Genomic DNA, 288,358 nt, shown 5'->3' with positions numbered 1-288,358 from the left:
GGTCTTTTGAATTATGACTGTTGGAAGTGAGAAAGACAGAAGGGCTATGGAAAATGTTACTTTAGTTATTTTGTTGGTTTTTTTAAATGAGTATTTGGATAGAAGAATTCAGAGTAGTTTTGGGCATGTTATATCTAAACATTTTTGCATAATTTGAACAAACATGCAGTATAGAAAACAGTGGTATAGATAAATCCATCATTTTTCCCTTTTGAAGTCTATCCTTTATGTGTCAAAAGTAGATTCTACTCAAAGGTCACAAACACATTCTCTTGTGTTTTCTTCTATTAAGTTTATAGTTTTATTCTCACATTTATATCTTTAAACCATGTAGAGTTTATATTTCTCTAGGAATGAGTGAATATTTCCAACATCATTTAATATATTATCCATTCATACCTCCTCTTATGTGTGAGGGAATAAATATATACATAATAATAATAGGGGGTTGGTAGTGATGTGAAAACTAACAAATGGACCAGTAGGGAAAAAAGGGCTCAGAATTAAATCCAGGGTATGTGTGGGCTCTTAGCATATGGGCAGATTTTGTCACTTCCACTAAGAGCTCTTTGATCAAAACTAGTCACATGGCCCAATACAAAGAAGGCTGGGGAATGTGGGGTGCTCACAGATATTTAGTAAATATTAAATTCCTCTGCCACATTATATTTTGTGATACATATTTTAGAAATAAATATATACAAGTTTGATTAGAATGGCACACACTGAAAACATATTTCAGTGGAAGCCTGTGAATAGGACAATAGTGGGAGTGAAGGTGGAAGTTGAAGGGAAGATAACATAATTTTAAAAGAAGAAGATTCTTCTAAAGACCAAGAATAATTGTGAGTCATGAAGTGAGGAGTATGAAAACCTCAACTCTGTGCATCTGAGGGCCTAAATTAAATAAAATAAAACAGTAAGTTTTCAATACATGCATTAATAATTACACTAATGGATTTTAACCATATCCCAGATCATTACACATTGATTTTGCAAAAGTCCAAAAAATTAACTAGTCATCCAATCTCTGTTCAGAATGAAGACACTGATGTTCAAAGAAGTTAATTTACTAATTTTACATAGACATGTTAGCAGAGATGTGACCAGGACACTGTTTTCCCAATATCCTGATGAGTATTGCTTGCCCTCTTCAATTTTATTCATCTGCTATTTTTTTAAGCACCTATTCTTTGCAAAGCAGAGTAAAGAAGGCAGAAAGTATGGTCCCTGTTGGCAAGGTTATAAAACTTTATTGGAAAACAAAAGAATATGTACACGAAAGCTATAATACAGTGCAATGGGGTAAAAGAAATGATGTCTGGTGCCTCATCACTTTTGCTTAGTCATAAGTTTCCCTTTTGAGTGAGCACCCCAGCTAACCTGCACTGGGCGTCACCGCAAATAGCAAGGCATGCACTTCCATATGGTTTGGATGATAAGAGCTGCCCTTAGCTTCTCTGAACAGCCCTTACTGTTTCTTCTCTAAATGGCCTTTGCTGCTCCTGCCCTTTTGGGGCACATAATTTACGAGGAAAGAATGTATCTCCATATGGCTTGGATGGTAAGAGCTGCCCGCAGCTTCTTCAAAATGCCCTTGCCACTCCTGCTTTTCATAACATAGTTTTAAACTGCAAAGTACTAGTAGCCATGGGAAAGCCCTACCCCTCCCCTCTGGGTTACAATAAGGGCAAGAGCCCAGAACCCAGATGTGCTGTTCCCCATTTCTCCACGGACCCTGGTAGGAGCCTAGATCAGGTAAGCCCTGGGGCCCTCCACTGCCCTCATTTTCCCCTTTCTCCCTCCAGAGCCTTTGATCTAACAAAGCTGTCATTTCATGCATCCTCCCTGGCTGGCTACTGTGTTTGCACCTCATAGCCTGAAAAACTTCCACATAACATCCAAAACACACGCAAAGAAGTAATAAGGAACAATCAAGTGGTTAGATGTAGCTTTTAAGGTTGAAAGAGAAAAAAGAGCATCACAATTAATTTATCTTGCCAGACAATTTGCTAAATACTTGACTGGTCTTATCTTATTCAATTTTTACAATGCAACTCTATAAAACAGTTTTTGATGAACCCACTTTTCAGATGAGGACACACTGACTATATTTTAATAATGTGCACAAAGTAACACAGCTTCTAAGTGTTCAAACCCAGGAAATGACACCAACTGTTACACCCACTTCTCCCCTACAGTAGTAGGAAGATGACAAAATTTTGGAGAGACACGATACATGCACTAGGACATAAAGCATGCATAGCATTTCCAGTTATGCTCAAGAAAAGTGAGATCATGGGCAGGGATAGCAGAGGCAGGAAGAGCATGATATTGCAGGGATGGTAAACTATGAGTTCATGTTGAATGGTATTAAGAAATTAAGATGCAAAGGTTCGGAAGGAGCCAAATAGTCAAAGGGCCTCACTGCCAAGCTAAAGCACTGAGCTTTATATTGTAAGAAGTGGGAGACATTGAATCTTCTTGAGCAGAGGAGCAGCAGATTCAAAGCAGAGTTTTACTAACATTAATCCAGCAAGAGTATGCAATTTAAAAAGAGGGAAAGAGCAAAGGATCCAAGGAGGCATGGGAAATATTTTGAAAACAAGGACAGCAGCCTAGACTAGAAGTAATCACTAGCCAGATTTGTTTAAGGAGTCCTCATTATCATTAACAACACACCAGATTTGTTTCATACCAGCTATGAAAAAATGCCCTCACTTTCAAAGTTTGTTTTTACTCACTGGCACCATTTTCACTTATAACTATATTCAATAATATTTTTAATAATTGAAATGTTAATTCTTAATTACCACCATATTTTTTTTTCATTTCATTTTCTTTTGGAATTACTGAGGACTGACTTTGGTTACTAATACAATCTCTGAATAAATTAGAATAATTGGGGTTCCCAAATAAAATACGTCCTGTATTGTGTGTTCCAACTACTTCCCATTTTAAGATACTCTTCTGAATGTGTAATTTGTTGAGAATTCAGCATATTATTTATGATAAAATATATTACAGTCAAGTGACATGTAGCCCATTTCAAAGACCAAAACATTATTACTGTGAAGGAACAATTAGTGTAAAGAATCCTACAATCTGTGTGACTTGCTTTTACAAAGGCAGAAAGGAATATAATATAAAAAGTGTGTGTGTTGGGCAAGGCAGACCTTTCTAAAGAGTCTTTAAATAAAATATAACTAATTCTGAACATCACTTCTCAACTCCACTTTCAGTGACTTCATATTGGTGGCTTGAAATCAGCAAATGCTACAAATATGTTCTTTTTTTTTTTTTCAGAGAGTCATTTTACCAGCATATTACTAATTATATATGTTCCAAATATTTCCTATTTTTAAGTGCCCTTATTCTTGGGAAAATGGTTGGGATTTGAGCACCTGAAATCAAAATTTTAGAGAAGATTTTACAAAAGAGAAATTGGGTATACTTTTGTTTTGCAAAGAACAGAATTTGTCTAAAATTTATATTTTCTCTACTTTATAGCACAGTCCATTAATGTTTTTGCCATCCGCTAATTATTTGTTAAGGCTATTCATTACAATGGCCCTTAAATATAATAGACTAGTTCAGTTGTTCTCAATTATTAAAGTGCATGGGAATCACATAGAGGGATTGTTAAAATGAAAATTCCTGAGAATTTCTAATTCTGTAGGTTTAAGTGGGGTTCGAGAATGTGCATTTCTAACAAGTACCCGGGTGATGTTTATGCTGCTGGTCCAGGGACCACACTTTGAAAACCACTGGTCTAGACAAGTATATTTTATTACTATCTAGACAATTTAAAACCCTAAATAATCTTAAACACTTACTCTTCTGATAAAAATCATTCTACAACATAGTACATTCTTACTTCAGAACTGTTTAACGACATAATTTTACATTTCTTTAATAAGGTAATGTTTTGGGCCTCGACGTCATCATTTGTAAATCACTTCTCATTTTTCAGGACTCAAGATAGAATAGATGAAAAAAAAAAAAAAAAAAAAAATAGAATGGACGACCAGCATATATACTGTTCTAACCTCAGACGTCTTAGTTCGTCAGCTGGCTACAACAAATACTCCCAGTACTCGGCTTAAATAACCGGAACTTACTGACTCACGGTTTCATAAACCGGAAGCTCAAGTCAAGGTGTTGGCTAGCAGGCTGCTTCCGGTCGCACCATCGCGTAGTAGCCATCAGGCTGTCCCCCAGTCCTCGGTTCCTCGGCTTTCCCATCACATGGCAGATGCCTTCCCCTTTCTCTTCCAGGTTCCCGCTGACTTCAGGCTCCTTTGTGGCCTTCTCTCACCACGTCTGAACTTTTCACCCTTGGTAACCCCAGTAAGCCCACCCTCATTCAGCTGGGCCATACCGTAACTAAAAATAACATCTCCAAGAGGTCCTGCCTACAATGGGTTCAAACCCACAGGAATGCAGCTTAAGAACCTGTTTTTTTCTGGGATACTTAGCTCAATCTGCCACACCAGGAAATAGTTTCAAAAGGGGTTTCCTTGGCAATTTGTAGTTAAAATTACCATCAGACTCTTTTCTTATGATTTGTCTTTTCTTTTAAGGGTAAAAAGCATTCTGCTATAATGGAGAGATAGTTGAGATTATTTAAGATTATATTGTTTATATTTTTAAAGTCAACAGTATTTATTTGTGCATTTAAGAAGCATAGAAATCCCACACATATGTGAAAATTACTCGAAGCATGGAAGACCAAATATGGCCGTATTTCAAAAATCTAGCTCTAGTCTCTTTCTCTTTCCTTCTTTCTTCATTTCCCTCTCTCCATCCCCCCTTACCTCCTCTCTCTTTCTCTCCAAACACACACACACACACACACACACACACATACAAAATATAATTTCTAGATCTATTTCCATGTTTATTAACGTACCCTTTAATTTACGAAAAATGCCTAACATTTCTATAACTTAACTTTTCTTCCCCAAAGTAGAAATAGCAACTTTTCCCTCTCAAGGATGTTGTATGAACAGAGTAACTAATGGTGGTGAATAAGCATTATTATTCACATTGGTAAAATATTCAAACACTATAATAATGAATCTGATTTTTAATTGAAAAGAAATAATTTTTAAAAGAACTAGGGAAGAGTAAATACTTATAAAAATGTCAAGGGACTCATTTAAATTAAGTAATATATAGAGTCCTATCATAAATGAAGCATTATGAATATAACAAAGAATACTCATTAATTCTCTTATCTATGTATTTGTCTATGCATCCATCAAAGTAATATTTATTGAGTACCTATGTGTCACACACTATGCACTGGGGATACAGTGTTGAACGAAAATAGACTTGGAACCTGCAGTCTTAGGCCTTAGATTTTAATGGATCATATAGATATTAATCAAATGATCATATTAATGAACACATTATTCTAAATTCAAATAATTTATCTGAAGTAAAGAAACAGGGTATAATGAGATCATGTAACAAAAAATAACTGACCTAATCTGGCAGTCAAGGAAATAGTCCATAAGGAATTGATAGCTTTGTGTTGAGATCTGAGGGATGAATAAAAATTGACTAGGCAAAAAGAGGAGAATAGGGTAACTAAGAATAGATGTAGCATACCCCTAGTATGAGAGGGAGGATACTGGGGTGCTAGAGTGTCATAAATAAAACCCATGTAGCCTCTGTGGTAGGACGAGAGTGGAGAGAGAGACTGAGAGGGAATAAGCAAATAAGGCTGGAAAAAAATCATGGTGAGAATTTTAATTATGCTTAGAACAATAGAAAGGCATGGAAACTTTATAAAAAGTGGGGTGACCAGGTTTGCTTAAAAGATCACTCTACAGTGGTTTCTGTTTGGAGAAAAGTTAGTTGGAAGGAAATCAGACTTATTCCTATCAGATGCACTTTTATTTTTAATTCTAAAGTATTACTAAATACCTAGATATTAAATACTGAAGATGATAATCAAAAAATGAAAATGTTAAAAGCCATAACCTCAAGGAAATTATGATGTCTGTGATAATAAAACAAAGAACCCTATTCATTAGATCTTTATTACATTTTAACTGCTTTATTATGATAATTTATGAACTCATTGAACAATACCCAATGATGATTCTGCTCACATAGAAATAATCACATCAAGTCCTTCACTTACTTTCAAACTTGGACATCATTTTGTATGAACCATATGAACACAAAATCATATTTCATAATCCACACTCAAATGCTTACCCAAAGCAATAGTAAAAATAAATTTCTAGGAAAGCACTGTCCAATAGATATAATAAAAGCCACATATAAAATTTAAATTTTCTCACCATAAAAGAGTTTTAAAAAGTGAAATTAAATTTAATGTTTTATTTATCCCAATATATCCAAAGTAGTATATACTAACATGCAATCAATATAAAAAGTATCAATGTGATTTTACACTCCTTTTCTAGTACTCTTTTTGAAATCCAGTATATATTCTACACTTACAGAACATCTCAATTCAAAGTAGCCACATTTCAAATGTTCAATACCCACATATGGCTAGTGGCTACTATACTGTATACCACAGTTCTAGGAGGTAGAGATTTTGGTGTCATGTTCTGTCTCCACTACTAAACAACTTGGTGACCTTGAAAAAGTCATTTAACCTTTGAGTTCCATTTCTTCATCTGTGAAATGAATAAAATGTCCATTTTTATCTGCCTGAAGAATTTGTAAGAATAAAAAAATTATTTAAAAATGATTCAAGAAATATTTCACATTATCAGGAATGATTTCCACCTTCCTTTTCTTATGTGGTGATTTTACTTCTCAAAAATTGAAAATTAAAACAAAAACCACCTGGAGAAGATGCAGGGAGAGAAATACACCTATTCACTGTTGGTAGGAAAGTAGAATGGTGCAGCCCATCAGGAGGGCAATGTGGTGGTTCCACAGGAGGCTAAGTATAGGGTTGCCACATGATCCTGCAATCAGGTATATACTAGGAAGTACTAAAAGCAGGGGCATGAATAGACATTTTCACACTGGTGTTTATGGTGGCATTATTCATGATTGCCAATGGATGGAGGTGGCCTAAGTGCACATCGACCAACAAATGGAAGTGCAAACTGTGGTGGATACATACGATGGAATATTGAGCTGCTAAAGGAATGACAGAAATCATGAGGCATTCAACTAGGTGAATGAACCTTGAGGATATTATGTTGAATGAAATAAGCCAGAAACAAAAGGACAAATATTGTATGGTCTCAGTAATATAAACTAACTGTAAAGAGCAAACTCTGAGAACTGAATTCGAGAGCATATGTTATCAGGGGATAAAAAGTGGGCCGTGAAGATGGTGGAGTAAGTGAGGCAGAATGGGCTCCTTCTCCTCCCAAAAAGCAACAAGAAAGGGGCTAGAGGAAATCAGGGACTGCGGTTTCGGGTATGATTGGCCATAGAGGGTCCCCCACAGTACAATGGAGGGCAAACTGACCAAAAACGGAGGACAGATGTTCACTGAAGGGATGTGGTGAGTTTGTTCCCCATCCGGACTGCCAGCCCTACTGGCAGGCTGGCAGCAGTAAAACCACCTCCACTGGGCAAGAGAGTGAGCAGCAGTTCTCCACTCCCATACACCTACCTGGACAGTTGCTGGGGGTGATCCTCCATGGTCAGGCAGCGGGGAGCTCCTGTGAGGGAACCCGGTGGGCAGTGTTTGCTCTCCCCCCATGGAAGTCCAGGAGGGTGCAACCATGAGAAGCAGGGAATGGTGAGGTGTCATACCAGTGATCAGGAGCCCCTCCCACACCCCAGAAACTTAAGGGCAAAAGCTGGGCAGAGAACTGGCAGGTAGGGCCCACGCTCCATCTCCAGGGTGCCTTTGACTGGTCTCCCTCCCTGCCTGCTCATGGCCCACATTGGAGCCCCAGGACATGGATTCCCCAGAGCACATGGAGATCCAGTGCACTGATTGGTTCTACACCCAGTTTGGACTCTCCCCACTGCACAGAAGTTCAGGGAAGCCCTATGGGAGAGTGCCACCTGCTGGTAGGTTAGGGAAACTGCACTCCAGCAAGCAGGGCCTCAAGAGTTCCACCTGTTGGTAGAATTCGGAAAATTCACTCCAACAATCAAAATTATATATAAATGCTCAAATAATTCTGCACTTCCCAAAATAACCCTATCAAGACAAGCAAATGCTCCAAAGCCAACAGAAAGTCACAAAGCACTTGAAGGATCTAGAAGATATGGAAAAGCAAAATGAACAGATTAAAAAGAAACAAGGGACACAAAATTTAAAGCAATTAATTAAAGAAGTACAAACAAATCTCCAAACCACTTCAGAGATGGCTAAAGTTACAAAGGAAATCAAGAAGAGACTTCTGGAGGATGGCAGCTAGGAGAGACAGGGCAAAGGAACACCTCCGTGAAGGATACTGGATGGAAGCCAGAAGGTGAACCAGAGCACTGGTTCCAGTGATGCACCAGCTGGACAGGGTCTGCTGGATCCACAGGGACCGTGCACTTGTTGGGGCCGGGAGTCTGCGTTCTGGAACGAGTGAGTGGGCCTGCTGAATGTCTGGCAGCCATGCTGCAGTGTAGGGGGGCCATGGGTTGGCATTTGGAGTTGGACTAGTTCTTTTTTGGAAGACCCAGGGGCAGCTGCAGATATGGCAGTGAGAGCCGCAAAGTGAAGCGCAGCAGGAACGGGCTGTGCCAACACCTCAATATCTGGCGTGGACGATAGCCTTTTGCACACCTGCTGCTAATTGTCTCGGAGTGAAGAGGGCAGAGGGGAGCCAAAAGGGGAAGATAACCATGCCCCTTGCAGCCATCTTCCCGGCGGGCTGGGGGCACTCCTGCCCAGCACCAGTGCCACAGCTCAGAGCCGTGCCAAAAAGCCCAATGTGGAGGGAAGTGTTTCTAGCAACACACACATGCCACAATATCAGGTGTGAACAATAGCCTTTTGCGCACCCACAGATAATTGTCCCAGAGCTGGGAAGGTGGAGCTGTGTGAAAAGGGGGAAATTAACATGCCCCATTCAGCCATCCTTACAGCAGGCTGGGAACACCCCTACAAGGCCCAGGGGCTCAGAACTTCCCTTGAGGGTCGGTGTGCACTTGTGACATAGCACAGCCTTCCCTCAGCAGAGGCTCTAGGAGGGCATGGCTTGGAAGAGAGACCCACTTGGAAATCCCAGGGACCGTATGCCAATACCAAGGACTTGTGGGTCAGCACCAGAGACAATCTGTGGCGAGACTGAACTGAAGGTTTAGATTCTTGCAACAGCCTTAAATCTCCAGGAACACCTAGGAGGTTTGTTTGTTAAAGCTGCCCTCCCTCCCTAATCACTCACACACATGCCCCACATTCAGGGTGGACAGCACCAAGAATACACCCAAACTTGGTGCACCAATTGGAACGCCACAAGAATCACACCCCCACACACCACAAAGACAAAGTTGGGGAGAACTGGCTTGAGGGGGATGGGGGACTCGCAGATACCACCTGCTGGTTGGTTGGAGAGGGTGTGTGCCACCAAGCTGTAGATCTGACAAATTAGAGATTAGTCTCTGGATTGGCCTACATATTTTAAAAGAACCCTATCAAGTTGAGCAGATGCTAAGAGGCCAAAAACAACAGAAATTTTAAAGCATATGGAAAAGCCAGGCGATGTGGATGGCCCAAACCCAAACACCCAAGTCAGGGAATCAGAGGAGACACAGTACTTGGAGCAATTGATCAAAGAACTAAAGACAGCAATGAACACATGGCACAGGATATGGAGGACATGAAGAAGAGCATGGCACAGGATATGAAAGACATGAAGAGGACCCTAGAAGAGCATAAAGAAGAAATTTCAAGAGTAAATAAAAAAATGGATGACCTTGTGGAAATGGAGGAAACTGTTGACCAAATTGAAAAGATTCTGGATACTCATGGCACAGGACTGGAGGAGGCTGAACAATGAATCAGTGACCTAGAGGAAGACAGAATGGAAGGTGAGAGAACAAAAGAAAGAATGGGGAAAAGGATCGAAGAAATTGGGATGGACTTCAGGGATATGATAGATAAAATAAAATGTCCAAATATGGTACTCTTTGGTGTCCCAGAGCGGGAGGAGAGGGGTGAAGGTCTGGAAGGAGTATTCAAGGAAACTGTTGGGGAAAACTTCCCAAACCTTCTATACAATATGGATACACAGAGCAGTGATGCCCAGTGAACTCCAAATAGAATGGATCCAAATAGACCCACTCCAAGACATATTCTGATCAGACTGTCAAATACTGAGGAGAGGGGGCAAGTTCTGAGAGCAGCAGGAGAAAGGCAGTTCACCATGTGCAAAGGAAACAACATAAGATTAGTAGTGATTACTCAGCAGCCACCACGGAGGCAAAACGGCAGTGGCATGACATGTTTGGAATTCTGAGAGAGAGGAATTTCTAGCCAGGAATTCTTTGTCCAGCAAAGCTCTCCTTCAAATTTGGGGGAGAGCTTGAATTTTTCACAGACAAACGGTTGCTGAGAGATTTTGCTAACAGGAGACCTGCCCTACTTCAGATACTAGGGGGAGCCCTACCGACAGAGAAACAAAGAAAGGAGAGAGAGAGATTGTGCCAGTTTGAATGTATTATGTCCCCCCAAATGCCATTATCTTTGGTGCAGTCTTGTGTGGGCAGACATTATCAGTGTTGATTAGATTGTAATTCTTTGAGTGTTTCTTTGGAATGCGCCCCACCCAGCTGTGGGTGATGACTCTGACTGGATAATTTCCATGGAGGTGTTGCTCCGCCCATTCAGGGTAGGGCTAAGTTGAGTCACTGGAGCCATATAAATGAGCTGACAGAGAGAACTCAGTACAGCTGTGAGTGACATTTTGAAGAGGAGCTACAGCCAAGAGAGACACTTTGAAGAAAGCACAGGAGCTGCAGATGAGAGACATTTTGAAGATGGCCATTGAAAGCAGACTCTTGCTCCAGAGAAGCTAAGAGAGGACAAATACCCCAAGTGGAACTAAAAGTGACATTTTTGAGGAACTGCAGCCTAAGAGAGGAACATCCTGGGAGAAAGCCATTTTGAAATCAGAACTTTGGAGCCGGCACTTTGGTTTTCCGGACACCATTGGCCATCCTCCAGCGAAGGTACCCAATTGCTCATGTGTTACCTTGGACACTTTATGGCCTTAAGACTGTAACTGTGTAACCAAATAAACCCCCTTTTATAAAAGCCAATCCATCTCTCGTGTTTTGCATTCCAGCAGCATTAGCAAACTAGAACAGATATGGAGGAAGGTTCAGTAATATACTGTTGGATTTGACTTACTAATACTTTATTGAGAATTTTAGCATCTATATTCATAAGAGATATCTGTTTGTAGTTTTCCTTTCTTGTAATGTCTTTATCTGGTTTTATCATCAGGGTTATGCTGGGACTTGTGTAACTTCTCCCCCTCAGTCTCATCAAATATATAATTGGGTTTAAACAATAGGTGCTACCTCATTAGGTTATTATGCAGGTCAAATCACTAAACACATGTAAACCACCTACAACAGAGCCTAGTACATAATAAGTGCTAAATATATATTTTTTAAAGTATTGCTTTCTTGGAAGTAAATTCTACATGGTTACAATTCAGTATTCAATTACCATGTTGTTAGATTTCACTTGTTAAATGTTTGTTTATGACTTTTTTTTTCATTTTTATTGAGATTGTTCAGATACCATACAATTATCCAAAGATCCAAAGTGTACAATCACCTGCTCCTGTGTACCCTCATACAGCTGTGCATCCATCGCACTTAATTTTTGTTCAATTTTTAGAAACTTTTCATTACTCCAGCCAAGAAATAAAGTGAAAGATGAAAAAAGAAAAAAAGAAAAGGAAACTCTAATCCTCCCCTATCCCTAACCAACCCCCCTCAATTGTTGACTCATAGTATTGATATAGTACATTTGTTACTGTTTGTGAAAAAATGTTGAAATGCTACTAACTGTAGTATATAGTTTGTAACAGGTATATAGTTCTTCCCTATATGCCCCTCTATTATTAACTTCTAATTGTGTTGTCATACATTTGTTCTGGTTCATGAAGTGATTTCTAGTATTTGTACAGTTGATCATGGACATTGCCCACCATAGGATTCAGTTTTATACATTCCCATCTTTTGACCTCCAACTTTCCTTCTGGTGACATATGTGACTCTGAGCTTCCCCTTTCCACCTAATTCACACACCATTCGGCACTGTTAGTTATTCTCACATCTTGCTACCAACACCCCTGTTCATTTCCAAACATTTAAGTTCATCCTAATTGAACATTCTGCTCATACTAAGCACCCACTCCCCATTCTTAAGCCTCGTCCTATATCTTGGCACCTTATATTTCATGTCTATGAGTTTACATATTATAATTAATTCCTATCAGTGAGACCCTACAATAATTGTCCTTATGTGTCTGGCTTATTTCACTCAGTATATTGCCCTCGAGGTTTTGTCATCAACCCATTTTTTTTTTAATATGGTTTTGTTCACTCACCATACATTCCATCCCAAGTAAATAATCGATGGTTCTCTGCATGGTCATACATTTATGTGTTCACCACGTTCACCACTATCTATATAAGGGCATCTACATTTCTTCCACAAGGCAGGAGGGAGAGTCAAAGAAGGTAGAGAGGCAAAAGAAAGAGGAAAAAAAAAATGACAGCTAGGAAGCAGCAAAAGGAAAAATAACCTTAAATCAAAGTAGAGGAAAGAGTCAGACAACACCACCAATGTCAAGTGTCTAACATGCCTCCCCTATCCCCCCCTCTTATCTGCATTTACCTTGGTATGTCACCTTTGTTACATTGAAGGAAGCATAATACAATGATTCTATTAGTTACAGTCTCTAGTTTATGCTGATTGCATCCCTCCCCCAATGCCTCCCCATTTTTAACACCTTGCAAGGTTGACATTTGCTTGTTCTCCCTCGTAAAGGAACATATTTCTACATTTTATCACAACTATTGAATACTCTAGATTTCACCAAGTTACACAGTCCCAGTCTTTATCTTTCCTCCTTTCTTGTGGTGTCTCACATGCTCCCCACCTTCCTCTCTCAACCGTATTCATAGTTACCTTTGTTCAGTGTACTTACATTGTTGTGCTGCCATCTCCCAAAATTGTGTTCCAAACCACGCACTCCTGTCTTCTATCACCCTGTAGTGCTCCCTTTAGTATTTCCTGTAGGGCAGGTGTCTTGTTCACAAAGTCTCTCATTGTCTCTTTGTCAGAAAATATTTTGAGCTCTCCCTCATATTTGAAGGACAGCTTTGCTGGATATAGGATTCTTGGTTGGTGGTTTTTCTCTTTCAGTATCTTAAATGTATCACACCACTTCCTTCTTGCCTCCATGGTTTCTGCTGAGAGATCTACACATAGTCTTATTAAGCTTCCTTTGTATGTAATGGATCGCTTTTCTCTTGCTGCTTTCAGGATTTTCTCTTTGTCTTTGACATTTGATAATCTGATTATTAAGTGTCTTGGCATAGGCCTATTCATATCTCTTCTGTTTGGAGTACGCTACGCTTCTTGGATCTGTAATTTTATGTCTTTCATAAGAGATGGGAAATTTTCATTGATTATTTCCTCTATTATTGCTTCTGCCCCCTTTCCCTTCTCTTCTCCTTCTGGGACACCAATGATAACGTACAATATTATACTTTGTTTCATCCTTGAGTTCCCAGAGACGTTGATCATATTTTTTCATTCTTTTCTCCATCTGCTCCTTTGCATGTAGGCTTTCAGGTGTTTTGTTCTCCAGTTCCTGAGTATTTTCTTCTGCCTCTTGAGATCTGCTGCTGTATGCTTCCATTGTGTCTTTCATCTCTTGTGTTGTGCCTTTCATTTCCATAGATTCTACTAGTTGTTTTTTTTAACTTTTGATTTCTGCCGTATATATGCCCAGTGTTTCCTTTACAGCCTCTATCTCTTTTGCAATATCTTCTCTAAACTTTTTGATTTGATTTAGCATTAGTTGTTTAAATTCTTGTATCTCAGTTGAAGTGTACGTTTGTTCCTTTGACTGGGCCATAACTTTGTTTCTCTTAGTGTAGGTTGTAATTTTCTGTTGTCTAGGCATGGTTTCCTTGGTTATCCAAATCAGGTTTTCCCAGACCAGAACAGGCTCAGGTCCCAGAGGGAAGAAATATTCAGTATCTGGTTTCCCTGCAGGTGTGTCTTAGAAAATTGCTCCACCCTTTGATGCCTCAGGTCACTGTGCTTTTCTGCCCAGCAGGTGGCACCTGTTAGCCTATAATTCTTGACTGGTGTGAGGAGGTATGGCCGTGTTCCCCCAGGCTCTGGGGTCTGGTTCTGAATGGAAAGGGCCCCACCCCTTTCCTCCTAGAGAAGACAGAGCCCCCAGGTGGAGGTCATTAGCATTTAAATGGTCTCGCGCTCTGCTTGTGCTGTCTCCACCCTTCCCTGAGTCACAGCCCTGGAAATTGAATATGACTGAGGCTTTCTCCACTGAGCCGAAAAAGAAACAGATAATCCCCTTCAGACCCAGTCCAAGGCAACCCTCCGGCTCTCCAAGGTCAGTCGTCACCCAAAGCCTCTGTCTGTTTTTTGGGGATGCGTAACTGTAGTGAGCAGTTCACACTCACTACTTAAAACCCCAGTTGGAGCTCAGCTGAGCTATATTCACTTGCTGGGAGAGAGCTTCTCTCTGGCACCACGAGGCTTTGCAGCTCAGGCTATGGGGGAGGGGGTCTCATGACTTGGATCCGCAGGTTTTACTTACAGATTTTATGCTGTGTTCTCGGGCATTCCTCCCAATTCAGGTTGGTGTATGATGAGTGGATGGTCTCGTTTGTCCCCCCACAGTTATTCTGGATTATTTACTAGTTGTTTCTGGTATTTTATAGTTGTTCCAGGGGGACTACTTAGCTTCCATTCCTCTCTATGCCGCCATCTTGCCCCGCCTCTGTTTATGACTTTTTCTTTGGTGTTTGTAAAATGACTCGCTGATCATATTCTTTATATATCCTGCTCTTGTCCCACCTTTGGTATCAAGGTTTGGCTAACTTCCAAAAGCAAGGTGAATAGCTGTCCATCTTTTTCTATGCTCAGGAAGTATTTACATAATATAGAAAATCATCTGGGCCTGGGACCTATTTTTGTATTAGTTACATATTGCTGTGTAATAAATTACCCTCAAAACTTAAAGATTTAAAACAACAAACATTCATTACCTTATAATTTCTGTAGATCAAGAAATTAAGCATGGATCTCTCACAGGCTGCAATCAAGGTGTTGGCTGGGATTTCAGTCATCTTAGGGCTATCTAGGGGGAGGATACATTTCCAACCTCACTCAGATGGCTGTTGGCAAGATGCAGTTTCCTGTGAGTTGTCTGACTCAAGACCTCAGTTCTTCATGGGCTATTGGCCAGAGGACCCCTCAGTTCCTTGACACATGGAACTCTCCTCAGGGCAGCTCATAACTTGGCAACTGGCTTCACTAAGGGAGAGAATCATGTAGCAAAACAGGAGTGACGGTCTGTTTTGTAACCTAACCTTGAAAGTAATATCCCATCACTTTTGCTGCAGTCTATTGTCTAGAAGAAGCCAGTTGCTAGTCCAGCCACCCTCAAAGGGAAGAGATTACACAAGGGTGTGAATACCAGTAGTGCTATTATGGGCCATTTTAGAGGCTGCCTGCAACAAATTTTAAAGGTAATTCTTTGACTACCCTTCCATTTTCTTCTAGGGCTATTGGTCCATGCTAGTCCTATACCTTTTCTTATACAATTCTGGTAATTTATGATTGCCTACCAAATAATTATGTTTCTGTTTTGAAAATTTATTTGTTAAAAATCTAATCTGGAGCTGAAGCTTATTCCTATCATTATTTGTCTCCCCTCTCTTTTTCTTTATCAGAAAGAACATTTGTCTAATTTGTTGTTCATTGCAAAGAAGCAGTTTTTGGTGTATTGCTCAACTCTATTTTTTGCATTTTCTTTCATTGATTTCTGACTTTATTATTTACTTCCTTTTACTTTTATTTGAGCTTATTTTGTGTGCTTTCACCGAGATTCTTGAAAGTTTGGTTTCTTGTTTTCAATTTTGATTTCTAATAAATGCATTTAAGGCCATGCATTTTCCCACCTTCCTTATTTCCATGGGCACAGATTTTTAAATGATCTTTTTTTGTTGTTGTTGTTAAACTGTAATTTTATTGTCCTGTGGTTAACATGGTCCATGATTTTTTCTTTTAATTTTTATTCAAATAACATATATATGGCATAAAATTCCCCCCTTTTACATATACAATTCAGTACTATTAATTACATTTGCAATTTTGTGTTACCGTCACCACCACCTATTACCAAAATTTTACAATAGACCCACGGATAAACTCTGTACAATTTAAGCATTAACTCTTCATTCTCTACCTCCAACCCAGCCCTTGGTAACCTTTATTCTAGATTCTGATTCTATGAGTTTGCTTATTCTAATTATTTCATATCAGTGAGATCATAAAGCATTTGTACTTTTGTGACTGGCTTATTTCACACAACCTGACATCTTCAAGGTTCATCCATGTTCTTGCATACATCAGAACTTTATTCTTTTTTAATGCTGAGTAGTGTTCCATTATATATGTACATACCACATTTTGTATACCCATTCATCAGTTGATGGACACTTGGGTTGCTTCCATTTTTTGGCAATGTGAATGATGCCATTATGAACATCGGTGCACAAATATCTGTTCGAGTCCCTGCCAGCTCACATGGTAATTCTATACCTAGCTTTCTGAGGAACTGTCAAACTGTCTTCCACAGCAGCTGCATCATTTTACATTTCCACCAGCAATGATCGAGTGTTCCTATTTCTCCACATCCTCCCCAACACTTATAATTTTCTTGTTTTTAACTAGTAGCCATTCTCATTGATGTGAGAGGGTATCTCATTATGGTTCTGATTTGCATGTCCCCAGTAGCTAATGTTATTGAGCACCTTTTCATGTGGTTTTTGGCCATTTGTATATCCCCTTTGGAGAAATGTCTATTAAAGTCTTTTGCTCATTTTTTAATTAAGTTGTTTATCTTTTTATTGTTGAGTCGTAGGATTTCTTTATATATGCTGGATATTAAACCCTTATTGGATATGTAGTTTCTAAATATTTTCTCCCATTGAGTAGGTTCTTTTTTCACTTTCATGATAAACCTTTTGACGCATAAAAGTTCTTAATTTTGATGAGGTCCCATTTAACTATTTTTTTCTTTTGGTGCTTGTGGTTTAAGTGTAAGGTCTATGAAACCATTGTCTATCACAAGATCCTGAAGATGTTTCCCTATATTTCTTTTCTGGAGTTGGATAATCCTGGTTTTTATATTTAGGTCTTTGATCCATTTTGAGTTAATTTTTGTGTATGGTGTGAGAGAGGGGTCCTCATTCTTTTTTTTGTTTTGTTTTGTTTCTGGCATTTGGATATCCAGTTATCCCAGTACAATGTGTTGAAGAGATTATTCTTTCCCAATTGAGTGGACTTTGCAGTATTGTCAAAAATAAATTGGCCAAAAAAAGTAAATGAACAAAGGAGGGGAAGAAGGGAATGTGATGCTTGGGATGTTCTTTTTTATTTTAATCTTTATCTTATTTTTTGGATAATGAAAATGTTCAAACTTTGTGGTGATAAATGCACAACTATATGACAATACTGTTAACAAATTATTGTACACTTTGAATGATTGTATGTTATGTGATTATATCTCAATAAAATAGCATTAAAAAATAAAAAAAGGAAATCAAGAAAACTCTACAAGAGCATAAAGAAGAATTTGAAAAAGTAAATAAAAAATATCAGATCTTATGGAAATAAAAGACATTGTGGCTCAAATTAAAAATATACTAGAGACACAAAATAGCAGATTTGAAGAGGCAGAAGAAAGGATAAGTGAACTTGAGGACAGAGTAATCGAATGCAAGCACAGAAAAGAACAAATGGGGAAAAAATCAAAAAATTAGAAATGGACCTCAGAGAAATGATGGACAACATGAAGCAAACAAATATAAGAATCATTGGTGTCACAGAAGAAGGAAGGGTAAAGGGTTAGGAAGAATGTTTCAAGACATAGTTGAGGAAAACTTCTTAAACCTTCTAAATGACATAAATATGTAAAGCAAAGATGCCCAATGAACTCCAAATAGAATAAATCCAAATAAATTTACTCCAAGACATATACTGATTAGATTGTCAAGTGCTGAGGAGGAGAGACTTATGAAAGCAGCAAGAGAGAAGCGATTCACCACATAGAAGGGAAACTACATAAGACTAAGTACTGACTACTCAGTGGGCACCATGGAGGTAAGAAGGAATAGGGATAACATATTTAAGATTCTGAAAGAGAAAAATTGCCAGCCAAGAATTCTTTATCCAGCAAAGCTCTCCTTCAAAATTGAGGAAGAGTTTAAAATTTTCACAGACAAAAAAAAACACTGAGAGAATTTGTTAACAAGAGACTTGCCTGCAAGAAATACTAAAGGGAGCTCAACCAGCTGAGAAAAAAAAAAGAAAGGAGAGAGAGGTATGGAGAAGAGCACAGAACTGAAGAGTTATTAGTAAGGGTAACTGAAAGAAAAAAAAGAGAGAGGGGAAAAATGGATCTAATAACTAAAATCCAAAGGACAAGATGGCTGGTTCAAGAACTCCCTTCACAGTAATAACTTTGAATGTGAATGGATTAAACACTCCAATTAAAAGATACAGAGTGGTAGAATGGATTTAAAAATATGACCCAGAGATATGCTGTTTACAAGAGACTCATCTTAGACCTTCTGACATAAAGATTCTGAAAGTAAAAGGATGGAAAAAAAAATATTCCATGCAAACTGCAATCAAAAGAAAGTTGTGGTACCTACAGTAACATTGGACAAAATAGACTTTAAATGCAAAGATGTCACAAGAGACAAAAAAGTACACTATATATTAATTAAAGGGATAATTCACCAAGAATAAATAACAATTATAAACGTTTATGCACCCAATCAAGGAGCTCCAAAATACATGAGACAGACATTGGCTAAACTGAATGGAATAACAGATACAGCTACAATAATACTGGGAGATTTCAATACACCACTCTCTTCTATAGATAGAACAATTAGTCAAAGGAACGATAAGGATTTTGAGAACCTAAACGATATGATAAATGATTTAGACTTAACAGACATATATAGATTGTTACATCCCAAAGTAGTAGGATATACATTCTTCTCTAGTGCCCATGGAACTTTTCCAGGGTAGATAATATGCTGGGGCACAAAATGAGTCTTAATAAATTTAAAAAGATTGAAATTATTCAAAGCACATTCTCTGACCACATTGGAATGCAACTAGAAATCAACAACCACCAAAGAACCAGATCTTTCATAAGTATATGGAGGTTAAACAACACACTCCAAACAACCAGTGGTCAAAGAAAAAATTGCAAGAGAAGTTGGTAAATATTTAGGGGCATATGTAAATGAAAACACAACATATCAAAACCCATGGGATGCAGCAAAGGCAGTGCTGAGAGGGAAATTTATAGCTCTAAATGCATATATCAAAAAGCAAGAAAGAGCTAAACAAAGACCTAACTGAACAACTGAAGAGGCTAGAGAGTGATCAGCAAACTAACCTTAAAGCAAGTAGACAAAAAGAAATAACAAAGATTAAAGCAGAACTAAATGAGCTGGAGAGGAAAAAAAAACAATAAAGAGAATAAATAAAACCAAACGTTGGTTTTTTGAGAAGTTCAACAAGACTGACAGACCCTTAGCTAGACTGACAAAGTCAAATGGAGAGAAGACCCAAATAAACACAATCAGAATTGAGAAGGGGATAACTACTACAGACCCTAAAGAAGAAAAAAAAATCACAAGAGGATACTGTGAACAACTGTATACCAACAAGCTAAACAATTTAGAGGAAATGGACAATTTCCTGGAAAAACATGACCAATCCAGACTGACCAAAGAACAGAAGAACTCAACACCAATCACAAGCAAAGAGATCCAGTCTTCAAAAATCTACATACAAAAAAAAAAAGCCCAGGGCCAGATGGCTTCACAGGGGAATTTTATCAAATTTTCCAAAAATAATTGACACCATTCCTGCTCAAATTCTTTCAAAAATTTGAAGAAAAAGGAACACTACCTAACTCATTTTATGGAGCTGATATCACTCTGATACCAAAACCAGAAAAGACACTACAAAAAAAGGGAAACTATAGGCCACTCTCCCTAATGAATATAGATGCAAAAATCCTAAACAGAGTACTTGCAAATCAAATCCAAAGGCACATTAAAAGAATTATACACCTTGACCAAGTGGGGTTCATTTCTGGCATGCAAGGATGGTTCAACATAAGAAAATCAATTAATGTAATTCAACACATTAACAACTCAAAAGGGAAAAATCAAATGATCATTGCAACAGATGCTGAAAAAACATTTGATAAAATTCAACATTCTTTTTGATAGAAACACTTCAAAATGTAAGAATTAAAGGAAACTTCCTCAATATGATAAAGGGCATATATGAAGAACCCACAGCCAGCATAATAGTCAATGGTGAGAGGCTGAAAGCCTTCCTCTTATGAACTGAAATGTGACAAGGATGCCCACTGTCACCTCTGTTATTCAAAATTGTGCTAGAAGTTCTACCAGAGCAATTCACAAAGACAAAGATATAAAAGGTATCCAAATTAGAAATGAAGAAGTAAAACTGTCATTATTTGCAGATGATATGATCTTATATTTGAAAAATCCTGAGAATTCAACCACAAAGCTACTTGAGCTAATAAACAAGTTCAGTAGAGTGGCAGGATATAAGATTAATGCTCATAAGTCAGTAATGTTCCTATATACCAGTAATGATTCAACTGAAAAGGCAATCAAAAAAAAAAAAATTCATTCACAATAGCAACTAAAAAAAATCATGTACCTAGTAATAAACTTAACCAAGGGCATAAAAGACATGTACAGAGAAAATTACAAAATTTTACTAAAAGAAATTAAAAAGGACCTAAATAGGTAGAAAAATATTCCATGCTCATGGATAGGAAGACTAAAACATTGTTAATATGTCAATTTTACCCAAACAGATCTACAGTTTTAACACAATTCCAATCAAAATTCCAACAACCTACTTGGCAGACTTGGAAAAGCCAGTTATCAAATTTATATGGAAGGGAAAGATGCCTCGAATTGCCAAAAACATCCTAAAAAAGAACAAAGTGGAAGGAATTACACTTCTAGACTTTGAAGCCTATATATAGCTACAGTGGTCAAAACAGCATGGTATTGGCAAAAAGATAGGCATATTGATCAATGGAATTGAATTGAGACTTTGGAAATAGACCCCCAGATATACAATTGACTGATTTTTTGATAAGGCCCCCAAATCCATTGAACTGGAACAGAAGAGTCTCTTCAACAAATGGGGCAGGGAGAACTGGATAGCAATAACAAAAACAATGAAAAAGGACCCCTACCTCACACCCTATATAAAAATTAACTCAAAGTGGGTCAAAGACCTCAATATAAGAGGCACTACCATAAAACTCCTAGAAGATAATGTAGAGACACATCTTCAAGACCTAGTATTAGGAGATACTTATTAGACCTTTGTTCTAGTTTGCTAATGCTGCAGAATGCACAACACAAGAGATGGACTGGCTTTTATAAAAAGGGGGTTTATTTGCTATACAGTTACAGTCTTAAGGCCATAAAGTTGTCCAAGGTAACACATCAGTAATCAGGTATCTTCACTGGAGGATGGCAAATGGCGTCTGGAAAACCTCTGTTAGCTGGGAAGGCACGTGGCTGGCATCTGCTCCAAAGTTCTGGTTTCAAAATGGCTTTCTCCCAGGACATTCCTCTCTAGCAAGCTTGCTCCTCTTCAAAACGTCACTCACAGCTGTACTCTGTTAATTCTCTCTCTCTGAGTCAGCTCATTTATATGGCTCCACTAATCAAGGCCCACCCCGAATGGGCGGGGCCACACCTCCATGGTAACATCTCATCAAAATCATCTCCCACAGCTGGGTGGGGCACACTCCAAGCAAATCTAACCAGCACCAAAATTTCTGCCCCACACAAAACCACAAAGATAATGGCATTTGGGGAACACAATACACTCAAACCGGCACAACCTTACATGCAAAGAACAAACAACAAAAGAAAAAATAGATAGCTGGGATCTCCTCAAAATCATAATCTTCTGTACTTCAAAGGAATTTGTCAAAAAGGTGAAAAGGCAGCCAATGCAATGGGAGAGAATATTTGGAAACCATGTATGTGATAAGAGACTGATATTTGCATATATAAAGAAATCCTACAACTCAATGATGATAGTACAAACAGCCCAATTATAAAATGGCAAAAGATATGAAAAGGCATTTCTCTGAAGAGGAAATACAAATGGCTAAAAAAATACATGAAAAAATGTTCATCTTCAATAGCTATTAGGGAGATGCAACTTAAGACAATGAGATATCTCACACCAATAAGGATGGCAGCCATCAAATGAACAGGAAACTACAAATGCTGGAGAGGATGTGGAGAAATTGGAGCTCTTATTCATTGTTGGTGGGACTTTGGAAGGCAGTTTAGCAATTTCTTACAAAAGTAGATATTGAATTACCCTATGATCCTGCAATTCCACTTCTTGTTATATACCCAGAATATTTGAAAGCAGAGACATAAACAGACATTTGTACACCAATGTTTGTAGCAGCATTGTTCACCAATTGCCAAGAGATGGAAACAATCCAAGTGTCCTTCACCAGAGGAGTGGATAAACAAAATGTGGTATATATATATATATATATATATATATATATATATATATATATATATATATATGATGGAATACTATGCAGCAGTAAGAAGCAACAAAGTCCTGAAACATAAGGCAACATGGATGAATCATGAAAATATAATTCAGAGTGAAATAAGTCAGTCAGAAAAGGAGAGATATTGTATGTTATCACTTCTATGAACTCCCTGAACAATGTTAAATCAATATCTTATAATGTAGAATATTGGGGACCTAGTGATAGACAGTAGCTGGTGAGGGGGAATGATAACCTAATATATTCAGATATATTAATGATGGTGAATTCAAAGGCACAGCAATAGATAGGTGTGACAACTGTTTGTTAATGGGATTATAGGTATCAGAGCTGTATTGAAGGCAAATAGGATTGAAAGGGGTTGTTTATAGGCATGTTTCCCACAGATCAGCACCACAAATATAGATAAGCACTTGTATGATATACTTCTAAGGTATGACCCTAGCACAAAGAGTTGACAACAGAGGGGTATATGGGAAAAATCTACACATTACATACTAGGGACTATCATTAATAGGAATACCATACTAGTATTACACAAATCTAGGGACAAATAACTGAGGGCTAACAGGAGCTATGAGATGTCTTGGATCAAGGGAATTGTTTAAAATGTAGGATGATGAGGATTGTACAGCTAAGTGATGATAATGTAAGATATGGATGCATCATCGTGGACATAACATATGCTATGTGAACTTAGGAAGCCCCCGCTTTATAAGTCAAGCCCTCAATATTGAGGCTTGCTTGGGTGAAACATGTTTCTAAAGGGGAGGCTCAGCCCACCTATAATTATGCCTACAAATCACCTTCAGAGAACCTCTTTTGTTACTCAAATGTGGACTTTCTCTCTCTAAGCCTAACTCTGCAAATAAATTCATCATCCTCCCACTAACATGGGACAGGGCCCCCCAGATGAATGAGCCTTTCTGGTGATGTAGGACATGGATTCCAGGAAGGAGCCTGATCCTGGCATTGGGGGATGAAGAGTACTTTTTTGACCAAACGGGGAAAGAAAGGCAATAAAATAAGGTTTTAGTGGCTAGGAGAGTTCAAATAGAGTCAAGAGGCTGTCCTGGAGGTTACTTCTATGCAAGCTTCACCTAGATATGCCAAATGACCACAATACAATAAGCCCAAATCAACAGTCATCCCCAAAACCTTAAAGAATACCTGGATCCCTATCTGAAACTCTATATAAGTTCCACTCACAAAGTTTATTCATCAGAAACTTAGATCCTTCTGGTGCTCCTATGACAGCTAAGTCCCCAAACCCAGAGGCAATAGCCTCTTCAAGACCATCAACTAGAAGTGTCCTCTTTGCTCATAAAGTTGACACCCCTTTTCAACATGAACAGGTTAGGGTGGTCACTGCCTAAAGATCCCTCAAGATTGGGAAAGTGATTAAACTAGAGGAAGGGGTAGCAACAGACAAGATGGAATTTAACAAAGGATTGTGAATACTGAGTCTTTATATAATTTTCTTTTTCTTAGTTGCTAGTGTACTAGAATAGCTAGAAAGAAAGAATTGAAATGGTGGAACTGTAACACAAAACATCCTTGGAAATTTTTTCTATAGCTACTTGTTAAATTGAAATTTGAGTGCTATACCTTTGTGTATATATGTTATATTACACAATAAGGAAATAATGAAACCACGGTAATATAACTCATAACTTTTGAAATTTCCTATATATCTGCTTGTTAAATCATACTTTGAAAGATATTACCTTTTTGTATATACATTTCGTAATAAGGAAATAACTGAAACTGTGAAACTGTAACCTATAACATTTTTTGAAATTTGCTCTCTAACTGCTTGTTAAATTGCACTTGGAAAGTTATCACTTCCATGTATATATGTTATATTTGACAATAAAAACAGGATTAAAAAACAAAACAAAAATAAACAAAAAATATATAATGGAAGAGCTGAAGGAAATAATTCAAGTTAATCAGAGGAAAACATTCAATCATTGAAAAAATACTAATTGCATCAATAGGTAAGTTATTATGGATTATGTTTAATATTCTATTTTAGAGCTAGTAAAATATAATATGACAGATATTGATTAAAAAAAAAGTGGGCAGTGATTGGGCAATTGATGATTGAGGAGTACAGAATTTTCAATAAGCTTCATTGTAAAGATTCCTAAGATTGTAAGCTCTTACAGCAGTCACATCTATTCCTGAGTTTTAACTGTTATTTATACATTCTGAGATGCTGTGTTCTTTGTGTGTAGCTCCCTGTAACTTTGGGTATCTGTGTGACACCTGAGACTCAGAGCTGGAGTTCTGCAGCTCTGAAAGTCAGCATTACTCCATATAGCAACTGTTTTAGAAGCTGTAAAAGAGATCAGACTTCAGTTAGAAATATGAATGAAGCAGCTATTGTTAGGACTAAGGTAAATCAGAATGCAGGGTAAAAGACAATATTATCTGTACTTTGAAACTTCAGCTTCTGTGTGAGACCAAAGGAAGATATGTTTATTTGTCCAAAATCTAAATTTTCTGTAGCACACTATTTAACCCATCTGGTCAGTTTATTTAAACAACCTAATTACATGGAACCTAGAATAGGGAATGAGATCTTGTTATTCTTTACAAGTTAATGTAATACCCTAATACATTCCAGAATATTTTGGGCAGAAAATAAAAAAAAGTATTTGCAAAGTCCCCTTGAGGGACTGGGGAAAAATGTGGAAGTATTAAACATCCCCACCTGGGGAATTCCTGATATTCTCTCAAGCATTAGGGACTCCCAATTTAATATGCCAAGCTCTCTATCTTGAGTCTTACCCTTATGAAACTTATTTCTGGAATGGTGAAGCTAAGCCGACTTATAATTATGCCTCAGAGTCACCCCCCAGAGAACCTCTTTTATGGCCTCTCTCAGCCAAGCCTGCAAATAACTCACAACCCTCCCCTTTATGTGAGACATGACTCCCAGGAGTGTGTCTTCCTAGCAATATTGGACATAACTCCCATGGATGAGAGTGGCCCTGGCATCATCGGATTGACAATGCTTTCTCGACTAACAGGGGGAAAAGAAATGTAACAAAATAAAGTCTCAGTGGCTAAGAAATGTCAAATAGAGTTGAGAGGTCATTCTGGAGGATACTCTTATACAAGCTTCAGCCACATATTGCATATTGCCACAGTATGCCAAGCCCCAACCAACAGTATTTCTGAAAACCCTAAAGAATACCCTGGGCTCTATCTGAGACTCTATAAACATTTTTCTTAGTAAGTTTATTTTCTAGGAAACTTAAGGCCTCCAGATTGATCCTATGCCAGATAAGCCCTGAAACCCAGAGGTACCAGTCTCTGCAAGAACACAAACCAGTTTCATTCCTCTAAGGAAAACACCCCTTTTGAGCATGAAGAAGTTAAAATTGTCATTGCCCAGATATCCCTGAAGATTGAGAGAAAGATGAAATCAGAAGGAAGAGGCATAACTGTGAAATTAGGATTTAACAAATGATTGTGACTACTGACTCATTATATAGATATTACTTTTTGGTTTCTTGTATATTAGAATATCCAGAAGGAAATACCTGAAATTGTGGAACTAATCCAGTAGCTTTGATCTTTAATAATGATTGTATAACTACATAGCTTCTATTGCATGACCGTGTGATTGTAAAAACCTTGTGACTGACACTCTCTTTATCCAGTGTATGTGTAGATGAATGATAAAATAAAGACATGCATGGAAAAAAAAAACTAACACAAAGCACCCAAAACACATTACTACAACTATAACTAAGTCTACTCCTATTACTGCTACTACTTCTACATGTAATGACTTTTAGAAACATACTAAGTATTCTTTAAGTTGAATTAGAAATCTTACAAATTTCCCTAATAAATGGAATCATTAGCCAATATTTCAAAAGGAATATGCACTGAAATTTTAACAAATTAGAAATATTTAATGATGCTTCCATGTAAATACTGGGTTGATGCCTTGCCTACAAATATCATGTTCTCATTACCCAGAAAATTGGAAATAGCACAGATTAAGAAAGAAGTTATAAAAAATAGTTCACGTTTTAATGAATATTAAAATACACTAAGTTCAAATCACAACTACATATAAGAAATAATTCTATAGTAGCAACTCTAGATTTCTATCTTTATACAAGGATTGAAATATAAGTCAAGTTCTTGAATAAGGTATTAAGCACCTGATTTTTTCAGATTTCTTAACTTTTACCCATTTCAGATTTCTTAACTTTACCCATTTGATACAGAAGACTCTAACACTTTAACTGAGCTTGCTAAGCCACTACTGTAAATTACTGTAAATTTCTGAATGTGGGCATTGAATTTATATGTAAGTAAATTGATTTGTTAAGTTTTGGCTTGGTTCTTCTTTAGTCTATTATATGTATCATTGCCTCTAAGCAAAAACCTAATAAATGGGGTTTAACTTTTCCTTTCAAATCATGTTTGTCATTCTAGCTAGTACCTTGTGAAACCCCTATTACATACAAGAGTGATATGCTAAGACTGGTACAAAACCTCATTACAATTTTCTTAATCAATTATGTGTCAAAGCCATTTTGAGGAAAATTAAATTTGGCAATGACTCATTGTGCTTTGAAAAAAAATGTTACTGACTTTAAATATATCCTCTTTTGTGGAAGAATTGCACGAATGTCCCCAATTACTTGTCTCTTTGGGTATCTGTGCCTATTTTGCCACAACTTCACAATAACATTTACTAATGAAGGTGAATCTATTCCCTCACCCCTTGAACCTGGCTTGCCTTGTGAAACCAATGAAATATTGTCAAAGTGACTCACGCAAAAGCTTGAAAAAGTCCTTATGTTTCTCTCTTGCCCTCTGCCAATATCATGGAAGAATATAGTCAGTGTTGCCTATTGGAGGAGGGGACATAAGGAGCAGAGCAGAGTTGTCCAAGTCACTTTAGAGGAGACCATCCTTGCTTAGGCAACAAGCAGCTGGCTGACCCTCAATCCTGTGCGTTAGCCCAGTCAAGATAAGCAGATTCACCCAGCTGACCCACACTGACCACAGATGCATGAGTGAGCCATCTAAGATCAATTAAGCATAGCCACATCAGCCATGCCCAGCTCAAATCAGCTAAACCCCAAAGACTCAATGCTATTTGTTTGGTAGCATTATTATGGAAAATAATATGACGGAGAATATTATGGGTAAAAATATGGATAACTGATACACACTCCATTAGGAAAACCAAACAAATAATTAAATGAAAGCCTACTGCTAAATGATAAGCTAAGGTAGAAATAGTAGTGGTAAGAATGTACCAAAAGGAGTGAGTTATTAGATAAATATTGCCAGAGGATGGAGGGCAGACCAGTAGAATGGGGATGGTAACACTGAATTCTGCTTTATTGAGGAAGCATATTTTTCTGTTGCCATCCACACTATCAAACCTTGGCCAGTGTGTTTAGGTTCAGAAACCTCTTTTCCAGAAGCATCCTTCTCTAGGCTGAGAAAGCAAAGAATAAAGGGCATTGGTTTGTGCCTATGTAAGACCTAGAAGGTTATGAATCTAGACATGACAGTCGCTCTTACAGTTAGACTGTATGAAATTCTTATTAACTACAAAGTTTCCTTTTTATTTACACCCCACTCCTGTGGCCAGTGGTCACCTTACAAGCCCTTAGTTCTGTTTTATATCTGGTCTACTATAAACTAGTAAATTTCCTGCCTTATCCTTGTTAACAAATGAATAGGAAATTCTGGTCTTGAAGTATAACTTCCACTGATGTCCTCTTATCATGTTCCTTGCAAATATAACATCTCAGAAGATAAAAACAAAGTATGACTTAGATATTATGGATGTGATAAAATTAGTTTGCTATTGAAGATGACTTTATTTCACTATGGAAATCTAAATTCCAATAATTTTAAACACAGTAATAGAAACAATTATGATGATTGTCCTCCCTTTGGTTTCCTTCTCTACTATTCTTTGGACAGTATTCTCACAGGTGTCATTACTGACATTATTTTCACTACTCATGAAATGAGGTATATAGCCTGTCAAGATGAAGCCAAGGGAACTTAGTGCCAATTTTGTCCTGTAATCAACTGGAGATGGCTTGCTATTTTGCTGTTATCAGTCCAGACTAAGAGAGAAATTAACAACACCTTAAGGCAAAATGTTATTGATCAATTTACTCTTTTAAAAAAATCATCCTATTTCTATAGATATTTATGTCTGACTCATCATATTTCTTTATTCAATTTTTTAGTCTAACAACATACTTTCATAAATAGTTATCCTTTCTCAGCAATGTCTGATTATACAAATACTACAGGATTTTATTAAATGCCTTTAATCAAAGTGACTATGCCAAGGAAGCACTTGTTTCAAAAGGAAAAAGGAAAAGAAAAAATAATAAGATCTGGTCCTAATTTCTTTTCAAAAATAGAATTTCAAAAATAATTTTTCAGTTTTTATAATTTATGTCATAATGAATATATCAAAGCATTCATCAATATATAAGAAATAAATCTGGTTGTATCTTATCTTAATCTATGTAGCAAGAATTTTAAATTTGGAAAATTTGGACTTCTAAGGGGACTGTGGATAGAATTCAGAAGGTCCATGAACTTGAATGAATAAAAACATATCCATTTTTTGCCATTAGCCTATAATCAATGTAGCCTTTCCTTCAGTTAGGAATGTAGACAGCAACTCCACTACTGTTAGCAGAATCTGTGGCTCTGTTACCAAGAAAAAATCACAGATATTTTCTATCATATTACAGTTGTTGCAGAGAGTTTGAAATATCATTTATGTTCACTACTACTTTAAAATTATGGTAATAATTTGGTAATAATAGATCCTATTATTAAATGTGTTAAAGAAGCATATATATTATTATATCAAAAATTGTTTTTATAATATTTTGATAATTTTATTTAAACCTATTAGGTTCCCCTTAATCTTAGGTATTTTTTTCTATGTATTTAATAACATTACTCAGGGAAAGGGTCTATAGATTTTATAAGGTACAAAAAGGTACATGGTACAAAATTCTTAAGAAGCTCTGCTCAGAGGAAATATATTCACACTGGCAGAAAATGCTTGTTTAACTTTTTAAGATAGAAAAATCACAGCATCACATTTAGGAAATTGAAATTTGATGAGTCACTGACTGAAAACTTTGCTTGGGCAGCCCTAAAAAAAAACACTAAGCAGTATCTGAGGCATTTTTACTTCTCCTCTCTCTGAAGGAGAGCTGGGTGCCCTTGTTTTGCTTTGTGGTTGCTACTAAGGATCCCTCTGAACAGCAGTTTTCCCAAGTCCTTGGCATTTCTCATGTATCACAGCTTTCACCAGTACTCTATTAATCCAGGTCTCTGATAAAAGGATAAAGAACAGATAATTGTGGCAATGTTCAATGTCTCATGAAACTTATTTTCATTTCAGCAGAAGCTTTATTGAGACTGTGTTGATTGATCACAGAAAATTCTTAAATGTGAGGTAAACAGAAAACACCATTTACAACCACATAACCTCAAGCTTCCTTCTTTACGTGTATTTCCAAAAACACTAGTCAAGGTCAAGTTCAGGTATGTGTACAACTGGGCTGGATTTTAGAACCAGATGCCTAGGTTTTAGTTAGACTGGGAAATTAATTCTCCTTTGCTAAATTTGAAAATAATGAAAATTACAGCAAAATTTTCTCTTATCACTCCTATGAGAGACCTTCTGAAAGCAGACACATTTGGATCACTATTTGAAAGTCCAGATGTTTTCCAAATCTCAATACGCCTGTATGTGTCTTCAACCTAATTTAGTTAGCACCATTTTACGTCTCCCTTCTTAGATTTGGGGTTTGAATTAACATGTATTGATTTCTGGTGAAACTAGCACCATTTGATATGAAATACCTCAAGATAGCAATTAAACCAAATTGTTGTTTTTTTTTCTCTCTTTCCCTCTTTCCTCTATAATCTAGAGCCCCCAGTTGATGGGCAAGAGGAAAATTTTAGGACTTGAAATTTCAAGTTGAAATTGAATAAATTTTGAAAAGTTGTATTCACATTTCTCTGCCTACTTCTAGGGAAATGTACTAACCAAGGATCACACTGAAATGGAGGTATATTCAGATACTTCCTGAGCTTTTATATTTAACTTCTTTTGACTCAAAACAAGAACGCAGGGAGTCCACCTCCATTTCACAGTCTGTTAGCACATTTCATACAAGGAAGGAAAAGATGATTGAATAGTTAGAATTTGTAGGAATTCTAATTATGTTGGAGACTGAAATAAGATTAGTAAGAACTGAAAAATGTTGAGAAGCAGACAACATCCCAGAAATGGGGCTAAAAAAGGGTTTTGGCATTGGAGAATTAAGAATACAAGAATCTTCCCAACTACCCTATTAAAAAGTAAAAACTAAAATTTAGTACATGTAATTGAGGAAACGTGAAGATGGCTGATTCTCATTCCCCAGATCATAGATCTTTAACCTATTTTGAACTGAAGAACTTCAAAGGTGAAAAACAAGCATGCCTGAGGGGTAAAATTCACACATATTCTAATGCACTCAGCAATTAATAATTGCAATGTCATCTGTAGGAGGAACATGTCATTATCGGATGGGTCATATCCAAGGGCCCTCTGCCTAGAGGCCACCTCACTGTGAAGTCTGTCATACATCCAGGATGAACACACCATATATAACATACATCAGGTAAATTTATACAGCATAACAGATATTCAAATGTGTAAATGGCAATACCTTTGAACAATACAAATTAATATACTTTACTTCCATGAGAAAAAAAAATTACTTCACTTGGCTCTTTCATTGTCTTTGTCCTTACCCTCCCCAAGTATCATTTAGTAGCTAAATTGTATTTATCTAAAAGCTTTTGGGCTACTTAAGTGAGAATACACTAAAAACTACATGCAAGGTCAGAGGACACGTTTTCAGATTTTGGCAAGATCTCTGCCATTTTTCAATTAACTCACAAATGATCTAAAAGTAATTCTGATATTCAGGAGGAAAAGTTACATAATGTCATCCATGTGGTAAGCAGCCAAAGTCTTGAAATAACAGGTGGAGGGAGGGGACACTAAACAAGCCCACAAAAATATTAGGTTGGCTGAATCCACAGTTTTTGGGATATAGAGTAACATCATTTTCAGACTCCCACAAGAGCAGTGCAGGGGCTGGGAGTGAGATTCTCTGAATTTTGAGCATTGGATGCCTTGCTTCCCACACCAGCCCTGCAGGTACTTTAAGTATTTTGAGAATTTCAGTCACATTTGATATTAGGATGTATAGCACATACAGTATTTTCCTAAGAGTGGTTTATAGTCCATACAAATCAGAAGTACCTGCAAAACCTGGCGAAGGAGAGGATTATGGGAAGATGGGGGAGTAGGAAGCTCCAGGAATCAGTGTCTCCACCAGAACAACTATTAAACAGACAGGAACAGTCTGAAGCAACTATTTCAGAACTCTGGAATCCAGTAGAACATTCTGCAGCATCCAAAAAAGAGCAGAAGGAAGAGGCTGGTAAATTGCAATAAATACGGTGAATTGCTGTCTCCATAAGCACAACTGCACCCATTCCCCAGTCTCCCAACTAGCAGCAGTGAGCGACTCAAACCCAGCCCCTGGTGCAGTGTGCTGGTACCAGAGAAAGGCATTAAGACCTAGCTCCAAAAGACCTGGGAGAGAATATGCACATCCAAGAAGTCCAGAGAACATCAAATAGAAAAAACAAGAGAAATAGGCATTGACACATACTGATCAAATTGTCAAATGCAAAGACAAAGGAGAGTGTTCTAAAAGCTGCAAGAGAAAAGAAATGTGTTATGTACAAGGGAGCACCAATCTGATTAAGTGCCAATTTCTCATGAGAAACCATAAAGGCAACAAGGCAATGGGTTAAAATACTAAAAGTGCTGAGAGAAAACAATTGCCAAACAAGAATCTTATATTAGGCAAGACTTTATTTCCAAAATGAAAGAGATGAAGGCATTCCCACCTAAACAAAAGTTGAGACCTGTCCTACAAACAACACTAAAGGGAGTCCTTCAGATTGAAAGAAAAGGACACTAGACAGTGGTTCCAAGTGGCATAAAGAAATAAAAACCTCGGTAAAAGTAATATATGGGTAATTGTAAACGCCAGTAGTACTCTTTTTATATTTTTGGTAAGCAACTCCACTTCTGACTCCTAAAAGTTGCTAAAATGTAAATTCATAAACACAATGATAAATCAATGGTTTTAGACATAGAATATACAAAGATACAATTGGTTAAAAAGTATAAAAAATGATGGGGATCCAAAGGGTATAGGAACAGTATATATGTATTTTATTGTGGCAAAGTTAGTATCAAATCAAATATGATTGTTATATATTAGGATGCTAAATTTTAACACCATAGTAACCACAAGGAGAATATATGAAAAATATGTCAAGAAAGGAATGAGAAGATACTCAATATGGTATAATATAAAAAAATCAAATAAATATGAAAGTAGGCATTAACAGAATTAAGGGTCAAAAAAGGTATAAGAACTACAAACACAAAATAGCAAAATGGCAGAAGAAATTCCTGTAGTATCAGTAGTTTCTTGTAAATGGATTGAACTCTCCAGTCAAAAGGCAGAGATGGGTAGAATGGGTAAATATATATATTAAAATGTACATACACACACACACACACACACACACACACACACACACACACACATATATTTGTTTATGAGAACTAACCTTAAACTCAAAGAGGTAATATGTAGGTTGAGCATGAAAGGATGGAAAAATATACCATGAAAGCATTAACTAAAAGAGAACAGGGGTAGCTTGTACTAATATCAGATAAAACAGACTTTAAGTCAAAAACTGCTACAAGAGACAAAGAAAGTAATTACATACTGATAAAGGGGTAAATTCAACAAGCTCACTAGCTATTAGAGAAATCCAAATAAAATTACAAGATACAATTTCACCCACTTAGAACTGCTACTATTAAAAAAAAGTAGAAAATTACAAGTGTGGAGAGGATGTGGAGAAATAGGAACACTCGTTCATTGCTGGTGGAAATGTAAAATGGTCCAGCCTCTGGAGAATTCAGTTCAGAGAATCCTTAGAAAACTAAGTATTGAATCACTGCATGACCCGGCAATCCCACTAATAGGTATATACCCCAAAGAATTGGAAACAGGGACTCGAGTAGATATTTGCACATCAGTGTTCATAAGTGGCATATTCACAATTTCCAAAAGGTGGAAGCACCCCAAGCATTCATCAACTTATGAATGGATAAACAATGTGTTATATACACACAACGAATATTATTCAGTCATAAAAAGGAATGAATTTCTGATACAACATAGATGAACCTTTAAAACATCATGTTAAGTGAAATAAACCAGACACAAAAGGACAAATATTGTATGATCTTACTGATATGAAATAATTAGAATAAGCAAACTCAGAGCCATAACCTAGAATATAGGTTACAAGGGGATGGAGTAGGGGTAGGGAATAGGGAATTAATGGTTAAATTATACAGAGTTTCTATTTGGTATGACGGAAAAGTTTTGGTAATGAATGGTCATGTCAATAGCACAACATTGTGAACACAATTAACAGCAATGAATTTTATATCTGAATGTGATTAAATGGGGGAAATTCTAGGTTGTATATGTTACTGGATAAATTAAAAAAAAAAAAAACTAAAACATGGAACTGTATAATACAGTGAACCCTAAGGTAAACAATGACTGTAGATAATAGAACAATTATTAAAATGTGTTTTTTTTTGTCAATTATAACAAATGAACCAACCTAAAGCAAGATATTAATAATAGAGTAATATATATGAACCCTTTTTTAGGCATGATTTTTCTGTAAACCCACAACTTCTTTAATTTATAAAAAATAAAGATTATGGTTCCCATCCCTTATATAGGTAATACAAAATAAATTTTTGATTTTCAAAATAACATAAAACATACATATATGCTAAGCTTTGAATAATCCATCTGAATTTACAAAAAGAAAACTCTGATAAGATTGGAATTTCTATACCCCATTCTTTTATAACCTAAGACAGATGCTCTAAGAGTAAGGCATGAGAATCTGCATTTCTAACATGAACTTTCGGGGATTCTGTAGAATTACAAAGTAGATCCTCAAGTATTTGCTGCATAACTGGAAGACTGTTTGATTGATTGACTGACTGACGGACTGACTGAATAAACACGAGGTAAATGGAGAGTGTTCCAGAGTTATCTTATACAATGGGTATTTTCCTTGAGCTAGTAAAGAAACAAGGCAGAAAGGAGACAAACGACTGCATGTTAATTTGTTAAATTTACCCATTCAAATAGCTTACCATGTTGTTTTTACTCATAGAATACATTTTAGTAAGTTCAAATAATTTTATGTAGCAATATGAAATTATACTTGAATATTATTTTAGCATAGATAATTGCTAATACAGCTGTTTTCACAGGTAGGTAAATTAAAAACGAATGACAGTTATGTTTCCTAACTTTTCTGAACTTACATTTCTTAAATTTCTGGTCCTCAATATTTTACCAGCCTGCTCAACCAGAATGTTATTATATTAGCACAATATACATTCTTAATTTTGATACCTTTTAAGAAAGTATATGTGACTTTAAAATAGGGGTACAAAATAGGATCCAAGTTTCATACTATTCTACAGAAAGCATGGAATCCTGCTTTTCCCCTGCAGGACAGACTGTTATTTTCTGCAATCAATCTAAACAGAATGAACACTTCTCTTTCACCAGCTGGAATAATGATACACATTGGAATAATATTAATAGAATTAGCTTTTTGATTGTATTTTAAGTTTGTATTCTACAGTTCCTTGGCATGTTCCTTCTGCAAAGAACAGTTTCATGTTTTTCAGAATTGAATTTATTTTTGTTTTCTATATAAAGAAATGCCCAGCAATGCCTTACTCAATAGATATTCTGTTATCCCATTTATAACAGCAATGATTGTGCTATAAAGACGAATTTTGATGCTAACAAACTCATATTGGGAGCTCAACAACTAAAGTGGCAGAGCAGAATGGCCCACCAAGGTACAGTTTTTGAGAAAATATTGCAGCAGAATGTTCAGCTGGGGAAAAAGAGTATTTTTGTGTTAGTTGAACATTGGTTATAGTACTTTGGGGGTTTGCTGAACGGTGTTTTGGAATTTGGGGCTCTGTGAATGTAGCAAAAGCTTTTTCTGTGGCTTTTAGGAACAAAAGCCGAATTTTAGGTGCAGTGGCCAGGGTGACAGATTGGATGAAAGGGTGAAGCCTCAGCCTTTCTTACCTAATCATTAGCACCTGGTCCCAGTCTCACCAGCTTGGGCCTTTTCCCCATAGGTAAAACGAGAAGACAAATGAAATTATCAAGCACTATAATTGATGGGAACAAAAAAGTGGTGAATCCAAGCATGATAAACCTCAAGCAATGGAAACATGAGCTTAATGTATACAAGTTACAAGTATATATTGGTGGGGTGGGGGGGGGCAGTGAGTTAAGTAAGTCCTTGATTCTTTTAGAGTATTCCATTTTCATTAGTAAGGCTGAAATACAAAACAAAATTTTTTTCAAGATACGGCTTCTGATTTACCTGCACAAAATCTCTTAGGGCACTTGATTTAAATGACGAAAGATACCTCCCTCTACATCTCTTTACTCTGCTTTCCAGTGTTGGCATAATCTTCAGGCAGGCTCACTCTCCTGAGCTGTCCACAGACATGTTCCTCAAAGCTAGCAGAGTGTGAGTTCCTCTTTCCCAGCCTTTACTAAGATTATATCCTATCTGTCTGGCTGTGTCACATTGCTGATTTCTGGACCAGTCATGCAGAAGGGGATGGTATATGCTTTTTCGGCAGACGGGGTCATTTTTTTAACCATGACACTAGAAGGTGAGGTCAGTCGCACCCAAATCTTAGGAAATGAGAATATGGGAGAGAGGAATCTCCCCCAATATCAGGTTGCAGCTACTAGTAGATGGAAAATTAGATATTAGGCTACATTAAAAAATGTCTTTTGCAAGATACTCTGTATAAGCCCTTATTTTATGAATCGAAGTAGACACTCACAGAAGGTACTCTCAAAATCCTTCATTGTTCTCATAATTTTGTCCTTGCTCTGCATTTCTTTGTCTCATTTACCTCTAAACCACACCAACCCTCATCTTTGCCCTATATAGCTTGCTTTTTCCACCATCTTCCCATGGGCTTAATGTGGTTGAGTGAAAAGTCGATCAATACTGTACAGCAAACTGTTAAGAAAATCATGTAAGTTTGGAATCAGATTTGGCTACTAAAATACAGACTTGAAAAAACACTTGCCTGAGCAAGAAAGTTACATTTTCTTTTATTATCAAAGTCCAGCAGAAGTAGGCAGAATAGGGTTGATCCAGAAGATCCACAATATTATCACTATCTTAGGCTCATGCCGTCTTTCTGTTTCACCGTCTTTAACAGGTGGCTTTCATTCTCAAGACTGTCTCAATTACCATAAGACAGATGCTGCTCCAGCCATCATGTCTGCATTACAGGCAGGAAGAAGGGAAAGGGGGAAGGACCAACAGGATGCATCTTCCTGCCAAGATACCCTGTCTTTGTGAAGTTTTCCTGGAAACTCCAACAAATGACTCCTGCTTACACAGTATTTATTTTTCTTTTACACTTTTTCTTGTAATAACATATATACTGTTAAGATGTTCCATTTTAACCACTTTCAAGTGTACAATTCAGTGTTATTAATTACATTCAAAATATTGTGCTACCATCACCAACATCCATTACCCCCAACTTTTTCATCACTTCAAACAGAAACTCTCCAGCACCCATTAAGGAAAAACTCCCCTCCCTCCCCGGCTTCTGTAACCTGTAATCTACTATCTGCCTCTAGAAATGTGATGACTGTAGGTATTTCATATAAGTAAGAGACTGGGAATTTCAGCATTTTCACAGAGCACATTGCTTCCTTTCCCCATGTCCACAGTTAGGGGTCCGTAACTAAGGAAGAAAGAGAGAAGGGAAACTGGGTAGCCAAATTGCAATCTCCACCACAGTAGTCATCTTAAGGGGTGAATTATTGAACATATTTCCCTCACTATATATTTCTGCAATGTTTGAATTTCTGCAATAAGCAGGTATTATTTTGATAAACATAAAAAAATAGAGACAAGCAGTATGTTGACTGTGTGGGGGTAAGTGAGCTGGATAAATCATACAATAAAAGATTCACAGAATTGGAATCCAGGGTTATATTACTGTATGTTGACAATTCTTCCCTCATACTACATTGCCTACCAAAAACCATTGTTAAGCTCAATTATTTAATTATCCATTATAATGACTAAATAGTATGTGACAAATATATGATTATCCTTATTTTGAGTGATTCATGGGGCTTTAAAATGGTGTGTAGGAAAAAAGCACAAAAAGTTTTCTAATCAGTAATTATAGAAATACCCATTAATAAGCTGTGCTACTCTGGGCAAGACACTTCACCATTCTTTTGTCAGAGACATCCTTCTAAAGATAAAGGAGGCATTCTGGATTATTGCTAAATTAATGTTTCTTAAATTCAGAATATCATAATCTCCTGGGAAACCTAATAAAAATTCAGATTCCTGAGCCTAACCCTAAAAGACTTCAATTCAGTAGTCTGCAGTGGCTCAGGAATCTGTATTTTGACCAAATACCTGAAGGCAATGTTGCTAAAAGTGTCAAGGTATCGTATTTTTAAAATATTAATAAGATATCTTTCAATTCTTTCAACTTACTGAAATACACAGAAGATAATTTGATTTTTGCCTATAAAGTATTTTGATGTTTAAAGCCAGTGCATGAAGCAAAGCTTTCATACTTCTAGGTAAGTTGGAATTGAAAAGATCCTTTCTCATTAAGTCCAATAAAGACAATTTTTCTTCCAACAGTGGAATTTCTCTCTCCTCGCCCCCTTTTTCCCTCTTCTTTTTTCCTTTCTCATTCTCTTGCTCCAGTTGAATCTGCATAATCTCAATGTACTATGATGATATTCACCTGTCTTACTTTATTTCTCATTTTTCAATACTGTACAAAATTAATACTCAAACTCTAGAATAATTCATTGTTCCTTTAAGAATCTTTCTAGGAACACTCTTGATTACTGTCTGTTTTAGTTTGCTAAAGTTGCCAAAATTCAATATATGAAAAATGGTTTGGCTTTTACTGTGGGGATTTATTAGCTTAGAAGCTTACAGTTCTGAGGCCATGAAAATATCAAAATCAAGGCATCAACAGAGGATACTTTCTCTCTGAAGACCAGCTACCAGCAATCCTCAGCTCCTCTGTCACATGGCCAGGCACATGGCGATGTCTGCTGGTCTCTCCCTTCTGTCCCAGGTTTCATTGCTTCCAGCTTCTGGCTTCAGTGTCTTCCTCTCTGTTTCTGTGTGTCCTCTCTCAGCTTCTCTGGCTTTCTCCATGAGCTTCTGTGTAAGTCCTTCTCTCTGTCTCTTCCTTGAATTTCATCTCTTATAAAGGACTCCAATAAAAGGATTAAGACCCCCTGGGGGACACCTTGACTGAAATAATCTAATGAAAAGCTCCCACCCATGATAGGTCTACACACATGGGAATGGATTAGTTTTAAGAAGAGGATCTTTTCTGGGGTATATACAATTTCTTAAGCCATCACAGCATCTCACAAGTTAAAATGAAAATCAGTTTGGTTTTAATCTCATCCATCTTTGACTGGATAATAAATATTAAGGAATAATTTAATGAAAAAGAAAAGTGCCTATATTTTAGGATAAAAGTGGTACCATAAAATAGAATCACTGAACTGCAAATAAGCAACATGCATTCCCAGTTTCTCCAGAGGGAAAGGTTTATTAGCCCAAGTCCCAGACAGGGTGGTAACACTGTCTTGCTTTTGGAAGCTCTGCCTTTTAGGAATCTGCTACCAGATAAGGAACCTGAGGAAGCCACTAACCCATGCACTAACATGATTACCTCAGTTCCCTAACCTTTATTAATTTTACCTCATGAAACCTAGGGCACTTCCTTTACCTGAGTCCATCAAATTATTTGTGTGTTTTGTGTCAAAGGAACTTCTTAATAATTCAAGGGAATAGTGAAACATAATAAAATGTGATGAAACAGCTATTCCCTTGGCATAAACATCCATTTAATGAAGAACAAACTAAAGACTCATTCATTTAATTCTAAGAATCTCTCTAGTCCAGATTTCTATATTAATTAATGCTTTCCTGACTGATGATGGTTCTTAGAATTTTGCCTCCTTTTCAACCTATTTTAATTGAAAAGTTACTAACATCATCCATTTTTAATTTTTTTGATAAGTTGATCCCAGAATTGATGACATTTTAAAGCAGATCAGCAGGAAAGTCTTGGTTTCCTGAAGAGTTCTGCTAAGCAATTCATCCTGCAATGAGAGGGATGTGACAATATGATAATTTTAAAATTTGTTTTATCTATGTGTTTGTAATTTTTTGTTTATTGTTACCCAGCATCAATTCCTTCTTTTCTGTAGTCATAGGATCTTCATTTGATTTGTATATAGATTTAGTGGGACTATAAATCATGTCCCCCTCAATTCCTGTCCAAGGGTAGGCAAGAGACTAGAAGATTTCTTTATGGAACTTTAATCTTGAGCAAATTAAAAAATAAAGAAGTAGAATCAAGTTGAATTGTATATAGGTGGGAAAAAGAGTGATTGCTCTCTGTTGACATTTTGGAAGTATAGCATCATGGAGTAGGCAAGAGCTTTATTTAATTTGTTTTTCAATTACAGACTATTTTATACATAGAAAATATCATATACCATATGTACCAGTTTGCTAAGGCTGCTGGAATGCAAAATACCAGAAATAGTTTGGCTTTTACAATGGGGATTTATTTAAACAAACTTACAGTTCTAAGGTCATAAAAGTGTCCAGACTAAGGCATCAACAAAAGGATACCTTCACTGAAGAAAGGCCAATGGCATCTTGAACATCTCTATCACACTGTCAGCTGGGAAGGCACGTGGCTGGTGTCTACTGGTCCTTTGCTCCTGGATTGCATTGCTTTCAGCTTCTGATTCCAGTGGCCTTCTCGTTAAGTGTCTGTAGATTCTCACTTAGCTTCTTCAGGGCAATTCTCTGGGCTTCATCTCAGCCTAGCATCTCCAAATATCTTTCTGTCTGCATCTCCAAGTATCTGGTTCTGTTTCAGCTCTGGGTGCACTCTCTCGGCTCTGAGCTCTCTTAAGGACTCCGGACTAATTAAGACCCACCTTGAATGGGTAGGGTCACACTGAAATAATCTAATCAAAAGGTTCCATCCACAATTGGGTGGGTCACATGTCCATGAAAACAACCTGATCAAAAAATTTCACCCATAATAGACCTGCCCCCACAAGATTGGGCTCAAAGAACATGAATTTGCAGGGTACATAATAGGTGGTTTAAACAATGACAAAACAAGTACCCAGCACCTACAGCCAGAAAACAGCATAAGGAGTAAAGCCTTAGAGACAGAAAATTTTGAAGAGCTCTGCATGTTCCTCTCTGACAATGGTCTCTACCTAGCTCCAAGAGGAAAGTGCTACACTAAATTTCTTTTAATCATTTATTTGATTTTCCTGAGACTTGTTCTACAGATGTATATATTTCTAGTCACAAAGCTTGGTCATGCATGTTTTTAAGGTTTAGACAGAAGGATACTTCCACAACTTGCTTTTTCTGGCTCAGTATTATGTTTCTGAAATCTATTTTTCATCATTGAATATGAACCTTTGTAGGAATAAATCAGAATTGAATTATCTATTTTTCTGATGATGGGTATTTGGGCTGTTTCCTCTTTGGGTTATTTCCTCTATTAAGAAAAATATTGTTATGAATATTCATATCATATTTATCTCTTAGATGTGGACATATGTTAGAGTTTCTCTAGGGCATATGTCTGGATGAGAATCACTGTTTCATGCACCTGCTATTTCTACTAGATAATTCAATGTATTTTCCAAAGCAGTTAAACAAATTCTGTATTCCCACCAGCAGAGTATAAGAGTTCCTACTGCTCCACATCCTTGCCAGCATTTCAAAATGTCATAACTTTTAAAGTATTTGCCAATGCTGTAATGTAAAATGATATATATTGTGGTTCTGATCTATTGACAGTATCTTTTTATATGTTCATTGGACATTCAGATTTCCTTGTCTGCAAAACTCTTGTTAAACCTTGATCACTTTTTATTGGTTTGTCTTTTTTATTGAATTGTATGAGTTTTATACAGTCAGGATAGTAACCCTTTGTCATTAATAAGTATTACAAATATCTTCTCTTGGTTTTTGGTTTGTATTTTCATTATTTTTAGTATATTTTGGTAAAGGTAGGTTCTTAATTTTAATATAATTAAAGTTTAATAACTTTCGCTCCTCCATGATTTTAGTTTTTGTGTCTTATTTAAGAATACAATAAAGATTTTTTCTCTAAAAATGTAAAATTATGTCTTTAATATTACCAGGAACTGATATTTATATGTGTGTTTCTACATAAATAAGCATTTGTCCAAGAGTCTTTGTATTGCATTGTCCATTCTTTCTCCAGTTATCTGTACAGGACTTCTATAATATTCTGTTTTCATATATGTGGATATATTTTCCAGGATTTCTAATGTTTCATTGATTGGTTTATCTGTCTGCAAGAGCTTTATTTGCACCTATTGTTGCCTCTGCCTAGAAAGCTGGTCCTGCAGGTCTTGGCTTGGCTCATCTTCCTTACATTTAGGTCTTTGTACAAAGGGGGCTTTTCAGATAATTTTAATCTAAAATATTTCTCCATATCCCTTTGCTTTTTATCCTTTATCACCTTTATTTATTCTTATAGCCTTCACCACTACCTTATATTTATATTGACTTGTTTGCTTATTGCCTGTATCCTACACTAGAGTGTGAAGCCATGAGAATGGAGACCTTGTCTATCTTTTTCACTGGTGCATCTTCAGTAACTGTGAAACAATCCTTGGAACACAGTAGGCATTTAATGTAAATGTGTTTAAAGAATAAGTGGAGAAATTGATATAACATTTGCTTTGTCATTAATGAAATGAGGAATCTTGGACAAGTTACTTAACAATTCTGAAAGGTACCTTTAAAATGTCAATATTATTTCCTTCTTTAAGGCCAAAGCTTAGAGATAATAGATGTAATGCACCCACTATAGTGCCTGACACACAGAAATGCTTTGTGAATGATAGACAATAATATATTTACTCCTCTGATAAGAACAAGATACAACTTGCCATGAGAGAACTCCAAATATCAATATGTGAATTATCTGAGAATTTTGAACTTTTAGTTAACTATAAAAAAGAAGAAAAAAAGAAGAAAGAACTCTCTGTATCTAGTTCAACAAATGAGGGATTTCTATTATGAGACAACAGTAGCATTTCATGGAAACAAAGGCTGGAAACAGGGAACCCAGAAATCTCTCTCTCTCTTGTCATCTTTGCTTTATATCTGCAGTCAGTTTAATTCATCTTATTGCAATCAGTTGTCTGTTCTGGGGGAAAAAAAACAAAACTGGCAACCAGCATCTGCAGAGTTTATATGTTACATAGCCAGACAATCAGAAAAAGGTTGATGTTACTTTTCTGGACCTTATTCCATATTCTCATGGAAAGGACTGATTTGACTATTTTTGCTTATACATGCCCACCTTTCTAAATATCAATTGTGGCCAGAAATCTACTGTTGTATTGGAAAAATATCATGGCTCCCTCTGACCCATGCAATTAGGGAGAACAATTCCCTACTCCCCAAAAGGAAGTAGTCCCCAATAGGTTAGCAGGGCTGAGGAGACAACAAATAGGTAAATAGGTATCCATTTCAACTATATTTAATTTTTAAATAGTGTTTTGTTTTGGAGCATCATCCCAAGAAAGAACCATAGAAGGAAGGGGTATTATATTGAAGACTCTATCCTTTCAATGATAGGTTAAATTTCAGAATAAGTTGATGGATATAAATAAAATTATGTAATTTTTCTAGTTCCCTTGTCTAATGCTGTAATCATATGATTCTACATTTAATGAATAATTTCAAACATGAATCCCATAGTTAGAGAGAAACCAAGAAGAAGAATGTATTCCTTCTCTAACAATAAAGAAAGAAACTGAAACTGACTTTCATATCACAAACTTTTACTTTAGTTGAAATGCTACATGACTCCAAAGGCCAAGGCGCTGAGAAGGATATATTTTTATCTCCTCATTTCACCTAGCATTCTTCAGGAGGGGTCAATCCTCATGGTGACAACAACTAGCAAGCTTTGACAGTACCATCACCAATTAAAGTGCCTCTTCTTTCTGACAGTCAGTACCATTTTATTCTATATGTGCAATTTGGCCTCTTTCTGTCATAAATCTCCTCTCCTGGATGTCAGTTTGAGGAAACAGACACCACTGCTTGATTTGTCTCACACCATGGGAAGTTTCAGCCCACTGGAATCTCATCCACATGATACTAATTAATTTACAATTTGTAGCCCTCAAATTAAAAAGGCACTAGCTGCAGACCAATGAAGCACCAGACAAAGGAGATAAGAGTTTGAAAGTGATATGGATAGCAAAGCCATTAATGCAAAAAGAATAAAATAGTGAGTTCACAATTGTACTCCAGTATTATAATGAAGGCCACATTCACACACAAAAGGGAATGAGGAAGGGAGCTAAGGCTTCTCTTTCTGAGGAACAACTAGGTAACAGGTATTAGGCAAAGTTGCAAAGGTTATCTCACTTAACCCTGCAACAAAATTTCTATTTTAAAAATGAAGAAGAGGGAGGATTGTGTGAAGATGGTAGAGGAGGGAGCTCCAGGACTGTCCTTCCACCAAAACTACTATTAAACAGCAGGAAATGTCTGGAACAATAATTTTGAAACTCCAGAGGCCAGAACAACACTGTACAGCAATCAGAAAAGAGTAGATAAACTGCGGTAAAGAACAGTTAGTTACCCTCTCAGCACGGTGGCTACAGTTGCCCATCCCCTACAGGGGTCCCGTCCCTGGCTAGTTTGCTGGTGACAGTAAGGGACATAAAAATCCTCTTCCCCAAGAACAGGAGTGGACATGAATGATCACTGACCATGGCTTTAGATTAGCAAATTCGGATCGCTGAGAGCCTGGCTCTGAGGGCAGCTATTGTTTCAACCTGCCCTGGACAAAGGCAGCACAGCCATTATTTCAACACTTCCTGATCAGGGGCAATGGTGGTAGAGACTTAAAGATGCTGCACTTCCCCAGGACTACAGGGGAGTTAGCTGAATTGCTGCATGTGCTGGGCAGGCCAGGAAAGCTCAGCTTTGGGGAGCTGTCAGAGAAGTTCTTTGCACCCTTTTCTGTTCCCATTCCCCAGGGCACTTTGGAGATGGACTTTGCCCCTTTCATGGGCCGTTGGCCCTGTTTTGACTGGGAAAGACTGACTGGAGAAAGTTCTCTCAGGTGTGCCTTCCTCCAAGAATTTTTCCTCCAGGCAAAAGTAGCTTGACACAATGAAAGCCTTTTAAGAAACTAGAGAGACAGTCTGGGGCTGTCTGGGAAAATGTCCTGCAAGCATCAAACACCTGGGAGAGGGAGGTGTGTCTCCTGGGAAAAAGAGGGGACAACCAAACTCCTGTAAACAGGGGAACTCCAAAACAACCAATAAGCAAAAGCCCAGGACAAGACAGAGGCCTAAGCAGAGAGGGAGAACCTTGCACACTTCATTCGCATTGGGCAGACCTTTCTAATGGGAGGGCTGAAGCTCAAGAAAATCTGTCTTATCACCAGCTGGTTATAATACCAAGAAACAGACATCTCAGGGAATAAATCCTGAGTTAACATTTTAAAATATTAAAATGTACACTGTGCAAAAAGAGTACAAGACAAAGAAATAGGAAGTCATGGCTCATCCAAAGGAAGAGGATAACAGTCCAGAAAATGCCAATGAATAAGATGAGAATGTGGACATACTGAACAAAGCCTTAAAAACAATGACCTTAAAAATGATCAAGGAGAGAGGCGTGGCAAGATGGCAGACTGGTGAGCTGTATGTTTTAGTTACTCCTCCAGGAAAGTAGGTAGAAAGCCAGGAACTGCGTGGATTGGACACCACAGAGCAATCTGACTTTGGGCATACTTCATACAACACTCATGAAAATGTGGAACTGCTGAGATCAGCGAAATCTGTAAGTTTTTGCGGCCAGGGGACCCGCGCCCCTCCCTGCCAGGCTCAGTCCCGGGGGAGGAGGGGCTGTCAGCTCCGGGAAGGAGAAGGGAGAAGTGCAGTGGCAGCCCTTATCGGAAATTCATTCTACTGATCCAAAATCCAACCATAGATAGACTGAGACCAGACACCACAGAATCTGAGAGCAGCCAGCCCAGCAGAGAGGAGACAGACATAGAAAAAAAACAACACGAAAAACTCCAAAATAAAAGCGGAGGATTTTTGGAGTTCTGGTGAACATAGAAAGGGGAAGGGCCCTGAGGCGCATATGCAAATCCCGAAGAAAAGCTGATCTCTCTGCCCTGTGGACCTTTCTTTAATGGCCCTGGTTGCTTTGTCTCTTAGCATTTCAATAACCCATTAGATCTCTGAGGAGGGCCCGTTTTGTTTTTTTTTGTTTTTTTTTTTTAATCCATTTTTCTTTTTCTACAACAATTACTCTAAGAAGCCAATACAGAAAGCTTCAAAGACTTACTATCTGGGCAGGTCAAGTCAAGAGCAGAACTAGGAGAGCTCTGAGAAAAAACGCAATAATCCAGTGGCTGAGAAAATTCACTAAACACCACAACTTCCCAAGAAAAGGGGGGTGTCCGCTCACAGCCAATATCCTGGTGGACAGGAAACACTCCTGCCCATCGCCAGCCCCATACCCCAGAACTGCCCCAGACAGCCCAGTGTGACGGAAGTGCTTCAAATAACAGGCACACACCACAAAACTGGGCGTGGACATTAGCCTTCCCTGCAACCTCAGCTGATTGCCCAGAGTTGGGAAGGTAGAGCAGTGTGAATTAACAAAGCCCCATTCAGCCATCATTTCAGCAGACTGGGAGCGTCCCTACACAGCCCAGCAGCCCAGAACTGCCCTGGGGGGACGGCACTCACCTGTGACATAGCACAGTCATCCCTCAACAGAGGACCCGGGGTGCACAGCCTGGAACAGGGGCCCACTTGCAAGTATCAGGAGCCATACACCAATACCAAGGACTTGTGGGTCAGTGGCAGAGACAAAATGTGGCAGGACTGAACTGTAGGATTAGACTATTGCAGCAGCTTTAAAACTCTAGGATCACCAGGGAGATTTGATTGTTAGGGCCACCCCCCCTCCCTGACTGCCCAGAAACACGCCCCACATACAGGGCAGGCAACACCAACTACACACGCAAGCTTGGTACACCAATTGGGCCCCACAAGACTCACTACCCCACTCACTAAAAAGGCTAAGCAGGGGAGAACTAGCTTGTGGAGAACAGGTGGCTCGTGGACGCCACCAGCTGGTTAGTTAGAGAAAGTGTACTCCACGAAGCTGTAGATCTGATAAATTAGAGATAAGGACTTCAATTGGTCTACAAATCCTAAAAGAACCCTATCAAGTTCAGCAAATGCCACGAGGCCAAAAACAACAGAAAATTATAAAGCATATGAAAAAAACAGACGATATGGATAACCCAAGCCCAAGCACCCAAATCAAAATACCAGAAGAGACACAGCACCTAGAGCAGCTACTCAAAGAACTAAAGATGAACAATGAGACCATAGTACGGGAGATAAAGGAAATCAAGAAGACCCTAGAAGAGCATAAAGAAGACATTGCAAGACTAAATAAAGAAATGGATGATCTTATGGAAATTAAAGAAACTGTTGACCAAATTAAAAAGATTCTGGACACTCATAGTACAAGATTAGAGGAAGTTGAACAACGAATCAGTGACCTGGAAGATGACAGAATGGAAAATGAAAGCATAAAAGAAAGAATGGGGAAAAAATTGAAAAAATCGAAATGGACCTCAGGGATATGATAGATAATATGAAACGTCCAAATATAAGACTCATTGGTGTCCCAGAAGGGGAAGAAAAGGGTACAGGTCTAGGAAGAGTATTCAAAGAAATTGTTGGGGAAAACTTCCCAAATCTTCTAAACAACATAAATACACAAATCATAAATGCTCAGTGAACTCCAAATAGAATAAATCCAAATAAACCCACTCCGAGACATATACTGATCACACTATCAAACACAGAAGAGAAGAAGCAAGTTCTGAAAGCAGCAAGAGAAAAGCAATTCACCACATACAAAGGAAACAGCATAAGACTAAGTAGTGACTACTCAGCAGCCACCATGGAGGTGAGAAGGCAGTGGCACGATATATTTAAAATTCTGAGTGAGAAAAATATCCAGCCAAGAATACTTTATCCAGCAAAGCTCTCCTTCAAATTTGAGGGAGAGCTTAAATTTTCCACAGACAAACAAATGCTGAGAGAATTTGCTAACAAGAGACCTGCCCTACTGGAGATACTAAAGGGAGCCCTACACACAGAGAAACAAAGAAAGGACAGAGAGACCTGGAGAAAGGTTCAGTACTAAAGAGATTCGGTATGGGTACAATAAAGGATATTAATAGACAGAGGGGAAAAATATGACAAACATAAACCAAAGGATAAGAGGGCTGATTCAAGAAATGCCTTCACGGTTATAACGTTGAATGTAAATGGATTAAACTCCCCAATTAAAAGATATAGATTCGCAGAATGGATCAAAAAAGATGAACCATCAATATGTTGCATACAAGAGATTCATCTTAGACACAGGGACACAAAGAAACTGAAAGTGAAAGGATGGAAAAAAATATTTCATGCAAGCTACAGCCAAAAGAAAGCAGGTGTAGCAATATTAATCTCAGATAAAATAGACTACAAATGCAGGGATGTTTTGAGAGACAAAGAAGGCCACTACGTACTAATAAAAGGGGCAATTCAGCAAGAAGAAATAACAATCGTAAATGTCTATGCACCCAACCAAGGTGCCACAAAATACATGAGAGAAACACTGGCAAAACTAAAGGAAGTAATTGATGTTTCCACAATAATTGTGGGAGACTTCAAAACATCACTCTCTCCTATAGATAGATCAACCAGACAGAAGACCAATAAGGAAATTGAAAACCTAAACAATCTGATAAATGAATTCGATTTAACAGACATATACAGGACATTACATCCCAAATCACCAGGATACACATACTTTTCTAGTGCTCATGGAACTTTCTCCAGAATAGATCATATGCTGGGACATAAAACAAGCCTCAATAAATTTAAAAAGATTGAAATTATTCAAAGCACATTCTCTGACCACAATGGAATACAATTAGAAGTCAATAACCATCAGAGACTTAGAAAATTCACAAATACCAGGAGGTTAAACAACACACTCCTAAACAATCAGTGGGTTAAAGAAGAAATAGCAAGAGAAATTGCTAAATATATAGAGACGAATGAAAATGAGAACACAACATACCAAAACCTATGGGATGCAGCAAAAGCAGTGCTAAGGGGGAAATTTATAGCACTAAACGCATATATTAAAAAGGAAGAAAGAGCCAAAATCAAAGAACTAATGGATCAACTGAAGAAGCTAGAAAATGAACAGCAAACCAATCCTAAACCAAATACAAGAAAAGAAATAACAAGGATTAAAGCAGAAATAAATGACATAGAGAACAAAAAAACAATAGAGAGGATAAATATCACCAAAAGTTGGTTCTTTGAGAAGATCAACAAGATTGACAAGCCCCTAGCTAGACTGACAAAATCAAAAAGAGAGAAGACCCATATAAACAAAATAATGAATGAAAAAGGTGACATAACTGCAGATCCTGAAGAAATTAAAAAAATTATAAGAGGATACTATGAACAACTGTATGGCAACAAACTGGATAATGTAGAGGAAATGGACAATTTCCTGGAAACATATGAACAACCTAGACTGACCAGAGAAGAAATAGAAGACCTCAACCAACCCATCACAAGCAAAGAGATCCAATCAGTCATCAAAAAGCTTCCCACAAATAAATGCCCAGGGCCAGATGGCTTCACAGGGGAATTCTACCAAACTTTCCAGAAAGAACTGACACCAATCTTACTCAAACTCTTTCAAAACATTGGAGAAAATGGAACACTACCTAACTCATTTTATGAAGCTAACATCAATCTAATACCAAAACCAGGCAAAGATGTTACAAAAAAGGAAAACTACCGGCCAATCTCCCTAATGAATATAGATACAAAAATCCTCAACAAAATACTTGCAAATCGAATCCAAAGACACATTAAAAAAATCATACACCATGACCAAGTGGGGTTTATTCCAGGCATGCAAGGATGGTTCAACATAAGACAATCAATCAATGTATTACAACACATTAACAAGTCAAAAGGGAAAAATCAATTGATCATCTCAATAGATGCTGAAAAAGCATTTGACAAAATCCAACATCCCTTTTTGATAAAAACACTTCAAAAGGTAGGAATTGAAGGAAACTTCCTCAACATGATAAAGAGCATATATGAAAAACCCACAGCCAGCATAGTACTCAATGGTGAGAGACTGAAAGCCTTCCCTCTAAGATCAGGAACAAGACAAGGATGCCCGCTGTCACCACTGTTATTCAACATTGTGCTGGAAGTGCTAGCCAGGGCAATCCGGCAGGACAAAGAAATAAAAGGCATCCAAATCGGAAAAGAAGAAGTAAAACTGTCATTGTTTGCAGATGATATGATCTTATATCTAGAAAACCCTGAGAAATCGACGATACAGCTACTAGAGCTAATAAACAAATTTAGCAAAGTAGCGGGATACAAGGTTAATGCACATAAGTCAGTAATATTTCTATATGCTAGAAATGAACAAACCGAAGAGACACTCAAGAAAAAGATACCGTTTTCAATAGCAACTAAAAAAATCAAGTATCTAGGAATAAACTTAACCAAAGATGTAAAAGACCTATACAAAGAAAACTACATAACTCTACTAAAAGAAATAGAAGGGGACCTTAAAAGATGGAAAAATATTCCATGTTCATGGATAGGAAGGCTAAATGTCATTAAGATGTCAATTCTACCCAAACTCTTCTACAGATTCAATGCAATCCCAATCAAAATTCCAACAACCTACTTTGCAGACTTGGAAAAGCTAGTTATCAAATTTATTTGGAAAGGGAAGATGCCTCGAATTGCTAAAGACACTCTAAAAAAGAAAAACCAAGTGGGAGAACTTACACTCCCTAATTTTGAAGCTTATTATAAAGCCACAGTTGTCAAAACAGCATGGTACTGGCACAAAGATAGACATATAGATCAATGGAATCGGATTGAGAATTCAGAGATAGACCCTCAGATCTATGGCCGACTGATCTTTGATAAGGCCCCCAAAGTCACTGAACTGAGCCATAATGGTCTATTCAACAAATGGGGCTGGGAGAGTTGGATATCCATATCCAAAAGAATGAAAGAGGACCCCTACCTCACACCCTACACAAAAATTAACTCAAAATGGACCAAAGATCTCAATATAAAAGAAAGTACCATAAAACTCCTAGAAGATAATGTAGGAAAATATCTTCAAGACCTTGTGTTAGGCGGCCACTTCCTAGACTTTACACCCAAAGCACAAGCAACAAAAGAAAAAATAGATAAATGGGAACTCCTCAAGCTCAGAAGTTTCTGCACCTCAAAGGAATTTCTCAAAAAGGTAAAGAGGCAGCCAACTCAATGGGAAAAAATTTTTGGAAACCATGTATCTGACAAAAGACTGATATCTTGCATATATAAAGAAATCCTACAACTCAATGACAATAGTACAGACAGCCCATTTATAAAATGGGCAAAGGATATGAAAAGACAGTTCTCTGAAGAGGAAATACAGGTGGCCAAGAAACACATGAAAAAATGTTCAGCTTCACTAGCTATTAGAGAGATGCAAATTAAGACCACAATGAGATACCATCTAACACCGGTTAGAGTGGCTGCCATTAAACAAACACAAAACTACAAATGCTGGAGGGGAAGTGGAGAAATTGGAACTCTTATTCATTGTTGGTGGGACTGTATAATGGTTCAGCCACTCTGGAAGTCAGTCTGGCAGTTCCTTTGAAAACTAGAAATAGAGTTACCATTCGATCCAGCGATTGCACTTCTCGGTATATACCCGGAAGATCGGAAAGCAGTGACACGAACAGATATCTGCATGCCAGTGTTCATAGCAGCATTATTCACAATTGCCAAGAGATGGAAACAACCCAAATGTCCTTCAACAGATGACTGGATAAATAAAATGTGGTATATACACACGATGGAATACTACGCGGCAGTAAGAAGGAACGACCTCGTGAAACATATGACAACATGGATGAACCTTGAAGACATAATGCTGAGCGAAATAAGCCAGGCACAAAAAGAGAAATATTATATGCTACCACTAATGTGAACTTTGAAAAATGTAAAACGAATGGTTTATAATGTCGAATGTAGGGGAACTAGCAATAGAGAGCAATTGAGGAAGGGGGAACAGTAATCCAAGAAGAACAGATATGCTATTTAACGTTCTTGGGATGCCCAGGAATGACTATGATCTGTTAATTTCTGATGGATATAGTAGGAGCAAGTTCACAGAAATGTTGCTATATTATGTAACTTTCTTGGGGTAAAGTAGGAACAGGTTGGAAGTAAAGCAGTTATCTTAGGTTAGTTGTCTTTTTCTTACTCCCTTGTTACGGTCTCTTTGAAATGTTCTTTTATTGCATGTTTTTTGTTTTTGTTTTTTGTTTTTTTTTTTAACTTTTTTTCCATACAGTTGATTTAAAAAGAAAAAAAGGTTAAAAAAAAAAAAAAGGAAAAAACAAGGAAAAAAATATGTAGTGCCCACTTGAGAAGCCTGTGGAGAATGCAGGGGTATTGACCTACCCCACCTCAGTGGTTGCTAACATGACCACAGACATAGGGAACTGGTGGTTTGATGGGTTGAGCCCTCTACCGTAGGTTTTACCCTTGAGAAGACCGTTGCTGCAAAGGAGAGGCTAAGCCTCCCTATAATTGTGCCTAAGAGCCTCCTCCCGAATGCCTCTTTGTTGCTCAGATGTGGCCCTCTCTCTCTAGCTAAGCCAACTTGAAAGGTGAAATCACTGCCCTCCCCCCTACGTGGGATCAGACATCCAGGGGAGTGAATCTCCCTGGCAATGTGGAATATGACTCCCAGGGAGGAATGTAGACCTGGCATCGTGGGACGGAGAACATCTTCTTGACCAAAAGGGGGATGTGAAAGGAAATGAAATAAGCTTCAGTGGCAGAGAGATTCCAAAAGGAGCCGAGAGGTCACTCTGGTGGGCACTCTTACGCATACTTTAGACAACCCTTTTTAGGTTCTAAAGAATTGGGGTAGCTGGTGGTGGATACCTGAAACTATCAAACTACAACCCAGAACCCATGAATCTCGAAGACAATTGTATAAAAATGTAGCTTATGAGGGGTGACAATGGGATTGGGAAAACCATAAGGACCACACTCCACTTTGTCTAGTTTATGGATGGATGAGTAGAAAAATAGGGGAAGGAAACAAACAAACAAACATACAAAGGTACCCAGTGTTCTTTTTTACTTCAATTGCTCTTTTTCACTTTAATTATTATTCTTATTATTTTTGTGTGTGTGGTAATGAAGGTGTCAGGGATTGATTTAGGTGATGAATGTACAACTATGTAATGGTACTGTGAACAATCAAATGTACGATTTGTTTTGTATGACTGCGTGGTATGTGAATATATCTCAATAAAATGAAGATTAAAAAAAAAACCACCCAATTAAAAAATGGGCAAAAGTCTTGAACAGAAATGTCTCCAAAAAGATACCAAATGGGTAGAAAGCCCATGAAAAGATGTTCAACATCATTAGCCATCAGGTAAATGCAAATCAAAACCACAAGAACCCATTTCATGCCCATTAGAATTCTGCTATTTAAAAAAAATGGAAAATAACAAGTATTGTAGAGGATGCAGAGAAATAGGAATACTCATTCATTGCTGGTGGCATTGTAAAATGGTGCAGCCACTATGGAAGTCAGTCTAGTGAATCCTCAAAAAGCTAAGTATAGAACTACCATATGACCCAGCCAACCCCTACTAGGTATATAGCCAAAAGAATTGAAGGCAGGGACTGGAACAGATATTTGCACACTTATGTTCATAGTGGCATTGCTCCCAATTGCCAAAAGGTTGAAGCAACCCAAGTGTCTGTCAACCAATGAATGGATAAATAAAATGTAGCATATATATACAATGGAATATTATTCAGTCGTTAAAGAATTAAGTCCTAATACATGCAACAACATGCATGAACTTCGAACACATCATGTTGAAAGAAATAAGCCAGACACAAAAGGACAAATATTGTATGACTGCACTGATTTGAAATAATTAGAATAAGCAAACTCATAGAATCAGAATCTGGAATATTTGTTACCAGAGGACAGGGTAGGAATAGGTAATGAGAAGTTAAGGCTTCAAATGTACAGGGTTCCTGTTTGGAATGATGGAAATATTTTGGTGATGGATGGGGTGATGGTAGAAAAACATTTTGAATCCAATTAACAGCACTGAAATATATATCTGGATATGATTAAAGGGGAAATGTTAGATTTTACACAGTGTAACAGAATAAAAATTTTTTGAATCCATGAAACTATAATATACAAACAGGGAACCTAAGTTAAACCATGTATTTTATTTAACAGTACAATTATAAAAGTGTGCTATCATCAATTGTAACACATTCAACAGCAATGCAAGCTGTCGGTGGTGGGGTGGTATATCAGAATACTATATATTACACATGATTGTTCTGAAAACCAACTTCTCTAATAAAGAAAAAAATATATTGAAAGTGAAGAAGAGGAGCCTCACAGAGATCAAATAAATTTCCCCAAGCAAAAATATATATATATATAATTTAGTTCAAGATTCACAAACTCAAATGCCCACAGAAACCAATCAGGTAATAGAAATTGGTAAATTAGACTTGGCACATGCATTTTAAACAAGAAATCTTATTTACCTCTATATTAGGAAAACCTACTGTCTCCTTTTTCTTAAAAAATCCCACCCTGTGGATCAACCCTTGATTTTCCAGAGTATAAACAAATATTTTTCTATTATAAGGAAAAAAAAAAAAAAAACGTGAAATAGATGATAACTGGATACTGACACAGTTTTGGAATCAGGGCAATGATACAGAGTGATGGAAATTATGGCAAACTGGAGAGAGCATGCCTTGGCTAAATTGAGCTGCCACTGCAACCCTCCAGCTGATGATTCCCATGAGAATTCAGGCCCAATATGACCACACCTGGTTTTTAAAGGAAAGATGCTAGTCTGGATTTTCATACAAACCCTTCTAATTTTTAAATGCTGGTTCAAGCATTTTAAAAACACAATGTACAGGCCAAATGAAATACATCTGTGAACCACCATTTTTCAAAGATGTAGTAAGTAAATGTGAAGATTCTGGATAATGCACACCTCAGTTTGAAATCAAGCTATGCCACAAAATATGCTGATTTTGGCTTAGCCTCTCTAATCCATAGTTCTTCACTTGAGATACAAAAACATCTATTTTAGGTTTATTAAGATGATTACATGAGGTAATGAATTTTTTTAATTTTAAAATGTTTTATTTATTGAGATTGTTCACATACCATACAATTATCCAAAGACCCAAAGTGTACAAACAATTAATTGCCCCTGGTACCATCATACAGCTGTGCATCCATCACAATTATTTTTTTTCAATTTTTAGAATACTTTCATTACTCCAGAAAAGAAATACAGACAAAAAAAGGAAACTCAAGTCCTCCCATACCCCTAACTCCCTCCTCCAATTTTGACTCATAGTATTAGTACAGTACATTTGTTACTGTTGATGAAAATACATTAAAATACTCCTAACTGTAATTAGTTTGCAATAGGTATATTTTTCCCTATATGCCCCTCTATTTTTTTAAAGTTTCAGAACAGTATTTATTTTCAGATATTTATAGTCATCTTATTTGATATCACAAAATAGTGGCCATGTTATAAATTTTACAGATGAGGATATTGTTGCACTATTCTCACAATACCCTGGCTGCAGAATAAATCTGAATACAGATCAATACTTCTGCTTCTTCCTCCTTTGTATGTTTACAAACATGCCTACACATAAACCTTGCTATGCAAATTATTTTTATCTGAACCAAGTAACTAAATGCATTGAGATCATTTTGTTTTATCTATAGGAATTCTCACCGTAAACTATACAAGCTTAGGGATCAGAGAGGAAATAGATTTTTTTTCATTTCTTTCTTTTCTTTTTTTTTTTTTGCCAAACCCTCTATCTGAACTCAGAAGCTAAATTGGTTCAGTATTTTCCATTAACTACGCAATAAATAGCAAATCTTGGGTCCACAATTAATGTTCTTTTGTTTCAGTGTATGAAATAGAAGTTAATAATTGCCACTTAAATTTAGTGGATCAATGACTACAATAACAGATGTCTCTCCATATATAAATAGACATTTTCACCAACACTGCTCCCTATATGCCTTTGGTCTATATATCCCATGTCTATCTCCAGACAATGGCATCTAATCTATGCCAACCAATAAAACATAATTGAGAATACACATTTCTCAATGGTCTCAAAAAGTATAAGAGTATTCCTTTGGATTTTCAAAAGAAGTCTGTATTTTCAGACTTAAATTTAATAGTTTTTAATTATTCTTAATCTAATTCCTGTTTTATCAGTTAGGAAACCAAGAGTCATCTTACAAGTTAAGTGAGATGACCACATTTACAATCAGCAAGTCAGAGAAGTGAGGCAAGTATCTTCATCTTCTGACTTCTAGTGTTTCAGAAAGAATGCCATACCATAAACCTGAGTTAGTGAAAGAAATGGTAGCATGGAATAGGATGTGATACCAAGTATGTTTTCTCCTTCATAATGTCACCATTCTGCAATGTCTGTTTATTCCTCTCTGAAATATGGAATTAAAAACAATTTAATATAGGGTTGTGTCTTATGATGACTATGATTATAATAAAGCTAAACTTATATTCAGTGATCACTATATGGCTTAAAAAATGCATCTTCATCTAATATTATGGAACCTTTCTCCATATCTTTCTCTCCTTTCTTTGTTTCTCTGTCGGTAGGGCTCCTTTAAGTATCTCAAGTAGGGAAGGACTTTTATTAGCAAAATCTCTCAGCATTTGTTTGTGAAAAATTTAAGCTCTCCCTCAAATTTGAAGGAGAGCTTTGCTGGATAAAGTATTCTTGGTTGGAAATTTTTCTCTCTCAGAATTTTAAATATATCATGCCACTGCCTTCTCGCCTCCATGGTGGCCGCTGAGTAGTCACTATTTAGTCTTATGTTTTTTCCTTTGTATGTGGTGAGTTGCTTTTCTCTTGCTGCTTTCAGAACTTGCTCCTTCTCTTCAGTATTTGACAGTCTGATCAGAATATGTCTCAGAGTGGGTTTATTTGGATTTATTCTATTTGGAGTTCACTAGACATTTATGCTTTGTGTATTTATGTTGTGTAGAAGATTTGGGAAATTTTCCCCAACAATTTCTTTGAAAACTCTTTCTAGACCTTTACCCTTCTCTTCCCCTTCTGGGACACCAATGAGTCTTATATGTGGACGTTTTATTTTATCTATCATATCGCTGAAGTCCATTTCAATTTTTTTTTTATTTTTCCCCCATTCTTTCTTTTGTTCTTTCATTTTCCATTTTGTCATACTCCAGGTCACTGATTCATTGTTCAGCTTCCTCTAGTCTTGTACTATGAGTATCCAGAATCTTTTTAATTTGGTTTACAGTTTCTTTTATTTCCATAAGATCATCTATTTTTTTATTTATTCTTGCAATTTCTTCTTTATGCTCTTCTAGGCTCTTCTTAATGTCTTTTATATCCTGTGCCATGCTCTTCTTCATGTCCTTTATATCCTGTGCAGTGGTCTCATTGTTTGTCTTTAGTTCTTTGATTAATTGCTCCAAGTACTGCGTCTCCTCTGATCTTTTGATTTGGGAGTTTGGGTTTGGGTTATCCATATCATCTGGTTTTTTCATACGCTTTAAAATTTTCTGTTGCTTTTGGCCTCTTGGCATTTGCTTAACTTGATAGGGTTCTTTTAGGATATGTATGCTGTGCCAGTTTGAGTGTATTGTGTCCCCCAAATGCCATTATCTTTGTGGTCTTTTGTGGGGCAGACGTTTTCTTGATGGTTAGATTTGTTGGAATGTGCCCCACTCAGCTGTGGGTAATGATCGTTTTGATGAGCTGTTCCCATGGAGGCGTGGCCCCACCCATTCGGGGTGGGCCTTGATCAGTGGAGCTATATAAATGAGCTGACTCAGAGAGAGAAAACTCAGTGAGTGCAGCTGGGAGTGATGTTTTGAAGAGGAGCAAGCTTGCTAGAGAGGAACATCCTGGGAGAAAGCCATTTTGAGGCCGGAGCTTTGGAGCAGACACCAGCTGCCTTCCCAGCTAACAATGGTTTTCCGGAGGCCATTGGCCATCCTCCGGTGAAGGTACCCGATTGCTGAGGTGTTACCTTGGACGCTTTGTGGCCTTAAGACTGTAACTGTGTAGTGAAATAAACCCCCGTTTTATAAAAGCCTATCCATCTCTGGTGTTTTGCATTCTGCAGCATTAGCAAACTAGAACATATGCTAATTCAAATACTTCTCTTTAATTTGTCAGATCTATAGCTTGGTGGCGTACGCTTTCTCTAACCAGCAGGTGGTGTCTGCGAGCCACATATTCCCCTCAAGCCAGTTCTCCCCAACTTTGTCTTTGTGGTGTGTGGGGGTCTGATTCTTGTGGGGTCCAATTAGTGCACCAGTTTTGTGTGTATAGTTGGTGCTGTCCACCCTGAATGTGGGGTGTGTGTCTGAGTGGTTAGGGAGTGAGGGAAGCTTTAACAATCAAATCTCCCATGTGTTCCTGAAGATTTAAGGCTGTTCCAGGAGTGTAAACCTTCAGTTTGGTCTCGCCACAGATTGTCTCTGCCTCTGACCCACAAGTCCTGGGTATTGGCGTATGGTCCCTGGGATTTCTGAGTGGGTCCCTCTTCTAAGCCGTGCCCTTCTAGGGCCTCTGCTGAGAGAAGGCTGTGTCACATCACAAGTGCACACCAACCCTCAAGGGAAATTCTGGGCTGCCGGGCCATGTAGGGGCATTCCCAGCCTGCTGAAAGGATGGCTGAATGGGATGTGTTAATTTCCCCCTTTTCATACCACTCTGCCTTCCTAGCCCCGGGACAATTAGCTGTGGTTGCACAAAAGGCTATTGTCCATGCCAGATATTGTAGCATGTGTGTGCATTGCTGGAAACACTTCTTGTTGCACTGGGTTTTCTTGGCGTAGCTCTGGGCTGTGGCACCAGTGCCAGGCAGGAGCATTCCCAGCCCACCAGGAAGATAGTTGCAAGGAGTGTGGTTTTTTCCCCTTTTGGCTAACCTCTGCCTGCCTCGCTCTGAGACAATTAGCAGCGGGTGTGTGAAAGGCTATCATGCACTCCAGACACTGAGGCGTACTCACAGGTTATGGAGATGCCCTTTCTGCCATGCTTCCCTGTGAGGTTCTCACTGCCATATCTACAGCCGCTTTTGGGTTTTTAAAAAGAACTAGTCTGACACCAAACACCAACCCACAGTTTCCCCACACCGCAGCGCAACCACGGGACTTTCAGCCAGCTCACTCACTCGCTTCAGAATGCAGACTCCCATTTTCACCAAGTGCACAGTCCCTGTGGATTTAGCAGACCTTCTCCAGCTGGTGCATCGCTGGAACTGGTGTTCTGGGTGACTTTCTGGCTTTTATCTAGTATTTTTCATGGAGGTGATTTTTTGCCCTGTCTCTCCTAACTGCCATCTTCCAGAGGTCCAGATCCACAGTTCTTACTTACAGATTTTATGCTGTGATCTCAGGCATTCCTCCCAATTCAGGTTGGTGTATGATGAGTGGATGGTCACATTTGCCCCCCCACCCCCCACCCCCGCAGTTATTCTGGCTTATTTACTAGTTGTTTCTGGGTTTTTTTAGTTGTTCCAGGGGAACTACTTGGCTCCCACTCCTCTCTATGCCACCATCTTAGGTGTACCCGAGGTAATGAATTTTAAAACTTTGGCACACTGTAAATGATCGACAAATGTTTGCTAATATTAAGTAAATGCATCAGGATTTAAAGTAAAGTTTACTTAATCCAAAGCCCATGCTTTATATACTATATTATAATTCCCCCTAACAAGCTGGGGGTTCTTCCTGATATTTTTAGATATACTCTAGTTTTCTCCAATGTATAGTAGCTTCAACCACTCTATAATTGCAATAAACTGTGTGTACTTCCTCTAGCTAGCACACTCAGAAAGCTAAACATTGATTTTGGTCACCAATAAAAGAAAATCCAACTCAAACTGCCTTAAAAGATAAAGAGACTTTATTAGCATAAATCTAAAATGTTCCAATTCAGATGTACCACAGGTCATGTGTATGTGTGTGTGTGTGTGTCTGTGTGTCTGTGTGTCTGTGTGTATGCATGCACCTGTTTGTGTTTTCTATATTTCACTCTGCCTTCCATGATGTCTATATATTCCTAAACTGGCTCATTTGGTAATCACAAATGTCTGCTCATTCCATAGAACTACTTGCTTCCACATTCACATCTAGCAGGAAAAGAGTTTATCTCTTTTCCAAATTCCCAGCAAAATCTCTGAATTTCACTCTGATTGGAACAGTATAGATGACAGGGAATGGGATGGCAATCTCAGAAACAAACTGTCTGACTAATGAAATAGAATGACTCTAATTAGCTTGGCCTTAGTTTGTGGCTCCACCACCGGAGGCCCAAATGGAAACTGGTGACTGTTTGGAAAAGGCATTGAGAAGAGAGTTATCAAAGAAGATACCAGCAAATGTCTACTACACTGGTTTTAAATTTTGTTTCAAGGGTTGAAGGGTAAGGTGTAAATTATGTTATCAGATGGCATTGAGTGAGCCATGGATTGTGCTAGTTATGGTCAGTGACCACTTTACCTTAAGTAATGCTATTCTTTAACACAAAACAAAGCATCATTTAGTATCATGGACTCTTAAAACTTAAAACCTAGAAAAAATCTTAGAGATCATTTCACTCAATATATACATTTGATATATAAATACAATGGTTCCTGAAAAGGATAAATGGCATGCTTAACATTAAGCTTAGAAGTTAATTGTAACTGGAATCTATATTTCTCTACTTGTATTTCTGTGTTTTTTGAGTAGCTTGGAACAAATGTTCAAGACAAATCTCAAAACTCTTTTCAGAGATAATTTACCAATTTAGGTTGATAAAACATAATTAAGGTCTTTTTAAATTAAGCCTACACCCCCAAGCACTTCTAATAGAAGTTAATTGATGGATCCCTGTTTTGATGAAAAATAGATGATGAACTCTACATCTGCATAAACACATGCTATGGCCCTGTTTTAGTTTCCTAGGCTGCTCACATAAATACAATGAGATGGGTCAGGTTAAACAATGGGAATTTATTCACTCACAATTTTGAGGAGTAAAAAAAAAATCCATATCAAGGCACCATCAAGGCAATGCTTTCTCCCTGAAGACTGCGGCATTCCGCTAGCTGCTGGCGATCCTTGGTCCTTTGCTCCTCTGTGACATCGCAAGGCACATGGCGGCCTCTCCTGGCCTCTCTGTTGTCTTCTGGGTTCTGCTTTCCATTGAATTTCAGGTTCTTGCTGCTCCCTGTGGCTTTCTATCTGTCTTAATTTCATTCTTCTTACGAAGGACTCCAGTAATAGATTAAGACCCATCTAGATTCTAAATCCTTTATCTTGCCAAAAGGCTGAGAAATGATGAGACCCACCTTGATTGAGGTGGGTCACAACTTAATTGAATTACCTCATCAATAGATCTATTTATATGGGGTTCACACACACAGGAATGAATTAAATTTAAGAACATATTTTTCTGTTGGGGTACATACAGTTTCAAACCAACACAGGGCTTATGTAACCACTTCATTCTGCATATTTTCAATATCTCTAACATATTCTAAATGAAAAATAAAGAGAAAGGAAAAGAAGAAACAGAAAAAAGCAAAAAAATGGAAAAGAAAAGAAGAAAGAACTTAAGTACTTGTACCTTGTGTTTTTGTCAAAAGCAACTGTTTTTCAAGGTTTTCAGATTTAAAGGAAGCATTTTTATATTGTGATCTGATTCTCTGTCTGTTCCCACTGCCTTATCAGGTAAATAACAACAGAAATGGTAAGCAATAAAATACCAAAAGACAAATTTCATTTGAATCGATATCTTTAAAAATTTTTTATTTAAAGATAACAATAGTTTATATGATAATCCTAACTTATACTACTAATTTGAAAGTTAAAATAGTGTTTTTATAACTTTTGAAGAGATTCGCTTAATCACACCTTTAAAAATAATCTGTGCAAATCCAAATCAAAGCAAAAGATTTCATAAAATTTCATAACGACATTTCCCTAAAGATGCATTTCTCAGTCTCACTACTCTACCTGATATTCTTTCTCACATAAAAAGGATTATTCATTGTCTTTTCATGGAATAATAGCTCTGATGTTAAGATTAACTATGGTACAGAAGGAATTGCTAGATGAAGCAACAGAAAAAAAAATGGTTGGAGAGAGACAGTTTTTTTGTTTAAAGATTGAAGACAGAAAATTTTTTATTTCTCTGGAAATAATAGCCTTCTTGGTGTACAGAACTACCATTGGATGTCCTAGTTCGCTGGTAAATAAAGATTTGCAGAGTATGTAAGTGGCTGCACAGCAAATACAGTGTGGACTACCTTTACCACCATTGTTGAACCAGTTTGCAGGATATTAGTCATCAATTCATCACAGTATCACTTCTGGAGAAATACACACTTGTAACAGTGTGAAAACAATTTATTTAACAGATAGCACAGATTTCTTCTTACTGAGGGAACAAATTTTGTTTAGTAAATAACTTGATACAAAAGTGAATTCGGGGTACGGTCTATGGTATAGGGTGGCAGAAGTGAAGACAACAGAAGAGATAGCTACAATGAACTGCACTAAACATAAATAGAGCTCTGAGGATGGGGAAAGTGAGAGAACCAAGAAAAGGGACTACAGGGCAAAGATGGCCAAGAAACAACCAGGGAACATGAAGCCCAGCTTACCGAAATAGTTAATAGGACTTCTAAAAAGAGGAATGTCTCATAGTGAATTTTAAGTTATAAGTATTACTTCATTATAAAGTTATCCATATTTTCAAAAATTTAGGAAAACAGGCACAAAATGCCATGAATGTATGGAAAGGCTAAATTCTGCATTTTTGGGTACATGTGGTATGAAACAAGGACAGAGATAAAATGTCCAAACAGTCACAAAGCTGACCAAATTCATCAAAAAAAGTTTTCTCACTCATCTTAAGGACCTAAAATAGTGTCTGGCACATAGTGGATGCTCAATAAATATTAGTTGAATGAATGAATGGAAGATCTCAAAGGCAGTGGTGATTTTGAGAAGATAAGCTCCCTGGGAATCAAATTCTAGGAGAGGTGTTCATAACTCCGTTAGGATATGAAACAAAGTTTCAAGTAATCTTATCTAGATCTATAGAGCAAGTTGCTACAATGGTGCATCTAAGAACACAAGTTCAGGGCACAACAGAAACTTTCAGCAAATGATCCCTTTATTACTTGCACAGTTTAAAGAGTCCAGAAAGGCTAAATAATCTCTTTGTCACTGTGCCAGTTTGAATGTGTTGTGTCCCCCAAACGCCATTATCTTTGATGTAATCTTGTGGGGCAGACATTTTGGTGCTGATTAGATTTGCTTGGAATGTGCCCCACCCAGCTGTGGGTGATGACTCTGATGAGATAATCCCATGGAGGCGTGGCCCCACCCATTCAGGGTGGGACTTGATCAGTGGAGCCATATAAATGAGCTGACTCAAAGAGAAGGAACAGAGTGCAGCTGTGAGTGACGTTTTGAAGAAAAGCAAGCTTGCTAGAGAGGAACATCCTGGGAGGAAGCCATTTTGAAACCAGAACTTTGGAGCAGACGCCAGCCACGTGCCTTCCCAGCTAACAGAGGTTTTCTGGACGCCATTGGCCATCCTCCAGTGAAGGTACCCGCGTACTGATGTGTTACCTTGGACACTTTATGGCCTTAAGACTGTAACTGTGTAGCCAAATAAACCCCCTTTTTATAAAAGCCAATCCGTCTCTGATGTTTTGCATTCCGCAGCATTAGCAAACTAGAACAGTCACTTACACAGCACAAACTATACAAAAGAGCAGGGGAAGAATTCCCAACACAGCCGGTCTCCCAATAGCTGAAAACTGCTCTGCGAAGGGGTTGATAGATGGCAGATCTGCATGCCCCACTTTGTGCTGGAGAAGAGTCTGAGTGTGTTTATAATCCACCTCAGGGAGAGAGGGCCCTGCCACTGAGAATCCCTGCTCCAGTAAGCATCTGGGGCTGCTTGTTCCTGGTTTTGGGTTTAAGGTCTGGCCGGGCCTTCTCATTAGACTTAACATCTCCCCCAGGTTGTGAAATGGAGCACAGCAGAAAAGGAGGGGGGGTAGCAGAAGGCTGGAGGACAGCTGCTTAGCGTGGGTCTGTGACTTCCCTAGAGAAGGGGGGTTGGTTGATGAGGTCTGGGTGATGGTTGCTGAACAAGTGTCTGTTCCCTAACAATATCTTATGGAGCAATAAACATCTGGTTTACATCTATGTTAACATCTAGGATTTTAAAAAATTAACATTTCAAAAATAAATGCTATTACAAATTTTTTGTAAAGATCTGAAAGCATCTTCTTTTGCTTGCCTTTAATTTACCTGTTGTACAGAGAATCGAAAGGCTTTTAAACCCGTCACTAAAAATAAATGCCTAGAGCATAATTTACAACTATTGGAAGAAAAGCATCCTGAAATAACACCTTTATAGATACTCAGCTAAACCAAAACCTTCTCCAACATGCTAGTTTCAAACATTAAAGGGTTAAGCATAACAAATTACCTCAAAACTTAGTAACTTACACCAACAATAAATACGTAATATCTCAGTTGCTGTGGATTGGGATTTAGGAGAGTTTAAGCTGAATGATTCTGGCTTGGCGTCCCACATGAGGTTGCAGTCATGATATCGGCCAGGGCTGCAGTTTTTTTGAAGGCTTGAATTGGGCTGGAGGATCTGCTTCCAAGATGGTTCATTCACACGTTCAGCAAATTGTTGCTGTCTCCTGGTGGAATGCCTGGGTTCTTTGCCACATTTTCCTCTATACAGGGCTGCTTGAGTATCCTCATGACAAGGCAGCCACCTTCTACCAGATCAAATGATTCAAGAGAAAAGAAAGCAGAAGCTGCAATGTCTTTTATGATATAATCTTGGAAGTAACACCACTTCATCTTTAGGAGCAAATCACTAAAGTCCATAACTCAAGGGAGGAAAATTAAGCTCCACCTTTGTAGAGAGGAGTGTCAAAGATTCATAGCCATATTTTAAATCCACCACAGCTACTATGAGTGAAACAATTTTAAATACTCTGTTAAAGGCTGTATTTTGCAAGTATGATGTCCTCCAATAATATAATGCAATCTAACAATCTGATGACTTACTATTTCTAATATCACTATAATAGGTCATATGTGGACTTACAAAGTGTTTTCTTAGAAAAAAAGGAGGAGGAGGAAGAAGAAGAAGAAGAAATGAAGAGGAAGAGGAAGGGGAGGAGGAGAAGAAGAAAGAGGAGAAGAAGGGAAGGGGTAAGGGAAGGGGAAGAAAAGGGGAAATAGAAGTGGAAGGAAGACAAGAGGGGAAGGAAAGGATCATCTCCTTATAGCTCACCCTGTATAGTTCACTTGCTTGTTTTCTTATTGCCTCTGATTGGATCCCTGATCAAATCACTATGGCCAAGGGAATCATGTCTTTTGGGGCAGGCCTGAGGCACATGTCCATCCCTGAGGTCCAGGACAAAGTCAGCACAGTGGAAGCCTACTGACTGAGGGCAGGAGAATAGTGATACATCAGAGGGATCAGAAATATGGTTATCTGAAGCAGAAGAAATAGATTGTGGGAAACCTAAAGCCATATGCCCACTAGGCAATAAATCATCCTTTGACCTTTGAGTCTCCTTATTTAATTTTTCTTCTCTTGGGTAGGTCAGTGTCAATAACAGTTTTTAAAACATATATATTTGACTGGTTCTAGCATTAATCATCCCAGCAGCTGTTTCAGGAAGGAATGGAAATGGAAAAGGCTAAAAGCAGGGAAGGGAAATGAGATGGGATCATGAACTTTCCAGAAGCATGGAAGAACACTGAAAGAAATCTGAGAGGTCATCAACAAAGCCAATACATATCAGATGAGATTACAATATTCAAAAGGGACTCAAAAAACAAATATTTTTATCCAAACCACAGACTGTAAAAATGAAGTGAAATATGATCATGATAGGTTGTCTAAAAGCCACCATGAAGTAAATCATATTAACTTATCTGAGGAGGATTAGGGATCCACAAATAAGGGTGGTCAGAATGAAAGGAAGAAAACAGGATTGAGTTAAACATGCATTATGGACAAGGGAGGAATTGCACTATTCTGGGGGTTTGCCCAGGCCCAAGCCCAGTGGTCCTCATTATAGAAATGGATGTATCAAGTCATGATCACCAGATGCTTTACAAAAACTGACTCGTCTACTAACTCTTCTTGCTATGATTCTGTGCTTATCAAATAACAACATAACAGATAATGTCTCCTGTAGATTACTCTATAAGAAAAAGAAGATCTGGCCATTCCCTTTACATATTGCTCATTATGAATTAATTAGCTGACATCCTTGTATATATATAAGATTCTTGGGAATGTGGTTATTTTTATCATTCATCTGTAAGACTGATACACTCTCTGTATATTCCAATCTAACCATGTTTTGCCTGCTGTCCTGAATTACCTTGAAAGACGGTAATGCCCCCTCTGGGTAGCCAAACAACCTTCTGCAATCCTTTCATTAAGGATTACTACCAATACATATGTCCTATGTCCTATGCACCAGAGATGCATTAACCAAATGCACTCTTCTGGTTATCCCTGTCTTTGTTCATTCCTACTTCAGCTGGTATTAAGTGACACTTTTATTTATGACATAAAAACCTAAGATGAATACTGAAATTTACATGTTGCTACCTTGCCCATCCTTCTGTGCTTATACCGAGAATTTGCTGTAGATGTGAACTCAATTGTTGAGGTCAAATAGAACTTTCACCTTCAGTGACTAAACTCTCTTAATAACCTTGTAGTTGTGTTTTTTGTTGTTGTTTGTGTGTGTGGGTGTTTTTATTTTTAAGGAGGAGGCTTAAAAGGAAACCTCTACATACATGCAGATAAATCTCTTATATTCTTAGGACCTATTTTCTCAACTCTTAAGAAGGGGATCAACTAGATCATGTTTGAAGTCTCCTCAAACTCTAACAATGCCAGAACCGGATATATACTTCCTTAGTAGAAAAAAAGTGCTATATATTAAGCATCTAATCCTTTGCAAACAGAGTTGTTTTAGCTTGCTAAAGTTGCCAAAATGCAATATATGAGAAATGAACTGTCTTTTAACAATGCAGATTTATTAGCTTACAAGTTTACAGTACTGAGGTGTGAAAATGTCCAAATCAAGGCATCAACAGGACAATACCTTCTTCCTGAAGAAAGGCTGCTGACGATCTTGGATTCCTCTGTCACATAACAAGGCACATAGCAGCATCTGCTGGTCCTTCTCTCCCAGTTTTCTTTGCTTTCAGCTTCTGGCTGCTTCATCGGTGACCTTCTTTCCAAGCTTCTCTTCATGTCCTTCTCTCTTAGCTTCTCTATCATTTCTATTTCATGTTCTTATAAAGGGATCCCATAGAGGATTAAGACCCACCTGGGTCATGCCTCAAATAAAAGAATCTAATCAAAAGGTCCCAACCACAATAGGTCTACATCCACAGGAATGGATTAACTTTAAGAATGTGATCTTTTCTGGCATACATAATAGCTTCAAACTAAACTAATGTGATTTATCCCCTGAGCTATATTGTAAAATACTTCACAATATCTCCAAGTGCTGTATATTCTGATCACGTGTGTCTTGCTTCCTTGCATAATATATATGGCTTTAGAAATATCTGTCTACAGATTGACCAAACACAATGTATGGATTTTGTTTGCATCCTAATTTAACCAAACTAAAGCTTAAACAAAGAAACAAAAACTTTATGGGACAATCAGTGAAATGTGAACACTGAGTTGATATTTGATGGTGCTAAAGAGCCTCTGTGGTTTTTATGAAGGGTGGGAATGATGATTATATTGTGGTTAGCTGTTTCTTTTTTCCTAAGGAAATCTCTATCATGTAGAGATACGTGTTGAAAATTTTATGGATGAAATTATATCAAATCTTGGATTTGCTTCAAAATAATCCATGGAAGAGTAGTTACTAAGTAGGAGAATAGCAAGAACAAGATTAGCCATCAGTTCATAATTGTTTAATCTTTTGATGGGTATATGGGTGTGGCATTATAATATTCTATCTATTCTTGTATATCATTTTAAAAATTTTTTTATGAATTTTTTTTAAAAAAAGAAATGTATGCTGACTGAGCAGGCTCCAAAGATCTTGGAATGTGTTAACAAAGATGGAATACACTGAGGAGAGACATTTGCTAAGGAAAAACAAGAAGAAAACTTAGAACTTAAAACGGCATCAAAGAAACATCAGAAAACAGTGATTGGTCTAAAGCTATTCCTTGGCATCAATTAAGGGGAAACACTTACCCAGTAGCCTATGCCTGTGTAAACCCAACAAAAGTCAGCCCACAGGCAATTGGTACTCCTCAGTAACTCACAGACACTTTCCAGAATAAGAAGATCTTCTAATCTTGAGGTGATTAGAAGTAGATTTCTTCTCTCTGGTGTAAAAAATAAATCCTGACCTTAAAGAATAAACAATTTTATTGTTTCTGAAATGATTCAAAATTCAATAACCTATAATTTCATGGTCTGATTAAGATGAAAGAAAATCACCTTTAGGATTTTATCAAAAAACAAAGCTTTTTTTTCTAGTAAAGCACAAATTTTTTTGCACTGATGTGGTGACTTTCATAATTTTAATTCCAGTGAAAAAAATCTCACTCAAAATTTCCTAAATTTTCTATGCCATGGTGGCAGCTATGAGGAAAAAAATATATCGTGAAATTGGAATGCTAATGAAAATACTCCAAATTCTTCTAAAATTAAACAGCAACGTTATTCCTACCTATCACTGGCTTTTATTTCAGCAAATTAAAAACGCATTATTTAGCAAATTAGAGAGAAACTAGACAGCGAAGAATATTTCTTTATTGAGTCACATTATAAAGAATGATGTTAAAATTAGATCTTAAATGCAACTACTTTAACACCAAACCAGCAAGGTCTTGGAGGTTGATAAATTTTTATCCCATTTTTCAATCTTTCTTCCCTATTCCTTATATAACATTTTTATTTAATTAAAATTGACTATGTCTAAATGAATCTGCAAATAGTTTTTTAAAGAAAGACATTAATGCTTTGCATGTTAACAAAGTATAGTTCCATTCATGCATCCCCAGAGAATATGTAGGTATTGATAGGCATTGCAGTGAATCAAAATGAAATTGATACTTTATTAAAATAGCTTTGAAGAAAACAGAGAACTGCCCTGGGCCACTGGGTGTGAAGATACACTAGCAGTTTGCTACATTTCCTTTTAATGGAGTTGCTTAAAGAACACAGCGATTTTAGCCTTAATGTACACCATAAGAAACAAGAAAATATTGTCATGATAAGAACTTTCTGTTGAAAAATTGCTGCCCTCAGGCAACACGGGGAATGCTAGCACTAAGGTTTTGTAAAACACTAAATATTTTACATCTTTTACAGAATCCACCTCTACCAAAGTGTTTAAATGTTTTTATGAACAATGATATTAGAGCTTAAGACTCCTATGCTTATTTGAGTTTTTGATTAATCATTTATTAATTCTAATAGCAAAAGGTCATGGAGATTGTTGACATCCAAGAAAGAAAATTAACGTTAAATATTAGAGAACTTTCTTGAATAATGCATTGTTTGAATAACCAGACCTGTTTTAATTAGCATTTTACATTGCATATTTATTTATATCCAGACAAGGGAATAATTCATGTGCAGACTATTGAACCATTTTTCTGCAAAGTTCAGAGAAACCATAGACACCTCCAATAGCAAGAAATAGGAAAGCATAACTGACTTGGTGATGATGGCCATATTTAACTATGTAAGTATTGGTCAAAATTGAAATATGCAATTCTCTTATGCTCTTGGGAACTATGTTATTCTTTTTTCCAATGTGCCATCCCATAAAGGAACTTCCAATATCATTGGAGAAATTAGATCAGTGCACATAGAAGAATTCCAGAATCAAGTACGAAATATGTTTTAATGACTTAATATCAGCATTCACACAATTACAAGATTGTGTGTGAGACAGAGGGTCTGTGAAGAACACAATTCCTTTTAGAAATGGAAGTTATCAACAGGTCTTTCAAAAGTTCTAAGGGCAATAGAATTAAGTAGCAACAAAAGATATCAAGCTCATCTCTAGTCTAACATTTAACTGTTCATATCCAAATTCTAATATCATCTATTTCTCACAGCAAGCTGTTTCTTAAGACTTTCTTTCCAAAAGGAAAGCTCCATATATACTCAGACCAAGATAAAGAAAAAGGAAATTTTAATCTAATGCTGTGTTTGCAAGTGTTAATACCTGGAATCTTGAATAAAGTAAATAATTCTAGCTTAACCTAAAAGTTTGGCATATTTATCATTCATCACTGGATCCAATACTGTCAAATGTAATTGCTTCCATTGTAATTTGACAGACATACTAAATAATATATACTCAAGCAATCACAAAAAAATATAATCCAAAACTCATCCATCATGTAATTCTTGATTAATATTTTCTCAAAAATGGACATTAAATGAACTCTGTGCTATTATAACACTAGTGAAATGCTTATTCAATTCTGCTAGAGAAAAAAGTCAATATAATCACCTTCTCTTACAAAGATTTCTAAATTTAAAATTGTTGATATTCTTCTTAACTTAAACCTACAGAATTCTGAAATGATTCATATTTCCTATTGTAGATTTATGATAAACAGACAATATTAGGATAAACAGTATAGTAATGCCCAAAATCCAGTTGCAAAAAGTGTCTGAATCAGTAGGATTTAACGGAAGAAAACACTGGAAACCATTAATTCATATTTGTTACTACATGGAACATCATCCTAAGCACACTGTGAATGTGCAAAACTATAAACAAAGAGGCTGATAGATTTCAAAACATAATTTTTTAAAATTTGAAAAATAAAACACCATTAGGAAAGTTTACAAAAGAAAGAAGGCTTACTTTATTTGTCTATAACCAATTTTTTTCTGAAAATTTTCACAAAAATTTAAAATAAAACAAAAAACATAACTTAATTGCCAAATGAGAAAAAGGTATACATTTGGCAATATCCACTATAAACAGGTGTACAGGGAAACGGGCATTCTCTTTCACATTTTGTGAGTGGGTTAATTAGCATATCTCCTGAGTAGTGTTTACCAGAGTCTAGAAATATACAAGGTGAACCACATTTGATGAGAAATTTCAACTCCCATGTTTTCTGCAGGGAAATTATCAAATAATTCTAATCAAAATATATATTCATTAGAATTATTTTTGCAGCATGATATATATATAATACAAACAAATGGAACAATTTTAAACTTCCATCAATCAGGGATTGATTATATAAAGTATGGGATATCCATATAATGAAATACTATGAAGGCAATAAAAAGAATGATATGCATTTACATTCACTCACAAGAAAATATGACCATGGCACACTGTTAATTGAAAAATTTTTTTAAAAGAATTTTAAAGCAACATTTGAGGATATGGGGGATCTGGTTGACCAAGATGGTGGTGTAAGATGCTCCAGGGTGGCATTCCTCCACAGAGTCTTTGAACAACTAGCAGAAACTGACCTCTTCCTCAAAATTCCAGAAAACAGTGAAAGAGTAAGAGTAACCGGGCAAGTACTGAATCCAGAAACAAAACTTTTTAAAAATGGTAGATTGATAGGAAAAGACACTAGACAGCATACCAAAATGGCATGAAAAAAAGATCTCCCATAAAGGTAGCCATATGGAGAAGTATAAATATCAGTACTGCTGCATTGTATATTTGGAATGTAACTCCACTTTTTACTTCTTACAGGTTCTAAAATGCAAATGCATAAAAAGTAATGATAAATCAATGGTCTTAAAATTAATTTATAAGGATCTAATTTGTAAAATTATAAGATAAAAGTGTGGGGATGGGGTATAAGAAGAGTTTTAATATATCTATTAAAGTCAAGATGATATCTGTTTTCATTTCCTAGGCTACTCAAGCAAATGTCATGAAATGGGGCAATAAAAACAATGGGAATTTATTCACTCATGGTTTGAGGCTGGGGAGAAGTCCAAATCAGGGCATCATCAAGGCAATGATTTCTTCCTGAAGACTGTGGCATTCTGGGGCCAGCTGCCAGTGATTTTTGGTACCTCTGTCACATGGCAAGGAACATGGTGGTATCTCCAGGTCTCTCCCTTATCTTCCAGGTTCTGCCAATGTCCAGACTTTTGCTTTCTGTGGCTTTCTCTCTCATATCTGAATTCATGCAGTTTATAAAGGACTCCAGGAACAAGATTAAGACCCATCCTGATTGGACTTGGCCACACATACCTTAACTGAAGTAATCTCATCAAAGATCCTACTTACAATGGGTACATACCCAAAGGAATGAATTAAACTTAAGAATAAGTTTTTTTGAGGTACATAGAGCTTTGAACCATCACAGTATCAAATGAAATGTGATTTTTTATGTATTTAGGATATTAAATTTAAACCCTATGGTAACCACAAAGAAATAGCTAAAAAATATTTATGGAAGGAAATAAGAAAAACTCAAAATGATACACTTAGAAATAAAATAAATATGAAAGGAAGCAGTATGGAATAATTGAGGGACAAAAAAGGTACAAGACTTACAAAGACTAAATAGCAAAATGTCAGAAGAAAGTTGTGTATTATCATTACATTAAATGTAAGTGGATTAAACTATACAATAAAATGCAGAGATTGGTAGAATGGAAAATAAAATGACCAAATTTATGCTGCTTACAAGAGATGCAAATAAAATTCAAAGACACAAGTAGGTTGAAAGTGAAAGGATGGAAAAACATATTTCATTCACATACTAACCAAAAGAGAGCAGTGGCAGCTAAAATGATATAAAACAAAATAAACTTTAACCAACTCTGAAAATAAACTCACTACCCTCCCCTCTGTGTGGGACATGGCTCCCATGAGTGTAAGTCTCCCTAGTAATGTGGGACATGACTTCCACAGATGAGCATGGCCCTGGCATTGTGGAATTGACAATGCCTTCTTGTCCAAAAGGGGGAAAAGAAATGAAACAAAATAAAAGCTTCAGTGGCTAAGAGATGTCAAATAGAGTTGAGAGGTCATTCTGGAGGTTACTGTTAGGCAAGCTTCAGCCAGATACTACAAATTGCCACAGCATGCCAAGCCCCAACCAACAGTATTCCTGAAAACCCTAAAGGATACTCTGGACTCTATCTAAGACTCTGTAAAAGTATTTCTTAGTAAGTTTATTTTCTCAGAAACTTAAGGCCTCTAAATTGTTCCTATGCCAGGTAAGCCCTGAAACTCAGAGGTACCAGTCTTTCCAAGAACATAAACCAGCTTCATTCCTCTACGCCATAAGGTAAATACCCCTTTCCAGCATGAAGAGATTAAAGTGGTCACTGCCCAGATAATCCTAAGACTTGACGGAATGATCAAATGAGAGCAAGGAGGTATAACTGAGAATTTAGGATTTAACAAATGATTGTGACTACTGACTCATTATATAGAGATTTCTCTTTGGTTTCTGGTGTATTGGAGTGGCCAGAAAGAAATACCTGAAATTGCTGAACTGTAATCCAGCAGCCTTGATCTTTGATAATGATTGTATAACCACATAGCTTTTATCATGTAACCATGTGATTGTAAAAACCTTGTGACTGACACTCCCTTTATCCAGTGTATGGGCAGATGACAAAATAAAAACAAATAATGGTAATAATAGGGGGTAAGGGGTTTTGGATGCTTGGTGTTTTCTTTTTATTTCTTTTTCATAGTAATGAAAATGTTCTAAAATTGTGGTGAATAATGCACAACTATGTGAAGATACTGTGAGCCAAGTATACATTGATTGTATACTTTGGATAGATTATATGGTATTTGAATATATCACAATAAATATACCTTAAAAATAGAGTTTGAGTCAAAAGCTTATACAAGGGACAAAGAAGGTCATGTATACTGATAAAGGGGTCCATTCAACAAGAAGTCATAAGAATTATAAATACATACGCACTTAAAAGCATCACCCCAAAATATATGAGGCAAATACTGACAGACTTGAAAGGAGAAATAGGTGGTTGCACATTAATAGTAGGATACTTCAATATACCACTTTCAATATTGGATAGAACATCTAAACAAAAGATCAATAAGGAAACAGGAGACTTGAACAATGCTATAAAATAACTAGAAAAAACAGACATCTATAGAACACATCAATCAACAACAGCAAAACCACCACTCTTCTCTAGTGCAAAAGGGTCATTCTCCAGGACAGACCATATGCTAGATCACAAAATAAGTCTCAAAATATAAAAATATTGAAATCATACTATGTATCTTCTCCAATAACAATGGAATGAAACTAGAAACCAGTAATGGAAGGAGAACTGGAAAATTCACAAATATGTGGTTAACAAACAACAGATCCTTAAAAACCCAGTGGATCAAAAAAGAAATCACAAATGAAATTAGGAAATTTCTGGAGGCAAATGAAAATGAAAACACAACACAGCAAAGCATATGGGATGTAGCAAAGGCAGTGCTGAGAGGGAAATTTATAGCTCTAAATGTCTATAATAAAAAAGAAGAAAGATCTCAAATCAGAGACCTAACCTCTGAGGTTCTAGCAAACTAAACACAAAGTGAGCAGAGTAAGGAAACAATAAGATTAGAACAGAGATGAAGGGAATATTTTTTAAAATAGAGAGAATCAACAAAACAAAAAGTTGGTTCTTTGAAAACATCAAAAAGAATCAACAGACCTGTAACTAGATTGAGAAAGAGAAAAAGGCAGAGAACACACAAAAGTTAAATCAGAAATGAAAGAGGGGACATTAACACTGGACCCACAGGATAAAAAAAAAAGATTATATGAAGACACTGAACAATTGTGCACCAACAAACTAGATAACTTAGATGAAATGGACAAATTCCCAGAATCACAAAAACTGCCTACAAGAAGAAATAGAAGAGTCCTTGTGCCAGTTTGAATGTATTATGTCCCCCAAAATGCAGACTTTTACTCCAGAGAAGCTAAGAGAAGACAAATGCCCCAAGAGCAACTAAGAGTGACATTTCTGAGGAGCTAAAGCCTGAGGAGGAGCATCCTGGGAGAAAGCCATTTTGAAACCAGAACTCTGGAGCAGACACCAGCCACATGCCTCCCCAGTTAACGGAGGTTTTCTGGATGGCATTGGTCATCCTCCAGTGGAGGTCCCTGATTGTTGATGCATTATTTTGGACACTTTATGGCCTTAAGACTGTAACTGTGTAACCAAATAAACTCCCTTTATAAAAGCCAATCCATTTCTGGTATTTTGCATCCTGGCAGCATTAGCAAACTAGAACAGTCCTTAAGAGAGCTCAGGGGCTGACAAAGAATCATACACTTGGAGATGAAGACAGAAAGATGTTTGGAGATGCTAAGCTAAGAGGTGAAGCCCAGAGCTTGCCCTGGAGAAGCTAAGAGAGGACCTCCAGAGTTTACCCCAGAGAAGCTAAGAGAGGACCCCCAGATGCTTAGAGAGAAACCCCCTGGGTGAACATGCAAGGATGCAAAGGAGCTGAGAGAGAGAAGCTAAGAGAGACAGAAACCCAGAGACATTTTGGAGAAAAACATTTTGAAACCAGAACCCAGGAGCAAAGGATAAACAGATGCCAGCCATGTGCCTTCCCAGCTGACAGAGATGTTCCAGACACCAACAGTCTTTCTTCAGTTAAGAGCTTGGCATTCAAGGAAAGCTCTGTCATAACACTAGCTGGAGACAAGCTTAAGGAAGAGATGCCTCAAAGTCGAAATTCCAGCAATAACACATTAAAATATCAAAATGTCTAGGTTGCAAGAGAAGATTACAAAAAGCACAAAGAAACTGGAAACAATGGCCTAAAGGAGAAGATTAAAGCATTAGATACCATCAATGAGATACCATACCAAAAACTTTTTTTTTAAATAGTCCTAAGTATGCTCAATGAACTAAAGGAAACCATGGACAAAGAACTAAAGCAAATCAGTAAAGTGACAGATAAGCAAGAGAATATCAATATAGAGATGGAAGTTATTAGCAGGAACCAGAGCTGAAGAGTACAATTAAAAAAAACTTAAAATTCCCTAGAGGAGTTCAACAGTAGACTGTAACTAGCAAAAGAAAGAATTAGTGAGCATGAAGAAAAACAATTGAAATCATCCAGTCTGAGGAGCAGAAGGGAAAAGGAATGAAGGAAAATGAACAGAGTTTCAGGAACCAGTGGGGAACCAAGATACACATTGTGGGAGTCCCAGAAGGAGAAGAAAAAGGACAGAAAGAATATTCAAAGAAATAATGGCTGAAAGCTTCCTAAATTAAATGACAGACATGAATTTACACATCCAAGACACTCAACAAATTCCAAACAGGAAGAAAACAAATAGATCCACAATGTGACATATTATAATCAAACTGTCACAAATAATGGAAGAAAAAATAGATAAATGGGAAATCCTCAAGATTGAACATTTCTGTGCTTCAAAGGACTTTGTCAAAAGTGTAGAAGTCAGCAAACTCAGTGGGAGAGAATATTTGGTAACCATATATCTGAAGGGTTTGATACTGTAAGAAATCTTACAATTCAACAGTAAAAGGACAAACAACACAATTATAAAATGGGCAAAAGATATGAATAGACATTTCTCCAAAGAGAAAATATAAATGGCTAAAAAACACATAAAAAGATGTTCATCTTATTAGCTTTAAGGGAAATGCAAATCAAAACCACAATGAGATATCATCTCACACCTATGAGAGTGGCCACTATTAAACAAACAGGAAACTACAACTGGGAAAGGATGTGGAGAAATAGTGAACACTTATTCACTGCTGGTGGGAGTGTAAAATGGTAAAGCCCTCTGTGGAAGACAGTTTAGCCGTCCTCAGAAAACTAAATGTTGAGTTGCCATATGACCTGGCAATTCCTCTACTTAGTATATACCCAGAAGATCTGAAAGCAGAGATACATACAGACATTTGCACACTAATGTTCATAGCAGCATAGTTCATAATTGCCAAAAGATGGACACAAGCCAAATGCTCATCAACAGATGAATGGATAAACAAAATGTAGTACACACATACAGTGAAATACTATACAGCAGTAAGAAATGATGTCCTGAAGCATACAACAACAGATGAATCTTGAGGACATAATGCTGAGTGAAATAAGTCAGACACAAAAGGACAGATATTTTATGATTTCACTAATATGAAGTAGCTATAATATGTAAACTCAGAGTCTTAAAATGTAGAACACAGGATACCGAGAAATAGACACAAGGCAGAGAAGGGGGAGTGGTAACCTAATATCTTCAGAATGTGTAATGAGGTTGAACTTAATTTATGGAGTGAGCGTAGCTCGTTAATGGGAATATAAGGAATAGTGCTGTATTATAGGTGATTTGGGTTGAAAGGAGTTGTTTATAGAGTCATGTATGCCACTGATTAACACTACAAATTTAAATAAGCACTTGCATGAACTGGTACAAATTTATGGCACTTATATAAAAGTTAATAATAAAGTGGTATGTGGGAGCAAAATACCTATTGCAAGCAATGGGACATAGTTAACAGTAATACCTTAAAATTCTTTCATCAACAGTAGCTGGTATACTACACCAATACTAGGAGTAAATAATAGGGAGTAAATAAGAGATATGTGGTGTTTTGGTTTTTCTTTTGTGTGTGTGTCTATCTGATAATTTTCTTTTTGGAGTAATAAAAATGGTCTAAAAGTGAGTATGATGATTCCACAACTAAGTGATGATACTGTGAGATGCTGATTGTATAATTTGAATGGTATATATGATAAATGACTATATCTCAATAAAATCTGCAAAAAAAATGCCAAAGATAAATTGCCAACCAATAATTCTATTTCCAACAAAACTGTCTTTCAAAAGTGAGGAAGAGATTAAGACTCTCCCAGATAAACAAAAGCTGAGGGACTTCATCACCACTACACCACTGAACTAGCCCTCCAAGGGATGCTAAAGAGAGCTCTGCAAATTAAAAGGAATGGACAATAGATAATAGATCGAAGCTACAGAATTAGGGTAATGACATGGTAAATAAAAATGCTGGTACTAATGTATTTTTGGTTTGTAATTCCACCTTTTAATTCCTACAGAAATGTAATATGTCAGTGGTTTGGGACTCATATATACATGTAATCTGTGACAAAACTAAAGGTGGGAGGAGGTGGAGAGGTATAGGAACACAGTCTGTGTATACTACTGACATTAAGTGGTTACCAAACCAAACAAGATTGTTATAGATTAAGGGTGTTAAATTTAAGCCCCAGGGTACCTACAAAGAAAATAAATGCAAGCTCATAGAGACAGAAATTAGAGACAGGTTTTCAGGGGCAGAGGCAGGGAGAATGGGAAGTTAATGCATAATGGAATGAGTGCAGGGTTTCCCACAATTTAAAAAAAAAAAAAAAGCACCTTAAGAGACAATGAAAATTAAATGCAAATGATCCTGGATGGGAATCTAACAATTACGGAAATAAGGCCCAAAAAGACAATATTGGGACATATGAAAAAATCAGAATACAGACTGTAAGCTCTACATCAGTGTTAAATTTCTTGAACTTGATATCTGTACTTAAGGTAGTTACATAAGTGAATATCCTTGTTCTTAGGAAATGTACATGGCAGTATTAGGTGTTGAAAGAGCATGATGTATATACTGTCTACTCAAGTGTTCAGAAAATGGATAGACGGATGGATGGATAGATGAATGGATGGACAGATGGATAGAATTATATGGCAAATGCGGCAATATATATCCAGGGGGTAGGGGAATGTTGGAGTTCTCTCTATGAAGTTTGTCTTATTTTTGTAACTGTCCTATAAGTTTGAAAGTATTTCAAAATAAAAAGTATTTTTTAAAAAAGAGGAAATAGAATATTTCAACCGACCAGTTACAAGTAAAGAGATTGAATAGGGCATCAAAACCCTTGCAGCAAAGAAAAGCCCAGGATGAGACAGCTGCACTGGTGAATTCTACCAAACATTCCAAGAAGAATTAACACCAGTCCTGATTACAGTCATAAAAACAAAACAAAACAAAACAAAAAACTGAAGAGAAGGGAATACCCACCAATTCTATGAGGTCAACATCACCCTAACATCAAACACAGATAAAGATACCACAAGTAACAATTAGAAAACAAATCCCTTAAGAATATTGATGCAAAAATCCTCAACAAAGTACTAGTAAACCAAATCCAACAGCATATTAAAAGAATTATACACCATGGTCAAGCGGGATTTATCCCAAGTATGTAGTTCTTACATACTTGCAGTAGTTCTTAGGGTAGTTCAACATAAGAAAATCAATTAATGTAATACATCACATTAACACTATGAAGGAAAAAAAAACACACATTGTCATCTCAATTCATGCAGAAAAGACATATGACAAAATCCAGCCTTCCTTCTTTATAAAAACAGTTGGAAATCTAAGGATAAAAAGAAACTTCCTCAACATGATAAAAGGCATATATGAAAACCCCAAAGATAACATACTCAAGGGTGAAAGACTGAAATATTCCCCTAAAATCAGGAACAAGCTAAGGATTCTCACTATCTTAGGCAAGAAAAATAAATAAAAAACATTCAAATTAGATTGTAAGAAGTAAAGCTTTCCCTACTTGCGTGGATCCGAAATATAGAAAAGTTTCCATGATACACAGAAGAGCTACTAGAGCTAATAAAATAAGTCATCAAAGTGGGGTACAAGATAAACATACAAAATGCACTAACGTGTCTGTACACTAGTAATGAACCATCTGAAAAGGAAATGAAGAAAAAAATTCCATTTGGAATAGTAACTGAAAGAATCAGTATCTATGAATAAATTTAACTAAGGCTGTAAAGGACCGGTACATGGAAAACTACTAAGCACTGCTGAAAGAAATCAAAGTTCTAAAAAATAGAAGAATATTCTGTATTCATGGATTGGAAGACTACATATTGTTAAGATGTCAATTATACCCCAAACTATTTTTTCAGATTCAACACAATCCCAATCAAAATTCCAATAGCCTTTCCCACAGAAATGGAAAAGCCAATCCACAAATTTATATGAAGGGTAAAGGGAGTTAAAATAGCCAACACCATCTTTTAAAAGAAGAATAAATTTGGAAGACTCACACTTCTGAGTTTTAAAAATTATTACAAAGCTACAGTAATCAAAATAGCATTGTACTGGCAAAAGGACAGACATACAGAATCATATTGAAAGTTCAGAAATAAACCCTCAGATTCTTGGCTATTGGATTTTTTGACAGTGGTGCAGAGTCCATTAAGTTGGGAAAGAACACTTTCTTCAATAAATGGTACAGGGAAAATTGTACATCTGTATGCAAAAAGATGAAGGTGGACCTCTAGTTCATACCATATACAAAATCAACTCAAAATGGATCAAAGACCTAACTATAAGAAGCAAAATTATAAAATTCCCAGAAGAACACTTAAGAAAGCATCTTCAGGACTTTGTGTTAAGCAATGGCTTCTTAGACTATATACCAAAAGCATGAACAACAAAAGAAAATGTGGGTAAATGGAACTCCATTAAAAATTTAAAGAAATTGTGCATCAAAGGACTTCGTCATGAAACTAAAAGGACTTCGTCATGAAACTAAAAAGACAACCTACAGAATGGAAGAAAATACATGGAAACCACACATTCAATAAGGGTTTAATATCCAAAATAAATAAAGAAATCCTTCAACTCAACAACAAAATACAAACAACCCTATTTAAAAATAGGCAAAAGACTTGCATATACATTTCTCCAAAAGAGATATACAGATGGACAAAAAGCACGTGAAAAGATGTTCAACATCATTAGCCATTAGGGAACTGCAAATAAAAACCACAATGAGATACAATTTCACACCTCTAGAACTATTTTTAAAATGGTAAGTTTTGAAGAGGATGTAGAAAATAGGAACACTTGTTCATTGTTTCTGGGAATGTAAAATGGTGCAGTTACTGTGGAAAACAGATGAGTGGTTCAGAAAATTAAGTATACTATTGCAATATGGACCAGCAATTTCACTTCTAGGTATATACCCCAAATGACTGAAAATGGGGACTCAAACAGGCATTTGCACACCTATGTTCACAGCAGCATGATTTCCAAATGCCAAAAGACGGAAGCAACACAAATGTCCATCAGTCAATGGATAAATATAATGTGATACATATTTGAATATTATTCAGCCATCAAAGGAACAAAGTTTTAATTCATGCTATAGAACTTGAAGACACCATGTTAACTAAAATAAGCCAGATACAAAAGGACAAATACTGTATGATCTCACTGATATGAGATAATTAGGATGAGTAAATTCATCGGGTCAGAAACTAGAATACTTTACCAGGGGCTATTGTGGGGGTAAGGAATGGGGAGTTAATGCTTAATTGGTACAGAGATTATGCTTGGGGGGCTGGAAAAAATTTGGTAATGGATAGTATTGATGGTAGAACAACACTATGAATGTAATTAACACCACTGAATTGCATATTTGAAAGTGGTTAGAATGGGTTTAGACATTATAAAATGTAAGATCAGTGAAGTTGAAAACACAGTATAGAAACTATGCAAAATAAGCTCAGAGAGAAAAGCTAAACACTCAAAAAGAAATTAACAAAATTTTAGAGAGTTGTTGGATATGAAATGGGCTAATATATTTGTAATTGGAGCCCTTGAAACAGAGGAGAAAGGCAGAAAAAATATTAAAAGAAATAATGACTGTATTGTTCCAAATTTGATTTTTTTAAAGAAACTATATACGCAAAAGATTCTAAGAAGTTGAACACACTGCTGGCAGGATAAATACAAACAAAACCACATCAAGGGCATTATGATCAAATTGTAAAGGCCAGAGACAAATATTAAAAGTGAGACATTACATATAGTGTTCTAGTTTGCTAATGCTGCCGGAACGCAAAACACCAGAGATGGATTGGCTGTTATAAAAGGGGATTTATTTGGTTACACAGTTACAGTCTTAAGGCCATAAAGTGTCCAAGGTAGCACATCAGCAATTGGGTAACTTCAATGCAGGATGGCCAGCGGTGTCCAGAAAACCTCTGTTAGCTGGGAAGGCACGGGGCTAGCGTCTGCTCCAAAGTTCTGCTTTCAAAATGGCTTTCTCTCAGGAATTTCCTCTCTAGGCCACAACTCCTCTTCAAAATGTCACTCTCAGCTGCACTGAGTTCCTTCTGTTTGTCAGCTCATTTACATGGCTCCAGTAATTTAATTCAGACCCACCCTGAATGGGCGGGCAAACTCCTCCATGGAAATTATCCAATCAGAGTCATCACCCACAGTAGGGTGGGGCACATCTCCATGGAAACACTCAAAGAATTACAATCTAATTAACACTGATAGGTCTGCCCACATAAAATTACATCAAAGATAATGGCATTTGGGGGGACATAATACATTCAAACCAGCACATACAGGAACCATGATAAGAATAAGCACCAACTTCTCATCAGAAAATATGAAAGATAGAGGACAATAAAGTGCTGAAACAACAATAAAAAACCCACTTTAAATGCAGAACTTTATATTCAGGGAAATTTCCTTTAAAATTAAGGTGAAATAAAGACTGTTTAAAATTAATGGAAGCAGACATGCTCTATAAGAAATACTAAAAGTAGTTCTTCAGACAAAAATAAAATTATACCAGAAGAAAATCTGAATCTACCCAAAGGTAGAGAGTGCCAGAAATTATAAATACATTTTCTTAATTTCAGTCTCTTTAAGAATAACTTCCCATTTAAAGCAAAACATGTATATATTTGTGTAGTTGTAATTTTAGCATATGAAGAAATAAAATGTAAGGAAACAATAGCAGAGGAGAACCTAAGATGGTGGCTAGGTGAGACAGGGCAAAAAAACACCTCTGTGAAAAATACTAGATAAAAACCAGAAAGTGACCCAGAACACCAGTTTCAGCGATGCACCAGCTGGACAAGGTCTGCTAAAACCACAGGGACTGTGCACTTGGTGAAACCGGGAGTCTACATTCTGAAATGAGTGAGTAAGCTGGCTAAAAGTCCCGTGGCCGTGCTGCAGTGTGGGGAAACTGTGGGTTGGTGTTTGGAGACAGAATAGTTTTAAAAAAAAAAAAAAAAAAAAAAAAAAAACCTGGGAGCGGCTGCAGATACGCAAAGTGAAGCACTGCAGGAGCGGGCTATAGTCAACGCCTCAGTGTCTGGCGTGGAGAATAGCCCTCCCCACCCCCGCTGCTGATTGTCCCAGGGACAGAGGGACAGAGGGGAGAGCCAAAAGGAGAAAGAAACTGGACCCCTTGCAGCCAGCTTCCCAGCATGCTGCCAACACTCCTGCCCAGGGCCAGACCCACAGCCCAAGCCGCTCCAGGAAACCCAGCCTGACAGGGAGTGTATCCAATGGCACGATGCACATGCCACAATATCGGCCGTGGACAGTGGCCTTGGGTGCACCCACAGCTAGTTGTCCTGGAGCTGGGGAGGCAGAGCTGTGTGAAACGAGGGAGGTTGAGATGCCCCATTCAGCCATTTCTGCATCAGGCTGAGAGAACCCCTGCACGGCCCGGCAGCCTGGGGTGTCCCTTGAGGGAAGGCGTGCACTTCTGACGTAGCACAGACTTCCCTCAGCAGAGGTCCTAGAAGATCACAGCTATCAAGAAAAGCAAATGCCAAGAGGCCAAAAACAACAGAAAATCTTAAAGCATTTGATAAAACCAAATGATATGGAGAACCCAATCCCAAACACCCAAATCAAGCAATCAGAAAAGACACAGTACTTGCCGCAATTAATCAAAGGACTACAGTCAAAGAATGAGAGCATGCCACAGGATATAAAGGACATGAAGAAGAACATGGCACAGGATGTAAAGGACATAAAGAAGACCCTAGAAGAGCATAAAGAAGAAATTGCAAGAGTAAATAAAAAAATAGAAGATCTTATAGAAATAAAAGAAACTGTTGGCCAAATTAAAAAGACTCTGGATACTCATAATACCAGATTACAAGATTAGAGGAAGTTGAACAATGACTCAGTGTCCTAGAGGACCACAGAACAGAAAATGAAAGAACAAAAGAAAGAGTGGAGAAAAAAATTGAAAAAATCAAAATGGATCTCAGGGTTATGATAGATAAAATAAAACATCCACATTTAAGAATCACTGGGTATCCCAGAAGGGGAAGAGAAGGGTAAAGGTCTAGAAAGAGTTTTCAAAGAAATTGTTGGGGAAAACTTCCCAAATCTTCTACACAATATAAATACACAAAGCATAAATGCCCAGAGAACTCCAAATAGAATAAATTCAAATAAACCCACTCCGAGACATATTCTGATCAGACTGTCAAATACTGAAGAGAAGGAGCAAGTTCTGAAAGCAGCAAGAGAAAAGCAATTTACCAAATACAAAGGAAACAACGTAAGACTAAGTAGTGACTACTCAGTGGCCACCATGGAGGTGAGAAGGCAGTAGCATGACATATTTACAATTCTGGGAGAGAAAAATTTCCAGTCAAGAATACTTTATCCAGCAAAACTCTCCTTCAAATTTGAGGGAGAGCTTAAATTTTTCACAGACAAACAAATGCTGAAAGACTTTGCCAATAAAAGACCTGCCCCACTTCAGATACTAAAGGGAGCCCTACAGACAGAGAAACAAAGAAAGGAGAGAGAGATAGAGAGAATTTTAATGGACATATATAGAACCTTACATCCCAAATCACCAGGACACACATTTTTCTCCAGTGATCATGGATCTTTCTCCAGAATAGACCATATGCTGGGACATAAAACAAGCCTCAACAAATTAAAAAAAAAAAAAAAAAAAAAAAAAAAATTGAATATATTCAAAGCACATTCTCTGACCACAATGGAATACAAATAGAAGTCAATAATTTTTTATTTGTAACTCCACTATTTACTTCCTACAGGATATAAAATACATAAACTCTAATGACAAATCAGTGGTTTTGGACTCAATGTAAAATATGTTATTTTTGACAAGAACTATATAAAGGGAGGGGAATGGAGGAATATAGGAACATAGTTTACATGTCCTATTGAAGTCAAGTTGGTATCAAAGAAAAACAAGATTGTTATGGATTTAAGAGGTTAAATTTAAGCCCCACAGTAAACACAAAGAAATTATCAGAGAATATGACCACAGAGATGAAAAGTAGAGTATGGGTTATGAGAAGTGGGGGAAGGGGCAATGGGGAGTTAAGAAATGAGTGTAGGGTTGCTGTTTGAGGTGAAGAGAAATTTCTAGTAATGGATGGTGGGAAGGTGATAGCATTACAACATTCTAAATGTGATTAATCCCACTAATGGAATGCTAGGGAGGGGTTGGAATGGGAAGATTTAGGCTATATATATGTTTCCACAATTGGGAAAAAAAAAAAAAAAAAGACAGTCTAAATAGAAGACAATTGAATGCCAAGGATGATCCTGGATGAGATCTGAGGACGGAGGACAGGAGGCTCAAAGGGACATAGTTGGGACACAAGAAAAAAAAAGGATATATAGAATGTAAGCTTTGAATCAATGTTGAATTTCTTGAACTTCTTAGCTGCGCTTAATGGGATTGCATAAAAGAATGTTCTTGTTCATGGGAATTGTATATGTGAACTATAGTGTTTGTTCAAGGATGTGTGCAGCTTGCTCTCATATGTTCAGAAGACAGAGCAATAGATGACGGATGATAGATAGGGACAGAGGGAGGGAGGGAGGGAAAGAAAGAAATGGTGGTGTGACAGCATGTTAAGTTGATGGATCAGGGTATCGGGGAAGGGGGGTCAGGGTATGCTGTGTATGGGGTTTGTATTGTTTTTGCAACTGTTCCTATAACTTTGAATTTATTTCAAAATAAAATCAAAAAAAAAAAAAAAAAGAAAACAATAGCAAAATAAATAGAAAGAACTCCAAAATGGTAAGGTTTAACATATTTAAAGGTAGCTAATGTAAGCAAATACACTCAAAAAGAAGTATAGCTAATATGTCAATAGTGGAGAAAAAATAAAATACTAAAAGGTACTCAACTAATCCCAAATAAGACAAGAAGGAAAAAATGAACCAAGAGCAGATGGGACAAATAAAAAACAAGTATCAACATAATAGATTTAAACCAAAATATATCAATAATAATATTAAATTCTAGTGGTATAAACACTTAATTAAAAGGCAGAGATTGTCAGACTGGATAAATAAGCAATACTCAACTTAGATCCCAATTGCAACAAATCCATTTCAAATATAAAGATCCAATAGGTTAAAAGAGAAAAAAAGATGGAAAAAACACATACCATGCAAATATTAATTTTAAGAAAGCTGAGAATTAATTGACTTCAGAACAAGATATCTTATCAAGGATGAAGCAAGATATTACATATGATGAAAGTAACAATTTATCAAGAAGACATAATAACAATAAATGTATATGAACCTAATTACAAAGTCTCAAATATATTAGGCAAGAATTGACAGACTTACAAGAAGAAATAAGCATTTCACAATTATATTTGGAAGGCTGGAGATTTCAACTCTCCTCTCTCAGTAAATTGATATGCCCTCATTTCCCTTCTCAGCCAGCTTAGCTTCTACAGTCCATCATTATAATCACATTCAAATCTTTCTTGTTCCATTTATATATCTGTATGTCATCTATGTCTACATATCTATATCTATATATTTATCTGTACTAATATATCTTTTAAAAAACTCCAACCCTGGCTAGTACCAGCTTTCTGCTATGATTACATGCACTGAAGCAACTTATTATGACTGGAGAAAAGCACAACTTTAATTGTATGATCACTACTTCAAGTGGGCTGGCAGTATACCTTCATTTCACTAATTCATTAATACTTTCTGCCTTCAAATCTCTAGCTGTTCCCCCTTTCTCTTCACTCTCAGTTATTGATCTTTCTTCTTAGAAGCAATCAGAAGCTACTTTCTTTACCCTTATAACAGCATTCTCCCCACCTGCCTGCCTCCATACCCATATATTCTCTCTTCCTTTCAGTTAACATATATGAACCCTTTGCATCCCTACCTGTGGCTAATTCATCTACTTATGCACTAGATTCATCAAACCTACTGAAATAAAATTCAATTTAAAAAATTCTTCCTTGACCTATCCAATTCCAGTCTTCATCCAATTTCCTACAACCTTATTTTTCTGCTGTCCTTTAGTAAAAAATTTTAAATATGACTCTACTTGCTATTTCTTTTGTGGACCTTTTTAATTCAGACTTTCTTCCCCATAACTCCACTGAAATCCCATTTGCCAAGATCACTGAAGACCTTCACATTACCAAAGCCAATGATTTATCTTTAGTCCTCATGCTCTTTAATCTTTCAGTATATTTGATACAACTGATCACCCACTCTCCCTAACTTCTCCTGATATACTTTCTTCATTTGCCTTCCAGTATATTCAAACTCTCATAGATTTCCTCTTACCTACTGGTCAATCCTTTTAGCATATTTTTCTGGATTCTCCTCCACTTCCTGGCTTCCCAATAACAAGCCAGGATTAAATCTTTAGATCTTGTTTATTTTCTCTTAATATACATTTCCTAGATAATCTCATTCAGTTCTATATCTTTAAATAACATTCTTCTCTATGAAGATGAATCCCAATTCTTGTATCATCAGTCTGAACCAAAGATATATATATATATCTTCTGCTTACATGACATCATCATTGGATATATAATAAGCACCCCAACTTTAAAGTGTCTGAGTCCAAACCAATATTCCCTCGCACACATCAATCCTACTTCAACCCTAGTATTCCTATCTAAGTAATTTTTACCAGTGCTATGTGGAAATTCCTGGAGTCACCTTTGATTTATTTGTCTCACAAAGAAAAACTAATGTGTTAGCAAATATTATCAGTTCTACCTTCAAAATATATTCAGAGTCAAACCATGCCTCAGAACTCTTTCCACTACCAATTCTACTCAAGTCTCACCTGGAAGACTTTTAGAGCATCCTAATATGTCCCTCTGCTTCCATTCCTGTTCCCCTAGAGCCTATCCTTCCCAGTAAAACCAGAATGATCTCTTTAAAACATAAATCAAATAGTCTCTCTTTGGAACAAAGCCCTCTGATTGCTTAACACACTTTGAATAAGATCTTATTCTTTACTGTGGCTTACAAGACTATGCCTGATCTGGTTCTTGGCTCCCTCTGAAACCACTCTTCCTACTTTCCTTACCCATGTTTACTTTTCTTCAACATCACTGGCCTATTTACAACTCTGATAATTCATTATTTTTTCCCACTTTCTGAAATTCTCCCACTTCCCCCAGATTTTCACATGGCTCGCACCCTCATTTTATTCAGATCTCTACTCAGCTATTGGCTGCTCAGTGTTCTCTAACTACCCTGCCTAAAATAGTACCATGCACACTCTCATACTGCCTATTTTATTTTTATTTACAGAATTTTTCACCATATGATGTTGTACATATATATTTATATATACTTGTTTATTGTTTCATTCCCCGACTGTATCATTGACTTCTTGAGGGCACAGACTTCAGCTTTTTGTTTATTTGTTTGCTAGCTTCATTAATGTATTCCCAATATCCAATATCTGGCATATAGTAAGCAAAGAGTAATGTTTGTTAAATAAATTAAAGAAGTGAACAAATGAACCAATGAATTCATTAATGAGTAAATAGAAGATTGTTCAACAAATTTTCATATAGATACAACCAGAGGATGAGATTATATATAACATTCTTCAATGTACATTTTTCTATATAGGCTTAATATCACTTGAAATCTCTACATATATATTCATTATCCTTAGAATAAAATAAGAGGTTTTAGAGCAAATCAAGGACAACCTCAGAATAATGTTCCTGCAAAAGAAGCTTGGGAGAGGGGTATTGTATGGTTGAAAAGGGAAACATTGCTGAAAAATTACAAAAAAACTTCACTGAAGTAAGAACCAAATTCTTCAGATACCACATGAACAAAAAGCACAGGTAATTAACTACCATGAAGATGAATATATTTGTCTTTTTAAAAATTTATCAAAATAGAAGGTTAAATTAGATGTACTCAAACATGTGTTTTAAATATTTCTGTGTTGTAGACCAAAATTTTTCATTGATTCAATTGCCTGTGTTGTAGACCAAAATTTTTCATTGATTCAGTTGGATTCAGCATTCAGAACTGTGCAACATAAAACACAAAAGACCTTTCAGATGTGATTTGCTCAGTAAAACTTACAAATGGTATCCAAATACCAAGTTCCATACATGAGGTTAACTAATGTACCACATAAAAACATTCTGTATTTTGGGGTCTTCTATAAAATGAAGGAAACACATTTAAGAAAAGTGAATTACAAAACTTTTTCCTAGTGTTATTCTATGCAATTTCTATATTAAGGATGAAAAACAGAATATTTAGTCATAACTTCCACCCAATTCATTCAATAACCAAGTGTTAAGTGGCTCCTATATGCTAGCAAATATGCTAGATGATGAGTTATCTGAATATAAAAGTAACTACAAACAGTTTCTAGCATTCAGAGACCCACATTTTCTTTTTCCCATCCACATTTTTTTAAAACAGGCAAAAGAAAAAATATAGCACTTTTAATTGAAGTCATATAATGTTAGGGTTAAAAGCATAGGCTTTTGAGTCAGACCAAGTAGACTAAAATCTTTGACCTAACTCATTCTTTTAATAGATACATGTTATTCCATTGTGTGGATATGGCATTATTTATTCAACCAGTCCCCTACTGGATACACTCAGTTTCTTCCATAATGATGTCATATAAGATTGTGCTACAAAAAACATCCTTGCACCTATAGACTTACATACTGATGTTATTTACATAGGAATTAATGGATCAATGGGTTACTGTAATAGCCTTCTGACTGGACCTCCTGTTTGTCTTTGCCCTTTTACAGTGTATATAAGAATATAGCTCAGAATATCCAGTCTTCTGTCCCCACAACCTGTCAGTGGCCTCTCAATCCACTCAGAATAAAGCCAATGACATGGGAGGGAGGATCTAAGATGGCAGCATAGAGAGGAGTGGAAGCTAAGTAGGTCTCCTGGAACAACTGAAAAAAAAACAGAAACAACTAGTAAATAACCTGGAATAACTGCAGGGGGACAAATGTGACCATCCACTCATCATACACCAACCTGAATTGGCAGGAATGCCCGAGGTCACAGCAAAAAATCTGTAAGTAAAAACTGCAGATCCAAGTCGGTAGACCCCTCTCCCCACAGCCGAAGCTGCAAAGCCTTGTTCTGCCAGAGAGCAACTCTCTCCCAGCAAGCGAATATAGCTCAGCTGAGTCCAACTGGGGTTTTAATTAGTGAGTGTGAACTGCTCACTATGAGATACAAATCCTCAACAAAAAGACAGAGGCTTTGGGTGATGACTGACCTTGGAGAGACAGAGGGTTGCCTCAGACTAGATCTGAAGGGGATTTTCTGTTCCTTTTTCAGCTCAGTGAAAAAGCCTCAGCCATTTTCAGCACCCAGTGCTGTGACCCAGACAAGGGTGGTGATAGCACAGACAGAGAGATATCATTGAAATGCTAATAATCTCCCCCTAGGTGGTCTATCTTCTCTAAGAGGAAAAGGGTGGGGCCCAGCTCTACTACCCACCTTCCATTCAGAAGCAGGCCCCAGAGCCTGGGGGAAAACAGCCACACCTCCTTACACCAGTCAAGAATTACAGGCTATCAGGTGTCAACTGCTGGGCAAAAAAGCACAGTGACCTGAGGCCTCAGAGGGTCTACCAATTTTCTAAGACACACCCTCAGGGAGACTGGATACTGAATACTTCTTCCTTCTGGGACCTGAGCCCATTCTGGTCTGGGAAAACCTGATTGGGGTAACCAAGGAAACCATATCTGGACAACAGAAAACTACAACCTACACTAAGAAAAATGAAGTTATGGCCCAGTCAAAGGAACAAATTTATGCTTCAGACATGATACAGGAATTGAAACAACTAACAATAAATCAATTCAAAAAGTTTAGGGAAGATATGGTGAAAGAGCTGAACTGTATAATGAAAACATAGGACATACATAAGGTAGAAATTGAAAGTTCAAAAAATCAACTGGCAGAATCTATGGAAATTAACGGCACAGCACAAGAGATGAAAGACACAATGGAAACATACGACAGCAGATCTCAAGAGGCTGAAGAAAACACTCAGAAACTGGAGAACAAGGCACCTGAAAGCCTACACACAAAAGAACAGATAGAGAAAAGAATGGAAAAATATGAGCCACATCTCTGGGAACTTAAAGACAAAACAAAAAGCAAGAATTTACATGTCGTTGATGTCCCAGAAGGAGAAGGGGAGGGAAAAGTGGCAGAAGCTCTAACAGAGGAAATAATCAATGAAAATTTCCCATCTCTTAGGAAAGACACAAAATTACAGATCCAAGAAGTGCAGCATACCCCAAACAGAATAGATCTGAATAGCTAGGCCATGACACTTAATAATCAGATTATCAAATATCAAAGATAAAGAGAGACTCCTGAAAGCAGCAAGAGAAAAGCAATCCATCACATACAAAGGAAGCTTGATAAGACTACATGTGGATTTCTCAATAGAAACTATGGAGGCAAGAAGGAAGTGGGGTGATATATTTAAGATACTGAAAGAGAAAAACCACCAGCCAAGAATCCTATATCCAGCAAAACTATCCTTCAGATGTGAGGGGGAGCTTAAAATATTCTCCGACAAACAGACAATGACATAATTTGTGAACAAGATACCTGTTCTACAGGAAACACTAAAGGAAGCACTGCAGACAGAAAGGAAAAGACAGGAGTGAGAGGTTTGGAAAACAATTTTGGGAGATAGTAGTACAGCAATGTAAGTACACTGAACAAAGATGACTGTGAATATGGTTGCAAGAGGAAGGCTGGGACCATGTGGGACACGAGAACAAAAGACAAACAATAGAGACTGGGACTGTGTAACCTAGGGTGCTCAATGATTGTAATAAAAGATACAAATATGGTTTTATGTAAGGTAGAACAAATGAATGTCAACACTGCAAGGTGTTAAAAATAGGGTGAGATTGGGGGGAAAATACAATCAATGCAAACTAGAGGCTAGAATTAACAGAAACATTGTATTATGCTTCCTTTAATGTAGCAAAGGCAGCATACCAAAGCTAAACGAATGTGGTGGGGGGGTGGAATAGGGGAAAGATATGGGATTTCTGACATTGGTGATGCTGTCTGACTCTTTATTCTACTTTAGGTTAATGCTATCTTTCCTTTTGTCACTTTCTAGCTATCAAGCTTTTTTCTTTTTTATTTTGTTTTTGTTTTTCTCTCTTTCTCCTTTCTTTTCCTTTTGCCTCTCTGCCTTCTTTGACTCTTCCTCCATCTTTGTGGAAGAAATAGAGATGTCCTAATATACAGAGTGGTGATGGTGTTCAATACATAAGTACATGACTATACAGGGAACCAATGATTGTTTACTCAGGGCAGAATGTGTAGTGTTTGAACAAAACCATCTTAAAAGAAATGGGTTAATGAAGAAATCTTGAGGGCACTATATTGAGTGAAATAAGACAAACACAAAAAGGCAAATATTGCAGGGTCTAAGTGATTTGAACTAATTATAATGTAAACTCATAGACATGAAATATAAGTTACCAGGATATAGAAATGAGGCTAAAGAATGGGGAGTGGTTGCTTATTATGAGTAGAATGTTAAACTAGAGTGAGCTTATATGTTTGGAAATGGACAGGGGTGATGGTAGCATGTTCTGAGAATAATTAACAGTGCTGAAAGGTGTGTAAAGGTGGTGGAAAGGGTAAGCTCAGAGTCACGCAGGTCACCAAAAGGAAAGTTGGAGGTTAAAAGATGGGAATGTATAAAACAGTGAATCTTGTGGTGGACAATGTCCGTGATTATACAAATATTAGAAATTTCTCTCACAAACTAGAACAAGTATATGTCACTATAACTAGAAGTTAATAATAGAGAAGCATACAGGGAAAAAATATAGACCTATTGCAAACTATATACTACAGTTAGTAGCTGTGCCAGTTTGAATGTATTATGTCCCCCAGAAAAAGCCATATTCTTTGATGCAATCTTGTGTGGGTAGACATTATCAGTGTTGATTAGACTGTAATTCTTTGAGTATTTCTTTGGAATGTGCCCCACCCAGCTGTGGGTGATGACTCTGATTGGATAATTTCCATGGAGGTATTGCTCCACCCATTCAGGGTAGGTCTAAGTTGATCAGAGGGACACTTTGAAGAAAGCACAGGAGCTGCAGATGAGAGACAGTTTGAAGACAGCCGTTGAAAGCAGACTCTTGCTCCGGAGAAGCTAAGAGAGGACAAATACCCCAAGTGCAACTAAGGGTGACATGTTTGAAGAACTGAAGCCTAGAGAGGAACATCCTGGGAGAAAGCCATTTTGAAACCAGAACTTTGGAGCAGATGGCAGCCACTTGCCTTCCCAGCTAACAGAAATTTTCTGGACACCATTGGCCATCCTCCAGTGGAGGTACCCGATTGTTGATGCCTTACCTTGGACACTTTACGGCCTTAAGACTCTAACTGTGTAACCAAATAAACCCCCTTTTATAAAAGCCAATCCATTTCTAGTGTTGTGCATTCTGGCAGCATTAGCAAACTAGAACAGTAGTATTTTAACATTCTTTCATCAACAGTAACAAATGTATTATACCAAAACTATGAGTCAATAATGGAGGGGGGCATGGTTAGGGGTATGGGAGGATCTCAGTTTCCCTTTTTTTTTTTTGTCTTTATTTCTTTTCTGGAGTAGTGAAAATGTTCTAAAAATTGAAAAAGAAATTAATCGTGTTGATGGATGCACAGCTGTATGGTGTTGCCATGGGCAATTGATTGTACACTTTGGATCTTTGGATAGTTGTATGGCATCTGAACAATCTCAATTTAAAAAATTTAAAAAAAAATCCAATGACATGTAAGGCCTTCTAGTTGCTGCCCAACTTCACGTATCATTTTGATCCCATCTCCTACTGTGCCCCACTACGTTCACTTCACTCTAGACACATTGGCTTCTGTACTATTCCCTGAACCTAACAAGCAAGCTCCCCCTGAGAATCCTTCACATTAGCCTTTCTTCCTCCTTGGGACTCTCTTTCATCAAGTCCCTTATGTCCCTCTCCCTCACTTCCTTCAATCTATACTCAAATATCACTTTCTCAGTAAGGGCTTTCTGGACTACCCTAGATAAAAGAGCACACCTACCAAAAAAGGAAGCTCACCTTATCCCCCTTACTCTGCTTTATTTTGGTCTAGAGCATTAATCATGCTCTGACATACTACATATTTATTTATTTATTCATCTTCTATCTCCACTCCCACTCTAAATAGAATGTATGATACGTGAGGGCAGGGACTTTGTTTTGTCACTGCCATATCCCCGGTAATTAGCATGGTCCCTGCTACATAGTGAGTGTTCAATAATTTTTTTTATTAAATGAATAAATAAATGAATAAAAAAGATCCCCAAACATTTGACAGACACTGCCAGATAAACTTCCCAAATTGCCACAGCTATTCACACCCTTCTGCAATATGTAAGAATGAGTATGGCTGATTCCCCACACTTTCACCAATAGTACACATTGTCAATATATTTATTTGTTTACTGCCACAAGTGAAGGTGTAGCTTTTATCAAATAAACAAACTCTAATTTATAAAAAAAAATATGTAATTTACTTTGATACTCCTAAGTGACACACAATACAGAATGTAAACAGAAACAATGAAGATAATCAAAACTTTCAGAGCTGGTATTCTCAATGCTTCATGCTCCCTCTGTTTAGCTCTAGCAATTAAATGCAAATCAAAGATATCTTCAAGGGGACCCACCTACAGCAGCATCCCTTTAGTTTCAAGGAAATGTCTTTCAGCCGGAGCAATCTTTCTGTGAAATAGACAGTTTCTCCGGCAGGTCTGAAAGAAAGAAAATGAGAGGATCACTCATTTTAACTGCACTACTGAAGTCCTTTCAAGACTATGCCTCTATGACATTCAAAGGAAATTCAGAGACTAGGAAGCACTCTGCAAATATTTTCAGTAGGCTTTGGCATAGAGCCACATGAAAGATAAATACAAATGTACAAGAGGAAGACAGATACGGCAAAGGAGAAAACATTCTTCAGGGTGACATGGAACACCCTGAGGAGCAGAGCTTCTGGGGATGCAAACTCAACCTGTTGAACAGTCCTTGAAAATTACATTTTAAAAGAACATCAAGCAATTGGAAGGCCTATGGCAAAATTGGCTTAGAATCCAAAACTAGACAGTCTGAGAGGTAAAGTATTTTAACACATGGATTATTTTAAAAAAGTCTCTGTTCAAAGATCATTTCCATTCTCAATGCAGAAACTACAAAGAGGGGACACTTTCTGTATAATTCAGAGTTAATAAAGTGATAGTCTAAAACATAATAAATACTATATTCAATCGATCTTTTGTGTTCAAGTTATCCTATTTTTATTAAATGTGTATTTTACAGGATTTTTAAAAAGTAAAATAGTTATCTTTCCAATTTGCAAAGTGCAGATGTCCTATAAAATTCCTAAATATTCAGGCCTACTTCAGAAATTGGCCAAATTCCCCATTTTGGGATAGAAATAAAGTTAAAGGTAGAATCAATAAAAAGATAAAATACTGCCAGATTACAGAAAACTTGGATCATTTCAGTGATGTCACCAACAGATGGCAAATGCAGGGTAGTGGAAGATAATGCCAAAATAATTACTTCTCAAACCAGAAGCCAAGCTAGGGAATGTGTTCTCTGAGAAATAAGCATTGTGCTCACTGCTCAGGAAAAGGACACACACACAAATATTGGGAGGAAAATAATCAAATCTAAAAAAATAAAGGATGGCCACTAAGGTTTACCAAAAAAATTCTGTCAAAGTAATTCAATAGTAATAGTGTCATTCTTTGTAAAGCAGTAATACCAGACCTTGTGCCAAGTGCTTTTACAAGCATAACCTCATTCAAACCCCAAAGCAATGCTATGAGACTCATTTTATTATTTCCCACATTTTACAAAGGAAGAGACTAAGGGATAAAGATGTTACATAATCTTCCGAAGGTCATATGACATGTATGTAGGGGAGCCAGGATTCAATATTAGGCATTCTTACACCAGAGATCTCACTTTTGGCCATTATGGATAAGCTTAATTTTCTGTTCGAAGGCAACACAGATATATAAACCTGGTACACCATGACAATGTTATTCTGGTCATATAAGATTCAAAAATGGCATTAGGTAAAAATGAAGGAAACCTGAATAAAGTATGGACTTTAGTTAGTAATGATATATCAGTGTTGGCTCATTAATTGTGACAAATGTACCACAGCAATGTAAGATGTTAATAACAGGGAAAACTGGGATTGGGGCATGAGAACACTCTGTACTATCTTCACAACTTTTGTGTACCTCTAAAACAATTCTAAAATGAGAACATTTATTTAAAAATAAATAAGCATTCTACCACAAGAAATAAAAAGAATTCAAAGAACTTTCAATTCATAAAAATGGAATATTTTCATGTTTATGAGCATTTTAAAAGAAAAAAAAAATCATCCCGTGTATATGTACCTCCAAATATTAAGAGGTATAAGTACCCTAAAAACTCAAACACGGGAAAGATAAACACATATTCTAAATATATAGATATTACAGGGGTAGATAAACATTTTAGAAAATTCCAAGAGGTAGAAACTTTGAAAAACATAAATGACTCAAGCAGAAAGTGCAGAACAAACTAATCTGACCATCCTAAAATAGAAAGAATTGGTATTATTAAAGAGTAAGTTTATCTCAGTGAATGGTTTACTTGATTCCTAGGAAGTCCTTCTTATTTTTCTTATCAAAACATTCAAAAAGATGGGTCTGAGATGAACTACCAACGACTGGATGGCTAAGGTCAATTTTCACAGCAATTGAACAAAATAGGAACATGGAATCTCGGGGTTAGCAAAACCACCCGGGCCAACCCCTGTTTTTGTTTCCAAGGCCACTTAAGCAAATGCCATTAAATGGGGTGGGTTAAACAACTGGAAAAGTTTGCTTACTGTTTTGAGGCTAAAAAGAAATTCAAATCAAGGAATCATCAAGGCAATGTTTTCTCCTGAAAAGACTGTGGCACTCTAAGGCTGGCTGCTGGCTTTTCTCGGTCCTTAGCTTGGCACATGGCAATGCACATGGCAGCCTCTCTGTTCTATTCCGGGTTTGCTTGATTTCAGCTCTTACTTCTTGTGGTTTCCTCTGTCTGCCTGAATTTCACTCCACTTATAAAGGACTCCAGTAATAGGATTAAGAACCAACCTCTTGGCTGGGCCACACCTTAACCGAAGTAACTGCATCAAAAGGTCCTACCTATAATGGGTTCATACCCATAGGAATGGAGTAAATGTAAAAACATGTTTTTCTGGAGTACAGACAGCTTCAAACTACCACAACCCCTCATTCTTAGGTGACAAAACCAAGACCCAAAGAGACTGGGTATCTTGTCCTATAAAATATGTGTAGCTGGTAGCTCAGGTGACACTAGAGCCACATTTCCTTTGACTCCAATGCCATGCTCTTACCAATGCATGACACCATTGATGGTGAATAGCTGTTATGTTATTTCTTGCACAAGCCTACATCTCCCTCCCTCCCTCCCTCCTTCTTGTGTCTCTCTCAACAATGCTTGTCTAACACTGAGCAGATATGGAGATTAAACTACCTATGTGTATCCCCTACTCAAAATCAGAATTGGCACATAAGGGTAAACTTTTTTTCCATACCTGAAAGACAAAGATTTTGTACTAGCATAAAGCAATTCTGCCTAGGGTGACAAGTTAATACAGGAACTGCAGCACACGACCTCAGACCATAATAAGCTCAGAAACTTCATTAAAGTAATGTTTGCTTATTAAACTGGAACCAATTAAAAATAATCAGACAAAAAAGGGATCCATTTATTGTATTATATTAATTCAATTTGGATGAGAATAAGCTATACCTCGCATTAATCACTTCAATGGGCGTTGGTTAAATGGTTGGGTTTTCTAACTTATCAATTTTAAACTAAAATGAAGAAAAACAAAAAGCTGCTCCATTTAAATAAAAGTATGGCTTTGAACTTCAAAATAATCAGATATTGAGCAGACACAGCTATTTTTCCAACTCAAATTCTAATTAGTTTTCTTCGGTCTAAAGCTCATATGCATCCTATCAACTTGCAAATTTAGCAATTATCTGTAAAAATCTTTTCCTTTAAATAACTTGGGAGTTGTCCCCTGGGACTAAAAATATAAGCAACAGATACAGAAATGTTTAAAAATGAAATATTTGCTTGACTAAAATGTACTTAGGAATGTGAAAAAATCTGTGCCTAAATAAGTTACCTCAAAATTGCATTATTTGCCCATGAATTTCAAACTTACTAAACTTCCAAAACCCTGAAAGACAGAAGAAAAATGTCAGCAACTGATGGCTAGCAAAGTAAACTGCATGTTATGGTAATGCTTCAAGAAACCACAAAATCTGAATTGCAGAGCAGGAAGAAATCTTCACAATTCCCCATCCAAATCCCATATTTCACATTTGTGCAACCTCCCCACAGAGTTTGAGTAATTTTCCAGAAGGCACAAGGGTAGTTGGGATTAGATACCAGGGGTGCTGCCTTCTCATTCAGTGCTTGCCACCCCTTTCCATATGCCTCTCTCAGAGTTCCTTCTCCTCATAGCTGGGTGGCTTCCATCCTTTATATAATGTGAAATCTAAAATCCCTCAGCCTCATCTGTGTTTTCTCAGTTGTACTTCACCCTAAAAGTCAAGACTATTTACCTGGGGATTTTTATTTCCTCATAGAGCACAAGACTTGACTGTTTGCTTTATAGCTTGAAGCAATAGGTTTAAAATATAATATACCCTTTATTCTTTCCCTCTCAAAATAGAGTGACAATAATAAAAACATTTTTCAGAACTAACAAAAGCAAAAAAGAAGTTATGCAAGTGAATATTAATTAAAAATCAATCATATTAAGTAGCACTCCACTCAATGATTCAACATAGTTGGATTAGTGGTTAAGAGCCAGGCTCTGGTAGGAGACAGTCCTAAGGTAGCCTGCCACCTTTCTTCAGGACCCACAAATACATCCTGTGCTCAGGACATGTTTAGGACCTCCAGCTAACAGGCTGGTGGTTTACCTGCCCCCGCCGGCAGGGAGGGAGCAGGATTCCTCCACTATGGTACACAAACACAAGAGAGGGGTTCTGTGCATACAGCACCTCCCCACATAGGCCATGGATGGGGACTCACTGGCTATGAGGAACTGATGCCCACTAGTGAAGGAGACCTTCCTCCATCTCTTCTCTATGTGAGTGAAACGTCTTTCCATAAGAGCATGTGTGTGAGACATGCTTTTGCTGGTGACCCAGACACCTATACTGGAATTGGCTGATGTGTCTTTAGGTGCCTCTCCTGACTGGCCCAGGCACCAGAGTCAGACTTCCTTGCTTTAAATCCTGCCTCTCCCACTGATTAGCTGTGTGAGCTTGAGCAAGTTTGCTCCCCTCACTCTTCACCATTTTTATAGTTCAAAATAATATATATATATATACATACATATGTGTGTGTGTGTATGTGTGTGTATATATGTGTGTGTGTGTGTGTGTGTGTATATATACTAAATAATAAAGTAAGAGTAAGAGAGCCCAGCAGAGTCTCTGATGTTTCCCAAGGTTACCACATCTTTGCTTCTTTTTGAAGTATCAAATACCAAAAAATAAGTTCATTTTTTTAAAATCTTCTAGGGGCCTTTCTGCTTTACTAAAAGTGTGTTAGACAGTCTATTATGTAATCCAGGCCAATTTACATAAGTTACTTAAAATTTCTAAGTCTCAGGTTTGTTCATATATAATTCTTATGTACAGAATTAAGGAGAAAATAAATATTCTACTATGTATTGTCTATTGAGAATTGACAGCCTTTTACCCCTTCTAATGCTCTCCCCTCAGCAGAGACTAGAAGTTTGGGATCTACATTTCCCAGACTCCTTTGCCAGCAGGGTTCTAGGCACAGCTTAGTTTCAACAAATGAGCTGCATTTGGGGAGTTTGGGAGGCAGAAGAGAGCCAAGAGCACATTCTTCCTCTTCTGACAGGGACAGGCAGTCATGTGACCTTGAGCAGCCCTCACATTTTACAGCAGGCTCTGGGTATTTTCCCCTGAGTCCCTTATTTTGGTGCTACAAGGTTTCTGTGCTTTCCTGACCTGGGCAAGACTACAAACATCCAATCTAAAAATTTTTAGTAAACTGTAAGTCAGTGATGGGCTTTTCTGACCTTGACTCTTTAAGCTTATCCAACAGTTTCGAAAATACCCAATCTCTGTATTAAATTATATTCCTCCTGAAATACTTTTTTCCTGACTGACCTGACAGATGACTATACAAAGTCTCAGCACAATACCTTGCACACAGTAGGCACTCAGCATGGAGAGGTGGTAATTGTAGGCATAATAGCCACAGGAGCAGTAGTAATAGCAACAATAAATTAAACCACATTTTCAAGCAAGAGAAAAGAAATTCTATTTTAGAATTTAGAATTAGAGGCAAAAATTCAATCCCACTGTCATATTATTTTGTAGTAGAACTATTTGTGGACTTGCAGCGATTGATTGCGCACTTAATGTATATGTGATCTGGAAGAATAACCTCCAGACAAATAACCAGGGGACCTGTGTTCAAATCTCATTCTGAGAACTATTATCTGTGATCTTGTGCAAATCAGCTTTCAGTACCTCAGATTTCAAATCTCCAAAATGAGGCAGCTGAACCAAATGCTCACAGAGGGCCTACCCATCTATTTAATTCTATGCTTTTAGAACTAAGTATGTGAGGGCCTTTAAGGTCCTTGAAGACTACTGCCTTAAGTTATTTAAATATTCCCCAGAAACCACATGTGTATGATTAACTTTCCTAAGGAACAACACATTTGCATATCAAAAGGTATTTTTCATTTTAATGTAGAACAGCTCCTGTCCCAATTACTACCAATTTTTATTAATAAAGTAATGTTATCTCATGTTAACCAATTTACAGTCAAAAGAGACAGACTTAAAAAGTATCCATTCATCAAAGTGTTTCCAAGTATATTTCACAGAGTATACTACACATTCACCTTTTCAATCATCCAAACCAAATGAACTGGGGAGGCAGAGCAAGATGGCAGAGTGGTGAGGTCTAGGTTGTAGTTACTCCTCTGGGGCAGTTGGTAGAAAGCCAGGAACTGCGCGGACCATACATCGCAGAAGAATTTGGGATTGGACAAAGTTCATACAACACTCACGAACATGTGGAACAGCTGAAATGAGCGAAATCTATAAGTTCTCATGGCCAGGGGGCCTGCGCCCCTCCCTGCCAGGCACAATCCTGTGCTGGGAAACAGGAGGGAGAACAAAAGCTGCATTGCCTAGAGATCCAGGCCTGCATCACAGAGCCCAGAACTCTCAGAGGATTCTCAGGGGGGGAGGGAGGGGCAGGGGGAAGGAGCACCCCAGCCCCCTCCCCCACCTTAAAGACCCCACAGCCCAGCCTGGGCCTTGTTACTTTCCAACTCCAAGTTAACAGCATATATTTCCCTCATTTTTAAAGCAATTTTATTGAGATGTATTCACATACCATACAGTCATCCAAAGCGTACAATCAGTTGTCCAGAGTATAATGATATAGTTGTGCTTTCATTACCACAATCAATTCTTGAACATTTTTATTACTCCAAAAAATAAAATAAAAATAAAAATAAAAGTAAAATAAAGAACAAGTGAAACATATCATACTCCCCCCACCTCATTATTCATTTACTTTTTGTCCCCCTCTTTTCTACTCATCTGTCCATATACCAGATAAAGGGAGTGTGGGCCACAAGGTTTTCACAATCACACAGTCATCCCAGATAAAATATATAGTTTTACAATCATCTTCAAAAAACAAGGATACTAGATTGTGGTTCAACAGTTTCAGGTATTTCCTTCTAGCTATCCAATACACTAAAAACTAAAAGGGGATAACTATATAATGCAAAATAATAACCTCCAGAATGATCTCTAGACTCTATTTGAAATTTCTCAGCCAGTGAAACTTTATTTTGTTACATTTCTCTTCCCCCTTTTTGTCCAGAAGGCTTTCTCAATCCTTTGGTGCTGGGTCCAGGCTCAGCCCTGGGAGTCATGACCCACATTGCCAGGGATATTTAACCCCCTGGAAGTTTTGTCCCAAATATAGAGGAGGCGGCAAGTGCACTTGCAGAGTTGGCTTAGAGAGAGAAGCCACATCTGAACAGCAAAAGAGGTTCTCTGGGGGTGACTCTCAGGCATAATTTTAAGTATGCTTAGCTTCTCCTTTGCAGTAACAGATTTCATAAGAGCAAGCCCTAAGATCGAAGGCTTGGCCTACTAAACTGGTAGTCCCCAATGCTTGTGAGAATATAAGGAATTCCCCAAGTGGGGAAGTTTAATATTTCTACATTTGTTCCAGTCCCTCAAGGAGGCTTTGCATACTTTTTATTGTCTGCCCAAATTACTCTGGGAAGTACTGGGGCTTCGGGCTAACCTATACAAACCAACTACATCTCACTGCCCTATTCAAGTTTCCATGTAATTATGGTGTTTGAATAAACTGACCCTACAAGTTAAATTATTTGGCATGCTACAGAAAATATAGATTTTCCACCAAATAAACATCTCTTCCTTTGGTCTCATATAGTAGTTGAAGTTTTAAAATGCAATCAATAGCATCCTTTTCCCTTTAGTCTGGTTTACATTTGTCCTAAGTCAATTTCGTTCATATCTCTAATTAAAATCTGATATCTTTTTAAACGTCTTTAACAGTTGCTGTATGGGGTAATGCTGACATTCTTAGCTGCCAAACTCTGCCTCCCAGTCTCTGGTTTCACATGGATACCTGAAGCTCTAGGAACTGAGCAGGTTATACACAAACAGCACAGCATCTCAGCATTTAGAAATAACCGTTACAACTCACGAATAGATGTGACTGCTGTAAGAGCTTACAATCTAGGAACCTTTACTATAAGCCTTCCCCTGATAATCTATACTCTCAGATTCAATTCTCCAAGGACTAATTTGCGCATCCTAATTAGACCATATTAGTGAGGCATTATAATGTTTGTGTTTTCGTTTCTAGCTTATTTCATTCAACATACTGTCCTTAAGTTCCGGAACGTTCATCTAGTTGCATACCTCACTTCATTCTTTCTTGCCACAACTCAGTATTCCTTTGTATGTGTACATCACAGTTCAGCGTTCCGTTTATCAGTCGATGTACCCTTTGGCCACCTCCATTCATTGAAAATCGTCAATACTTCCACCATAAACACTGGTGTGCAAATGTTCATTTGTGTCCCTGCTCTCCAGTTCTTCCAAGTATATACCCAATAACAGGGTTGCAAGACCATATGGCAACCCCATGCTTAGCTTCCTGTGGAACCACCACACTGCCCTCCAGATGGGCTGCTCCATTCTACTTCCCCATCAACAGTGAATAGGTACATCCTTCTCTCCGTATTTTCCCCAACACTTGTATCCCTCTGTTTATTTTTAAACAGTTTTATTTACACACCTACAATCCATCCTAAGTAAACAATCAATGATTCCTGATGTAATCACATAGTTATGCATTCACCACCACAATCCATATGAGGACATTTTCATTTCTTCCATAAAGAGGAAGAGGAGAAAAAGAATGAAGACAAAAATAAAATAAAATAAAATAAAATAAAATAAAACAAAATAAAATAATTGAAATAAAATAAAATAAAATACAAAGGTCATACGACAACAACACTATCAAGAATCCCATACCTCCATCTGCCTGACATTGAGTTTTTTCCTGTTTATACTCTGTTGAAGATCTTAAGCATTCTTCCTTGATGAAGGTTGAGAATGAACACTATGAAAGTGGACAAAAGCATTTCAAAGCATACCTGAGGAACACTTTGACAGACCAAAGTTCAAGTAACTTGGCTTTGCTTAAAATAAATTTTGATAAAAAACATGATCTGGATTTAATGGTAGACACATATATCACACTCTATACAACCAAGTCAGAGCTTCCTACAGGTAATTCAGAAACCCATGAAAATACTTAAGAGACTTCTAAAATAGGTTTCTTTTACATTTGGAGGAAAAGCTGTAAAGTGTATGTAGGCTGCTTAATCACTGACTATCTTTGCCTATAGGTCTCCCATTGAATACATTAGTCATTAATAATCTACCTATATAAAGGGCCCCCGTTTGAACTCTCATGCTTTGAAGACCCATCAGTTCTTCCAGAAGTTAGCATTGAAAGTGTCATGTTTCATTTCTGCATGATCTCTGTTAGTGGTACTCTGGAATTATTTTAGTTAAGTCATTTTAGACACAGCATTAATGATCACTGTGGATCCAGTTGTCAAGTTATCAGTCCAGTTATCAGTACTTTGAAGAAATAAATTCTGAGGAGGTATGGAAGGAAGGAATGTATTTTGTAAAATGTTACAAGGAGGCTCACTGTTGACCTTTAACTAGAAGGATTTTATGTATGTTGTTAAAAATTTTTATTGGACAGTTAAGGGAATTACCAGAGAATAGAGAAAGTGAGCTCTCCAAGCAAGGATTTCAGTGTAGATTTTGTCTTTATCAAATGAACCTAAAGGAACAAGTTACAGTTAAAGTTCAAATGCCTTTTTCCACATCTGGTTGTTGCTGTTTACATTCCTTTATTGAGCCTATGCCTACATAGCTGTTTAGCAGGTATGTGTTGAATATTTCTGTTTCATGGTCAAGACAGAATCAGAGGCCATGGATACTGACAGCTGATTTGTCTGATTTCTTCTGTCTATTTCCATGACTTTATTTACTGCCTTATCTTGATTTATAAGCAGAACCTGGAAAGCCTACAAAAAATATGTGTTTTGTGGTTTATCTAGGAATACTATAGAAAATGTTGCTGTCATTTTTGGTGAAGAAAATCAATTTTTTACAGTTTATTTCAATCTAAATAAAATGTGAATTTTGTTTAAAATAAAAAGAATCCCATACCACTCCTTATATCCCCCTCTTGTAGACATTTAACTTTGATATATTGCCTTTGTTACAATTAATGGAAGAATATCACAAAATTACTGTAAACTATAGGCCCTAGTTTGCATTGATTGTATTTTTTCCCATGTAGCATCCTATTTTCAACACCTTGCAGGGTTGACATTCACTTGTTCTCCCTCATGTAAAAACGGTCTTATATTTCTATATATGATTACCATCATTGTCCACTCTAGGTTTTGTTAAGTTCTACAATCCCAGTTTTTATCCTCTACCTTCCTTCTGGTGTCTTACTTGCCCCTAGCCTTCCTCTTTCAACTGTACTCACACTCATCTTTGCTCAGAGTACTTACAATACCATGCTACCTTTGCACAGTACTGTGCTAACCAGAAATGGATCCAGAAATGGATCTATACAATCAATAATGTTGAAAATTTAATACTCTTTCAGCATCAAATGCCAGATCACTACCCCCTTTCTATCTCTGGGGAATCTGTTCTCAACTTTAACTCTCAACATTTGCTCATTAATGTTAGTTCATATTAATGAGACCATGCAGTATTTGTTCTTTTGTTTCTGGCCAGTTTCACTCAATGTAATATCTACTATCTACCATTTGTCTTTTGGATTTTATATTTCATATTTTTTTCTCTCTCTCTCCTTTTACTGTTACAGATAGTCTTCATGTCTTCACTCTTCTCCAGATATCTTTCTCCTGTCCTTTCCTATCTGCCTGTAGTGCTCCCTTTAGTATTCTTGTAGAGCAAGTCTCTTGTTCACAAACTCTCTCAGTGTCTCTTTGTCTGAAAATATTTTAAACTCTCCCTCATTTTTGAAGGACAGTTTTTCCAGATATGAGATTCTTGGTTGGTAGTTTTTCTCTTTCAGTATTTTAAATATATCATACCACTGCCTTCCCCTCCCTGGTTTCTACTGAGAAATCTACCTTGTATGTAGTGGATCCCTTTTCTCTTGCTGATTTCATAATTTTCTCTTCATCTTTGACATATGATTATCTGATAGTAGTAATTTTAGTGGTTAATATTTATTGAGTACATACTATAGGCCAAGGACTCTGCTAAACACTCTGCCTGAATTATCTCATTTAATCTTTTACTTAACAGTTCTTATGTTGAGTAGGGCTTTTGGATCTCTTCTATTTGGAGTACACTGCGCTTCTTTGATATCTAATGTTATGTCTTTCATAAAAGGTAGGGAATTTTTAGTGAGTATTTCCTCCATAATTCTTTCCACCCTTTTCCCTCTCTTGTCCTTCTGGGACACCCAAGGCATGTTTTCATTCAATTCCCTGAGACCCTGCTCATATTTTTCCATTCTTTTCTTATATTCAGTAGTCCAAATTTGTTATTTAAAGCCACAGTTGGACCTTGCTTAGCTGCCTTCCCTGGCTCCTAGTAGAGACTGCTTCTTTTTCTGTGAGGGAATTGACTCCAAACCAGCTTGAGATGCTAGAGGAGGTGGGGCACCAGACTCTGCAGTTCGGGGGCTTTACTTAACAGTTCTTATGTTAAGATTTCGGCCATTCCACCCATTCCTGCTGGTGTATGACATGTGTCCAGTCACGGATGTCCCCAAAACTGCTGTGCCAGACTATTTACTAGTTGTACCTGGCTCTTTACTAGTTGCTCTAGAGGACTAACTAAATTCTACACCTCCCTACACAGCCATCTTGCCCCACCTCTCCAGGCTGCTTTTTACAAAGGAAAATCATTCCACACTAGATTAGCAGCAACATCATTGAGGTCAGAACAATATGGACTTATATCCTAGCTTCACAACTCGCCAACTGGTAAAACACAAGTAAAACACTTTATCTTAGCTTCCTCACCTGTAAAAGGGGATACGAATAATAGTACCAACATTGGAGGTCACTTGTGAGGATTAAATGAGGTAATTCAGGCAGAGTGTTTAGCAGAGTCCTTGGCCTATAGTATGTACTCAATAAATATTAACCACTAAAATTGCTATTATTCTGAGGTTGCTCTGATCCAGAGGAATTGTGATCCTTTTTTTTGTAACAGTGAAGTTGTCTAGGTTGATAATCTAATTATTCCAAATGATCTTTTTATTACCATGTCCAAAGTCATACAACTATGAAGGATCTGAGCTAAGATTTGGACCTAGGTCAGTCTGACTGTAGAATGAGTGATGATAAGTTAAACTGTGAACATATTCTTTAAATTAATAAATATTTAATCCACTAAATGCGTATGGCAAAGAAGGAATTGTCAATGACTCTAATGAGGGGATCCTATTCATAATGGTGTGCTATGGTGCACTTCAATAATTTCAAATTCTTGGAAATGATTCCAAAGAACAACAATTCTATGTTCTATTCTAAACTTTGACCCCAAAATTCTCAGCTGGGGCTGTGACAGCTGAGATAAGGGACTCTTCAGACAATTCTGTTATTTAGCTTTCAATGAGCATTTTTGTTCTTATTGATTGGTTAGCTGGCTTCCAGAGGCATTATTATCTTCACTCTATCACATAGATATTATTATTATCATCTCTATTTTTTAAAAAGGGAATTTAAACATTGAAAAGTTAAGCAACTTGCTTTAGGTTCCACAGCTAGGGAATATTTGAGCTGGGATTTGAACCTAGTGACTGCCTGGAAGCACTGACACTGCAATCAGAGACAGTAGTCAATGTCTTACTCCATAAAATGAGAATAGAGTAGATGGAATGATAGAGTAGCTGTAATGATTAAATGGGATGATGTGGTAAACCACTTTCCAGTTTGAATTGAAATTGCAAGTTGCAAAGAGATTACCTACCCACAAGAAATAACTGGTTAAATGGAAAAGACAAGCAGAGTGAGTGAAAGGATCAGTAACATCTCAGAAGCTGATGAGACTGGTGCGCTATGGGGACATTTCTCCTGGACCCTGAATTGCCCAATAAGAGTGCACAGCTGCTAGGAACTAGTTTGTAAAGATCTGATGGACTCAGGACAGAAGACATCCCATGACCAATCTCAATTGCTAACAAAAGCTAGGCCAGCCTTCTATAAATTAAACAGTTGACATAATACTATTAACTAATTATTGTGAAGGAAGCTTCAATAATATTAACAATTCTATCCCATAGGATAGATAACCTCCCCACCTAACTGAGTTTCCATCAAACCCTGATGATGTAGAGAACAAAAAATCAACAAAAAGATGAGCCAAGAAAGTAGAATAATGTGGTGGTTTGGAGCTGTCGGTACCCAAGAAAAACATGTTCTTAAACTTAATCCATTGCTGTGGGTGTAAACCCATTTTAAGTAGAACCTTTTGATGAGGTTGTGTCAGATAAGGTATGGCCCATCTCAATCAGATGAGTCTTAATCCTATTACTGGAGTCCTTTTTAAGCAGAATGAAATTTAGACAGAGAAAGAGAGAAAGCCATGGGAAGTAAGAAGCTGAAATTTGGTGGAACTGGGAAGACAAATGAGAGGCCAGAAGAGGCTGCCATTGCATTGCCATGTGACATACAAGCCAAGGACAAAGGATTGCCCACAGCCAGCCCGAGAACACAGGTCTATGGGAAGAAAGCATTGCCTTGATAACACCTTGATTTGGACTTTCTTGTAGCCTCAAAACTGTGAGCTAATAAATTCCCATTGTTGATGCCAAACCATCTCATGGTATTTGCTTTGGCAGCCAAGGAAAACTAAAACAGATAGTATCCCAAACAAATAAAAAATGGACTAGCAAATAAAACTTTAAGTTTATTCATCAGTATTTATTCCATGAGTATTATGGGGGCCCCCTAGGTCCTTGGGATACAAGTGGCTAGATTGATGAAGTTTCTGCTCTCAGGGAATTTTCATTTCAGTAGTGAAGATGGACAATAGACCAAAACCAAACAAACAACAAACAAAATTACTGATAAATAGTAATGATTAGTTATAGGAAGAAAACCATGGCATTGTGAATAGCTAAGTGATGGGGTTAGTTTCCACAAGGTAATAAGAAATCCACTCTGAGGAAATGGTCTTTGCAAAGAGACTGGATGAAGCAAGGGAGCTACTAAAGACATTTCTGGGTGAGAGGCATCAAAGGTAGAAGAAACAGAGGGTGAAAGAGTCCTGAGGAGGAAGGTTGGGGCATAGACAGGTGTCAAATGATCCTTGTAAGCCATGACTGTGGCTTTATATTTGTGTCTTCTTGAAAGTTTTGAGTAAGAGTCATCACATGATCTGATTTGCATACTGAAAATATGATTTTGCTGCTAGGTGGAGAAAAACTGTAAGTAGGCAAAAGTGGGGGCAGGGGAAACAGTTGGAAGTCTGTTATAATAGTTTAGACTAAAAAGTGAAGATGACCTGAACTAGATGGGACCTGTGAAACTGATGGGAAATGGCCAGGTTCCAGATTTATTTTGAAAATAGGGCCCATAGATTATATGTGGTTGTGAAAAAAAGAGAAATTGAGAAAGTGTTCACTAAGTGAATAAAGCCAATGAACACTTCCTGGCAAAGCATTTTCCAGGTTTAGCACAAATACTTTACAAACAGCACACAGCCTGTTTATTTAATGTCTAATAAGTGGAAGGTATTTTTACTTATATTATTATGGTCATTATTCTATAAGCATGCATTAAATCATAAATAGATTGTATCAGGTACAAGTCTAGGTTCTATAATAAATATTACATTTGTATATTACATTTGTGTGTGTGTGTATGTGTGTGTGTGTGTGTGTATATATATATATATATATATATATATATACACACACACACAACCACACATGCATACATACATACTTACACATGTAATGCATATAAAAAAGACAATGTCCCTAATTGTCCATAAAATGATTAGTAACTCTCCCTTGATTTTGTCTGGGTTTCTTCTTAATAGTTTACTCTTCCTAGCAAATTCATCTTAAATATCTTTAACTATTTCTGTTTTGATCATCATTTTACCCTATTCACTAAATTTACCATATTCATTATTTCTGCTCTATTCTATTTATGGATGCATGAGTTCATCTGAGGTGCTTCTTTGCTACATTTAATAGTCTTTCAGTCAATTTGACATATCAATTATGTTATACTCATTCTGTCAAATATTATGCATTGGTTAAAAAAAAATGAAGATTAACATGGACTAACACCTATAGATTTCCAAGTTTCTTTTTTTAAAGCAAGTTACAGAAAAAAATAGAAAGTAATATCATTATAAAGAAGAAAATAATGAACCTAAATCCTATATATAACAAAATAGACTAAATTTTGATTAGGAAATATGTAACCTCAAACTCTCAAAAGAGTGCAGCACAAATAGTTTAGTTCTTGCTCATGCCAGACGTCCATCGCAGTGTGGATGGAAGTTTTGGGCTGTATAGTCCTCTCTCCAGGACCCAGGGCATCTGAGGCAGAGGAATAAGGGAGACATTCACTTTTCAAACATGTAATTAACTTGACATTTAATAAGGAACATGTGTAATATTCAGGAAATATTTTGTAATTTAAAAATATTTTTAAGTATTCAGCAAAGATTAAATATTTAAGTGGTAGGAAAGAAGTTTTTAAATTATTATCTTTTTCTTTTCTCTATTAAAGATGATACATATTATTTTAGAGGGTAACTCAATGCTTTAACATTATGCTGAATGTTTGTGGCACATTGAATGTTTAAGGGTCCCTAGTCTATTTTTTCCCTTGTGAGGTTTGTTTGTTTGTTTGTTTTTTGGTTTTTGTTTTTTGCTTATCTTATTGAGTCCTTGGGGCAGAAAATAGATTGCCTTTGTTTTCAAGCAAAGCATTCATTTATTCCACCTCATCTACAAAAGTGGCTAAAATACTGTGTATAACAATGAGGCATTCTTTTCTAGTACTTACTGTTAGCAATGGTTTGGTGTCTGGAAAGTTTTGATGGCCAAAGCCTTTGCAGGCATTACTGAATGTGCAGAGACCTCTGGAAACACAGGAACCTTTAGTGGGAGGGGGCTTATTTTCTGGGGATCTCCCAAAGCTCCATTAAAATTGACCCACCAAAATCACCATGGTATAAACCAGGTGTCACTAGGATTTTCAGTCCTTATCCATTTTTCTTTCTAAGTCTTCTCAGACTGACTAGTTAAGGGGTGAAATTTTCTTTTTCTTGATCAGTACTTTTTATACCCTACCCCCCTTTTATTTCAACCCGTCACCTTTTTTGTTGTTGCTTGGCTATAGATACTGGCTCCCCTACCCTACTAGCTCTTCAAGAGAAAAGAGGTAATGACTTCACTATTGTCACCATACTTTCTTCTTTATTTCAGGAAAGCATCCTCACTGGTTGATCTTAAATTGCTGAGTTTTTAAAATGTGAGAATGTGCACTACCAAATATGCACTTCTTTTCTCAATATATTCTAGAAATTGGGTTGTATCTTTGATATTCAACAAGGTTACATTACTCTATTCACCCTAAATAAGTACATATTTCAAGAAAAATGTATTAGACCCTTATTATTTGCTGCATATTGCTGAGCTAAGTTCTTGGGTTACAAGGATTAATAAGACGTAGTTTCTGCATTGGAATGATAGCTGTTTAGTAGAGCCATTTAGATATATAAACCACACATACAAAAATGTAGTAAGGCTTAAGATAAAGTAGAGTATAATGGAAGCATGGAAGGAAAGCCTTTAGGTGCTCCAGAAATTTCAGGTAAGCCTTTTTAGATAACTGAAACTGGAACTGGTTCTTGTAGGACAAGCAGGATTCACACGGAAAGCATCATTGAGAATAATTGAACCCTGACCCTGAATCTTGACATCTAATTCTCTTTCCTTGATTCATCTACAGGGGAAAAATAAATTTAATACCTTTCTGACATTTTGGCCATAATTTTTATCTCCTCTCTTTTCAAATCTTTATTATTGGAAAATAATAACGCTGGAAAGTATATTGCAGGTGGCAACGTAGAATGGTGTAGCCACTGTGGAAATCAGTTTGTTCGTTCCTCAGAAAATTGAAAATAAAATTACCATATGAACTGGAAATCCCACTTCTAGATATGTACTCAGAAGACTTGAAAGCAGGAACCCAAACAGATGTTTGTCCATGGCAGCATCATTCACAATAGGCAATAGGCAGAAGCAAGCCAAATGTCTATCAAACAATGAATGGATAAACAAAATGAGGTCTATACATACAATAAAATATTATTCAGCCGTAAAAGGGAAAGAAGTGCTGATGCACGCTACAGTATGGATGAACCTTGAAGATATCAGGTTAAGTGAAATAAGCCAGACACAGAAGATAAATATTCCATGATCTTGCTTATGTGAAGTACCGAGAAGAAATAAACTTCATGGAGACAGATGGTGGTTTATGGAATACCAGGGGAAGGGGTGTTGGGGTAGGGAGATGGAATTAAAGCTTAATGGGTGAGTAGTTTTGGTTTGAGGTAATGAAAAAGGAAGGGTAATGGATGTTGTTAATGGTAGCACAATATTGTGAATATAATTAATACTACTGAATTTTATGTGTGAATGTGGTTAAAATGGGAAATTCTGTGCTTTATATTGCTTACTGCAAAGAGAAGTTCTTTAACAAAAAGGCTTTATAATTGCTTCTTGAAATCTTCCTTCTGAATTATGCTTTAGGAACTTAATGTGAAAACTTTCTCCAGGAAGTCCAGTTTACATAGTTTTTCCAAATTCCATTGATATTTAGGAAATGGCTCGTAGAAACTTAAAATAATTTCAGAGGGACTAGGCGGAAACAGCTGCTTCACTCTTGATTCATCATTATCACAAGTTCATTATTAACTCCAGCACACTGCCAATCAGAGAAAGTAGGTCAAAAGCTTCACTTTCTACAAGGAGATGTAGAGGTAAAACTGCTCAATCTGTGAAACACAAATTGAAATCCCCCCATTTCCCATTTAGTTAAGGCTTCTATGTGGTAACAATTATTTGAGATTACGAATAGGTCACAAAGTTGTGTGATAAGTTACCCAAAAGGATTGAGTCAGGGTAAGAAATTGGGGAAGAATTATTTTATACATTATGGTATTTTTTAATTATTAATCAATTCATTTAACAAATATTTATTGATCACCTTCTATGTCCCAGAGCATTGAACAAGACGGACAAAATTCCTGCCTTCATACAACCTATATTTTAGTCATTCAAAATGACAAAGAACAAGTTAAATAAATAAATAACAATTTAAGAAGATTTTTATAAAATGGTCTACATGTCAAATAAAGGGAAGAAAATCTTAGCGTCATCTCCAGGTAAAGTGAATGTTTAATCTGTTTTTAGTGTTTATGCAATATGCACCCCCTTCTTCCTATTTGAGATGAAGTCTGCATTCTGCATATAATTTTAGTGAGAGGTTGTACCACATGTTCTACTAAAGAAACCAAAGGGATCAGAGCCTCCCTTACTCCAGAGTTTTCGATTTTGATCAAATGATGCAAAGGTGTGGTAGAATACAATTAGATGTCATTCTCTACATCAGCGACAGAAAAGGTTTCCAAACTTTTCCACATTAAAAGAAAATAACTAGGAGGTGAGGCAAGATGGCAGAGAGTTGAGGTCTAGGTTGTAGTTACTCCTCCGGGACAGCTGGTAGAAAGCCAGGAACTGTGTGGACCGTACATCGAAGAGGAATTTGGGATTGGATAAACCTCATACAACACTTGCAAATGTGTGGAACAGCTGAGAACAGTGAAATCTGTAAGTTTTCACAGCTGGGGGGGGCGTGCCCCTCCCTGCCAAGCACAGTCCTGTGCTGGGAAACAGGAGGGAGAACAAAAGCTGCAACCATAGATAAACTGAGAGCAGATGCCAGAAAATCTGGGAGCAGTCAGCCCAGCGGAGAGGAGATAGGGCTAGCAAAACAGCAAAAAAATAGAAAACAAAATAAAAACAGAGACTTTTTGGAGTCAGTTGAACATAATACGGAGAAGGGAAGGGCTCAAACAGAATCAGACGCATATGCAAATCCACAGAGGGAGAGCCCTTGTCTGAAAAGCTAGCTTCTCTGCTTTCTTGATTGCTCCTTAATCACCCTCAACTCCTGGTCTTTTAGCATTTCAATAGCCCATTAGATCTGCAAAGACTTTAAATAGTAGTCCATACTGGGCCCTCCCTTTTTTTTTTTAATTTCTTTCTCTTTTTCTAAAACAATTATTCTAAGAAGCCCACTAAAGAAAGCCTCAAAGATTTGCAACTTGGGCCCAGGCAAGAGCAGAGCTAAGATGGCTCCAAGAGACAAAGCAGTAAGTCTAGTGGCAGAGAAAATTTGCTAAATGCCATAACTTCCCAGCCCTTTTGGGAACTCAGACCCCAGGGTATGGAATTCAATAACTAGCTTCAGTCAGCCATGTCCTGGACTGGGTTAGGGTTACCTGGAGAACTAAAGGCTCCCTGCCTCCTTACACTGGGCAGGGAACTGTGGGCTGCCAAGCACCACCTGCTGGACAGCATAGGAGAAGCACAGAGTCTAAAGGCCTCACAGGAGGTCTCATTTTTAAGGAAACTCCATACCCTCCTCCCAAGACCTCAGCCTCTCTGGACTAGGAAAATCTGACTGGGGCTGATAATATCTGAGGAGATCACTACACAAAAAGGCTACATAGAGGCAGGGCAAGAAACAGAAAAACAAGAGATGAAAAACTCTGATAACTAAACAGAATCTAAGTTAAAGGTCTAGAATAAGCTGAACTAAACCCCAAAAGTTAGAGAAAAAAGCCAACCAACAAGAACATCCTAGGTAAAAGAGTGAAAACAAGCTCCAGAATAAACTAATCAAGAAAGTCAGATGCCTAGACAGCTTAAGATAATGAGTCATACTAGGAAACACAAAAATATGGATCAGCCAGAAGAACAAACTAATAGTTCAACTGAGATACAGGAGTTGAAGGAAATATTGCTAAATCAATTCAATGAGCTGAAGGACGAACTAATTGGAGATGTTCAAACAAATCTAAATCAATTGAAAAATTAAGTCAATGTAACTGAGGGAAGACATAGCAAAAGAGGTGAAGGATATAATGAGGACACTGGATGACCATGAGGAAGAATTCATAAACTTAAAAAAACAAATGGCAGAACTCATGGGAATGAAGGGCATAATGGAGGAGATGAAAAAGACCATGGAGGGATACAACAGTAGGTTTGAACAGGCAGAAGAAAGGATCAGTGAATTGGAAGACCAATCATCTGAATTCACACACATGAAAGAATAGATGATGTGAAAAGAATGGGAAATATGAGCAAGGTCTTAGGGAGCTGAGTGACAACACGAAACACATAAACATATGTGTTATGAGTGTCCCAGAGGGAGAAGAGAGGGGGAAAGGGGCATAAAGAATCACTGAAAATTTCCCAACTCTTACAAAAGACAGCAAATTAGAGATTCAAGAAGTACAGCATACCCCAAACAGAATAGACCCTAATACACGTACTCCAAGACACTTACTGATCAGATTGTCCAATGTCAAAGACAAAGAGAGAATTCAGAAAGCAGCAAGAGAAAAGCAATCCACACATAAAAGGAAGCTCAGTAACACAAAGCACAGATTTCTCTGCAGAAACCATGGAGGCAAGAAGACAGTGGTATGATATATTTAACATACTAAAAGAGAAGAACTGCCAACCAAAAATTCTATATCCAGCAAAACTGTCCTTCAAAAATGAGGGAGAGATTAAAATATTTTCAGACAAACAGACACTGAGAGAGTTCATGAATATGAGACCAGTGCTACAGGAAATACTAAAGGGAGTGCCACAGGCTGATAGGAAAAGACAGGAGAAAGAGGCTTAGAGAATAGTGTAGAAATGAAGATTATCAGGAAGGGTAAAAAGAGAGAGAGGTAAAAATAAGACATGACATAAAATCCAAAAGACAAAATGATAGAAGAAAGTACTGCCCTTACAGTAATAACATTTAATGTTAATGGATTAAACTCCCCAATAAAAAGACACAGACTGGCAGAATGGAATAAAAAACAGGACCCATGTATGTGCTGCCTACAAGAAACTCACCTTAGATGCAAGGACAAAAATAGGCTGAAAATGAAAGGTTGGAAAAAGATATTTCATGCAAACAGAAACCAGAAAAAAGCGGGAGTAGCTACATTAATATCAGACAAACTAGACTTCAAAAGTAAAACAATTAAAAGAGACAAAGAAGAATACTATATATTAATAAAAGAAAACATAACAATCATAAACATTTATGCACCAAGCCAGAGTGCCCCAAAATTCGTGAGGCAGACACTGAGAACACTGAAAGGAGAAGTAGATAATTCCACAATAATAGTTGGAGATATCAATATGCTCTCATCAATGGATAGAACATCTAGACAGAGGATCAACGAGGAAATGGAAATGTTGAATTATATGATAAATGAACTAGACTTGACAGACATTTATAGAATACTACACCCCACAACAGCAGGGTACAAATGGAACATTTTCTAGGATAGACCACATCCTGGGTCACAAAGCAAGCCTCAACAAATTTTAAAACATTGATATTACAAAAAAACCCTATCTCAGCTCATAACAGAATGAAGCTGGAAATAAATAACAGGCAGAAGATTGAAAAATTCACAAATATATGGAGACTAAACAACACACTCTTAGAAAACCAGTGGGTTAAAGAAGAAATTACAAGAGAAATTAGTAAATATCTCAAGGCAAATGACAATGAAAACACAACATATCAAAACTTATGGGGTGCAGCAAAGGTGGTCCTGAGAGGGAAATTTATTGCCTTAAGTGCCTATATTAAAAGAGAAGAGAGAGCAAAAACTGAGGAATTAACTGTCCACCTGGAAGAACTAGAGAAAGAACAGCAAATAAACCCCAAAGCAAACAGAAACAAAGAAATAACAAAGATCAGAGCTGAAATAAATGAAACTGAGAACAGGAAAACAAAACAACAGAGAGAATCAACAAAACCAGAAGCTGGTTCTTCAAGAAAATCAACAAAATTGATGGATCCCTAGCTAGGCTAACAAAAAAAAAAAGACAATAGATGCAAATAAATACAATCAGAAATGGGAAAGGAAACATAACTACTGACCCTGCAGAAATAAAGATGATACTGAGAAGATATTATGAGTAACTATATGCTAATAAACTGGACAACTTACACGAAATGGACAACTTCCTAGAAAAGCATAAACAACCAACATTGACCCAAGAAGAAATAGAGGACCTCTGCAAACCAATCACAAGCAAAGAGATTGACTCAGTCATCAAAAAGCTCCCAAAAAAAGAAAAGCTCAGGACCAGATAGTTTTACATGTGAATTCAAGAAAGAATTAGTACTAATCCTGCTCAAACTCTTCAAAAAACTTGAAGAGAAGGGAAAACTACCCAATTCATTCTATGAAGCCAACATCACCCTAATACCAAAATCAGACAAAGATACTACAAAAAAAAGAAAATTATAGACCAATCTCCTTAATGAATATAGATGCAAAAATTCTCAACAAAATACTGGCAAATCGAATTCAGCAGCACATTAAAAGAATTACACACCATGACCAAGTGGGGTTTATTCCAAGTATGCAAGTCTGGTTCAACATAAGAAAAACAATTAATGTAATACATCACATTAATAAATGAAAGCAAAAGAACCACACGATCAACTCGATCGACACAGAAAAGGCATTTGACAAAATTCAACATCCTTTCTTCATGAAAACACTTCAAAGGATAGGAATAGAAGGGAATTTTCTCAATATTATAAAAGCAATATATGAAAAACCCACAGCTAACATCGTACTCAATGGGGAGAGACTGAAAGCTTTCCGTCTAAGATCTGGAACAAGACAGGGATGCCCACTGTCACCATTGTTATTCAACATTGTGCTGGAAGTTCTATCTAGAGCAATTAGGCAAGAAAAAGAAATAAAAGGTATCCAAATTGAAGAGGAAGAAGTAAAATTTTCACAGTTCGCAGATGACATGATTCTATACGCAGAAAATCCAGAAAAATCTACACCAAAGCTATTAGAACTAATCAATGAATACAGCAAAGTGGCAGGCTACAAGGTCAACAAGCAAAAATCTATAGTGTTTTTATACACAAGTAACATGCAACAATAGGAAGAAATAAAAAAAAATCCATTTACAATAGCAACCAAAAGAATCAAGTATTTAGGAATAAACTTAAAGAAGGCCACAAAAGACCTATACAAAGAAAATTACAAGAAACTGCTAAAAGAAATCAAACAGGACCTAAAAAAATGGAAGAACATACCATGTTCATGGATTGGAAGACTACATATAATTAAGATGTCAACTCTGCATAAACTGATTTATAGATTCAATGCAATACCAATTAAAATCCCAACAACTTACTTTGCAGAAATAGAAAAACCAAGAACCAAATTTATTTGGAAGGGCAAGGTGCCCCAAATAGCCAGAAATATCTCGAGAAAGAGGAACGAAGTGGGAGGTCTCACACTACCTGAATTTGAAGCATATTACAAAGCTACAGTGCTCCAAACAGCATGGTACTGGCATAAGGACAGAGATACTGACCAATGAATCGAATTGAGTGTTCAGAAATAGACTGTCACATCTACAAACAATTGATCTTTGATTGGGCAGTCAAGCCAAATCAAGTGGGACAGAGCAGCCTCTTCAATAAATGGTGTTTGGAGAACTGGATATCCATTTCCAAAAGAATGAAAGAGGACTTCTACCTCACACCCTATACAAAAATTGACTCTAATTGGATCAAAGACCTAAACATAAGCCCTAAGACCATAAGACTTTAGAAGAAAACATAGGGCACTATCTTAAAGATCTTGTGATAGGAGGTGGTTTCCTAGACCTTACACCCAAAGCACGAGCAACCAAAGAACAAATAGACAAATGGGATATCCTCAAAATCAAACACTTTTGCAAATCAAAGGACTTTGTTAGAAAAGTAAAAAGGCAGCCTATACAATGGGAGACAGTATTCGGAAACCACATATCAGATAAGGGTTTAATATCCCAAATACATATAGCAATCCTACAACTCAACAACAGAAAGACAAACAACCCAATTAAAAAATGGGCAAAAGACCTAGACAGATACTTTTTGGAAGAGGAAATACAAATGGCCCAAAAACATATGAAAAAATGCTCAACTTCACTGGCTATTAGGGAAATACAAATCAAAACCACAATGAGATACCATCTCATACCTACCAGAATAGCCATTATCCAAAAAACAGAAAATTACAAGTACTGCAGAGGATGTGGAGAAAGAGGCACACTTATTCATTGCTGGTGGGAATGCAGAATGGTGCAACCACTCTGGAGGACAGTGTGGAGGCTCCTCAGGAAGCTAAGTATAGATCTGTCTATGACCCAGCTATTCCATTGCTAGGTATATACTCAAAGGAACTGAAAGCTAAGAAACAAATGGACATTTGTAAACCAATGTTTATTGCACCATTATTCATGACTGCCAAGAGATGGAAGCAGCCCAAATGTCCATCAATGGACGAGTGGATAAACAAACTGTGGTATATACACATGATGGAATATTATGCGGCTGTAAGACAGAACAAAGACATGGAACATACAAAAACGTGGATGAATCTTGAGGATATTATGTTGAGTGAAGTTAGGTAGAAACAAAAGGACAAATACTGTATGGTCTCACTAATATGAAATAACACTAATGAGCAAATTTTGAGAGTTAAAAGCTGATAACACAGGCTACCAGGAGATAGAAAGAGGGTAGAAATCAGGCATTTGATGCCGAAGGACTACAGAAATGTTCAGCAGGATTGATTGTATAGATCTAGAAATAGATAGCATAATACTGAGTAATGCTGGCACAATATTGTAAGTACATGGAACAAAGATGTCTGTGAGTAAAGCTGAAAGAGGTGGGATAGGGGAATGTATGACACCAGAAGTAAAGATAGATAATGAAGACTGGGACTGTCTTGGCAAAAACTGGAGTGGCCAATGACTGTTGCTAAATGTACAAATATAAAAATGTTCTCACATGTTGGAGAACAAATGAATGTCAACCATCCAGAGTGTTGAAAAAAAGGGATGGTATTTGGGAAAAAACATAATCAAAGCAAACTGGAGCTATGGTTAACAGTAACATTCCAGTATGCTTCCATTAAATGTAGCAAAGGCAATATACCAAAGTTAAATGTATATGAGAGGGGAATATAAGGGAGGGATATGGGATTCTTGGTAGTGGTATTGTTTTTCTTCCTTATTGTATTGTATGACTTTTCTTTTCTTTTTATCTTTTTTATTACTCACCAAAAAAAAAAAAATACACTTTTTCATAACAATCAATATGTTCAAGTGCTGACTGTGGTAATAAATGTATAACTATGTGATGATGCCGTGAACAACTGATTGTACACTGTGGATGATTGTACGTTATGTGAATATATCTCTATAAGATTGTAGGAAAAAATATAAATAGAGGTAAAAGTACTGGAGAAAACATGGAGAGAGGGATGTACCTATTTACTGTTGATGAGGAGGCAGAATGGTGTAGCGTTTCTGGGGGTCACTATGGTGGCTTCACACGAAGCTGAGTATGTGGGGCCATGGGGTCCCATGACCTCATCGTGGGGTGTGTATCTGGAGGATCCAGGAGCAGAGACATGGGTGCACATTTGCACACTGGTGTTTGTGGGGGCAGTGTTTGTGATTTGCAATGGGTGGAGGTGGCCTAAGGGTACACTGACTGAGGAACAGAATGGTGAACTTTGGTGTATGCATACAATGGAATACTGAGCAACTATGAGAAGGAGTGAAGCTGTGAGACATGCAACGACGTGAATGGATCCTATAGACAGCATATTGAGTGAAGTACACCAGAAACCAAGGCAAACACTATAATGCCTCACCAATATGGAGTAACTACAATGTGTAAATTCAGAATTAAATCTTAGAGCACAGCCTAACAGGGAAATGATTACTGTAATGGTCCCTAGATTATAAGCTCTGACAGCAGTCAAATCTATTCCTGAATTGTAATGGCTATCTCTAAACTCTGAGATGTTGATCCCCTAATGTATAACCTGATTGGCCTCTGGAACATTGGTATCTGTGTTACACCTGAAACTCAGAGCTAGAGCTCGGCAGATATGAATATCAGTATTTATGCATACAGCAACTGTTTAAAAAAAAGAAAAAAAAGCTGAAATAGAGCCCAGATTTCAATTAGAGATATGAATAAAGCATATCTGGTTAAGACTAGAGCATATCGGCCCAAAGGGTATAGGTTGAAATGGACTGTGTTCAAACTTCAACTTCCGTATGTGACAAGGAAGAAATATTTGTTTGGTGTAGGATCTATATTTTCTAAACAATGTAACTTCTACAGTTTGTTCAAACACTACAATTACATGGGACTTATTGAACAAGACGTGAGCTGTGGTAGGTCTGTATAGATTAGAATGAAATAGCAACACATCCTAGAGTAATTTGGGTGGAGAATAAAAATTATATTCAGGGCCCCCCTGAAGAGCTGGAGGAGAATGCAAAGGTATTGGACTTCCTCACCTGGATTTCTGCTGATGTTCTCACAAACACTGGGGACTGACGGCTTGATGTGCTGGGCCCTCTGTCTTGGGGCTTGCCCCTATGAAGTTTGTTGCTGCAATGAGAGGCTAACCCTGCTTATAATTGTGCCTAAGAGTCTACCCCTGAGTGCCTCTTTGTTGCTCAGATGTGGCCTTCTCTCTCTAACTAAGCCATCTTGGCGGGGTGATCTCGCTACCCTCCCCACTACATGGGACCTTACTCCCAGGGGTGTAAATCTCCCTGGCAATGCAGGATATGACTCTGGGGATGAATCTGGACCCGGCATCATGGGATTGAGAACATCTTCTTGACCAAAAGGGGGATGCAAAATGAAACGCAATAAAGCTTCAGTGGCTGAGAGAATTCAAATGGAGTCGAGAAGTCACTCTGGTGGACATTCTTGCACATTGTATAGATAACACTTTTTAGGTTTCAATATATTGTAATAGCTAGAAGTAAATACCTGAAACTATCAAACTCCAACCCAGTAGCCTTGACTCTTGAAAACAATTGTATAATTAAGTAGCTTACAAGGTGTGACAGTGTGATTGTGAAAACCCTGTGGATCACACTCCCTTTATGCAATGATGGATGGATGAGTAGAAAAATAGGGACAAAACCTAAATGAAAAATAGGGTCAGCTGGGGGGGGGTGATCTGGGTGTTCTTTTTTTATTTTTTTTTTTTTAATTCTGATTCTGATTCTTTCTGGTGTAAGGACAATGTTCAAAAATAGATTGGGGTGATGAATGCACAACTATAAGATGGTACTGTGAATAGTTGTACACCATATATGATCGTATGGTATGTGAATATTTCTCAATAAAACTGAATTTAAAAAAAAAAAACAAATGAAAAGTAACTTCTAGCAAATAAATAAATACACACATATATATGTATTTGTATATATAGATAGATATAGAGACTCAGAGCAAGACCAAAGGGAGAGTATGGAAACAGTCTGAAAGTATAAAATATTAAAACATAAATATGGGAAGCTTCAACCACTTATCTAGAGAATTTACCAATCAATGATTCTATTTATTTATGCTGCTAGAGGATTTAAATTCCCTAAGGCAGTCCAATACTTAATGTCACGGCATGAGCTTTAAGTCCAGCAGACATGAATTGAATGCCAGATTCAGTAACTACTAGCTGTTCGATTTTAAGCAATTTACTTAACCTTCATGTGCCTCAGTTTCTCATCAGAAAAACAAGAATAATAAAAATCTCATAGGATCATTGTGGGGATTAATTGAGAAAATGCATATCAAGACATTTTATATACAGTAGGTACTCAATACATGTTAGCTATTGGTAGAAAATACTCCTCCAAACTGTTGTTTCACTTCACAAAATAACCTGTTAACCCCTTGGTGGCTTTTTTTTTTTTTTTTTTTTTTAACAATTTCATAACTGTAAACCAGCTCTGTAAGGTTAAGTAGATTTCAACTTACACCAACTTGGACATATGAAGAGATGCTGGAAGGAATAAATAGAACAAGTCAGAAAGTAAATACAGTTAAGTTGAAACTGAAGTTGAATTATAAAGGATAAGTATTATTTTTAATTGGTGATTAGGAATACTCTATTTTATCACAACTCAATCTTTTAATCTACTTTTATTTTCAGCAGATATTTACCTATTCAGTCCTTAATCTCATTATAAGAATGGATGTGAGCCAGAAAAGACCAGTGTGTACTGGCAGCCCTATGCAAGGGTGACTGATTGTTTTCCTTTTAGTGATGAAGAGAATCACCCCTAATCTAAAGGAAAGGGACAAAAGATGCAAATCCAAAGGAGCCTCTGAAAAATATTTCCCAATGTACTAATAAATTGGAGCCTTATTGGGCAGTTATTTTCAAAGTGTGGTCCATGGTCTATTATGGGCTGACAGTCTTCTTGGTGGCCCATGATATTTTCCAATTCAATGGCAATTATCAGTAGCAAATATTTATTAAGCATGATATGTGCAGACACTATTCTACATGCTGAAGATAGAGTGGTAAAGAAGATAGAACAAGTCCTTGCAGTCTTGGAACTTACATTCTAGTGTTTAAAGACAGACCCACAAAAAATAATAAGTAAAATATATTCTGTGCTAGATGATAAATTCTTTGGAAAAAAAAAACAAAACAGGCAAAGGGCATAGGACTGCTATGGTGGGAGAGAATTTCAATTTTAAATAGTGTGGTCAGGGAAAGCCTCACCAAGATGACAACATTTGAATGAAGAGTGGAGAGAGTTGTAAGCTATTTGCATATCTGAGGAAACAACATTCCAGACAGACAGAAGAACTATGCAAAGGCCCTGGGGTGAGGAAGTACAGAGAGACCAGTGTGGTCTTTATTCTTATTGAACTCTCTTTTTCATTGAATGCAATAGGTTAGCAATAGGATATTTTACACATCTTAAGATGGTCTTTCAGAAGTTTGGAAAGCTACTCAGATGCATATGTACAGGTTGCAAGTTGAGACCTGGACAGTGGAGTACTGCATGATGCAATGAAAAAAAAATAATAGAACTCATGCCCAAACGAATGTCACATCCAGTTATTATGGTTACAGCTTCTAAACTCCACAAGACTGATACCCTGTAAGTAAAAGACTAAGGAATAGCAATCATGCAATAAAACTAATCATTCAACAGTCAGCAAATATTTATTAAATGTATATTATCTTTCAGGTATTATGTTGTGTATTACTAACAGGAAAACAAATAAGCAGACTGCATCTTCCAGAATCCCAGACTTAGACAAACAAAAAGGACATGTACACAGTCACATGGTAAAATAACTCGTGCAAATGGAATCAATTTTCTATACCAACAAGCCCTATCAGCAACATTCTAAGGTCAAATTCTTTTAGTGTCTCACTCGGAATGGTGCCAGGCATGGTTTAACACTCTGCTGTTTCTGTTTCAGAATTCCTATAATTTTATCTCTGAACTTGTGTTTTGTAAATGAAGTGCAATGGGATAATGGAGGATTCATGTGAGCAGAGGAGTCATGTACAATATATACTCTTCCTTGCCACCCCATCACATATAGCATTCACTTATCATATTCATGATGCTTCATGAGTACAGAATTCTGGTGGACCTAAGAATTCAGTGAAACACAATGCAAGTACAAGGTAGGTATTTGCGTCCACAACTGAATAACTGGGGACACTGACAGCCTGGGAGGCCATATTTTCCATTGGAACCAGAACTTGATTCAAACTCAGAAAGAAGATAGTGACATTCTAAGGAACACAAATGACCAAGGAACCCTATCATACCCTTTCTTACTAGTTACTTCCCTGCATTAGGCAACCACATATGCTAAAAATGATCACATAGAAGGAAAGTGAAAGATGGGACAACTCATAGGTCCTTTCCCTTCTGGTCATTTCTTACTCAGTGAGCCAAAGGTAGAGTGTTTATAGAATGTGCACAATGTATGAAGACATGCCATTAGTTTTTCTGCAGTATTTCCACCGTTCTGGTAAAAACTAAATGCATATGAATGTATGAGCAATGAAAAATGAATCATGTAATTTTAGAGAGTTCTTATACAAGTTCAATACTCTTATATTTGCATTTAAAACTGGCATTGCCCAATATAAGGATGGATGGTAAAATTCATGCTAATAATTTAAATTTTTGATTTTTCTTTATTTAGAAAGACATTAAATAGCAAATAAAAAAGTTGTGAAAGAGACTGCAGATAAGAGGAAATAGCTTTATATTTTAGAATCCTTAATGCACTTTTCTCCTGCTTTTTTAACAAGGTGTCTCATATCTTTTTTTTTTTTGTACTGGGCTTTTGCAAATTGGAGGCAGCCCTGCCTCCTGGCCACAGTGATTGGTTCAAAATAGGCATTTGACTTAATCCAGGCCAATGAGACTAGATCGTGATTGTATTTTTCTGGAGCAAGGGGACATAGAAGCCCTTTCTCCACTGTAAGCTCAGAGGATATATATCTGAAGTAGCTCGTGATCATTTGCTGCCTGAAAATAAAAACAACCCAGAGGCCAAATAAGCTCAGAGATGGAAAAAGTTTCCTGATAGCATCACCTGAGCATCCGAGACCAGCCAGGCCTTACCATAATATGTTCCCTCTTTGCCCAAAATAGTTGGGATCAAGTTTCTATTATTAGCAGCCAAAACATTCCTGCTATTATAATCCCCTTGTCCAAAGGTCTTTGCTGTGTCCTTGCTCCCTTTGCCTATATAAGAAAGGTTATCCTAAAGTGTTTGGCATTCACATCAGACCCCTTCTTTCCATTATACAAACTACATACCCAACATATTCTGGCCACCCCAATCTGCTCTTGCCATACCTTCTTAAATGTGCATTACTTTCACTACCCCTTTCTCTACCTAGAGACCCTTATCCACATTGATTGTTGCCAGAATGCTGCAGGCCATCCTTCAGTGCCCAGCTAGAATGTTCCAGAAAGACATCCTGTTTCTCCACAAACCCACATTTTTCCTCTTCACTGCTTTAGAATTTATTGCAAATATAAACTTGGTGTTATAAAAATTATCCATCTCCTTCTTAGTTGCTTTGAAGCAACTACATATGCTTCAAAGATATCTGTTTTCAAATTCATTACAGTGCCTAGCACAGGTACTAGTACATACTTGCTGCTCAATAAATATTAGTTGAACTGAATTAAAATTGAAGGCTGAAGAACAACAAAGAGGAAAATTCAGAATACTCAAGAAGGCAGGAAGAAAAATAAGAGAAGCCTTGATGAACTCTGTTGGACCTCTGAAGTAGGCTATTTTATGTCATTCTTAATTTAATGGTTCTCTTGACTGTGGCAATACACAATAAATGACATTAAAGTGTCTTATTATATGCTTATAAACCTAGTATGAAACGAATTTAAGCTGTTCCACATCCTACCCACTAACTCCATCTGGCCTAACTTTAACTCACAGGTTCCCCCTGTGAATGGTAGGAGGAGAAAACTACCAACCTCAGCTCTGAGGTTTTCAAGTCACAATTATCCACTTCTTAGGCAAAACTAGCACTTGGATATAGAAAGTCTCATATTGCATTCTAAACTATTTCATGTTTAACAGAAGCACAAATTCAATGACAGCAAAATCATACCATTTAATTTTCTTCTATCTTTCCTTCTCCTTTACTTCTAGAACATAGAAATCATCCAATAAGCACTAGTCGAACTTTTGTCCTTGGGAAAAGAAATGCAGAAAGCTGCAGGTATATAAGAGAACTGTGTAGATATCCTGGGTGGGCTTGAAGGATACGGCTGGGGCACTGACAGCAACTGCTACAGGTCCTGAAATGTGGACATGACACACTGCTACCATGACAATATTTATCTACTGTTTATCTGCTATGTGCTAGGTTTGGTGCTAGATATCAAAGACACAACACTGAAAATAACAGAATAGAATCTCTACTATAATGGAGGTTTCAGACTACTTGAAAGATACATATATAAACTAAAAAAGTTATACAAATATATATAGCATGTTTTATGAAGTTCAGGGAGTAATATATTTATATAATGATGATTTGAGATTAAGGAAGGCTTCATGACAGAAGTGAGGTTTGAGATGAAGCCTGAAAGATAAAAGTGTACTATTAGATACTTTGAAGAAATTTTTAAAAATAGAAATATAGCTGGAGGACAGAGATAAAAGGAGAAGAATTGCAGGAAGTAAGGCTAGAAAGGTGAGCAGGGGCCAGATCATTTAGAGTCTTATAAGCTATGTTTAAAATTGCAGCCTTTATCATAAGAGAAATGAAAAGCCATGGAGGGGTTTTAACAAGGGATTCTGTGGAAGAAAAACAATTTATTTATGTTTTGGAAAAAGTACTCGGCCTAACTTGTAGGATTGGCTTAGAGAAGTACATGAGTGGGTATGGGCAGTTCTCCTTAGAGTCCATAAGTGGTGCAGTGGAGTAATATTGGTAGATTATACTAGACAGTTATAGAGTTAAGTACATGAACTGAAATATAATTGATAGGACTTGGTGATGATTTTATATATAGGAAAAGAAATAGCTGTAAGAAAGGAATAAGTTTCGTTTTCACATAGAGACAGCATGGAATAAGGGAAATGGAGGCAAAACCAGTTTAAACAAGCCCCAGGCAAAGAGAAGAGAGAATCTGCCTGATGTAAAGAGACATGAGGTAGTATCAGAGGTGGGAACTCACAGCAAAAAATAAAATAAAATAAAATAAAAATTTGGGGGGGGATTGGCTAATCAGTTCAAAATCTCAATAATGAGCTAGTTGGCTCTCTGGGATTGGCTGTACAAATTAAAATCTCAAAAGATGAATTAGTTAGTGTTCTCAGATAGGCTGTAACCTCTGTAGTACCCAGTCAATGGGGAAACAGGGGAGGGACTTGCGAATTAGGAGTAGGAGATTTAAAGATCGCCATTCTCTTCCTCTGGGGCGCCAGCCTTCCGCGTGTTTGGCTGGACGCCCCATCTTGCAAGATCGTAAATAAATTCTTTTCTCCTCCAGAACCGAGAGAGCATTTATTCCCTTACAGGTACCGCTTTATTTCCGACAACTTGGGGGCTCGTCCGGGATCCAAAGCTTCGGAGGGGGACCCCCGAGGTGGACAAAGGGAAGGCGCGCCCCGCTGATTGAGCAGTCTCGGACTCCGCCATTGGGGGCCCATCTCCGGCAGCTAAAGGGCCCGAGACCAGACGCTTGGATCTGCCGGTTGTGGATGAGAAAAGGGGAAAAGGGCTTGCCTCTGTTTGACCAGGCAACTCCGTGCACGGACCAAGGTAAGGAAAGTAATATATTGCCTAGGTGGTCGGGAATTCCTGATGAGTCTGGAGCTGCTTGTGTGTGACTGAGACGTGCGACATACTGCACGAAGCGAGTGAGGAGTCTCAATCTGCAGTTCCCTTCTCCCGCGAGGGAAAGGGCCAGAGACAGACGAAGGGAAAGGAACTGAGAGAAAGAAGCCCAGACAAGACTCAGGATGGGAAATAGAGGCAGTTGGCCGGCCGGGGAAGAAGAAAAGGGGGCACCTATAGAGTCCCTCGGGGACATCCCTCCAGATAGCCCACTAGGTAGGATGTTAAAATATTGGACCGATAGCGATCGGACCAAGGGAAAGGACAAAAAGAAAATGATTAAATACTGTTGTTACATTTGGACTGAAGAAAGCATTTCACCGCCAGACGTATTCTGGCCAAAGTATGGGTCAGAGGAGGACTGGCTCTGTGCCAACCTTGTAATTTATGTTAATGAGAAGAAACCCTTTTCTAAGGAGGAGTCTGATTATGCCACGTGCTGGCTAAAGAACAAAAAAACTCCCCTTTACCCTGTGAAAGATAAAAACACAAACTTGGAAGACGAGTTGGTAGAATCTAAACCCTGGGACCCCTTATTAAGCCTTCCTCCTCCCTACTATTCCCCTCCTCCCCCAGGACAGAGATTGTTAGAGTCTGAGGACCTAATAAGGTCCGCACAGGTTCCAGGGGAATCAGGAGGCCCATCGGCGCCAACTGCCCCACCAGATATGACCCATCAATGGTTGAGGAAAGAATTAACACAGTGCAAAAAGGATGTACAGAATTTTCCATTTCCAAAAACTCTTGAAGGAAAGAGAGTAAGGGAACATCACCCCGTTAAATCCCTTTACCCCTTGAGGGAGGTGCCTGTGGGGCCAAAGGAAGTCGGGTATGTAAATGCCCCATTAACGAGTGCAGAAGTAAGAAATTTTAAGAAGGAGATGAAATCGCTAATAGAGGACCCAATGGGGCTGGCTGAGCAAATAGATCAGTTCCTAGGCTCTAGCCTATACACGTGGTCTGAACTTATGTCCATATTAAACATCCTCTTTACAAAAGAGGAGAGAGGAATGATAAGAGGGGCTGCTATGAAAGAATGGGAAACGCAACACCCGCCAGGGCAAGGGGTGATGGCAGCAGAGCAAAAATTTCCAAATACTGACCCTGATTGGGATAATAATGATAAAGAGGATAGGGCACAAATGAAGGATCTCAGAGACCTCATTGTAGAGGGAATAAAATTGGTGGTACCCAAATCTCAAAATTTGGATAAGGCCTTTGAGGTAAATCAAGAGAAAGATGAGTCTCCCTCTGCTTATCTACAAAGATTGAGAGAACAAGTAAGGAAATATTCAGGTATGGATCCTGAAGACCCTGTAGCCCAGGGAATGTTGAAGGTCAGCTATGTGAAGGGATCTTGGCCTGATATTCAGAAAAAGATTCAGAAAATAGATGGATGGATGAATAAGCCATTGGAGGAGTTATTAAGGGAAGCACAGAAAGTATTTGTAAGAAGGGAGGACGAAAAACAAAAGCAGCAGGCTAAAGTCATGATAGCCATTGTTGACCACTTGGTCAAGAAAAGATTAGAAACAGGAAATGGGGGATGCAGACAGAGGCGAGATAGGGGAGGGGGCTGGGCTGATTTAAAAAAAGGAGCAAGGAAAATGCAGAACTCTGCAGGGTGTTATCATTGTGAAAAGCCTGGCCATTTCAAAAGGGAGTGCCCAGACTTACAGAAGGAGGGTCGAGTTATACCGCTAATGAATTTTGAACACTAGGAGAGTCAGAGGCTCCTCATCTCAGAAGCCCACCGGGAGCCTTTAGTAAATTTAAAGGTGGGCCCATATCAAGAGGAAATTACATTCTTGGTAGACACTGGAGCAGCTTGCTCCTCTGTAAATCATCTTCCAAAGGGGGCCAGGCTCTCTGGCAGTTCCCTCACCGTCACAGGGGTAAAAGGGGAGGGATTTAAAGTTCCCATTCTTGAACCTACTAACATTTGTTGGGAAAATAATCAAATCATAGCTCCCTTATTGCACATCCCAGAAGCTGGGAGTAATTTATTAGGAAGAGACCTAATAATACCTATGGGACTGGATTTAGAGGTAAGGAATGGACGGATTGAGGTTTTGGCCCTGCTCACTGAAGAAGATGAAAGAGACATTAAGGAGGAGGTATGGGTAAAAGAAGGAAACAGGGGAGGGTTGCAAATTCCCCCAATTAAAATCAAGTTAAAAAAGGAAGGCGAGGTCATGTGCCAGAAACAATATCCTATTCCTCTTAAAGGAAGACAGGGACTCCAACCCATCATTGAGGGTCTCCTTCGGGATGGACTCTTGGAAACCTGTACGTCCTCTTTTAATACTCCCATTCTCCCCATTCAGAAACCAGATGGTAGCTGGAGAATGGTGCAGGATCTAAGGGCCATTAATAAAATTGTCCAGGTTCGACACCCTGTAGTTCCTAATCCTTACACTCTCCTGAGTAAAATTCCCTTCCATCATAAGTGGTTTAGTGTAGTAGATTTAAAGGATGCCTTCTGGGCCTGTCCCCTTGATCCAGAAAGTAGAGACCTATTTGCCTTTGAGTGGGAAGATCCCTTCAATGGGCGAAAGCAGCAATACAGATGGACGGTCTTACCTCAGGGTTTCACGGAGTCCCCCAATCTCTTTGGGCAAGAGTTAGAGAGGGTACTGGAAAAATTTCCAGTCCCACCTGAAATCACCCTTCTGAAATATGTAGATGATCTATTAATATCAGGTAAAGAAAGGCAAGTGGTGGCTCAAGCTACGAAAAATCTACTGAACTTTTTAGGGGAACAAGGATTAAGGGTATCTAAAAGTAAACTGCAATTTGTAGCAAGGGAAGTTAAGTACCTAGGCCACCTCATAAGTGAAGGAAAAAGAAAAATCCATCCAGAAAGAATCCAGGCCATAGTAGAGTTGCCTCTTCCTCAAACAAAAAGAGAGCTAAGAAAATTCCTGGGATTGGTAGGGTACTGTAGATTGTGGATAGATTCTTTTGCATCTCGAACTAAAGAGCTATACCAAAAATTACTAGAGGAAGAGCCTGACAAGATAGAATGGGAGGAAGTGGAAATAAAGGCATTAAATGAACTCAAGCAGGCACTGGTGCAAGCTCCTGTTCTAGCACTTCCTTCCCTCGAAAAACCCTTTCACCTGTTTGTTACAGTAGATAAGGGAACAGCTTTGGGGGTCCTAACCCAAATCTGGGGAGGCCAAAGAAGGCCGGTGGCTTTCCTTTCGAAGGTTTTAGAACCAGTCTCTAGGGGGTGGCCTGGGTGTGTTCAAGCCATTGCAGCAACTGCCCTTTTAGTAGAAGAAAGCAGGAAATTAACCTTTGGAGGGGCATTAGTAGTTAGTACTCCTCATCAAGTGAGAACTATTCTGTCTCAAAGGGCAGGGAAATGGTTAACTGATTCTCGAATCTTAAAATATGAAGCAATCCTAATGGAAAAAGATGATTTGGTCTTAACAACAGATCGTAGCCTAAACCCGGCCTCCTTCCTCTGGAAGGGGCCTGAGCAAGTAGAGACCTCTGAGCATGACTGTTTAGACCTAATTGAATACCAAACTCGAGTCCGACCTGACCTAAGGGATCTTCCCCTGCACTCGGGGGAAAGACTGTTCATAGATGGATCCTCCAAAGTCCTAGAAGGAGAAAGGCACAATGGCTATGCAGTTGTGGATGGAATAACTTGTGAAGTAAAAGAAGCTAGCCGATTGCCCAATAAGTGGTCAGCTCAAACTTGTGAATTGTATGCACTAAATCAAGCCCTCAAATTATTAGAAGGAAAGGATGGTACAATATACACTGACTCTAAGTATGCCTTTGGGGTAGTCCACACCTTTGGAAAGATCTGGGAAGAAAGGGGATTAATCAATAGCAAAGGAAAAGAACTGGTTCATGGGGAATTGGTGAAACAAGTATTAACCAATCTACTCTTACCTAGAGAAATATCAGTGGTGCATATAAATGGACACCAGAAGGGACCTACTTTTGAGGCAAAAGGCAATAGGTTGGCTGATGAAAAGGCTAAGGAGGCCTCTCTCTACCCCCCTTTAAAAATAATGATCCTAATACCCTCTATCCCTAAGGAATTTGGGGTCCCTACATTCTTTGCCAAAGAAGTAAAAGAGTTGAAACAGTTAGGAGCAACCTTAAATGATCAGGGGAAATGGTTTCTCCCAGATGGCAGACAAATGTTAAATAAACAAATAATGAGGGAGATATTAGCAGTCCTACACCAGGGGAGTCATTGGGGGGTACAAGCCATGTGTGATGTAGTACTTAGACAATTTGGATGTGTAGGCCTTTATACAGTTGCTAAACAAATCTGTGAGCGGTGCATAATTTGTCAAAAAATTAATAAAAAGGTTTTAAGAAAACAGGTACAAGGGGGAAGAGAGCCGGGCCTGAGACCATTCCAGAGCACTCAAGTTGATTATACTGAAATGCCACCAATCGGTCGTTTAAAATATATTTTGGTAATTGTCGACCACCTCACTGGATGGGTGGAAGCCTACCCTCTATCCTCAGCTACAGCATTGGGAACTTCTAAAGTTATCCTTGAACAAATCATTCCCCGTTATGGGTTAGTGGAAAATATAGACTCTGATAATGGCAGTCACTTTACCTCCCGTGTGTTGCAAAATGTCATGAGAAGCCTGGGTGTCACCTGGGACTTCCACACTCCCTGGCATCCACCATCCTCTGGGAGAGTGGAAAGAATGAATCAAACCATAAAGAAACATCTTTCTAAATTAGTTTTGGAAACAAAGTTACCTTGGATCAAGTGCTTACCTATAGCTCTACTAAGAATCAGGACTGCCCCTAGAAAAGAACTGGGAATTTCCCCTTATGAAATGCTTTTTGGTTTGCCTTTCCCCAGGTGGACTGGAGAGCTCCCCTCCCTAGACACAAAAGATCTTTTTCTTAAGAATTATATACTGGCCTTGTCTTCTACTTTATCATCTCTCAGGCACCGTGGACTGCTGGCTCAGACCCCGCCTCTTGAATTTGCTGCCCATCGACATCAGCCTGGCAGCTGGGTTCTGATCCGGTCGTGGAAAGAATCCAAACTTCAACCGATCTGGGAAGGACCCTATCAGGTCTTGCTGACAACTGAGATGGAAGTCCGAACGGCAGAAAGAAGCTGGACTCATTACACACGAGTGAAGGGACCGGTGCCTGAACCAGACGATAAGTATCCAGCAACTCAACCTGAATCCTGGAAAGTGACTCCTACCTCAGATCCCCTAAGGATCACTTTAAATAGGCAACAGTTGAAAGAACATACTAGGAGGGAGGAAGGGCTGGATTAAACCCTATGTTTGCATTGTACTCTGTGTATAGCTTAATGATGAAATTGCTTATACTGATCATAATGTTCTATATTCAAGGAGTAACAGGTTCTGCTAAGCTGGTTATAAGTGTAGTCAAAGGCTTAAAGTCTCAAACTGTACAATTTGATGTTTGTCAAGTAATGAGCTGTAAAAATCTAAAACGTCAGCAACAACTGAGTGAGGAATATAAGCATTTATGTAAGCAGACTGTTCAAATAGAAAGCAAGATTGTTGGGGGGGCGAACATTTGAGAGTATAACTTATGAGACACCTAACCCCTGTTATTCTTGGAACACTGCTTGGTGGACCACACAGTATGAGGGATGGGTCTTACCCAGGTTGGAGGAAAAACCATTAAGGGAAACTTGGCTGGAATTTAACTCTCCAGTTCAAATTGACCCCAAGGTCATTAGAACACTTAAGGCCAAAGACTTAAAGCAAACCACAGAAATAGAGACAGGTTATGGAAATACAAATGCCTGGGTAGAATGGGGCAAACATACCATCCAGAGTCTAAACAGAAGTGACTGTTATGCTTATACAACCAAACAACCCACTGTTCAGATTATGCCCTTCCCCTTGGGGATGAAAAAGCATGAAAGGGAGTTTAAATGTATAACACTCCTCTTTCAAAATGCTACTCCTGGTGAAAGTTGTAGTACGTTGTCCTCCCTTTTCCCTCCAGTCCAGAAGGGAAGTGTCAAAGCCATACCAGCATCTCACCTTGGTCCCGGAAACCACTCTGCCTGTCTCTCCAGATGGGAAGAAGGGCTCCAGGATCTTGGTACCATGGCTCTGTGTACACAGGTGTGGAATGTGAGCAAGGATAGTACTGGCAACTTCTCCAGCCTAACTATACCCCGAGCAGACCTCTGGTGGTACTGTGGGAAGGGCATCCTCTGGCCAACACTACCTGAAAGGTGGGGAGGAACCTGTGCTCTGGTTCAATTGGCTATCTCATTTACCCTGGCATTTGAAAGTAATAAAAAAGTACCAACCCAAGGCAAAGGAGAAAAGAAAAATGTACAAAGTGTACCTAGTTCCTTCAATAAAAAAATGTTTGTAGATAGTATAGGGGTTCCCCAGAAAGTTCCTAATGAGTTTAAAGCTAAAAATCAAGTAGCTGCAGAATTTAAATCGTCCTTATTCTGGTGGGTCACCATCAATAAAAATGTCAATCATCAGCTAAAATTTATCAACTATACCAGGGATGTCATTAAAGAAATAGCAGAACAGTTAGATGCCACTAGCCGAATGGCATGGGAAAACAGAATGGCCCTAGACATGATGCTAGCTGAAAAAGGAGGCGTCTGTGCTATAGTTGGGGGAAATTGTCGCACATTCATCCCCTATAATACCGCGCCTAATGGAACTATCACCAAAGCCCTACAAGGCTTAACAGCCTTATTTCAGAAACTAGAAAAGAATTCTAGCATTAACAACCCACTCATAGAATGGTTGGAAAATTGGTTTGAGAAATGGAAAGGAATTGCAACATCTATTTTAATTTTCCTTATCATTCCAGCCAAAATGTTTATAACAGCTGGGTGCTACATAATCCCGTGTGCTCAAAGGCTAGTTCAAAAACCCATCAAAACCACTAGAATCAAAAATAAGAAAGATCCGTATGATGAGGAATGTGAAAAAGCCCTTAGCAAATTTGAGAATCTAAAATGTGAAAACTAAAAGTGTTTAAAAAGAAAGAGGAGGGAATCTGTAAGAAAGGAATAAGTTTCGTTTTCACATAGAGACAGCATGGAATAAGGGAAATGGAGGCAAAACCAGTTTAAACAAGCCCCAGGCAAAGAGAAGAGAGAATCTGCCTGATGTAAAGAGACATGAGGTAGTATCAGAGGTGGGAACTCACAGCAAAAAATAAAATAAAATAAAATAAAAATTTGGGGGGGGATTGGCTAATCAGTTCAAAATCTCAATAATGAGCTAGTTGGCTCTCTGGGATTGGCTGTACAAATTAAAATCTCAAAAGATGAATTAGTTAGTGTTCTCAGATAGGCTGTAACCTCTGTAGTACCCAGTCAATGGGGAAACAGGGGAGGGACTTGCGAATTAGGAGTAGGAGATTTAAAGATCGCCATTCTCTTCCTCTGGGGCGCCAGCCTTCCGCGTGTTTGGCTGGACGCCCCATCTTGCAAGATCGTAAATAAATTCTTTTCTCCTCCAGAACCGAGAGAGCGTTTATTCCCTTACAGGTACCGCTTTATTTCCGACAATAGCCATGAAGATACTTCAGCTTATACTTCTGGAGTTTGCTCATTGGAGCCCCACAAAGTACCCGGACCACAGAACAGGTCATCCCCCCTACCACCACCACCACACACACTTGATTTAGGTAGGGGAAATTACTTTAGTTCGGACATGACTTTGAGTCATCCAAGCAGAGATGTTAAGTAAGCATTTGTGAATTTAGCAGCTCATAGGAGGGTCTGGCCAGGAAATGTAAATTTGGAATAACCACATTTAATTGATAACTAATGCCCTAGCCATACCTGAGATTGCCTGGAAAGAGAGTATAGTTGAGAAGAGATCTTTGAAGAATTTGACTGCCCACAACTTAAACCTAACATATAGCTGCAAATCAATTTCTCCTTTGAAAGTTTACGTAAATATTTTTGACTTATTTTTACATATAACTTGGGATGACAGTGGTTTGGGAGCTCTGTCTTTTGTTTTCTTTTTCACACTGGTTTGATTTCTCAATCTCTTAGAGATAATTTTGTTTTTCTCTCTGACATAATTTCTACCCAAACACACACACAAGCAAGTCTCACACATTTTAAAATTCCGTGATTAAGATTAACACAGCTTGAATTATTATAATTTTTTAAAAAAATCTATTCAACAGTGCTCTCAAGTACCTCTCTTCAGCCTCTAAATTTTCTAAAATGCAGAGTTAATTACCTAGTGGGCCATAATAGCAAATAACATTAAATGGAATGAAGGCACAGAGTTGTCAATAGAAAAAAATTCCAGAAACAAAACAACTGCTTACCTTAGGTAAATAAAGTGAAAAGTAAAGAAAGGAAAACCTCTTTCTAAAGGCTTGTAAAAAAAAAAACAATAGCAATAAAAAAACACAGAACATACATATCAAATGCATGGTCTGGATCTTACATCTAACATGGTATATATACAGAAAAGCAATTGATCTCTGAGATCCTGTAAACAAATGCCAACCAGAAAAGCAGTATTTAAATGATATTTACAGAATTTGAAACAAAGCCAAATAAATTGAAACATCAAGAAATTCTGCTTACTTTAAAACTTCAGTTTGGATTTTTCTTGAATGCTTATTTAACCCCCTCATAGTACAGGGGAGAAAATAAATATAAATGATGTTAAGTGATTTCCCCCAAAGTCACAGAGAGTCAGTAAAGAGCAGAGCCAGGATCTGGACCAGGCTGGGTCTGAGTCCAGGGCTCTCTTCATGACTCCCCCCATCTTTTTTTTTTCTTTTAACCTCCCTGTGAGTTCCTCTATTAAAATGAGCCCCTGCTCTATCATGTAGATAAACTGAAGGGTCATTATTCTAAATAAGTAAGAGACATGAAATATGAGGCTTATATTTGGATTTTCCTGAGTTGTCACCACCTGTTGATCAGTGAATTTAGAAAGGAAATTATGAAAAAGTAAGTTCACAGGGTTATATCCATGGGTGAGTCTGTTCTTAGGCAATATAAGCTTTTCAGTTATTCAGGGTTCTTTGACTCAACCCAGCTGTGAGTAACATGTAACTGGCTCTTCTAGGGCTAAATACATGCTTTAGGGAACAGATTCACTTAATTCTAGATTTTGAAAATACTCTTGGACATGAATGAGAAAAATAAAGTTTATAAAATCTGATAGATAAGTAAAACAAGATGTAAAAGTGGAACCAAAACTCAGCAGGAAATACTTCCAGCAAGTTTACATACATTTCTTTACTATATTTTCTCAAACATGTAATCAAATGGAGAGGTGCCCCCAAAAGGAGAACCGTAGCCCCTACCTCTTCTCTGAGTTCCAGACTCATCCACTCACTACTGACTTCTTCAGTAGGCTATTCCACAGAAATCTGCAAAACTCAATTCTGGATTGCTATCTTTTCTCTTAAAATCTGTCTCTCCCTTAGCTTTCCTAAAACATTAAATTCCCTTCCACCCACCCAGTTACTTAAGTCAGAAACATGAGCATCACCCTTGAATCTTCCTGCTCCTTCACATCCTACATAAAAATGATCAGCAATTCCTATATCCAAAATATGCATGGAATCCATACATTATTCTCCAATTCTGCCATCACTACCACTGTCAAAGCCACCATCAGCTATCACCTACATAACTGCATTAGCCCTCTGCCAAATCTCCCTACTTCTAAACTTACCTCCTAACAATATCTATAGTAGTCATAATGATACCAGAAAAAAAAACATAAAGCTGATCACGTCCTTTCCCTGCTTAAAATTGTTTATTGGCTTCCAAATGAATTTCAAATAAAATCCAAACTCCTTTTCACGGCAAAAAAAGGTAAGACCCTGCAAGACCGTTCTTTACCTAACATTTCCACCTACCACCCCACCAATCCCCACTGTACTCACTGTAATCTAGCCATAGGGCCAAGTCAGATGCTGGTCAAACACACCAAGGTCTTTCCCATTTGGGAAATTCTCCACATACTGCCCATTTTGCCTGCATTTGTGTCTTTCTGCCTGTCCCTGATGGCTCCTATTGATGTTTCTGGTCTCAGTACCAATATCATCTTCTCCAAGAGTGTGTCCAGGGTCACTCAGTATGAAGAAGAATGTCCCCTCCTTACACCCTTATTCTCAGCCCAGCATCCTGACTTGCTATCTTCACAGCCGTATGGCAACAAGTAATTATATGTTGATTGCTTTGTTTATTTGCTTATACCTTGTTTTTCCCACAAGACTGTGAGCTCTAGGAAAGCTGAGTTTTGTTGTTTTGTTCATTAAATTATACCTAGTGTCTGGGACACAGGAAGCAATTGACAAATATTTGTAGACTGAATGAATGGCTTAGTTAAGTGATAAATGCCTCACCTTGGAAAATCATGACGGTTTCCTGATATCATCTGGCTTGTAATCTACTGAATTCAGGACCTAATACGAATAAAGAAATAAAAAGCAAAGTCACATTCTAGCAGTTATTTCTGCAAAAGGATAATTTTTCTCTCTCATTTGAAATATGCTGACCATAAAGTATTACATTGGAGGCTCCAATTTCACACTTCTTCTTGGATCATGAGATTTTATTTTTAACCTTTTTCCCAATTTAAATGAGTGTTTGTTTCAGTCAGCATTAATGGGTATATCATGTTGATTTCAGAATAATGAAGTAAAAATTTAAGACTTTCATTTCCAGAAAGTCAATTATTTTGGAGGTTATGAAAAGCCTAGAGTTCAAACATTTCTAGTCTTTCTCAATCAGCATTTCCTGGAAAAAGTTATAAGAAAGAGTTGTTCCAAGAAGTGATAATGTTTATGAAAAATAGATATGCAAGGACTTCCGGGGAAGATGGTGGAGTAGGGAGCTCCAGGACACAGTCCTTTCACAGAAACCACTATTAAACAGGCAGGAAATGTCTGAAACAACTATTTTGAAACCCCAGAGACCAGAAGAACACTGGTTCTTCCAGGGAAGAACAGGAAGATGAGACTGAAAAATTATGGTTAAGAACTGTAAATTGCTCTCTCCAAGAAGTGCAACTGGCGCCCATTACCACCCTCATGGTGGGCCAACACAGACAGTGGAAATCTGGAAAGTACATATTCAACACTGAGGAGAAAGCAATTCTTAGCTTCAGCTCTCATGCAGAAACAGTGTGCCAGATCATTTGATTTTTCTTTCCCATATTCAAATGCTTGTGACCATTTCAAAACAAGGTTTTCCAAAACAATGTACAAATAAAATAAATAAATAAAAGACCAAATAAAAATATCTGCAGTCCAGATTCAGTGCACAGGCTACCATTTTGCAGTCTAAGTTAAACCACCTTATACAGCTATTATTCTATGCTGGTTTTCAAATTTTGTACTTGATGGCTCATCTTAATATTCTTGCATTTGTAAGTATCTGTAATTTAACTTTTTCTCTGGGGTCTTCTTTGCATCCTACAATTTGAAAAGTCTTTTAACCAGAAAGTATCAGACCAGAAAAGTCAAAATTTCCTTTGTGTGCAGCATTAAAAAAGGGTCAGATAATGGTATTTGAGTAGACGGTGTCCTCAAAGATGAGTTTTATACCATTTGAAGAGATTCATTTACTGTCTGTCACTCATTCTATAATGTCCCATTCTACTCATATAGAAATTTCTAAAATAACTTATAAAAGACCACTTATGTTGTGAAAACAAAAACAAAAACAAAAAACACAGAATTTTCAAAGGGAAAATTGCATTGCTCCTGGAAACAACAATTTTTATACCCATAAGACCTAGGCACTTATTGGTTATAAAATAGAAGAAGGAAAATTAGAGCACAGATAAGTGCATAGGTGTTGGAGTCAGATTGGCCTTGTTCTAATCCCAACTCATCTCTTACTGCCTGGTTGATTTTTCAGCAAGGCATCCTCCCAGAGTCTTGGTATCTTAGTACCCTATATTAAAATGGAGAAAATAATTGTATCTCCTTCAAAGTAATCAAATTATAATGACAGAGAAGAGATCATTGGTTGTTAGGGGTTAGGGTTAGGGCAAGAGCGTGACTACTAAAGGGTAACAAAGAGAAGTTTTTGTGATGACAGAACAGTTCTGCATCCTGATTGTGGTGATGGTTACATGAATAGATGCATTTGATAAAATTTCATAGAACTATATACACCAAAAAAAGATCATATAAAAACAGTTATCATCTGAATAAGGCCTAAATTTGATTTAATAGTATTTTATCAACATCAGTTTCCTGTTTTAAGATTATATAAGTATTGCCATGAAGGAGCTGGGTGAAGGGTACAGGGACTCTGTACTATTTTACAACTTATCATTAGTCTTAAACTATTTCAAAATAAAAGGCAAAAAAAAAGAAAATGTTGTTGAGTGGATTATATATAAGGGTGCAAAGAATTTAGCACAATATCTAACATATTATAAATGCTAAGTGGTAGATATTATTTTTATTATTAAGTCTAAGATTTGAAGCATAAGAATTATGAAAATGAATATATCATTGAGAAAAGAGATGAAGTTCATCAGTTATATAAGGAGGTAACTCAAATTGTATTTTTAATATTAAGAGCAATAAAGGGCAAAAGATGAAGAAAGAGTATCATTAAGAACTCATTAGCTTCAAATCCATTTCTCAATGCCCACCTACCACCATTTCAGTCACTCGAAATTATACCCAAGGATCATTAGAGCACTACTGAAATATTTGTTTTGCTTTAGGAGGTTGCAAAATTTACTGTTAATAGCACGCAAAACTTTTCCATCTTATACACTTTGCTACTAATTATGTTTTGAATACTTACAGCTTACTAATAGCTATAATACATTATAAATAGTGTATTACCTAATTACCTATTTTAATTCATAACAGGGATTAATCAGTATGCAAAAATAAATTGTGATAAATCTTTACAGACAAGTTAAACTGAGTTTCCATTGAGTATAAACGTTCCCTCCTCTTGAAATAAATTCAAAAACAGACTTATCCCCCATTTTTCTACTCATTCATCCATAAACTAGACAAAGGGGAGTGTGGTCCTTATGGCTTTCCCAATCCCATTGTCACCCCTCATGTGTTTGTATACTCTTTGTAAAGGAGAGGCTAGGCCTCCCTATAATTGTGCCTAAGAGCCTCCTCCCGAATGCCTCTTTGTTGCTCAGATGTGGACCTCTCTCTCTAGCTAAGTCAACTTGGCAGGTGAAATCACTGTCCTCCCCCCTACATGGGATCAGACACCCAGGGGAGTGAATCTCCCTGGCAACGTGGAATATAACTGCCGGGGAGGAATGTAGACCCGGCATCGTGGGATGGAGAACATCTTCTTGACCAAAAGGGAGAAATGAAAGGAAATGAAATAAGCTTCAGTGGCAGAGAGATTCCAAAGGAAGCCAAGAGATCATTCTGGTGGGCACTCTTACGCATAGTATAGACAATCCTTTTTATGTTCTAATGAATTGGGGTAGCAGGTGGTAGATACCTGAAACTATCAAACTACAACCCAGAACCCATGAATCTTGAAGACGGTTGTATAAAAATGTAGCTTATGAGGGGTGTCAGTGGGATTGGGAAAGCCATAAGGACCACACTCCTCTTTGTCTAGTTTATGGATGAATGAGTAGAAAAATGGGGGAAGGAAACAAACAAACAAACAAAGGCACCCAGTGTTCTTTTTTACTTTAATTGCTCTTTTTCATTTTAATTATTATTCTTGTTATTTTTGTGTGTGTGGTAATGAAGGTGTCAGGGATTGATTTTGGTGATGAATGGCACAACTATGTAATGGTACTGTGAACAATTGAATGTATGCTTTGTTTTCTATGACTGCATTGTATGTGAATATATCTCAATAAAATGAATATAAAAAAAAAGACCAATCAAAAAAAAAAAAACTAATCTATGATGGTAGAAGTCAAAAGAATGGTTATCTGGGGATGGAGGATGCAATTCTGATTGAGAAGGGGCCTGAGGGGTGCAGAAAATCTGCTATATCTTGACTTGAGTGGTGGAGACACAGGTATATACAAATGTGAAAATGTGCTTCCTTACTGTATGTAGATTTACCTCAATAACTGAAAATTTAAAAGATAAACATTTTTTAAAGTAGAAAATAATTCTACCAAACCTTCAAATTGAAATGCTACCTCTGCCATAAACTTTTATCAGGTGGAATAAATCTCTCCATCAGAAAAAAATAAAAATAAATAAATAAATAAATAAATAAATAAATAAAAGTTAACATATTTGAGTCTTTACTTTCTGCTTGCCTGATAATTATTTTAAAAACAGCAAAAATTTGTAGTTCTAATTTTAATAGAGAATTAAGAAAAACATTTTGTAATCACCACTTAATATCTGTCTACATTAATCTATGAACATACAAATAGTCTGATTCATGGTAAATGGCAAAGAACGTGATTTAGGGTAAGAAAACATGGGATTTGTAATTGATACATTTTTTCCAACATGTTTTATTGAGCTTATATTATGTGCCAGTCACTCTTCAAGGGACCAGAGATATAGCAAGGAGCAAGAAAAGTCTCTACACAAATGGAGATCACACTCTCGTGGAGAAGACAGACAAATAAACAAAGAGTATACAAACAATTGTCATAAAGAGTATAGCATTCCATGTTATAAAGAAAAATAAAGTGGATCAATACAGAAAGAAGAATGATGGAGCGTGGCCAGGGAGGGCCACACAAGAAGGAAGCATTGAGCAGAATATTGAATGAAGGCAAGGAAGTGATCCATTTAAATATCCAATAGAAAAGTATTCCCAAAAAACCAAGGTACAAGCATGACTGTCCTGAGGAGGGACAAACTCAGCAGGTCTAAGGAACGAGAGAAAGTCTATGTGATTAGACTAAGTGAGCACTGTAGAACATAAAGAAGGCAAGGTAGGAAGGAGACAGTCCTGGAGGGTCTTTTAGACCATAATAAGAGGTGTGGGTGTTACCGATTGTGATGGGAAGATTCAGGAAGGTTTGAGTAAGTGTGGGTGTCATCATCACAAACAACCTACACTGACTACAAGAAATAGAAGATCCCAACAGACTAATTACAGGTAAAAAGATTGAATCAGTCATCAAAAAACTCCCAACAAAGAAAAACCCAGAACCAGATGGCTTCAAAGGTGAATTCTACCAATATTCCAAAAAGGATTAATGCCAATCCTGCTCAAACTCTTCCAGAAAACTGAACAGGAGGGAACACTACCTAATTCATTCTACAGAGCCAATATCACCCTAATACCAAAGCCAGATAAATACACTAACAGAAAGGAAAAATACAGACCAATGTATCTTAAGAATATAGAAGCAAAAAGCCTCAACAAAATACTAGTAAATGGAATCCAACAGCGTATTACAAGAATTATACACCATGGCCAAATAGGATTTATCCCTGGTATGCAAGTTTGAGTCAACATAAGAAAATCAATTCATGCAATACATTAAAATAATGAAGAAAAAACATTAAAAGAATGAAGAAAAAAAATTATCATCTCAATTGATGCAGAAAAGGCATTTGACAAAATACAGCACCCTTTCTTAATAAAAACATTTTGAAAGAGAGGAATAGAAGGAAACTTCCTCAACACGATAAAGGGCACATATGAAAAACCCACAGCTAACATTGTATTCAATGGTGAAAGACTGAAAGCATTCCCTCTAAGATTGGAAACAAGACAAGGATGCCAACTGTCACCACTGTTATTCAGTATTGTACTCGAAGTTCTTGCCAGAGCAATTAAGCAAGAAAAAGAAACAAATGACATCTTAGTAGGAAAGGAAGAAGTAAAATTTCCCTATTTACAGATGGCATGATCCTATATACAGAAAATTCAAAAAAATCTACAACAATACTAGAGCTAAAAAACAAATTCAGCAAAGTGGTAAGGTACAAGATCAACATGCAAATAGCAGTAGTGTTTCTATACACTAGTAATAAGAATCTGAGGAGGAAATCAAGAGAAAAACTCCATTTACAATAGTAATGAAAAGAATCAAATATCTAGGAATAAATTTAACCAAGGAGGTAAAGAATTTATACACAGAAAACTACAAAACTTTGCTAAAATAAATCAAAGAAGATCTAAATTAATGGAAATGACATTCCATGTTTATGGATCAGAAGACTAAATAATGTTAAGATGTCAATTCCACCCAAAATGAATTACAGGTTCAAGGATATCCCAAACAAAATTCCAACAGCCTAATTTGCAGAAATGGAAAAGCCAATTATCAAATATATTTGGAAGGCTAGGGGACCTGATTAGCCAAAAACCTCTTGAAAAAGAATGACAAAGTAGAAAGACTCACACTTACAAATTTTAAAGCTTATTACAAAGCTTCAGTGATCAAAACAGCATGGTACTAGCACAAGGATAGATATATAGACCAATGGAATCAAATTGAGAGCTCAGATATAGACCTCACATTTTTGGCCACTTGATTTTTGACAAGGCTGCCAAATTCACTCAACTGGGAAAGAATAATTTCTTCAACAAATGGTGCTGGGAGAACTGGGTATCCATAAGCAAAAGAATGAAGAAGGACCCCCATCTTACTCCCATATACAAAAATTAACTCAAAATGGATCAAAAACCTAAATATAAGAACCAGTACAATAAAACTCATAGAAGAAAATATAGAAAAGCATCTTCAGGGTCTTGTGTTAGGCAATGGTTTCTTAGACTTTATACCCAAAGCAGAAGCAACAAAGGAAAAAAATAGATAAGTGGAACCTCATCAAAATTAAAAACTTTTATGCATCAAAGGACTTTATCATGGAAGTAAAAGGACAACCTACACCATTGGCTAAAATATTTGGAAACCACATATCTGAAAAGGGTTTAATAACCACAAACAATAAAAAGACATTCCACTCAATTAAAAATGGAAAAAAGACTTGAATAGACATTTCTCCAACAAGGATATACAAATGGCTAAAAAGCACATGAAAAGATGCTCAGCATCATTAGCTGTTAGGCAAATGCAAATCAAAACCACAAGATATCGTTTCACACCCACTAGAATGGCTACTGTTAAAAAAAATGGAAAATTCCAAATGTTGGAATAGATGTGGAAAAATAAGAACTCATTCTTTGCTGGTGGGAATATAAAATGATGCAGCCGCCATGGAAGACAGTTTGTTAGTTCCTCAGAAAGCTAAGTATAGAATTGCCATATGACCTGGCAATCCCTCTCCTAGAAATATACCCAAAGAATAGAAGGCAGGGCCTCAAATCGAAATAGATATCTGCACACCAATGTTCACAGTGGCATTATTCACTACTGCCAAAAAATGGCAGCAACCCACATTTCCATCAACCAATGAATGGATGAACAAATACGGTATATACATTCAATGGAGTATTATTAAGCCATAAAAAGGAATGAAGTCCTGATACATTCAAAAGCATGGATGAACCTTGAAGACATTATGCTGAGTGAAATAAGTCAGACACAAAAGGACAAATATTGTATGATCTCACTGATATGAAACAAATAAGAGAGTTACAATTAGAGTTAGAATATAGTATATAGGTTACTAGAACCTAGGTTGGAGGTAGGGAATGGGGCGTTAATGTTTAATTTGTAAAGAATTTCTATCACGCTGATTGTAAAGTTTCGGAAATGAATGGTGGTGATACTGTGAATGTAATTAACAACACTGAATTATATATGTGAATGTGGTTAAAAGGGGAAATTTTAAGTAGTATATATGTTACTACTATTAATTTTATGTTAATAAAAATTAAAAGATAAAACATAGGACTATACAACACAGTGAACCCTATTGTAAACAGTAGACTATAGTTAATAGTACAATTATAAAAATGTTTTTCATGGATTTTAACAACTGTACCACAATAAGGCAAGATGTTAACAATAGGGTAGTGTGTGGGAAAAATATATACCCTAACAGAAACTATGTTCTATAGTTAATAGTACAGTTTTAAAATTCTTTCATCAATTGAAACAGGTACCACAGTAAGGCAAAGTATTAACAATAGGGGGTGATACAGGCATGATTTTTCTCTAAATATATTAACTTCTCAATTTTTTTTAATAGAAAGAAAGAAGTAGCATGTTAGTTGTCCCAGCCATTGCACAGCTTTCTTCTTGAATAGAAATGCAATGCATGGATATTTGGTATGTTGTTGCTATTAGTTAACAAGTTTCAGGATGAAAACCAATGGGTCAACAATGGCAGAGCAAAAGGACAGAAAGTGCCTGAACTTTAGATGCCATCACCAAGACACTGAACAAATCTTGAAATTACCTACCTAGAGACTTCTTATTATATGAAATAATTAAATATCCTCATCACTTAAGCAACTGTTCTTCCTTTTTAATTACTTGTTATTGAACACACTGTATTTGATTAATTAGGCTATCTAATCAATGACTTCATAAGTAGACAATCATCAACCACCCCCCACCCCAATCATTTGAACGAGTGGTTTTATTTTAGCCTTAATAGGAGCCTTAACTCCAGGATGAGTTACATGGCATGGTGGCTATGAGAGTGTGCCTCACAAACCTTAACTTCAGAGAGCTTAACTAGCCAAAGGCTCCAGTTGCTGTACTCTGAAATCCATGTCTGCATTTGTGCCAGGTTCAGTGACTAAGTATTTCAGGATTCTAAGGCAGGCCTATCCCTGGAGAGCATGAATTCCTCTAAAAGCCACCTTTGATGTGAGGACGTCAGATGGCCTTGCCTCACCTTCTTCAGGTTGCACTGCACTGTAAGATGCTTTCCCCTCACCTCCCTTCCCTCTCACTTTCACTCAGATTGGCAGTATCTTGCAATCTGATGGTTCTCACAGACTCTCCCAGCTCTAACTCCTTTTGTCTCACAATGTTTTCCTAGTGAAATCCTTGTATATTAATCCTGTACTGGTATCTGCTTCTCAGAAGACTCAGACTAATATAAATGGCATAAATGTCTCATAATAATTCATTACCTGAACCTTTCCCACTGAGCTCATATTTGACCTCAGAATCCTTTTCAACCCAGTATTCCATTTCATGCTGGGTGAAACCTATGTAGCATCTCTGCTTTAATCCAAAGAAGTCATTATTATCCATATTCTAAGAGTTGTGAAAAACTAGAAGGAATAAATGCGACAATATCTTTGGCATCCCTCGCACTGCTCTTCAGTATACTTCCAAATAGCAACCGGTTTGAAATAATTGGTTAGGATATCAAAATGACTGTGAAGGTTTTAGTCAACAAGGCTTTTTGTTTGGTTTGGTTTTGGCTACCCAGTATCCTACTTCCTCTTCCAGAAGCAATCTGACTTATTAAGAGATTAGTTTATTGTATAAAATCTGGTGAGATTAATCAAGAAACCTACCTTCCCTTAGGTCAAACAGATGTTCCCTATCTGGAAACTGAATTTTGAGAAAGGGAAAAAGATACTGAAAGTGGTTGGAATTCCAGTCCTTCCCACTAGTGGCATCATGTCCATGTTGTTTCACCTTCTGAAATCCCTTTATCTTCCCATTTTGAAGACTTGTGCTAAGGAATTATGTGAGCCTCTGATGAACTTTAAGCAAATTCCCTTTTGCCTAAATTGGTCAAGTTGGTTTCTGTTGTTTGCATTCAAAGCCCCCAATGAATCAAGATTTCATCCATTATATCTCTTTGTTCTGAAAATTAGGAACTGAAACTACATTTTCCACTGAGAGTTAAGTAGATCAAACAGAGTAGGAAAAAAGGCACTGGGCTTGGAGGTCAGACAAATAGCTTTTAGTTTTAGTCCCGCCACCCTGTGTTTGAGCTCTGAGACTCAAATGTCAGGGTTGGACCAGATAATCTGTGCGGTACATTCCAAACCTGATATTCCAAAATGGTAAAAATTCTGACCAGTTAAATAAATGCACCTTTAGAAAAGGCAAATAAAAAGATCATTCCTTTAATTCCAACTTTCCATTAGCTGGAAGGGATAAAGTAAACTATGCCAAAGTTATCTGCAGTTTAGCAAAATTGAAAACATAGACCAAATTTAAAACAGTGAGGTTTGATTAGATGGGACTTAAAAGCTACCATAATTTATTTGCTCTTCAAGGAAGCTCTTAGCATAGTCCTACACAATTACTAATATAAAATGGTTGGCAAGTACAAAATAAAATACAAGAACTGTATTGAGTAGACAAGAGGTTATTTTAGACACCAGAGGACCCCTTAGAACAGTAACTGGAGAATGGAGAAACACGACAAAATGAGCATTATAGAATAAGTTCGTTTTTCTACCAATCTGAAAGCAGCAATCCAGAACAGTGAAATAAGATCAGCAAATCACACCACATGAGGCAGCTGAAGCTGTAGTCTTCCGAAAAGGATAAATGGAATGTGTCACAGGGGATTAGGTGTTTAAGAGAATAGAAAGATCTTATAACAGCTGCTACTTATAACAGATCTCAAAGACATTTTAAAATGAGTAGATGAGGTATTGAAATCCTTACATTCTGCCTGGGCTCATTCCTTTGGAAAAGGCAGTAGAGTAAGAAACAGGAGCAATTTATTACTAGAAAATGCCAAGCATAAATGTAAATACAACATTTTTCTTATTTTGAAGATAATACCTGCACATTTTAGAAAATTTGCAAGAGAATGAAAGATATACAAAAGAAAATTAAGACAACAGATATTGCCATTACTTATTTAGACACAACTCTACTTCTTGATTTTCTCTGGAACAAGATCTCAGATATTCCAATGGGGGGAATTAATTATTCCTTACACCACTAGCCACATACATAGGGGAAGTGTGTTCAAATGGGGGGAGGGGGTACTGCCCTTTCTGTCTTCTCTATCTCTTAACAATAAATGCAATTACTCCTAGGAGTGCTGAGAACCTAACTTGGTTTGCCCAGGCTTCTAGGTTAGGCTATAGGGAAGCCATCTGCTTCCACTGGTGAAATTAACTGTCTTTGAGCCCAGCATCATTTCTTGGACAAGGGCTGTGGCAAAAGTTCCCATAATTTACGTTTCCCTCTAAAGAGAAGAATCAAGGAATAATTCCCCTTAGGTTCTGCTCCGATTTGCCAACATTATTCAGTCATTGTTCACTGGGAGTAACAAATATTCAGGCACAGATAACGTCTATTATTAGCATCCCCTACCCTTCAGTCCCAGCCTCTCAGGGAGGTAAAAGTATTTTAGCACTTTCTAGCTTTAGCCTCCTGATATCTGCATAGTACATGAAGAGGACTTGGAAACCCTTCTGGGGCACTTAGGCTCTGGATGCACACGGCAGGCCATCTTAGCATGGGCAATAGGGCAACAGATCACATGGGCTGGCATGAAAGGCCCTCTCTCAAGGGTACTAATGAGGATCTCTATGGGTTTTACTGCATTAGCCAATGACTTTTTCACTTAAGGGCAGATGTTATACCCTAGACTAAAGATACTTTCACCTATTTTAAATGTATTACCAACCAATCCAATTCTTTAAACATTTAAATTCTCTCTATGGGGTGGGCATTTCAAGGCATGCAGCTACACCAACTAGTTTTAGCACTACTTCAAACAACAATGGCAACAAAAAGAGGTAAAAGTCCTTACACATGAATGTGCAGACCCTGTCAAAACACGATGCAAATCATCAGTTCAAAACAACCGGTTAACAGTTCAAGCCACGACTTCCCAAACTAAACATCCTAGGAAGATTGCAAAGTGTGCCGGTTGGTTGGTTTTGCCAGGAGCAATTTTTTAAAGGGAAGTCCAAGATATTAGAACTTGTGATCTACTGATACTATACATGCACAAGATCTAGACTGGAACTAAATGTTGGAAAACATGGCATTAGAAAGAAAAAGTCTGCAGCTTCTTGGGAAAGGAGCTGAGGAACCCCTTTCTTATTCCTCAATCCATTTGGAGGTATCTGGAAAATGTGGGAAAGAACTCATAGGCCAAGTATGGAAATGAAAATAGTTTTTTTTTCTAAAACAGTTTGTGCCAGTTTGAGTGTATTGTGTCCCCCAAATGCCATTATCTTTATAGTCTTGTGTGGGGCAGAAGTTTTGGTGATGGTTGGATTTGCTTGGAATGTGCCCCACCCAGCTGTGGGCAATGATTCTGATGAGATGTTCCCATGGAGGCGTGGCCCCGCCCATTCAGGGTGGGCCCTTATCGGTGGAGCTATATAAATGAGCTGACTCGGGGGGGGGGGGAAGAGAGTGCAGCTGTGAGTGGCGTTTTGAAGAGGAGCAAGCTTGCTAGAGAGGAACGTCCTGGGAGAAAGCCGTTTTGAGGCCGGAGCTTTGGAGCAGATGCCAGCTGCTTTCCTAGCTAGCAGAGGTTTTCCGGATGCCATTGGCCATTCTCCGGTGAAGGTACCCAATTGCTGGGGTGTTACCTTGGATGCTTTGTGGCCTTAAGACTGTAACTGTGTAGTGAAATAAACCCCCATTTTATAAAAGCCAATCCATCTCTGGCGTTTTGCATTCTGCAGCATTAGCAAACTAGAACAGATTTTGGTACTGGAGAAGTGGGGTGCTTTTGCTGCTGAGTTTGCAAATACCAAACATGTTGGAACGGCTTTTTAAATGGATAATGGGGAGTTTCTGGAAGAATTGTGAGGAGCTTGATAGAAAAGGCCAAAACTGCTTTAAAGAGACTGTTTGTGGAAATATGGACTCTAAAGATACTTCTGATGAGGACTTGAGCAGAAATGGTGAATGTGTTGTAAACTGGAAGAAAGGCGATCCTTGTTTTAAAGTGGCAGAGAATTTGGCAAAATTGAGTCCTGGTGTCAGATGGAAGGAAGAATCTGGAAGCAACAACTTGGAATACTTAGCTGAGGAGATCTCCAGACTACGTGTGGAGGACGTATCCTGGCTTCTCCTTGCAGGTTATAGTAAAATGCGAGCAGAGAGAGATAAACTTAGAACTGAACTCTTGGGTTCAAAGAAACCAGAAGTTGATCGCTTGGAAAATTACAAGCTTCCAGGGGGTGGAATCCCTGAAGCTACAGCCCAACATGAGGATGTAACCAAACATGGAAGCCAGCCGCCATTTCAGTACAAGCCAAGGTTGGAAAAGGAGTTAAGCAGAAAGGATTTGTGGAAAGTCCTATTGTCTGATGGCTTTGACCCCTGCATGCTTCATGCAAAGCCAACAGAATTTTTGCGAGATCTTTATAGACAGAGCCATTGCCGGTCTGGACTGGAGGAGACAGACAAGGAAAAAAATAAAGGAAAAATCTCTTCAAAGACAGAGCCATGGAGGTTGAGGTCTGGAGTCAGGAGGTCTCGGGCTGGGAGAGCGGAGCAGCCCACATGCATGGAAAGGGTGAGTTTGCCCTGGAGGTCGAGGGCGGGCTTTCCGCCTCGATGCTCTGGAAGAGTTTTGCCACCTCAGGTCCCAAAGAGGGTGGAGCACATTTCCAGGGAATTGGGGAGAGCCTGGCTGCCACCACACTGTTCTGAAGGGGTTGAGCGTGTGACCCGGAGATGGAAGGGAATCCGGGAGCTGCCCCGATGTTTGAGGAGGGTGGGGCCGAGAAGGTGGTCTCCCCAATGTGTGGAAATGTTGGAGCACTCACCTAAGTGTTTGGAGAGGAACGGGCTGCTGAAAAGGCCCTTGGGAAGGGTTAGGCTCCCACTCTCTCAAGCCCTAAGGATGCAACATTGTTCTGTAAATGACTCTCGGACTTTGAAATCTAATGGACTTTGTCCTGTGGGTTTTAGGAACTGTTTTGCTCCTGTTAACCCTGTTTTCCTTACTGTTTCTCCTTATGGCAATGGAAATGTTTATCCTATGAATGTCTCTCCTTTGTATATTGGAAGCACATAACTTGTTCTAGGTTCACAGATCCACAGCTAAAGGAAAATTATGCCTTAGAACTGACCAAGCCTAAACTGATTTTGATGGGATTTTGTACTTAACTTTTGTTACTGAAATGATTTAAGTTTTTGTGAAATGAATGTATTTTGTATTTGGAAAGATAATGCCATTTTGGGTTCCAGGGGGTGGAATGTGCCAGTTTGAGTGTATTGTGTCCCCCAAATGCCATTATCTTTATAGTCTTGTGTGGGGCAGAAGTTTTGGTGATGGTTGGATTTGCGTGGAATGTGCCCCACCCAGCTGTGGGCAATGATTCTGATGAGATGTTCCCATGGAGGCGTGGCCCCGCCCATTCAGGGTGGGCCCTTATCGGTGGAGCTATATAAATGAGCTGACTCGGGGGGGGGAAGAGAGTGCAGCTGTGAGTGGCGTTTTGAAGAGGAGCAAGCTTGCTAGAGAGGAACGTCCTGGGAGAAAGCCATTTTGAGGCCGGAGCTTTGGAGCAGATGCCAGCTGCTTTCCTAGCTAGCAGAGGTTTTCCGGATGCCATTGGCCATTCTCCGGTGAAGGTACCCAATTGCTGGGGTGTTACCTTGGATGCTTTGTGGCCTTAAGACTGTAACTGTGTAGTGAAATAAACCCCCATTTTATAAAAGCCAATCCATCTCTGGCGTTTTGCATTCTGCAGCATTAGCAAACTAGGACACAGTTTTATTGAGATATATTCACACACCCTACAGTCATCCACAGTGTACAATCAATTATTCACAGCACCATCATACAGTTGTGCGTTCATTACCAGAATCAATTTTTGAACCTTTTCCTTATTACAAAATAAAAATAAAAGCAAAAAAGAACACCTAAATCTTTCCATCCCCTCCATCCCACCCCATTCCTCATCTAATTTTTGTCTCCATTTTTCCACATGTCCATATACTGGATAAAGGGAGTGCGAGCCACAAGGTTTTCACAATCACACAGTCACACCATGCAAGCTACATAGTTATACAATCGTCTTCAAGAATCAAGGTCACTGGGTTGCAGTTTGACAGCTTCAGGTATTTCTCTCTAGCCATTCCTACACACTAAAGACTAAAAGGTAATATCTATATAGTGCATCAGAATACCCTCCAGAGTGACCTCTCGACTCCATTTGAAATCTCTCAACTACTGGAACCTTATTGTTTCAACTCTCTTCCCCCTTTTGGTTAAGAAGATCCTCTCAATTCCAGTGTTGGGTCCAGACTCAGCTCCAGGAGTCATTTCCTGCGTTGTCAGGGGGATTTACACCCCTGGTGTCATGTCCCACATAGGAGGGAGGGTAGTAAGTTCACCTGCCTTGGTGGTTTAGTGAAAGAGAGGCCACATCTGAACAACAAAGAGGCTCTCTGGGAGGGACTCCTAGGCACAATTATAAGTGAGCTTAGCCTCTCCCTTGCAGCAACTAGCCTCACAAGGGAAGGCCCCCAGATCAAGAACGGTCCACTAAATTGGCAGTCCTCAATGTTAGCAGGAAAACAGCAATAATCCAGGTGGGGAAGTCCAACGCTTCCGCAGGAAATGAAAACAGTTTTGAGAAATTTTCTAAAAAGATTCCAGAATCCAAAACGTTTTTCCAAATTCTAAGGGAGAGAATTTAAAATTTCTCTCTCAAATTTTAAGGGAGTAGAAAGTTCTCCCAAAGTCCCTCAGGTTAGTCTCTTTATGCTTATCTTAAGTGCGTTTGGTTAAAAGTCTGACAGTAGCAAACTAATATATAAACTGCTGACTGCTATTGACTGATGAATAAGTTGTGTTACTAATACTATCTAATGACATGTCATGCCTATGTAGTTGTATAGGAAGGATATGACTAGATTCATTCACAGCAGGTAGGGCTAGTGGAGTACCAAATATGTAGATGTTCTTAGCTTACTCAGTGGAAAATACAACCTGACACAATGCTTATAGGAACAAAAACATTAGACTCTTTGTTTCATAATATTACCTGCATTTTAAAGAAAGGAGGCGATGACTATCATAAAGTACATATATTGTGCTAAGAACAAACCACAATCTCCTTAGCATCTTCTAGAACACCACATGAATTGCCCTAGCCTAGCGCTCAAATCTTATATCTAACACCATACTCCCAAATACTCCCAAAACTCAGAAGTCTTTTCTATCTTTGCACTTGCTTTCCTCTGCATGAAATGTTCTTCCTTCACCCAGTCTTCACAGGTCTCAGAGCAGAGAGATATTCCTTAACTGCCCAATCAAATGTAACCTTATACATCCTGGGCAACTCCTGTATGTTTGTCACGTTTCTTACCCCTATATGAAATTATCTTATTTGTTTACTCGTTGTTTTTTTGTTCCTAAAAATATGCAAATTACAGTAGGATAGGGACTTTGTATATCCTGGTTGCTGTTCCATTCCTGGTTTCTAGAAGAATGTCTAGAATATGGGTTAATGAATAAATGAATTAAATGTACAGTGATTTTCCAAGGAAGGAAAAGAAAGATTTTTCTTCTTCAGTACTGGTATGTTTCTCTGAGACTTGTACACATATCATGAACATTCTTGGTATAAGATACAATGTACAATTTAACTAAAAGCTGATTGCTATAATTAACAACAGGTTAAAATACCTCCAAGATCCTTGAGGTGTTGTTGCTATTGATGTGGCTTAAATAAAATCAAAGACACTCTTCAGTGGAGGTTTTTTACCTTCATTAACAACTGGTTGCCAGCATTTAATTTAATGATATACTAAGGTACATATTAGAATTTTTCATTTATCCATCTCCAATCAAAGTAAACCAAATCTATGCTTTATCAGCTAAATATTGTACTGACCCAGCTTTCAAATTCCTTACTGGAATGCATCGGAGAAGACAGTCTATGTCAAACATTGTTTTCAATTTTCTTCAGCATTAAACTACTATTCTTCTCCCAGGATGTGACCATTGGTCATTCCAACAAGAACAGTGACCCCCTTTTCAGATTGGGTCTAATTGTAAATTTGAGAGCCCCATAGAGTGTAGGAATGATTAATGCAAATAAATATCAGTCCCAGAGTTAACTGTTAGCTTTTCACACAGTAATCATGTCCTCCAACCTTCTAGGGACCTCCCCTGGAAAATAATTTAAAACTTGCTAAATGATTGAAATCCAGTCTGTCTCCTCTCCCAACCTCTGCCCACTATCCCTACCCCTGGATTAAAATAACTTTACCTAAACAAAAAGTAACGTGAAATTAAAAAGAGTCCAATGCCTTTTCATTTTAGGTCTTACCAGGTTATTACTAGCTTGTCCTGAATCCAGCTGTTTCATTATTGCTTTCAGTAGGATTAATATCCACTATCAATTAGTTGTCAATGCCAATGTCTTTAAAACTCATTGGCTGGGGTCCCTAGAGGAAATACCTGAGAGATAAAGGCAAGTTATTTCTCTACCTTCATTTTGGTGTCTGACATTATTAATGTGATTAATGGGGTAACCAGGGGAACCCAAATCACTTGTCACCATTAGACTTCTAATACAATAGCTGGGGCTCAAAAGTGGGAAAGTCTCTTATTTTTGTTCTCCCATTTTATCAAGGAGATAAACAAATCTATCCTTGTGTGAACCTCTTTGTAATAGTAAATATTTTTTAACAGTAAATACTAAGAAAACAACGATCAAGTGTTTATTTGGTTCCCACAATATTTGTGATGAATAAAAAATAACAGTAAATTCTAGATGACTGAAGCCTGATTATAAAATGGAAAACAGTTGAACTCAAGCCTTTAAATGGGAATAAAAGGAAGTTACATTCCCCAAGGGAAGTGATTGTCTTATATTAGTAAAAAGTACAGTACTTCTGACTTCAGTACACCTAGATCTCTCTTGTCCCTCCCATCCCCTCTCCTCCATTTTCCCTTTTTCTACCCATTCCTCTGCTCTAATTATTTATGTTGTTTTGAAAATCCAAGGAGGGGAGAGAGAGAGAGCACACACTTCTTTCCTCTCATTCTAGCAAAATCCCAAAATTGATTTAAAAAACCTGGCTGGCATAACTTGCCCAGTCTCAAAGATGGGAATATAATTTGTACTGATGGGTTATATGGGTTGTGTGTCCCGTCTTGGAGCTGCGGGATGTAGTCCTACCCAACATGCAGCACATACCTGACAGTGAGGAAGGGCAGCACCTACAATGGAAAACGGAGATACTTTTACCCATAAAAAGGGAGAATCAGTCTTGAACAATCCGATAATAAAAATGAAATATCTACAGTTAAGGAAAAAAATGATTTCCAAAGAGAACATGAATTTGTGTTTGGTCACAAAAACTTTTCTCTGAAGATTTTTGGGAATGACTGCAGACATGGTTCCTGGGGATGTAAATTTCACAATTTTCCTAGAGAAATAATTTGGAATATTTTAAATATGAATGTACATTCTGATGAGGTAACTATCCTAGAAATTTATGCTAAAGAAATAATAAATCTTCACAAAAAGAGAATTAGTGATGTTTATTTCAATAATACTTGACAACAAAATTCTGAAGCAACATAAATACCCAAAAAATAGGAGGCAGGTTAAAAAACACCACAGAATGGGGTGACATCATCAACATGGCAATACAAACAGCTACTGAAAACATCTCTCCAGAGACTCAATGAAAAAAGGACAATTCTGAACTGTTTGAAACTCTGGAGGAGGATACAGACTGGAAAAAGTCTTGCAGATGCTGAATAAAAAAGAGAAGAAACACCAGGTAGGAATCTTCTGTCCTGGACCAGCCAGTCCTCTTCCCTCCCCCTCACTCAGTCTACATGTGGGAAAGACACAGAATCAGCAGACAGGACCCCTCCCACCATGGACACAAATTTAAAAATATCTCACAGCAGTGAAAAACACCCTCACTGAAGACCCAGTGAACCGGGGAGGAAGTTTCAAGGCCCAGATAAGTTAGGGGCAAAGAGAATGAGAAAACATGGACAGAGACTGTGTTTCCAGTCCTGGGTCCCAAAGCCCTTCCCGCACCCTTGAGAGAAGCAGCAGCCAGCAGCCATTTCCTTGCCTTGGAGACAGGTGGATGCTGCATCAGCTGAGGGAGTATTTGCCTCAGGTGGAGCCCCACATTGAGCCAGATTTTGGCTGGTAAAGTGAGGGCATAGGAATCCCACAGTTTTGGCCCTGCTGGGTCATACAAAGCCTGTTCTCAGAGGGAAAGCAGCCTCTGAAGACAAGTGAGTTACTGAACAACATGTCTGCTGGACAGTCTGGAAAGTGCAAGGGAAGAAAATACTTTTTAAAAGATGCTTTAGACCCTTTCTTAGGAGTACAGAAGCTGGTCTACATGCCCCAGCCCTGTTTTGGCTGAGAAATAGGGAAGACCCAACTGTTAAAGCAGGGACTCAAAACAAACCCAAACCCAGGTCTTGCTAGCTGGTGGAAAACAGAGCACCACTGGAAGCCAGCAGATCTAGATTACCACACACGGTGAACTTGCTTGGGTGCCCAGTGCCTACTTCCAAACCCTGTGGCAGGCCACAATTGGATGCCTAATTTTGGGGAGAAGACTGATAGGCAGAGAAATCTAACAATGGGCCAGGGAGAGAAACAAAGAAAAGATAGAGATCAAAGTCAACCAACAAGAAAACCTTGGGCAAAAGAGAAAAAACAACCTATAGAACAAACCAATCAAGAAAATCAGATGCCTAGACAGCAAAAAATCATGAGCCACATCAGGAAACAGGAAGATATTGTCCAGTCAGAGGAAGAAACTAATATCTCAATTGAGATTCAGGAGTTGAAACAACTAATTATAGATGTTCAAGCAAATCTTTTAAATCAAATCAACAAGTTGAGAGAGGATGTTACAAATGAGATGAAGGATGTAAAGAAGACACTGGGTGATCATAAGGAAGAATTCACAAGCTTGAAAAAACAAATGGCAGAACTTATGGGAATGAAAGGCACAAAAGAAGAGATGAAAAACAATGGAGGAATACAACAGCAGACTTGGAGAGGCAGAAGAAAGGATCAGTGAGCTGGAATACAGAAGACTATCACTTAAGATTGATTCAGTCTATATTTGGAGGTTATTAGAAATTACATGTTTTTGAAGGGGCCCAGCAGGTCAACAAGTACATGCCAGTGGGACACAAAGGTTGCACCCCAGGAATATCAACAGGGGTAGGAGTAATCACTGAGATTAGGAAAATTTAACTCACGTTGTTGACTTCTTCCTTTTAATTATTTAGCTCTTGAATGAAGTCAGTAATCTGATGAGCCCTGATTATGGAGAACTCAGCTAAAAATATTTTGAATTAATAATCTTCTGCAATGTGACATTTAGGATTCTAAAACTTTATTCCCCCTCCACCCTTCCTTTTTCCATGAGACAGCTTAGGGTTATAACTGAGGTGAATCTCTAATGAATGTCCAGGTGATGTGATCTTTGCATACTGCCTGAAAATTAAGAGGAACATTTAATTGCTCTTTAAAATCTATATTCCACAAAAAGGAAGCCAGATTTAAAATTTCCTCAAGACTTAAAGAAATACTTCCATTATCTAACATGTAACAGTAGTTTAAAAGAGAATTTTTCAAGACAATCTCATAAAAAGGGGCATTTTGTCTCTAGACTTAAAATAGATTTAACTTGTATAATTCAATCAAGTTAAAGTCCACTGTAATTCTTCTAAAGAGAATCTCTTTTAATCTTCCAAGTTTATTGGCTTCATTACTGTTGCAAAGTATTTTGAAACCATGATTCTATCTGTGCCTTTCCACAAAGCCACTCAGCATCCAGAGAAAAACCCAACTTATTTTATTACATGCTTTACATCAGATACAAAAAAGAACAGGGAAAATCCTTTCTGCATTAGCTCTAAAAATATACTCTGCATTAATATAATACTCTAATATAGGGAAATAATCTTTTCTTCCTGCAAGCAAACATTTAAGAATCTATTATGTGCCAGTTCTTGCCAAGCACCTCGAACACATAAGGAAATTCATGACAAGTATTTGACACAATTAGCTTACAATTACCACGAGGGCATCTTGCTAAAAGCGTTCCTAAAATATTTTTTACCAGTGTAAGTTTCTTAATCAAATGTTTGATTTAACATTCATGGTATTTCCAACCCTTCTAATAACTGATTAATGTGCTTTCCTATTTAGCTTTCTTTAAATGTTGTATTACCTTCCACACAATTCCTGTGGATCTTACTCTTCTATGAGGCCCTATGGTCACTGGCATCTGACTAAGGAATGGATCCCAATGTACCTTCCAAAATGATTTGACTCTATTTCTATAATATGACAGCCCTTATTTTATCAAACAGTACTCTAAAACACTGGGACCAGGGAGAATATTTATATTTAAATATTAGGAATCTGTGCCTACATAATTTAAAACATAGTACCTTCTATTGAAAGGAGTTGTATGTGGTGTTGAGAGAGTTTATCAGTTTTATTTGCAGTGTTAATGGAAGTTGAAATTGTTAAATTAGATTCAGATATCATATTCATGGCCTTCATAATAAGAAAAAAGCAGATGGTTGAATAGATTCAGAAACTATTGCATATTCAAGACAATAAACATATTAGGTATGATTGAAAAATAATATAGTTTTAGGAAAAAGTCTTTCTAGTTTAAGTCCTCATCCATGCCCCCTGAATTGTTTTTCCACTAAACCTCAGTCTGTTCTATTATTCTTACAGATAGCTCAGTAGAAGTGGAAGAAATTAAATTTTGAAGATTTCATATTACTGAAAACTTCTCTTAGACCTTGGTATGGATAATGAGAATTCCCTGAAGTCGCTAATTCCTATCCAGGGATGTGGCCAGACCTCAGAGGTGAGAACGTGTTCTCCCCTATAAAGTTCTTCCTGTTAACCACTGAACCTCAGGAGTGAAATAGTCCTTCAAGTTCACCACCTCAGTCTCCCATCAGATTCATGAATTATCACAGCATTTGCAGTAGGCAATTATCCATAGATATTTCCATCCATTTGTGACAACCTTTAAAAAGTCTCATGTCATCCAGTGGGAGATTTCCTGGAATTTTTTAACTAAAAAGATACTTTAAACTTTACTCTAGAATTCTTAGAAGGGAGAGTTATAGAACCCACACTGTGGTTAAAACTACAACAAAGAAGATATGAACCATCACCTCCAATCAATGATTAGAAATGAAGATGCTGGAGTTAAAATGCCTGGGTTTGATTCCCAACTGTGCAATCCTGAACACTTTATTTACTCACTTCAATCTCTCTAAGTCTCATATTCCTCAAAGATAAAATGGGGAGAAAAGTAGCACCCTTCTTAAAGGGGTATTGTGAAGATTAAATGAAGTAAGGTGCTTAGGACAATGCTCAGTACACAGTTCCCATCATATAATTTTATTATTCAATCTATATGTGCTACTTTTCAGTCATCTTCAGTATTTTTACTGCCATTTTAATTAACATACTATAAGGGGCTTATCAACTTTATTGGCATTTTCAAGGACCCTTATTAGTATTTATCTTCTCTTGTATTTTATTTTTGTTTTCTTTTTCATAAATGCCATCTTTTATCTCTATTTTCCTCTTCCTGCTTTCTTTTGGTTCTTTTTTTTTTAACTTCTAAATTCCTTCATTTTTTGCCTTCTATACTAATTTTATAATTCTGTAGGCTAATTAGCATATGTCTATTCTAGTCATTGAAAACTTATTTTATGGGAACACTAAGCCTACTTATAAACACACCTAAGAGTCACCCCCAGAGAACCTCTTGTTGCTCAGATGTGGCCTCTCTCTCTCTAAGAAAAACTCTACAAATAAACTCATTACCCTCCCCCCTATGTGGGACATGACTTTCAGGGATATAAGTCTCCCTGGCAACATGGGACAGGACTCCCAGGGATGAGCCTGGCTATGGCATTATGGGGTTGACAAAGCGTTCTTGACCTAAAGGAGAGAAAGAAATGTAACAAAGTAAGGTTTCAGAGGCTAAGAGATTTTAGATAGAGTCAAGAGGCCATTCTGGAGGTTACCCTTAGGCAAGCTTCAGCCAGATATTACAAATTGCCAGAGTATATCAAACGCCAACCAACAGTAATCCTGAAAACCCTAAAGAAAACCCAGGGCTCTATCTAAGTCTCTATAAAAGTTTTACTTATTAAGTTTATTTTCCAGAAACTTCAAACCTCCAGATTGTTCCTATGCTAGAAAAGCCCTGAAACCCAGAGTTACCAGTCTCTCCCAGAACATAAACCAGTTGCATTCTCCTACTCCATAACGTCGATACCCCTTTTCAACATGAAGAAGTTAGAATGATCATTGCCCAAATATCCCTGAAGATTGAGAAAATGATCAAATGAGAGGGAGGAGCTGAAACAGAGAAGTTAGGATTTAACAAATGATTGTAACTACTGACTCATTGTGTAGATATTTCCTTTTAGTTTCTAGTGTATTAGAACATCCAGAAGGAAATACCTGAAACTGTGGAACTGTAACCCATACTATACTTTGAAACCTGCTCTATTAATACCTGTTAAACTGTATTTTGAAATTTATCACTTTTCTGAATATATGGTATATTTCACAATAAAAAATGTTTAAAAAAGACTTATTTTAAAAATTCCAATCACAAATATCAGGGCTGTAACAGACCTTACTAAAATGGCTTTAATCAACTGCAGGGTACCCTAAAATATTACTTGATAAGATTAGCTTTGAAATAATCTTGCAATTGATGATAAACTAACTGTTCAGGAATGAAGAGTAATTATGTCAAAAGTTGTTTTGTGATGCAGAAATGTGAATATCTACCTGAAAGGAAAAGGAGGAACTAAACTTTTCACTACCAAAAATAGCCCAATAAATATATGCTAGGCGATTTACATGTGTTAAATAACTGGAAATCATGAATACAAAAATTGAGAAATATGAGTCTATAGCACATCCCTCAGGTTGTGTTACTTCCATGTGCTCCTGCCCAAATCCCGACTGCTAGTATCTTCACCTGAGATCCTGTGAAGACTGGGAGACTGCTTGGATGCTCACATCAAATCAAAGTGCCAAGGAATTAACACCCCCACCCAGAGAGCAGCCTAAACCAATGAATGACTGGGGTTGCAGTATAAATGCCCCATTCTCTCACCCCTCAGACAAGGTGTGTGCTTTCCACCATTTTCCAGAATTCCCCAGTTAGTATACTGTTCCCCAATAGCACCAGCTTCCCTGCTAGTATCACTTCCTCACTTCTCTCTCCATGTTTTCTGCACTTCCCAAATAAACTACTTGCAAGCAAATCCTTGTCTTGTCTCAGGGTATGTTTCTGGGGAACCCAAATTAAGACTATCAGAAATGGACTGACTTCATTGTGCAAGAAAATCTTCAAATTAAATTATACTTTTTTCCTTCACTATCTCACTTATTCATAATTTACACTCAGCCCAAACTCAGGAATGACACTAGCAGGAATCTTCCATATACAATCAAGAAAGTGTACCCACTTATAAAATAAAAATAAATGTGGAGATGAAATTTAGCACACAACCAGGGAGCAAAGAACATGGAAGGCATTTTTTCACAAGTGGAGATATTACAGGAGGGGGAAGGGGATGTGCAGGTAGACCTGTGATTGCCATTTTCTCTACTTTTAGGGGAATTTTGAAGTTAAAGACTTCAATGAGCATATTTTATAAGGGAGAGTGTGAGTAAGGCTATATTCTGATGGGTAGTAATTCTGAGTCTGAAAGCAATATCCTGGCAGGGACCAAACCACGGATATAACCTGTACCTACAACAGTAGTTGGAACATGGTTGGAGCCCAGTGAGAATCAAGATGGATCAGGCAGGGCTCAGAGGCAACTCTCCATAGAAGTTAATTCTCTATTACTAGCTATGACCCTAAGGAAGAAAATTAAAAAGAAACATTAGTTTTTCCTTCTAAGTCACCTAGCTTGGCTCCCCAATTTAGGGAAGATCACTTGTTCAAAAGCTCCATGTGTGCTGCCTTTTGGGAGCTGGGAGATAATGACAGGGAACAGGGCAGGATTCCCCAAGAGAAAAAAAAAAAAAGGAAACATCTATAGTCTCAATTACGTTTTCAGTATAAAGTCCAAATCAAAGGCGGACTTTAAATTTTACCTGCAGAAAGATTGAAGAATTAATTACTGTGGTAATATCTTGGCTCATGTATGTGAAAATAAAAATTATACCTTTTCAAATTTCAGTTTTCATATCTCTGAATCTTCCATCAACAAACTATAGGTTATTGATCATGCTGTTCTTATGTGGCTTGACATTTATGCAGCCACTCATATTAGCAGGCCTGATCCTAAGTAAGTATTTTTCTGATGGACACAAAATAAATTTAATGTTTGACAGTCCCTAGCCTTCTAGGAAAAAATGGTCTTTTTTGGCTCATCCTCTTTCACTGCCCTCCACTCTGCCCTCTCCCAGTCCCCAGGATATTATCATTCAGAATCTGGAGAATAGGTATACAGATATATGATTGGAGGAAAGGGTACACTTCAAAAAACAACAGACACATGGTTTGGGGCTAGATAAGACAGAGGGAATAAAGACAGAGCATGAAAGGATCAGGGGTTACTACGGTATATGAAAGATCTGGAGAGGAAAGAGAACTTTATGAAGTACTGTGGTTAATTAATAACAGAGCTGTAACTCAAAATTAAATCACCAAAATACTAGTCTGGAATATACACACTGGGCTAATCTGTCCCTCCTACCTTACCCTCTTTCTATCTTGACCTATATATATGATGATGTTGATGGGTCCCCAGAGGACTAGCTACCAACCAGGCATTGAAGTACCATCTGTCCATCTAACACTATCTCCCTCTGTCTTTACCAGACAGATGCTTAAAGAATGAGAATGAGTGTGTTCTAGCTGGGATAAAGTGATATTTTTATTTCACATTTATGTGATGGAAATCATGGAAACCTAAATTACACATGCAAGCCATTCCATTCATTGAGATGCTTGTAAGAAGGAAACAGCAATCTAATCAGTCCACTCAAATCATCCTTGACATTGAAAAGGAGATTGTAGGATCATTTTAGGAAATGATTTCTGTTCCTATTAGTAGACTTATTATACTAACTCCTGTCCCAGAAGTATGTCACCAAACTTGTCTCACAAAATGTGTATTATGAGGACACAATTTCTTTACCAGTGTTTTTGTTTTCCAGTTCAGGTTTATTTTTAAAAAAATAAAGAGAACAAGAATACCAAAAAATTAGAGCCATGGCAATTTGCAACTCTTCAGCAAAGACAACTGTCAAAGTAAATATTTACTGCCTGGATTGTTGAACATAGATGTGTGGACAGAAGTTTAATGTCCATGCAATCTGTTCTGGTGCATTAACCATCACATTACAAACAACAAACAAGAATGTTTCTTGTTTAAAATGTGTCCCACATGCTCAGAATCAATCTTGGTCAACAGACTACAGTATAATTTTTGGTGGTTTGAATATGGACGACTGGGAACACATTTCAAGTCAAAAAATAAATTCAGAGAAGATAACTCATATGCATTGTATATCTAATAAATGATTCTGAAAAACATTTAAGAATCAGCCAAGTCAACTCTGAACAGAGTCTTGGTCTACATCACCAAACAATATTATGTAGATGAATTACGTATGGAAAAGCTACAGACAACCTTCTATGTTTTATATAAGAAATTCCAGAAATATGTTCAAAAGCTGAATGTGTAAAAATCAGATGTTCTAGGTTGGATCTCAGCTCTACCAATTATTAGTTAAATGATCTTAAACTTACCATCTCTGAATCACACATTATTCATTCAACAGATATTTATTGTGTGTCTATTATGCGTCAGGCACTGGTGTAGGGTCTGGGGATACAGAAGTCAAAAAAAGAGTCTAAAATCCCTGCCATCAAACTTTTTAATGAGAAAGGCAAAAAAGAGGACTAAAGGAAACAAATATATAGTATAATAGAATGTGATACATGTTAGAAATAAAAATAAAGCAGAGAAGGGGATATGAGTTACTGGGGGAATGATGTGATATTTTAGATAGGGTCAGGGAAGGTATTGCTGAGAAGATGACCTTGGGTAAGCACCTAAAGGAGGTGAGAGAGCAAGGCACGTGAATGTCCATGCAGGGAAAGAGCACTGCATGCAGAGGAGGTGGCAAGGGCAAAGACCCTGAGGTAAGACTGCTCCTATTCTTGGAAGAAAGGAAGTGAGGATGGCTGGAGCAGAGAGATGAAGGGTAGTTGAGAGATAGTAGGAGATGAGGCTAGGGAAGTAATGAGGACAGGGGAGGCAGATCATGAGGGGCCGTTTAGTTCATCGCATCAACCTTGGAGGAAATGGGAAGGTATTGGAGGATTTTGAGAAGAGAAGAGATGCCATCTGGATATCCTTTGACAGGAATAATCATAATTCCTCCTCATAGGTTTTAGTGTAAAGATTAAATAAGATAATTGACATAAAGCGCTTCCTACAGTACCTGGCAAAATGTGAACATAAAATATTAGCTTCTGTAAATATGTTTATTATTTAGATAGAGACTGAGAAAGATAATCAAAAAAGAAAGTTATTGTATGATATTATGGATTATGTTTCTTATTTTTTATTTTGTTTTTATCCTTCAAAAATTCAACCAACAATCCAAAGGGGGGATAATGAGATATCTTAATTTAAATCCTATTAAAAAAAAAAACACAGAATGGCTTAAAAGACTTAAAGATAAAAAATAGAGGAATATTAAATTTTCCAGGAAAGCCTCTGAATGTGCTAAGTGCAAAAATAATCAGAATCTATTTGAAGAAATGTGAATTGATTTTTCTTCCAATTTAGGACCAGGAGGTAGCATCAAAATATTTTTGGACTTTCATTAAAGAGTTATACTAAGCAAACAGAAAGGAATTGTTGTAAATAAATTCTAAGAAAGCTACTAACAGGCCTTCCTTCTGGCTGAAGTAAGACTGAAATAAATAAAGCAAAGCAAAAGATACTATTGCCTACTTAAGCAGTCTGGTGTAAATATTAATGCAGTAGTTGGACTTCAGAGAAAAAAAAAACAGATCATGCTCAAAATATCGTAAAGGCAAATAACATAATATTGTCCTAGTAAATCATGAAAGGCATATAATAGGCATAAATGATGTAAAATATGGAGAAGGATTTATGATTTGAACTTCAGAGAACCTTCAAATACACGTTCTCATTTCACATGCAGTTCAAGAAATACCATGCTATATCTTTGGTTTTTATATCTTGTTATGTATTTCATTCCTTTAAAAAGCATCTATTTTTTTTTTTTTTTTTACCTATTTTGTGCAAGGAGCTGTAGAAAATAGAAAGTTGTGTAAGACATAGTTCTTGCCTCCCAGGAAACTCACATTATAGCAAAGGTAGTTAAGGCATCAAGTATATTCCACTGAACACAATATACCATCAACTGTAGGTTAAATCAAAGTAAAAATGTTATAGGAAATAAAAGAAAACCATTATACACACATAGAGTTTTTAAGATATATTCCAATTTCAAAAGCATTAAACTTTGAAAGAAATCCATACATTAATAGATAAAATCATGTATATAAATATCTGTACCAAGAAGGAGCACAAGTGTCAAGGATGATTTTTAAAATAACTAAGCATTATAGGCACAAAAAAGGGAAAAAGATATTACTATTGGGTAAGAGGGGTTAAAATTCAGATGATGCTAACGTTTCAGCAGGCCTTAGAAAAGAAGATAGAATTCTATAATGGAAATGGTAAGTAAGAAATGCATTTCAGGCAGATGAAACAGCACAAATGGAGGCACAGAATAAGAAATTTCTTCTCAGTGAGGAACAACCATAAATTCAAATTAATTAAAGGAGGTTCATACTGGACCCAGTTATAGAAGACTGTAAGTGTTGCCCAGAGAGAAATTAGATTTTTTCAAAATAGAGAAAAAATTCTCTCATGTGTGGTTCAGGAAGACTAATAAAGCAGGAGGCCACAGTGCTGGGAGGCCCAGCTAAAGAGTGGGAGACTAGGAAGGAATTTTTCATAATACTCCAGGTAAGAGAAGCCAAGTTGAACAAGGGATATAGAAAGCTGGGTTGAAAAGAGCTGTCATTCTTTATGGTGCTTTTACTTCTATGACCATATTTGATACGACAGTGATGTGACATAGGGAGAAAAGGAATTATCAAACAGATTTTAAAGAAGAAGCCAAGATAGAAAAGTCATGTTTTTGTGTTTGCTTGTTTGTTTGTTGTTTCTTTTAGTACATCTAGGTAGTGAAAGAATCAGCCTTCTGACTCAAAAGGCAGATCTGTCATTCTCTTTCCACCCTTTCACCTAATTCTCAGATAGGTTTCTGGTAAGAAATTAAAGAACAAATGTTTTAGGATGAACTGGATATTACAACTCAAAAGATAAAAGTATTAACAGAACAAAGCATGCAGTGCTTTGTCAATCAAAGATAACTAAAGTAATCAAAGGTGACCCAGTGGTTCAGCCTCAATATGGTTCATGATGTTTTTTAGTGGCTGTGCCAGTTTGCAGAGGCATTATCTCCATGCATAAATTTGTGACCACACAATCAGAAGGCTGAGACAGATGGATGGGTAACTAACTGTATGAGATGAAAAACAAACCAAAATTTTGGCTACTTCATTAGCAAGACCAAGTTTAGGGTGATCTACTAATTCTACTTTCCTATTTCAAAAAATGAAATATTTCAAAAAGAAATTGGACATGCACACATCACCAAAGGAATTCCATTTAATGATACTGGACACTTGCCAATAAAAATAGCCTAAATTCCCAAATCATCACTTGGATTCTGAACATTCATTCTCAATTCCCAAATATTCCTCAGATATTTCAATACTGTAATCCAAAAATGATGGTTTGGTCTATGGGCCAACTCTATCAGAATCAGTTTAGGAGCTCCGTAATTCAGAATTTAAGTCAGTGTATCTGGAGTCTGGCCAGGACATCTGTATTTTTTTAAAACTCCATGGTAATTCTTAATAGCAATCAGATTTGAGAAAAACTGCTTTAAGAGACAGCATAATCAATAGATAGTTCACATCAAATTCATGAGATGAGATTGCTTATTTATATTTAAATGCTATATTAGATTACAGGTTCAAATACATTCCAAACCACATTACTTCCGAAGTAACCAATTTTCTCTTTCAAGTTATCTTAATATAGACAATAAACACACAAGAGAATCAGGTTTTGTGCCTGGTATCATTTGTTCAACATAATATTTTTTGAGATTTATCCATATTACTGTGCATAACCGTGGTTTGTGCCTTTTTATTGATGAATATATTAAGAAGGTTGGGAAGAAGGAAGCAATCCTGATCACAAGTGGGATTTTTCAGTAATACAAATTATTGTTATTACCAAATATGGATATATAAGTATATAAAAATATACTGACATATATATATATACCACAAAGTTCTTTCATAATTTCAAATTCTTCTATTTGAAGATCTATGGTTTTATGATAATATTAACATTTACCAACATTAAAATAATTACCTTGAAAGATTAAAATTGGTTGCTCGGGAGACAAAGTGGTTTGGAATGTATTTGAACTTATAAGCTATTTTGGCACTGTTTTTGATGCCCCTCAAAAGCGTTTTGCTCAACAACAACGTCTCATCTTTTGGCAAGCTCTCTGCAGGATGGACCCATTCAATGCTGAGGGATCTACTCCATTGTTTTAGTCAAAAGACTTAAGGTGGTCTGTGATATTCTAGTGAACCCAACACAAATATTCCAATGGAATTTTGTATAAATTCTAAAAATTCTTCAGGAAAAGTGTTAAAAAGAAATATCCTAAAGCAAGTGTGCACAAATTTTTTTTTAATGGGTCAGATACCAAATATTTTAGTTTTGTGGGCCACATGGTTTTTGTTGCAACTATTCAACTCTGTAATTACAGCATTAAAGCAGTATTGGTCACTACATAAACAAAATATATTCCAGAAAGATTTTAGTTACCAAAACAGGTGGTGGCCTATGAGGCTATAGTTTGGAAACCCCTGTTCAAAAGAATGAAAATAACAGAGAACACAGGATTTACAGTGTTGTCATCGTGAATCTCACTAACTTTGAGGAAATTCATTCAATATGGTTTCCACAATTTTTTTTAGCTTTCTCATAATAAGCTTTCTGAAAATTACATACTCATAATATATTTCTATAACATAGTTATTCATTATAATTAATGAACTAAATCAGTCTACTTTTGATATATGCTCATAGTTACGCCTCTTTTTCTTCCTCCAACATTAGGGAATCTCCCACAATGTCAGAGCCTGTCTGCTGGAGAATCTAAGATACTGATCACAAGCATAAGCCCGATCCCTAAATGTCCTCAGGTTATATCTTCTCCTGGACTGTTCAAAAATTCTCCATGTGATTGATAGTTTATTGCACTATTTAAAAGTCTCATATATTATACTTTAGAAATCTTTACCTTCTTGAGTTTTCACATGTTATGGTAATGAGTGGCCGGGGAAAATAACCTAGCACTGATAAAAATAAATGCTAGAAGCTCCTCAATCTTCCTCAATCTTCTTGGCTTCTTACAACAGCAATATTTATTGCATTTTCAAAATACTACTGAAAATTATTTTAGTCAAAATAATAGCATTTATTCTTAATAACAATATATAAATAATGTTTTGCACTTAATGTAACAGCAAGATATATATTCAATGGTATCATAATTTTAAGTTGTGATTGAATTGCATTTGTTTGTTTCAGAACTCTAACAAAATTTACTTCAACCATAATCACCAATGCAACTACAACTTTTTATTTTCTTACATTTGCTATAAATAATAAATAATATAGTGCTTATAAATATACAAGTTAAACAAGTTTAAATACATAAACAAGGACCCAGTGTCTAGAACTACAGTTTGTCCCAATGTGTCTTTTTTTTTTTTGTCTCTAATTTTTTGTGCAGAAGGTAGAAGGAAATCAAAGCTTGCAAGGAGAATTTTGCCTTGTTATTTTGTAATTTAATGTTCAACATCTGGTCCAACCTCTGCAGTGAGCTATGGTGATCCAATACTGATCACGGAATGCTGATTGAAAACTAATGAAGAGTTGACTTGAAATTCAAATTCTCTGTGAGTGCACTAACAACATCCAAGTTTATTAAGACCAGTCAATAAACTAAGCAAAGTTTTGCTTTTGAACTACTTTAACAGATGGCTGCTTTATGCTGTTTCATGTATCTTTCATGAGCTAATAAACAGTGTTCAATTGTTTCTTCTTTACATCTTAGAAAATAATTGCTGATATTCCTCATTTTTATTCCCTTATGCATTTAAGTTTTCATGTTGAAATTTTATACTGGACTTTTTCCACTTGACAGTGGTAAGATTAGAATAAGTTAGGAATAATAAATTGTGGGCCAGAGGCATATGTAATTTCAACATATGCCTTGGAAACTCAAGTTGCCTTGGGAAAATACTCCACTCTTACTTCTTCAACTGCAAAATGTGAGATTCCGTATTTGCCAGAGTAAGTATCTGCTTATAAATGAGCATTTTTCAAAAGTTAGAAAGTGTTTAAGGAAATTACATGGTCATTTCTAATAGTCACAGTGATTTTTTGTAACTGCAAATAGATATTTAAGAAATTATGACAAAGTCACATCCTGGAGGTTCTTAAAGGGTAAAGTTTTCCATTTCAGGGTCAAAAAAAATGGCTCTATACAACGTACACACTGTACACACCATTCTAAAGGAATCCTTGCTGTGTGTCACAGTTCAATGTGGCTCAAAACATCAATACGGAATTTATCCTGATGAGCACTTTTTTCTCCTTTTGTCCAGCATAATTTACTTCTAGAACTACTTGTTGAATTTTCTTCTCTCATGGATAGGGCTTCCCTTTTAATCAAGGATAGTAACTCCTAAATGAGAGAAAGAATGAGCCTTGATCTGTTGAGAAATAACTTAAAGTCTTAGATTGCGGAGGTGTGGTCAATTAATTACAATATTCATAAAACTTCTGAGAGAGAGAGAGAGAAGGAAAGAAGGAAAGAAAGAAGGAAGGAAGGAAAGAAGGAAGGAAGGAAGGAAAGAAGGAAGGAAGGAAGGAAGGAAGGAAGGAGGAGAGAAAGAAAGAAAAGAGAAAGAAAGAAAAGAGAAAGAAAGAAAGAGAAAGAAAGAAAGAAAGAAAGAAAGAAAGAAAGAAAGAAAGAAAAAGAAAGAAAGAAAGAAAAGAAAGGAAGGAAGGAAGGAAGGAAGATTGGAAGTAGTTTCAAGAATGGGAAACCTTATGATAATTACCCTCTGAAAAAAATGAGCAAACTAGTTCACACACAAACTGGTTTGATAATTCTGCAGCCAATCAGGAACAATACAACCAGAATTAACTGAAATACTGAGAGAAGAGAGCATTCGTGTTACACTCCCCAAACAAAATTAAAATCAAGCCAGGTATGGTAGACTGGTTACATTAATGGGCTGCAGTAATGTCCTTCTGACACTCAAAGTCTTTGCCCTCTAACTGCTTAGTGGCCTCCCACACTGATTCTGGGGCTTGACCTGACTTTATTAGACAATGGACTATTAGTCCAAATGAAGCAAACAGAGGCTTGAACGGGCATGCACACTGCTGGCTCTCTTGCATGATGAAGCTTGCTCACCTTGGGTACCTTATCACCCCTAAATGAACATGCCCAGGCAAATCTGCTAAAGGGATTTGAGCAATTTAAGAACTGAAGCCAAACTGTCCAAGCCGAAGCCATCCTAGTCTTGTCGGCCCCCTGCTAACCTGCCAGTTGACCACAGATTCATGAGCTCGTCCAGCTCAGAGCAGCCCAGCCCAGATCAGCATAAGCACCCAGCCAGTCCATAGACTCACGAGAAACAATAAATGTGCATTGTTATAAACCTCTTTGTTTTGGGCTGATTTGTAACAGAATGTTATTTTGGCAATAGGTCGTTGACATGCCTTGTTATACTATTCCTGAAAAAGGTTTCTAAAACCTTATTAACCCACTTTCTTACCTTAATATGTTGAGTTATTGAATACAATTATTTTCTCCATTCCTCTCTTTTGCCCTCAATAACCTGAAGTGAAACGCTTCATTGCGGCTCCAAATATCACTCTATTTTTACTACTTGCATTTCAGTTATTACATGTCAGTTAACTAAAATTTCTTATTCAACTTCAAGATGAATTTTTTTTTTTTTTTTTTTTTTTTTGTTTGCAGTTATCCAGTATATGTTTTACTGTAAAGTAGTCTTAAAACCTGAAGGGACACTTCTAAAAGAGAAGAGTTCTAATCTGACAAATTTCCTTTAAGAGCTTTGGAGGAACAAATAAACAAATCAAAAATACAAAGCAACATCACAAACCCTATTCCAGGAGAACGAATAAGAGCTTACTTAGAGTAAATGCAATTCCTTGCTGTTGTACTTTCTGTTTTTGAGTTTTCAGTTAAAGTCAACTTCATAACTAATAGAACCATAGTCTATTTATTCACTGTTAGTATAAGTTAAAGTTCATTTGAAAGGAGCCTCATGCTTCTTGCCAAGTTTTCTGTACCTTTTTCAAGGATAGTAGTATATCAACATTATTTTATTTATTGGATAAATTAATATAATTCAATACATCATTTCACCTTATTCCTGTGATGTCTTTGCATTGAGCTTCAGACTATTTATTTTACATATAAAGGAAATTTAGGACATTGGGGAAATGAAGTCATTGTCTCAACCTCTCAGAATCTTGGTGTTTTGTTTTGTTTTGTTTCCTTTTATCAAAAATCAAATGGTGCCACTGAGTAGCGAAAGGTTATGGCAAAATGTGACCCAGCCCTCCAACTAAGTATTTTTTCTTCCATAATTCTATTGGTGTAGAAATTATCATGAATCAGAAAACAGAAATCATTTGTTTTTATCTTAACTTCATTCAGCCAAATAAAGGTACGTATGGAAAATTAAGTGTGAGAAAGTGATAATTTCTAAAGGTTTTCAGAAAAGGTAGAATATCATCATTTCTAGTCAGTTGGTGGCAGCAATGAAGGCATTAAAAAAAAAAAAAAAAAGAATAGAGAAGTGATCTTGCCCAGCTTACAGCCAGAAACCAAAACTGACACCAAAATGTAAAATACAGAACTTTCCAAAGCATATTTCCTGATGGTGGGCCTTGTATCCATCATTTTATCTCTGGAGACTGTAATCCTCGAGCTGCTCCCAATTTAGAGATCTTTGGAACTGCTAGAATGATTTACTGTGAACTTTAAATTATGAAGACAACTGAATAAAACCACATTCATAGGTTCAGGTATCATGCTAAGAGATCAAGCTTTGAAGCCAGATAGAAATTTACCAGCTTTAGGACCAGCGGTGATTTTTTTAAACATGTTTGAGTCTTAGAGTTCTCATTTCTAATTCACAGGGAAGTTGCAGACTAAATTATAAAATGCTTTCTGCAAAGTGCTTGGTACAGTCCCTGGCATATATTAGGTATTCATTACATGATTGCTATTTTTATCAATTTGACTATCATTTTGATACATTACCTAATATTTCAAGTGTCTTTAGACAAAACCAGAAGAAATATCACAGTATGTTCTGCCAGTCTCATGCTTAATCCAAAGAACTTTCTGGCCTAAAAATAAAATCTTCTCTTACAACCTATAATCTCTAAGTATGAGACAAGGAAATTGGTGAGAACAGCCATTGATCCTGATAAGATCCCGACTGGGCTGAGCAAACACTGGGAGAACTCTAAGTTCAATGAGAACTGAGAAAAAATTAAATCACAGCAAGTTCTCTTTGCTCCCTCTGCCTAAAATGTGCAGAAAGCGGAGACATGGTATCCTATTACCCTTCACTTTATTTGGTTAGTAAATATGAGATTGGACAAGGGGCATTTGACACATTTGGCAGTCTGGGTCCCAAGATATGAGCTATAAGTGAAAACTGAGATCTTACTCCATCTTTATAGTCATTTTCCTTCTTGACCAAGTATTTGATTTCCTTCTGTTTGTTAGACACCAGGAAAAAAAAAGGTTAACAAGATAGAACTCCTACTCCTATGAAATGCTTCCCATCTGGTTGGAGTGAGAAACCTTTAAAAATTGGTTTCCAGGACAACCATGATGGACAATGGGAGTAGAGAATGAGTTATGTATAGAGATTATTAAAAATAAATGCTCTGCAGCTTAAGTTCCTTATAAAAGTTATATCATGAAAGGTCTCCTCTTCCACTGCCTCCCTGATAAAACTTTATAAGTACTATGGCTGAGAGACTGGAGCAAGGCAGCCAAGACTATCCAGGTTTGGACTGAATCAAGATTACGAAACTAGCTGAAGGACCCAAAGAACTATGGGAGCTTACATGCTGGGGAGCAGAGGTGCTGCAGAGCATGTCCCTGTGGCCTCACCCAAAGGTTTATAACATCTAAATAACAGAGGTCTGTGAAAACATGTACATAAAGCTTAATGTTCCATATCCTTAGGAACAGAGCATCCTAAATAACATCAGTAACGTCCTGAGGGAGTCTTGCCTTGGAGACGTGCAGTCTGGCCAGCTTCAACTTCAAGGGAACACTTTTGATTATGACAAATGTATTTTGGGCTTTAAAAGGGAAAGCCCCTCTTGGATTCCCTGAAGCCTTCGCCTGCAAGGTGGACACACTTTGTACGGCTGATGAATACCTTTCGGGGCTCCAGGGACTGGCATAGAGTGAAAGGCAACCTGGCATATTGCTTTTTTTTTTTTTTTTTTTTTTTTTTTTGGCATATTGCTTTTTAAACCCGTGGATGCTGCTGCCTGACTGGTGATGCATTCTCATTCTTTCTCTTTTTTTTTTTTTTTTTTCTATTTCTGTAATGTTTAAGCTAGTCATTTGATTCTAGTCATTTAATTTCTTTAATAGTTTCTTAATATTGCTAATACCAATAAAATTAGTTTTAAATTCTAAAGTAGAGTGAGAGCATCTATTTCTCTTGTTCAAATCTGATCCTATCAATTAAGCAAAACAGGGTAACTGTTCCGTGATGCCTGACTAAGAAACTCCAAATGACCTTTCTGCCAAGCAGCCCACATAGGCCAGGTGGCCAGCCAGGGGGCCTGCCCCACTTCCCCATGAGGTGGCCTTAACCTGAAGAGGAATGAGGGCAATTGTGCCTTGATAACAAACCAGGAAGGCTCTCTGACTGCCAGCCCCCAACCAAGTGCACCCTGTCCATGACCACTGTGTTTCTCCTCCCCATAACAGTTGAGTGAAGGAGATGGAAAAGTGATAGTGAGATAGACATGGAAACAATTAATTATGATACAACGATTTATGGAGGTACAGATTAGGGAACAATGAATTCTGCCTGGGTCTTGGAACTGGATGCTCACAGAAGACTTCTCAGGAGCCAACAGCTGAAGGAGGATATAGAGGCTGCGTTTGGCAGGTGGGTGGGAAAGGAGATCCAAGTTGAGAGCAGGCATGTGGATGGAACAGCACACAAAGGGCAGGTAGGTAGGAAGGTGCTTGGTATGTTCTGGAAAAGATCAACAATTTCATAAAACTGGAGTGTGGGTGCTGTGTGTGTGTAAATGATAGGGGGCTGGGTGAGGTAGGGGTAGAAGTGAGTAGAGAGATAAGATGAAAAGAAAATTAAATCCTGATGGGATATGGCCTTTTATGCCTTATTAAAGAGTTTAGCAGTCACAAACTGACTGACCACAGGCTGATGCAGCTCACAGTCTGCTCCCTATAAGGACTCGTTTTTAATGTCATAGATTTTAAAATATTGTGATTTTATAAAAAATCCAATTTTTTTTTTTTTAATTCAATCTGGTAACAGTCATGGGGGTGAGGAGCAGCTCCCTTCTTAGAGACCCATGGATGGAATGCAGTTTGCCTCAGGCCCCAGCTAGCCCACTTCTCTCACTTGGTTTCCTGCCAATCCCTAGAAGGTGACTTTGTTATCCCAGTGCTCAGTGGTGAAAAGACAGCAAGTGGGAGGCCCATCAGAGCACATGAGATCACATATATTCAACATGTGAACAAAGAAAGAAGGAATATCACATAAACTCTACTAATCCCAGCCAGAATTTTCGTAGTTTTAAAGTCCCTCATTGTTGCCTGTGCAATTTTTAATAGTAGATAAAATGAACCTCTGAACTCTAGTTCTCTCGCTATCAAATCCCCCTTTTCCTCTCCTTTTATAAAAAGATTTTCAAATCACAGAGCCCACATAGAAAGCCACAGATGGCATTTTTTTATTGTACCACATAATACCTTTAAATAATTCAAATCAAAGCAAGTAATGAATTTATCTATGATGGGTATCACTAATCTATGATGTTTTAAAATACGTAAATTACTAGCTTTACTCCAATTGCTTAAAGAAAAGGTATATCCTAAAATGTGCGTGTTTGGGAAGGCCTTCAGCACACCTGTTGCTGTGGTATGTACTTCTCACTTCTTGGTGATGATTAATCTTTTCCCCCAAGTCAGAGGAAAGTTGAGTTTAATGTCATCAGCACACATCATTGCTATGTGCTAAATTAAAAACAAATTAATATTTTATCCTCAGGTAACTCTTACTATAATCCAGAAAGTTTTATTGACAGAGGTTTATTAAAAGAACTAGGAGTTGGGTTATTTTAATTTAGTTTTTCTTATACTAAGGTTACTAATCAAAGGTGCTTTGAGATTCTCCAAGATTCATACCTAAGGCTCAGAAAGACATAAAGCTCCTTGAGGAACTGAGGTTCTGAAATCCTCTGAAGGAAAATACTGGCAATGGGAATTGTGAACAGATGTGTCTCATCATGCCATCATAGTGAATGAGCACAAGAGGGTAAAAATGATTAACCAGGAATAGAAGGTCTCATATTTACCAAGCACCTCCTACAAGCCAAGTAATATTTTGGGCTCTTTATATATTACCATATCTAAAATTTACAGCAAATATATGAAAGGTTACCATCCTCACTTTATAGAAGCTGAAGCCAGAGAGGTTAAGTAACATATACAAGGTCACACAGCTGCAATGGCAACTAATTTTGAACCCAAGACTTGTCTGATTCCAAAGCCTGCTTACCTTGTGACTCAAGGTAAATGCTTAAAAAGCATCACCCAGTCTTGCTGAAGGACTACTGCCAATCTCAGTATATGGAAGGACCTGAAACTAGATGCATACACTGAGGAAAGGAGGTTCCCGGGATCCCTAGAGGAAAAGAATCGTAGTTCTATTAGAGAGTGCTCCTGCAATGTCACACAAATCACACACACATACACACACACACACACACACACATCAAAATGACAGCAGTGCAATATTTATAGGAAGTTGAAAGAAGATGTGCCATTCCTCCCACAGATTTAAGCCACTTTAAAGGCAATCAAATGTTGGGCACTGGACAGACGAGGCCCCTTTAATTGGCATGGATAAATGTACAAGATGCTATTAGAAACAGCAATAAATATATTCTCTCAAACTATCAATCTTTACCAACACTCTGAATTAAACTGAATTGTGTCCTAGAGGCTGTTGGCAATCTTTTGAAAAGATATCCTTAAACTGGGGACCGTCTTTTGCCTGTTTCTTTTAATATTTCACTAAGTTTAAGGAAAAACTGGCCAAATAATTCCACCAAAGTAGCAATAACTGCACACAAATATTCTTGTATGCAAAGGAGTCAATAATACTAAAGGTTAAGAATAATGAAACTGCCAAGTAGGATGGATGCAATGGCAGCTTGAAACACCATGATAACTGAATGCGAGCAGATGAATGAGAGTTGGTGCTGCAGCGGCCAGAAAACCAAAGGGGGCTTGTTACAATATAGTCAAGACTCTAAAAGTTAAGATCAGGGCACATCAGAAAAACCCAAAGAAAAGTTTTGAAAGAGCTGATTTCTTCCTGATGGCCTCATTTCATTTATGGATTTGCACATGTGCATACCTACTTTCAAATTTGGCTACCTGCGTAGGGTGAAAGAGCAGAAAATAATTGCATCCAAAAAAGAACAAGTAACAGCAGTTATCAGAATTACAAATGGAGTCACAATTGTACTGCTGTAGATGGGCACATTTCCAGAAACTTGACACTTATTTTATGTCCATATTTCACCATTTTTCCCTGTTACAGTAGCATCTACAAGGTGCTCTTATCTTCCTGCCTAAATATTGTCTTAGATTTTAAACTCCTAGAGGCAATTATGTGTTTTACATATAATTTTGTGTTAGCTTCTGCACTTTCTTTTAAACAATAACTCATTGCTTTTATAAAATGGATTTATATTACAGTGAATTTTTCCATTATATCATTTGAATTGATTCTCATTGTCTTGTAAAGAAGAGTGGGATAGCATTATCTCAATTTTACAGATAATGCTCAAAAAGGATAAACAGTTTCCCCAGAACTAACAGCTACTCAATAGGATGGCTGAGGCAAGAAGCTGAATCTCCTGAAACAAGGATAAATGAACCCAATTTTCAGATTCATTTGTTGTCAAAGAAGTAAAACACTGCAATGATTTTCATGTAATCCTCTTAAGTCTACTCAGCCTAAATCATGGGTAAAAAAACTGAGAACCCGTGAGTAAAATCTTCATGACACGTGTTGTTTGGTTCAGATACTGTTTTAAAGGGTGGTGTAATAAACTACTAAAATAGTTTGCAGAAATATGGGTGAAATATTAACTTTGAGAAAGACATTATTTTTAATTGGTTGTATGCTGAATTTTTAATCAATATAATAATTTGTTGAACAGCTTGAAAATAAAAGCAAAGTCATGTAATTGGGCAGGTGTCACACATGGTCACAATACAAGCAGCTGACCACCGGTTTCTTACACCACTTGGTGTAAGTCATTTGAGATGGTAATCCTGTGGCTCAAACAGCCTGTCTTTAATGTCTTCTAAAAAGCATGACACTGAAATGGTTCTTAGTAAGATATAACTCCTAAAATGCCATCAAGTAAACAACTTTACAGAACAAGTTTTAAATGTATATAAATGGAATCAAAAATTCTATAATATACACTAATTACTTTCAGTAGATTATTGCCTCAATATGTCATTCACTGTTCAATGAAATGTTACAAGTTATTTTCCAAATAAAAGTAAAAAAATTTTAAAAAACTCTGTTGGAGACACACCAAGAGATACAATCCTTAAAAACACAGCCTAGACAGCAATAGTTATAAAACATTTCCAAGGAATAGACACAAGTGTTTTCTAAACATAATAAGCACAAGATTTGAGAGTCAAAAGGAATGGATGGATAAAACCTTCTTTTGTGGAGTCTTTGAACCTCAACATATACATAAACTAATAGAGTTTCTATATGAAATACTGGTGTTTAGTCTTTCCACTAGGAATAAGGAGAGGAGAATGAAGTCAGTACAAATTACTAGATCCCTGCAGGTTAGAAAGAGGATGGGGTAAATCCCATGCCTGCCTTTGTGGGGGAATTATTTTTTTTTTTATTGGGACCAACATCTACTTTGTTGGCTCTTGTCTTGGTTTTTCAGCTTGCTATGGGAAATTCCACACAATGGATTGACTTACACAATGGGAATTTATTGGATAAGAGTTTTGAGGTTACGGAAAGTCCAAAGTTGAAGTTCCAGCAAGGCCATTTTTTCCCCCAAATGTTTAACATTGTGTTGCTGGCTGCCAGCAATCCTTGGGATTCCTTGGCTTGCATCTCTGCCTCAAGTCACATAGAGCTGTCCTCTCCTTTCTTTTCCATTTACCTTTACGTCCAGCTCCTCCCTGTGGCTTTTTCTCTCTGTGTGTCTGAATATCTTCTGCTTCTAAAAAGACTTCAGGAATCTGGATTAAGACCCAAGCTCATCCAGTTGTACCAAACCTTAACTAAAATAACATCTTCAAGAGATCCTATTTACAATGAGTTCACACCCAAAGGAATGTGGCTTAAGGCCAAGAACAAATCTATAGTGGGGTACATAATTCAATCCATCATAGCTCTGTTTTCAATATTTATTAAAAAAATATTAATTGAACACAAACTATTGTAGGCATTATCTTTGACACTAAGGACACAGAAGTGAATAAGACAGTGGAATAAAGAGATTGGGGGAAAGTAAACAAATAAACAGGAATATTTCTAAGGATGTTATATTTTATGAAAAAATTAGAACAAAACATTACAGGGAGTGACCTGGGGGGAGGCAGTATTTTATTATGATATTAGCAAATACCTCTGTCATTGTCTGTTTGTCAGAGACTATTTTAAGCTCTCCCTCATATCTGAAGGATAGTTTTGCCGGATATAGGATTCTTGATTGGTGGTTTTTCTCTTTCAATATCTTAAACATATCACCCCACTTCCTTCTTGCCACCATGGTTTCTATTGAGAAATACACACATAGTCTTATCAAGCTTCCTTTGTATGTGATAGATCACTTTTCTCTTGCTGCTTTCAGGATTCTCTGTTTATCTTTGATGTCTGATAATCTGATTACCAAAATGTCTTGGTGTAGGCCTATCCAGTTCTATTCTGTTTGGGGTATGCTGTGCTTCTTGGATCTGTAATTTTATGTCTTTCCTAAGAGATGGGAAATTTTCATTGATTATTTCCTCTATTATTGCTTCTGCCCCTTTTCCCTTCTCTTCTCCTTCTGGGACACCAATGATACATAAATTCTTGCTTTTCATTTGTCCTTAAGTTCCCGGAGATGTTGCTCATATTTTTACATTCTTTTCTCTATCTGTTCTTTTGTGTGTAAGTCTTCAGTTGCCTTGTTCTCCAGTTCCTGAGTGTTTTCTTCTGCCTCTTGAGATCTGCTGTTGTATGTTTCCATTGTGTCTTTCATCTCTTGTGTTGTGCCTTTCATTTCCAAAGATTCTGCCAGTTGGTTTTTCGAACTTTCAATTTCTACCTTATGTAAGTCCTGTGTTTTCATTATACGGTTCAGCTCTTTCGCCATATCTGCCCTAAACTTTTGAATTGACTTATTATTAGTTGTCTCAATTCCTGTACATCAGTTGAGTGTAAGTTTGTTCCTTTGACTGGGCCATAACTTCATTTTTCTTAGTGTAGGTTGTAGGTTCCTGTTGTCTACGCATGGTTTCCTTGGTTCCCCTTTGCTTTTCTTTCTTAATTGCTCTTATGCATTCCTGACATTGAGCGCCAAGTATCTACCTGGAATAATGTAGCCATCTCTGAACCTCTCTTCAGAGAGGGGTCAATGCCACACAAATTATGTGGGCTAAGAACTGAGGAGAGGTACTTGCGCAAAGGGAAAAACAAAATGTGATTATCAAAAAAATGTCAATCATCAGTAGAAAATTGGGCACTGGGCAGGAAAAAACAATGTATGCCCACTACAGAGTCTATTATCCTTCAGTACATACCAAACCCTCCTAGGTTGATATAACAATTTCTCTCATTCAAGACAAAAGTAAAGAATTATTTTCTGTGGGTCTTTGGCAGGCCCATTTGATTGATCGATCTCTTAAGTTCTAGCAAAAAGAGGCTGTATTTCAGGAGATCTCCTGAACTAATCCCACTGTAGGAATTATGGTAAAGTCACCAGAAACCAAAAATGTTGCCTGGCAGTTACTGAATGGGAGAGGGAGGTGTTGGGGTGGGAGAGATTGTGGGGTGGAAAGGCAAAGAGAGTATGTCTTATATGTTCTAGTTATCTTTGTGTATTTGTTATGTCTTACTCACACTTTAAACCAGCTTCTCATTTAAGTCATTTATCCCATGGTTTACCTCTGGTCTCATCTAGGCTATCCAGAAAAAAGAAAACTCAACACCAAAGTAGATAGGAACTTCTAACCAGCTGCCCACAAAACTCTGTTTTCTGGTCTTGATGTGATCAGCCCAACTTAGGTCAGGGATCCACCTATGGTCTGCTAGATCAGTTTTCCAAAGTAGGAACAGGAATGAAATTGTTGAGGATAAAGGTCACATAACTCAAAGGGCTTCTTTTTGGAGCCATGGGCAGGGAGAGTTCCTAGAAAGCGGTTGTGGAGAAAATAGGAAATGATTGACATCTCTAATGCATTTTTATACAAAATTTAATTTTACATTTCACCCCAACAAGTACAATAGAGTAACACAAATGGAATTAAATAAGAGTGAGACTGTCAGACCCAACCAAAGTTCTATTTAAGGAAATGGTAAAGAATGAGAAAATCTGTGTATCAAGTCTAGATTTTACAAGGTAAGTTTTTATTCATTTTCAAGCAAGTTTACCAAAAATGTTTACCTTATGAATTAGCTAAATAAGGACTATAATCAGTACAATTTGAAGTTTGAAGGGATAATGAAATTAAGGAAATTTTAACTTTGACTAAATGTAAGAATCTCTAATATTAAAACATATTCATATTTATACATTTTTGAAATTCATATTTTAGTTAAATTCAAGCTGGTAGAAAACATCTATTTAAATAAAATTTCATTTCAAAATCAGCAATGCAGTATATATTGCAATCTCAATTTCTAAAGATTCATTAAAAGAAAAAGTAGCGTTTTAAAATTGTTTTAGCTACATTTTCCTTTAATTATAAATTTGTCGATATTAAAGAGATGGAAATGAACACATTTTCCATAAGATTTGAAGTATGTGATTTCAGTGTATGTTTCCTTTCAGCATTCCATTTAAAATTAACCAACTATCAAGAAAAGCCAAATGCTATTTACAATAGCACCCTCTAGAAGAGGGAAAAAAAAAACTGATTTAGTTGATTATGTAATAGTGTTTAAACAATCTAGCAGTAGAAAAGCTGCCAAATGTTTTCTATTTGTTTTTAAGACTTTATATATATACAAGTTTATACTCCTACATGGGGACAGTACTATCAATAGAATGCAATAAATAAGACCTCATTTAAATCTTGAAACTTTTCTTTACTTTGTCTATTAGTTGCAGCCATAATAAGCATCAAAACTGTTGGTACAGGGCTCCAAACCTTGCTGTATCCACGTACATTCTGAATGTTATCTTAAAAGCCAAAAGAGTAAGGAACATAAAGGTTTAAACTAAAAAAAAAAAATTCTAGAAGTTATTAAATCTAAAAATCAGTACATTTAAAAATAGGCTTTGCCTTAATAATAGGATGCTGACTATGGTAAGAAACAGCCTTAACTTTTTTTTCCCCTTGAAAATTTACTTTTCCAGTGTAGGAAACTGCCCCAAACTACTTTTAAAGTTATGTACACGGATATTTCAGAGAATGCAGTAGACTTGTGGGTCCTGAAAGAGTTAGCATTTTTCTTCTTTGGTATTTTGACTCAACTCTAGGACAAATGAACCTGAACCCAAGTTAAGAGCTTTGAGTACTTCCCAGCTGTTTCTGAAGGTGCCTCCAGGGCTTACTTGGCCTATATAAGATTTAGCAAATACTTAAGTTTGGTGCTAAATTACAGAAAGTAGGGAGAAAAGGTTGACTAAAATCAGATAACCTAACATCTGCCTGGAGAGTGATGAAGAAATATTTATTATGATCTAGGGACAGAAAAGAAAGTGGTAAGATGAGTTTGCAATACCAAGGAAGAGAAGAACCTTCAAGATGAAGGGCAAAGGGTAGAAGTGAAAGGTCATCAGTGGGCAATTTGGATAAGGTTTCTAATCAGCCATTGCAGATCATCCCAAATTACAAACCTGGAAAAGCTCCCCTTCTTGAGAGAGAGAGTTCCTCTGTTTAAAATATGCTCCAGAATTCTTAGACTGACAATGTTGGGAGTCCCTTGGGTATAGTCCTCTTTTATTTCCCCTCTATATTCTGACTTCAATCATATGCCTTCAATTAATTTATATACCTTCATGACTCCCAAGTTTTTATCTTCAGTCTAGACCTCTCCTCTGAGCTCCACCTACCTATTAACACATCAGCCATCTAACTATAAAACCTCTAATACAGAACCCTTGATCATCCAGCAAAATCTGTTCCTCCCCAGTTTTTCCTATCTCAATAAATGACACCACAGTAAATGATAACACTGTCTACTTCTATTTCCCCTGTCAATAACTTAGTCTAAGCAACCATCCTGTCTTGTCTGGACAACTGTATCTCTCACCCCAAATGACCTTCTGCAACTCTTGTCCTCCTATCATCCGTTCCCCATACTGCAGCCAGGGTAATTTTTTTTTCTTTCAAAGAAGAATGTTTGATCATGTCATACTCCTAAGTAAAGTCTTCACATGGTTTACTTTGGCTCTTAGAATCTAGCCTCAAATTCTTAATATGGCCCAAAGGCCCAGCACAATCTGTTCCCTTCCAACACCACTTCTTCTCCCTCTCCCAAAACTCCAGACACACCATTGCCTTGAATATGCAAAGTCTCATCTGAGGGCAGGGCCTTGGCACACATTCTTTTACAACCCTAACCCCCTAACACCTTCACAGGGTAACTTCTATTACCTCTCAGAACATAACCTAAATGTCACTGTCTCTGTCAAGCTTTCTCCATGTTCTTGACTGGGTTACATGTCTCTCTTAGTTGTTTCTTCTCATTCCTCTATGCTGTAAATATTGGATTCTTTTTGCATTTTTGTTTACTGTCAGTTTCCCCCTAACTAAACAGAGCTTCAAGAGAGGCAGGGGCAATGTCTGTGTTGTTCTCTACTGAAAATTCAGCAGCTAGCATAGCGCCTCACATATAGTAGGGACGCAATAAATATCGTATGTTTGGAGAACTGATTAATGAATGAACCAAGTATATTAAAAAGCCATCAAGACCATCTAGAGCTAAAGCCATCAAGACCATCTAGAGCTATCAGGTAAATGGTCCCATGAGTTTAGCTTCCTTTTGAACGTTAAATGTCCTTATGTCTCTAAAATGTTGATTATCAAGGCCAAAATCCTAACACATAATCCTTAAACAAAGTGATAGCAAAATCAATTCGCTTGATATAGGTCACTGGACCATTGTGTTTATAATTTTTCTTTTTCTAACAACTGAGCAATTTTCATGTCAGAAACATAAAAGTAAGAAAATGGCAGTAGGAATAATAATGTTATATGGCACATGGACACTCTCTACATCCCCACCACCACCATACACACAAGACTGTATGTTTTTATTATATTTTTCTGAAGTTCTGGGAACAAAGTAAAGTACAGAGAAGAAAAAGAAATTTAGACCTAGAGATGTGTTTATTTCCCAGCAGCTAAAACAAATACCACTTGTTTTGTATTTGGTATTGGCTTAACAACAGAAACTACTGGCTCACAGTTTCTGAGGGTAGAAAGCTTGCTTCCTCTTTGGGTTGATACCTTCTGGCTGGCTGGCAATCTTTGTGGCGATGCATATGACAATGTCTTCTTCTTCCTCCTATAGGTTCCATTCCAGCTTCTGGATGCTTTCTTTGGGGTCTCTCTCCATGGGATGTTCACCCTGCTTATAAATCCAGTAATCCAGGTTAAAGCCCAATCTGATTTAGTAAGGCCACACCTTAACTGAAACAACATCTTGAAGAGCTCTTATTTACAATGGGTCCAGACCCACCAAAATGTGGACCAAGATCAAGAGAATGCCAAACTGGGGTACACAATTCAATCCACATCAAGATGCAATAGAACTTTCTCAGAGTCCAAGGGAAAGAATTTTAGATAAAAAGTTAGGCATTTACAAGGGCTCTCTTAAATGATGATCCATGGTCTCTAGCATTGCTTCTCTGTAAATCTTTCCCTCTTTTCTCTCTCCTCAACATCCCTTCAAAGTGCAAATCTCTATCCTCATTTGGAAGACTCACTCATTCTTGTCACAGGATACACTACTGTCCCCAGCCAGGGCTCTCAGTGAGACAAAATTAAGTACGCCTGTACATTTTCTGAAGCTTGATTATTTATTCTAGAAAAAAGGCCACAGGCAGCTCCAGCAAAACACTCCAGAGTGAAAGAGAGAGAGTTGATACTCTGTCTAGTTTATTTTGAGGGTCACCACCAGCATGAGACGAAAGTATGCCCCTTCATATTTTCAGCTGTCAGAACACATGCAAACACACACATATGTGCAAACACGTTACAAAGGAAAGCAATTTTTCCCAATGTAAATTAATCTGCAAAAGTTTACCCTGCTCATAGTGCTGATAACATTTTACATTTTCATGCAGGTAAGTTTCCCTTTGCTATATTCATTCTCTTGTGCTCACCAAATCAGCTTCTAGCTTTTCATGGGAGATAACACTGCAGATACAAGCAACATAGGTATCTGCCTCATATCACCACTCTTAGACACAAATCAACTTGAAAAAAATATTGGGAATTATCACTTGTTTGTTTGTTTTTCCTTTTACCTTCATCCAAATTCCTCCTACCCTCACTCCCTAATGACTAGTAAGGAAGATGGGGTGTAATTCCAGTTATATATACATATACACATACACACACACACATATACACATATATATGTATATATACACACTATGAATATATACATATATAATGTATATTTACATATTCAAATTTTGATATTCTAAAATAAAATGTACCTTGCTATAAATGGAAAGCTATTTTCCAAATGCAACTTTGAAGATGGATATTTAGACTAGGCTCATACTGCAGTCACTGGTTTCCTGAAAGGTGACCTTCACCCTCAACTACATTTGTCAGCATTCAATTTCTCAGTATCTTAAAGAGATAATAGCTGCAAATTGTCCTGACCTATGCAACTGGCAGCTCCTTTAAAGCAAGTTACACAATTTGCTTTCTCTCATTTTGAATCAGAAATGTGTGTGTGTGTGTGTGTGTGTGTGTGTGTGTGTGTGTGTGTATTCTTCTTTAACAATTATTTTACATTTTCAAAACCCAAGTTTGGAATTGAAAACTTTGAATTCATATGTGCAGAAGAATCCAAGAGCCATCATGGTTAAATATATTAAAGTCACTCTTACTGACACATAATTTTGTGTTTCTTATCAACCTCATTACTTTTGAAATAACTTGAAATGCTATCACATTTGATTGTATTTTATCATTTGTCATTGCAATTTCACACCACATCTGAAATAACATTTTTTTCAAAGAATTATCATATCCCTCACTTCAATAGAGCCTCACAGTCACTGTGAGAGTGGTAGGTGGGGTAGATAATACTAGCCACAGTTGAGAGCAGGAGAAATGGAAACTCAAAGAAATTAGAGAGGGACCACTGTTAATATCTATCTATCTTGAGCTCTTGTACAATTATTTCCCAAGAGGTCTCTTGTACTGCATCATCATAGATTCAACATTTAATAGCTTTATGCATTGATTCCAAAAATCCTATCCTTAATTTCCCTCATTTACCTAGGTTCCTAGCTTTTGATTCCAAATGTCTCGTGTCCATTTCATGCTATGTAATTGGCCAAAACTTCAAAGTGAACTGGATATCCCCTTCCACTAATTATTTTTCTCCTTCACTAGTGCCTGTTGCCATCATGTCAGTTGCATACTCTGATTTAAGAACCATCCAATTTTGAAGGATTCTTTCATCCCTTTCCAAAAAAAAATTTGTCTGGTGTTACAACACTCCTTTCCTCAGAAATCTTAATGAAATCCCTATTTCCTACCACGAAAGACAGCAATTTTGGCCATGCCTTTAGTGTCCTATTTTATAAGAGCCTTGAATCACCTTCCTTATCTACCAACATCATTTTCAATTGCTACTCATCCCTTGATCTTTGTTCTACTCAATTTGCTCACTTTATTGTTTTGTAAACCCACCAGGATCATTCTTGAATGTCTGCTTTCCACTCTGTTTTTTACACTCACCGGCAATATTTTCTACAAGAGTCAGCTATTTCTATTCTCTCCTTCTGTGACTACAAAACTTCATGTCTATTATGCAAAATGCAATTATTCAAAATTTTAGTATGTGCATTAATTGTTTTCTGGAGATGTTATCATCTTTACACTGCTCAAAGACTACACAGATACAGACAAGGATGAATTCTATATCCTCTCCCAAGTACCTTAGACGAGAAATTGGATGAACTCAAACTACATGGTAAGAGTAGTTCTGGACTAGGAATCAGAAAGATTAGTCTACTAGTTAGTTATATGATTTTGTACAGCCCACAACATTCTAGATCTCAAGACCTCTATCTACAAACAAAAGAATATTAGAGTAGGGAAAAATCTCCCAAAACTCAATCATTCACTTTACCTACTGAATCATTTCAATGAACATGTAAGTGAAGACATCACTGTTCTGGTTTGCTAGAGCTGCTGTTATGCAAATGGACTGGCTTTTATAAAGGGGATTTATTAGGTAAAAAAATTACAGTTATAAGGCCATAAAAGTGTCCAAACTAAGGCATCAACACGAGGACACCTTCACTGAAGAAAGGTCGATGGCATCAATAACACCTCTGTCAGCTGGGAAGGCATGTGGCTGGCAGCTGGGAAGGCATGTGGCTGGCATGTGGCTGGTCCTTTGCTCCCAGGTTGTGTTTCAAAATGGCTTTCTCCAAAATGTCTCTAGGCTTCTGTCTTTGCTCCTGTCTCTCTGCTCCTGTGCATTCTTGCTTCTTTCTCCCAGAGTGTTTCTCTCTAAGCATCTAGGGGTCCTCTCTTAGCTTCTCCAGGGCAAACTCTGGGCTTCATCTCTTAGCTTAGCATCAGCAAACATCCTTCTCTCTGCATCTCCAAGCCTCTCCAAGCATCATCGTGTGTGTCGGCTCTTAGCTTTCCTCAAAGGACTTCAATGATCTAATCAAGACCCCCCCTGAATGCGCAGGGTCTGCACCTCCATGGAAATGATATAATCACAGGTCTCACCCACATTTGGGTGAGTCAGATCTCACGGAAGCAATCAGTAGGCTCCACCCAAGATTGGATTAAAAGATCATGACTCTTCTGGAGTCCATAACAGCTTCAAACCAGCACAAATACCATCACCTAGTCCCCACATCACTCTCCACCTACCACATCATTTTTCTGATCCCCTGCAGGCAAGACAGCTCAAAAACATAATACATACATAAACAACCAAACATTTCCATACTTTCTAGATGCATTTCATCACTTCCATATTTCTCCTCCAGCCATTCTAATCAAGCTTTTGGTTTCTTACATGCCAGTAAACTATGCTTGTCAAGGTAATAAATCATCTCCATCATGCCAAATACAATGATCAATTCTCAGTTCACATTTTCCTGAACCTATTAGCAGCATTTAACACAGTTCATTACTACATTCTTCTAGAAACACATTCTTATCCTGGCTTCTTGGATACCACACTAGCATGTGATTTTCTCCTATCTTATTGGCCGTTCCTTCTTAGTCCTCTGTGCTGGTTTCTCTTTCTCCTAACTTTTAAATGTTAGCATCCTCCAGACTCAATCTTCACCCTGTTTCTCTTTTCAATCTACACTGACTCACTAGATTATTTTATTATATTCAACTATACATTTACCATCAAACATATATCCACTTGCAGCTTTCATTTAAACTCCAGATTTATATATTCTACCTCTTATTAAACATCACTACTTACATATCTAAAAGGCATTGTAACTTTAACTTACCCAAAACAAAAGCCTTTAACAAAACCAGCCCCCTTTAAAGTCTGCAAATCACCTTTTCCCTTATGCTTCCCCTTCTCAACTAAGCGGCAACATTCCTCACTCAGCAGCTCAGAACAAAAACCTTAGAGATATTTTTTATTCCTCTCTTTTTTTCACACAACACATCCAATCCATTAGCAAATCCTGTTGAGTAAATTTTTAAAACCTCCTGAATTCATTTATTTCTCATCACCTCCATCACAACAACCCTAGTAGAAGTAAGGATATTCCTGGTGTAAAATTATGATTATACAAAGTTTTCAAAGGTGCTCACTTAGCACAGGCATATGGCTGAATGAGAAAATGGGGTATCCGTAAGATATGGAAAACATGCTCCTTCTAAAGGCACATGGCTTGGCAGTACATGCCTTTGCAAAGATTAAAAAAATACTCATCCTCCCCTGACTGACCATGGCCCTGTCCCAGAGCACACTTAAAGAGCAGAGCTCCCTACTTGATCCTCAATGTGCATGACTGTACAATCCACCACTGTCTCTCATACAGAACCCTGAAATCACCTCCTATTCATCTCCTCACATCAGCTCATGTCCTCCTACTTCAGTTCTCCATAAAGCTTCCAACATGACATTTCTTCATTCTAAGGCAGATTTTGGCACTTGCCTACTCAAAGATCTGCAATGGCTTCCCATCATACTCAGAACGCAATGCAGAATCCTTACAATGTCTAACAAAGTCAATAGGATCTCAACCTTTCTCTTCCTTGACCTCATTTTCCTACATTTCCTGACATACTCACTCTTGACTGCCATATGGCTTGCTTGCTATTTCTAGAGAACACCACATTCATCCTGCCTGAGGCCTTTACAGATGCTGCTCCTTTTACCTGTAATCACCTTCCACCAGATCTCTGCATATATCTCTCCCTCATTCCAGCACCTTCTAAGAAGAGATACTGTGGGTCCAGTTCCAGACTACCAAATAAAGTGAATGTTGTAATAAAGTGAGTCACAGGAACTTTTTGATTTCCCAATGCATATAAAAGTTATATTTACACTATATTGTGGTCTTTTATGTGTGCAATAGCACTGTGTCTAAAAAACAATGTACATACCTTAATTAAAATGTGGCACGGAGACTTGCTGTTGGAAATATAGCCTATAGACTTGCTCCCTGCAGGGCTGCCACAAAGCTTCAATTTATAAAAAATGCAATATCTGTGAAGCACAATAAAGCGAAGCACAATAAAATGAGATATGCCTGTACTATCTAAAATAGGGAAAATGAACAAACTTTCTCTTTCTATCCTCTTACCCTGCTTTTCACTGAATGTATTATAGCATGATGTATTTTATACTTACATCTTTATTTGTTTATTTTTTTCCAACTCTAAATTGTAGGTTCCTATAAGGGAAGTTATCTATCTTGTTGATCACTTTATCCTCCAGTTTCTAGAACAGAGCCTGGCACTAATAGACAATCAAAATTTGTTGAATGAAAGAATGAATGATACACGCCATATTTATAGACCACCTTTACTGTTGTCTGCTAACATTATTTTATTTAAACTGAATACATTTCTACTTAAAAAGCCATATTTTAAATGGAAAATGTTTAAAGTAATTAAAAGTAGCATTTGCCACATTTGGTATGTAATCACACAAAATATACTGAAAACAAAAGAATATCATTGCATTCTAGTTAGTTACTCTTTTGGCAAAAGACTCTGAGTCTAGGTCGCTCTCTTTTATTAAAAAAGGGACATTATTTGTTGTTTACGAGGTCATAAGTACACACCAGCCCCAAATGCTAGCTTTACAAGAGAAACCTCAAAAGAGAACAACTCTTTCACTTATGAGATTCAAAGCTATTGAATGCCGTGACCTTGTACTATTTACAATTATCACACATCATCAGTAGTACACTTTTCACACACTGGGATGCCTTGCACGAGATGTTAAGCCAGCCCTTCACACATCTCGGATTCTAAAACTCTATTCAGGGTAAAAGCAGCCTGCTCAGGTTCAGGCAAGTGATCATGGCAGACCAAAGCTTGAAAGCAAATTTTCTGACCCTAGCCCACAGTTCTATCCTCTCAATTAACTAGCTTCCCAATTTGATAGCAAAAATAGAGCAACCAATTTTTACAAGACTTCAACCTGGCTTTGGCCTGCCTAAGATAATCAGATATTCCAAATCTTTGGCCATGAATTTCACTCACAGCTTACCCAAGGGTCAAACTAAGGTCTGGGAGGATAACAAATTTCACAACCTTAATGTCGAGTCAATACATCATGGGGCTCTTTTTTTTTAGGAGCTTACATAATCAGCATAGGTGAAATGAAGTTGATGTCCAGCCTAAATGATAGAAACAGCTGCTTCTGCCATCACTTAATATGGAACATATTTTCCCACACTGATGAGAAGAAGGCCAGCAGCTGAAGAAGCTATAGGTGAAAAGGGTTCTACATTTAAGAATACACTGAATATAAAATGCCCCCAAACATCTTCCAAATCAAAACACATTTTCCTTGATCATTTGGTACACACACACACACACACACACACACACATACACATATATATACATAGGGTTATATTATAAACCCAATTACCTAATGATTGCCCAGCAGCTGACATTTTCATTCCTGCTCTTATGAAATAAATTTCCAGATTCAAAACCAAAGCTTCTGACAATCTCAGGTCTACTAAACATTGGTTCACTGCAAATAAATGTCATAGCAATAAACAGAGTACTACAAAATCAAGATAGAAAGTACATCTAACATAAAACTTAGATAACTTAAATATCCACTAAAGATACTTAAGATAAAATACTAAATCCACTATAGCATAACAGTTCTGAAAACGTCCATATTCACCAGGTTTTCCAGTTTTAATTTATTCATTTATTCAAAAGCCATCTGTTGTTAGAAAGTAATATGGTACAGTGAACAGGCAAGGAATTTAGTATTGCATAGCCCAGGTTCACATCTCAGCTCTCCCACTTGCTAGCTCTATTGTCTCAGATTAAAAGGCAGATTTTTATAAGGCTCAGTTACCTCTTCTATATAAAAGTGGCAAAGCTATCCAAGGATGTTTGGGTAGTGATTTAAGTAATATATGAGTCCAATACAGTTTTGATAGGTATTAAGCAACTACTCATAAAACCCTCTTCCTTCCCTTGAGTCACCACCTCCTACTACGTGCTATCAGACGTTATGCACACAAAGATGTGCAGTTTAGTCTTTGACTCAGGAGTTCACGGTATAAAAAAAAAATCAAATGCTTTTTCACCTTAGTGTCATACATATTATCTCTCAGTCTGGAAGATTGAACCACAACTCTACCATCTTCTGATGTCTTGTTCCTTCTCATCCTTCAGGTCTTGGCTTAAATGTTGCCCTCTAAGAGAAGCGTAGCCTGACTAACCCCTTTCTAAACTACATTCCGCAACCCCATATATGCAATTAATCTTAATTTCCACACCCCATTTATTGCTTTCATTGTGCTTATTACTACTTATAATTATTTAGTGTGGAGGGGTATGAGTGTGTGTGTGTGTGTGTAAGTGTGAATTTTTGACTCCACTGCTCAACTGAAAGAGGACTGGGAACACATTTTTCTTATTACTAATATCCCCAGTTTTGGGGAAGTAGTCGCTACTAAAAAATATTAGTTCAGGCCCCATCCTGATCAAGACGGTGGAGCAAGATGCTTCAGAAGTCCATCCCTCCACAGAAGCTTTGAACAACCAGCAAAAACTGGCAGACACAATTTTCTCAAAGCTCCAGAAAACAGTTAAAAGGACTGTAGTAAAGCACAAGCACTGAATCAAGTAAAAGGCTACATAAAAGCAGTGGAATCTACTGGAGCCCTGGCTGGTCCCTCCCCCAGTCCTTACCAGCTCGGTGCCGAGCTGGCCCATGCTCCTAGGGCAGATCTCTGGTCCTGGTTCCAGAGGGAGCAGAGTAGCTCTTTTGCGTATAATGGGAGCATGTACATCTGGCCCAAACTATCTGGTGGTGGCTTGAGGGATCGCAGTCTCAGAACTTGCCTTGTGTGTAGAAGGCAGTTCAGAGAACTCTCCTACAGAATGCTGTAAGAGAGCAGTCAAATTGTGCTACCAGGGGCAAGAGATTCTGAATAAAGAATAGCCATTATAGTGCCCAGGATCATGAGGAAACTGTTACCTACAGAAGAGAGAACATTTATATCCATGTAAAGGGGGGAATTTCTAAGGCCATGTGCACATGCCCAAGAAAAGATACATGTGCAGAAAGGATCAGGGAGTGTCCTATCATTAGCCCAAGGCTATTCTCTAAACTCTGTATGGATAAGCCCTGAAGGAGAGCAGTTGCACAGGTCAATCTGCAAAAACAGGTGTCTTAGTTTGCTAATGCTGCAGAATGCAAAACACCAGAGATGGACTGGCTTTTATAAAAAGGGGGTTTATTTGGCTATACAGTTACAGTCTTAAGGCCATAAAGTGTCCAAGGTAACACATCAGTAATCAGGTACCTTCACTGGAGGATGGCAAATGGCGTCCGGAAAACGTCTGTTAGCTGGGAAGGCACGTGGCTGGCGTCTGCTCCAAAGTTCTGGTTTCAAAATGGCTTTCTCCCAGGACATCCCTCTCTAGCAAGCTTGCTCTTCTTCAAAACGTCACTCACAGCTGCACTCCGTTCAGTCTCTTTGAGTCAGCATGTTTTATATGGCTTCACTGATCAAGGCCCACCCTGAATGGGTGGGGTCACACCTCCATGGGAGTATCCCACCAAAGTCACCACCCACAGCTGGGTGGGGCACATTCCAAACAAATCTAACCAGCACTAAAACGTCTGTCCCACAAGACCACAAAGATAATGGCATTTGGGGGACACAATACATTCAAACCGGCACAACAGGGAAAGGTGTTTTGTTTTGTTTTGTTTTGTTTTATATTTAAGATGTCTTTATTCATTTATATGGTAAATACTGTTCCCCACTAAAAAAGAATGCCATTTATCTTTCAATTTGTCAAGCTTAGCTTAAAAATTCATGAGTCTCTTTTCTAAATCATGTATTAACAGAAGAATTCTATTTAACAGACATTATTAAATATTTTCACACATATACAGAGTCTTGGATAAATGGTTAAAATCACAGATGAACATTTGAGTACATGGATATTCCATGTACACCAATGCATTTAACATAAGACGTGTTTGCACTGATTTTTGGTAACCAACTTGTTTTCTGTGACTCTTTAAATACCCAATTCCAATTCTTCCAACTCTTGCAGAAGGGATTTCTCTTTTTGAATTTTCTCCAGCTGATTTTTTTCTAATTGTTTTCCAGTTGCTGCTTGTTCTCTCAATTGTTCAATTGCTTTCAGTTTCTTCTTTAGGTTCTTGATTTTTTTGTCTATCTCAGGGTTCCACAAGTTGACTGAGAGACAGTATTTTGCGGTATGCTCTGTGGGGCAGGAGGAGGTGCCAAATCTGGATTGTCATTTCTTGCCTCCTGCTTTGCAGCTTTCTTGGCTTCATGCTTCCTTTGATTTTTAAGGGCTGTTTTTGATAATGGCTTATCATTTCCTGGTTGTGGCTTCATATTCTGAGGTGGTTCATCCTCATGCAGTCTGGAATTGGTGATTGGTTTATTCCTTAAAGCTGGGGGTCTATAAGCTGTTGTAACTTTAGGTTCCTCACTGGGTACTTCACTTGGAACTGCTTGGTTAGTTATTGTTTTTGCTGGAAATATTCCATCCAAAAATGGCTGCCAAGAAACCTGCCAAATTTCTGCATTTGATAGCACATCATATTTGTGCAAGATAGAGCCAGTATAATGCCAAATTTTGTACCCATTATTAACTCGTAACCTAGGAGCACACGTGGCAGTCAAAATATGCTCACCATCTGGGCAACAAGCAAAGTATGTAGAATAAGAGGCCACTGGTTTAGAAATAAGTTTGTAGTTTTTAACATCCCACACTTCCATTTGTCCCCTCAGATTTCCAAATCCAGCTAGTACTAATATATGTCCATGAGGGCTATAGAAGGCTGCATTACGAGGACCAGTTCCAAAATCAAACACGGGGTCACATTTCAAGTTGAAAACTGTCACTTTGGCAGGCATAAAACCATAAATAGCACAAAACTCAGTGGAACTAGAGTTCCAAACTACATCATAAATGGGACCATTTTTTTGGTAATTGTACTACAGCACTTTCTCCATTTGTTGCAATGTAATGCAGAGTTTGTTCCCCATAGTAGGAAGTGCCTGTCTTGTCAACATCTGCACTAGCTATTACCAACACTGCAGTAGCTTTTTAATTCCATAGCATTGTAACCTTATCAGCCTTAAAGAAACTTTTGTTGGCTAAAGCTGCATGAGGTCCACCAAAATTGGGGTACTGATATAATCTAACAAATGAAGGTGCATCTTTACTTCCTGGAACATAAACAGCCACCTTGTATGGTTGGGGTCCAGGTGATAACACAAAATCATTAATTTTTTGTAAACGCAATTTATTTGCCATTATACTAAAATTGTTGTTTTCAAAGAAGTGAACTTCATTGTTAACACTTCTGGCACAAATAGTTTCATCTTCTGACCAGGATGGACACCAATTTTGCATTTTTTTCTGGATGAAAGATTTCAAACATGTTCCAGTTTTCACATCATAAAGTTGTAGGTTAGGTATTCCAGCTGTGCCATCTTTAGAGGTAGCATAAGGCTGCCACACTGCCAGGACAGTGTTTTTTGGCGAGAACTCAAGGCAAACTACCTTTGGGAGGTCAAAGGAGTGCAGTAGTCCCTTGTTAGTGACATTGATAATATTTACTTTTTCTCAGCGGCCCCAGGTAAACAAGGTCCCATCTTTACTGAAGGTATAGATCTTGCAATTTTTCCCAGACTCCCTTGGAAACACTGTGCTTCCTGTAAAATGTGAGGGGCCATTCACCATGTAGAGTCCTTCTGATCCTCGAACAGCCAGGAGCGGCGTGGATGGCGCCATCTTAGCCCGGAAAGCGGGAAAGGTGTTTTAAAGATTTTTTTACCTCCTTCTCCTCTTCCTCCTCCTCTTCCTCCTCATTCTTCTTTTCTTTTTTGTTATCTCCTGGCATTCAAGAAAATCTGTGTGATAACACTAGCTGAATACATGCTTAAGGAACAGATGACACAGAGTCTAAGTGCAAGTGATGACACATTTAAATATCAAAATGTCCAGGTATCAACAAAGATGCAAACCATACAAAGAAACAGGAACCAATGGCTCAAGCAAAGGAGACTGAAGCATTAGAAACTGTCAATGATGAGAACCAAACCTGGGACATACCAGAAAAAGACTTGTAAAAAAAAATGGTCCTAAACATGCACAAAGAGCTAAATGGAGACATGAACAAAGAAAACTAAAGGAAATTAGAAAAATGGTTGATGAACACAAAGAGAATATCAGTAGAGAGATGAAAATTATGAAAAGGAATCAAACAGAACTGAAGACCACAGTAACAGAAATTAAAAATTCCCTTGACAGGTTAAACAGCAGACTGGAGCTGGCAGCAGAAAAGAATCAGAGAATCTGAAGATAAGATGATTGAAATCATCTAGTTCGAAGAGCAGGAAGAGGAAAGAATGACAAAAAGTGGACAGAGCCTGAGGAACATGTGGGACACCAACAAGCTTACCAATATATACATTATGGGAGTCCCAGAAGGAGAAGAAAAAGAGAAAATGGAAGAGAATAATCAAAGAAATAATGCATGAAAACTTCGCAAATTTAATGAAAGACATGAATATACACAATCTAGATGCTCAATGAACTCCAAACAGGATAAATCCAAATAGACACACACTGCACCATGTTAGAGTCAAATTATCAAATGCCAAAGATAAAGAGAGAATTCAGAAACCCACAAGAGATAAATGACAGGTCATATACAAGGGATCCTCAATAAGATTAAATGCTGATTTCTTATCAGAATCCAGGGAGGCGAGAAGGCAGTGGGATGCTCTAAATTAAAGTGCTCTAAGCAAAAAATCGCCAATCAAAATTCTATACCTGGCAAAACTGTTTTTCAAAAATAAGAAATTAAGACATTCCTAGAAAACAAAAGCTGAGGAAGCATGTCATCACTAGACCAGCCCTACAAGAGATGCTAAAGGGAATTCTGCAGGTTGAATGAAAAAGACAATAGAAAATAGACTGATGCTGCATGAAGTAAACCTCACAAGTGAGGGTAACAACATGGATAAATATAAGGCCAGTACTATTGTATTTTTGTAATTCCACTTTTTACTTCCTGCAGGGTCTCAGCGACAAATGCATAAAAATGTAATGATAAATAAGTGGTATGGGATTCACAATGTATAAACACACAATTTGTGGGAAGAATTAAATAAAAGTGAGGAGACAGATGGTTATTGAGACATAATTTGGGCATACTATTGAAATTAAGTTGGCATCAAAGGTAAACAAGATTTTAAAAGATTTGGGATGTTAAATTTAAGCCCCATGGTAACCACAGAGAAAACATCAAAGATATGCAAACTCATAAAGACAAAAAAGAGTACAAGTTTGGTAACTGCACTTAAGGTAGTTATATAACTGAATATCCTTGTTCTTAGGAAACATACTTGGCAGTATTAAGTGTTCAAGGAGCAAGATGTACACTCAAGTGTTCAGAAAATGGATTGATAGATTAGATAATCAATCAATTGATTGAGACAGATGATATACATACAGAAGAAAGAAAGAAAGAAGGCAAATTTGGCAAAATGTTAAAATTGGTGGAACTGGGATCTACAGGGGGTGCATACAGATATGTTTTTCTGTGTGGGGTTTGCATTATTTTTGTAACTATCCTGTAAGTTTAATTATTTCAAAATGAAAAGTTAAAAATATCTATTTGTTCAATAAATGGATATCTAGTGTTGAACAAGCTTTTTTTTCACTTAAGAAAATAACATTCTAAAGTTATAAACAGACTAGAAACAAATATACAGAAACAAACATTAAAGAACAAATTTTAAAAAAGCTGTTCAATTACAACTGAGATAAAAGCATCAACTATGTATAACACGCTAAGGATGTTTATTTTTGAATGAGGAAATATCTATAATATAATTTGATGAGCAAAGTGCTTCATGAACAAAGATGATAGAGGGAAACATTTCTTCCAGTATGCAGACAGGAAGGAAGGAAGTAGCTAACACAGTGATCTAGGACTTGAAGGATAAGTAGGATATTGCCAGAGGCTGAATGAGTGAGAGAAACAGAGTACTCCATGAAAGAGGCCAGTAAACAAACTCACATCAATTACAGCACATTTCTCAAAATGACAGGAAAGTGGAGCATGGATCAAAAATAATGAAATTGAGAGATTTCTAGGTACAGCTCCATCAAGTACAGTCTGGAAGTTGTTATTCCCATCCTTACAACAACACAAATCTGGACAAATTGATAAACTTAAAATCAGTGACTTCTTGGACCCATCAGAGAACTAAGGTTGCAGAGTAGAGGGCCAGCATGAAATCTGGAGAGACAGTCTCATCTAGAGAGACACAAACAAGATCTACTTGCCTAGAGAGAAGCTGCTATAGCTACAAACAGAGGGGACTACTTAAATGGTGTGATTATTTCAAAAACTAAGTGTCTTAAAGCAACAGAAATTTATTCTCTCTCAGTTCTGGAGCCTAGATGTTCGAAATCAAGTTGTCATCGGGACCATGTTCCTTCTTAAGGCTCTTGGGAAGAATCCTTCCTTTCCTCATCCTAGCTTCTGGTGGTTGCCAACAATCCTTGGCATTCCTTGGCTTGCAGTGCATCACTACAATTTCTGCCTCTGTCTTCACATGACTGTCTCTCCTGTGTGTCTGTGCATCTATGTCCAAATCTCCCTCTCCTTGCTGCTTTAAAGGCATCAGTCATTGAATTTAGGGCCCATCTTAATCCAATATAACTTCATTTTAATATATTATATCTGCCAAGACTCTATTTCAAAAGAAGGTCACATTCACAGATATCAGGGTTTAGGAATTGAATATATCTTTTTGTGAAGGACACAGTTCAATTCACTATAGTCTTTCCTATGGGCCCCCAAAATTCAGATCCTTCCTATACGCAAAATACATTCATCCATTCCCAATATTCCCAAAAGACTTAGCCCATTCTAGCATCAACATATCTAGCATCTAAATATCATCAATTCAAAAAGCCAAAAATCTCATCATCTAAATAAGGCATGGATGAGACTCTGCATGACCCAGCTTGGGATGAAGTTCCTCTTCATTTGTGGATCTGTGAAAGTAGAAAACTTAGTTGCTTCCAAAACACAATGGTGAGACAGGCACAGAATAGAATAAAGGGTTCACAGGGCCCAGGCAACAGATTTCTAAATAATCCATGATGAAAGATTTAATCTCGAGAAAAAATTTTTAAAAAATGTTGAAGTACATGAAAACAGAAATACAACTTATCAAAATTTATAGGATGCATCAAAAGCAGTGCTTACAGATAAGTCCTAAAACCCAGAGGCAACAGCCTCTTTAAGAACAATAATCAGATGCAGCCCCGTTCCCCATACTATCAACACCACCTTTTCAATATGAACAAGTCAGGGTGATCACTACCTAGACACCCCTGATGTTGAGGAAAGAGATTAAATGAGAGGAAGGGGTAGAAACACACAAGATAGGATTTAACAAAGGAGTATGAATAGTGAAACTTTATATATATATTAGACGTTATGGTATTACAATAGCTAGGAAGAAATAACTAAAATTGTGGAAATGTAACCTATTAACAGTCTTTGAAATTTGCTCTACATTTATTCATTGAATTCTTCTTTGAAAGTTTTCACCTTTGTGTATATAACCTATATTTCACAATAAGGAAAGAACTGAAACTGTGGAACTGTAACACAAAACAATTTTTGAAATTAACGATACAACTGCCTGTTGAGCTGTACATCAAAAGTTAACATCTTTCTGTATATATGCTATATTTTATAATAACTGAAATAACTGAAATTGTGAAACTGTAACCCATAATATTCTTTGAAATTTGCTCTCTAAATACTTGTTAAATCTTACTTTGAAAGTTATCACTGTTATGTATAATATGTTACAGTTCACAATTTAAAAAAATGAATTCAGAAAAAAACAAAAAAAGCAGTGATTAAAGGCACAATTATAATATTAAATGTGCATATTGGTAAAGAAAAAATATTTAAAAACAATCACTTAGGTTTCCACCTTAGGAAACTATATCACAAAGGTTGGCAAGCCTACAGAAAGAAGAAGAAACAAACAAAAATTAGAACAAAACTCTGAAATTGAGAACAACAAAACAATAGAGAAAATCAACAAAATATAAAGCTATGTTGAAAAGATAAATAAAACTGATGAATTTTTAAAGAGTCTAACCAAGAAAATAGAAGACACTAATTATCAATATCAGACATGAAAGAGGTTTCATCACAAATGATCCCATGGATTTTAAAATGATAATAAAGGAGTACTCTGAAGAACTCTATGCCCACAAATTTGATAACAAAGATGAAATGAATCAATTCCTTGAAAGAGACAGACAACTAAATTACAAAGAGAAATTAACAACCTGAATAATTCTATTACTATTAAATAAACTAAATTGATAATTAATTAAGAAGACAAAAAAAAGGAAAAATGAAAACACAAGGTCCAGAAGATTTCACTGGTGTATTCTTCCAAACATTTAAGAAAGCAATTATACCAATTTTCTACAATCTTATCCAGAAAATAGCAGCAGAGGGAACAGATCCTGACTCATTCTATGAGGCCACAATGACCCTAATATCAAGAAAAAGACATTACAAGAAAGGAAAACTACAGGCCAATATCTCTCATAAACCTAAATTCAAAGGTCCTCAACAAAATATTAGCAAATGAAATCCTACAGTATTTAAGAAGTATTTATACACCAAGACCAAATGGAATTTATTCCAGGAAGTCTTCTCCCATTCACTTACAACTGTAATTTAAAGAAGATTTTTCAAGGTATGGATAGAAAATATTACTCACATCAATTCCCACTATCTTCTCCCTCTGTTAACTCTTTACCAACTGTGGTCCATAGCTCTTGTGCTCTTTTTAATCAAGAGTGTGCATTTGAGAAAGATTCCTCAACATCCCCAGATGAATCTCTTATAATGAAAATGGAATGAATCTGTGAAAATGATAAATGTGTGCAGTATAAAAGATTTATTTCAAACTCTATGGTCTGCCTGAAAGCAAAAAGGACTTCCCAAACAAACTATGACCATGATCTTACTATCACTTTTTTATCCCATATATATTTTTTCCTGTGAAATTTTCTATTCATTGTATTTTACAATATTGAAGTCAATTCCTTGCTTTTTGGAAGTAAAGATATAAATTCAAGGACATGAGTTTAAGCAGGACAAAGATTTCATAAAGTAGAATGCATTTGTAATTCATGAAGTTTTTCTGATGCTTTTCATCATCTGACAATTATGGTCAGCAGAAAAGCATTTCCCCAAAGATATTCATGCCCTAATCCCCAGAATATGTTAATATTTTATGTTATGTGGCAAGGAGTACTAAGGTTGCAGATGGAATTAAGGTGGCTAATCAACTGAACCTGATAGAGGAGATTATCCTAGATTATCTGGATAGGCCCAATGTAATCAAAAGGATCCTTATAAATGAAAGAGGGAGACAGGAGGGTGAGTGCCAAATGATGTGATGTGAGAAAGACTCAAGCTGCCATTGTGGGCTTTGATGGTGGAGGAAGAAGTCAAAAGCTAAGAAAGGTGGGTAGCCCCTAGAAGCTGTGAAAGGAAAGAAAACAAATTCTCCCCAATAGCTACCAGAAAGCAATGCAGTCCTGCTGACATCCTGATTTTATCCATTGAGACCTTTTCAGATTTCTGACCTTGATAACCACAAGATAATAAATTTCTATTATTTTAAGCCATTTAGTTTGCAATAATCTGTTTCACCAGCAAAAGGAAATTAATATAGACACTAGTACCAGAAAGTGCAGTGAGGTTGTAAAGAAATACTTTGGAATTGGGAAATGGAAAAAAAAGGAAAAAAATTAAGGGACACGATAAAAAAAAATAGCATAGAATGCCTTGAACACTGTTGGCTGAAATATGGTTCGTAATGACTTGGTTAGCAAGGACTAAGAAGGAAGTGAGGGAAGACGGCGGCTAGGTGAGACAGGGCAAAAATACACCTCCATGAAAAACACTAGATAAAAACCAGAAAGTGACCCAGAATACCGGTTACAGTGATGCACCAGCTGGACGAGGTCTTCTAGTTCCACAGAAGCCGTATACTTGGTGAAATTGGGAGTCTGCACTCTTAAATGAGTGAGTAAGCCGACTGGAAGACCCGCAGCCACACAGCGGTCTGGGAAAGCCGGGGTTTGGCGTTTAGAGACCGATGGCCTCTTTAAAAAAAAAAAAAAGGAAAAACCCAGGAGCGGCTGCAGCTGCGATAGTGGGAACCACCCTGTAAAAAACAGCAAGAGGGGGCTGGGCCAGCCTCTCGGTGTCTGGCCTGGAAGATAGCTGCTGTAGATACCCTTGGGGCCAGGGGAATGGAGGGGAGAGCCGGAAGCAGAAAGAAACCCGGCGGCTAGCAGCTGGCTCCCCGGAGGGCTAGATAAACTCGTACCCGGGGCTGTGCCCACAGCCCAGAGCCCCGCCAGTTCTCCCGGAGCTGGGAAGGAGGAACTGTGCAAGGAGGGGGGTGTGGAGACGCCCCATTTGGCCATCTTTGCATCAGGTTGAAAGCGCCCCGGCACGGCATGGCGGCCCGGGTCTTCCCTTAAGAGATGGCGCACACTAGTGACGTAGCACGGCATTCCATCAGCAGAGGTCCTGGAGGATCGCGGCTGGGCAGGGGGACCCACTCGGAAAACCCAGGGACACTACGCCAAGTCCGGTGGTTTGTGGGACAGTGAGAGAGAGGGTCTGGGGCTGAAATGAAACTTGCGGCAGCCTTGAATCCCCAGGAACCTAGGGGATTTGAATATTAAAATTGTCCTTCCTCCCTGGCCACCCATACACATGCCCCACATTCAGGGCGGACAGCTCCAGCAACACACCCAAACTGAGTTCTCCAACTGAACCCTACAAGAATCATTTCCCCATACACCATGGGGACAAGGTGGAGAACTGACTTGAGGAGTATAGGTGACTCACAGATGCCATCTGCTGGGTAGTTAGAGAAAGTGTATGCCACCAAACAGTGTTTCTGAAAAATTAGATACATATTTTTTTTTTTTACAACTTGAAAGAACCATATCAAGCAAAGCAAATGCCAAGAGGCCAAAAACAACAGAAAATCGCAATGCATATGATAAAACCAGACGATATGGAGAATCCAACTCCAAACACACAATTCAAGATATCGGAAGAGACAAAGTACCTCGCACAATTAATGAAAGAACTACAATCGAGGAACAAAAACATGGCAAAGTATTTAAAGGACATCAAGAAGACCATGGCCCAGGATATAAGTGACATAAAGACCCTAGAAGAGCATAAAGAAGACATTGCAAGAGTAAATAAAAAAATAGAAGATCTAATGGAAATTAAAGAAACTGTTGGCCAAATTAAAAAGACTCTGGATATTCACAATACAAGACTAGAGGAAGCTGAACAACATCTCAGTGTCCTAGAAGTCCACAGAACAGAAAATAAAAGAACAAAAGAAAGAATGGAGGAAAAAATAAAAAAAAATCGAAATGGATCTCAGGGATATGATAGATAAAAGAAAACATCCAAATTTAAGACTCATTGGTGTCCCAGAAGGGGAAGAGAAGGGTAAAGGTCTAGAAAGAGTATTCAAAGAAATTGTTGGAGAAAACTTCCCCAACCTTATACACAAAATAAATACACAAAGCATAAATGCCCAGCAAATTCCAAATAGAATAAATCCAAATAAACCCACTCTGGGACATATTCTGATCAGACTGTCAAATACTGAAGAGAAGGAGCAAGTTCTGAAAGCAGCAAGAGAAAAGCAATTCACCACATACAAAGGAAACAACATAAGACTAAGTTGTGACTACTCAGCAGCCACCATGGAGGCAAGAAGGCAGTGGCATGACATATTTAAAATTCTGAGACAGAAAAATTTCCAACCAAGAATACTTTATCCAGCAAAACTCTGCTTCAAATTTGAGGGAGAGCTTAAATTTTTCACAAACAAATGCTGAGAGACTTTGCCAATAAAAGACCTGCCCTTCTTCAGATTCTAAAGAGAGCCCTACCAACAGAGACACAAAGAAAGGAGAAAGAGATACAGAGAATTTTAAGAGACATATATAGTACCTTACATCCCAAATCACAAGGACACTCATTTTTCTCTAGTGATCACAGATCTTTCTCCAGAACGGACCATAAGCTGGGACATAAAACAAGCCTCAAGAAATATAAAAAAAAAAAAAAAAAAAAACTGAATATACTCAAAGCCCATTCTCCAACCACAATGGAATACAAATAGAAGTCAATAATTTTTTATCTGTAACTCCACTAATTACTTCCTACATGATATAAAATATACAAACTCTAATGACGAATCGGTGGTTTTGAACTCAATATAAAATATGTAATTTTAGACAACTATATAAAGGTGGGGGAATGGAGGAGTATAGGAACATAGTTTTTGTGTCAAAAGGTGGTATCAAAAAAACAAGACTGATATGGATTTAAGAGGTTAATTTTAAGCCCCACTGTAAACACAAAGAAATTATCAGAGAATATAACCATAGAGATGAAAAGTAGAGTTTGTGTTAAGAGAAATGGGGGAAGGGGCAATGGGGAGTTAAGAAATGAGTGTAGGGTTGCTGTTTGAGGTGAAGGGAAATTTCTAATAATGGATGATGGGAAAGAGCATTACAACATTCTAAATGTGATTAATCCCACTAATGGAAGGCTAGGGAGAGGGTGGAATACGAAGATTTAGGCTGTATATATGTCTCCACAATTGAAAAAAAAAAAAAGACAGTCTAAATAGATGACAATTGAATGCCTAGGATGAACTTGGATGAGATTGGAGGATAGAGGACAGGTGGCTCAAAGGGACACAGCTGAGACATAAGGAAAGGAAATACAGTATGTAAGCTTCGTATTATTGTTGAATCTCTTGTAATTCTTAGCTGCACTTAATGGGATTGCATAAAAGAATGCTCTTGTTCATGGGAAGCGTATATGTGAATTATAGTGTATGTTCAAGGATGTGTGCAGCTAACCCTCATATGTTCAGAAGACAGAGCAATAGATGATGGATGATAGGGAGGGAGGGAGGGAGGGAGGGAAAGAAATAGTGATGTGACAGAACGTTAAAGTTGGTGGATTGAGCTATCAGGGGAGGGGGATCAGAGTATGATGGAATTCTGTGTATGGGGTTAGTATTGTTTTTGCAACTGTTCCTATAACTTTGAATTTATTTCAAAATGAAAAAAAAAAAAAGAAGGAAGTGAGGAGAATAGTGGATGAAACACCTATCATCTCAGAGACTACCTAAACCATCATGAATACACTGTTGATAATGAAGGTAATGAAGCTGTCAGTATCAAAATTCTATTGTATGCCTGCCACAATGGGAGATAGATCTGACTGGGGGGACTCACAGAGCCAGGCTCCTGATTATAAAGCTGAAGGGTCCCCCAAGTCACATAGTCTGCCTTCGAAGGTCTTTGAACCCCAGACCACTACTCTTTGCAGGGGAGATAGGGCCTCTTCCCTGGGTTGCTATATCCACTGGAGGACAAAGGGAGTGGCCTGGTGCAACAGAAGCAAATGGCTACTAAGGTACATGTTCCTTGGATGGTCCAGGACATGGAATTCACCAAAGTATAGAAATAGAAGACCCCTCAGGAAAGTATCCAGAATGGGATGCCATGTTAAGGACTTCCCAGGCCATATGGATAACTCAACCTGCTCAGGATGAGGAATTCATAGGGAATCAGTTGCCCCCAAAGGGACATGGACCCCCAAAAAAGAAATTACGCTAAAGGCTGAGCTGTGTGGCCCCCTGGCTTTGCCCAAAGAGGAAGGGCAACACTCAACAAGTTTCCCTGCAACCATCAAGACCACTCTCAGGCTTCCAGCACCTGTGACTGCACCGTCACCCTCACATCCCTGCCAGCAAGCCAGTGTCTAACATCATGTCCAATCAGCAGGGACCAATGGTGTCAGGTCTCCCAGGCTGCCATCACCACCTCCCCCTGCTGTGTTTCATGGGGTGCCTCTCCCAACCACAACCATAAACCCTCCTTCTCCCCAGATATCCTGTCTTCTCCTCCCAACCCAAAATCTTAAATATATAATTATCATGTCAAATAAGAGTGTCCTGCCTGTCTGCCACATTTGGGTGAAGGTTCAGAGTATTCCAATGGCTTGAATTTAGATAAAGTAAACAGGTAGTTTCAGCCCCTGTTTAGTGCCTGTTTTGGCCTCTATAAGTCCCTGTTCATGGTGAGAAGTTAACATTGACATTCGCTTCCACTATCATTGGACCATCCTTCATTTGCATGTTCTCAGGTAATTTCCATTTAAAATATTTTTTCCTCAATTTTTCATTTAAAAACTTTCAAAAACACCCATTAAAATCTCTAGAAACCTATGAAGGACAGAAAATTCATTAAAATCCCAACTGCCTCAAACAGTTCCTCCCTATCATCTTCCTCTTTCTTGAGGAGGATGGGGTGGATGGGGATTCACAGGCCTAACAGGACCAGAGATTGCCCTCCAGGAAGGATAGGAGACCTGCAGGTTCACATATCTCCAATGGGAGAAGTGGATGTCTGAGGATGGCTAGATCTTGAATTCACAGAGGTAGGAAGAAATCCATGACCATCAGTCTATTAGAGAAAGAAGTGACAGCTCACCCAAGACCCCTTTTCTTCATGAAGAAGGTAGGGAGATGAGCCCTGCTCTCCACTTCTTCACTTAGCTTTAATGAATGGAGAGTACTCCACAACTTGCGATTCTTCCACTATTGAACATTCTTCTACTAGTGAACTGCAAGATCTGTGTGTTTACAGGCAGGGAACAGCCAGGGAGTCTACTGTGGGATTTGTTCCCTTGTCCATTCCAAGGGAAAAGTGTTCCTCAGTTACAATCTCCCTCCCTCTCTCAAGCCCACAGAGGGAGCAGGCAACACTGTGAGTGTTGTGTGACTGCACATATGTGTGGTGTCCTTGGCCATTGAGTGTTGGACATGGTGGACCTAGGTGGGCTGGTAGGAGACACACATAAAGCAGTTTCTTAATTTTTTTTTCCCCATAATGGAAGGATACCAATGGGAAAGGGTGGGGAAGGTGTCAAAGGAAAGGTCCTAGCAAAACTGAGAGTAGAAGAAGGAAAGGCTATTTAGAGGCTTTGACAAGTCATCTCCCCACATTGAAATAACTCAGTTCTGTCTCTACCCATGTGCTGAGAACTGCACTCAAAGTTAGTAACATAAAATTTGATAACAGGCTTGTGTCAGGGCTGTGCACTTTTCCCCCATCACAAGACAGCCCAGCTTGAAATGGATTCAGGGACAGGAACATTTTTCTGAGAATAGTGGTTTTACATGTTAGAAAATATATCCAGTATCTAGTGACACTGACCATAATATTGATGGGGTTTTAATCTATGACCAATCTTGAACTTGACAATGAGGTCACACTGCTAGCTGGCCTTCTGGAAGTGAAGGCCTTCCCATGGAGTCTCTTCATAGTGCCTGGCTGGGTGACTTCTGCTTTTCATAATGGAAATGTTGACAGTGCAGCAGTACAATGAACAAAGAAAAAGGAGTCACAGTGAGGGAAAATGAAGGCAGACTGCATGGGAAATGAGGAAACAGAATGAAGAGTGGCAAAGTCAACAAGATATTTGGAAGGAACAGGAAGGTCCCCATTGCTCCTAATCAAGATTCTCACCTTGTGTCCTTCATGAGATTGGTGGAGTCACTACAGGTTTCCTCCAAGGACACCCTCAGCTCCTGCCCCACAGGTGGCTTCCACACCTTTCCCTGAGCACAGTGTTTCCAGGGCTTGCCTTGGACTCCTACTCAGCCCACTGAGGCCTAAGTGGTCAAAGGTACTGTTTTACTTTCCTAGGGTGCTCAAAGCAGATACCAGGAAATGGGTTGGATTAAACAATGGGGATTTATTAGCTTACAGTTTGAGGCCAGGAAAATATCCAAATGAAGTCATCACGGTGATGCTTTCTTCCCAAAGACCAGCTGCTGGCTATCCTTGGCTCCTCTGTCACATGGAAAGGCAAATGGCAGCGTCTGTTTGTCTCTCTCCTCTTCCAGTATTGTTGTTTCCAGCTTCTTGTTTCCATGGATTTCTCTCTCTGTGTATTCATTCCACTTATAAAGGATGCCAGTAAAAGGAATAAGAGCCATCCGGAATGAGGCGGGTCACACCTTATCTGAGGTATCCTCATCAAAAGGTCTTACTTACCATGAGTTCACACCCACAGGAATGGATGAACTTTAAGGACATGCTTCCCTGGGGTACATACAGTTTCAGACCACCACAGGCACCAAATGTTTTCACATAGTATACCCTAACAGGGAGAAGACACTGCTATTTTAGTCAGATTACCCTTAAGAAGAATATTTACCCACTCAAATATTGCTTGGTGACTACAGTGCCACATCCAGGCAACTTTCTGGATCCCACTTGTAAGTTGCCACACCAATGCTTGTACTTTCAAATTGCCATCAACAAACTGTATTTAATTTAGTAACTCAAATCATTAGCTTTTAACTTCCTACTGACTGTTAATGCAAATTAAGGGGAATTCTCATCCTCTGTGAAAAATCAAGTCAAAGTGCAGCCAGTTCTTATACAGAGAAATAAGCATTTAAAGTTTGAATAGAGCCCAGATAAATGTGCAATTTTTAAAATAAATGTAGAGCTTTGGGTATGAATAGTTGGATTTTGACACTGTAAAGGAATGTGAAAATTTGATATAACCCAAATGACATTATATAGACATTTTTATGTCTCTTCACCCAAATTAATCATACAACCTATTGTTTTTATTTCTGTGGCTTAAAAATTAGAAGGGAATTGTCATAGGGGATTGAAATAGGCTTTATTGGGTTATAACTCAGAATAGAAGTGTTGCCCATAGTTTTAAATCCTGAGTCAAGACCAATATTATGGGAACACAGAAGATAAAGAATTCTAGAATTGAATATTCAGCTCTGTCACAATCTTATGTGGAGCCTAACAAAACAGAGCAGGATCTGGAGAAGCGCCCAAAGTCCATTCTCGCTGGAAAACATCAAGACAAGATGGATGTAGAAAGAGATCCCTGAGTTGCAGTGTGGTCAGGAAAGGATACAACTAGATAAATCATGGATAACTTGGCTGGCCCTCCAGGCAAGGGGCACCTGTGAGGAAAAGCACTGAGACAGGAATTAAGTCAGCCCTTTCTGGAAAAGTCAGAAAGTAGGCCATATTGAACTGAGGTAGAGTGAGTGGCTTAAAAGTAGTAGGAAGGTGACAGCTTCAGGAACTGGCAAGCAGTGGTTTGGATTTCCACTCTGTCTCTATTTCTGAGGTCTTGGACTAGTGACCTAACCTACCTAAGCCTCTATTTCTTTGTCTGTGAAATAGGGTATTGATTGTATGGACCTCAAAACACTGTTGTTAAGTTTAATTCAAACAAAACCCCAATTATTTTTCATACAAAAAATTAATTATAGGCAGAGGGACCAAAAAATAGGATGGATTAGTACACAGACAGGAGGCAAGAAAACAGAAAGGCATTTACTTCTTTATGATGGTGTGAGAAAAGTAAAAATAGGAAGGTGCAGATATAATTAATGAGACAAAGAGCAGATGCTCTCTCATTTCCATGCTCTGTGTTCCACAAGTGTTCTACTGGTCCTTGTAAGAGATTAGAAAACAAAATATAAGACTTTGCATTAGGAAGTTTTAATAGTTTTTCTTACCTCAGTATTTCTATGTTACCTAACTTTGAAATTCTTCATTTCATTTATCCATTTATATTTATATTACAGTTATACACATGGCTCAACTCAAATGTCACCTAACTCTGAGTGACCTTCCCTGACCACTCTCTCTAGCCCCCTCACTCTGCTTTATTTTTCATTATAATACATGAAACCCACTAAGGGATAATGCACCAATTTATATATTTGTTTGCTGTCTCCCCCCACTAAAATATCAAGTCTTTGAGGGCAAGGACTTTACCTTTGCTGTTGTTGTTTGTTTGTTTGTTTTCATAGTTACATCTCTAGTTCCCAGCAAATAATAGATGGTCTAGAAATAGTCACTGGTCTCCATGATTTTGGAAAATCAAACATTATCAAATGTTCTGGTTTTGTGCTGGTGACTTGAACATTCAAAACATGTTTTCAATAACAGGGGTATGTGTAGGTTAGTAATTTCTTTCTCTGTATCTAATGGAAAAATTTCCTCCAACATCCTGAATAGTAAATAACAAATTTGTATTGAATTTGCTTATTTCATTCTTAGAGAATCCTGTGAGACAGATACAATTACAAAACACATTGTGCAAATGAGAAAATGGGAGGCTTAGAGAACTTTTAAAAAATTCTCAAGTTTTCACAGAACTAGAAAAAGATGGTGTATTAGTTAGGGTTCTCTAGGGAAACAGAATCAACAAGAGAAATCTATAAATATAAGATTTATAAAAGTGTCTCATGCAACTGTGTGTATGCATGAGTCCAAGTTCCATAGGGCAGGCAGCAGACTGGCAATTCCAATGAAGATGTTCAATGAACTTCTCAGGCAACAAACTGGCAACTCTGATGAATGTGTTCAATGAACTCCTCAGGCAATGAACTGGCAACTTCGATAAACTCCTCAGGAAACACCTGGCTGGTCAGCCAAAGAAGAAGGAGGTGGTCCTCTATCTGTCTCACTTAAAAGTCTTCAACTGATTGGATTAAATCCAGCTGATTGCATTCTCTCATTGTGGAAGACATGCCCTTCACTGATGCAATCGGTCATAGCTGCAGCCAATTGACTGATGCTTTAATAAACCAGCCTTCTGGTTTATTAACCAGCCACAAATATCCTTGCAGTAATGGTTAGGCCAGTGCTTGCTTGACTAGACACCTGGGTACCATCACCTGGCCAAGTTGACACAAGAACCTAACCATCACAGTCCACCCCTTGTCAACTTGGCAGTTATACACATTACTTTAAACCATACCTTATCTCTAAGTAGAAAACAATAGACATATACTTCACCTAACATTATTCTGCTGTCCTGCATACAACCAGAAATGCACTAAATCTATCCAGAATAGGGTGCAAGTCCTTGAGTGACATTAAGTCTTAAAATTGATTTCCTTTAACTTAAATACTGCAAAATGAATAATACAGCTTATATCATATGATAAGGAAATAACACAGAGAAGAAAGCAAAGATATTTGCTTTACAGACAAATACAAACATACCCATAACAAAGCAAGGAGAAAATATTCATGCCATTCATAGTCCTCATTTCTGTAACTGGTCATGTGGCCGTAGTTCATGCTTATCACTACCCTTCCTTGCCTGTTGATTCAGAGGCATAAGAAGCCCAAAGTGGCCAGGTGGCAGTCTTAACTTCCAATTCAATAGAATTATTGTTGTGTTTCCTGGTGAAAGCAATGCTCTGTTTGGAACAATGACTTGTAGACCAGCAGAGCTTAAGCTTGTAGAGACAGGAAGCAAAAATTTTCTTAGCGGATCACTAGGAGTGATAGCGAGTGGTGCCACTCCTGTTTCCACCCCCTGATTCCTGGACCCATGAATCCTGGCTATGGGAGAAACAGCACCATAGAGTGGATGCTGATTCAGAGCATACACAGCCTCCTGGAGAACACTGCCCCAGCCCTGCAAGGTATTGCCACCTAGTTGGTGCTGTAGTTGAGTCTTCAACCATTCTATCAACCCAGCTGCCTCTGGATAACGGTGAACATGGTAAGACCAGAGAATTCTATGAGCACGTACCCATCCCCTCATTTCATTTGCTGTGAAGTGGGTTATTGGTCAGAAGCAACATTGTGTGGAATACCATGATGGTAGATAAGGCATTCTGTAAGTCCACAGATGGTAGTTTTGGCAGAAGAATTTCATTCAGGGAAGGCAAACCCATATCTGGAGAATGTGTCTATTCCAGTAAGAACAAATCACTGCCCCTTCCATGATGGAAGTGGTCCAATGTAATCAACCTTCCACCAGGTAGCAGGCTGATCACCTTGGGGAATGGTGCCATATCGGGGACTGAGTGTGGGTCTCTGCTGCTGGCAGATTGGGCAATCAGCAGTGGTTGTGGCCAGGACAGCCTTGGTGAGTGGAAGTCCATGTTGCTAAGCCCATGCATAATCTTCATCCCTACCACTATGACCATTTTGTTCATGAGCCCATTGGGCAAAGACAAGAGTGGCTGGGGAAAAAGGCTGATTGGTACCCACCAAATGGGTCATTTTATCCACTTGGTTATCAAAATCTTCTTCTGCTGAAGTCACCCTCTGGAGAGCATTCACATGGGTTACAAATATCTTCATGTTTTTTGCCCACTCAGAAAGTCTCTCCACATACCTCTTCCTGGACTTCTTTGTCATCAGTCTTCCAATCATGTTCATTCCAAGTCCCTGACCATTCAACCAACCCATCAGCAACAGCCCATGAATCAGTATACAAATTCACCTCATGCCAGTTCTCCTTCCAAGCAAAGTGAACAACCAGGTGCACTGCTTGAAGTTCTGCCCACTGGGAGGATTTCCCCTCACCACTGTCCTTCAGAGACATCCCAGAAAGGGGGCTGCAGTGCTGAAGCTGTCCACTTTTGGGTGGTGCCTGCATATCATGCAGAAGCATCTGTAAACCAGGGCTGAGTTTTCTCTTCCTCAGTTAACTGATTGTAAGGAACTCCCCAAGATGCCATAGCTGTGGGCTGGGAAAGAGAAGGTAAGGTGGCAGGAATGAGGGCCATGGGCATTTGGGCCACTTCATCATGTAAATTACTTGTGTCTTCAGGACCCACTTGAGCTCTATCTCGTATATACCATTTCCATTTTATGATGGAGTGCTTGCATGCATGTCCAACTTTATGGCTTGGTGGGTTGGACAACACCCATCTCATGATAGGTTACTCAGGTCTCATGGTAACTTGGTGGCCCATGGTCAAGCATTCTGTCTCTACTAAGGCCCAGTAGCAGGCCAAGAACTCTTTCTCAAATGGAGAGTAGTTATCTGAAGAGGATGGTAAAGCTTTACTCCAAAATCCTAAGGGCCTGCATTGTGATTCTCCTATAGAAGCCTGCCAAAGGCTCCAAATAGCATCTCTATTTGCCACTGACACTTCCAGCACCATTGGATCAGCTGGATCATATGGTCCAAGCAGCAGAGCAGCTTATCCAGCAGCCTGGACCTGTCTAGAGCCTCATCTGGTTCTGGTCCCCACTCAACTAGAAGCTTTTCTGGTCACTCAGTAAATGGGACAGAATAGCACATCCAAATGAGGAATATGTTGTCTCCAAAATCCAAGGAGGCCAACTAAGCATTGTGCCTCTTTTTTGGTTGTAGGAGGGGCCAGATGCAACAGCTTATTCTTCACCTTAGAAGGGATACCTCGATATGCCTCACACCACTGGACACCTAGAAATTTCAGAGGTGGAAGGCCCCTGTATTTTTGTTGGATTTATCTCCCATCCTCTGCCACACAAATACCTTACCAACAAATCTAGAGTAGTTGCTACTTCTTGCTCACTAGGTCTAATCAACATGGTTTCATCAACATAATGGGCCAGTGTGATGTCTTGTGGAAGGGAGAAATGATCAGTATCCCTGTGGACAACATTACGACATAGGGCTACAGAGTTGATATACCCCTGAGGTAGCAGTGTGAATGTAAACTGCTGGCCTTGCCAGCTGAATGCAAACTGTTTCTGGTGATCCTTACTAGCAGCTATTGAGAGAAAAGCATTTGCCAGATTAATAGCTGCATATCAGGTACCAGGGGGTTGATTTGCTCAAGCAATGATACCACATCTGGAACAGCAGCTACAATTGGAGTCACTACCTGATTAAGCTTATGATAATCCACTGTCATCCTCCAAGACCCATCTGTTTTCTGCACAGGCCATATAGGAGAGTTGAATTGGGATGTGGTGGGAATCACCACCCCTGCATCCTTCAAGTTCTTGAGTGGCATTAATCTCTGCAATCCCTCCAGGAATATGGTATTGCTTCTGGTTTACTATTTTGCTAGGCAGGGGCAGTTCTAGTGGCTTCCACTTGGCCTTTCCCACCATAATAGCCCTCACTCCACAAGTCAGGGAACCAATGTGAGGATTCTGCCAGTTGCTGAGTATGTCTATTCCAATTATGCATTCTGGAACTGGGGAAACAACCACAGAATGGGTCCAGGGACCCACTGGACCCACTGTGAGACAGACCTGAGCTAAAACTCCATCAATCACCTGACCTCCACAAGCCCCAACTCTGACTGATGGACCAGAGTGATGTTTTGGGACTCCTGGAATTGTCACTTCTGAATCAGTGTCTAATAATCCCCAATATCTAATCATTTCCTTTTCCCCAACATGCAGGTACCCTGGTAAAAGGCCATAGGTCCACCTGGGGAAGGCTGGGAGGAAGATTAACAGTATAAATTTTTGGCACTGAAACAGGGTCCTTCCCCAAGGGTACCCAGGCCTTCCCCTCATTCAAGGCTGAATCTGTAAACAGTCTCAAGTCTGGGAATTGATTAAGTGGCCGTGACTCTCTGTTTTTGTAATTCAAGTTAGACTTCTGTTCACTTGACCTACAATTCTTCTGCTTACACAGCTCAAACAAGAATTTGATAGGCTGCTCATCAATTTTACTGCTAGGTACTCCATGATCTACTAGCCAATGCCATAAGTCTCTGCAAGTCAGATTATTTTGACTGCTGCCTTGAGCCTGTTTTCCATTATGGTAGCCACGCCCACCTTGTCTCTGATGATTAACTGCTGCCACGTGGCTTCTGCTGATTCAGGATCTGATTATCCCCATTGTGTTTAAGCATTCCAGCTCAGTGACAGCAGTTCCCACAGTAATATCTGACCCACAGAGAAGGGCTACTAGAGAGCTCTTCAGGAATGAGAGTGCTAGTCTCACAAATTTATTCCTCACATTCCTGGTAAAAGGTGTATCCTCTGGACATTCTAGGGGTGTGTGAGCAGGTCTTCCATGATAAATCCACTCTAACATTCCAATCTCTCTAAGCCTTTGAATCCCCTCCTCTACATTATACCAGGTCAGTGCTGGCATTTCAACCTCAGGTAATGCTGGCCACCTTTTGATCCATGTTTCAGCTAACCACCCAAACTATTAACACCCTTTCTAACCCCTCAAGCTACAACACTGAATGAGAATCTCTGCTTAGTGGGCCCATATCAGTAAATTCAGCCTGATTCAACTTTACATTCCTTCCACCACTATCCCACACCCTTAATATCCATTCCCACACATATTCCCCTGATTCCTGTCTGTATAAGCTAGAAAACTCATACAGTTCTTTTGGAGTATACCATACTTCCTCATGGGTCAGACTTTGCACCTCACTCTTTGGGGTCTGTTGGGATTTTAGTCTAGTTATAGGTCTTGAAGCAAAGACTGGTGGTGGGGGTGGGTCATTAAAAGAATTAGAAGTATCCTCCAAGCCATATACCTCAGGACATTCTGTTGCAGTTTCATCTCATGAAACAGGATTAATTTTTCCATACAGAGGAGTGAGGGCTGCTTCCTCAGGGAAGGTGATTACAGGTTTAGCAGACACCGAAGGGCTAATCTCTTTAGGTGGACGTTGGATGGCAGGCTCCTTAAGGAAGAGTGGAGGTGGGGAAGCTGTTTCCTCAGGGCAGACTGGAGGTGGGGAAGCTGTTTCCTCAGGACAGACCACTATGGGTACATCTAATAAAGACTCAGCAGAATCCACGGTTCCAATGTCCTCACTGCCATATTATCAACCCATATGTCCCCATCCCAAGTTTCAGGACCCCATTCTTTTCCAATCAATGCCTTTAATTTAACAGCAGACACCGTGTGAGGTTGAGATTTTAGATTATGTTGTAAATCTGCTACTCACACAATGAGACTCTGGATCAGGTTTTCAGAAATCTCAAGTCTGCAGCCACGGGAAATAAGATTTTCTTTCAAGGCACACATAGAAACATTTACATCTGTCATATGGTGCTTAAGTTTTAAATTTGAAGCCTTTAGCTTGTTCCTTTCTCCTATAACTTTATCCAGCATATCTAAGAGCAACCAGCCAACATCATTACACCTCTTAACTCTGCAAAACTCTGTTAAAGTGTCAAAAACAGTGTCACCCAGAGCCTTGCTTCATACAAGAGTGTGATTAGGAGAGCCAAACAGTGATGTTTTGTATATCTCCATTGCCAACTCATGCCATGGACTGTCAGTGCCATCTTGATTGTTGGAAATGGAGTTATCAGTGCCTTTGCATTTACTCAGAGTAGAAAACCAATTGTAAAAGCCCATTTTAAGATTCTGTTTCTCAAGAACCACTCCCAGAACCAAGTTGTATTAGTTAAGGTTCTCTAGGGAAACAGAATCAACAAGAGATATCTACAAATATAAAATTTATGAAAGTCTCTCACACAACTGTGGATATGCACAAGTCCAAATCCTGTAGGGCAGGCAGCAGACTGGCCACTCCACTGAAGATGTTCAATGAACATCTCAGTCAGCAAACTGGCAACTCTGATGAACGTGTTCAATGAACTCCTCGGGCAACAAACTGACAACTTTGATGAACTCCTCAGGAAACACTTCCCTGGTCAGCCAAAGAAGAAGTGAAGGTCTTTTGTCTCACTTAAAAGTTTTCAACTGATTGGATTAAATCCAGCTGATTGCATTCTCTCATTGTGGAAGACACACCCTTCATTGATGTAATCAGTCATAGCTGCAGCCAAATGACTGACGATTTAACAAATCAGCCTTCTCGTTTAGTAACCAGCCACAAATATCCTTGCACTAATGGTTAGGCCAGTGCTTGCTTGACCAGACATCTGGGAACCATCACCTGGCCATCATCACCTGGCCAAGTTCACACATGAACCTAACCATCACAGATGGAGCTACATCTTTTAATCACACCAGTTTGACTCTCTAAAGCCTATCTCCTAATGTTAACAGTTGATAACATTTGGCCATATCTACTTTCTTCCTATCCATCCATCTCTCTATGCAGAGCCATTTGAAGCAAGTTGCAGACATCAAAACACCACCTTAAATACTCTAATGTGCATATCCCAAAAAGAAGAACATTCTCATACACACACACACAGACACAAACACACACACACAGAGACACAGAGCCAAGAAAAAAACAAGAATTCTCTAATACTATCTAAATTCATTCCATATTCAAATTTCTTCTTTAAATGGTATGGACATGTAAAGAGACCTGGCAGTTGACTTTCAGTAATTCTCCATTTTTTAATGCTTTCACTGCTTCCTCATAGCATGAACTTGGTTCTCTATGTCCTATGTTTCTAGGAAACTGAAAAGTTAATCTGAAGCTTCCTTATGTTGCTGCTGCAGTTTTTGCCAAGAAAAATTCACAGACAATATTGTTCCTCACATTGTAAACAATTAGTGACACAAAGCCAGGTTATTTCACTGTAATTGATGCTAGCTTTGATCATTTAGTTAAAGTAGTGGAACAACATTTCACCTCTGTAAAGGTCCCATTCTACTTTTGTTTTATGTTGTTTTGTTTGCTTGTTTTCACTTTAACTAACAGGTAATCTGTAGGATGATACTTTGGCAAGATGTAAATATTCTGTTCTCTAGCAACATTTCAACTGATGACCTCAATGAACTTTTCTTCAACTACAAACTGGAGCTACAAAATGGTGATTTTGTATTTCTAGCATTCCTTCTAGATTTTTCTTGCATTCCTCTGTAAAGTACAGTGTGCATGATTTGGGATGTTTGCCATGGGAGCACGGTGGGTAAATGGTAATACGTGTGTCTGTTTTTGCCATTTTCTGATTTAGATATACTCTGTCTCAAATTCCAGGGTCTCATGGCAAAATGGCTTTATTTCATTACAAATACCAATAGATGCCATAGATCCTAAAATCCCTGTCTTAAACATACAGCCAAATGATAAGTTTCATTTTTATATATCAAATCATTAAGTACTGTGAACAAGGCCTTGAAACAAAATCTATCAGGGAGTCTCACCAATTTATGACTCTGGAAAATTCTAATTCATTTTTATGTTTTAGTTACCATTTTCAAAGAATTTCATATTTATTATTTATTTTTTGACAATATTTTAAGATTAATTGAACTACTGCTAAAAATATTAAGAATGAGTCAACTCAGATTCAGATGATACAGAGTTAATAATGGAAGATCCAAATTAAACCCAGACTCTTCAGACTTTTTTTTTTTTTTTTCACTTTCCAGTATCTCATATAGGCTCAACAAAACTTCCATAAACATGAACATAGGTCCTAAGGCTGCAGGCAAACATCAGTGATGTGACAGGTCCTATGAACTAGAAATTGGTAGACCAGTTGTTGGTTGGTATTTACCAATATCTTAAATGTGATCAACATCACCTGGGTGACCATGTCACGTATTTGTCTGTGTAGTAGACATGGTACCAACTGCTCTTACCTCCAAAAACCAACCTCTAAAAATAATATAGAAAAATATACATTAAAAAAAACCTTTAGAAATGTAGAAAAATCAAAAAAAATGGGTAATGTTTAGCCATGGGAATATACATTTCACTGTTTTGTATAATAGCAAAATTATGGAAAAAAAGTAAAGTGGGTTAGAAATTATGGCACAATCATATCATTAATATTAACCAACATTAAAAGTAAATTTGACAAAAAATACATAAAGTTCTGAAAAGCAAATTAGCAATATCTAGTCAAGTTGAAAAATGTATATATTTGTGTGGTCAGCAAAATAATGGTCTCCTAAGCATGCCCACGTCATAATTTCCGGAACCTCCTGAGAACTATTATTTTGGTCCTTCTTCCTATGATTGACCTTCTATAAAAATAATACTTTGGATTATGTTTGAATTGAACTTGAGAACAACATTTTGAATACCATATGACCAATATCCCCATTTCACAAATGAAGAAAGTGAAGCTCAAGTAGGTTAGGTCACTGGCCCAAGTTCTCAGAGGTGGTAAGAGATAGAGCAGAAACTCAAACCACTTCTTGCCCATTCTTGAAGCCAGGATATTCAACACTGTGGAAACAAGGCAGACTGAGAATTCTAGAATTGAGTTCAGTTCTAACACATCCACATATGAAGCCTAAGATTCAAAACAGAGCAGGACTTGGGAGAGTACACAAAGCCCATTCACTTGGGGAAATCTTAAGGCAGACTAGCCAGAGAAAGAGGCCCTTGAGATCTATTTTAAAAGGCAATACTGAGGAGGCGGGGCAAGATGGCAGACTGGTGAGCTGTATGTTTTAGTTACTCCTCCAGGAAAGTAGGTAAAAAGCCAGGAACTGCGTGGACTGGACACCACAGAGCAATCTGTCTTTGGGCATACTTCATACAACACGCATGAAAACGTGGAACTGCTGAGATCAGCGAAATCTGTAAGTTTTTGCGGCCAGGGGACCCGCGCCCCTCCCTGCCAGGCTCAGTCCCGGGGGAGGAGGGGCTGTCAGCTCCGGGAAGGAGAAGGGAGAATTGCAGTGGCTGCTCTCATCGGAAACTCATTCTACTGATTCAAACTCCAACCATAGATAGACTGAGGCCAGACACCAGAGACTCTGAGAGCAGCCAGCCCAGCAGAGAGGAGACGGGCATAGAAGGAAAACAACACGAGAAGCTCCAAAGTAAAAGCAGAGGATTTTTGGAGTTCTGGTGAACACAGAAAGGGGAAGGGCGGAGATCAGGCCTTGAGGCGCATATGCAAATCCCGAAGCAAGGCTGATCTCTCTGCCCAGGGCACCTTTCCTTAATGGCCCTGGTTGCTTTGTCTATTAGCATTTCAATAACCCATTAGATCTCTGAGGAGGGCCGTTTTTTTTTTTTTTTTTTTTTTTTTTTTTTTTTAAATCCTTTTTGCTTTTTCTAAAACAATTACTCTAAGAAGCTCAATACAGAAAGCTTCAAAGAATTGAAATTTGGGCACGTCAAGTCAAGAGCAGAACTAAGAGAGCTCTGAGACAAAAGGCAATAATCCAGTGGCTGAGAAAATTCACTAAACAACACAACTTCCCAAGAAAAGGGGGGTGTCCGCTCACAGCCACCATCCTGGTGGACAGGAAACACTCCTGCCCATCGCCAGCCCCATAGCCCAGAGCTGCCCCAGACAACCCAGTGTGACGGAAGTGCTTCAAATAACAGGCACACACCACAAAACTGGGCGTGGACATTAGCCTTCCCTGCAACCTCAGCTGAATGTCCCAGAGCTGGGAAGGGGGAGCAGTGTGAATTAACAGAGCCCCATTCAGCCATCATTTGAGCAGACTGGGAGCCTCCCAACACAGCCCAGCAGCCCAGAACTGCCCTGGGGGGACGGCACTCACCTGTGACATAGCACAGTCATCCCTCAACAGAGGACCCGGGGTGCACAGCCTGGAAGAGGGGCCCACTTGCAAGTCTCAGGAGCCATACGCCAATACCAAAGACTTGTGGGTCAGTGGCAGAGACAAACTGTGGCAGGACTGAACTGAAGGATTAGACTATTGCAGTAGCTTTAAAACTCTAGGATCATCAGGGAGATTTGATTGTTAGGGCCACCCCCCCTCCCCGACTGCCCAGAAACACGCCCCACATACAGGGCAGGCAACACCAACTACACACGCAAGCTTGGGACACCAATTGGGCCCCACAAGACTCACTCCCCCACTCACCAAAAAGGCTAAGCAGGGGAGATCTGGCTTGTGGAGAACAGGTGGCTCGTGGACGCCACCTGCTGGTTAGTTAGAGAAAGTGTACTCCACGAAGCTGTAGATCTGATAAATTAGAGATAAGGACTTCAACTGGTCTACAAACCATAAAAGAACCCTATCAAGGACAGCAAATGCCACGAGGCCAAAAACAACAGAAAATTATAAAGCATATGAAAAAACCAGACGATATGGATAACCCAAGCCCAAGCACCCAAATCAAAAGACCAGAAGAGACACACCTAGAGCAGCTACTCAAAGAACTAAAGATGAACAATGAGACCCTAGTACGGGATATGAAGGAAATCAAGAAGACCCTAGAAGAGCATAAAGAAGACATTGCAAGACTAAATAAAAAAATGGATGATCTTATGGAAATTAAAGAAACTGTTGACCAAATTAAAAAGATTCTGGACACTCATAGTACAAGACTAGAGGAAGTTGAACAACGAATCAGTGACCTGGAAGATGACAGAATGGAAAATGAAAGCATAAAAGAAAGAATGGGGAAAAAAATTGAAAAACTCGAAATGGACCTCAGGGATATGATAGATAATATGAAACGTCCGAATATAAGACTCATTGGTGTCCCAGAAGGGGAAGAAAAGGGTAAAGGTCTAGGAAGAGTATTCAAAGAAATTGTTGGGGAAAACTTCCCAAATCTTCTAAACAACATAAATACACAAATCATAAATGCTCAGCGAACTCCAAATAGAATAAATCCAAAAAAACCCACTCCGAGACATATACTGATCACACTGTCAAACATAGAAGAGAAGGAGCAAGTTCTGAAAGCAGCAAGAGAAAAGCAATTCACCACATACAAAGGAAACAGCATAAGACTAAGTAGTGACTACTCAGCAGCCACCATGGAGGCGAGAAGGCAATGGTACGATATATTTAAAATTCTGAGAGAGAGGAATTTCCAGCCAAGAATACTTTATCCAGCAAAGCTCTCCTTCAAATTTGAGGGAGAGCTTAAATTTTTCACAGACAAAGAAATGCTGAGAGAATTTGCTAACAAGAGACCTGCCCTACTGGAGATACTAAAGGGAGCCCTACAGACAGAGAAACAAAGAAAGGACAGAGAGACTTGGAGAAAGGTTCAGTACTAAAGAGATTCGGTATGGGTACAATAAAGGATATTAATAGAGAGAGGGAAAAATATGGCAAACATAATCCAAAGGATAAGATGGCCGATTCAAGAAATGCCTTCACGGTTTTAACGTTGAATGTAAATGGATTAAACTCCCCAATTAAAAGATATAGATTCGCAGAATGGATCAAAAAAAATGAACCATCAATATGTTGCATACAAGAGACTCATCTTAGACACAGGGACACAAAGAAATTGAAAGTGAAAGGATGGAAAAAAATATTTCATGCAAGCTACAGCCAAAAGAAAGCAGGTGTAGCAATATTAATCTCAGATAAAATAGACTTCAAATGCAGGGATGTTTTGAGAGACAAAGAAGGCCACTACATACTAATAAAAGGGGCAATTCAGCAAGAAGAAATAACAATCGTAAATGTCTATGCACCCAATCAAGGTGCCACAAAATACATGAGAGAAACATTGGCAAAACTAAAGGAAGCAATTGATGTCTCCACAATAATTGTGGGAGACTTCAACACATCACTCTCTCCTATAGATAGATCAACCAGACAGAAGACCAATAAGGAAATTGAAAACCTAAACAATCTGATAAATGAATTAGATTTAACAGACATCTACAGGACATTACATCCCAAATCACCAGGATACACATACTTTTCTAGTGCTCACGGAACTTTCTCCAGAATAGATCATATGCTGGGACATAAAACAAGCCTCAATAAATTTAAAAAGATTGAAATTATTCAAAGCACATTCTCTGACCACAATGGAATACAATTAGAAGTCAATAACCATCAGAGACTTAGAAAATTCACAAATACCTGGAGGTTAAACAACACACTCCTAAACAATCAGTGGGTTAAAGAAGAAATAGCAAGAGAAATTGCTAAATATATAGAGACGAATGAAAATGAGAACACAACATACCAAAACCTATGGGATGCAGCAAAAGCAGTGCTAAGGGGGAAATTTATAGCACTAAACGCATATATTAAAAAGGAAGAAAGAGCCAAAATCAAAGAACTAATGGATCAACTGAAGAAGCTAGAAAATGAACAGCAAACTAATCCTAAACCAAGTACAAGAAAAGAAATAACAAGGATTAAAGCAGAAATAAATGACATAGAGAACAAAAAAACAATAGAAAGGATAAATATCACCAAAAGTTGGTTCTTTGAGAAGATCAACAAGATTGACAAGCCCCTAGCTAGACTGACAAAATCAAAAAGAGAGAAGACCCATATAAACAAAATAATGAATGAAAAAGGTGACATAACTGCAGATCCTGAAGAAATTAAAAAAATTATAAGAGGATATTATGAACAACTGTATGGCAACAAACTGGATAATGTAGAAGAAATGGACAATTTCCTGGAAACATATGAACAACCTAGACTGACCAGAGAAGAAATAGAAGACCTCAACCAACCCATCACAAGCAAAGAGATCCAATCAGTCATCAAAAATCTTCCCACAAATAAATGCCCAGGGCCAGATGGCTTCACAGGGGAATTCTACCAAACTTTCCAGAAAGAACTGACACCAATCTTACTCAAACTCTTTCAAAACATTGAAAAAAATGGAACACTACCTAACTCATTTTATGAAGCTAACATCAATCTAATACCAAAACCAGGCAAAGATGCTACAAAAAAGGAAAACTACCGGCCAATCTCCCTAATGAATATAGATGCAAAAATCCTCAACAAAATACTTGCAAATCGAATCCAAAGACACATTAAAAAAATCATACACCATGACCAAGTGGGGTTCATTCCAGGCATGCAAGGATGGTTCAACATAAGAAAAACAATCAATGTATTACAACACATTAAAAACTCGAAAGGGAAAAATCAATTGATCATCTCAATAGATGCTGAAAAAGCATTTGACAAAATCCAACATCCCTTTTTGATAAAAACACTTCAAAAGGTAGGAATTGAAGGAAACTTCCTCAACATGATAAAGAGCATATATGAAAAACCCACAGCCAGCATAGTACTCAATGGTGAGAGACTGAAAGCCTTCCCTCTAAGATCAGGAACAAGACAAGGATGCCCGCTGTCACCACTGTTATTCAACATTGTGCTGGAAGTGCTAGCCAGGGCAATCCGGCAAGACAAAGAAATAAAAGGCATCCAAATTGGAAAAGAAGAAGTAAAACTGTCATTGTTTGCAGATGATATGATCTTATATCTAGAAAACCCTGAGAAATCAACGATACACCTACTAGAGCTAATAAACAAATTTAGCAAAGTAGCGGGATAGAAGATTAATGCACATAAGTCAGTAATGTTTCTATATGCTAGAAATGAACAAACTGAAGAGACACTCAAGAAAAAGATACCATTTTCAATAGCAACTAAAAAAATCAAGTACCTAGGAATCAACTTAACCAAAGATGTAAAAGACTTATACAAAGAAAACTACATAACTCTACTAAAAGAAATAGAAGGGGACCTTAAAAGATGGAAAAATATTCCATGTTCATGGATAGGAAGGCTAAATGTCATTAAGATGTCAATTCTACCCAAACTCATCTACAGATTCAATGCAATCCCAATCAAAATTCCAACAACCTACTTTGCAGACTTGGAAAAGCTAGTTATCAAATTTATTTGGAAAGGGAAGATGCCTCGAATTGCTAAAGACACTCTAAAAAGAAAAACGAAGTGGGAGGACTTACACTCCCTGACTTTGAAGCTTATTATAAAGCCACAGTTGCCAAGACAGCATGGTACTGGCACAAAGATAGACATATAGATCAATGGAATCGAATTGAGAATTCAGAGATAGACCCTCAGATCTATGGCCGACTGATCTTTGATAAGGCCCCCAAAGTCACCGAACTGAGCCATAATGGTCTTTTCAACAAATGGGGCTGGGAGAGTTGGATATCCATATCCAAAAGAATGAAAGAGGACCCCTACCTCACCCCCCTACACAAAAATTAACTCAAAATGGACCAAAGATCTCAATATAAAAGAAAGTACCATAAAACTCCTAGAAGATAATGTAGGAAAACATCTTCAAGACCTTGTATTAGGAGGCCACTTCCTAGACTTTACACCCAAAGCACAAGCAACAAAAGAGAAAATAGATAAATGGGAACTCCTCAAGCTTAGAAGTTTCTGCACCTCAAAGGAATTTCTCAAAAAGGTAAAGAGGCAGCCAACTCAATGGGAAAAAATTTTTGGAAACCATGTATCTGACAAAAGACTGATATCTTGCATATACAAAGAAATCCTACAACTCAATGACAATAGTACAGACAGCCCAATTATAAAATGGGCAAAAGATATGAAAAGACAGTTCTCTGAAGAGGAAATACAAATGGCCAAGAAACACATGAAAAAATGTTCAGCTTCACTAGCTATTAGAGAGATGCAAATTAAGACCACAATGAGATACCATCTAACACCGGTTAGAATGGCTGCCATTAAACAAACAGGAAACTACAAATGCTGGAGGGGATGTGGAGAAATTGGAACTCTTATTCATTGTTGGTGGGACTGTATAATGGTTCAGCCACTCTGGAAGTCAGTCTGGCAGTTCCTTAGAAAACTAGATATAGAGCTACCATTCAATCCAGCGATTGCACTCCTCGGTATATACCCGGAAGATCGGAAAGCAGTGACACGAACAGATATCTGCACGCCAATGTTCATAGCAGCATTATTCACAATTGCCAAGAGATGGAAACAACCCAAATGTCCTTCAACAGATGAGTGGATAAATAAAATGTGGTATATACACACGATGGAATACTACGCGGCAGTAAGAAGGAACGATCTGGTGAAACATATGACAACATGGATGAACCTTGAAGACATAATGCTGAGCGAAATAAGCCAGGCACAAAAAGAGAAATATTATATGCTACCACTAATGTGAACTTTGAAAAATGTAAAACAAATGGTTTATAATGTAGAATGTAGGGGAACTAGCAGTAGAGAGCAATTAAGGAAGTGGGAACAATAATCCAGGAAGAACAGATAAGCTATTTAACGTTCTGGGGATGCCCAGAAATGACTATGGTCTGTTAATTTCTGATGGTTGTAGTAGGAACAAGTTCACTGAAATGTTGCTATATTATGTAACTTTCTTGGGGTAAAGTAGGAACATGTTGGAAGTTAAGCAGTTATCTTAGGTTAGTTGTCTTTTTCTTACTCCCTTGCTATGGTCTCTTTGAAATGCTCTTTTATTGTATGTTTGTTTTCTTTTTAACTTTTTTTTTTCATACAGGTGATTTGAAAAAAGAAGGGAAAGTTAAAAAAAAAAAAAAAAAAAAAAAAAAGAAAAAAGACAAACAAGGGAAAAAAAAAAAAAAAAAAGATGTAGTGCCCCCTTGAGGAGCCTGTGGAGAATGCAGGGGTATTCGCCTACCCCACCTCCATGGTTGCTAACATGACCACAGACATAGGGGACTGGTGGTTTGATGGGTTGAGCCCTCTACCATAAGTTTTACCCTTGGGAAGACGGTTGCTGCAAAGGAGAGGCTAGGCCTCCCTGTATTTGTGCCTAAGAGTCTCCTCCTGAATGCCTCTTTGTTGCTCAGATGTGGCCCTCTCTCTCTGGCTAAGCCAACTTGAAAGGTGAAATCACTGCCCTCCCCCCTACGTGGGATCAGACACCCAGGGAAGTGAATCTCCCTGGCAACGTGGAATATGACTCCCAGGGAGGAATGTAGACCTGGCACCGTGGGACGGAGAACATCTTCTTGACCAAAAGGGGGATGTGAAAGGAAATGAAATAAGCTTCAGTGGCAGAGAGATTCCAAAAGGAGCCGAGAGGTCACTCTGGTGGGCACTCTTATGCACACTTTAGACAACCCTTTTTAGGTTCTAAAGAATTGGGGTAGCTGGTGGTGGATACCTGAAACTATCAAACTACAACCCAGAACCCATGAATCTCGAAGACAGTTGTATAAAAATGTAGCTTATGAGGGGGTGACAATGGGATTGGGAAAGCCATAAGGACCAAACACCACTTTGTCTAGTTTATGGATGGATGTGTAGAAAAGTAGGGGAAGGAAACAAACAGACAAAGGTACCCAGTGTTCTTTTTTACTTCAATTGCTCTTTTTCACTCTAATTATTATTCTTGTTATTTTTGTGTGTGTGCTAATGAAGGTGTCAGGGATTGATTTAGGTGATGAATGTACAACTATGTAATGGTACTGTAAACAATCGAAAGTACAATTTGTTTTGTATGACTGCGTGGTATGTGAATATATCTCAATAAAATGATGATAAAAAAAAAAAAAAAAAAAAAGGCAATACTGAATAAAAGAAAAAATCAATTAATTTTGTCTTTGAGCTAGATGATAAGAGAAAGTACCATTACCATCTGACTTTCTTTTTGGGGTAGAGGGGGTGATATGAGCAAACGGTTCACTGGAAATTTTTGGCACTTTTCAAAAAGGACCTAAAATATATAGGGCCCTTTTATTAACAGTTGTCAAATTGCTGCATACTCATTATGATATATAATTCTCCTAAAATATGTAAGTCCCCTTTACTTACACTTGTCAAATTGTTACAAACTTATGATATACAGTTCTTTCATTCTTCCAGTAGATAATTGGGCATATCAATATTTCAGGGAAGGAAGGGAAAAGGCCAAGGGAAAAATGAATAAAACTGATATTAATTTAAAAAAAAAAAAACTATTTGACAAGTACTAATTTTTTTCAATTGTCAGTATGAGTTCAACTTTTCTATTTCATTCTCATTGGAGCCTGTTTCAGTTTGCTAAAGCTTCCAGAATGCAATATAACAGAAATGCATTGACTTTTAACAATGGGGATTTATTAAGTTAGAAGTTAAAATTTTAAGGACATGAAAATGTCCATATCAACGAGAGGATACCTGATCTGAAGAAAGGCTGCTGGCATCTGGGGTTTCTCTGTCAGATAGCAAGGCACATGTCCAGCATTGGCTGGTCTTTTGCTCCCAGTTTCCATTGCTTTCAGCTTCTGATTCTGGTGGTTTTCTCTCCAAGTCCTTGTATTCTTTCTTAGCATCTTCAGGGTGTTTCTCTCTCTATGCTCTCTCCAAATATCTTTGCATTTTATCCTCTCATAAAGGACTCCAGTAAAGGATTAAGACCAACCTTAATGGGCTGAGTCACATCTCAACTGAAACAACCTAATCAAAAGGTCCCACCCACAATAGATCTGCACCCACCGGGATGGATTAAAAGAACATGGCCTTTTCTGGGGTACATAACAGCTCCAAACCAGCACACTCCACCCTCTGGACCCCCAAAAAACATGTTCTTTCCATATGCAAAATGCATTCATTCCACCATAATATCACAAAAGTTTAAATCATCTCAATTACAACAAATAAGTACAAAGTCTTATTAAAATCACTTATAGGCATGGTCTATCCAATGGCAAAATTCTCTGGCTGTGGACCTGTGAAACTCAGAATGAGTTACATGCTTCCAATATACAAAGGCGTCATAGGAATAAAGTTTCCATTCCCATAGGGAAAAATTGGGAGGAAAACAGGGGTCAACAGTCCCAAAGAGTTCTGAAAATTCTCTGGGAAAATACCATTAGATTTCAAAGTCTGAGAGTCATCAACAGAAAGATGTTTTACCCTCAGGGCTTGAGAAAGCAGGAGTCCCACCCTCTCCAAGGGCTTACACAGCTGCCATGCTCTTTCCAAACACTGGGGTGAGGGTTCCAACATCAAGCTTTGGGGAGACCACCATGTTCAAGCATCAGGGTGACACTGGACTTTCTGCCATCTCTGGGACACATTCTCAAACCCCTTAGAACAGTGGGATGGTGGCCAGGCTCTTCCCAATCCCCAGGGAATATGCTCCACCTTCTCTGACGCCTGGGGCAGCATTCTTCCTGAACAATGGGGTGGCCAAGCTCCCCTCAATTCCCCAGGCATCTGAGGGCCCTGGGGTAGTAACACTCTTCCTGAACAACAGGGAGGAAGGCCTGCCCTCCGCAAACTCTGGGTCAAACTCACCTTCTCCATGTGCATGGGTAGATCCACTCTCCAGGCCCAAGGTTTCTGAACTCCAGACCTGAACTTCCATGGTTCTGCCTTTTAAGTCATTTTTCCTTCAACCTGTCCCTTTTAGTTCAGGCTGGTGGTGGTTCCATTTATACAGATCCCACAACAAACTTGGTGGCATAGCATGCAGCACACAGGGGTCCCAATTGTCACACAATAGGACTTTCCACAAATCCTTTCTGGATAACTCCATCTCAAATCCTGATTTGCCCTGAAATGGCTGACTGGTTCCATGTTTGGTTAAATCCTCACATGGGGCACTACCCTCTGGGGACTCATTTTCCAAATGCTTAGAATTTTCCAAACTATCAATTTCTGGTTTCACTGTATCCGAGTTCAGTTCTCAGCTTATCCCTTTCCTCCCACATTTTACTATAAGCTGCAAAGAGAAGCCAGGCTGCATTTTCCACATTTACTTTGGAAATTTCCTCAGCTAGATATCAAAGATCTTCACTTTTAAATTCTCTCTTCTATCTGACATCAAGACTCAATTTTGCCAAGTTCTCTGCAACTTTAAAACAAGCATCGCCTTTCTTCCAGTGGGCAATGACACATTCATCATTTCTGTCTAAAGCCTCATCAAAAGTACTTTTAGCATATATACTTCTACCAACAGTTTCTTCAAAGCAATCTAGGTCTTTTCTATCAAGTTCCTCACAATTCTTCCAGAATATTCCCCTTATCCATTTATAAAGCAACTCCAGCATTTTTGGTATTTGCAAATTGTAGCACCCCACTCCTGGTACCAAAATCTGTTTTAGTTTACTAAAGCTGACAGAATGCAATATATCAAAAATAGGTTGGCTATTAACAACTGGAGTTTATTAAGTTACAAGTTACAATTCTAAGGCTGTGAAGATGTGAAATTAAGGTTATCAGCGAGAGGACACCTTCTGTGAAGAAAGGCTGTCAGCATCCAGGGTTCCTCTGTCAGACAGTGAGGCACATGGCTGGGGTCTGCTTGTCTTTTACTCCTGGGTTCCTCTGTCAGATAGCAAGGCACATGGCAGGCATTTGCTAGTTCTTCACTGGTCCTTTGCTCCCAGGTTTTGTTGCTTTCAGCTTCTGATTCAAGTGGCTTTCTCTTCGAGTGGCTGTGGGTCCTCTCTTGGCATTTCTGGGACATTTCTCTCTCTAAGTTCTCTCCAAATGTCTCTGCCTTTTGTCCTCTCATAAAGGACTCCAGTAAATGATTAAGAACCACCTTGAACAGGCTGGGTCATCTCTCAATTGAAACAACCTAATCAAAAGGTCCCAACAACAGTAGGTCTGCACCCACAAGAATGGATTAAAAGAGCATGGCCTTTTCTTGGGTACATAACACCTCCAAATTATCAAAGACCCATCTTGGAGGATTTGTCTACTCAATCCAACAGTCAAACAAATAAAACATTTTGTGTGCACGTGATATGTAGACAAAAAGTTGTCTCAGTTGTTTTTCCAAATATCCACCAAATGTGGAATAAGTATTATTGGATCACAACTTCCTTCTGCCTCTATTTAGCTTAAGTCCTCCTTTCCATGAGGAAATTATTCTCTTTCGGAGTTACTATAAGATAGACCTATCCAAAAGCAAAAACAGCCCAAACACCAAAGGTAGACAGTTTCACATTCCTCACTAAAACTAGATTTATTCCAAATTCTATTTCAAATGCAGTTTTTAAAGAACCTAACACATACATTCTCCACATAGTACCTATTAAAGTCACAAGAACCCACCCATATGACCATCACAGGTTCCAGCTACACCACCAAAGTAAGCTTTGATAAACTACATGCCCTGAAACCCATGTCACAGGAGCACATTTCAAAAAGCATCAGAACAGAAACAATGCTTGCTTTAAATTCCTAAGAAGCATTGAAGAACTCTGATGCTTTAGATTACTAATATCAATGTGGCAAGATAACTGACATACTAAGAAATTCAAGACTATGTATTCTCTTAGCCAAGGTTATTTCTAGTATATTAAATGACTGCCTTCTTGTTCAAGAATTAAAATCACAAAAGCACAAAAATACGCTTAACAACTACTTTTACGCAAAGCTTTAATGATATTAAGAAAATATTTAGATACACACTTTTTGTACTATACTATTTGTATTAGTCAGGGTTCTTCAGACAATCAGATATGTGTTTGTGTTTGTGTATGTGTGTGTGCATGTGTGTGGGGGGAGGAATAGAGAGAGAGAGAAAGAGATTTATTATAAGGATTTGTCTCATGTGACAGTGGGGTTTGGCAAGTCCAAACTAGGTAGTGCAGTCGTCAAGCTGGAAAGTCTGATAAACATGATGTTAAGTCCTGATGATACAACCTTAGACCAAATTCCCCAGGGGAAACTGGATACCTGGAAATTCTGATAAGAACCAATGCTGAAGTGGAGTCCAATTCTAATTCTGACCTCTGGAATCCTCTATTCTGCTTATTCAAGACCTCCAACTGACTGGATGAGTAGACTCCCCAAATTGTTGAGGACAATTTCCTTTCTTGATCATAGACATAATCAACTGATTATAAATACAAATTCTAACTTGAAATACCTTCACATTAACACACAGGCCAATGCCTGACCAAACACCTGGGCACCATAACCTATGCATGTTGACACATGAAATTAACCATCCCAGTATTATATTTCATTTTGTATTTTAAATGAATATTTTATCAGCTAATATAAACATCTTTCACATTATGCAGAAAGCTTAAGCATTGAGAAATTATGGTTAATGGAATTGTCTGGTTAGTTAAATATTAAGGCAGAAGAACCTTTAATTAAATATCTTCTGAAGACACAAACACAAACACACACACACACACACACACACACACATTTACTCCTAAATTGACTATTTTAATCTTTTTTGTTGTTGTTGTTCTTAAGGGTCTTACAAGCCTTCAAGAAGACTTTGATCAGCAATATATTATAACTGCAGATAGTGAACACTGAGTTGTCCTGTGCATGTCAAAGAGTAGCTTTGTGTGTTTTTCATCTTCTAAAAAGGAAATAGAGAAATAATTTAGAGCCCTTCATTAAGTGGATGAAATACAGACTGTTGGAGAACTTATGCAAGTCCAGCCAATAAAGAGCTTCAGGGTCACCAAAAAACAGAACAATAAAAATAATCTGTTACTTAGAATGGCAAAAGCTAATTGCCAATATGCATAACATCCTAAAGTAGAAGGTGAACTTATTCATACAACAGTAACACTGACTTTGGTCCTTCAAGCTACAGAATATTCAGAAGGCTTTAGTTACAAGTGCAAAGAGTTTGTTCAATCTTGAAATATAACAACTTTGACTAAAAGACCTAAATTGTCTTCTTTTTTATACTTTCCAAGTGAGAATTTGATTGACATTCAATATGAAAAGTTTGAATTAAACCCTCACTGACTTCTAAGCAAGAGCTACCTGGGAAAGGCCAGGTTCCTTTCATATTCATCCCATTAATGTTTTCTAATCCCTTGTCCAATCTGCTGTGTTTAGTTAATAATTGGATCTACCTCCCTAATTGAGCATTCTGCGAGAATGACTGAGACTTGGGTAGAAAAGTGAACAGCTGGGGTGACTTTCTCAAAAGATGGCTCTGTGTGCAGCAGGAATATGGATTTATGGAGTTTAAACCATCAGGTTTGGATGTAATGGAAATTAATGCACAGGAATCTACTTGACTGGGTTCCCTACATATAACACTCTTAAGAACACCACCTTCAGAGTGATGTCATCATCATGGTGATGTAAAACAGCTACTGAAAACTTTTCTCCAAAGATTCAATGAAAAAAGGGACAATTCTGAATTTTTTAAAGCTCTGGAGGAGGACATAGACTAGAATAAGACACTACAAATGCCAAATTAAAGAGAAAAAATATCAGGTGGGATTTTTCTGTCTCAGATCAGCCAGTCCTCTTCACTCCCCCTCACTTGGTCTCCCTGCAGGAGATGCACATAATCAGCAGACAGGACCCCTTCCACCAGGGACATAGATTTTAGAATCCCACAGCAGTGAAAAATATCCTATTTGAATACTGGGTGGATAGGGGAGGACATTTCAAGGCCCAGATCAGTGAGGGATGAAGAGACTGAGAAAACAAACACACACAGAGATGTGTTTCCAGCCCTGAGTCCGAAAGCCCTTCCCCCATCCCCAAAAGAAGCCAGTCACCAGCTGGGCTCCAAGGCAGACCAGCCTCTAAGGATGATTCAGTTACCAAACAGTGCCATCTGCTAGACAGCCCTTTCTTAGGAACACAGAAGCAGGTCTATACACCCTGTATGGAAACCCAGCCCTGTTTTGGCTGAATAATAGGGAAGACGCAACTATTAAAGCAGGGACCCAAATCAAACTGAGGTCTTGCTAGCTGGTGGAAAACAGCACCACTGGAAGCCAGAAAATTTGCATTACCACACACAGTGAAATTGCTGGGTGCCCAGTGCCCACTTCCCATCCCTGTGGCAGGCTATAGTGGGTGCCTGATTTGGGGGAGAAGACTGGAGGACAGAGCCAATCTGACAACTGGCCAGGGAGAAAAAAACAGAAAGACAGAGATCAAAATCAACCAACAAGAAAACCTTAGGCAAAAGAGAGAAACAACCTCCAGAATAAACCAATCAAGAAAAGCAGATGCCTAGACACCAGTAAAAACTCACAAGCCACATTAGGAAATTGGAAGATATGGCCCAGTCAAAGGAAGAAATTAACATTTAAACAGATTCAGGAATTGAAACAACTAATTATAGATGTTCAAACAAATGTTTTAAATGAAATCAATGAGGTGAAAGAGAATGTGACAAAAGAAACAAAGGATATAAAGACACTGGGTGATCATAAGGAAGAATTCATAAACTTGAAAAAACAAATGGCAGAACTTATGGGAATGAAAGACACAATAGAAGAGACAAAGAGAGAATTCTGAAAGCAGCAAGAGAAAAGCAATCCATCACATAAAGGGAAGCTTGCTAAGACTAAGTGCGGATCTCTCAACAGAAACCATGGTGGTGAGGAGATAGTGGTATGACATATTCAAGATACTGAAAGAGAAAAACTGCCAACAAAGAATCCTATATCTGGGAAAACTGTCCTTCAAACATGAGGGAGAGTTTTAAATATTTACAGATAAACAGACACTGAGAGAGTTCTTGAACAGGAGACCTCCCCCACAGGTAGTACTAAAGGGAGTGCTACATTCGGATGGGAAAAGACAGGAGAGAAAGGTTTGGAGAAGGGTGTAGAAATGAAGGTATCAGGAGATAGAAAGAGGGTAGAGATTGGACATTTCATGTTGAAGGAGTATAGAATGTTCTAGAGGATTGACTGTGTAGATCTAGAAATGGATAGCACAATACACTATAATGGTAGCACAATATTATATAAGTACACTGAAAAAAGAAGACTGTAAATACAGTTGAAAGAGGGAGATTAGGGGTCTGTATTACACCAGAAGGGAAAATAGAAGATAAAGACCGGGACTGTAGAGCTTAGTGAAACTTAGAGTGGTCAATGTGTGTGATTAAACGTACAAATATAAGAATGTTTTCGCATGAGGGAGCAGCAAGAAAGAATGAAGCTGTGAGGTAAGCAGTGAGGTGAATGGACCATGAGGACAGTAGGTTGAGTGAAGTAAACCAGAATTGAAAGAACAAACATTACAAAACTTCACTAATACGGACAAACAACAGTGTGTAAACTCTGAGAATTGAATCTGGGAGCACGGACTATATAAGGCTTGTGTGGAGGTTCCTAGATTATAAGCTCCTATGGCAGTCACATTTATCCATGGGTTGTAACAGTTATTTCTAAATTTTTGAGATTCTGAGCTGTGTGTGACAGGGTCAGTCCCTGGAGCTTCGGGTGTCTGTGTAGCACCTGGGACTCGGCGAGAGTTCGGCAACTGTGAGTGTCCACATTGCCCCACGAATCAACTACTAAAGAGGCTGAAAGGAGATGAGACTTTGAGTGGAGATGTGAACGAAATGGACTTGGTTGAGATTGGGGCAGATCCGACTAAAGGGTACAGGATGTTACTAACCATGTTTTGGAACTTTGACTTCTGTGTGGGACCAAGGGAAGAGATAGTTATATGGTGTGAAATCTGTATTTTCTGTAGCACAATATAGAATTTGACTTGTATGGTCAGTTTACTCAAATGCCATGGCTGCATGGAACCTTGACTAGGGAGTGAGACCTTGTTTGTACAGGTTAGCATGAAGCCCCAAAATAACCCAGAGTAATTTGGGCAGAGAATAAAAAGTATTTCCAAAGCCCCTTGAGGGACCGAGGAAAAATATGGAAATATTAAACTTCCCCAGCTGGGGAATTCCTAATATCTTTGCAAGCACTGGAAACTGCCAGCTTGGTGGTCTGAGCCCTCGATCTTGGGGTTTGCGCTTAACAAAGCTTTATACTACAAAGGAAAGGCTAATCCTACTCATAACTGTCCCTAGAAGTCACCCCCTGAGGGTGTCTTTTGTTGCTCAGATGTAGCCTCTCTCTCTAAGCCAACCCGGCAGGTAAACTCACTGCCCTCCCCTCTACGTGGGACATGACTCCCAGGGGTATAAACCTCCCTAGCAATGTGGAATGTAACTCCCAGGAATGAGCCTGGACCCTGCATCACGTGATTGAGAATGCCTTTTGGACTAAAAGGGGGAGGACAGTTGAAACAAAATAAAGTTTCAATGGCTGCGAGATTTCAAATGGAGTCAAGAGGTCATTTGGGAGGTGACTCTTATGCACTATATAGATATCCCTTTTTAGTTTTTAGTTTGTTAGAATAGTTAGAAGGAAATATCTGAAATTGTTAAATTGCAATCCAGTATCCTTGATTATTGAAGGTGAGCGTATAACTATATAGCTTAAATGGTATGACCATGCGATTGTGAAAACCTTATGGCTTACATGCCCTGTACCCAGTATATAGACAAATAAGTAGAAAAAATGGGGAGAAAATGTAAATAAATAATGTAGATGAGGGGGATGTGGGATGTTTTGAGTGTTCTTTCAATTTTTATTTTTATTTTTATTTTTATTTTTTGGATTAATGAAAATGTTCAAAAATTGAATGTGGTGAAGAATGCACAACTATATGGTGATACTGTGAACAACTGTTTTACATTCTAGATGATTGTATGGTATGTGAATATATTTCAATAAAATTACATTTAAAAAAAAAAAAAAAAAAGAATATCACCTTCTCCTAAAGAGCTTTTCCTGTCTCCACCAAAGAAAATATACAAGAAGTCCTTCTCATTACAAGTCCATTTTTTTTTATGCAGCACACATATTCCTCCCTATATTATTTACAACTCTTCTACCCCAATTTCATTTGGTTACCTTATTTCCCTAGCCAGGAGTCAGTATGATTCTAATTGCTTTTAATCCTCTTCTTTAGAGGCATACAACCAGTGAATCTTCAATGGTAATTTCACTTAGAAAAGGTCTTTTATATTTCATGTATCCTATAGCCTATTCTAAAAATCTCCGGCTACTTGGATTTATGATTCTTGAGCTGGGTAATAAAACAGTGGTCTTCAGACACATTGGACAAGATAGGGAACTTACCAATTTACATTCATGTCTGATTCCACAATTCCCCAGTGGGCTTGTAAATTGTTCATTTAAACTGACAGATGAAGCTTATATCTTTAGTACTGCCCCCAAAAGGATCCCCCTCCCATCAAAATTGGTTAACAGTTGTGGTTGGCTAATATTTTTATTGGTTTGGTTTAACTTTAAACTTATAAAATAAAAAAAAATATTCTTACCCAAAGGAAATTGAGGTAAAATAGGCAATCAAAGCAAGGTCTTGGCTTTAGATGCACTCAGTTTCAAATTTTTTTACCCTTTTTGAAATTTGCCATGCTAGGAACCTGTTTTCCTATTCAACCTTCAGGACAAAGCAATGTACATGTCTATAGCCCTATTTATCAAGAAATATAAGTCATGAATGAGAGTAACATTTGAATGACATGGGAGAATAGAACAGGCCTAGGCCATTTCCATTCTCCATCTTAAAATTACTTACTATTGTTGAGAATAATAAAACATCAAAATGATAAATCCAACACTCAAATTAGTTTCTATCCTCCCAGGAGAGGCTGCCTGCCTGATTCTGATCTTTCTTGTGTTGTTCTCACTCAAACTTAGCATTTCAAGGGATAGTGTCTTTCCAATATGCAGAGTGTTGGCATTAATGAGAGTTATATTTAGACATCCTTCTATGGTGAACTAGAATATAATACTCAACTTGTCAATTTGCAGGTCATGACAAGGACATATTGACTAGTTGAAGTTTCAAAACTATGTGAAATAGCTATTTACATAATCACAGGCTATACAAGGGTTCTGCTCAAATTAAAAGGGACACATTTGTTCATTTTTTTCCACACATAGGGATCTGTCAGGAAGGACTATGTTATACTCTCATAACAAACAACACCAAAATCTCAGTGAGTTATAAAAACAAAGGTTTATTTCTCCCTCAAACCACGTGGCCAACTAGAGCTCTCTTCCAGGTCTTCTTCCTCCTGCTATCAGCGGACACAGCAGCAACCATTTTGAATGCTGCTGGTCACTATGATAAAGGGGAAGACAGCTCTAGAAGGTTTTATGCCAGTGATGAGCTGTTTCTGCCTAGAATTGACTCAGTCACTTCTTTTACAACTTGTTGGCTGAAACAAGCCACATGACCCCACCTAACTTAGGACCAGGAAGTACAATCTCTCCAGATACCTAAAGGAAAAGAAGATGAGAACAACAACAAAGTTATATTATAATGAAGGGAAACATACAATTACAAAATAAACAAATAAAAAAGGAGATAATTTTCCATGACAGTAAGTAATTTGGAGGAGACAATGATGTAGTACAGAGTAATGTGAGGGGAGAATGAATAAGAAGGTCTACTTTACATAAGGTGGTTAGTTACAAGATCAAGTGGAAAACAGGTAGACTTTGATATCTTCCCTTTGTCTCTCCAAGGTCCACTCTCCTTTCCTTCTCAACCCTGCTCTGTACCTTCAGTTAGGTTCCACAGATGAGAAACACAAGAAGCAGAAGAGTGAAGTCCCCACTCCCTTCCATTCTCACAGAATTACTGCTAGCCAGCTGCATCCCCAGCCAAACTTGTAACTCGTCAGGTAGTCCTCACCACATCCAAATTTGATCTGTCTCTCTCCAGGGCAGTAACCATACCCTCCTCAAACCTTCAAGCCCAAGAGTGGTAATTCCTAATATTTCTAAGCCCCGGGTACTGCACTATCCATTGCGGTTTCCCTAACCCTGCCTATCACTCTTATAATAATCCTTTTATTAAACTCATTTCAAATTACCTAATATGAGTGTGCTGTGTCTTTCCTGCTGAGATCCTTACTAATATAAATATATACATTTTTTAACCTTCAACTGTTTGCACCTATAATTATTCTCAAATTTATAATTTTCTATATATTTATAACAACTTAATTATAACTTAGAAGATGTGAATAAACATTTATTTTAAAAGGAAAAAGTATTTAAATAAATACACTATGTCTTATTTAATGCATCGTAAAAACAAAGGCACAATATAGCATAGTTATTCAGTCTTTTAGGCAGTCCTGGATTTTAATTCCATCTCTACATATAGTAGCAATTACTTGGCCAAGTTACTTAACTTCTTTAAAATTCACATTCCTCACCTGTCAAATAATCATCATTTGCATTATAACCAAATTATAGGATTGTGGTAACAATAAGCTATTACTATTACTCTCTTATCAAAAATCCTTTTGTGATGTTCTCATTTTCAGAAGCTTCTTGAAACTTGACCATACGCAACCCTCACTGTCTATGGGATTTTTCCATTAAGGAGAACAGATTAGTTCCCATGAACAGACTCCAAAAGCAACATGAACAAAGGCCAAGAAGCATCCTGTGTTTTGCCTACAAAACATTCTCTTTAGAGGCGAAGCTAATCAAAGCTTTATTACTTTCAATGATGTTCTCATATTAAATACAGGACACTTAATGTAATTTATTTTAATTAATTCCTTTTTATGCTTAAGGGAAGTAGGCTTGACAGATTATTTGTTCTGCCTATACATCCTCTCTTTATCCTTTTCTTGCCTGCTGCCACATTAGACATGGACATGACTACACAGAGAGCTGAAAAATACTAACAAGCATTAAGCCTCTACCTCAGCAACTAACATGAGACTTGTTCACAAAACTCACTTAATTTTTCTTTAATAACACAGGGCTTTATATGGCTTAGTCAATAAGCATCTTACAGAAAAGTCAAGCCAGGCTCTAGAGTCTACACATATGATGAGCCTTAGCAGTAGGAAAAGGATTTCTCAGCAGGTAGATTAAATTGTGAAAAATCTGAAAACCAAAAATTGTAGCTATGCAACATGGAATTTTTAGCTGTCTCATTCAATTTCCAAAAATAATTTCTAATAAATTGCTATGTAAACTTAAATCTTGAAAGACACCTAATCAACACATACTTCCAAGATGACAGTGCAGAACACATGAATTACTTGACCTTCATCAAATTTCTTAACCTCTCTAGGTTTGACTTCCTTCATTAAAATGGGAAAAAACAATAGTACCTAGGGCAAGTGCTGCTGAAAAATGAAATGAAATAATGCATACAAAGTACAATGACTGATATACAGGAAAACATTCAATAAATAGATGGTTTATTATTATGACATCTGACATCCATTCTAGCTATGGAGTATGATGGCCCACTGCCAGTGGGAAAATTTGACATCCTGCAAGAAAAAGGTGTTATTCTTATAGTTACATGGCCCACTCTTTAAAGTTAAAGCTTTTCTATAACCATTTGTATCCCAAAAAGATTTGATAATTTTCAGTTCCCAAGACATGTGTGTGCCAATGAGGATCACTGGCTTATTGGAAGCAATGAAGTTCATCTGGGAGATTTGTTTTTTGTGTTCCTTTGTTTTATTTTACCTGGAAAAGTTTTGTTTTGTTTTGTTTTGTTTTGTTGATAAATAAAGTTAATTAAAAAGTCTAAAAAAATTCATACCACTAGCACAGCAGTCTTTTCTGATTTCTGGATCATGACAGTCTAGAATATAATGAAACTAGGTTGAATTCTACCCTAACTAGCCTAGAGAGCCCAAAGAGACCAGATTTTAAGTATTAAACCTTAAACATCTACTAATTTATTTCAGGGATTCATTTTAGTTGCTGAGTTTATAACTTTATAAAAAAGGAAAAAGTAAGCAGGGAGAGAAGTTATTATGCATGTTTTGAGGTTTCTGAGTTTTCTGATAGGTATTCATAACTACAAGGTACATTATTAAAATAGGGAGGTGGCACATGCTGTCAAACATTTCACAATCCATTTTTCTTCCCACTCAGAATGCACAATGCAAGGACTTAAGCAAAAGAAATGCTATCTCTTTAAAAATATTTGTGGTTTTGTTAATTTACATTGGAAAGAAGAGTGAAGTTTTAAAACAAAAATAAGAATTTTTGCTTCAGAAATTAAGTGTTGATATATTATCTTAAGAGAGTAGAAGCACCATTCAACCTAAGTTGACATATCATTCAAGATATTCCACTTATATATTGATGTCTAATGTTGAATGAAAGTTAAGCTCTCCTATTGGATCACAATTTTCAAAGATTTCATACTGATTTTTCACAGAATACATTTTTACAAGATAAATTCCCAGTAATGTGGCATGGGCAAATGCCTCAGGCCTTATTTCTCCTTCACATAAAGTTAACAACCAGAGAAGTAAGAAAGTCCATGTCCATGAAAATTCAGCATCCTTTAAAGTGCTTTCAAAAGCTAAGGAAAAAAAGATGGCGGCATAGGGAGGAGTGGAAGCTAGTTAGTCCCCCTGGAACAACTAATAAAAAAACAGGAACAACTAGTAAATAATCAAGAATAACTGTGGGGAGACAAACATGACAGTCCACTCATCATACACCAACCTGAATTAGGAGGAATGCCAGAGATCACAGCATAAAATCTGTAAGTAAAAACTGCGGATCGAAGTCGGGAGAACCCTCCCCCCACAGCCCGAGCTGCAAAGCCTCGTGGTGCTAGAGAGAAGCTCTCTCCCAGCAAGCAAATATACCTCAGCTGAGCTCCAAATGGGGTTTTAATTAGGAGTGTGGATTGCTCACTATGAGCTACAAATCCCCAACAAGCAGACAGAGGCTTTGGGTGATGACTGACCTTGGAGAGCTGGAGGGTCACCACAGACTAGACCTGATGGGGACTTTTGGTCCATGTTTCAGCTCAGTGGAGAAAGCTTCAGCCATTTGCAGTTCCCAGTGCTCTGACCCAGACAAGGGTGGAGATAGCATAGGCAGAGAAAGACCACAGAAATGCTAATGACTTCTCCCTAGGGGGTCTATCTTCTATAAGGGGAAAGGGGTGGGGCCCAGCTCTACTACCTGCCTTCCATTCAGTACCAGATCCCAGAGCCTGGAGGAAAACAGCCACAGGCCACACCTCCTTACATCAATCTGGAGTTACAGGGTGACAGGTGCCACCTCCTGGTCAGAAAAGCACAGTGACCTGAGGCATCACAGGGTGTACCAATTTTCTAAGACACATCCTCAGGGAAACCGGATACTGAATATTTCTTCCTTCTGGGACCTGAACCCATTCTGGTCTGGGAAAACCTGATTGGAGTAACCAAGGAAACCATGCCTAGACAACAGAAAACTACAACCTACACTAATAAAAATGAAGTTATGGCCCAGTCAAAGGAACAAACTTACACTTCAACTAAGATACAGGAATTGAAATACCTAATAATAAGCCAATTCAAAAAGCTTAGGGAAGATATGGCAAAAGAGCTGAACTGTATAATGGAAACACCAGGTGTACATAAGGTAGTAAGTGAAAGTTCAAAAAAACAACTGGCAGAATCTATGGAAATGAAAGGCACAATACAAGAGATGAAAGACACAATGGAAACATACAACAGCAGATCTCAAGAGGCAGAAGAAAACACTCAGGAACTGGAGAACAAGGCACCTGAACGCCTACACACAAAAGAACAGATAGAGAAAAGAATGGAAAAAAATGAGCAACATCTCCGGGAACTTAAGGACAAAACAAAAAGAATTTATGTATCATTGGTGTCCCAGAAGAAGAGAAGGGAAAAGGGGCAGAAGCAATAATAGAGGAAATAATCAATGAAAATTTCCCATCTCTTAGGAAAGACATAAAATAACAGATCCAAGAAGCACAGCATACCCCAAACAGAATACATCTGAATAGGCCTATGCCAAGACACTTAATAATCAGATTACCAAATGTGAAAGATAAAGACAGAATCCTGAAAGCAGCAAGAGAGAAACAATCTATCACATACAAAGGAAGCTTGATAAGACTATGTGTGGATTTCCTAATAGAAACCATGGAGGCAAGAAGGAAGTGGGGTGATATATTTAAGATACTGAAAGAGGAAAACCACCAACCAAGAATCCTATATCCGGCAAAACTATCCTTCAGATACGAGGGAAAGCTTAAATTATTCTCTGACAAACAGACATTGACCGAGTTTGTGAACAAGAAACCTGCTCTACAGGAAACACTAAAGGAAGCACTGCAGACAGAAAGGAAAAGACAGGAGTGAGAGGTTTGGAAAACAATTTTGGGAGATGGCAGCAGCAGCACAGCAATGTTAAGTACACTGAACAAAGATGACTGTGAATATGGTTGCAAGAGGAAGGCTGGGACCATGTGGGACACCAGAACAAAAGATGAACAATAGAGACTGGGACTCTATAACTCAGGGAAACCTAGGGTGCTCAACGATTATAATAAAAGGTACAAATATGTTTTTACATAAGGTAGAACAAATGAATGTCAACATTGCAAGGTGTTAAAAATAGGGTGGGATGGAGGGGATACAATCAATGCAAACTAGAGACTATAATTAACAGAAACATTGTATTATGCTTCCTTCCAAAGCTAAACATATATGGGGGGGTGGGGAATTGGGAAAGGGTATGGGACTCCTGGCATTGGTGATGTTGTCTGACTCTTTATTCTAATGCTATCTTTCCTTTTGTCACTTTCTAGCTATCAAGTTTTGTTTTTATTTGTTTGTTTTTCTCTTTCTCCTTTCTTTTCCTTTGCCTCTCTGCCTCTTTGACTCTTCCTCCATCTTTGTGGAAGATATGGAGATGTCCCTATATAGATAGTGGCAATGGTGCTTAATACATAAATACATGACTATATAGGGAACCAACGACTGTTTACTTAGGACAGAATGTAGGTGTGTGAACAAAACCATCTTAAAAGAGATGAGTTGATGAGGAAATCTTGAGGGCACTATATTGAGTGAAATAAGACAAACACATATGGACAAATATTGCAGGGTCTCACTGATATGAACTAGTTATAATATGTAAACTCATAGACATGAAATACAAGTTACCAGGATATAGAAATGAGGCTAAAGAATGGGGAGTGGTTGCTTATTATGAGCAGCATGTTCAACTAGGGTGAACTTAAATGTCTAGAAATGGACAGGGGTGATGGTAACATGTAATGAGAACAACTAACAGTGCTGAAAAGTGTGTGAAGGTGGTGGAAAGGGTGAGATCAGAGTCACGCATGTCACCAGAAGGAAAGCTGGAGGTTAAAAGATGAGAATGTATAAAACAGTGAATCTTGTGGTGGACAATGTCCATGATTAACTGTACAAATATTAGAAATCTCTCTCATGAACTAGAACAAATGTATGACACTATAACTAGAAGTTAATGATAGACAGGTATATAGGAAAAAATGTATATACCTACTGCAAACTATATACTACAGTTAGTAGTATTTTAACATTCGTTCATCAATAGTAACAAACGTACTATACCAAAACTATGAACCAATAATGGAGAGGGGCATGGTTAGGGGTATGAGAGGATCTGAGTTGTATGTGAACAATCTCAATAAAATATGTATATAAAAAAATTAAAGAAAACAAAAGAAAAAAATCCAGAATGCGGATTATTCTACAATTCAACTTTATCAGACTCTTCAAAAGTCAATGTTGGACTTCCTTGAAGATGGCAGATTAGGAGAGGCATAGCAAACTCTCTTCCATGAAAAAAACTAGATAGAGGCCAGAAAGTGCCCTAGAACAGCAGTTCCAGGGTGCGATCAACTGATCATGGACTTCTACAACCCACAGTGGGGACCTGGATGGAGAGGCAGAAGACAGGGCCTCAGAGGACAAGGTGAGTGTGTTCAGCCAGGACAACCACCGGTGGCTGAAGACTGGAGGCTGGAGCCAGCTGCCAAGCATGAGATGGAGCAGTTTTCCACACCCCATGCACCCATCTCAGCAGCTGGCTGGGGAGATAACCCTTCACAGGAGCTCCCCTGAGGGAACTCAGGATTCAGCAGACTTATGGTGACCACATTTGCTCTTCCTCCGCAGAAGCCCACAGTGTGCATAGCAGAGTGGGGGGAGAGGCAGGGGCACCACAGAGAAGCATCAGGAGCCCCTCCCCAATCCCAGAGACTTACAGGTACATGTGGAGAGGGACTGCAGTCCATTTGAGCTGGAGGGTGAGACAGGCAACTCCACAGCCCCAGAACCCCGGGAACCACAGGACCCACTATGCCCTGGAGCAGATGTCCTGCAGAACTTCAAAGGGCCTGCCGGGGTGGCAGTCTCCAGTGTATGTGGAGAACAGGTGCACTGACTGGATTTCCACACGGTTTGGACCCCACTCAGCAAATGGCTGAAGTTGGTGGAAAGCTGCCTTGAGGGTGAGAAGTGATTCAAGAGCAACATCTGCTGGTAAGACAGGGAAAGTACCCTTCATCAAGCTGTGGCTCTGCCAAAAAAAATAATATAATATATACATATAAATGATCAATAATCCTGCATTTTCCAAAATAACCTTATCAAGACAAGCAAATGCCTGAGGCCAACAGAAAATTATAAAGCACATGAACAAAAAAGAAGATATGGAGAAGCCAAAGAGCCAAATTAAAAAGCCAGAGGAGACAAGGAACTTGGAGCAATTCATCAAATATGAAAACACAAATCTCCAAACATCTGACAAATAAAAACCAAAGGATAAGATAGTTGATTCAAGAACTGCCTTCATAGTAATAACATTAAATACAAATGGATTAAACTCCCCAATTAAAAGATACACATTGGCAGAATGGATTAAAAAGTATGATTCATCAATATGACGTTTACAACAGACTCATCTTAGACCCAGCAACACAAAGAGATTGAAAATAAAACGATGGAAAAAATATTCCACGCAAGCTGCAACCAAAAGAATGCAGGGTAGCAATACTGATATTAGACAAATAGACTTTAAATGCAAAGATGTCATAAGAAACAAAGAAGGACACTATAATACTAATAAAAGGGAAAATCACCAAGAAGAAATAACAATCAAATGCTTATGCACCCAGTCAAGGTGCTTCAAAATACATGAGACAAACAATGGCAAAACAAGTAAGCAATAGATGTTTCTAAAATAATTGTGGGAGACCTCAATACACCATTCTCTTCTATAGATAGAACACACAGGACCAATACGGAAACTGAGAACCTAAAAATGTGATAAATGAGTAGTGAGACTTAATAGAAATAAATAGAGCATTACACCCCAAGTTACCAGGACATACATTCTTCTCTAGTGCTCATGGACCATTCTCTGGGATAGATCGCATACTGGGACGCAAAACAAGCCTTAATAAATTGAAAAAGATTGAAATTATTCAAAGCACATTCTCTAATCAGAAAGGAATACAACTAGAAGTCAAAAACCACCAAAGAACCAGAACATTCACAAATATGTGGAGGTTAAACAACAAACTCCTAAACAATTAGTGGGTCAAAGAAGAAATTGCAAGAGACATCAGTAAATATTTAGAGACAAATGAAAACAAGAACACAACATATCAAAACCTATGGGATGCAGCAAAGGCAGCACTGAGGGGGAAATTCATAGCTCTAAATGGATACATTGAAAAGGAAGAAAGAACTAAAATCAAAGACCTAACTGAACAACTGAAGAAGCTAGGGAATGAACAGCAAACTAACCATAAAGCAACAGAAGAAAAGAAACAACAACGATTAAAGCAGAAATAAATGACATGAAGAACAAAAAGAAAATAGACTAAATAAAACCTGAAGTTGGTTCTTTGAGAAGATCAACAAGATTGACAAACACTTCACTGGACTGACAAAGTCAAAAAGAGAGAAGACCCAAATAAAATCAAAAATGAGAGGGGGAACATTACTGTGGATCCAAAAGAAATTTTTTAAAAAAATTGTAAGAGGATACTACGAACAACTGTATGCCAACAACCTAGACAATTTACAGTAAATGGATAATTTCCTGGAAACACATGAATAGCCAAGACTGACCCAAGAAGAAATAGAAGACGTCAACAAACAAATCACAAGTAAAGAGATCCAATAAGTCATCAAAAAGCTTCCTACAAATAAAAGCCCAGGGCCAAATGATTTCACAGGGAAATTTTACCAAATTTTCCAAAAAGAACTGACACCATACCTGCTCAAACTCTTTCAAAAAATTGAAGGAAATGGAACACTACCTAACTCATTTTATGAAGTTAACATCACTTTAACACCAAAATCAGATAAAGATACTACAAGAAAGGAAAACTACAGGCTAATGTCTCTAACGAATATAGATGCAAAAATTCTCAACAAAATTCTTGCAAATCAACTCCAAAGACACATTAAAAGAATCATATACCATGACCAAGTGGGGTTCATTCCAGGCATGCAAGGGTGGTACAACATTAGAATATCAACCAATGCAATACAACAGATTAACATATTGAAAAGGAAAAATCAAACAATCATCTTGATAGATGCTAAAAAAATATTCGACAAAATTCAGCATCCTTTTTTGATAAAAACACTTCAAAGGTAGGAATTGAAGGAAACTTCCTGATTATGATAAAGTGCATATATAAAAAACCCAGCCAGCATAGTACTCAATGTTGAGACACTGAAAGCCTTTCCCCTAAGATTGGGAATGAGACAGGGATACCCAATGTCACTAGTATTATTCAACATTGTGCTAGAAGTTCTACACCAGAGCAATTCAGCAAGACAAAGAAATAAAATGCATCCAAACTGGAAAGGAAGAAATAAAACCGTCATTATTTGCAGGATGATATGATCATATATTTGGAAAATCCTGAGAAACTGACAACAAAGCTACTTCAGCTAATAAATTCAGCAAAGTGGCAGGATACAAGATTAATGTGCAGAAATCAATAATGTTCCTATACACTGGAAATGAACTGAAAAAACACTCAAGAAAAACATTCCATTCACAATAGCAACTAAAAATATCAAGTACCTAAGAATAAACTTAACAAGGATGTAAAAGATCTCTAGATAGAAAATTACAAAACTTTACTAAAAGAAATCAAAGAGGACCTAAATAGGTGGAAAGATATTCCTTATTCATGGGTAAGAAGGCTAAATGTCATTAAGATGTCAGTTCTTCCCAAACTGATCTACAGATTCAACACAATTCCAATCAAACTTCCAATAACTTACTTTGCAGACTTTGAAAAGCTAGTTATCAAATTGATTTGGAAGGGAAAGGGACCTCAAATTGCCAAAAGCATTCTAAAAAAGAAGAATGAAGTGGGAGAACTTACACTTCCTGACTTTAAAGCCTACTAGGAAGCCACAGTAGTGAAAACAGCATGGTACTGGCACAAAGATAGACATATTGATCAATGGAGCTGAATTGAGAGTTCAGAAATAGACCCCCAGATCTATGGTCAACCAGTTTTTGGTAAGGCCCCCAAATCCTGTGAAACGGGACAGAACAGCTTCTTCAACAAATGGGTTTGGGAGAACTGGATATCCATATCCAAAAGACTGAAAGAGGACCTGTTATGGTTGGGTTCATGTGTCAACTTGGCTAGATGGCCTAGCTGTCTGGTCAAGCGGGCACTGGCCTGACGATTCCTGTGAGGTTATTTGAGGCTGGTTGGTTTGTCGGATCATCAGTCAACTGACTACAGCTGACTGATGACTCATCAAGGGGCGTGCTTCCACAGTGAGAGAATGCAATTGGCTGGATTTGGTCCGGGTGATCAGTTGGAGGCTTATAAGCCGGACGGTTAGAGAACCTTCACTACTTCTTCAGCTGCTCAGTGAAGCTTTTCCTGGGGAGCTCGTCGAAGTTGCCAGTTCGTTTCCTGAGGAGTTCGTCAAAGTTGTCAGTTCGTTTCCTGAGGAGTTCTTCAAAGTTGCCGGTTCGTTTCCTGAGGAGTTCGTCAAAGTTGTCGTTTCGTTTCCCGAGGAGTTCGTCGGACGTCTTCCTTGGAGTTGACAGCTTGTTGACGGCTCTGCAGAATTTGGACTCGTGCGCTCCCGCAGTTGCGTGAGTCACTTTTACAATTTGATAATAAGAGACATCTCTCATTGATTCTGTTTCCAAGGAGAACCCCAACTAATACAGGACCCTTACCTCACCCCCTATATAAAAATTAACTCATTGTGGATCAAATACCACAATGTAAGAGAAAGAACCATAAAACTCCTAGAAGATATGTAAGGAAACATCTTCAAGACCTAGTATCAGGAGGTAGCTTCTTAGACCTTACACCCAAAGCACAAGCAATGAAGAAACAAAAGATAAACGGAAACTCCTCAAAATCAAAAGCTTCTGTACCTCAAAGGAATTTGTCAAAAGTAAAGGGGCAGCCAATTCAATGGGAGAAAATATTTGGAAACCATATATCTGATAAGACTGATATCTAGCATATATAAAGAAATCCTACAACTCAACAACAATAGTACAAACAGACCAATTATAAAATGGGCAAAAGATATGAAAAGACATTTTTCTGAAAAGGAAATACAAATGGATAAAAAACACATGAAAAAATGTTTATCTTCACTAGCTATTAGGGAAATGTAAATCAAAACAACGAGATATCATCTCACATCAATAAGAATGACTGCCGTGAAACAAACAGGAAACTACAAATGCTGGAAAGGATGTGGAGAAATTGAAACTGTTTTTCATTGCTGGTGGGAATGTAGAATGGTACAGCTCCCATGGAAGACAGTCTGTTGGTTCCTCAGAAAACTGCATATCGAGATACCCGATGATCCAGCAATGCCACTTCTTGGGATATACCCAGAATATCTGAAAGCAGTGAGATGAACATAGATTTGCACACTGATGTTCATAGCAGCTTTCTTCACAACTGCCAAGATATGGAAACAATCTAAGTGTCTTCCAACAGACAAGTGGATAAACAAAATGCGGTATATACACACAATGGAATACTATACAGCAGTAAGAAGGAACGAGGCCCTGAAACTTTTGACAACATGGATGAACCTTTAAGACATAATGCTGAGTGAAATAAGTCAGACACAAAAGGAGAGATATTGTATATTACCAATATTACCACTGCTATGAACTCCAAGAACAAAGTAAAATCAGTGTCTTATAATGTAGAATATAGGGAACTCGAGATAGACTGAAGATAGTGAACGGGGAATGATAACCTAATATGTACAGACATGTTAAAGAGTATGAACATAAAGGTATGGAAATGAACAGGGGTGATGATTGCTCATTAATGGGATTATAAGTATCAGTACTGCATTGAAGGCAAACATGATAAAAAATGGTTGTTGAAAGACATGTATCCCACAGATTAGCACTACAAATATAAATAAGTGTTTGCATAATATACTTCTAAGGCATGACGCTGGTACAAAGAGTTAGCAACAGAGTGGTACATGGAAAAAACTATCCATTGTATATTATGGTCTATATTTAATAAGAGTATCTTATCAGTACTACATTAATACTAAGGATGAATAATTAGGGTCTGATAAGAAATTTGAGGTGTTTTGTGTTATGATAATTGTTTAAAATTGAGAGTGATGATGACTGCACACCTAAGTGAAGATAATGTGAGATACTGTTTATCTTGGACAGAATACATGCTATGTGAAATTAGGAATCCCCTACTTAAAAAGTCAAGACCTCAATCTTTAGGCTTGCTCTTATGAATCTTATGGCTATAAAAGGGAAGCTGAGACTATCTATAATTATGCCTAAGAGGCACCTCCACGGAATTTCTTTTGTTGCTCAGATGTGGCCTTTCTATAAGTTCAACTCTGCAAATAAATTCCTTATCCTTCCCCCTTTACAGGACATGACTCCCAAGGGACTGAATCTCCCTAGCGATGTGGGACACGACTCCCAGAAATGAGTTTGGCCCTGACGTTGAGGGACTGAAAATGCCTTCTTGACCAAAAAGTGAAAAAGAAAGGTAACAAAATAAGGTTTCAGTGGCTAAGAGATTTCAGATAGAGTCAAGGGGATGTCCTGGAGGTTACTCTTATGCAAGCTCCACCTAAATATCCCAAAGGGCCCAGTATCCCAAGCCCTAACCAACAGTTGTCCTGAAATGTGTAGGTCCATATCTGAGATTCTATATTAAGTTTCACTCGCTAAGTTTATCTCTGAAACTTAAATCCACCAGAGTGTTCCTACACCAGATAAGTCCCAAAACCCAGAGGCAACAGCCTCTTCAAGAATATCATCCAGATGCAGCCCCTTCCCCATAATGTTGACATCCCTTTTCAATATGAACAAGTTAGGGTGGTCACTGCCTAGACATCCCTGAAGACCAAGAAACTGATTAATCAAGAGGAAGAGGTAGTAACAGACAAGATAGGATTCAACAAAAGATTACAAATACTGACTCTTTATATAAATATATATATATATATACACACATATATATATATTTAGATGCTAGGGAATTAGAACAGCTAGAAAGAAATAACTGAAATGGTGGACTTGTAACCCATAATATTCTTTGAAATTTGCTCTATAGCTACTCGTTAAATTCTACTTTGACAGTTATCACCTTTCTGTATATATCTTATATTTCATAGTAAGGAAATAACTGAAACTGTGGAACTGTAACCCATAACATTTTGAAATTTACCCTACTTGTTAAATTGTACTTTGAAAGGTATCACTGTTCTGTATATGTTATATTTCACAAATTAAAAATATAACAAAATAGTGCCCTGGCTTTCAAAACATTTAAAAAAGTCAAGGTCATGAAAAACATAATAAAACAAAACAAAAACAAAAATTAAAAATAAAGGCAACACCTATTAGAATATCTAAAAATTTTAAAACATAGCTTACCAAGTATTGGCAAGGAGGAAATGGAAGTCTCAGACACTGCTGGTAATATAAAATATTATAAGCATATTGGAAAACAATTTAGTAGTTTCTTAAAATGTTAAACACAGATCTACTATATGACCCAGCTATTCCAGTCCTAGAAATATATTCAAGACAAAAGAAAACATATGTCCACATAGACTTGTACACAAATATTCATAGCAGCTTTATTTGTATTAGCCAAAAAAACAACCCAGAGGCTCATCAATAGGTTAACAGATACACTGTGACCTATCCATCAACTGTAATGCTACTTGGCAATAAAAATAATTGATTGGTGCAAAAACACGGAGTAAACTCAAAATAATTATGCTGAGGGAAAGAAATCAGACACAATATAGTAAAGACTTTATGATTCCATTTATATGAAATTCTAGAAAATGTAAACTAAACTTGAGTGACAGAAAGAAGATCCGTGATTACTAGGGGATGTGAGATGAGATAGGAAGAGGTCCAAAAGGAAAGATTACAAAGCTTTGGCGGTAGTGTAATTTTTCTATCTTGATTGTGGTGATGATTTCATGGGTGTATATGTGCCTGATCTTATAAAGTTACGCACTTTAAATATGTGCAGCTTATGTCATTTATGCCACAATTTAAAAATAGATGGTAAAGCACAATTATAAAAATGTGCTATCATCAATTGTAATAAATGTTCCACACCAATGCAAGGTGTTAATAATACGGTGGTATAAGGGAATCCTGTATTTTATGCATGATTGTTCTGTAAACCCACAACTTTTCTAATTAAAAAAAAAAATAGATGGCAGGCTTCTTCTAGATTAAAAATTCATTGCAATGTGTGAACATTCATTGAACCCTTCTTAAAGAAACTTACAAAATATAATTGCAGGAGAGTTGAGGAAATTTACATATGACTGGACAAGTAATGTGGAATTCTGGTTATTTTTCTCTGGCTGTAACAGTATTGTAGGGAAATGTTATTTCTTAAAAGAGGCATGCAAAAGAATATAGGGTGAAGGGTCTATTACTGAAAATGCAATCATGGAATCAAATAAAAGAAAAATACACATATATACACACACAGATAAAGTAAGATATGTAAAGCTATAATGGTATATAATGCTAACGTTGAATCTAGGTTGAGGGTATACAAATGTTCAACCCACTCTTTTTTTGCTTTTTTTGTATTTATGTAGATTTTCGTAAAAGGATTGGGGAAAAAAGGTTAATATATTCCTTTATTCTCTTTCATTTTACTGTTGTCTTCATTCAACACACAACAATACTCAGTAGGAATGTCTTTTAAATATCCTCTTACGTAGCAGAAAACGATAGTCATAAAATGTCCAATCATTTAATTGGTGAACATTCATTCTCTCTCTGAGGGGCAAGGAACATTCCATAGATATCAGTTTAAGCTGTTAATGAAGCAGCTATTCTAGTTGATCTATCATCATCATCTCCCCTAACTACTACTAGCACTATGTTCCATAGTTTTTACATGTATTGTTCTCATGTAACTCTCTTAACAGTCCTACAATACAGATATTATTATCATCATCCCTATTTTGCAGATGTGAAATCAACACAAAGAGATTAACTAACTTGCCCAGAGGTGGACAGTGTTCCAGTTTGCTAAAGCTGCCAAAATGCAATATACCAGAAATGGACTGGCTTTTAAAATGGGGGTTTATTAGTTCACAAATTTACATTTCTAAAGCCATGAAAATGTCCCAATTAAGGCATCAACAGGAGGATACCTTCTCTGAAGAAAGGCCGATGGCCTCTGGGGTTCCTCTGTCACATGGGAAGACACATGGCCGGAGTATGCAGGTCTTCTCCTGGGGTTAGCGTCTGGTTCTATGGATTTCTTCCAAAATTTCTCCGGGGTTCTATCTTAGCTTCTCCCAGGGGCAAACTCTGGATTACATATCTTAGCTTCTATCTCTCAGCTTCTCTGAGTGCTTTCTCTCTCTCTCTCTCTCAGCTCTCTTAAAGGACTCCAGTAAAGAATTAAGACCCACCTTGAATAGGTGGGGTCACATCTCCATGGAAATAATCTAATCAAAAAGTCCCATCCACAATAGGTCTGCCCTCACAAGAGTGGATTAAAAGAAGATAGTCTTTTATGGGGTACATAACAGATTCAAACCAGCACACACAGGATAACCCGAGGAATGGGTATTTAAGCCCCAGGCAGTCTGAATCTACAACTTATACTCTTAAGTTTGTGGTCATAAGCCTCAACGCCAAGGAGAGCCTGGCAGGAAACAGTGAGTGAAACACACCAGGTGGTGGTGTGGACCCTGACACACTGGTGCATTTGCTCACTGCTCCTGGGCCAATAATTGTCATTACTTTGGATTTTTCAAGAAGAGCCAGAAATTTGGATTTTTAGGTGACTTTTCTTGGTTGTTTTGTTCATTTGTTTGTTTGTTTTACCTTATTCCATTTTTTTAACACAGTGCTGATAAGAAGCAAATTTAAGTAAAATTTTTAAAGAGTAATACAGCCCACAAACTGCCAGTTTGCGATATATGGTAAGCCTCTTGGCATTGTTACATTAAGAAAGACCACTCAGACTTTCCAAGAAATTCTTTTTGGAATCCACGATCTAAGCCAGAAGTCAAAAAGTCTACCTCTCTTCATGAATCCCTAATCAATGATAATTATAAAACTAGAAACTTCCACCACACCAAAACACTAGATGACAATAGGTTTTGTGGGATGCACAACAGGCAATACAAGTGTAGAAAGACACTATACCTTTATCCTGCCTTCTACTTTAGCAAACTGCAGGCGTTTCTGAGAATCTCAATGCAAGCACAGTCTCTGCTCTAGTGCCCAGTATCCAGTAGCACATCCCATTCTTCACCTAATCACTAGGCTTAGCTCCTCACTAATGGACCTTAATTTGGGGCCAAAGTGAAAGGGAAAAGGGAAAGGAAAAATCCCCTTGAGTATGCACATCTCATGTAATCCTCCATAAATGAAAACGTTGGTGCTAACAAACCAATAGGCAGGTGTGACAAGGCAGTGCAAAATAAACATCAAGGTAAGTAGGCCGAGACCTCAGTCTTGGGGCTTGCCCTTATGAAGCTAGTTACTGCATAGGAGAGGCTAAGCTACTCATAATTTTGCCTAAGAATCACCCCCAGAGAACCTCTTCCATTGTTTAGGTGTGGCCTCTCTCTCTAGTCCAACACTGCAGGTAAACACGCTGCCCTCCCCCATACATGGGACATGACTTCCAGGGGTGTAAATCTCACTGGCAAAGTGGGACATGACTCCTGGGGATGAAATGGGATACAGCATCATGGGATTGGGAAAGCTTTCCTGACCAAAAGGGGAAGAGAAATGAAACAAAATTAAGTTTCAGTGGCTGGGAGATTTCAAATGGAGTGAAGAGGTCATTCTGGAGTTAACTCTTACGTGTTACATAGATATCCCTTTTTAGTTTTTAGTTTATTAGAAGGAAATATTTGAAATTGTCGAATGGCAATCTAGTAGACTTGATTCTAGAAGACAAGTGTATAACTATATAGCTTACACAATATGACCATATGGTTGTGAAAACCTTGTGGCTCACACTCACTCTACCCAGTGTATGGACAAATAAGTAGAAAAATGGTGACAAAAAGTAAATGAATAATATGGGGCAGGAGAGGTATGGGATGTTTTGGATATTCTTTTTGCTTTTATTTTTATCCTTATTTTTATTTTTTGGAGTAAAGAAAATGTTCAAAAATTGATTGTGGTGATGAATGCACAACTATATGATGATACTCTGCACAACTGTATTATACTTTGGAAGACTGAATGGTATGTGAATATATTTCAATAAAAAATGGTAAAAAAAAATCAAGGTAATAATAGCAATGATTGAGCACTTATTATACACTAAGTATTGAATAAGCCATTCTCTATCATCACTAGTCCTCTCAGGAAGATTCTTAGGGCCATTTCATAAATGGAGACACTGAGACTCAAAGAGAGAATGCCTGTCTCTGCCAGGGTTTCACCTTCAGTAAATGCCAGAATTAGGATTCAAATTCAGACCTTGTTCCAGCACTTGAGGTCTTTCCATCCTAACACTCTATCTCAAGAAGCAAAGGTTTGTAGCAAAGAGAAATAAGGATTAGCAAAAAAATCACTAAAACAATATTCAGGGCAATGGATGTACAACTCCCTTTCCTAAGCTCCAGCCACCGGTCCACCAAGATTTGAGCTGTGTTTCTCACAGCCTGGCATGACACCAATGCATCAGAATCAGGAGGGAAGCTCATTTAAAATGTAGATTCCTGGTTCCTTCTCCAGACTTAATAAACCTATGTATCTAGGGTAGAGACCAAGAATGTGCATTTTTAACCAAGCTCCCATAGTGAACTTTTAGCCAGTTTTGCAGGGAAATTACTGAGCTTAATGATTCAGAAAAGAAAAAAGGGAGAATCTAGAAATGTCTACCAGATATTCAAAAATAAAAAGAATTTTCAAAGTAATGACCCAGGAAGAAGCTTTTGCTGTCAGACTTCCTTTTTTTAGAGGAGTAAATATTACCAACAAACATCTGAAAGAAATCTAGTCCATTTATTTTACTTGTTTTGACATCTGCAGATAATGACAAGCTTGAGAGAAAAACAGGTTTAGGGATTGCAGCAATTAGTTAATTTGTGACTGATTATTAAAAAAATAATATATGCAGCTCTGTTCTTCTCCAGAGGCCGGAGTTACAAATTACTATCGTTGTTGCTGTTGTGGCTGCCCCTGCTGATGTTATTGTTGTTTTTAAAGGACTACACCCACCATCTGTCTGTGAATATTAATATTGTTTTAGGTTTGTTGGGTTACCATAGCCACCTCAGCTCCCTTCTTCCAGCAGGATTTGATGCACTGGAAATCAGAATTATGAAGGAGTCCACAAATATAAATGAAATCTTGGATGCAGTTATATCTGACAATGGTCTCTTTACCTCCTGCAATTCTTTGTCTTGCTCGTTTTGGTACATTGACCCAACTGCATGAACATGCTTCCAGTCCACTACCCCTCTCACACCTGTGTTCTAGGCCATGCTATTATCCGCACCCATGGATACCCCTGCTAACCCTTCACTGTGCTCATTTGAACCCTAAGACACATTCTCCACCAATCTTTTTGGCAACACTTCCTCCACCTTCTCTCCTAAATTGAAATCTGGATTTTCCCTGATAATCAATCATAATGCTGAACTCTTAAGTGTACACAGATCATGGTGATGTTATTTTTTGGTCCAACAATTGCTAGTACCATCATCCCAATATCTACTGAATTAGTAGTATGTTGGTATTGGACTCAATTGCTCTGCTTCTTCCACTGTTTCACCATTTCCTTTCAGCACTCCTCCCTCCTTTTAACTCCTCCATCCTGTTGTATACCATTCTCTTCTTCATCTTCTGACAGCTGACGGACCCTGGCTTCGGCTACTTTATCTCCTCTACTCCAAAGCTGCTGCTTCCATTCCATTCTTTGTTGATTTATATTCTACCTTATAGACCCAGATCAAATGCTACCATCATGCCACTTCTTTAAGTTTTTCTGACATTTGCTCTGTGTACCCAAAGCACGTGGAACAGTAGGATGTGGTGATTAGGAGGGTGGTCCCTGGAGTCAAACTACTATCATCCTGGGTTTACCATTTGCTGCTACTGTAATTTGGGGAAAGTTACTTAACCATTCTAGGCCTCAGTTGCCTCAACCATAAAATGGTGACAATAACATCATCTATTTCTTAGGCTCATTGTGACGATTAAAAGAGATAACTCCAGAGCATAATTTAGACAGGTTGAAGGCATGAGAAATCCCAATTCAGACTGGCATAAATACAAAAGTGTTTTACTGACTCACTTATTTTGAAGTTCAGAGGAAATGTAGGCTTCAGGCTTGGTTTGATTCAGCCACAAGATCAAGAACCTGGCTTCCTTCTCTCATTGCGTGGTGGCTTCTGAAGTGTCAGACTCAGTCTCAGCCTGGCTCTTCCTCATGGTTCCAAGAGGCTTCCTCATACGAAACAAAACAGTGAACAAAATGATCATTTAAAGAAGCTCTCCCAGAAGAGTAAGGAAAAACCTTTCCACAAACCCTCAGAAAACCTCTCTTCCTATCCTCTCACCCAAAAGAAACAGCAAGCCCTTTCCTGAAACAGTGCCTGGGGCACAGGAATTCCATGTGCTAATTGCCTCAGACATGCTTACATGGACCAGTCACTGTAGCATGGAGGAGGAGCGGGTTGGGAAATATCAGTACCCCTATAAACTGCACAATAAGTATGAGATGGTGAAGGAGAAGGTGATGGATATTGGGGAGATGATGTTACATCAACCATGGGGAGTCAAGCCCTCAGCTAACAATTGGCAATTAGTAAACACCAATCTAAAGTTAGCACTTATGACTGTGCTATTTGTACCATTAATGACTACTCATTCTTCTTTGAAATATCCTGTGCTATTTAAATGAGTGCCTCTCCATACCCTCCCATCCCCAAGCTTGTAAAATACTTCAGGCAGTTTGTTTTATTGATCATTTCTACCTCTAACATGGCCCACCCTAAACTCTGTGCCCAGCAGGGTACATAAGAAGAACAGGGCTTCAGTAAATGCTGGTTGAATACATGAAACGACCATAAAAATGATCCTTCTCAATGCCAAAGTCTCTCTCTGGCAGGAATTAGAGATTACTCAACTCTCTTATGGCATTCAGCAAAAAACAATTTAGTGCATTTTAAAAATATTCTTTCTTTTACAAAATAGTATTATTAACCCATTACTGATTACACAGATACAGAAAGCAATTATGTCTTTGGTGTTTTCTAACTAATCAGTAAGTTTATCCTTTATCACAATTACATGCAATTTATTTTTTATTAGGTTTCTTTTATAATAACTTGTAAAGTAGATGATTCCATTTGACCAGAGTGGGTACCCTAAGAAAAATACCATGAAACAATTTTTTGATCAGTGTACCCTCATTACAAAAGCTAAGAAATTTTCAAATGAATAAGTTTTAACTCAGGTCTATAGATTTCAAAACCACAGATTGTAAGGAAAAACTTTAGTATTATACCCAGTGTGAAGTTACAAGATAGGAAAAGATTTCCCTGTTAAAATAAATCTTTAAAACGTCTCACTTTCCACAAAATATAACTAATCAATTTTAATCCAACATAAAGAGACATATGCCTCATCTTCTCCAATTTTTTGGTAAATAGCATCACTTCTAAATAAGTTTATTTCAATGCTTTTGAGTAGTAGGTAATATTAGCAATTCTACAATGTGACCAGCAAATGCATAGCTGAATTTTTAGATAGATATGATAAATTTCTCTGTTTGTGAGTTGTTGCTTTTTTTTTTTTTTTTTTAGTTCTTTGTATCTCTTTTAAGGTCTGTAGGATTTCAGATTTTTATCAACTGAAAATTATCCTACTTTTAAAAAATATAATATTAACTTGAATGTCTTTAAAAGAAGAATGACTATAAAATATACTGGCTGCCTTAGAATAAAATGAGAGGAAATGTGGATTCTCTGTCATTCAACTACAAGGCTGTAGCAGTGGAGAACTTTTGCTTCTTGTCTATAGAGACCACGCAGTGAATTTTAAGAGTAGAATCTGATGGAAAGAGTACAACAAGAAATGTTCTCAGAATATAAACTAGTCAGACCACTTGAGTATCATAAAAATATAATCATACATTTTAAATTCATAGAAATAGCACAAGGGCCCAATCTAGGTAACACTACATAAAGCTATATTATACATGTTGCATTTAATAATTCATATGCTGACCAGTCACATTTTTATTTCAAGTGCTTCTCAAAATTGCATGTTTATCTCTAGCCACACGATTTACACCATCCAATACAAAGTAAAGCCTTAGAAAATAATGAAACAACATAAAGGATAGTTAATGTAGTGAACAGTAGTATATCCCCAGAGAATTTGATGCCCGCTCAAACTCAGTGACATAGCTATTGTAACCTGAGGCCAGAATGTTAAATAAATTTGATCTGTTTCTGTGCATTGGGGATCAGGTCCTAAAACACCTGGCTGCATTGTCATGTGGGGTCTAACCAGGAAATCACTCTCCCAAAGCAAAATCCAGGGAAGAAAGAAGGCACCTTTCATCCTACAATAGCTGACTAAATAGCTGAAAGGCTGTGCAACATAATCATTCCATTACCTCTGTTAGGTTTGGGTTGTCAGTCACACAAGCAAAGCTTTTCAAGTTTCCTCAGTAATCAGATTTTTTGATGGAACAGCCAAAGTTCACTCAAACATGTATTCCCCACTGACTCCACTTCTTTGGTGACCCTAAGTATAGTTAACAGTTATGGGTGTAATCAGTACAATGGAAAGGATCCTACCCTAGGTAATATTTTAAAAATTACCTACTTGCAGAAGATAAACATAGCCAATAGGCTATAGAAAAGATGCTCAACATCGCTCATTATTAAAGAAAAACAAATTAAGAGAAAAATCAAATGCCAGGTTTAGCCATAAAATCTAAACAATTAAGGATCTGAAACAAATGGGAAAATTTCTCACTGATGAGAGGATAAGCTGATGCACTTTTCTTTGACTCTATCGTCTATTTTTGAACTTGCATACATTTGAACCAGTAATACCATTTCTATAAATGTGTCCCTTATAAGTGTACAAAGATACATGCATAAGGATATTACACTGTTGAACAAGGAAATAGCTAAATTAATTATAGCAAATCTATACAATGGAATGTCATGAAGCATCTAGAAAGAATGAGATAAATCTTTATCACCTATTGAAAATATTCAAATTACACTGCAAAGTAAAGAAAAGCATACTGGATAATAAATACCTATAATATGATTCCCATCTGTTTAAGAAAAGGATATATATACTTATACATATATGTACTTGTATATGCATAGAAATTTCTGGAAGTACTCACAAAATGCTGATAGTCTGAGGAGTGGGACTCTAAACTGGGAGTGAGGTCAATGTGGAGCAGAACAGGACCTTAACTTTACATCTTATCCTTTATTTATTTGTTTAAAATATTCACAATGAGACTGGTAAGAGGTTCTCTTTCTCCCTTATCTTTCTTATACAAGGGTGAAAATGGATGCTAAACATCCAGTGTGAAGAGCCTGTGACTCACTGGGAGCCCTGAATGTCTGTCCAACTATATAAACACGAGTGTGTGTGTGTGCACACACACATGCACACACATCTCACCCCGTTCCACCAGTTTCTGAAACCTGGTATCAGTTTACATGCCCCTAATATTGTGGCAATTCTTCATTACTCTCTGGATATTCTACTTTCAAGGAACAATGGAAGGAATGGACAGAGAACAGTATTAATTTTGGCACTGTTGTCCCCTAATACCTAGCTTAGATATTTCAAAAGAGAAAGTTACATCTTATATATTTTTTGCATTCCCAAAACAGAGGGAAATAAATTTTTCCCAGGTAGTATCAGTGACACAAGGAAATGCTTCCTCTTGCTCTCTATTTCAATCAATCTTGAAAGAAAGACTGGGGCAGAAACACTTAAAATATAACTCTGCTGTTAGTGAAAACCACAAGAATGATGAAACTATATTCATAATGTTGTTGAAATACAACACGAATCATGGGGCTCTGACAGGCATTGAGATTTATGACTCCTTTCACCATTCCAAATCACAAAAACACGAAAATGCTACCCTCTATGTCAGTGGTCTCCAAAATATATTGACATCACACTCCGCAGTAAAAAAAAAAATTAAAAAAAATAAAAAAATTGAACGAGCATCCCATTATTTGTTTATAAATTACATTTATCATACCAGCATATTACTATGTTATGTACATTGCCGAAGATAAAAATTTAAATGAAAATGGGTGAGATTTTAAATGTTTGGAAAACATACCTTCCTGCATCCAGTGGGATACAGTTCCCAACAACTCAAACAGCAATTAGCAGGTTATCTCACACACAGTTATAAAATTATACCCTTAAAATATCACACCTTGAGAGAGCAGGGTGAAAAGCCAACAGCAGCAGCCGACCGCGGCCTGCCTTCTTCCATCCATCGATGCCCTGCGCGCGGGCGGCGGCTGACCAGGAAACAACGGCCCCGCACGTGGCACCCGCCCTGAGGAGGCCGGGAGTCCTCACCGCGGCTGCGCACTGGCCCGGTGCAGGCTCTGAGGCCGCGGCGGAAGCCTCCCCTCCCACCCGTGCACGGTGTCCTGACGGCGGCGACCTCTCCAAATCTGGACCCAGCCGGCTGCCGAGTTTCCCTGTGCAAACCTGCGGGGCTGCGAGCGAGGTGGAGCGAGGAGAAGGGCGACTTCCGACTTCTGGAAGCTGCGGAGGGCGGTTAGGGGACTCGACGAGGGCCAGAAAACGAGTCTGCCAGGACTCCAGCGCAGCCACCCTGCAGGCCACGGAGCCGTGCAGATCGGGACCTGAGATGGCCGGCCCAGCCCGAGTGGACGAGATGCCAAAGTGTCCTGACAGCCGCGGGCAAAGGCCTTTAAAGGGCTCGAAAAGTGAGCAGAGCCCTAGAAGACCACGGGTGCAACCGGTAGCGGGCCATTGGCTCGTTGGTCTTCTTTCTAGAAGACCCTGCTTGAAAGCAGAGCAGTAGAACACTGTGCACATTTGTCCAATAAGAAGTGCCGACCACTCGCTGGAAAGATTTACTGGCCCTTTGTAGAAGGCCTGTGTATGTAAGATAAAAACGCTGCTTTCATTTTACACCACCACTCCCCAACCTTTTAAAAGAAAACTTTTACCACACCTGTGCTTTCTAGCTGTAAAGAGGTCGCCAGAATATGATAATGTGGAGTTAGAAAAATCAAACGTCTTGTAATGTCCATTTGTTAGGAAAAATGTAATCTCAGAAATGTCTTCTGGAAATGACTTTGAAATGGAATTGAGACTCTGGAACTGACTCTGGGAGGACACACATGCAAGTTTGTTCTGTGGGTTAGAGTACATGGAACAGAAGGTTGAGAAAAGAGATGAGGGTTCTATGCCAGACTGGTCACATTTAGAAGATATTTTTGAAATTATAACCATTGTTCTATGTGTGCATCTTATTCCTCACTACTCTATGTGTAGACAGTACTAAGTACTTTTTGAAGTATATCTTCTGCCTAGATGTTGTGAAGTGCCTGACATACGTTAAAAATTTTTGTAATTCTCTTTCTGTTAAAATTCATATGAAATATTGTGGGGCTTTTTGAAATGGCCAAACCACCTCTCTGAGCAGTACACATTTTGTGCATTGCTTTGGGGGAAGAGGGAGAAAGAAGTGCAAAGGGCTCTATGCCAGTGTGTTCATAATGAAGCAACATTAACCATTGTCATTATGTTCGTGCATTTTGTTTTACTTTGCTGTGTATATAGTGTGTATAATGGACAAACACATTCTAATTTACAGCATCTAGTCTTCTAAATGTTAAAGAGGTGGCCAATGTATGACAAAAATAGTTAGTAAACTAATACATCTTGTACATTTTGTGTTAAAAATCCCAGGAAATTTTGTCCTCTGAAATTTTGAGCATGATAGCCCCAGGGTTGGTGGAGGAAGGATAAAAGGGAAGGGTTCTAGACAGAATGTTCATAATTAGAAGGCACTTTCAGATTAACTATTGTTACATGTGTGCAGTTTGTTCAAGACTGCTTTGTATACAGTGGACAAACAAGTCCTTATTTGAAACATCTAGTCTGTCCAGATGTTTAAAAGTCCCAATGTATGTTAAAAGTAGAAGTAAAATATTACTTTGTAAATATCATTTTGCTCAACTTCATAGGAAATAGTGTGTTTTGGAAATGGGATTGTTAAACCATCTCTGTGAGCAGCATACAACTCTCTACATACTCATTCAGTGATTTGGAGGAGGTAGGAGGGAAGCAATTGCAAGAGGTAATATCCTAATTGTGTTCAGACAAAACTTTTTCTGTATATTCCGTGCATTTTGTTTGGCTGTATATATAGTGTATATAATGGACAAATGAGTCCTAATTTTGCAACATCTATTTTGTTCTAGATGTTAAAGAGGTTGCCAGTGTATGACAAAGTAGAGTTAGTAAAATAAGCATGTTTTGTGTACCTTGTGTTGAAACTCATTGGAAAGCTTATCTTCGGAAATTACTTTTAGGTATGAAATTGTTCAACCACCTCTAAGCATTACACTTGCCTGTACTTGTCCATGGAACTGGTGGTGGAGAGGAGGAAGTGAGGAGGGAATGGTTTGAGGCCATGATGGTCATGTTTAAGAGATACCTCATATTATAACCCTTGTTATGTGTCTGCAGTTTTATTGAACAATACTATGTATGCAGTGGACAACTAGGTATGCAGTGGACAAGTAAGTTCTTATTTGAAATATCTAATCTTTCTAAATGTTTAGAAGTGCTTGATAGGTTTAAAAATAAAGGTAGTATGATAACACTGTAAATAGCTTTTACAAATTGATGGGAAATATTGTTTTGGGGAATGGAATTGTTAACCCACCTGAATATTGAACTGTTGTGCTTGCTCACTGGTTTGAGGGAGGTGGGAGGGAAGAAATTGCAAAAGGTATTTTGCTAGTATGTACCAGCAAATTTCTGATCATCCATTGCCTTGTATGTTATGTGCATTCATTTAAATTTGCTGTACTGTATGTATTATGTATGTACTGGACAAATGAGTCCTAATTTTATAGTATCTAGTCTCTAGATATTAGAGGTTGCCAATGTATGACAAAAGTAAAGTTAGTAAACTAACACATTTTGTACACTTTGTGTTAAAATTCATAGAAAGGCTGTCTTCTAAAAATGACTTTTGGAAATGAAGTTGTAAAATTACATCTAAGTGACACATGTGCCTGTAACTCACCCACTGGGTTTGTGGTGGAGAGCAGGAATTAGGAGAAATGAAGGGCTCTAGACCAGAATGTTTCTATTTAGAAGATAATTTCAGATATAACCATTGTTACATGTGTGTTGTTTATTCAACACTACTATGTATATAGTGGACAAATTGAAGTCCTTATTTGAAACATCTAGTCTTTCTAGATGTTTAGAAGTGTGCAAGATTTGCTAAAAGTAGAGGTAGTAAAATAACACATTTTGTAGATAGTTCTATTAAAATTCATGTGAAATATCTTTTGGAAATGGAATGGTCAGACCACCTTCAGAGCAGTACACATTCTGTTTGTGCTCTTTCAGGGAGGAGGGAGAAGGAAGTGCCTAGTGCTCTATGCCAGTAAGTCTATAGTGGGCAAGATAAACCGTCATCCTATATGTTCTATGCATTTTGTTTTACTTCACTATGTATATAGTGTAAATAGTAGACAAACGAGTCCTAATTTTTTATGATCTAGTCTTTCTAGATGTTCAAAAAGTTACCAGTTTATGACAGAAATAGAGTTAGTAAACTAATACATTTTGTATATTTTATGTTAAAATTTATAGGAAAGACTTTGTTCTGAAAAGAACAGAATTTTACTTGTGGAAGCAAAATTGTTAAAATACCCTCTAAGCATTGCAGATGCAACCACTGGGTTGATAGAGCTGAGAAGGGGAAGGGTTCTAGTTCAGAATGTTCCTGGTTAGAAGACGCTTTCAGATTATATCCTTTGTTACATGTGTATGGTTTATTCAGTGCTACTGTGTGTATCATGTGCGGGTGTCTGAGCTTGTGCCTCGACTTACCAGGCCTGGGCCAGGGGACTTGATATCACCCCCTGGGGAGGGTAGTAGGTACGGGCGTGAGTGCCCTCTGCAGCCCCCCCGAGCCTGGGGAGCGAGGTCAAGGCAGCTCCCTTTTCCTCACCCAAAATGCCACTGGCAGGGGAGGCTTGCCGGAGGAAACCGCCTTTCTCCCAACTGCCCTTTCCCCACTACCTTATCTTACCCACTCACTCCCTGGTGCCAAGGCCACTCCTGCCACCGCCAGTGCGCATGCACCGTGGCCAGAACAACCCCCGCCCGCTGCAACGGCTCCTGAATCCTCTCAGAACCAATCCTAGCCCCTCTCCCTTCAATATTGCCATTTTAGGCTACTTCACCTCCTTTCCAGCCCTGCCCCTCTTACCAGCCTATATAACCTGTAATCACCCCTGAATAAATCTCTTTGGCGCATACCCCTACTGGATGAAGAGTGTTTTTGTCCTTATCGCCGCCCTCCTTGCACGCCTCTCGCCGAGGACTCTGGCCAACGTCCTCCGCCTCGCCCTCGCCTCCGGGAAAGAGCCCCCGCCGCCGGTAACCTTTAAGCAGCCCCGAGAGCTGAGGGCTCGGCTACCGGCCGCCACTCCCCCTAGAAGCAGTAACCCCGACCGCAATCATGGACAAATTTATGTTCCTATTTGAAACATCTGGTCTTTCTAAATGCTTAGAATTATACAACATTTGTTAAAAGTAGAGAGTGTAAAATAACACTAAATATTTTTTTCTGTTAATAAGAAGAATGGCGGTACTTGAGGAATGACATTGTTAAACTACGTGTCTTGGAGCAGTGTGCTGAGGTGGTGGTGGCAGCAGGGAAGGCAGTGCAGAGAGAAAGGTTCTTTGTTAGACAAGTTCAGATTGTCTGACCATTGTTCTATATAGGCATTTCAGCTATTGCTGTGTATTAAAGGACAAGTCCTACTGTCCAAAGTATATTAACAATACAGGCAGAAAGATAACCCCTATAGAAATGTCCTGATGTTAGTTTATAAGAAGGACTGTCTTCTGGGAGTGACCTTTGCTAATCCACCTCTTGGACCTGGACATGTTTCTGTACTTAGTCACTGAAATGGTGGAAGAGGAACAAGAGGGAGGCAAAAGGAAGGACTCTTTGCTAGTATCTCTATATCTAGAAGATGATTTTAGATTATAACCATAGTTCTATGTGCATTTCTTGTAAAATACCTGTGTTTATTGGGGTATATACCAAGAAGTGAAATTGCTGGATCGCAGGGTAACTTGATACCTAGTTTTCTGAGGAACTGCCAAACTATCTTCCACAGTGGCTGTACCATTATACAGTCCCACCAGCAATGAATAAGAGTTCTAATTTCTCCACAGCCTCTCCAGCATTTGTAGTTTTCAGTTTGTTTCATGTCAGACATTCTTATTGGTGTCAGATGATATCTCATTATAGTCTTGATTTGCATCTCACTAATAGCTAGTGAAGATGAAAATTGTTTCATGTCTTTTTATCCATTTGTATTTCCTCTTCAGAAAACTGTCTTTTCATATCTTTTGCCCATTTTATAATAGGTCTGTTTGTACTATTGTCATTGAGTTGTATAATTTTTTTTTGTATATGTAAGATACTAGTCTCTTATCAGATATATGGTTTCCAAATATCTTCTCCCATTTTGTTGGCTGGCTCTTCACCTTTTTGACAAATTCCTTTGAGGTGCAGAAACTTCTAAGTTTGAGGAGTTCCCATTTATCTATTTTTTCTTTTGTTACTTGTGCTTTGGGTATAAGGTCTAGGAAGCGACTGCCTAATACAAGGTCTTGAAAATGTTTCCCTACATTATCTTCTAGAAGTTTTATGGTACTGTCTCTTATATTGAGTTCTTTGATCCACCTTGAGTTAATTTTTGTATATAGTGTGTGGTAGGGGTCCTCTTTCTTTATTTTGGATATGGATATCCAGTTCTCCAAGCCCCATTTGTTGAAAAGACTGTTACATCCCAGTTCAGTGGATTTGGGGGGCCTTATTAAAAATGAGTCAACTATAGATCTAGGGATCTGTTTCTGAATTCTCAGTTCAGTTCCATTGATCAATATGTCTACTGCTGGAGATGCTGGTTCACTAGAAGGGATAGAAGAAGGATGTATCAGACAGTTGCTGGAAGACCAACACTGACCTAGTTGGTTTCAGGGCATAATGGTGGTATGGTGACACATCCACTGTACCATAAGGCTACTCCTTTTCTGGCATTTGCTATTTTGAGACCCTTATCCCTTTGGAGGAACAAACTGGGGTGTCAGGGTTTCTGTTGATCCCTTCTCCTGGTCAGATGGCTCATCATCTCTATGACAGGGGAGGGCTCTAACTCTCCACACCCTTCTGGGTACTCTCCTGATGTGAGGGGACCTGGCACTCTTGCCAACTGCAAGTGGGAACTGGTGGGAGTCGCTGGTTCACTAGGAGAGATGAAAAAAGGATGGCTCAGACAAACTTGCTGGAACACTACCACTGACCTAGCTGGTTTCAGTGCATCATGGTGATTATTGCCATTTCTCTGTGGACAAATCCACTGTAAAATAATGGTAATCCTTTTCTGGTATTTGCTAATTGAGAATCTTGTACATTTTGAGGCACAAACTGGCAGGGGGGGAGGTTCTCTGTTGATCCCTTCTCATTGTCAGGTGGCTCATCATCTCTTTGACAAGGGAAGGCTCTAACTCTCCGCATGCTTCTGGGTTCTCTTCTGGTGTGAGGGGCCTAGCCTCCTTAGCACCTGCTAGTGAGAACTGGTGGGCAACGTTGGTTCTATTAGGAGGGATTGAAGATGGATGGCTCGAACACAGTTGCTGGAAGACTAACACTGACCTAGTTGGTTTCAGTGTATCATGGTGATTATTGCCATTTCTCTGTGGACAAATCCACTGTAATGTAATGCTAATCCTTTTCTGGCATTTGCTTTTTTGAGAACTTTGTCTCTGTGGAGGCACAAACTGGGGTGTCAGGGTCTCTGTTTATCCCCTATCCTGGTCAAGTGACACATTATCTCTATGACAAGGGAGGGCTCTAACCCTCCAATCCCTTGTGGGTACTGTCCTGATGTGAGGGGAACTGGCACTCTTGGCACCTGCTAGTGGGAACTGGTGGGAGACACTGGTTCACTAGGAGAGATGGAAGAAGGAGTCTTGGACACATCTGCTAGAAGATTAACACTGATCTAGTTGGTTTCAGGGCCTCATGGTGATTATTGCCATTTCTCTGGACAAATTCACTGTACCATAAGGCTCATACTTTTCTGGCATTTGCTATGTTTAGAATCTTGTCACTTTAAGGCACACACTGGAGTATTAGGTTCTCTGTTGATCCTCCCTCCTTGTCAGGTGCCTACCATCTCAGTGATAAGGGAGGGCTCTAAGTCTCCACCCACCTCTGGGTTCTCTCCTGATGCGAGGGGCCTAGCAAATTTGGCACCTGCTAGTGGAAACTGGTGGGTGACGCTAGTTCTACTAGGTGGGGTGGAAGAAGGGTGGCTCAAACACAGTTGCTGGAAGACTAACACTGACCTAGTTGGATTCAACGCATCATGGTGATTATTCCCATTTCTCTATGGACAAATCCACTGTACCATAGGGCTAATCCTGTTCTGGCATTTGATATTTTGAGAACTTTGTCCCTTGGGGACACAAAATGGCCTGTCAGGGTCTCTGTTGATCCTCCCCTCCTGTTCATGTGTCTCATCATTTCTATGGCAAGGGAGTTCTCTAACTCTAATCCCATTCTGGGTACTCTCCTGATATGAGGGGAACTGGCACTCTTGTCTCCTGCTAGTGGGAACTGCTGGGAGATGCTGGTTCACAGAGAGGGATGGGAAGAAGCATGGCTCAGACACAGTTGCTGGAAGACTAACACTGACGTAGTTTTCAGTGCATCATGGTGATTATTGCCATTTCTCTGTGGACAAATCCACTGTACCATAAGGCTAATCCTTTCTGGCATTTGATATTTTAAGACCCTTGACTCTAGGGAGGCACAAACTGGGATATCAGGGTCTCTGTTGATCCCATCTCCTGGTCATGTGGCTTATCATCTCTATGACAAGGGAGGGCTTGAACTCTCCATCCTCTTCAGAATGCTCTCCTGATTTTAGGGGCCTGGCTCCCTTGGCACCTGCTAGTGGGAACTGCTAGGAGACTCTGGTTTTACCAGGCTGGATGGAAGAAGGATGGATCAGACACATTTTCTGGTAGACTAACACTGACTTAGTTGGTTTCAGGGCATCATGGTGATTATTGTCATTTCTCTTTGGACAAATCCACTGTACCATAAGGCTAATCCTTTTCTGGCATTTGCTATTTTGATACCCTTGTCACTTTGGAGGCACAAAGTGGAGAGTCAGGGTCCCTGTTGATCCCTTCTCTTGGTCATTTGGCTTAACCTGTCCATGATAAGTGAGGGCTCTAACTCTCTTTCCCCTCTGGGTACTCTCCTGATGTGAGGGGCCTGGCCCACTTGGCACCTGCTAGTGGGAACTGGTGGGAGATGCTGGTTCACTAGGAGGGATGGAAGAAGGATGGGTCAGACACAATTGCTGGGAGGCTAACACTGATTTAGTTGGTTTCAGGGTATCATGGTGATTACTGCAGGTTTTCTCTGGACAAATCCACTCCACCATAAGGCTAATCCTTTTCTGGCATTTGATATTTTAAGACCCTTGACTCTAGGGAGGCACAAACTGGGATATCAGGGTCTCTGTTGATCCAATCTTCTGGTCAGGTGGCTCATCATTTTTATGACAAGGGAGGGCTCTAACTCTTCATCCACTTCTGGGTATACTCCTAATGTGAGGGGACCTGGATCCCTTGGTACCTGCTAGTGGGAACTGGTGGGAGTCACTGGTTCTACAAGGAGGGATGGAAGAAGGATGGCTCAGACAGTTGCTGGAAGACTCAGTGGCCTAGTTGGTTTCTGGGCCAAACGGTGATTATTCCCATTTCTCTGTGGACAAATCCACTGTGCCATAAGGCTGATCCATTTCTGGAACTGGCTATTTTGAGACCCTTGTCCCTTTGGAGACATAAACTGGGATGTCAGGGTTTCTGTTGATCCCATCTCCTGGTCAGGTGGATCTTCATCTCTGATAAGGTAAGGCTCTAATTCTGCATCCCTTTCTGGGTACTCTCCTAATGTGAGCCTTTCAGAGTCTTCTTTTTTATATTTTGGTTTAAATGGGTGTTTTGGACCCTCCAAAGTTCCTGAACATTAGTGTCCCTTTGCTCCTGCCTCTCCAGATCATTCCCTTTGACCTCCAGGTGGATATTGGGACCCTGGGAAGTGGCCACAGTTACTCTGCACAGACTCAGGATCTGGTATTCAGAGTCCCCAGATGACAAACTATTTGAATCAGTGAACCCTTCAGGAGCACAGTCAGGAGACTGTGACTCTCCCTCCGGTTGTAGCTTTGACTCTCTGCCGGCTGGTAAAAAAATATGGCCTAAAAAGATGCGATGTCTCTACATCTTGCTCCCCAGGAAGTCTTGGTGGTGTGGGGCAGACATCATGGTCTATAACCCCTAGATTGAACAATTCTTCACTGATAAATTAGGAACTCCCAATCTCACTGGACCTCAGGGAATTTCTTGTTTTGGGTCTGGGAATACTGGGCTCCACGGCCTTGGTGGTTTCTTCATAAAACTGCTCTGGTTGATTGTCAATGCTCTGGAAAGGAGGAGGCTCTGGGATGTCTTGCTCAATATTAGGTAACTCTATAAATTTTTCAGAGTGGAGTTCACAGTCCTGCCTCTGTTGTCTTGGAAAGAATCCCTCCTCCCCTTCTCTGTCCAACCACATTGGAATGTCTGCTTTCCTCATGGCCCTTATATCCAGAAGTTCCTAAAGAATAAACTGAAGGCTAAAGAAGTTTCTAAATGCCACATGGTAGGATTCAGCTTATTCCCAGAGTTAAGACCTGTGAATGATGAAAAGAAAGACATCCTTTATGGAAAAAGGAGTGTGATAAGATGGAAGAGACAAGCTCTTGCCATATAACTGCCTCCAGGAGAAAGCTGAAATGAGCAGGCATGAGTCTTCCAGGCCTGAGAGTGTTAGAACAGAAGATGCCAACCGACAGGGTCACTGTGGAGATGAGGTCTCTGGGCTAGTGTTCAATAGAAAGAGAAGCAAGTCAGACTGAGTCAGCCTTAAGGAGGCATATGTGGTGGTGGAATGGAGAGGCCAGTGGTGGAAGATGAAGGTGACTGATTCAGTGGGATCTGTGGGGTGGATGGACAGAGTTTGGGGAAAGAGTGATATCCTGAGATCATGGGTCAGGCGAGGACATCTTTCTCTTGACTCTGCCTTTACCCTGAAAGAATGAAGGGCTTGGATCCAGCTCTCACTCTTTTTTGGCAAACTGCAGACCTTCATTATTCATAAATAATATGACTTTCTACCTCAAATTCACAGGATTCTGTGTGTCTTACCTGTTACACTTTTTAAACTGAGTAAAACATTTTCTGTCATTCCTGTACTGATGAAGATGGGAAGATGGGCCTTGCTTTCCACTTCTTTGCTTAGCACTTACAATCCTCCTACCACTGAACATGCTCTAGATCTGTAGGATCTGTTTGTGTGTATGCAGGGAACAGTCAGGGTCTTGTTCCTTCTTTGAAGCACTCAAAGAAGTGCTTTGTTAGCATGATTTTCTATTGATATTGCAGTCAGCATCCTCTGCAGAGGACAGCATAATCTCTGACTTCTGGGTGCCTGTGCTCCCTCATGTGGGATTCTGACTAAAATCAAAGACAAATGAAAAGGAAAAAAAAAAAATCAGAGATATTTCTCTTAATAATGTCAGCATAGAAAACTTTTATAAGCATGGCTCAAAAGGCATTGAAACTACTGATCTATAAACTCAAATACAAGAGTTTAAGATCAGTACTTGTCAATGTGTTGGCTACCCTGAGGATGAAAATATTCTCCTCAGTTACAGTGAGAGTTTTCGTGACAGTCACCATTCTCAATTAGCAAAGTCTTCATTGGATTTTACTGTTAACTGAGCATATTTAGTGCCCAGCACCACATCATCAATGTACCTGTAAAAATGACAGGTTATAGTTATTGGGAGATATTCAAAGATTGAGTTATTGTCTGGTGTAAGCTTAAGAGAGATAGTTGACTCATTTAATAGCAAGATTTTCATCAAAAACTGAGTGTTACCTCTCCCTCTATTTGTCTCTCTCTGTTTCTCTCTCCATATACTCTCCTTTCTGTAGGAGGAATCATAAAATATTAATAGTAATTAACCGTGAGGAAAGGAGGATGTGGATTTTCAGTTTTTATACTTTTACCCTCTTATACCATTAAAAATTTTCAATTATATAAGTGTATATTACTTTTTATTGAAAACATACTAAGAGTGAGTTCTGGGCGAGGAGATTGTGCAATCTTCTCAGCTCCATTTTTAATGCTTTGGTAGAAGATAGATATTTTGCAATAATATTTGCAAGCCTAGCTTCTTTGTTTCAGACCTCGAGACAAGGATTCAGGGGCAAGTGGTTAATTTGGGAGGTGGCCTCAGGAGGCACTGGTAGAGGATCAGGTCAATGAGACAGAGAAGGGGAAGCAGCCACTAAGTGTACATTATCAGATCAGTCCACTGGATCTTAGTTCCCCCAGGCATTTAGGGGTCAGTGTGGCCCATGTTTTGAGTCATCCAACTGAAGGGATTATCTGCTGAGGGTGACTCCCAGGAGAGCTAATTCTCAGGCCTTTCCAGCCTGCCAGGGGCCTGGAGAGAGCAGGCTCTGGATGCCAGAGAGAATCCACAGGGATTTGTAAGTCAGGGCAGTTGGGCAGGATAGCGGTAATGCCCAAGGAGGTACGGGCAGGGAGGCAGGGATGTTTCAAATACCTTGGTGTTTAGAGTGGTGGTGCACTTTACCTTAACTTCCTTTGATTTGAAGTTTCAAATGCATCATTGGTCTCTACTACTTGGATTTGGCCAGTTATGAGTATAGAGGGCTGATGGTGATTCTAGACAGGGCTTCTCTGGAAGGCAAATAACTTCAAGAATAGCATGGGTGTAATGTTCATCTCTGTTTACCTACTGCAAGATTTTCTGCTTCCAGAAAGATCCTGAATTTGTACTTGGAGAGCTCCCCTCACTCCTGCACATACTCTCAGTCCACACAAATTGGGATAGATATATGCAGTTTAATTCAGGCCTTTGAAAAAAAACAACTAGAGCAAGTGTCAACCAGATTTTCTGTAAAGAGCCAGATAATAAATAGTTTAGGCTTTGCAAACCAAGAGGCAAATTTGAGGGCATTATGTAAGTAGTTATATAACAACAGGAAAAATACCCCAATAATTTTTATTTAAAAGATTAAAAATATAATAATAATTGAGTATTTTTTGTAATAGAAGTCTACTAATGAGAAGGGATTCTGTGCTCTTTGGCAGATAAGATTTCACTTAAATTGTGTGAGAAGTTAGATTTCCCTATCAGCAAAATCAATTGCAGAGGTTATGTTAATGCAGATCTGTAATGAGATTTTATGAATTTCATCTTTGAAAATGTCTTTACACAGGTAGGCATTGGCAAGTGCTAATACAATTCATAAACATTTGATTTTAATTGAGGATATGCATCATTTGAAAGGCATTTATAAAGTCTCTTAGATTCTTCTCTTGATATCTGCCTTTTAACATGTGTTTACAATGGAAGATTAGGTGGAAGCCCCTCTACTGTATGGTTAAAACAGTTATACTGAGGTCCAAAAAATGCTGCCAAGACTGTAGTTTGAGCTTGGATATTATATTTGCTGCACATTTATGTGGGATTGGAAATCTCACTTCTTATTTTAACAGTATAGGAATTGTAAAAAGCAGTTGAACATTACTTGTGATTCAATCAATGTTAGTTGTTTTCCAAATGAATGTACTGCAGCATAATTTCACATATCAGCATGGTTTTGGCTTGTAATTTTAGGTTTAATTCACTAAGAAACTTTATCAAGCCTACAGCAAATGCTAACTTCAAAAACATACAGTGTTTCTTAATTATGGTTGCAAATAGTTCTCATTCAAAAAAATTTCGGTCTCAGTGCTGAACTCAAATGATCAAAATAAAAGTTTATCATTGTTAAGTCATCAGACTTCTGTGTGATAGGGCAAATAGGATATTCAGCTTCTGTTTCTGACAAAAAAAAAATTCAGGAAAAGTCATGATTACTTCAAAAGGGTGAATGTCTAGGAGTCACCTCCAGAGAACCTCTTTTGGTGCTCATAGGCGAACTTTTTCTCTCTAAGCCTAATTCTGCAAATAAATTCATCATCCACCCCATCACCCCAACGTGGATAAGGACCCCCCAGATGAATAAGACTTCCTGACAATGTGGGACATGGATTCCGGGAATGATCCTGACCCTGCCACCGAGGGATTGACAATGCTGTTTGACCAAAAGGGGGAAAAGAAAGACAACAAAATAAGGTCTTAGTGGCTAAGAGAACACAAATAGAGTGGAGAGGCTGTCCTGGAGGGAACTCCTATGCAAGCTTCACCTAGATAGGCCAAAACCACAGTCTGATAAGCCCAAGTCAGCAGTAGTCCCAAAAACCTTTAAGAATACCCAGATCACTATTTGAGACTCTATGAAAGTTTCACTCACTAAGTTTATTCTTCAGAATCTTAAATCCTTCAGATAACACCTATGCCAGCTAAGTCTCAGAACCCAGAGGTAATAGGCTCTTCAAGAACATCACCCAGATGTGTCCCTTTTTCCCAAAATATCAACACCCCTTTTCAACATGAACAAGTTAGGGTGGTCACTACCTGGACATCCATGAAGATAAGGAAAGTGATTAAACTAGAGGAAGGGGTAGCAACAGACAAGATGGGATTTAACAATGGATCATGAATACTGAACCTTTATATAATTTTCTTTTTCTTAGTTGCTAGGGTATTAGAATAGCTAGAATAAAAGAATTGAAATGGTAGAACTGTAACCCACAGCATCCTCTGAAATTTTTTCTATAGCTATTTGTTAAATTATATTTTGAAAGCTATCATCTTTTGTATACATGTTATATTTCACAATAAGGAAATAACTGAAACTATGGTACTATAACTCATAACAACTTTGGAAATTTCCTGTATAACTACTTGTTAAATTATACTTTGAAAAATACTGCTTTTTTGTATATATGTTGTATTTCACGATGGGGAAGTGACTGAAACTATGGAAGTGTGACCTATGAAAATCTTTGAAAGTTGCTCTCTAACTTCTTGTTGAATTGCACTTGAAGAGTTATCACTTCTATGTATATATGAAACATAGATATATATTCTACAATAAAAAATATTCTACAATAAAAAATATGAAAAAAGAATGAAGTTCACCATTGATGCTACCAGTTCAATAACTAATGATTGATTCAATGTTTTCTGCAAAGTACCTGCTGATGAATATTTTAATGAATAACCATAGAATATATACATCCTACATTTTCATAAGCATCATAAATTTGTCTAACTAAACCTATTCCTGCACCACATATATTTTTACCATTTTTAGTTTTAACACATCTTAGTAGATTCCACTTCAGGTTGTACTGAATTAGTGTTCTCTTAAATTATTTGAAAATATTCTAACCTGTAAATGTTCCACAGAGACTATTCATAGAGGCTAATACTTGAAGCACTTCAAACTCTGCATTGACAACTTAAAATAACAAGTGAGCAGACTGGTAGCATCTGTCAACTCACCAGTACCCAACAAAATGCACTCAAAGTTGCATTTGTGTTGTTTTTTTTTAATTGGCAATTAATGTTTTTACAAATGTCCTCAACTCTTCACATAACTTTCTTAACAAGAGGCTAATAGTCACCTAAAATCAACGTGTTAGCACGGCAGTTCCTTCTGGAGGCTCCAGGGGTTTATCTCTTCCTTGCCTCTTCCAGCTTCTAGAGACTGCTGGAATTTCTTGGCCATTAGGTGCATCATTCCAATCTCTGCTTCTCTCACCACATTGCCTTCTCTCTCCATCTGACCTTCCAGTGTCCCTCTTGTAAGGACCCTTGTGATTACATTAGAGCCACAAGGATAATCCAGGATCATCTCCACATCTCAAGATCCGTAACTTAAGCACATCTGCAAAGACTCTTTTGCCAAATAAAGTAACATATTCACAGGTTTCAGGGATTGGGATGTGGACAGCTTTGGGGTATTCAGTCCACCACACACTTAAAGTCCAGTTTCTTTTCTTGTTCTGAAATGATGGATATGCTCTGATAATAAATAAATAAATAAAATATTGTAGTGAAATTATATACATTTTGAAATCTTGTCAACTTACAACTATGTCACTGCAATTTGTAGTAAGCTGAGCCTGGTAAGAATGTCACATATGGCCTTGGTTGAAACTACTTAACTCACCTTGCATCATCAAAACAGCCAAAGAAAACATGCAAATTAGTAAGTGTGGGCATGTTCTACACTGAATTTTAAATTTTAATCTTCTTTTGATTTTTTCCATCCACTAATAAAATGTAAAAATGATCCTTTGCTGTCAGGCCATACAAAAATAGGTGGCAGGCATGATTTAGGCCATAGTTTGCTGACTCCTGGCATAAACCAGTAGACAACACAATAGCCAGACAAGATCTGCAGATACGCTTTGGTAGATCAAGTGATTTAGCAAAAAAAAAAAAAAAAAAAGAGAGAGAGACTGACATTTAAAAATAAGATGTCACATGAAAACCTTGCTTTCTGTCTCTTATAAGAACTGAAGATCCAGCAACACTGTGCCTACATGATGGTATTCCCACATGGCAACAATTTATCTCTTTTGATAGAACCGCCCATCTGGTCTACTCCAGTCTTGAAGCTTTTGAGTTTGCAACCCAAGTTTCTTAATCTTTTAGTTTTTCTCTTAAGGCTAAATGTCTTAAATTCTTTCAACAACTTCTTCTAGGCCATAATTTCTTAACCCTCTACTATCTGGGCCCCTTTCCTTTGTACCAGCTACATTCTTTCCTAAAATATGACACCCAGAACATTTCCCATTTTACCACTTTCAGCATTGATCACATTAATACTATCGTCCTGCCATCACCAACATTCATTACTGTTTTTCATCACCTCAAACAGAAACTCTGCACTCACTGAGCAATAACTCCCCCTACTACTCACCTCCCCTGGCCCTTAGTAACCTGTTATCTCCTGTCTCTCTGAAATTTGCTTATTCCAGATAATTCATATGAGAGATCATAGAATATTTGTCTTACTGTGTCTGGTTTATTTCACTCAACATGATGTCTTCAAGGTTCACCCATGTTGTAGCATGTATCAGAACTTCATTCCTTTTATGCCTGAATAATATTTCATTTTGTTTATCCATTCATCTGTTAATGGAACACTTGGATTGCTTCTACCTTTTGGCTATTGTGAATAATACTGCTATGAACATTGGTGTACAAATATCTCTTCAAGGCCCTCCTTTCAATTCTTTTCAGTATATACCAAGAAGAGGGATTGCTGGGTCATTTGGTAATGCCTATTATAAATCACAAGTAGTGGACAGTAGAGGTGAAAATGTGTGTTTCTGTACTTGCTCACATTAGCAGTGTTTGTTGTCATTAAACAATGATTACTTTTTCAGAGTTCTAAGATTATCATTGATATAAACTTTGCCTTTTCCCACACCACACTTGCTTCTCCAAAATTTGCCACCCTCATATTTGATTTGTATTCTCTACTCTGAGACTACAGTTACATTATATATTAAAAAGTAATAAAAAAATTTCCCACTTGAATAAATACATGAAAAAAGATACATTTTCTCTACAAATTTCTGATTCACTCTAATCTGGCTCTCCAGAGGGAAAGGACATGACATTGAACACTGTCTCTCTCTATTCAAAAAGCTGATCCTTAATAGCACTGAGGGAAATGAAATTATTCTTTTGATCTTGAATTTTAAACTTAAATTTTAATTTGCAGCATTTTTTTTTCATTTGTACCCCAATGTTTATAGCAGTACTGTTCACAATAGCCAAAAGGTAGAAACAATACATTTGTCCATTGACAGCTGAATGGATACCAATAAGATGTGGTCTATCCAACAGCTAGAAAAACAGCTATAAAAAGGAGAGAAGTTCTTGTAAATACAACATCATGGAGGAAACTTGAAAACATTATGCGAGTGAAATAAGCCAAACATAAAAGAACAAATACTATATGAGTCCATTTATATGAAATATCTAGAATGAAACTTCATAGAGCAAAAAGTATGTTAGAGATACATTACCAGGGGCTGGGGGTAAGGGGAATGGAGAATTACTGTTTAATGGATAAAGAGTTTCTGCTTGGGGTGATGAAAAAGTTTTAGTAATGGAAGGTGGTGATGGTAGCACAACACTCTGTATAAGCAATGCCACTGAATTGTATACTTAAAAATGGCTAAAATGGAAAATTATGTGTTTCCACATGTTAACAGAATAAAGAAAAATTTAATAGTTGAAAGAAAGCACAGACCAAAACCTTTTTCCCAAATTTTGAAGTGGGAAAAAAAAAAAAAAATGCCTACAGTTAGACAATAAAACGTCACTAAGTTTAGATAAAAATTTTCCTTATACATCGTATTTTAAAATAGTTTTGTTTTCCATTTATGAAACGTGGAAAACGCCTATTTATAATGTCTTTAGAAGGATACCCCATTTTGCAATAGGTGGTCTACCAGATTCTTTTGGGCTACAGATGTTGAGAGGTATTTCATGCGCATTTGCATTTCTGTAGATCAGTGTCGTCTGGCCGGGCCGTCCATTATTCAGCTTTCTGACATCTTACCAAAAATTAGTAGAGGGGCAAGAAATCTTGCCCAGTTAGTTTCCACAGTGCAGCCATTTAACACCATCCATCCAAAATGATGTGTACTTTATCCAAATTAAACATATCCAAGACACTCACTCAGCTGAAGTACTCGTCTAAAACTTCCACAAAGTTATGGATGAATTCATAAATAGCCATCTCGTTCTCAGTGTCATTAACGCCAACCACAATGAAGACAGCTGCGTACTGACAATGTATCAGCTTAAAATCCTGGTATTCAACGAAAGAGCATTGTTCATTGGATCGAGGGAGACAGCTGTTCATGACTTCTGTTTCCAGAAGTGCCTGCTTACTAATCTCCATATATTCATAGTACTTATAAAGTTGGATCTCTCCTTGTTTATTCACCATCAGGAATACTTTTATCATTTTTTTTTCCTTCTGGCCAGTATTTTTCCAAATACAACTCAAAATTTTTGGCAAGGGTTTTGGAACCTTTCTATGGAGAAGGGAAGAAATAGACCTTGGATGGCAGAGAGTTGAAAGTAGACCTCTTTGAATATATCTTGTTTTATAATTTTAATTTGAAAAAATATAAAATCCTGGGTGGTTCCACAAGCAGTTGTCCTGATAGTGACTCTTCTGGGGACACCCTCCCTATTTCCTGCAGAAGATTGTTCCCTAACCCTTATTGGCTGCGCTGTTGGGGCTTCCTTGGGGAAGCCATTTTGGCTTTTGATCAAATTTTTTTACCATAAAATTTTCATAAATGTCCTCTAGGTTTCAAAGTGAATAGAATTAAGTATTTTGTTCATGCTGTGTATTACACATGTAACTTGAGATCCCTTTGTATCTGCAAGATCTTTGAAGACTGCTTATCAGATTAGTAATGACCACCAGTCAAGGACTGTCAACCTTTGTATACTCATGAGACTAGGCCACACATCAAAAATAGATGCTGAACTCCTTTCTGTTCATGAGCGTAATATAATCATATGACTCTGTGTTTCACATAGGATTGTCAGTAATCATATCTCTTGCTTCTCCCGGGCTTTGCTCTTTAAATGCAAATGAATGAAGAGACCAACTGATTGCCTATACTTCCCAAAAGACTGATGATAAGATTCTAGCAGTACAACAATGAGAAGAACCCTTCTGATCAAAATGCCTTATCCCTATTATCTTAAACTAAATAGAAAGGCATCAGTAAGACAAACCCATTTAGAAGTAATCATTTTACTTTTCTGTTTTTTTTGTTGTTGTTATTGTTTTATGCAATGATCAGATGGTATTTAAAATTAAAGAATACATTTTAAATAAATTAAACTGTTTATCCTTTCAATACACGTGAGGGAATACGACTACCAGTCCATATATTTACAAACTAATTAAGAAGAAACCACAAAAAAGAAATGTGTAATACAAATGGCAGACATGTTGTAGTTTCCCAGTAAAGTGTGTTTTTATTCATTAGTTCACTCAGTGAAAATATACCGAGAACCCACTATATATTATACACTGTACAGGGAGCTAAGGGGATATGAAATTTCTAAAACAAGGTATTTTGCTCAGTAATTTTCCGTTTACTACGTAAAAATTTCATATACTGTATTAATCACATGAAGGTGGTATATGTGAAAGAATGGAGAAAGCGCAATAATTCAGAGCAAAGTTGACTGGTGATGGCCTTGTTGGAGCAGGAAGCTTCACTGAGGACATAAAGCTTAATTTAGTTCTTGGAAATAAAAAGGGAAAGGCGCAGTTCCCACAGAGAGCTCAGTGAAAAGCGGAGCCCAGGCCCTCGGGGTCCTTCAGCCCCTCCCGCCCAGGGCCGCGGGTGAGCTGGGGCCGGTGGACCCCGCCCTGCGGAGACCCGGGGTCCGCGCCGCGACTGCGCACTGGCCGCATCCAGGCCCTGAGGCAGCGGCGGGAGCCTCCCCCCTGCCCCTCCAGCAGTGTCCTGGTGGCCACGGTGGCCTCTCCGAGCCTGGACCCAGCCGGCTGCGCTGTTTCCCTGCCCAAACCTGCCGGGCGGCGCGCGAGGCGGGAGAGGAGAATGGCGGCTTCCGTAACGTTGCGGGTGGACCTTAGGGGGCTCGAGGGCCCAGAAGGCGGGTCTGCGTGGACTCCAGCGCAGCCACCCTGCAGGCCACGGACCCGTGCAGATCCCGGACCTGGGGTGGCCGCTCCAGCCCGACTGGACGATGATGCCAAAGTGTCCTGACAGCCACGGGCAAAGGCCTTAAGGGGCCTGGAAGGTGAGCGGAGCCCTGGAAGACCACGGGTGGAACCGTTAGCAGGCCATCGGGTCGTTGGTCTTCGTTCTAGCAGACCCTGCTTGATATTAGAAGAGACAAATAGTAGAATGCCATGCCACATTTGTCCAATAAGAGCCCACTGCCCTTTGGAAAGATCTACTGGCCCTTTGTAGAAGGCCCGTGTATATAACAGGAAAAAGTTGCTCTCAGCTTTCACCCCAGCCTTTTAATAAAAAACTTTTGCTACATCTGGGCTTTCTAGATATAAAGAGGTTGCAAACCCAAACAGTGAACCCACATGTAAACTATGGACTATGGTTAATAGACAATCATAATAATATTGTTTCACCAATTGTAACAAAGGTACCACTCTAATGTAAAGTGTTAATAATAGGGAAATCTGTGTGTGTGTCTGTGTGTGTGTCTGTGTGTGTGTGTGTGTGTGTGTGTGTGTGTGTGTGTGAATGGGGCTGTATGGAAAATCTAAGTTTTCTGCATAATATTTCTGTCAACCTACAACTTCTTCAATGAAAAAGAAATAGGTTGTAAAAAAAAAAAAGGATTGCAGACATGTGAAGTAGAGTTGGAAAATCACACATTGTGTAATACCTATTTGTTAAAAAAAATAAAAAATATTTTATAATTAAAATCATAGAAAATTAAAGTCTTCTGGAAATGACTTTGAAATGGAATTTAGACTCCCTCTGAAAGCGACACCAGAGGACACACATCCATGACTGTTCTGAGTTAGAGGACATGGAGCAGAAGGCTGAGAAGAGGAAGACAAGAAGGTTCTATGCCAGACTGGTCATATTTAGAAGATATTTTCATATTATAAACATTGTTCTGTGTGCGCATTTTATTCCTAATTACTCTTTATATAGTTGACAATGCTAAGTACTTGTTTAAAATACCTCCTCTTCCTAGATATTCTGAAGTGCTTGATGTATGTTAAAAGTAGAGCTAGTAAAAGAACACATTTTGTAAATATCTTTTTGTTACAATTCATATGAAATACTGTGGGGCTTTTTGGAATGGTCAAACCGCCTCTCTGTGTAGTACACATTTTGTGCACTGCTTTGGGGGAAGAGGGAGAAGGACGTGCAAAGGGCTCTATGCCAGTGTGTTCATAATGAGGTGAGATTAACCATTGTCCTTATGTTTGTGCATTTTGTTTTACTTTGCAGTGTATACAGTGTGTATAATGGACAAACACATTCTAATTTACAACATCTAGTCTTCTAGATGTTAAAGAGGTTGCCAGTGCATGACAAAAATAGAGTTAGTAAATTAATAAATTTTGTACATTTTGTGTTTAAAATACTAGGAAAGAAAGTCTTCTGAAATTTTGAGCATTATAGCCCTTGGGGATGGTGGAGGATGGATAAAAGGGGAGGATTCTAGACCAGAATGTTCATATTTAGAAGACACTTTGTAGTTACATGTATGTAGTTTATTCAAGACTGCTCTGTATATAGTGTACAAACTAAGTCCTTATATGAAACTTCTGGTCTGTCCAGATGTTTAAAAGTACCCATATATGTTAAAAGAAGTAGTAAAATATTACTTTGTAAATATTGTTTTGCTCAAATTCATAGAAAATAGGGTCTTTTGGAAATGGGATTGTTAAACCATCTCTGTCTATGTACTCATTCTATACTATTGTCTATATACTGATTCAGTGGTTGGGAGGAGTTAGTAGGGAAGCAATTGCAAAAGTTAAAATGCTAGTATATTCATACTTGGTCAATTTCAGACAAATATTTTTTCTGTATGTTCTGTGCATTTTGTTTGGCTATATATGTATATATATATGGTTTATATAATGGAAAAACGAGTCCTAATTTTGCAACATCTAGTCTTTAAGATATTAAAGAGGTTGCCAGTGTAGGACAAAGTAGAGTTAGTAAAATTACCATATTTTGTATACTTTGCATTGAAATTCATTGGAGAGTTTATCTTTAAATTACTTTTGGGTGTGAATTTGTTCAATCACCATTAAGCATTGCACTTGCCTGTACTTGTCCACTGAACTGATGGTGGAGAAAAGGAAGTGGGGACAGAATGTTTTGAGGCCAAGATGGTCATGTTTAGGAGATATCTCAGATTATAACCATTGTTATATGTGTGCCATTTTATTTAACAATACTATGTATGTAGTGGATAAGCAAGTTCTTATTTGAAATATCTAGTTTTTCTAAATGTTTAGAAGTGCTTGACATGTTTAAAGATAGAGTTATAGGATAACACTGTAAATAGCTTTTAAAAAATTGATGGAAACAGACAAACAAAGGCACCCAGTGTTCTTTTTTACTTTAATTGCTCTCTTTCACTTTAATTGTAATTCTTGTTATTTTTGTGTCTGTGGTAATGAAGGTGTCACGGATTGATTTTGGTGATGAATGCACAACTATATAATGGTTCTTTGAACAATCGAATGTACAATTTGTTTTGTATGATTGCAGGGTATGTGAATATATCTCAATAAAATGAATATTAAAAAAAAATTGATGGGAGGGGGTGATGTCATCAACATGGCGATGTAAACAGCTACTGAAAACTTCTCTCCAGAGATGCAATGAAAAAAAGGACAATTCTGAATTGTTTGAAACTCTGATGGAGGATATAAACTGGACTAAGACCCTGCAAATACTGAACTGAAGAAAGAGAAGAAATATCAGGTAGGAATTTTCCATCCCAGACCAGCCAGTCATCTCTCCCCCTCCCTCAGTCTCCATGAGGGAAAGGCACAGAAGCAACAGATGGGATCCCTCCCACAGGGGACACAGATTTTAAAATCTCACAGCAGTGAAAAATACCCTCATTGTTTGAAGACCCACTGGAAAGGGGAGGACATTTCAAGGCCCAGATCAGTGAGGGACAAAGAGACTGAGAAAATGTGGACAAAGACTGTGTTTCCAGTCCTGGGTCTGAAAGCCCTTCCCCCACCCTTGAGGGAAGCAACAGCTGGCAGCTGGAGTCCTGCATCTGCTGAAGGCGTACTTTGCCACAGAGAGGCAGCAGCAGTTGACTGGTTCCTTACCTTGAGGACAGCTGGAGTGCTGGCTCAGCTGGGGGGAGGGCTATGCTGCAGATAGAGCTTCACCTCAAGCAGGATTTTGGCGGGCAGAGTGAGGGCATAGGAATACCACAGTTTTGGCCCAGCTGGGCTCCAAGGGAGAGCAGCCTCTGAGGATGATTAAGTTACCAAACAGTGCCATCTTCTGGACAGTCCAGAAAGTGCATGGACCTTTAAAACAGAGCACCACTGGAAGCCAGCAAATTTGTAATACCACACACAACTTGCTCAGGTGTCCAGTGCTTACCTCCCATCCCTGTGGCGGGCCACAGTGGGAACCTTATTTGGGGGAGAAGAGCCAAACTGAAAACAGGCCAGGGAGAGAAATAAAGAAAACAGAGATCAAAGTCAACCAACAAGAAAACCTTACTCAAAAGAGAGAAAACAACCTCCAGAGTAAACCAATCAAGAAAACCACATGCCAAGACAGAAGAAAATCATGAACCACATCAAACAGGAAGATATGGAGCAGTGAAAGGAAGAAACTAACATTTCAGCTGAGATTCAGGAGTTGAAACAACTAGTTACAAATGTTCAAACAAATCTTTTAAATCAAATCAACAAGGTAAAAGAATGTGACAAAAGAGATGATGGATATAAAGAAGAAACTGATCATAAAGAAGAATTGTAAGCTTGAAAAAACAAATGGCAGAACTTATGGGAATGAAAGGCACAAGAGAAGAAATGAAAAACACAATGGTGACATACAACAGCAAACTTGGAGAGGCAAAAGAAAAGAATAGTGAGACGGAGGACAGGACATCTGAAATCCTGCACACAAAGAAACAGTTAGGGAAAAGAATGGAAAAATATGAGCAGGGCCTCAGGGAACTGAAGGACAACATGAAACTCATGAATATACATGTTACAGGTATCCCAGAAGGAGAAGAGAAGGAAAAAGCAGCAGAAGGAATGACAGAGGAAATAATCAAGGAAAATTTCCCAACTCTTAAGAAAGACATAAAATTACAAGTCCAAGAAGCATAGCATACCCCAAACAGAATTGATCCAAATAGACCTACTCCAAGACATTTACTAATCAGGTTTTCAAACATCTAAGACAAAGAATTCTGAAAGAAGCAAGAGAAAAGCAATCCATATATAAGGGAAACTCAATAAGACTTAGTGCAGATCTCTCAACAGAATCCATGGAGGTGAGAAGGCAGTGGTATGACATATTCGAGATATGGAAAGAGAAAAACTGCCAACAAAGAATCCTATATCCAGCAAAACTTTCCTTCAAAAATGAGGGTCAGTTTAAAATATTTACAGATAGACACTGAGAGAGTTCATGAGCAGGAGACCTCCTTTACAGGAAATACTGAAGGGAATGCTACAGATAGATAGGAAAAGACAGGAAAGAAAGGTTTGGAGAAGAGTGTAGAAATGAAGGTATCAGGAGATGGAAGGAGGGTGGAGATTGGACATTTGATGTTAAAAGAATATAGAATGTTCTAGAGGATTGATTGTGTAGATCTAGAGATAGATGGTGCACTACTATGTGATGATAGCACAATATTGTAAGTACACTGAAAAAAAGATGACTGAATACAATTAAAATAGGAAGGTTAGGGGTCTATATGACACCAGAGGGAAAAATGGAGGATAAAGACTGGGACTATATAGCTTAGTGAAACTTAGAGTGGTCAATGTATATGATTAAATGTACAAATATAAGGATGTTTTTGCATGAGGGAGCAGCAAGAAAGAATGAAGTTATGAGGTATGCAATGAGGTGAATGGACCATGAGGACAGTAGGTTGAATGAAATAAACCGGAAGTGAAAATACAAACATTATAATGCCTCACTAATATAGACCAATAGCAAAGTGTAAACTCTGAGAATTGAATCTTGGAACATTGGCTGTAAGGGGAAGGCTTATATAAAGTTTCCTAGATTGTAAGCTCTTATAGCAGTCACATTCATTCATGAGTTTTAACAGTTATTGCTAGATTTTGAGATTCAGAGCTATTTGTCTGTAACATGGAGCTTCAGGTATCTGTGTGGCACCTGGGACTCAGAGCCAGAGTTCGGCAGGTGTGAGTGTCAGCATTGCCCCATGAACCAGTTGCTAAAGAGGCTGAAAAGGAGATCAGACTTTAATTGGAGATATGACTGAAATGGACTTGGTTGAGATTGGGGTAGATCAGACTAAAGGGTAGGGGATGATATTAACTGTGTTTTAAAACTTTGGCTTCTGTGTGGAACCAAAAGAAGAGATGGTTATATGGTGCAAAATCTATATTTTCTGTAGAACACTATATGAGTTAACTTGTATTAAATGCCATAATTACATGGAACCTTGACTAGGGAGTGAGACCTTGTTATTTGTACAGGTTAGCATGAAGCCCTGACACAACCCAGAGTAATTTGGGCAGAAAATAAAAAGTATTTACAAAGCTCCCTTGACAGGCTGTGGAAAAATGTAGAAATATTAAACTTCCCCAGCTGGGGAATTCCTGATATTCTCACAAGCATTGGGGACCACCAGCTTAGTAGGCTGAGACCTCGATCTTGGGGCTTGTCCTCATAAAGCTTGATACTGCAAAGGAGAGGCTAATACTACTCATAATTGTGCCTAGGAATCACCCCCAGAGGGCCTCTTTTGTTGCTCAGATGTGGCCTCTGTCTCTAAGCCAACCCAGCAGGTAAACTCACTGCCTTCCGCCCATGTGGGGCATGACTCCCAGTGGTATAAATCTCCCTGGCAATATGGAACATGACTCCCAGGAATGAACCTGAACCCTGCATCATGCAATTAGAAAGGCTTTTGGACCAAAAGGGGGAGGAGAGTTGAAACAAAATAAAATTTCAATGGCTGCA

The 288,358-nt window shown here is 38.0% G+C and overlaps 1 long non-coding RNA gene and 2 pseudogenes across 1 annotated transcript; all 3 read right to left on the bottom strand.

Annotated features, from left to right (window-relative positions):
- Positions 1 to 139,476: 139,476 nt before the first annotated feature.
- Positions 139,477 to 258,804, bottom strand: LOC119506455. Its single transcript, XR_005211002.1, has 3 exons — positions 258,563 to 258,804; positions 177,974 to 178,099; positions 139,477 to 139,535 (listed from the first exon to the last, which is right to left on the bottom strand). It is a non-coding gene; the product is annotated as an uncharacterized LOC119506455 (long non-coding RNA).
- On the bottom strand, positions 195,564 to 197,370 carry LOC119506453 (annotated as a pseudogene).
- A 21,391-nt stretch (positions 258,805 to 280,195) lies between the features above and the next one.
- LOC119506454 lies at positions 280,196 to 280,626 on the bottom strand (annotated as a pseudogene).
- Between the last annotated feature and the right edge of the window lie 7,732 nt (positions 280,627 to 288,358).

This window comes from Choloepus didactylus, chromosome 11 (assembly GCF_015220235.1).
Source record: "Choloepus didactylus isolate mChoDid1 chromosome 11, mChoDid1.pri, whole genome shotgun sequence".
Lineage (NCBI taxonomy): Eukaryota > Metazoa > Chordata > Mammalia > Pilosa > Megalonychidae > Choloepus > Choloepus didactylus.
Note: the sequence above shows the minus strand (reverse complement) of the source record. Positions and strands in the feature narration are given on the sequence as shown.